Here is a 259,801-nt window from a genome sequence, read left to right on the forward strand (position 1 = left end):
ATAGTACTCAGGGACTCCCCCAGAACTTACTGTGAGACTCTGAGGGGACCTAAATGGAAGCCCGCAGCAGTGATGGAGGCAAGGGTCAAAAGTATGTGCTATATGGTTAACAGGACCACCAGCTGTGACCTCTGGCTAGATGCAGATGAACTCAGAGATATAGTGGCTAGGGTCATGGTTAGGCATTTCATTCATTCGTTCACTCATTCGCTCATTCATTCATTCAACAAATGTTTATATTTCAAGACACTGGGTTAAGTGCTTTGCAAAACAAAATTACACATTGGTTTTGCCATCTAAAAGCTTGCACTAATCGCTAGTACAAGTACACGAATATCCATAACACAGGTTAGGAGTGGGTCATTATATAGTCACAGATAAAGTCTGCACTGGCCAGGTGGAAGAGAGTGATGATTTCTGTGTTGGGAGAATTTGGAAAGATTTTGTATAGGAGCTAAGGGTTGAGGTAAAATTAATGTGTGCAAAGGTGATGCAGAACGTATTCTCAAAGAGAAATAGTCTGAGTGATGGTATTGAGAAGGGAAAGCCTGCACATGCTTAAAAATAAAAGTAGGTCGTTCCATTGTCTGGGCAATAGTGTACAGGAAAGGAAATAGTGGGAAACATGGTCAGAAAACTGGGATAGTCAGGAAATGCAGGGCTGAGTGCACCAGGTCAAGGAGTCTGATTTTCTGTATAAAGTGATGGGAAGTCATTCAAGATTCCTTGGCAGAGGAGAGACTTGATGATTACTTCTGGAAAATTAATCTTTGTTTAACAGCCAAGAAAACTCTTGTATACAGGGACAGGTTTATGATCGAACTTTACAGCGACTCCGGTTACAATAAGACTCAGTATCATAAATAAGCAAGAAGATCGTTCATCAGTTTTCAATCCTAAACTTATGTTTTACTACTGCCCAGAACACTGTTACAGGCTACCCACTTTCTGCATGCTCAGGGAGTGAAAACTCATAAATAATAGCTTATGTCAATCATAATTAGGAAGGTCTGTCTGCTAGAGAGAGGGGCAGGGCAGACACAGTGAATAGCTAATTATTATATAAAAATGACTCTAACCCATGCTTACCAACAAGGGGCACATCCTCCAGGAAGTCTTTCTGGTTGCCCCACAATCTCTCCTCACCTCAGACAGATTGGGGGGGGGAGCTTCTTTCATAGTCCACAATCCCCAGGCATGTATTCTTAATATCTCAAATAACTTACAAAGTCATTAATGCACAACTACATTCCTGAAAATTGGTGAAAACATCTTTTTTTCTACAGGGATATTTTCCTTGTTAATTATGTAAAAATAACAGGAATAGCCCATAGACATTGAGAGTCTTACTTTGAGGCATTAAATATAGCATAAACTCAATATACTTTATTTCACACATTTTAAGAATATGAAATGGGAACAATGGACATAACTCCATGAAATCTAGCCAACACCTGTTAGTTGTAATCAAAATAATCTCTAGTTATAGAAAATGCTCCCATGACTCCTGCAGCAGTTCATGAATATTTGCTTTTAATTTCAGAATTGCTTTACAGTTTCAAAATTTTAAAGACTTAAAAATTCAATGTAAAGTTTTCTCTTTTCAAAAAGGTAGAAAATACATCTTTATTAGCAAAGTTAGAAAAATTATATAAGCAAGTTAAAGAAAAATGTTTAGTCCCTTAATCCTACCATTCAAAGATAATGACTATTAGTACAATGTTGTATGTATTCCTCTAGATAGTTATGTAAACAGGAGCACATTACCTTGTAGTTGTATATTGAACAACATATTGTGAGCATCTTTCTATGGAAAAAACTCCAGCTGATACACAGTAGTTTTTAATAGAGAAATAACATTTTATTGTATAAATAGACCATAATTCATTTAACCTATATGCTCTTGTAGATTCAGTGTTTTCAATTTTTTCATTTTAAAAGCAGAACTTTTATGAGCATGCTATCTAAATATTTGCTTACATTTCTAATCACTTCTGATAACACGTTTATGGAAGTCTAATTTCTAGGTCAAGGGATAGGCATATTTTAAAGGGTTTTGATGAGTATTGACAAATCATACAGAAAAGTTAGACCAATTTAATTTCCCTCTTGCAATGAATGAAAGTGGCCATTTTCCTGAACACTGGATATTATTATATTTTATTATTTGTGTATTTAAATATTTTATAATGCATATTACTCATGTGATTTCTTCCTTTTTGAGTTTTGTTCTTTGTCCATTTTAAACTTCGTATGTTTGGGTTTTTTCTTTTTTGGGGGAAAGGGGGCTCATTCTTATGTTTAACAAGTATTTATATATATTGCAAATATATTTTTAATGTTTTGTTTTATCATTTTTGTAGTATTTTTGATACAGAGTCATTTAAATTTGTACATGGTCATATCTATCCACCTTTCACTTTCATAATTTCTGGATTGTTGTCAGATATAGGAAATCTACCACACTCAAGTTTACGTAAATATTTATCAAATTTTTATACTATTCTTATGAATTTATGTTTGATGTTTAAATATCTTTAATCCATTTGGAATTTGTTTTGGAATGTGGTGGCAAAGCAGTGGTTTGTCCCTGTGTGTTCTGCAAGTAGCTAGACAGTTATCTGAACATTATTTGGTAAAAATTTCATTCCCCCGTTTAATTATATATCAAATTTTTATAGATGAATGACCAGTTTGAGGACTTTCTATTTTTTCTTTTTCTTTTCAATTTTCTCTTTTATGTTAGCTTTATAACACCTTGTAATATCTGGTATGGTATGGTGAGGGCCTCATGATTGGTTTGTTTTGTTCGAATAGAAATTGTGCTAGTCTCACCTATTTATCTTTTAACAATTTTCAAGATGTTATGAAAATTTCAAACCATTTTAAAAGGCATATAGAATAATTAAATGAACACTTATGTACCTAACACACATCTTAAGGCTCTTTTGAGTTTACTTATATCCTTACTATGTATGTCAATATATATACTTGTTTAACATTGATAGTGTTCAATATTATGTTTGTGAAGTTTGTGCAACTGATATATGTAGCTCTAGTCTTTCATTTTCATTGTTTCCTAATATTCCATTGTATGAATGGGATGTATCATTTAAATTATTTATGCATTACCTTGTAAATAAAGTTATATGTGGTTTCTTTTTCTATGAAAAATCTTGTCCCTGTCTCCACATATATATGTAGGTATTTCTTGACAATATATACTGATAAGTAGAATTGCTGAGTTGTGGCATGTATATTCTTCAATTTATACTCAGTGTTCTTCTGTTGCTGTCCAGAGTGGTTATACATTTACTTTGCTACTAACAGTGTATAAGAGTTCCCATTGCTCCACAGCCTCACAGATTTTAGTGTTTTCAAGCTTTTAAACTTTCACCAACCTGATCAATTTATTTTTCCAGATGAACTGTGTTGTTCTATGACAAAGGAGGCAAGAATATACAATGGAATGAGAACCTACTGGGTAACTCAGGGAACTCTACTCAGTGCTCTGTGGTAACCTAAATGGGAAGGAAATCCAAAAAAGAGGTGATATATGTATATGTATAGCTGATTCACTTTGCTGTACGGTAGAAACTAACACAACATTGTAAAGCAACTATACTCCAATAAAAATTAATTTTTAAAAAAGAAAAAAGAATATACAATGGAGAAAAGACAGTCTCTTTAATAAGTGGAGCTGGGAAAATTGGACAGCTACATGTAAAAGAATGAAATTAGAACATTCTCTAACACCATACACAAAAATAAACTGAAAATGGATTAAAGACCTAAATGTAAGACTGGATACTATAAAACTCTTGGAGGAAAACATAGGCAGAACACTCTCTGACATAAATCGCAGTAAGATTTTTTTGACCCACCTCCAAGAGTAATGAAAATAATAACAAAAATAAACAAATGGTACCTCATAAAACTTATAAGCTTTTGCACAGCAAAGAAACCATCAACAAAACGAAAAGAAAACCCACAGAATGGAAGAAAATATTTGCAAACAAAGTGACTGACAAGGGATTAATCTCCAAAATATACAAACAGCTCATGCAGCTCAATATCAAAAAAAACAAACAACTGAATCCAAAAATGGGCAGAAAACCTAAATAGACATTTCTCCAAAGAAGACATACAGATGGCCAACAGGCACATTAAATGATGCTCAACATAGCAAGTTATTAGAGAAATGCAAGTCAAAACTGCAATGAGTTATCACCCCACACCGGTCAGAATGGCCATCATCAAAAAAATCTACGAACAATAAATGCTGGAGAGGATGTGGAGAAAAGGGAACCCACCTACACTGTTGGTGGGAATTTAAACTGGTACAGCCACTATGGAGGTTCCTTAAAAAAACTAAAAACAGAGCTACCATATGTTCCAGCAATCCCACTCCTGGGCATATATCAGGAGAAAATCATAATTCAAAAGGATACATATGCCCCATTATTCATTGCAGCACTATTTACAATAGCCAGAACATGAAAGCAACCTAAATGTCCATCGACAGAGAAATGGATAAAGAAGATGTGGTACATATATACAATGGAATATTACTCGACCATAAAAGAGAATGAAATAATGCCATTTGAAGCAACATGGATGGACCTAGAGATTGTCATACTGAGTGAAGTAAGTCAGACAAAGACCAATATCACATAATATCGTTTTTATGTGGAATCTTAAAAAATGGTACAAATGAACCTATTTACAAAACAGAAATGGAGTCACAGATGTAGAAAACAAACTTATGGTTACCAAGGGGAGGGGAGAAGGGATAAATTGGGAGACTGGGGTTGACATATACACACGATTTTATATATATATAATAGATAACTAACAAGAAGCTACTGTATGAAACAGGGAACTCTATTCAGTACTCTTTAATAACCTATATGGGAATAGAATCTAAAAAAGAGTGGATATATGGATATGTATAAATGACTCACTTTGCTGTACAGCAGAAACTAACACAACATTGTAAATCTACACTTCAGTAAAAAATTAATTTAAAAACTAACAGTGTTGTTAAGTTCTAATAGAACTTGTAACTTCATGTATTTGGAAAAATTAGCACACACACATATAATATATTATATGAACTCTGCTTACCTCAGAACATGATTTTTCTTCCCAATATTTTCTTTTGCCTCTGTAGTTTTACACTTTTTCATAGTCGTGAACATTGCTTAAGATAATTCATATGCATTGCATATTTTGTTGCTATTGTGAATGAACTCTGTTTTTCAAAAGTTGATTTTTTACGCCAAAAATTTACTTTATTCTTTTATTGACTTTGAATATAAGTAGATTAGTGCCCCCCAAAAGATGGAAAATATGTTAAGAACAAATAACTGGGCATATCATAGCATTATCTAAAATGTCAAATAAAAGGTCAGCATTGAAATTAAATTTCAGTACCATTATAAACACCGCTGGTCCCCTTCATTTGATCTGAACCACTCTCCAGAAGCCTGTTTTTTTTTTTTAAAAGTCACTTTCAATGACTCCTCCTCCTAACAGGCTGATACAATGAGGTGATCTAGAATTCATCACATAGAAGAGTGGGCAGAGGGCAGGCAATTCCTTTGGGATCCTCCTGCCCAGGACACTTTGCAACACCTTACTAAGTTTCACTAGCAGTTGTAAGGACAGTGCTTAACCATTAGCTTTAACCATATGCTCAAAACTCAATGACATAGAGAAGGTAGGCATAAGAATGGTGTCTCTTATCTCAATGCTCCTCCCTTGGTCTCTGAGCATCCATCTCTTCGTCAATAGAAGTTATCAAGTACCTACTATGGACCAAGGGTTGGGTCTGATGCTGTTAAGTTAGGGGGAGAGAATATGAAAAGATCCTAAGACATGGTTTCTGGCCTCAAAGAGTATACAGCCTAGCTGAAAAGAGAACCAATGTGCATGCAGAATTCAGTTCAGTACCCCTAAAGAGTACTCTCATTTATTTCTATAGTACTCTTAGCTGCATCCAAATATAGAGATAGACAGATCATAGATAGATAGATAGATAGATAGATAGATAAAGATAGACATATATAAAATAGTTGGTGTATTTTAGTTTCTATATCACCCTGTGAATTGGAACAATGGAAAATATTCTTTTAATATCACAACTGGAAAGATGACCTAATTTAATGCTGCTGCATCTCAACAGTCACAGCCAGGTACAAAGGATATCATTATTTCTCTTGGGGCTCTGATTATGTTCCTCTTGCCATCACCACCCACTAGCCCCCAGCTGTGGGTTGTCCTGGACCACAGCACTTTTCTCCCCACCTGGTGGAGATATTATGCTGAGTGCCCAGCTCTGTTTAAGCAATCTCTGGTGTGAAACAGTAAACTCACCTACTTCTCAGAACTTTGAGAGGTGTAGAAAAAAAGTCCAGAACCCTGTGTACCTGGGATGAATTTTACCTGTCTTCAAAAAATAAAATAGTTCCTCCCTCTAGTCTCTGCTTTAGAATGACTTGGCGTAACATCTAGTGGGAGAGAGATTATTCTGTTCATTTGTCTTGCATTAGGGTGCACATCATTAAAGACCTAAATACAAGATTAAAAGTAAATTGCAAGCGATTTTGATTCTTCAGAGGGAATTAATAGTATCACATTCCTTAATCTTTTGTAGAGGATTTACAAAGTAGTTTCATAAATATGATCTCTAATTCCCACAACAACCCAGTTGGGTAGGCTGAGCAGGTTAAATACTACCTCCATCAAATCCACAGAGCTTAAGGCTAGAAGAGACTTGAAGACCCTATCCTGAAAACAGGTTCAGAGAAGCTGAGTTGACACAACTAATAGAGATGGGACTAGAAAACCTAGTTCTGACAATCAGATCCATTGCCTTTTTTCTACACCATGATGCCTCATCTATCTCAAGTAGAGAAGGATGAAAGTGGTCGCTTAGTCTGTAGATAACTGCAATGGGAAGAAGGAGGGCAAGGTGCTCAAGAGTTTCAATAGTAGAATGTCTCTATGACCACATCACCTGAGATCTCCACATTCAAGATTGTGGGAGTGTGAGGCATAGAACTCCTTAAACCTCCTGTGGTTTGTGTTCCAATGTTACAACTGATGCAGAAGTGAAAAGCCCCACTTCAGCTTCTCCAACTCCAAGGGAACATTGCTTTCCAGTCAATGCATCCCACCCGGCTTTCTCAGGGGATGTCTAGGTCTGGCATTTCAGAATCTCTGAGAAGGAAGGTAATTTCTAAGACTGACTATGATGCACAGGGCCCAAACTTAGTCCAAAATCTTAAAACCCCATTAGAACAAATTCCACCTAGAATGGAATCAAAGTTTACATTTCCCCCGCACCCCCAGAACCAAAGCCATGGAAGAATAACAAGGCCAGAGCAAGAATAACTTTCCAGCCCCTGCCTCCTTGAACTAACCCTTGTGTGAGCCCATAGATGTACTGACAAAACTAGACATGCTGGGAAGGAGGTGAGAGACCATTTATTTTATCTGGGGACCCCTGTGTCTACCTTCATAGCAATCAGCTGACATGGGAGATGCAAAGGTGAGACAGGTTGCCCAAGGACTGTACGGCAACCTCCTTCCCCTCGTGAGGTGGGGTAGTGTGTGGCCTCATAGCTAAGCTCTTTACTTGGCAAGCCACCAGGCATTTGGGACAGACAACTGGATCACCATGCCCCCGTGACATCAATACTGTTCAGACACAGGAGCGAGTAAGACAGGAATTTGATCCAAAGATTGGTTTTGGAGAACCATACTCAGACTAGAAGGCTGAGCCCCTGAAAAAGATCTGTCTCGCCAGCTGGCCAAAATAAATACGTGCAAAAATAAAAGAAAAGGGGAGAAAAGCAAATTATGAATAGTTTTTCCAGACATGCAATTCTAAACCTAAGTCCAGATATGCACTTTAGAAGAAAAAAGTGCCCTCGTTTTTTGAACTATTTCATCTCTGGGAATAAATTTATTTTACTTTAAATTTGCTTTGATTTAGAAAACAAACATAGAGTGAGATCAAGGAACTTATATGCATTTATGCAGAAGTTTATTATTATGAATATTAAAGCACATTAATACAAGACTGAAATGCACATCACTTGATCACTACTGATATGAAACATATTAATACATGACTACCTTCTATATCCTGGCAGTAAACCCTGACTTTTTGCTGTGAACACTGATATCCATGTTCACATTTTAAATTCTATTTTTTGTTTTGAGAAGTCAAATTTCCCCCCAATATTAAGTTTACTTATTTCTACAAATATGCATCAAATGCCTTCTCCATGCTATGCAATCCATTACTGAATTCAGGACTTGTTTTTTATATTGAGGAGAGGAAGGAGAGAAAGAAAGTGAAGTTTACCATATGGGAAAATATAACTTATTACAGACCTGACTGTTTACATTGCTAATTTTCATGTAACTTAGAAAAGTACATATCAAATTTGGAGATGTTTTAATTCTCCCATTAAGAAGAGATGGGTATCATTTTGTTCTGCTCATAATGACCATGGTCATATTATATTTTGAAATGGTAGCACACATGGGTTGTTTTCAATCCCACAGTCTCAAGTAAAGACATCAGTGAAACAAAATTATTATGAATAATATATTAACTATTATGTGCTACAAGTTTAACAGCAATAATATAACTAGTAAGTAGACCATTTAAAAGTAAAGTCTTCAATGGTCAAGAAATAATTCATTCAAATACTATAATATTATGTAAAATGGAAAAAGATATTTTTATAATTAACTGTTATATTCCCTTGTTCTAATATTCTCAGGCCTGGGAGAGCAGAATGTTTACAACCGGTATCACGATCCATATCCTAAATAGCTTTTTAATGACACTGCTTTTCTTTGTTAAATTATGTCACATAAAACCTCCCAGAGAAATGAAAAAGAACACAATAATGAACAAGACATATGAAGTCCCCACACTTCTTCAACAGCCTTGCCGATCTGCTCATCCATTACTGAGCATGCTTTCAGAGCAGCCACTCTGACACTACTAATGAACATCTTTTGAGAATCACAACTGTCATTAAAGGAAAGAGACCTTATTAACCAAGAAAGTTCATACCCCACATAAGCCTCGCACATTAAATATTGCATAATCTGTTCACAAGGGAGCAGGAAAGATCAATATTTTAAGTACAATAGCCTCAAATAAGCTTAAATGAATGTTTTTGTATTTGGATAATAGTGACATACTTTGAACCCTAAATTATGAGTAAACATTTTAATAAAAAGCACCTAGGGCTTCCCTGGTGGCGCAGTGGTTGAGAATCCGCCTGCCAATGCAGGAGACACGGGTTCGTGCCCTGGTCCGGGAAGATCCCACATGCCGCGGAGCAACTAAGCCCGTGAGCCATGGCCGCTGAGCCTGTGCGTCCGGAGCCTGTGCTCCGCAACGGGAGAGGCCACAACAGTGAGAGGCCCGCGTACCGAAAAAAAAAAAAAAAAAAAAAAAAAAGCACCTAAACACTTTCCATTACTTTTGACAATTTATTTAAAACTGTTTTTATGCCTTTGATGCCTGACCCATTTATACCTGAGTTATACTGTAAGTGAAAGTCAAAGAGAAGACACCTTTATTATTATGACAGGTTACTGTTTAACACCAAATTTCTGGATCTAAATAGCTATAAAAAATCTCATTCTGAAAACTCTCTAATCAAAGAAATGTGGATAATAGAAGATGAATAACAACAAAAACATTCAAAAGCAAATCCACTCATGTTGTATTGATGTTGCATCTATATGCTTCATGTGTTTAATTACATCTTAATATGTACTTACCCACATCAATGATGTGTAGTTTTGTGGTAAATCTCAGATTCATTACTTTTCTTAATAGTGTCTAGCACAATATGAAGCCCATTTAATAAGAACCTTTGATGATGGTTACAAACCCAAAGCAGAACTCCCAGTTACCACAAGGGTATCTTGTTTTTTTTAAAAAAAAAACCCTTTTAAAACAAACTTACAATCACCAATAATGAAAATTCCAGCACTGACTTGTCACTATTTTTTAAGTCCTCTTTTTTCAGTCAGAAGGAAATTCTGTAATCCAGTGCTTCTCAAACTTGAATGCACAGACAAAACATCTATCTATTCTGATTCTGATTCTGATTCTGATTCTGGGGTGAAGTCCAAGATTCTGTGTTTCTCACATACTCCCAGGTGAGACCAATGCTGTTGGTCCGGGAACCACAGTTTGTGTAGCCAGAGTAGAGGATTATTTCTAGGAAACCAGTAAAAAGCCTCAGCACCCTACTAGAGTGTTCCTTGGATTTTACTAAGTTTTACTATAAAGATGCTCATCCCAAACACGACCTACCTTCTCAGCTATATTAAAGAATGATTGTCACTTCTGTGAAGACAGATACTTCAAATGGAAAATATAAAGCATAAACAGGCTAGCTCTGACTTAAAGGAATTAAATTTATCCTTCTCCCACTGAAACATTCATTCATTAATCAAACACCTGTTGCACATCAAGGAAGTACCCCCCTGTGAAGCAAAACAAAATAAGAAAGGTCACAAACCTCATATTTAAGGAGTTTGCTCTATGGTAGGCAAGATGAAACATCTTCCCCCAAAACACAAATAAGAGTATCCCCAGGAAGAAAGGAATCAGTCAGTGTCCTCGAACAGGTGAAAAGCAGGGGCTGGGGAGGGTCTGAAGAGAGAGATGATTCATAGTTGTGTGAATCAAGCCTTCCTGAAGGGAGTGGGAGTCACCCTCTGAAGCATGAGTTTGGTTGAACCTGCAGAGATGGAAAGTGAGCAATGGTCCCCACAGAAGTACATAGAGAAATTTCAGGGCTTTTGCTAACATTTTAATTTCTACAACAAAATGCTTAATATTTAACATTTGAGAGCAGGTTATTAAGTTGGAAACCCACTGGACTAGACCTTCTTTGCTTCAGTATGGATAGGACTCTCTCAGGAGCTTATTGAAATGCAGAGTCCTTGGCTTCTTCCTAGAGAATCTGTTTTACTACAACTGAGATAAGGCCTGAAATATGTCCACCCAGGTGGACCACAGACCCCATTTTGAGAAACCGTGAGTTCGAGTATGGTCTCAGGACAGAAAGTGAAAGAAAGAAGAAGGGATGTGAAGAGAGTCAACAAAAACAGTTAGGAAAAGAAGAAAAAGAAAAGAAAACAGCTCTGTGTTTATCAGTATGAAAGCAGCCAGTAAGGAAAGGCTTTAATTCTGAATGCTCTGGAAAGAAAATGAGATCCAAAAAGCTGATACCTAAGTAACTCACACGTTTCATAAAGTTTGATGGACAGTTCCACCAGGATTTTTCATTAGCCATAAACAATTCCTCTTTTATAACACAGGTCTCCGGGTATGACTCCTCTTGGCATTACAGGTGTAGAGAAATCACTTGAGTTCTCCCCTGCCCAATGCCCAAGAATTCGATAAGCCATTGCCATTTTTAAAAGACTGTCATTTATTGCTTGTAGGTCACAGGAGAGCTGAATGGCAGAAATTACTCTTAAAGCCTTGCTCTGTTTAGAGAGTTAGGTCACATTAGCCATTTCCTCTCAGAGGTTCCTTCCTTTATCCCATAAACTTCCAGGGATAAATCTCAGAGAGTCTTCCAGAAAATAAAGTTCTGGCTCAGTAGAAACTACAACCCTTTAGCGTAGTGAGGGAAATTACTAGGTTTTAAGGTTAAATTTCATCCTTTAATCTTCCTTATTTTAAAACAAAACTGAATTGCTTACTTTGGGTCTAGGTTATTCCAAACAGAAGATAAAACATGGAGTTCCTGAAGTCCTCAAGGAACCTCATAATTTCTGGGGTGCCAAGAGATTGAGTTTCCAAGGCATAGATCTCCCTGAAACCTGCAGGCTGCTGACAGGCAACTCCCTTGAAGATGACGGGGCCTCAGTATCTGTCCTCCCTCACACAGATTAAAATCAGAGGAAAGAGCAAAAGCCCTGGGGTCAGATTGTTCAACCCCTTAACTGATGTGTGACTTTAAGCAAATTACCTAATCTCCCTCTGCTTCAGTTTTCTCATCTATACAATGGGCATGTTAATCATAATAACTGTATGGGGTGGTTGCAATAATTAAAGAGCTAATACATGTACGGCATTTAGAAAACCTCTTGACACAGTAAGCATTTACGTGTTTTTATTATTCCACATATTTTACCTGGCACAGAATGGGTCCAAGCACATACGAAGATGGCACTTAAAATATTAAACAAAAACACATGTATCATTGAAAGTACTTCGAGAAACGGATTACTCTTCATCAGGTTAGTAAAAAATGCATTAAACAAACAAACAAAACTCAAAAAAGAGGAGCTTCAGCTTTTTTTGTCTGGCTTTCATAGGTATTTCCATTTCAAAGTATTCCAGAAACACCGTTTCTCAAATTTCTCAGGTTGCCTGGGTTTGTATTATGGCTCCTCCCTTAACTGTGGGACCTCTGTGAGCCACCTAATCTTTCTAGACCCAAGTTACCCCATCTGTAAAATGGGCTCACAGGCACCCACTGTGGAGGGAGCCTCAGGAGTAACATTGCTGTGTTGCTGTGTTCTGGAGGCTGCTTCTGTGTCTCGGTTCCCAGCAATGGAGGAGAGTGAATGTTGACCCCCTACTGGTCTGTGGCACATCCCGAAGCATCCACCCAAAAGGGAGAAATGTCTCCAAAGTCTTATGTTTTACTGTTAAGATTCATGTGAAGTTTTAAAGTTCTATTCCATGACACTGCTGTATCTTTTAATGTCTAAATTGCTTTCCAATTAAATTACTTAAATTTCTCCTTTTTCTCTGCCTCTGACACTCCTCCAGTAAAATTAATATGCATTGGCTACCCACTTATTTCCCTAGTGGTTAAGACATCCCAGGTTCAGAAACCCAAGAGGAAAGTTCTATTCAAAAACCACATTTCGAACTTCCAGGAGAGTGAACCTAGGCAGATAGTGCAGAGTGATGCCCTCAGAGAGAGATGGAAGCTTCCAGCCCTTTCCCTGTGTGCCTTGCCTTGTGCGTCTCTCCCATCTGGCTGTCCCCTGAGTTATATCCATTGTAAGAAACAGCACACAGTGAATGGTGCTTTTGAGAGCCTTCTGTGATTACCTCTCACAACTTTTCCAGGGACACTTTCTTAAAAGAACCAGCAAGCATCCAGTTTACTGAGATATAATCCCAGATTCATGGAGTTGTTGCAGACCAGATACCTCTTGTCTCACTAAGACTGGCCGTGTGGCTGACAGGGTCTTGGTGCTCCAGCCGAGTGTCAGGCCTGAGCCTCTGAGGTGAGAGAGCCGAGTACAGGACATCGGTCCACCAGAGACCTCCCGGCTCCATGTAATATTAAACGGCAAAAGCTCTCCCAGAGACCTCCATCTCAACACTAAGACCCAGCTCCCCTCAATGACCAGCAAGCTACAGTGCTGGACACCATATGCCAAACAACTAGCAAGACAGGAACACAACTGCACCCATTAGCAGAGAGGCTGCCTAAAATCATAATAAGGTCACAGACGCCCCAGAATACACCACTGGACGCGGTCCTGTCCACCAGAAAGACAAGATCCAGCCTCATCATCAGAACACAGGCACTAGTCCCCTCCACCAGGAGGCCTACACAACCCATTGAACCAAACGAAGCAACCAATAATCTCCAAAATTTACAAGCAGCTCATGCAGCTCAATATCAATAAAACAAACAACCCAACAAAAATGGGCAGAAGACCTAAATAGACATTTCTCCAAAGAAGATAAACAGATTGCTCAAAATCACTAATCATTAGAGAAATGCAAATCAAAACTACAATGAGGTATCACCTCACACCAGTCAGAATGGCCATCATCAAAACATCTACAAACAATAAATGCTGGAAAGGCTGTGGAGAAAAGGGAATCTTCTTGCACTGTTGGTGAGAATGTGAACTGATACAGCCATTATGAAGAACAGTATGGAGTAAAAAACTAAAAATAGAACTACAATATGACTCAGCAATCCCACTACTGGGCATATACCCTGAGAAAACCATAATTCAAAAAGAGTCATGTACCACAATGTTCACTGCAGCTCTATTTACAATAGCCAGGATATGGAAGCAACCTAAGTGTCCATTGACAGATGAATGGATAAAGAGGATGTGGCACGTATATACAATGGAATATTACTCAGCCATAAAAAGAAACGAAATTGAGTTATTTGTAGTGAGGTGGATGGACCTAGAGTCTGTCAGACAGAGTGAAGTTAAGTCAGAAAGAGAAAAACAAATACCGTATGCTAACACATATATATGGAATCTAAAAAAAAAAAAATGGTTCTGAAGAACCTAGGGGCAGGACAGGAATAAAGACGCAGACGTAGAGAACGGACTTGAGGACATGGGGAGGGGGAAGGGTAAGCTGGGACGAAGTGAGAGAGTGGCATAGACATATATACACTACCAAATGTAAAATAGATAGCTAGTGGGAAGCAGCCTCATAGCATGGGGAGATCAGCTCAGTGCTTTGTGACCATCTAGAGGGGTGGGATAGGGAAGGTGGGAGGGAGACGTAAGAGGGAGGAGATATGGGGATATATGTATATGTATAGCTGATTCACTTTGTTATAAAGCAGAAACTAACATACCATTGTAAAGCAATTATACTCCAATAAAGACGTTAAAAAAAAAAACCACAAACCAAATTTCCAAAACCAAACTATACTGAAAAGTTGAGTGTATTAAGCTATTTTCTGGATTGCCAAGGACTTTCAAACATTTTTCCCCCATCTTGTCGACTCACCAACAAAGATCCAATATAGTAAACACACAGCATGGGAATTGAAAGCAGGAGATGCAATACTAGAGAAGCCAGCTTTTGGTGGAGATGAGAATACACTGAAGAGCTATTACACAGCTCATACATTATTCAGGGTAAATTACACCCTGAAAAATTGTGTTGAGATGTCTCCCACATTTCAAACGCATAGAGTGGTACCATAGAATTCGTAAATTTCCTGAATAGGGCTCCAAGATTTTAATAAACTCATTGCTCTATCATTTTTAGGAAAGAAGAGCTCATCTCTAGTTTTTGTGTAATAAATCACCTTAACTCAGACACTAAAATTCGTATCCTGGTCTTCAAATTCAAAAGAGAGATTCGTTCCTAGCTTATAAAGGAAACACACCTAAATGGCAGTCTCTCAGTCTGATAAATTCAGATTATTGCGATTTATAACAATTTTTAAAAAAACACTTACTACTGTGTAACAGTCATAATGCCATAAAATATTAAGTTAAACTCCCAGTTACTTTATCTTTCTTCAAATGTAAGTCAAGCTAAGTTGATTTATAGGTCTCCTATGGGAAGATTATAGAAAAAAAAAGAAATGTTTCATGTAACATAACTAGGGATCTATCCCTTACGTCTTTGAACCACATAAGTAAAAATCATGCTTTAAACTGTCAAACAGGGGAGTTCCCTGGTGGCACAGTGGTTAGAATCCGCCTGCCAATGCAGGGGACACAGGTTCGAGTGATGGTCCGGGAAGATCCCACATACCAAGGAGCAACTAAGTCCGTGAGCCACAACTACTGAGCCTGCACTCTAGAGCCCGCGAGCCACAGCTACTGAGCCCGCACACCATAACTACTGAAGCCTGCGTGCCTAGAGCCCGCGCTCCACAACAAGAGAAGCCACCGCAATGAGAAGCCCGTGCACCGCAACAAAGAGTAGCCCCCACTCGTCGCAACTAGAGAAAGCCTGTGCATAGCAATTAAGTCCCAAAGCAGCCAAAAATAAAGAAATAAATAAAATTTATATTTTAAAAGTGTCAAATAATAATAAATATATATGTAACAATAAATGGAATTGTCTAACCTATTAATCAATTGAAGTAAGATTAAGGAGCATTTTTATATTTGAAATGTAAATGATGCTTTTTCCACTTAGAGATTTCTTTTAAGTTATAAAATTTATGGTTATAAAATTACAAGTATCATCAGAATAAACCACTGGTCTCTTAAGATCCCTTTCTCTATTAAAATTAGTGTCATGAAGTTGATACACATGTTGAAGCAAAGTTTTCAGTGGGTTTTTTTTCTTCTCATCAGAGGCTTTGGAGATGTTTCTACTTTCAGAGAAGAGATCTAAAGTAAAGCAAAATCACCACATGAGTACCTGCAAACTAATATCTTCTCCTTTTGCAAGTAAATTAAAGTTGCAGTGCTGAGAAGATAAATGACCTCAACTCACTCACACAGGTTTGGACAGCAAATTTTATATTTTCCTTGGAAATTTAAGTGACTATGACCTTACCGTATGTACTGTAGAAAAAGACTTTTTTTAAGACTAAGGTTTTCCAAAGAGATGGTGATGGTGCAAACATGAACCTCAGATGCTTTGTGGGCAGGACCTGCCTGAACCAGTTGGACCTCTAAAGAGGGCCTGCAGGCCAGATCTAGTTTGAAGTTCACTGTAGGCACCCAGGGAAGAAGGCAATGTGCATCTTTTACAGTCATAAATATTGCCTCAAGTAAGCTATTTAACTAAGTGGGTGGCAGAGATTATTTTATATTTTTCCTATTATAGAGCCATGACACGTTCAATGATTTAAAAATGAATAAATCAGAAAATGCAGAAGCGTCAAAACTAAAAAATCAAACTGAGCTTCTCTTAAACCTCCCACACACCCTTTACCAACAAACCCTACACCAGCAATCTCATTCTCCACAGGTACTAACTGTTAAACACTGGTGTATTAAAATCATTTAAGGCTTTTTAAAAAGATATAATGGGTATATTCTTTATATGTTTAATTTTACAATAAAGTGGAATTATACTATAAATATTGTTCTACACAATGAAAATCAAATTATCACTAAAGGTTTCTGGACTAGCATAGAATCAGAAAGAAGAGAAGTAGCTGGATTACCTTAATGGTTTAGTGGATTAAAACTATGACAATGGTATGACCCATTTACTTTATGGGGATGAACTAACAAGAAGTCAAAAGATCAGAATTTTCCTATCCACTCTTTGGAACACCAGTTCAGCAGATAGAGCCAGGAACATGCATATAAATGTTCGCACCCTGACCATTCCCTGACCCAATTTTAGGTACAGTATACACCATGGCCCCTTTTTTTTTGCAGTACGCAGGCCTCTCGCTGTTGTGGTCTCTCCCGTTGCTGAGCACAGGCTCCAGACACGCAGGCTCAGCGGCCATGGCTCACGGGCCCAGCCACTCCGCGGCATGTGGGATCTTCCAGGACTGGGGCACGAACTCGTGTCCCCTGCATTGGCAGGCAGACTCCCATCCACTGTGCCACCAGGGAAGCCCAAGATTTCTTTTTTTGAAGGGGAATAATTAAAAATTTGTTATAGTCTCTTATTCACTATACTTGATTGGGTTACAGCTTGATTATGTCATAGCAACATCCAATTATAAAAAATTACAATGATTAGCCTGAGATGTTAACACATCATGATTTCAGACATTTCATCCTCATCACCTTGACAGCTACCTACTTGTTATTTTTACAGCAGACTGATCTCATTCATTACATCTTGGTTTTTCCTAATTTCATTTTCTAAGGTATTCATCTTATAGTTCTAAGGGTACCGTGTGTGTGTGTGTGTGTGTGTGTGTGTGTGTGTGTGTGTGTGTGTGTGTAAGTTAGACATTGTGAAAGCTATGTGGATGCTAAGAACCTCTCTACTCACAGGAGATATTAAATAAGAATAGCACTGAGGATGAGTGCTGTCATTGCTTTGACCTTTGAAGAGTCTGTGCCTAGAATCTCACAGGATGCTCACTTTATCAGAGAAATGAATAGTAAAACACATATCTGTAGTGTGTTGGTCATAATGTCCTGCATTATGAGTGTCCAGACCTGCATTTTATTTAAGTAAATACATCAAATATTTATGAAGCACAAGCTATGTGCCAGGAACTGTGACAAGCATTGGTGATACCATGGTGAACAGGATAGACCTAATCCTTGCCCTCGAAGTTTCTAGTCTAGTGCAGAAGACAGTCATTAAACAAGGATATACAGATTTGAAGGGTAATCCAAAAGAGTAGGTAGCAGTGATGTGGAAGTGTAGAGGAAAAAGACCTAAGCCACCCTCCTAGGGAGAGGAAGATATCTCTTCCTGAGAATAAATTAGCCAGGTAAAGATGGGTGAAGAGAAGAAGACAAGTTGAACATTGGGATCTCAGAGTAGATGGTCAAAGTGCCTGTTATTTTTGGAAATCAGTGATTCTCAGGCATTGACAAACAAAACATTTTTATGCCACTGGAGAACTTTTAGGAGTGAGATCTTGTTACAACATGCTAAGAAGGTAGACAGAGACTCTCACAGCTCAAGGATATTGCTTCTAGCTCTGAGCTGCCTGTCCAGGCACAAATCAACTTCTCTTCTTGCTCACTGAGGAGGCATTATATGATTTTTCCCTCCCTCAATGTGATTTCTCTTCCAGCTACACCCATCTAGCAGTGACACTATAGAGCACAATGTTTCCTAAAATGTGATATGAGGAACACTGGTATAAAAAGATTACTTTAGGTAGAACAAGGACAAACTTATTAATAGTTATGAATTTATTTTAACAAATTCCTTCTCTCTAAGTAGAGTCAATTAATACTAGCAAGTCAACTTAAAGAAATATATTGAATAAATAAAAATGAAACTACATTTGGATCACATCATTATGCTCGGGGTGCTTTACACCAATTATTTAACCTTTCTGTACCTCATATTTTTCTTTTGTAAAATGAGAATAATAAGACTGTCTCAAGTATAATGGTGAAATGAAAATGTCCTCAAGTCATAGGTGAGTTTCTGGTACTTAGTAGATTTTTAGCAAGTGAAGTTTTCTTTTTCTTCCCTTTCTTACTGCCTACATACTGACCTTTCTACTGTCATTTCCATCTGATCTGTATTATTAAAGATAAAAATGTAAAATGTTGCCCATTGACTGCATTTCAAATTAAAAGCTCAACATAATCTTACTACTATCACGCATTTATCTAAGGCTAGGCTAGATACATAGATACTTACACATAGACATAAATAAATACACATATATGCCAGTACAAAAGAAGTGTTAAAGACTGGAAATCCCTCTTTTGCACTAATAATCATTAGGCAGACAGAGAGCTTTAATGTCATCACGATAAAGGTTATTTAATAGACTGAATTCATCTTGTTTTATTTCTCTGTAGGTGAAAAGGGGCAGGAGGAGCAGAGGCTTTTAAACTAGAATAGAGGTTGACTTTCAGCTCCACCATTTACTAGCTGTGTGACACTGATCATATAACTGGACCCTTCTGAGCCTCAGTTTCCTCATCTAATGATACCTGCTACCTTATAAGACATGGGTAAAGAAGTAGAGACAATGAATGTGAGGCAGAGAACACTATACCTTGCCTGGTCTGGCTTAGCCTATGTGTGGACCAAGAGAAGGGCCTCAGGTGGAAAGTTGTAGGTTCTTGCAAGAGGTTGGGGGTCAGTACAGACAGAAACTGTGGGTACCCAGGGGATGTGGACCCGGGGTCACGTAGCATTTTGGCATGTTAGATATGATTTGCTCCATTACACTATCATGGCCCCTGGTTTGTATCATTCCTGCCTCTTGTTATAAGTTATTTGTATGTAATCAGGAAAAAAATATTAAATTACTAATTGTCTTAGCATGGGTTGTCCCAGAAAGCAGAACCAGAGGAAGATGTTTCTGGGCAATGACTTTAACAAGAAGTGCAAACCCAAAAAAGCAGGAGCAGTAACAAAAGGAAGCAAAGCAGGGAAGCCAAAAGCCAAAAGCCAAAAGCACCAGTGCAAGATACGTCTCGAAGCTGGCCGCCAGTACGTGTGAACTGATTGCTTAATCTCCAAGGACCATCCTCCAGGAGGCTGTATAAACCAAGTGTCTCAGGACACTCCACCAAGAGATGGAAAAGAGCCTATCTACTAGTTCCTTTCTCTCATCATCAAAAGTTCATTTGACAGGGACTTGGGTCCCCTGCACATCTGCCGGGCACATGGCTGGGCACTATCGCAGCAAGTGACACCTCAGCTTTAAAAGAGATGCCCAGCGCTGTAGGTGAGAGATGTGTGGCTGGAGCACAAGATGAAGGTCTGTCTGTGGGTGCATGAGGTTGGCCTGAATCTCATCTGTGGCCGGGCTGGGACTAAAGGTTCTGGAGACAAGTGAGAATAAGAGGATCTGAAGAGTCATATTAAAGGTGTCTGAATCACCAACTGAAATAACTTACTAGGCATGACCCAGTCCTCACATGGACCCACATATCATGCTAAGAAAACTATCCTGAAAGAGTGTGAAGCATCCCCACAGTGGCTTACGAATAAAAATCAGCTTTGTATTGTGAAAATCTGGTACATCAAACTGAAAACAAAGGAAACTGAGTAGATAGGGGTATTTTTTTTCACAATGCCTCATCTCAGTGAAAACAAGTCTCTGAGGAGCTGGAGATGTACTGGAAGAATGAAACGAAGAAGGAAAATAAACTGAGTGAAGCAAATCTAAATGAGTTTACAAGTCAGGAAACCTTGTTACTATCAGTGAGATAAAGGAAAGGGGTTCTCTGGTTCACCAAAGAGATATCCTATTAAGAATTTTTACCATACGACCCAGCAATCCCACTACTGGTCATATACCCTGAGAAAACCATAATTCAAAAAGAGTCACGTACCACAATGTTCATTGCAGCTCTATTTACAATAGCCAGGACACGGAAGCAACTTAAGTGTCCATCAACAGATGAATGGATAAAGAAGATGTGGCACATATATAGAATGGAATATTACTCAGACATAAAAAGAAAGGAAAATGAGTTATTTGCAGTGAGGTGGATGGACCTAGAGTCTGTCATACAGAGAGAAGTTAAGTCAGAAAGAGAAAAACAAATACTGTATGCTAACAAATATATATGGAATCTAAAAAAAAAAATGGTTCTGAAGAACCTAGGGGCAGGACAGGAATAAAGACGCAGATGTAGAGAATGGACTTGAGGACATGGGGAGGGGGAAGGGTAAGCTGGGACGAAATGAGAGAGTGGCATGGACATATATACACTACCAAATGTAAAATAGATAGCTAGTGGGAAGCAGCCTCATAGCACAGGGAGATCAGCTCCGTGCTTTGTGACCACCTAGAGGGGTGGGATAAGGAAGGTGGGAGGGAGACACAAGAGGGAGTAGGTATGGGGATATATGTATATGTATAGCTGATTCACTTTGTTATAAAGCAGAAACTAACACACCATTGTAAAGCAATTATACTCTAATAAAGATGTTTAAAAAAAAATTTTAGCTGTTTTAATGTATTTCTACTTGTCAAGTTCTATGATGCACTAATTATAAGTGTATGCAGATTTTTTATATACTTTTATGACATATGCATTAAAGAGGCAGAGGTATCTCAAGAAAAGCAGACACTCAGAATCTTTATATGTGCTGTTTTGGAAGGGAGGCAACACGAAAAAGAGGAACATGTTTATCTGTTGGAAAAACATGAGTAGCAGGAAGAATACAGACCTGTGTAGATATCATTCAAAAGAGGAGAGAGGATATGTGCTTGACTTCAATTTCTTTATAGTCATCAGCTCTCTATTTTTTTTAAAATCTGGATACTGTTGATTACATTTAGGTATTGATGAAAATGTCAATGAGACTTTTTCTAAAATCACACAGTATTATTTTAAAAGGAATTATTTTACCTTAAAGAAAATATTTTGTGTTAATATGTCCCTTGAGAAACGTTCTCATTTAAATTCTACACCTTGTGAAGAAATTCAGTTATTGAGTTGTTCCAAATCTGCAGAAAATGATCTGAAAGTTTTATAATTAATATATAACAAAAAGGTGTTGCTAAAATGCATTAAAGAATTATATAAAAGATGGGCTTCCCTGGTGGTGCAGTGGTTGAGTCCGCCTGCCGATGCAGGGGACACGGATTCGTGCCCTGGTCTGGGAAGATCCCACATGCAGCACAGTGGCTGGGCCCATGAGCCACGGCCGCTGAGCCTGCGCGTCCAGAGCCTGTGCTCAGCAACGGGAGAAGCCACAACAGCAAGAGGTCCGCGTACCGCAAAAAAAAAAAAAAAAAAGAATTATATAAAAGACTAAACATAAAGAACAAAACAATGAAGATAGTGCAAACTTTTTTTAAAGCAACAAGTATGTTTCAATTTCTGGAAGAACAGCTGTGTAAACAACTACAGAATCCATGGTCTATGTAGTCATACCACTGAGGCATGTTCTTGAAGATCAAGTGCTCGGTTATAGTCAGCCACAGCTTCCTCAATCAGACCTATTTTACCACGAACTTTTGCTCTAAGATTATATACTAGAGCATCATTAGGTTTCAAAGACAGAGCTGTAAAAGAAAAAAATGTCAAGATATGTTTTATGCTAGCACTCAAAAAGCCTCACTTTTTTAAATAAAAATTTTATAATATAAGAACTTTAGTATTACCTATTTGAAAACATTTTTCCTCATATGTACCTAATTATTTAGTTAAATTTAAAACATTGAATCTCTCTAAGAAAATTAACTTGGAAAAACACAGTACAATGTCTTTTTTGAAAGGCTGGTAATGTTTATGTATGGTTTCCCTAATAATTTTCTATGTCTTAGCTTACCAACACTGTAAGTTATTACATAAAGGAATTCATACTGATTACATTAAAGATATGATATATAAAACCACTAATTCTAATGTTAGTTTATCTAGGCAAGTAGACCTGATGATTTTCTTCTTTTGTCATCAAAAACAAACAAATCAACCATTATAATATTAGTCAAAAAATTACAAAAAAATATACCTTTACTTAGGTCATCTTCAGCTAGTTCATATTGCTTTAAACAACAGTAGAAGTATGCTCTGTTAAAATATACTGCAGCCCAAAATGGACAGCTTTCAACTACATATGCAAAGTCTTCTTTTGCTTCTTCATATCTCTTTAATACTGTATTTGCAATAGCTCGATTCATGGTAGCACATTCATTTTCTGGATCAAACTTTAAAGCCTTTGAGAAGTAGTCACTAGCCTATAAAAATGTGAAGATAATGATAATCTGAATATATTTTAATTGGCAGCTATACAGCAACTTGAAACACTTTTAATATAAAACTAAGGCCAGTGGCACACTGAGGAGATAGTGGAAGAATTTCATCCCAGATACAGATGATAAGGAGGTGCCAGCATTTGTAGAGAATGTAAAAGACAATAATAAAACCAACCAATAGTTGGTCTTCTTTTTGTTATCACCATGTGTCAGCAGTTTTAGACAGTGTCAGAAATAAAATACTCTCTGTTGAGGTGAAATGTTCCACTACCACCTCCCCCTTCCCCCCTGCACACAAATCTCACATCCCTGTACAGTACTAGAAAAAAGTAAAATATAAGTTAGAAAAGAAGGTCACACAGGAGGATGAAATATAAGTTCAAAAATTAACATTTTTCATGTAAATGCAGAGTAAGGGCTAAAGAGAGAAGTGAATTTTAAAAATAAAGTTCTAAACCTTACCAAAAGAGATTAAAAACTCTGTTATACTATGAAAAGCTATAAGGAAGGAAGACAAAGATTAAAATCAGTTTGTCAAGAAGATCAAAAACTCTAGATGATTCACAACTCGTCATCTAGCTGGAAGGGACCCTCCAAAGTGTGGTCCATCGACTGGTGTTGGGGTCTTGATCAACAATAAGTTAGAAAATTAAAAAAAAACTGGTCCTTCATCACACATAGCTTGAGATGCTGATTAGACACCCTACTACTCAAGGTAGGAATCTCCTCTCTAACTCTATGATGGATGGAAAATGTGCCTCCTACTTTAAAACTTCCCTAAAGGAAAAGTCATTTTTAACAATATGGCTTGCCGTCTCCAATTCCTTACCACTCAACTTTTCCCCAGTACAGCACAGTCTGGGTTCTATCTACCTCCCCCTAACCCGTGAGGTCTGCTCTTGCTAAGGCTGAAGATGTCGTCAAGCCCAGTAGGCATTTTCTAGTCCTTTCTTTCCATGGCATTTCTGTGGCATGGATGCTCTTGGTCTCTCCTTCCCTCTTAAAGCTCTCTCTGTCCTTGAGACAGGGTGTCTCCCTAGTTTTTCCCCTACCTCTCTGATCATTTTCTATCAGTCTTCTTCATGGAACTATTTTTCTTTATATTTCCCAGGGATGTGTCCTCAGTTCACTTCCATTGTGGGTGAAGTGAAACATTGAGAGCATGGTGGCCAGATTTCTAGGTTCAAACCCTGGCTCTACCACTTATTAGCTCTATGTCCTTGGGTGAGTAACTAAAACACTCTGACTCGATTTTTCTCATCTATAAAATGGAGGCAACAAATCTAACACTACTTTCAGTGCTGCTATGAGGATTAAGTGAGCTGACAGGTAAAATATTGAGAATATGCAGAATATAGTAAGGACTCAGTCAATTATTATTGATACATCATTTTTTTTGCCAGTGTCTACAAATGGAGAGATGTCATAGCCCTCAGGTAATACTCCATGAATTTTACTGCCTGAGAATTTTTAGAAGCAATTAGATCAAGATGGTGTGACCCATCTCATCCCAGAATGGGAGCTATTCTATGCTGTAGTTAAGTGCAATTTAAGGATCCCTTAAGATGGCAGCAGAATTGACATCCCTCTGTGAAGATCTTAAATTAAAGAGAATTCACTCCTGAACAGGAGGCTGGACTCACAGTCATTATAAATGAGGCAAGGGAATGACTCGAAGCAGAGCCAAGACTTCCTTCAAAAATTAATTTGTTTCATTTTAATTCACCAGTAAATGATCAATAAAGGCTACACAATTCTACACCACAAAAGCATGACTTGCAACCAGGTAGGAGCAAATGCCTACCTCAGCTAAAATAAATGAACTTAGTAAAACACAATAGTATGGTTAACTTTGAACAACGTAACTTTCTATTACAGCTTTGAAAACATATTACTTAGAAAATGAAAGCCTATAAATTTAATGAGGTTACTTGAAGAACAGGGGTATTAACTATGAAGCATTTAGAGGCCAAAGACGCCTACCACAATAGATGGCCTTGATTTAACAATTGGTCTAATGCTCTAATATCTGTAATTAATTAGAAAGCAGATCCAGGTATTTTTTAAAAGTCGCCTGTAATTCATGACACATGCATGTAGCTCATCCAATTGTGGTTTAAAACCATTAAGTCACTAACCAACCATAAAAGAAGCCAGAACACATACATGTTTTAACCCTTTAGAGATTATCTGGTCTGTTGAGGGACCCTTCCTCCTGGCCCTAAATCTTCTTTCCATACATCAGAAACAAAGGGGGAGGGGGAGGATGGACAGGAAATAGAAGAATTTGCTCCACAAAGAAGCACAGAGCATACCAAAATAGCTGAATAACTACTCTCAAAGTCTGCTTGTCTCTGAAGGGAGCACATACTGCAAAGCCCGAGTATCCAGTATATCAAGACAGAGAGCAGAATACATTTTAGATCAAATATTTGCCCAGCTGATGTGTCCCCAGCTTGGGGGAGAAAGAGCCATACTTAAAAAAAAAAAAAAATCGAAGATCAAACTAGACTCTAGATCTAACCAAATAGTTTTATACATGATGTCCATAGAGTGATTAAGGACAAATAAGTTTAAATGTGAGGGTCTCCCTCTCATGTGGACCTTAAACACTGACAGAAACAGAAAATTGCCCTGGGCACTGTGTTTGTCTAATGCTCCTTAACTAACTCTACAATGCAGAGAAACATTGCCAAGACCCAGCCAGAGAGTGGTGTGAGCTTGAGGAAGTTTAAGGCAACTGACCCTGGCCATCAGCCTAGGAAAACATTAGCCTCCCACCTGTCTGAGGTCTGAGCTATGACAATCTCATTCATGCCTTATATAATAATACCTTTGATAATTCTCTGTCCCAGCAGCTAGCTTCACCACTGATGTCATCCAGCCTCATCACAGGGGTCAGCAAGCTAACTGATCTAACTTGGGAAACAGCTAAACTAAGGCAGTGGCAGTAGACATAGAATGGAAAGGGCATAAGTGAGAAAAAACTAAGAAGGAAATTTGACAGGATTAGATGACTGATTAGATAAAGAAGTTGAGGAAGAGAAAGTTACAATTGATGTGAATATTTTTACTCAGGTGACTCCATGGAATGACATCTTGAATTGAGACAGGGTTATACGAAGAAGAGCTGGACAGGGCATAGAGGATAGAGAGATTAATTCAGTTTTGGCTCTCATGCACTTGTAAAACATCCAGTTTTAGCAACTGGTGATAAATATGGGTTAGGAGCTCAGAAGAAAGGTGGAGGCTGACATGTAGTATAAACCATGGGTATAGATGGGCTTTCTGAGTAAGGAAATATGGAGAGAAGAGAAAGCAGTGTGATTCCTCGCATTAAAGAGCTTAACTGGAATGAGGAGATAAGAGACTAACACACAGAAACAATTGTGGAGTGACAGAAAGCTGTACAGAATCTGTATAGAAATAATTATATACAAAGCAGCATGGAGTCAGGATCTCACTTTAAATTTAACCACAACCTCAAATGAGAACTTGAAGTTGTCTGGTGGTTCTACTATACTTCCCTAGAACGTTCACCCTACCGCTCTCTAAAACAATTATTTCACATTTTCTCTTTTCTCTTCAAAGTTCCTAGCCATACTCTCCCCCTTTTAACCTGTCCACCCTCACTCTTAACTGGTAACTGGTACTCATATTCCATGGAAAAAATGTAATCATTTAAGAGAAATACCTACTATCAAAATCTATGTATCTACAGCCAGCTGTGCCCCAACTCTCTGCCTTCCCTCATGACATAATGGATAGTGTGTCCTGCTCCCTTCAAAGGCCACCCCTGGAACTTCCAAACTTTAGCCCCATCAAATCCTCAAAGATTTTGATCCTAATTATCCCTGCCACTCTCCCCTGCACCAACAATTTCTCCCTTTCTACTAGATCCTTTCATTAACACAGGAGCATGAACCAGCATCCCTCATATTTTAAAAAATTAAAAATACAAACACCCTACTCCACTCTAGCCACCACCCCCATTTCACTACTTCTCTTCACAGAAGAATTTCTTCAACTCGTTGAACTGTCTCTAATTCTTCACCTCCCATTTTCTCCACAACCCTTTCCGCTCAAGGCTCTGATGCCATTGCGACTCCAACAATGTTCCTGCCAAAGTCATCAATGATTTTCTCCATTCTCCCCTTCCTTGACTTCTCAGCAGCATCTGACACAGGACACATTTCCCTTCTTAAAGTACTTTGTTCTTGAGGTGATATGATGCTCTCCTGCTTTCCTTCCCAACATCCTGACTGGATACTCCCCACTCGGTCTACACTCTGGAGTCTCCTCTCTGCTTCACTTCTAAACATTGGTATTGCCCCAGGGCTTGCTCCTTAAACCCCTTCTCTCCATCTATACTATCCACCCAGGTTATCTCATATAGTCCCACACATATGCTAGTACTGATATAATGACGCTTAAATAAGATGGTATTAGATGTTTATCACTACTAATATTGTTTATTTTCTATTTCTTCCTCCAATAAAATGTAAGCTACATCATAAAAGAAGTCTTCCTTATCTTGTTTAGCTCTGTATCCTCAGGGTCTTAATTCCTAGCACATGGCAGGTACATTATAAATATAAGGAGATTAAAAGAATGAAGAACTAAGTGGAATCAGGAAATATCTGCTCAGCTTTTCCCGCAAAATACAGACAAGGACTTTAGCCTCTTGGTAGATAAAGGTGCCCCAAAGATCATTTTTTTGTTGTTTTTGTTTTTTTGCGGTACGCGGGCCTCTCACTGTTGTGGCCTCTCCCGTTGCGGAGCACAGGCTCCGGACGCACAGGCTCAGCGGCCATGGCTCACGGGCCCAGCCGCTCCGCGGCATGTGGGATCTTCCCGGACCGGGGCACGAACCCGTGTCCCCTGCATCGGCAGGCGGACTCTCAACCACTGCGCCACCAGAGAAGCCCCCAAAGATCATTTTTAAGGGGTATGGTGACAGTATCGGGTGTTAGAGGAGAATACAGAGGTTACAGATCTCAGAAAATGCAAGCAATAAAAACAACTTTTTAAAATGAGAATGTTATCTTAGAAGAAGGACTGTGAAAAGTTCTGAGAAACACAGAGCTTGTGGTAGAAGCCTTCCCAAACCAGGCTAGGCTAGAAAGGACATATTATAAAGTCCTGTGCAAGAGCATCAGTGGTAGATCAACTCGGAAAGTTATCATGGCTTATCACTGTATCTCTCACAAGAAAATCTGCTATTAGTCCAGGAAAAAAAAAAATTATCTCATTCAAATATAAGGAACAGAAAAGTAATTTGCCTGCCTTCATTGTAAAAAACAAAGATAAAAAAGTAAGAGCTTAATTTTTGGAAAGATCATAAAAACAGACCAGAAAAAAAGTATTCCTACAATGTAGATAAAAATTATAATGTAACATTATAAAGTAAACTAGAAAAAAATTGTTAAGGAAGAAACTGCATTTAAGAAATAAATAATTTATTATTTAATAAAGGATCTTAGAAAAAGAGGTGGCCAGGAAGATACGTCACGGAAATGGGACAGAACTAAAAAAAAAAGTTTTAAAGAAACCTGGATCATAAGGTCAACAAGGGAATAATAGAAAACACAGTAAAAATTTAGGAGATGCAAAAGAAAATGAAACAGATGTTAAAAGATAAAAAACATTTGAAAAAAATAATTGGCATATAGGAGTCAAAAGATGTCCTATTTATACTCATTAGTATTCATCCCCAATGAAGAAAATCAAAACAATGAAACAGAGAAAAATATTTACACTGAATTCAACAAAGATTTTCTGAAATCTATCTATTGAAAATGCACACTCTATACTTGATAACTTTGACCCCAAAAGGTTAACTTTAACACATACCTTTTTTTAAGTAAAAAAACTTTTCACTTGAAAAAATAAATAAAGTAAAATAAAATAAAAACTTTGGTTATCCTGACAAAAAGAAGTCACCAATAACGAAAATCAGGTTGGCATCAGGCTTTTGACACCAACATATGCAACACCAAAAAAATAGTGAAACAACACTTATAAAACACTCAAGGAAAGAAAAAAATGAGTCAAGGACTCTAAACCCAGACATGCTGTCGTAAGATATAAAGGCTGCAGGCTAACAGCTGTGAACATGAAACAATTCAAGGAATATTGTTCTCGTGAACCCTTTCTCAGGACTCTACTAGAAGACTAACTTCAGACCACCAAGAAATGATTGGTTAGGAGGGAAACTTTGGCAAAAAGCCTGGTGATGAGAATTAAATATATTTAACTGAAGAACTAAGACTAAACGTGAAATAAAGGTAACAAAATAGTATGCAAATATTAAATCTTCTGGCAGTGTAGGAATAATGAAACACAACAAAATGGAAGAATACAGAGAGAGTGGAAAGCAAGCTGACATGACAAGCTGACAGAACAAGCTCAAGCGTATTTAAGGATATAAATATAAACATTTTTCAAAAGACCATACTATTAACTAAAACTGACTAATAGATGAGAGGGAGAAATAAGGGAGGAAGAGATTAAAGGGTCATTTTATTGTTCTTCATAGAAGAGAACTAAAGAAAGAAGGAAGTAAGAGTACAAAGGTATTTTTATAAAGGTCATCACTAAAGCAAACTGTAAACCTTCCTAAATATTAGAAAAACTCTGAAATTTTTAAATAAAACAGACCACAGAATAAAATATTTTAAATACATGTAAACAGAAAATATGATATAAAGTAACAGAACTCAGACCAAACATATTGACCGTGCCAAAATGTCAATGGGATATAATCCACCTATTAAAAGATAAATATTTTCAAATTGTCATCTAAACTAAAAATCCAGCTCTACGCTGTATAAAAGAGACACAGCTAAAACAAAAGATTCTAAACACTGAAAATAAAAGGAAGGACAAAGGACTATCGGGCAAAAGCAAACCAAATGAAATCAGAGGTCAAGATCTTCACATGAGATAAAGGAGAATTTATTCCAAAGAGAAACAAAGAAGAGCATTTGTAATGCTGAAGACTACAATTCACAATGCATATGTAATATGTATGAATATCTATACATGAAATAGCAGCAATTTTCATAAAGCAGAAATTACAAGAGATGTAAAGAAAACTATATAGGGCCACACTAATTATAGGATACTTGAATAAACCTTTCTCTGTCCAAGATAAAACAAATTTTTTTAAAAAGTATGGATATAGACTAATTAATTATACTCCAATATTAGAAAGTATAAAAGCCCTTCCTCTTGAACATTTTAAGTGCCCTATTAATTTATTCTTTAGTCAAAGGAGAAATAAAATTTCAAGTGCAATGTTTTGGGAAAACAAAAATAAAATCATTAAAGACCAAAATACAGGGGATACTGCTGAAAACAGTACTTGGGGAAAAGGCATAACCTTAACAATTTATCACAATATAAATGAAAGGGTGACAATAAATGGATTAAGCTTCTGACTCAAAAAGACAAAGAACAAAATAAAATTGAAGATGAACAAAAGAGTGAATATAGATTTAAAAAAACAAAAAATAGCATTTGAGTCATGCAATGCATTACAGTTCCAATAAAATAAATTTAAAATATAAAAAATATCATCTAATAACCCAACACTTTCATTTCAGCTGTTATGAATTGAGGTCCAAAAAGATTAAGTTGTCATGAAAACCAGAACTAACACACATATCTCCTTACTCCAGTCAAGTGCTCATGTGACTGAAACTTAGCAAAGGTAGAAATTAAGACGAGTTAGATAATCACATCACGAAAGAGAGTCTGGAAGGAAGTCTGAGATTTGGCTAAGTGGAGGCAAAGAGCAGAGGATTCCAGGCTAGAAGCTGGTGACAATGGATAGCAAGGCGACTGCCGGCACTCAGAGAAGTCCAAAACAATGTTTACTGGACAAGTGCTGAGTGGCTGATGATAATGAGGAGAAAAAAATCCATAGAGGTGTAAACATTTAATAAATAATTATAAACATTTTATGAAAGAGAAAAAAATTTCTAAAGAGCTAATGAATAAATTAGCCTGACATATAAGGATTGCTTTTTTTTTTTTTTTTTTTTGCTGTACTTAGGCCTCTCACCGTTGTGGCCTCTCCCGTTGCTGAGCACAGGCTCCGGACGCGCAGGCTCAGCGGCCATGGCTCACGGGCCCAGCCGCTCTGCGGCATGTGGGATCTTCCCGGACCGGGGCACAAACCCATATTTCCTGCATCGGCATGCGGACTCCCAACCACTGCGCCACCAGGGAAGCACAAGGATTGCATTTTGAAACTATATGTAGCAGAGAAAGCATTTACGGTCAAAAAGAAAATGTTGAGGAAAACTCACATTACCTGGGAAAACTGCCTGTGGTGAAAGTAGATATTTCCTGCATTAAAGTAAGCCAGTGAGTACGTGGGGTTTAGAGAAATTGCTGCTTGATAGTCTCTCATTGCGTTCTGTTGTTGACCCATAAACTCATGAATCACACCACGATTTGTTAAGAATTCTGCTCTAGTATTGATCTGCAGTATAATAGTATGAGTATTTAGCATCTGGGAATAGTACTTATCTCCAATTTCATGTCTGCAAAAATGGACATTAAGAAATCTCTTTGTGGGAAACTAGTAATTTTACAAGGCAGGTGAAACCCCATTAGAGCAAATACTTTGAGAAACAACTCCAAATGAAGTTGGTTCAGCGTCAACACTTTGTTGATTTGGTTGCAATAAAACAAATAATCTTAGTGCTCTACTCAGTTCCTTTGCAAAGAATAGATGCAAGGGGGGAAAAAGCTCATCTGTTTAGCTCTGTTAAAGATTACAACATCTACCTAAATTTACAGAAAAAGAATCCGAAATCTAGAAGAAAAAAGGCAGATTTTCTGTCACTGCATTTTATATTTGCCATTTAACTACAGAAGAAGCTGGGGATTTACACTATTCTTTCTTTAGTTCCTTCAAACCTAGAACATTATTTTATTTTTTCCATTCATTTTTTATTACACAATAATATTGATGTATCATGAAACTATAAATTTGTATTTACTGAGAGGAATCAACATTTATTAGGGATTTGTTTTTAAATTTTTTTAATGCATTAGGTTATAAAACTGGTAAGCTATAATATCTCTTTAGGAATCTCCTGGGGAAAAGATACAAATATTATTTTCTCTACAAGTCACTTTTAGAAAGCAACAGAGAACTTTTTATTTGATCTTATTCACTGATGATGTTAATTTAATGCTAATGATAATATAATCTGAGTGAATTTTTACCTTTATGGCAGCATTTATATCCTGAATTGCAGCAAAATTATCACCCATCTGAAGAGAGACCACAGCTCTTCCTTCATAGGCTAGGTAGCTCTTCGGATCAACTTCTATGGCAATGGTAAAGTGGTTCCAAGCTTTCTGGAATTTTCCTTGGGCCTAAAATAATTTTCCATTTACACCAAGTAGGAAATTGTCCATATCATGACAAATGTTTATGATTCTAACAATCAAATAAAGCCTTTAGTAAGGGTATATTGTACTTAATCTAAGATATTTTAAACAAGGAAGTAGGCTGTACTGTGAGTGCATTCAATTGACTGATTACCTCAGAGCATTTATGCTGAATTTTAATTAACTGAAATAAATCTAATTGTCAGAGTCATCTCTTATACCAGTCTTGAACAACATAAAATCTTGACCACAACGGGAAACACCAATGCTTCTGACAATCATCACAAATTTTACATTGAGCTCTGCACACACAGGCAGGAATTGTCTATTTGCTTGGCATTGAATCTCCAGTTATACATACTATACATAATAAAATAAATATGTGTTGAATAAGTAAATGAATAAACTGATGGTATAAAACCTATTTGATAAATTGTATCAGCATCACACATTCCATGAAAACTGCATGCAAATCTACCAAGCAGGTGTTTATACCAACCTTAGCGCCAACTGGAAAAAAAGAAAGGTTAGGAGAGGACACTGTTAACAGAATGATGTCAGAGTATTTCCTAGAGAAGGCCATTTGGCAACTAAGTACCTCATCATAGGAAGGCAGTGAGTTGATAAATTCAGCACAGTCCAGGGACTGTCCTTTATTCCTGTGGGTTCAAAATCCCAACTTGCCAGAGCCTCAGAAGCGGACTCACATAAACCAAGCAAAGCCCAGTGACTCTTGCATAAAACTAACACGAAATATAACTAACTAATAAGTTAACTAGACATTGTTCTTTAACCAGTAAAGCTTCTTCCTCACAGTAAATTATGTGGAAACCAACATCATTACCACATGTTTGAAAACAAGGAATTGAATTTGTCTCTTCTGACAATTGTTTTGCTCACTTCCATAACTCTAATGGTAGGCACATAGTAGGGGAATCTGTTTCATATTTGTCCAAGAAATGGTCACTCTTCATGGTCACTCTTCCCCCGAACAGGATTTGATGGGCCTAACTCTCCTTTTTCAGTCCTTCCTTTCCTGATTCAAGTCTTCCTCACACTAATGTGTTTTTCAATCCTCCTTCAGGTTGATACATATCAGTGAGATCTTCATAAAACACAAATCTGATGTCACTGCTCCAGTGAGTGACATTCACATTTTTTTTTTTTTTTTTTTTTTTGCTGTATGCGGGCCTCTCACTGTTGTGGCCTCTCCCGTTGTGGAGCACAGGCTCCGGACGCGCAGGCCTAGCGGCCATGGCTCACTGGCTTAGTTGCTCTGCGGCATGTGGGATCTTCCCGGACCAGGGCACGAACCCGTGTCTCCTGCATCGGCAGGCGGATTCTCAACCACTGCGCCACCAGGGAAGCCCAACATTCACATTTTTAACTGACCTGGACCAGTTAAAAAGACCTTCACCTCCAGTCATTACTCAATTCAGTCTCATCCCATACCACTCTCCCCTTGTCCATAACATTCCATCCCCTTGAGCCCTCTGTCTCTTTCTCACAAGACTTTATAATGGGCTGTTCCCTCTCTCTGGAACACTATGCTCTAAGCCCTAACTCCTAGTCCTAATTACTAGTCTTTCATACCTCAGTTTAAATGTTAATTTCTCAAAAGGCCTTCCCTCACCCCTAAAAGGAAGCTAGGTTCCCTTGTTATAAGTTGTCCTAAAACCCATCCCTTATTCTTTGTTGCTCTTATCCTGAATAGAATTAAATAATTATTAATAAGACTGCTTGGTGCTTATCTCTCCAGTAGGTAGTAAACTCTACAAGAAGAACCAGTGTATTTTGGGCACTGCTGTATCACTAGGCCTAGATCAGTTCCTGTCCTATTACTAGGTGCTCAGTAAATCCTTGTTGAATGCAATGAATGATGCTGTTAACACATTTTTTTTTTATTACAGTGAGTTCTAGCTGTTTTAGGAGTCACCCTGTCTCTAAAATGACTTTGAAAATTTCTACTGTGATCCAATAATGGCTAATTTTATGTTTAACACTCAGAAGACAATCTTACTTCCCTTATTAATCAGTTCTTGGGCATACCTCACTATAACCAAACCCACAACCACCTCCTATATTATTAATCTTAGGTCAGCCAAATTCACTTACTTTTAAATGAAAAAAAATTCAACTTTCATGACAGATTATTAATAGGAATTTCTGCAAATTACCATAATCAAAACCTACTTTGGACCACTGTTTAAATTTTTTAATATTAAAAGGGATAAAAAGATTATTCCTTTCCTTTTCATGGAAAATATAACACATCTAGCACTTTATTCCACGAATACCACTACATCTTTTGTTAGTGCAAATAGCTCGGTGAGTGAATGGGTCAGGTCAGAGTGTCCCAGAAAACACTCAGAGAACTGCGTGACAACACAACAGAGCAACACCCTTCCAACTTGCTGGAAGGACAAATGCCTGGCCTCTTGCCCTCTGGTATGTTCTAATTCACTGCCATTTGGAAGATGACCTGAATTCAGAAATCTCTATACAGTGGTTGTCTGATCCATCGCATAGATCATAAAGTGTTTATTCCCTTTAGGTTTTCACTAATTTAATAGGCCCAAACCTATGGAGCCCAGGTATAAGCTAGTGAAACAAATTTTAGCCAGGTTCTTATATATGAAACTCATCAGGCAAGTCTTAAAAGTTGTCTATAAGTGTGGTAGGTATAAGGGGGTGAGGTAGAAAGGGGTACAGGCATTAAGGAAACTCAAGTTCAGAAGACCCTCATCTCACTATCACACCAGGCCCCTGGGTGTGCTCTCCAGGCAGGCTGCCTGTAACTCATCAAACCCCTGCTTCCCACTGCTGCTTTGAATATGAATAAGAAAAGAAAGGCAAAATGTTCATATCCAAAGAAATATCATGTCTCCCCATCACCACTAAAAGGCCAAATATATTCTTTTTCTTGTCCAAAAGGTGCTTCCATGGTAAAATGTTGTTATACAATATTACCTGCAAATTATAGCCTAAACAAATTCTGGCTTTTGTATAGACTGGATTAAAATGCAGTGCTTTCAGAAAGTCCTTCTGTGCTTGTTTGATGGCCTCATCATGTCCATATTCCATGTAAGAATTTCCCCGTCCAATGTAAGCATCCAGAAAACAGGGATCAATTTTAACAGCCCAGGTAAAGAAATTGACAGCTTCTTCAAACTCTTTATTTCTGAAAATAAATTAAAATATTGAGGCTTTCTGATGAATAATCTAACTGCTTTCCTGTATATAACCTCTTCATAAAGAAATGCATTGACCCTTAAAAAACTTAATTTTTATTATTTTTTATTATCATAAGAACTAATCGTGTAAGTCCATATGACCTAAGGAAGCCTGATGGATTCTTTAAAGATATTGGTAAAAGGAAAGAGGGGAGGTAAGAGACATTTTTATAGCAGAATATGCTGGGATGACATGCTAGAGTTCTTTTCCAGAATTATAAAAATCTGAATGGCATTCTTGAACCTGTTTTTAACAGTTATCAGTGGCCAGTATAGAAAAACATATGCTATTATTTATAAAATACACTATTTAAATCAGATTAAAATAAATCCATTGTTATTTATTTAATATGTCCTGTATAAGGAAGGGAGCTAAATTTTTATCACATGGGAGTTCTTACTTCAGATCTTCTATAAAGGCAGCCCATTTCATCTTGGACACCAAGAGAGGAGGGGAGAAAAAGAAGTAAAATGCATTTTACTTATTAACTTGTGAATATATGTGACTGAATGATAAGTCTGTCTCTCTATCTTCCTTAATTAGTCTCCTATGGTGAGGAGAGGGTTGTTGAAGGAATCGAATATTCCCATGTCCATGGGTATATAAAGTCACTTTTCCACTTCACATGCATATCTAATAATTATTTTTAATCTCAATTAATATGGAGAGTCTAGATTTTTTTTTAATAGAATGAAGGCACTAACACTGAATAACTGCTTACTTACCAGGTACCGTGCTAAGTGCTTTACATATGTTATTTTACTTAATCCTTCCAACATTTCTGTAAGCTTCTAATAATTTTTTATATTTTATAGATTAAAAGAATATCATGGCTCAGAAAAGTTTGCACATAGTAAATAACATAGTAAATAGCATGCTAAGATTGCACTGTGCAAATATCTGGGACTCAAACTCAGGTGAGCCAGACTCCAAAATCCATGCTTTCCCACAGTCATCTCTACCCACATTCTTCACCTTTAACATACTTGTAGTTGGTGCACAAGAGCCAGTGAGTGAGCTGATATCTCAACAGTGTAGTCAGAAGAAAGCCTTGGAGTTCAAACCTAAGCCCGAACATACAAATTAATAGTAATTTTTCAAAACTGTTAGAAGGATCAAATGACAGCATGTGAAAAACCCTTAGCACAGAGACCCTCACCCAATAAAGATTATTATCTTCCCTCCATTCTTTTCATTACTTCTCAAAAAGTTTTCAAATTTTTATGAGATGCATCATTACTTTGCTAACTTTTCCTTTGTAAAATACATGGAACACAGGGTAACTGTTCTAGAAACTATCATCTCATAGATATTACTCAGCATTATCTTTTAAAATACTGTTTCCCAAACCTCAGCCCCTCCTTTGTGACAGTTGCCCTATGTTCCACCTACACTATCGTTTACTTAGTATTTTTCTTTAAGTCAAGTCACTCTTTTACTAAAGTAAATCTATTTTTTAAAATAACTTAATTTCAATACCACAAATACAAAATCAGTATCTCATGCCATAAACAGAAGGCAACCATGAAAATAAATAAATATTGGAGTTGGATAGTGTAGTCTGCAGAAAACTAAACCTGAGAGCTGTACCATCTATTACAAAGTGTGGGAAAGATGTTAAAGACTAACTCTTAGCTGACACCTTCTCCTTGATGTATTCAGAAGGTTTGAGAAAGAATTCACTTTGAAACTGAAAAGCAATTCAGCTTCTCATAATGTGATTCAATATTTTTTTAATGCTTGTGCACACCATGAAAAATAATGGAGTTACTCATGATATTTGCTCCATGCTTTGGCAAACACTACCCAAAAGCATTCACCAAGTATTGTGTCAGAAGATCATGCAAGAATCAACAGTGAAGCACCAGGAAAGCCTGGCCTCTGACGTTACAAACAGGGGAAGGTTAGCATTCACATACGTGAGCCAACTGGTATCTTCTGAGTTCACTCTGCGGATTCTCACTAAGAAAACATTGGGCTCCCTTCCCTCAAGTAGTTTACAATGAAACTATCCTCCTCCTTCCTCATAACTGGCACTATTTGAGAAGTAAAAGTTCACTGAACATAAGGTCACAATGCTTGTAGCCACTTTCTCACCGTTATTACAGAAAAAATTCTAGCATAAATAACAAATTTTTAATCAAGAATAATTACCCAGCAGTATTCCTGTACAAAAATGCATTTAGTTGATAGGTTCTGTTATGCTCATTATTTCTATCTATGGATAGTGAACTACTTACTTATGATGCATACCTATGGTGACCATGTAAACTGAAGTTTACAGGGCAACCCCAGCTCTATCATATTTTTCCCACAAAACATTGAAATGCTTCTGGTATATTTACATCCAAATTGTATCATACACATTGCTCCCCTCTTACGCAGAGGGAGATTTAAAATCCTTGTGAGTACATATGCCAATATATGGTTTATAAAACATAATCTCACCCTTTGAAGAGTCTAACCAATTTAAAAAGAAAAAGAACAAGCAATGAATTGAAGCTACTTTTCTATACATATCTAGTTATAAGCACTAATGCTTATAACTAATGCATCTAGTCTGTTCTGACTAAGTAAATAATCATTAAACCTTAAACCTGGAAAGGGATCCTGAAAGCTACCTGGCAAGCTCTTCAAAGCTGATGATAACTAAAAATCAAGTCCAGAGGAGGTGAGGAGCCAAAGCCAGAGACTCCCAGCCCCCTACACCACTAGAAAAAAAAAGAAAAACTCCATAGACACAGCAACTTCATTTTTCTGAAGATGTGTGTATCACACAGTGCCCTGTAGGTTGGAGCTCCTGTTAAATAATCACATGGCAGTTAGACAATGAAAAAATGTGGCAGTGTCTCTTATATCAGCATACAGGTTCACTGGCACATAAATTGTTAAACATCAATTACACAAATATAAAAGTATATTAAGTTAGTTTTTCTAAAACAAAAAGTGTTTGTATAAATCTAAAATAACGTGATCACTGACGGAAGGTGCATGCCTCTCATTATGGTGTCTATTAACTAACAATCATGTGCTCAGCTTGCAGGCTAGGCCATGGACACCAAGGCCCACCTCATTTTCCAAATTAATCACATAGGTGACCAGATGTGCCCTACTGAGTTGTACAAATAAATCATAAATACCTCCCAAAACTAAAGAATGTGGCTTGCAGAGTCGAAGATTCAGAAATACTTTATGCAAATAGAAGAGTGGTAAAATAAATGTGCTGAAGTAAAAAATGGACAGAATATGTAACTCTGAGCCACCAGGCTCTCCCTCTGTGACATTTTTTTTTTTTTTCTAATCTTAAGGTAGCTTTCTCAAAGAGATCTAAATATTAACTCTACCTTAACACTCTTAGTGATCAAATTGGGCAACAAATAGGATATTCAGCCTAAGGAATGTTGTCTCCTAGCAACCACAAGAGTGAGAACCAGAGATATACAAAGGCACACACTTCAAAAGTCTGCAACCCCACGAGTTCAAAGATCAAAGCCCTAAAATGTAAAGATTTATTACTTTTTTAAAATTTTCCAAATGGGAGAATTTTTACTTTCTCCACTATAAGATGCCAATAGTGAATCTCATTATTTACAAACCATGCTGCTGTAGTAATAAGTTATAGCTCACCTTGAAAAGCAAAAATATTTTTCCTGAAATAAATGTAACCAATCACTAAACATTCCTTATTGCTAAATTCAGTAAAACTGTTAAAACATATGGAATTGGAACTATGAGTTATCAGAGCTTTACTGTTGATTTAAATTCTACATTTATTAAAGGACAATAGAGATTCTAGCAGGATGATGAAAGGTGGTTGTTTGGAATTGCAAAGCAGTATCAGCTTAAGGAGACTCCACCATATATACCCAGTGATTACATTTCATAAAAGAGATCAGGAACTGACATACAGAGAAATTTACTGACTCTAATAGTTGCAAAACATCGGAATGAGGTTGAGAAAAATTTTGGTGTCTATTTTTAGTTTTAAGAGAATTCAATGACCTCAGACATTTTTGGCCTGCACTCACCTACCAAAACAAACACATCAGTCATCGTTATTCCATTTCTTTTTAAGAATGACAATTACTTAAAAAGATGAATTGTACAAAGGTTGCTGAATTAAAATAGACAATGGTGTGACTGTGTTTTGCTGTCTGTATAAAATTAAAGGTCCGAGACCAGTTTAGGCCTTGTAACCAAAAACGCCTTCACAAGTTCCAGTTATTATACTACTATGTTCATAAAATTTTAAAAATCTAATTCTCATAGGGAAATGTACCTGTACTAGCTATGTCCTAAAAGGGAAAAAAAAGAATTTCAATTTCCTAAATAATTCAAACTATGTTTTATTGTCTAAATTGTATATTTACACAGCCTAGTCTACTATCCTAATTTCCTCATACAATTAACTGCTATTGTTTCTCTCATGAAAAATAATGCTGTAAACTATTTCTTAACCAAATACTCTTTATTTCACATTAAAATACTCATGTGCTGCACTTCTATGCTTTTAAAAGCAAAGTGTTTAGAAATTAATTTTTAGATGTCAAATGTATGTATAGAAATGTAAGTATTGTTAGCAAAATCAATCCACTTACTCTAATATTATCTCAGAGTAAATTTTAAACTGATCTTCTTCTGTATTTTAGCCTCATATAACTGTTCTTTTCTCCCCTCTATAACTTACTTATTTTTACAATAGTAACAGAAACAGGTAATAATATTTTAAGTAATACATTTCTCGCAGATTTTATTATACCTTGTAGATATTTACTGGTATTATTTTAATCATTTTTAGATTTAGAAATGCTTTCTAAATGTAAAATTTTCTTGGAAATATAATATTTTTCTAAATCAACCTCTCTTCCAAGAAATAGGCTTTTTAAAAGTTAGTTCCATTTTATGAATAAAGTTAATAACTTTATTTTATTCTTAGATATTTCAAGTCATGCATGATTTCATTCTGTGTATTACCAAGGTCCTTTCCAATAAATGGGCTTGAATCAGATGGATACCCGCAATGCTCTGATGCAGGTATTTACTTGCTGACTTGACTAAAATAGTTTATTAGTAGGTAGAAGAGTGCTGATACAGGGATTCTTTGTGCCTCTCTCCATTTCTGTACTCTGTCACTTCCACAATATTCTCCTCTGTCTCTTCTATTCTTCTATTATAATTATAAATCTGATGGTCTCACTTGCTCTCACTTCAACATAAATTGCACCCCATACCTGTGATAACATATGGCAGTAGCTTGACAAAGGCTCACATTAGCCTTGCTTATCAGTGCAGCTTGTTTAAAATCCTGAAACAGTTTAACAAATTTTTGTTAATTTTACAGCATTATATTTTGTGCTTTCTTAAGCTTCCTTCTAACACTGAATAAAATTTACACAAGCATTAAAATATACATCTTCTTAAAACCCTTATTTTTTCCTTTTCGTATCACATATAGAGCGAGAACAGACGGAGTAGAGGAAAGCCATAACCAAAACCTCACTCAGAATCTTGCACTACTGTCCACTTTTCCTGTGATTTTGCCTGGTATTATAAGGAGGTATTAGGTTTACTTTCTTTTCATTGTTTTTTCCCAGTGAACACCACCAGAGACTTCCCTATCCAGACAGAAATAGAAATTTACCTGCAGAGAACCTTATGACTATAGGACAAACAGGCACTCAGGCCCAGGGAAAGGGCATAACTGAGCCTCTATGTGGATTAACTAAAGCAGCTGCTACCTTTGCAACCCACACTTCTAGGGGAAAATGTGTCACTTTATCCAGAGATCCTAGAGGCCTCCCAAGAGGGAGCAATGGAAATGCTAACCTCAAGATTTGAAGTCAGGGCAGTCAGCTGGGGTGGACATGAATGGCACTGGGGAAGAAGTTAAGAGAACTAAAAGTGCTAAGTCTGCCAGAGATCCTGCTGCTGTGGCACCAGAGACACAGTGTCTGAAGCTCTTTAGCTTTTCAAAGCCCTACATAAACAACTGAAACCTGAAGGAAAATAAAAACATCACTAAACTGAAATAAATAAAATATCTAAATATTTACATATCAAAAGATGTCAACTACAATGAGATATATATGTATATTTGTGTGTGTACACATATACATAAATTATGTGAGATTGATGTCAATGTTTGCCGTAAAATGGGAAGGAACCTTCCGAAAGTAACTTCAAAGCCTATGAAGGAATAAAGATGGCTCTGGTTTTTCCCAGAGGACTGCTTCGGCAAGAATCTTCTTGGGCAGTTTTGGTTGTGAGCTCACTTGACCAAGCTTGACTGTGGAGAGTACTCTATCGTCCCCTGGAGTGACTAAAAGAAACCCTTCCAGACTCCTTTCTCATTTCCAGGAGGTTGGGACGTGGGCATTCTACAATCTTAAAGAGCAAGTGTCAGAGTTCTGATTTCTACCGAACAAGGGAGGACCCAACCATAAGGACAGTCTCCCTCCTCTCTCTCCTCCTCCATCCCCTTCCCCTCCCCTCATCCTTCCACAAACCTTCCTGTACTAGAGAGAGGAAGATGGCTGTTTTATGAGGGTAGAATAAGTTTTCTGCTAATACTGGGGGTGGAAGACAGAGTAGTACAGTCAAACTGAGCATCTTGGATCCTACTGGAGGAGAAGGGTATTAGTCACAGACCCATCTGAGAATATGGACTCCCCACTTAGATTCCCAGCATATTTTGACACTAAATGGAATTATTTAGAAGAAAATAAGAAATTTATTGTCTAATCAAATATGCTACCAGATAACTCCCGTAGGAGAATTTTTTTTTTTCTGAAATGGGGGCAAACTTACAGTGTAACCGAGATTTATTACAAACATTCCCATTAATTTGGGGAGTTATGAGGAGTGACCACAAACTTAAAAGGCTGAGAATACCAAGTTTAGTTTTATAATCGGATAAAACTTACAAAAGTCAGCTTGACTCTATATATAAAATCATTGTGATGCTACTTGGTAATTAGACATTATCAGCAACAGACACAAACGATGACTTAGGATTACTTAGAATAAAGCTAACTGAAGTTTTTATGATTTTCCTCTTCTGCACTAGTTTTATTTCTAATATGGATCATAAATAACAAACCACACAAAGTCACTCACATACAAAGCAAATTCCCTCCACTCCCTTCCTTCTGCTGATGAGTTTATTTGTAAGACTCTTCACCCGCACCGTCTTCCTGTGTGTCAGAGGATGTGCTCTTGACCTCATCCTTCCCACCTCTGGAAACTTGCTCCATCATCTTCTTCTGTCCTTTGTAACTTTAATCCTTTTCTCACCACCCCGACCTAGTATGCCTTCCCTCAAACCTGCCTGCCCGCAAGCTACACATGGCTTTGTCTCTCTAGTTCCTGTCACTACCAACCTCTGAAAGCAGAGTCAACACTCACCATCTCCATGTCCCCAAACGCCATCAACTTCCTGTTGTTTAGTAAGTCCAATTTCATTTCATAATTTGTAAACTGCCTCTAAAGGCATTTTTAAATTTATTTTTATTTTTCTCAAAGTAACTCATGTATCCAGGGTAGGGTAGAGGGTCCAATGAAACTAGAAAACTCACAATGCTTACAGGGATGCCCCGTGCCATCTCTCCTTATCTCTGAGCCCCGCTCCGCAGAGGCAACCATTTTTACATCTTACTGTTATTTCTTCTGCTATTTACCTCTGAATTTATAAATAACATGAGTATTTTACCATGTTTAACTTCCAACGTAGGATAGAACTTAGCTACCTTACACCATCACTCCACACACCACCCCTTCTCCCACCATCCCCATATCCCTATGACAATGTGTTTATTTTACTCTTTATTTTACTTCCCTCAAGTGTAGAATCTTTGGCTACCCACTCATATTTAAGTTTTAAAATCTGGAATGGTAGTTTGGGGTGTCTGGGCACCTCTTCTCCACTATCTTTAACCTTGTGGGATTATGTCTTTTTTATTCCTTTACTGTCTTCCTGGTTTACAAGAGGACAAAGAGATAAACAAATGTTCGCAATCCAACAAGCTTAACCATTAACTTCCTAAACAATTCCAGTTTAAATGCCACACTCTACTTCCTGTGTTCTTATGAAGATCACACTACTATCAATTAACTAACATGTGTTCAGTGCTCATCCTACTTGACCTTTCTGTTAATCAATCATTCCCACTAAAAATGTTTCCCTGGTTAGGTTTTAAGACTCTGCCCTCTCTTGGTTCTGCATTTAGCCCTCTTATTATTCAGTCATATATTACTTCATCGGTCTACCTCAGCCAGCCTCTTTTTTTAAATTTTTCAAATTAATTTTTTTAATTTACAGAGGGGAGAAACATTTATTTTGCTTTTAATTACAGGCATATTTTGTTTTATTACACTTCACAGATACTGCACTTTGTACAAATTGAAGGTTTGTGGCAATCCTGCCTCAAGCAAGTCTATTGGCTCCATTTTCTCCAAAAGCATTTGCTCATTTCGTGTCTCTGTATCACATTCTGGTAATTCTCACAATATTTCAAACAGTTTCATTATTATTGTATTTGTTATGGTAATCTGTGATCATCAGTAATCTTTGATTTCACTACTGGAAAAAAAATTACAGCTCACTGAAGGCTCAGATGATGGTTAACATTTTTTATCAATAAAGTATTTTTTAATTAAGGCATGTACTACTTTTTAGATATAATGCTATTGCACACTTAATAGACTACAGTATAAACATAACTTTTATATGCACTTTTATATGAAACAAAAAAGTCACTTATTGCTATACTCACTTTATTGCTGTGGTCTGGAACCAAACCTGCAATAATTCCAAGGCAGGCCTGTAGTGTTTGCAGGGCATATTTTTTTACCAGCTTTTTTACTTTTACCTATCTATATCTTATATTTAAAGTATGTTTCTTGCAGTCAGAATCTTGTTGGGACTTTAAAAAAATTCTAATCTGGCATTTTCAATATTTCAATTGGTGTATTTTGACAATTTCCACTTTATGTAACTACTGATAAGTTTGAATTTAGGTCTATCATCTTATTATTTGTTTTCTCCTGGTCTCCTCTGTTTCTGTTCCTTTGCTTTCTCTTTCCAGACTTATTTGGGGTTATTTTAATTTTTTAATATTCTGTTTTAATTAAAATGCTTTTTGACTGAGGAGGTCACATTTGAGAAGAAACCTGAAATGAGAGGAGGGTGCAAACCAATAGGAGGAATATTCTACACATAGGGAACAGCTTGTGTGAAGACCCTGAATCAGGAATGGAGCCTGGCATTTCCAAGGAATAGCAAAAGGCCAGAGTGGAGTAACCTAAGTGGAGGAAAGAAGAATGCTGACAACGAAGTCAGATCAATGAGCAGCAGTTAGGTCACTAGCGTCTTGGTTGGCCATAGACAAGAATTCAGATTTTATTCTAAGTGTGATGGGAAGTTACTGGAGGGTTCTAAGCAGATAAATAACGTGCTCTGTTTTATGTGTTTAAGAGGCCTCTTTGGCTGCCGTGTGGAGAACAGCATGTAGAGGGAAAAGAGCAGAAGCAGAGAAGCCAGTTGGGAAGCTACTGCAGTAATCCAGGGGAGAGAAGGTGGAGGCTGGAAGGAGGGGGAGAGCAGTGGCAAAAACTGAGAAATGACTGCATTTAAAATATGTTTTGATAGCAGAGCTGACCACACTTGCTCATGATTTAGATATGGGATGTGAGGAAAGAGAGGGATCAAGAATGATTCCCACCAGACTATGAGCTCCTCAAGGACTGGAAATCTGTCTTATTGATATTTGTCTCCATATCTTCAGTACCAATGTCAGTACCATGTCTTGCCTGAAGAAACACAGGATTTGGAATCAAGTGAGACCTGAGTTCAAATCTTGCCCCAGTACTTCCTGGCTGACTAAGACTTGATGTGACCTCTTTTGAATATCAGCTTCCTCTTCCATAAGTTACAGTCATAAATTGTGCAGCATTATTGAGAAGCTGGCAGGTAGTAAGTGTCGATAACTAGAGTTAATGTTGTTCTTAAGTCCTAAATAAATACTTACTAGGTGGATAACACAGGCCCTGCATTTAATTCTCCAACAGCTGAGGTCTTTTGCTTCCAACCCCCAGTTTCCTCACTTTCTCCACCCAACACTATTGCCCAGAGTTCCACAGATTTTTGCGTACACCAAACAAAGCTTCCCCTACCTGAGGGAATTCTGAATGGTATATCTCAAAACCAAAACCTAAGGGAGTTCAACTCTTGAAATTACATTTCATCATAGTGTAAATTGCCTAGAATACAGTTTCTCAGGCACTTCCTTAATAATAAGTAATTTTGTGGGACAGAATCTCAAAAGATGACTCCAGAAGTTGAAAAATAATATCAATACAAGGAAAACTGTGAATGAGAAGAGCACTAAGCAGCAAAGTAAATGATACCTAAATCATTTTATTGAGTTTTGTCTGTAGCTAAGACACTCCCTTAGGGGAGATGAGAGTCTTGATATTTCATCAATTCGGAATTTTTTTTTTTTTTACATATTGGCTATTTATCTGTATTAAAAACAAAGTAAAAAAACACATTTTTTGCAAAGATTCTATTATTCATTCAAAGTATTTCAACACAATTCTTGCTAAAGTTGAATTATTGCTCATTAATATTGCCATTTGTTATCAAGAAAAACTTTTTCACTGGTTTTCAGAAGTGAACATGCAAAATCAAGTGGGTTCATTTTTACAAGTAAACAGAAAGGTTTACCTCTAATGCAAAACTGAACTGCTCTAGTTCTGTGTAGATGAGTCCACGATTAATAAAGGCATTTAACGTCACCGTTTCTCCAGCATCAAGGAGAAGCACAATTCCATAATCTGTTAATGCCTAAAAATGAAATAATCACTTACAACCTAAAGTCAACTCTTTAGAGCATTACTGCATTGACCATGGACAAACTAGTACCTCATAATTAGTTCTTTAATGTGACAAAATTTATGGCCAAAAATAATCATTTGTAGATTTAAAGGTTTCCCTTAATTAAATACTGTGGATGTTGCTCCCTCCTAATAAGCGGTGTGCACTGCGCTTGCACTTCACATGTTATCTGTGAATCATCTGTGAACTACTTTTATTGTGTATGGATTGAAGCGGGGTTGCAACACCCTTCCCCAACTTAATAGTTTCACCAAATGACTGTTGACATTAAAGCAGAGCACTTGTTACCTTTTGAAATTTAATTTCTTTGTAGTGATTTATTGTTTTCTTCACTGAGACCTAAGTTTTATGGAGGCACAGATTATCCATTTTGTTCACCATTGTAAAGCCAGTAACTAGCACCATGCCTGCACGTACTAGGCATCTGATAAATTTTTGTTGAATGAATAAATCATAAAGCAATTAAAACAGATCTTAATAAAACTAACAAATAAGCACTTGTTGGAATATTACTTCAATATTCTCATTTTTTTAAAAGATATTAGTATAAGCTGAGAATCAACTCAGAGGACCTCTCTCCATTTATTATCTTTTTTTTTTTTTTTCCATTCAATGAACAGCCAAGTTTTTACTGGTCATCTACTCTGTACCAGGTACTAGGAGCATCCCAAATTTGGGCTGGAGCTGAATCTCTTAATTCATTTTCCTTCTGAACATTTTGTCCAAAAGAGCCATATGGTTTCATCAGAAAAGGCCCAAATCATATCATATATGCCTGTAGCAGATGCTAACTGAAAATGCAAATAAAATAGTATTTTACTATTTGCTTAGTTGTTCTCCTCTACTGTTTCATGATTGGGCACTCAAGCGTCTAAAACAATTGTACAATTAAATATCCTATATGTATATTGTGGCATAACTATAAATAAACATTGACAAGGCTGTAAAAATAATTTGTAACACTTGTAAAACAAAACAGAACTAGAATGTTTGCCATTTTCCTTTCACAGAATCACATAATTAAAACCTGTATATATATCAAGATGCCTTAGAAATCCTCTAAGTAGCTGAATATGTGACACAAGAGGAAACAAAAGCTGGGAAATGAGATTTAGTGAAGGTCACAATGAGCAGGCTTTGTGTTTTGCCTCTGCTATTATTACTAACCTTTCAGCCTTGGGAAAGTTACTTAACACTAAGCATCAGTTTCCTCATCCACAAAAATGGGATATTAATAACTCATCATATTGTTGTAGAAGTCCACTTAAAAATATTTTGATTATATGTTGGTAAAGCATTTAGCCCAGTGCCTGTCACACAATAAGGCCTAAATGACTGGTAACTGTTACTGTTTTTATTAATATAAGGTGATAGGAACCAGAATTCACCTTTTCTAGTTTTTATGAAATCATATCTTGGGATTGCATTTTCTGCACAAAGTACTTGGGTTTTCTCAGTCTTGTTATGGCAGGAATGCTGAGAAACGGGTGGAGGTAGACAAAAGGGAGGAGGTGACACTGTAAAATGACATCTGGTCCACATGCTGGAGGTCAGATGGTTTCACAAAGCCACCTAAAGACTGTTAACCAGAAGCAAACAAACCTGCGGAACACCGATACAGGTCCCTATTACCTGTATGACTTGGATGTGTTTCTAACCTCATTTCCTCATCTGTAAAAGGAGCCCATTGGATGAAAAGCGTTGGGTACCTGGCAGCTCTAAAATAACCAATATGTTCTTATTCTAGTTAGGTTTCTACTTAGGTAGTTTTTCCTTTTCTTTATTTATGGAGCACTAGCTCTGTTACACATCAGAGATAACAAAGATAGTAGTTCCCTGCCCCCAACCAGACCACTGTTTGCAGTTCACAGTTACCCAGAAAAGGCAGGAGTCGGGGTGGGGACGGAGCTGTCAAAGATACCTGCTGTGCAGGTTACTCTGATAAATGATCCTTTAATTAGCTCCTAGAATGGTTTACAACAGCCTGTGTTAAAAATTAGTTATTCATTTGTCAACATTTCTGGAGGAAACCTGATAATCTGGTTACCAGGAATTCTACATCCTTTTAGAAACAATGTTTCTCAACTTCTTCCTTCCATAGCAAATAAATTACTAAATTTCTAAATGTTTTAAACAGATTTAACTTTCCAAGTTTCCAGGAAATTGGGGGAGTGTGCCCACACACAGCAGCAGGTACATGATGCAGTCTTTTAAAGAATGCTTCATTGCCTATGGAAGTGGATAGAAACAAGGAAAGGCAAACAAGTGGACAGCAGAAAGGGAAGCAAGAGATTGGACAGAACACTAAGAAGCTACTGACCTCCTCCCCAGTGAGGGATCCTGACTGGAAAAGAACCAAACCAACAAGGAGAGAGTGGAGAAGGGGTAAGATTAAAAAATATAAAAGAGGGCTTACACTGGTAGCATCTGCATCAGGACAAATAGAGAAAAAGGTTTGCTGCAGCCATCAGTTAGGGCTTCAAAACGCACAGATAATCCTGGTCACTGGTCCCTGAGCTGGAAACCATCACTCAAAACTCCCTGCTGCATCTGTGGTCTGACCACTGTAAAAAAAATACCTCCACAAACTATCGTAGTTAATGTTGAGATTTTGAAGCAAACAATATTGCTAGTGATCACTGCTTAAAAATTCTGCATACGTTTATCAGTAGAAACATTTTCTCAAATGAGAATTATGTAATACATTTAAATTTACATGACCTTTAAATGCTTATATAAGCATTGTAAAATTAATTTTTCATTTGACATTGCAGAGATTGTATAAGAAAATTTGGTAATCACTAAAATGGTTGAAATGGTTCTTTGGTTTCTCAAGTTTTATGTGTATTTCCACAGAATTATTTTTCCAAAAGTGTAACAAAAATAATAAGAAAATACTTTACACATGCTTGAAATAAGTTTACAAATGCTTTAAAGCGTTGTTTACTAAGATGATCATCTTACCATTTGAAGTTCATTTATCTTGGTGTAACATAATGCTCTGTTATAAAATGCTATATAACTGTTTTTATCCATGTGGATAGCTGTAGTTAAATCTGTAATCGCTAGTTTATAAGTCTATAAATAAAAAATAATTAAGTGAAAAGGGTTAATCATAATGGACTGAAATTTAGTTGTAAAATAAATTCTTGATTCTATCAGAGTTTTGGGAATACTCATTTAACCATTCTGTGTATCATCCGTGAAATTAAGACAATCAAGCTAATCTTTCACAGAATTAATTAAGAAGGTCCTTTGGTAGGAATTGCTATAGTTTCTCTCACCTGCAAACAAAATTCAATATATAAACAACTTTAAATGATTATCTTATTTCCACTGTTGCTATATAGCAAGAAAAAAATTAAAATTTCTTATGGATAAAAGAGAAGCAAGCCTTATTCATCCAGCAAACATTCACCAGAGCTTGCTTGCTTCTGTCACTCTCACTGTCATATCACATAATCGTCATGTTTTCTATCCATGTTCTCTTTTGCTTCTCTTTGATGCTTCTCTGATACCTCAGATCATCCATTTATATAGATAGTAATTTTCATGGAATTAACAGGTAATGCAAGGTCTTACCTTTGCTTTAAGGTATTATTTGCAAAATATTTCATATGAAATGGCTACAGAGAAAGTTCAAAAAAGAAACACAGGGAGAAAAAAAGTATTCCTTGAAGCATCAGATATCAATAGTGTTGCTACACCCAGTAATTTCCATTTAGGAACCATAAACTCAAGTAATGATTTTGTTCTGTGTGTATAACTGTATTATTTAAAATAGTAAAATAATAAAAAATTTCAAACAATCAAATGTCCAACAATAAAGTGGTTAAAAGTACACTATGGTGGAATATTATGCAGTCATTAAAAATGGTATCTTCAAAGATTAAATATAAGAAGCAGGGCACAACACAGCTTATGTAAGTAGCATAGTCACAATTTTGGAAAGTATATATTATATTTTATTAGGAAAAAAAGACAAAATTCAGGGCTTCCCTGGTGGCGTAGTGGTTGGGAGTCCACCTGCTGATGCAGGGGGCGCGGGTTCGTGCCCCGGTCTGGGAGGATCCTGCATGCCGCGGAGCGGCTGGGCCCGTGGGCCATTGCCACTGGGCCTGCACATCCGGAGCCTGTGCTCCGCAACGGGAGAGGCCACAGCAGTGAGAGGCCTGCACACTAAAAAAAAAAAAAAGACAAAATTCAAATACATCAAAATGCTCTCAGGAATTACCATTTGATGGTGGGAAAACAGGTGATTTTAATCTTCTCCTTTATTCCTCTCTGTATTTTCCAAATTCTCTACAATGAATATAACTTTCCTAATAAAAATATATAATCAGTGCTATTTAAAATGCAAATGTCAAAAATAAATATCACCATTTTATGAAAAATTATGAATTGAAATCCTTTTGATGTACTGTCAAAGTGTAACACCTAACACCTTCTATGTAGTTCTGCCTTCATACCATGGCAATTCTCTCACAGAGGAGAAAAAGGAAGTGAGTCCCTCCTTGGCACCCGAGCAGCCACCCACTCTAAAATACCAGAGAACAAGGTAGGAAATTGCCTTACCTTGTTGTAGTATTTCAGAACTCCTCTGTAGACATAGGCACGCACACTCTGAGGATAAATTTTTATGGCCTCATTACAACTCAAGATTGCTTTGGAGTATCTTCCTTTCAAACCATAGTAGGCTACTCTACATAAATATGCCTTTTCAAAGAAACAGAGGAGGAAAGCAGGAACAGATATTTTAGTAAAAGCATCAGTTCTACCAAAATATATGGTAGCTGGAACAAATTTATGCCACGCAAAGATGGTATAAAATATAGACTTTTTGTCACTCTCTTTCATTAAGAAAATTTCAAACATACAGTAAACACCCATATGCCTACCACCTGGACTCAATAATTATTAACATTTTTCAATTTTGTTGTACCTACTTTTTTCTGAACTATTTGAAAATAAGTTGTAGACATCATAAAACTTCAAGTCTTCCAGTATGTATCTTCCATAAAGAAGACATTCTCCTACATAACCACACTACCACTGTATATCTAAGAAAATTAACAGTATTTCCCTAAAATCATCTAATATCTCATCCATATTCAAATTTCATATGCTTTTAAAATCAAGATCCAACGGAGTTTCACCTATTGGATTTTGTGTTGTCTCTAGTCTCTTAAGAGGCAGGAATCAATGTGACAGCGAAACAAGAAGTAAAATTAATAACATAGTATATAAAATAATTATTAATAGGTACATTAAAATATTTACAATATTTGTATACACCACAATTCACGAAGCACTTTTACCTATATAATTTCCCTGTTGGAAATCATATTTTTAGTTCAAGGGGAAATACAGATATATGGATTATTAAAACTGCTGAAAAGTAGGTAAAACTAACTGACTGTTGCTAACTAATAACAATAACATTTAAAGATTTGATAGTTTTAGCAAATTTAACACACTTTCCAAACCACTGAAATTGTTCACTTAAATACCTGGTAATGTTTCGGATCAAGGGTAATTGCACGATTAAAATCCAGGATTGAACTATCCTTGTGGAGTTTTACTTTACAAAGCCCACGTTGATAAAAGCCTTCTGCAAAATCAGGATCTGCCTTCACAGCTTTTGTAAAAGAATCAAAAGCCTAGAAGAGCAAATCACGTAGTGAGTAGAATGTATTAATTTAAAATGTTAATAAATTACAGTATATAACTATTGTTGAAAAGTTTTCATTTTAGTTTTTGGTCATTTTAAATAGGTTCTCCCAGCAAATCTTGTGGAGCAAAAAAAATTTATGAACAAGCCAGATTTATTATTATAATTTACATGTTCCCTTACTCCCAGACTAATGTCTGCATAATCCATGTTGTTACAATACTTTCAGAGGTGTAACTTTAATCATTATTCTTCCTGTTGTGTTTCTTCAAAGAAATCACAATTAGTACATTTATTTCCCATGTGGGCCAGCAGATATATGGTTCCAAATTTCAAAGCAATGGAACTCCAAACGTTTTCCTAATATTGTAAAGCAATGCTAGGTTTCCTCTGCTTGTCCAAAAGGGCTAAAAACATGAAAAATATTTGTAATTAATCTTATATTTATTGTAATTTCTTAATGGAACAACTAATCAAGTGCAACTCTTTTTTAAAGTTATGAAGATGCAAGTTTCAGACACTGTCCACCCCTATGAATATAAGGACTGGAATGGTGTGTGTGTGTGTGTGTGTGTGTGTGTGTGTGTGTGTAGTTGTGGAATATTCAAAAATAGCCAATGGAAAATACATATTTATCATATCATTGAAAATTCTGAAATGGAGAATTGTGTGAAATAGCCAAATACTGGATAAATACATAATAATTGAATCAACTGGTTTTCAATGAATCTGGTTTTATTCTGATTTGAATTGCTCGCTTGTCAATGAGAGAAATCAAAGTGTCCTAATCATTTTCCATTTATTATACATTACACTGAAACACTCAATATAAAGTACTTACAATTTAATAAGTAAGTTTATACTAATGTGATGAAATTTTGATATAATAATTTCTTACAATTAAATTTGTTTAGTGGGAAACATGAATTAGTCTTCTGAATAGTGCTGACAAACAAGCATCAATAAAATGTTTGAATAAATAAAACAATGTAGTAGGTTTTGCAAGGTGCAGGCTGCCTATAGTAAGCCAAGCTTTATAAGAAGCTTTGGTCTAGTCACTCACTGTTTAGGTAGCCTTCAGAAATGGAACTGAATGCAAGGAAACAATTTCTAAAACCATAAAATACCTATGCTCTTAAATACATAAAATACCAGTTGTAAGTTGCCTTCCTCCATGTAACAAAGACCCAAGTGATACAGACAGTCTGATGAAGCTGCTACGTCATCTCGTCCTTTATCAGAATGAGAAAAGATATCCAACGCCTTTTTAAACATTCTTATGGCTTCCTATAATGATTTTTAAAAAAAGAGAGGGAAGGGAATGTTTCTTTCTAATATTTATTTAAACACAACAGCCTTAGATGTTAAAAGGAATCCTGAGCACACAGCCCTACTCTCATTTCACAAGAGGACACACAGACCTGGTGAAGACACAGATCTTGTCAGTGCACCAAGAGGGAGGACTTCTGACGGGCAGGAAATCTGACCCACCCAGGTGCCTATCCTACAGGCAGGTACGTAAGCAGGGTTACACAAGTGGACTTTTGGAACTATAATTTCTAAATTCTAAAGGGTATTTTCTCATAGTCTTAAATCAGACTAAAATTTATAGACCAATTTATGACCTATTTCCTAGTAATTCTGCTGAAGGGAATGCCGGGCAGCTATTAGGTAGTAAAAGTTCTCCACTGATAATATCTGAGGTTGTTTTAATCAACTTTTATTTTGTCCTGCTATGCTCTCAAGGGGGTTCCATTGACACCAGAAAATAAACTAACATCAAAAATTACCCATTTAAACTATTCTGTCAAAATAGTTGAAACTCTTAATGAAAAAAATTCAATTTTCCAAATAGAAATGCATTTTCATAACTAGCTATTCAATGTGTTTACCTAATATATAGAAATACAGCTACTTGTGACTCTTTAGCCCACTTTCTTAATTATATTAAATTGCTAAAGAAACAATGAGGTTTAACTTGGATATGCTGTGTCCTTTGTGCCCACCCTTAGTTTACATCACATGTCTACAGCTTACCTCAACATTCATCCTTCCAGCCTCACTCTCAGCACATGCCTTTGCAATAGAAAAAAATGCATCACCTTCTCAACTTCCCTCATTTTTACTTTTCAAAGTCTCTAAATCTTCTTTATTTCCATCTTTTTTTCTCCTGTCTTTGAATGGTTTCCTTTCTTCTTTTCAGGGCTAACTCCTCAAGCTGTGCCCTTGACCCCAACTCCTTCTGTCCCGCCTTCTGCTTTTAGATCTCTTCCCCTTCATTGCCTCCTGGAGTCCATAAAGTCTTCTACCACATTTAAATTAAAATGAACACATCTTTACTTCCTCCTCTAGCTGATGTCCCAGCTCTCTTTCCTTCACTACCCTAAAAAGTAGTGGACTCTCTCATAGGGCAAATGTACATTCCAAACACAGTACTGTGGCAGCCGTGTGGAGAAAAGCTTGGAAGAGTTCAACACTATTATATAATTCAAACAAAATACAAATATGTTCTGGACTAGGATAATGACCAGAGAAATAGAGAAAGGGAGTGGATTTGAGAGACATTTAGAAAGTAGAACCAAGAGAGCATGACTATTGATTAGGTAGAAGAGGGATCCAATCAAAAGTGACTTCAGGTTTCAGGGAGGTTAAAGTAAATTTAAGATTATTCCAAAGAAGGAATTTGATATCATAAAGGTGGCAATTCTCCCTAAAATAATCTAGAGATTCAATACAATTCAATCAAAATTCCAGCAGGGTTTTTAATGAATCTTGACAAGCTGAATTTAAAATCTTGACCAGCTGGAAGAGTAAAGGCCCAAGAATAACCAAGAATTTCCTGGAGAAGAATATGGTGTGGCAACTTGCTCCACCAGATGTCAAGAATTACAATAAAGCAACAGTAGTTAAAACATTGTACTATTAGGCCAGGGATAGAAAAATTGACCAAAGGAATAGAATAGAGAGCCCAAAATAAGATCCACACATACATGAAAGGTTATAATAGGACAGATGTACCACATCAGATCTTTGGTTTAGGAGAACATTTCAATAAATGATACTGGAACATTTGAGTATCCATATGGGGAAAATTGAAATTTTATCACTATCTCACATTCAAAAATATCAATTTAAGGTAGAGTGAGGTCTTAAATGAAAAAAGCAGAACTTTTAAACTTTTAGAAGAAAATATGGGAAAATATCTTTATGACCTTGGTGTAGGGAGGGAATTTTTAAACAATAAATTTTTTAAAGCTGTGACAATAAAACAAAAAAAGATATATTCAACTACATTAAAATTAAGACCCTCTGCTCATCAAAAGACATCATGAAGAAAATTTTAAAACCAGCCACAAATTGCAAGAGGATACATGACACACATGTAACCAACCAAGGACTAATACACAAGACTTATTTTTTTCAATGCCAAAAATCAATATGAACAAGACAAACAAAAATGTGTACAGCAAATTGATAGAACAGGAAATATAAGTGGCTATAAACATATAAAAAGATACCTCAACCTTTGCTCAAACTGAGAAATGTGAATTAAGACCATAATGAGACATTAGTTTTTATCCACCAAACTGATAAAAATAAAGTAGACAGCACCAGTTATTGCAGAGGATGGAGATCAATGAGAATACTCATACACTACAGGTGGGAGAATAAATTGGTACAACCCTATGGAACAATGTGCCATTTTCTTGAAAGTTAAACATTTACATTCTCTACATACCAGCAATGTTAACAGAAGACATGAAAAACAATATTATCCTTACTCTTCAGCAAAAAAAAAAAAAAAAAAAAGGAAACAACCCAAATATTAATTAACAGAAGAAACAATAAATAAATGGTATGGTTTAGTTTTGTAAAAAAAAAAAAAAAAAAAAAAAAAAAAATATATATATATATATATATATATATGTATGTAAGCAGTAATTCCAAGCACAATATAAAAATTTCATTAATAGGTTTAGTAAAAATTACTCAAGACTTTTCACCTTGTTCCTCTTGGCCTTCATTTGAGCTTTTGCTAATAGAGCATACATGGTGACCTCAGGCTTATTCAAAGTGATCCCATCTAAGACTTGAATGGCCTTGTCATGGTTCTCACAAAATGAATAAATGAGTGCTTGCTGTATAGGACTCAACTCAATGAGACCTAAAAGGAAAGGAAAATTTATCAATAACTTTGCCAAGTATCTAGGACTCAGAATATAATTATTTTAAGACAGTCAAGCAATTCAATAATCTATTTTTACAATATGAATTAATAAATCAATGATACTAAAATCTATTTACTGTCAACAAACAATAAGACATTCCAGCTACAAACAAACAAACAAAAAATAACAGCATAAGCCTGGTATTTCCTATAATAATCTCTCTCACAAAATTCACTAAGCTATGAAGCATTTTACAAATTGGTTACATACATATGAAACTGAAGTTTTAGTTTCAAAATCTAACTTTGACTTTCAAGTGAACCCTTCATGCTATCTATACAGAGCTACTGAAAATAGTATAAAAAATTTAAAGAAGTATTTCTTTTTAAATCAAGACAATATTATAATTTTACATTAATTATATTTACCTTCGGTCATTTCTGCTACTTGATAAATAGTGAACTTTGCAAGATCATAGCACTTCATCCTAAGAAGATATTGTCCTCTGGAAGAAATAACAGCTTTTTAATTCTAAGCAGTTAAAAATAATTTTTCTAAAATAAAGTTTTTTATACTCAGTTACTTAAAATTTTAAATTATAATACTTTTATTCATACTTATGTATGACAAAAACAATGTGAAAATTATAAATATTTTATGTAAGTCTAAATAGGCCAATTAGCGTGGAGATGTGAGAAGACAACAATTTAGGAAATGTGAAGCTGAAAGAAAAATAGTCAGATCTTTTTGTAATTATCGGCATTTAAAAAGTTATACTCTGTTGCTGAGAAATTTTAAAAGCTAAACACAGTTTAAGGGGAATACAAATGGAGAAGTATTTACATAAATTGTTAAAATGTGGTTCAAGAGTTAAAAGACAAGCAAGACCTTATCAGAAAGCATTGTTCCAGACCATTTTCCCATTTTCTGTAAATCCATTTCCCATGTTAGTAATTATATTTTTGGTAGTGATAACTCATAATTTGCAATGGGTCCTTTTATAGCAAGCTCTACTGCATTTGAAATACAATTCAATGTATCTTTTTTTTTTCTGCTGAATTATCTGAGGTTTATACTTGGTACCTCTGGGTACACAATCAAAATATATTACCTTACTTTCATGAGATCTGTGATAACTATCTAACCAGTAATCTAGAGAGGCCTCAAAAAACTTAAATGCAGACAGTTGTGTTTTGATGCAAGGACAGAACAAAGGGAAAGATCTGTTATCTTATATTATGAATTATCTTAAAGTTTAACAAAAACAACTATATCTGACTTGCTGGTTTGGAGATGGCCATTTCTGGGAGATTAAACGTAAAACAAGGAGGCTGGAAGGATCAAGAAAGAACTAAGGATTCCAACAGCCAGCTCAGATACTAAGTTATCCCAAGAAGAATTCTATTTCTATGCACATACCTTATTATATATAATTGGATTCTATCTGGCTGAAGGTGGATAGCACGAGATAACTCTCTTACTGCCTTTTTCAATTTGTGCAACTGTTGAGTGATAAACAGAAACTTAGCTCATAATAATACTGATTGCTTCCTTTATGATAGTTATTCCCTCCCACCCTTCAATACAGAAATTTTGCAGGAATCTCTCCTAATACACGTGTTTCTTAAGAATCATCAAAGCAAGTGGGATGCAGAGAAATTTAAAAAAAATTTATGAAGCAAAGTCTTTTTTTTAAAAATTATCTTTAAGTTTGAAGAATAATTACACAGATCCATAAATATATAGTTTTAAATATGATTATATCATATATTCTAGTTTGTTTTTCCTTTTTGTTTAGCTTTTCAGTTTTTCTCCCTCAACCATAACACCTTTTACACCAAACTTTACTCACGTTAATAAACTAGCCTGCAAAGGAATGTAAAATAAAAAGTAAAAGTCAATTCCACTTAAAAATAAGAGGAAAAACAAGCTTGCACATAATGAGTAAAATGAAGGAATAAAACAAAATACAACAATGATGAAAAAGATATCTGTTTAAAATCAATATACAGTGAAAAGTAAACAATGATTCTTTCCTTAATACTGGTTACAGAGCATAATCTGAATTTATACAAATTTTTACACATTGGGGAAATTACAAAAGGGGGAACTAAACACATCCCAGCAAAATGAACCTGGGACAACAAACGACTCCTCTTACTATGCTGACATGGTGATCAAAACATTTGTGCATGGAAGTAGACAATACCTGTTAAAATGGTACAAAGTGTTTGGAGGAAATAGTGGGTGGAGTCAAAAGAGGGAATTCAAAAGGAGGGAGTCTGAGACGTTTTTAAATAAATTTAAGAATTACTGTGGAACTTCAGGCCTGCTGCTTCTCAAGCTAACCCTGATCAGGTTGGTGTAATTAATAAACCACCTGTCATATGCCTGCATTGCTCCACCTGGTTCCAATCATACACAGCTATGCATTGAGGAAACCCTGACTGGGAATGATGGAAGCTCACTCTCTGGTCTTTACAAGTTTTCCTGGGGTTGGACTTCTCCAGGTAGCATTAGATTGGATTTACCCTGGAACCTAAACCCATACTGTAGGCATATATATTCTTCTATATACATACACAGGGTTTTTTTTGTCATTGTTTATCTACATGGGATCATACTGTATACACTTTAAAGTCTTCTAAATCTTGTTCTAGAATATCTCTTGGAAATCCCTCCAAATCACCTGGCATAATTCTAACTATTCTTTTTATTGACTATATAATACTCTCTAGTGTGAATACAACATAATTTATTCAACCATTACTGTGAAGAGGTTTTTGTCTCCTCAGAACAATGAGTCTTTGAATATATGTCCTTAAACCTTGATATTATGCCAGGTGCTTTGGTTTCTAAATATGCTCGGAGGAAATTCCAACTTCCCCATAAGGCCTCAGCTCCATCAACAGGGAGTGAAGCAAAAGGGCCACACACACTCCCCACCCCTTCCCAACACGGATCAAAAGCAAACCTGCCCTGGGGACAATACCAAAATGGCCCCAGGGTCTTCTGCTTCCATCATCAGGAAGGTAAGGACTTAGTCACACTGCATCCTGAGATGAAGACAATGAGAACAGAGCCTCTAGCAAACTCCCAATGGACATGCAGTGTGAGCAAGAAATGAACCTTTGTTATTTTAAGATGGTGATTTTGAAGTTTTATTTGTTGTTGTTTTCCACAGCATAACAGGCTATCCTGACTGAAACCAATGTGAGGAGAGGACTTGTAGGAGACAAGGGCAGAAAGGTAACAAGGAGCCAGTTCACATGAGCTCTCGTAGGCCTTTGGCTTTTGCAAGATTTGGCTTTTATTCTGAGCACAAAGGGAAGCTATTGAAGGGTTCCAGGCAAAGAAGTGACATAATCTGATTTATGTTTTAACAGGATCACTATGCTGCTGTTTTGAAAACCCATCAAAAAGGAATAAAGAACAGAAGCAAGAAGACCAGGAGGCTACTGCAATAACCCTCGTGAGAAATCAGTGTCTTGGACAGGACGGTTAGTGATGGAGCAGTAGAAAGGAATATCTATTTTGAAAGGTAGACACAACAGCTAACAGTCTTTGTCTCTGGAAAGTTCAAGTTGGTTGGAGTCAGAGAGAGCTCTTATTATTTACTATATTGTTTGAATGTTACACTAAGGATATATTATTTTTTTAATTTAAATAACTTGTAAATTTTAAACAAAATTTAAAGGAAAGTGTGAATGATTTGGACCCCATTCTATGCACAGATCTCATTCTATGAACTCACCCGTTCACTCACTCCTCATACACACACACACAAACCTGATGGACTCTAAAATGTTAACAGTAGTTATCTCTAGAGAATGAAATAATGGATGGTTTTAAATGTATTCTTATTTGCATACATATATTACATGTGGTAAAATATACATTGCTTTTGTAATAAGAAAAAAACCAGGCATTATTTTTTTTAAAAAAAGACAAAAATGCACACTTAATCAGAAGAGGATTTTTAAGTGGGTAATTATAGTTAACTATCAATATATCTATCTAATATGTATTGTTTATAAATGCATTAGGCTCTGTAATTAGCTGAAAAAGAATACATTGATATATTTTAAATTACATTGAACAAATATTCAAAAAATTAAAACATTTTAAAAAAATCAAAGTTCTCAAACCTTAAATACCTTATGATAGGCTTCTGCTCGACAAATATAGCTTTGAATATACATAGGGTCAAGTCTAATAGCCTCAGAAAAATACCGAGTGGCTTCAGTGTAGTTATCCAGGTGTAGTAGATATACGAGGCCAATATTTATATAAGCCAAAATAATGGTTCTAAACAAAATGAGAAAGCAAAATATTCTTAGACATTTTAATTATTCCAGATGTTCTCCAATCATAAATGAACCTAATGAAATACATACATCAAGCTATACCAAGGTTCTTTCTCAATGTTTTCCTAAAGCAAAATAAATTAGTTAAATACTTTCTATTAAAAATTATAAACACCTTTATGAAATCCTTAGTTAGGAAGAAACATTTGTAGAGTCTGTCCTAGGTACTGATTTCCTGAAGTCTCCTAGATTCTTAGCAATACTGCTACTTGATAAATAGTGAATAATAAACAGTGAATTCTTCCTTGACTTAATCTTGACTTATCTTGGATAGCAAGCTTAGTTTTCCTCAACTCAAAGGTTCTTGCCTCAAGCTAGGTTATATTCGCCAAGAGAAAGGGTGAGGAACAGTGAGAAAGGGCAATATTCTCGAGGCTTAGGGTTAAAAATCCTCTCCACAGGGCTTCCCTGGTGGCGCAGTGGTTGAGAGTCCACCTGCCGATGCAGGGGACATGGCTTCGTGCCCCAGTCCAGGAAGATCCCACACACCGTGGAGCGGCTGGGCCCGTGAGAGGCCCACGTACCGCACACACACACACAAAAAAATCCTCTCCACAGAGGTATTAACCCAGTTGCTTTTCTATATCAAATAAAAGCTGTTTTTCTCTCTTAGAATCAAACAATTTTCAATGTAGCAATAACCTTAGAAATTATTTGTTCCATGCCTCTATTTCAAAATGAGGAAACTACACATTCTGTATCCCAACTGCACAGAAGCCCTGACCCTTTTGCCGACTGCCCACTTTCTGGCTTTCTGCAACTGAAACTCATTTCTTTCCCTTCCTGACTCAAAAATATCCCAAAGAAAACCACTGTGGCCATTGCGGAGCCATGTTCCATGACTTTTCCCAAGTCAAGTTCAAAGTTTACCTTAAATAAGCTAAGCAAGCAGTCTGCCAGTTGGCACAGGATGGGCATGATTTGTTACTCTTTCTGACACCTTCCATTTTAAAGAATACTTCTTTGGAAAGAAGAGGAATTATTTAATTAAATTCTACTTTTTACAGCCTGGCTTTCTGACTAGTGTACGTAACTTTCAGTCTGTTCCTTCCTGAACCTGTGTTCTAATGGTATTTGCTTTTTTATTTTGCTTTACTAAACAAAATGTAGTCAGAAGTTCTAAATAGAGGATTTCTTCCCACTGAGTCATATATTGTGCCTAGCAACAATATATCAAGCAAATATTTTGCCATTATTTTAAAACTTGATGACAATTTTCCATGAACTTAACTTCAGAAAGTTTTAACCTGGGCATCCCCAAACTGCTCTTAATTACTGGTTGATTTTGCTATCCTTGTATTTAAACGCCTCTCAAATCCATTCAATCTCTGAAGTTTGCAAAAGTATTTGAGGCAAACAGATATTGAGAATAGTTCTTATTTTAAAAGTAATCTTATTTTCAGAGGTAGTATTCTAATTCTAGGATGACTTCATAATTGTCTCGTTTTTACAACATTATTAATGATGAGGGGAGAAAGCTTTTTCTTTCACCTTGGTATTCTCTTGATTTTATATAAAAGTGAAATCAGTAAGAATAAAAGGGAAAACATACCTTTCTAGAGAAATAACAGCTTCAAAGTCACAAATTGCCAGCAACCAAAGTTTTAGATTCACATAGAGTATGCCCCGATGTAGAAAACAACTAAGATTCTCATAGCCATCATTTATGAGAGCTTAAAAATAAAGGTATATATCTTATTTAGGTTCTGAACAAACATATCTGAGTTATATTTTAGCCTATGCCCCTTCCTACTGCTTATTCTTATTTTTTTTAACATTACATAAAATAAAACATATCTATAATGAGTGTACTTATTTGGTGAGTAAAAAATAGTACTCACATTAAAAAGTGTATTTGTTTATAAGGAACAATGTGACTATTATGGTTCACAAACTCATTAGAGCTGGAAGAAATACTGGTATTAATCTAGGATAGTCCACTCACTTTACAGATGAAGAGATTAAGGTCCAAAGGGGCCAGGTACAGTGACCATGCAAATCAATGGCAAAGATGGGTCTAGAATCTAACCTCTGATCCATTGCAGTCAGAAAGGTGCCATTGCCCTTGATGGCTTGCTATTATCTGGAATATAGGAAGGCATCATTACTGGCCAAAGAACAAGAACAAGTTCTGGTACAAACCCAGACTAGGGCAGACAGCAGAGGTCAGGTTTATACACATAAACCAGGAAGGGCAGCTCAAAGAGGCTACTCCAATTGCAAGCAGACCTTGGAGTTAAGGCAGGCAACTTGACTGCGCGTATCCCAAAGAACAGAAGCATGGAGCAAAAATAACCTCCTCTCAGGACTGCAGGCATGTGGCTCTCATCAGTGACCAGTCTAGCAGTCTAGAGGTTATCTCACGTCTCCTCACTTGCTGATTCCCCCTCAACTTTCAAAAACATGCCATGAATTAGATGAGATTTTTACATTTGATCCACATCACCCAAGCTTCTCAAGCTAAAAAGGGAAAGTTCTGCAAAAAATGTACATAATGTTCACAGCCTGGGACACAAATATGCACAATGCTAGATTTGGGGAAGTATTCCTAGTGTAAGCAGTGATCATACAGATTAAGTAATCACTTGAAGGCCATTTGACTGCTCAGTTCACAGTATGACTGTCTAGCAAGGAGAAAAATAGCTGCAGTTGGTTAGTTGGTTGCTCTAGAAAAATAGAAACCTTTTTTAAAATTTATATTTTTTTAAACTTTTGAGTCTTATTTTTTTTTTCATACAGCAGGTTATTAGTCATCAGTTTTATACACATCAGTGTATACATGTCAATCCCAATCACCCAATTCATCACACCACCTCCACCACCACCCCGCTGCTTTCCCCCCTTGGTGTCCATACGAGAAACATTCTTCTTGAGGAAACAAAAATATTAGAATTACTTATCCTCTCTGTGCTTCGGTTTTCTCATCAGTAAAATGGGGATGATAGTAGTACCTACCTCATAGCATTATTCTGAAGAGTAATTGAGACACTCCATATATAGCATTTAGAATAGTGTTTGGCTATAGTGAAATGCCTAATGAATGTTAGATATTATTATTAGCTTAGAAAAATATATTGAGGGTCCTTTTTGATTGTGAGAGATAAAACTCCTTCGGCAATCCTATAGGAAAAGATTGAGGCTAAAATAAAGCTGGTCTGCTCTGAATAATTAAATAACAAGGATCTGTACTACTGTGATAGCCTAGAAAAGAGTGGGTGAAGAGCCCAAAACTTGGAGAAGAGGGAAATACGAGAAAGCAGTTTTTAGGAAGACCAGGAAGAAAGGGGTTTAGCCAGATAGCAGATGGACAGGGCTGACAGAGACCAATAAAAGATAAACTTACAGAAATAAGGGTGTTTAACCTTCAAATTTAAATTATCTGTGCTAACTTTATCCTCTGAACCCTAAAACATTTAGTAACAGATGGTAGCTGTGAGCAGTGAATTGGTGAACCAAAATGGAGACTCAATCAGACAGCAGAAATTAGGTACAAAGATTCCAAGAGAATTGAACAGGAATCCTCAGTTCTCTCTTCTAGGAATCCTTGGAAATAGAAGGGAGGGCACTAGACTCCTCTCAGCACATAGGATGGGCTTTGAGTTATTTTATTTGAATATTCAGGGGAAGGGTGACCTCAGAAGGCAAACGGATTTAGAGATATCAAGAAACAATCATCTTTTGGAGTTGCCTTGTGGTCTAGTGGTTAGGATTTGGCACTTTCACTGCTATGGCCTGGGTTCAATCCCTGGTCAGGGAACTGAAATCCCACAAGACGCAAAGCACTGCCAAAGGAAAAAAAGGAGAATCAATCATCTTAGATTGCCTCCCCTGAGGAGCTATGTATTCTCTTCCTAAGAGTCTAGTGGTCTCCTTAATCTCTAGATTCTGCCTCATCTAGGATGTTGGGATTCTAGCACTTTGCACCCAGGTGAACACAGCCATGTTTGGAGTGTTGGTCTCTGGCTAGAATTTGCCAGTCAGGATGGGCTCATTTATTCAGCTGGACACTGTTTACTGAGCACTTATTCTACGCCCAGAATTGTGGAAATATTCATATACCAAGAATGCACTGGTACAGGGTAAAGTGGAAATGGCCACTTTTAGCTGTTGGCATCCTCTTACTGAGGATTCTCAAAGCCCATTTTTAGTCTAAGGGTTACAAAACTCTGAATTTGACTAATCCATGGGCTGGGTCTATGGAGTAGGACACAGCCCACCAGAAAAAATCACTGCCATTTTTGCAAGACAACTAAGAAATAGGACTGGATTTCCATAAATAGCCTCAGAACTTCATATATAGAAAGAGATTTCTTTGATATGATATTCTCTCTTTGTCACAGTTGTACACACGTAAACACACACACACTCACACACACTAAAAGGGAATATTAGAAACACTTTTAGCTAAATTATTGTAGCTTTAAGTATAAATAAATATATATGCTATATAAATATATATAAGTATATATATATAAATGTATAATAATATACATATTACATTAGTCATCCCACATTAGTATTCCACTCCATGAAAGTGAGCTGTTGAACCTCAGATTAAATTCCCATGTATTTGCCATTAAAGGTGAAGTACCTGAAACACTATAATCCTGCAGTGCTCTTAGAGGGTTACTCTTCCTAAATAAGCAGGCTCTGTAATACAATGCTAACCAGTTATTAGGATCTAAGTGAATTGCAGTAGAAAGATCTTGAGTTGCTTGCTTATAAAAGTGCTGTTTAAAATATACTCTCCCTCGATATGTCCTAGAAAAAGAAAAAAATTCATTTTAACATGTACTGCAAAATAGAAATTTTCTCATTTTGGCGAACTTATACAACTAATTTTATATTTGAATAACAACTTGTGATTATCTCTTTGCTTCCCAGGAAAGTTTAGTCATAATGTTAATAGCAAAAAGGATATGGACATTTTATAAATAAATATATAAATATATAATAAAATACTTTATGCTTATTGATATTATATATTAATTATATATATGATTAATAATTATTATTATATTTCTTACATTTATCAGAGAGGTGTGTCAGTAAAATAAATGAGGCACCCAAGAATCACTGAAGATACACCCCCAAAAATGGGAGGCTGGTCTATCTGCAAGGGTAAAAGCATCAGTTTTTTGGGTTTTTTTTTTTTTTTTTGCGGTACACGGCCCTCTCACTGTTGTGGCCTCTCCCGTTGCGGAGCACAGGCTCCGGAAGCGCAGGCTCAGCGGCCATGGCTCACGGGCCCAGCCGCTCCGCGGCATGTGGGATCTTCCCAGACTGGGGCACGAACCCGTGTCCCCTGCATCAGCAGGCGGACTCTCAACCACTGCGCCACCAGGGAAGCCCTGCATCAGTTTTATGAGTTGAATTCTATCTCCATTAACTTCTGACTTCAATTTCGAAATTTTTATTGACCTATATCAACTCTGAAAATCTCATCTTCGATCACTTAATAATGTAAAACAAATCAGTTTTTACAGCTAAAATTAAAAAGACAATTAAGAAAAAACAGGAAGAATAAGCTAGTAGGTTGCCTGCTCTGAAGAAGTTAAATCCAGGGGGAGGAAAACAGATGTTCAAGAAGGTTATAGTATGAAAACAATGGTAATTTGGAAAAAAGAGTACAGCAAGTAACAGAGGTCTTTCAAAAGCACTAAGCATCCTAAGACTCAGGATATTTTATTGTGGAGCAAAATATTTTTTTTTTTTTTTTTTTTTTTTTTTTTGGCGGTATGCGGGCCTCTCACTGTTGTGGCCTCTCCCGTTGCGGAGCACAGGCTCCGGACGCGCAGGCCTAGCGGCCATGGCTCACGGGCTTAGTTGTTCCGCGGCATGTGGGATCTTCCCGGACCAGGGCACGAACCCGTGTCTCCTGCATTGGCAGGCGGATTCTCAACCACTGCGCCACCAGGGAAGCCCGCAAAATATTTTTTTACCCCACATATAAGAAATGTCTTATGTGGTTTCTAATGAATATAAGAATCTTACTTTTATTTTTAATAATTTCTGATTGCTAAAGACTATTACTAATTATTTCTAAGTATATATATGATTCTGAACTTAAAATCTTACAGAATAAAACATTACTAATATTTTTTGTAGGATACCATTAAGTCATGTCAATTCCTCAAACACACTGACTTTTGCATCCATTCCTTCTTTCATTTCTACTGCCTCAATACTGAAGACCCTCATCAGATCACATCTGGGCTACTACTTTATTCCATTCTTATCTCTAGAGTGATGAGATTTGAACATCAGCTAATAAAGATCACTTTTCTTAAAAACTTTCAACAGCCCCCAATTGACAATGGGATAAGGCTGAATTCTTTAAAAAGGCATATAAGGCCTCCCATAAGATAACACCACATTATAACACCTTGAATTAACCTTCTGTTCTTCTCCAACTAATCTGATGCCTTCCTGCAAGTAATCCCCCTTTAAGTCAAGAAGTAGACAACCAGAATAGAGTAACAAGTGATGAATTTTTAAAGAGCTTCCAAAAAGTTTGTCCTCCCTTCAAATGGCTGCAAGCTGAGATAATGTTAGAAGTAAGTTATTTCAAACTTTCAAAGAACAAAAATTATCCAATCCTAAAGGACATGTTTCTAATAAAAGAAAAAGATGAAAGACTTAATTCATTTTGAGAAAATAGCCAAATCCTGAAATCAAATCTGACTATGAAATTAGTGAACAATCTTACTATGAATATAGATGAAAAACTCTTAAAGTGAAGACAAAGCAAATTCAGTATTGTTTAATAATATTTTATCTAAAAATATATGATGGCCAAGAGGCATTTATTCTTCAAAATTAGAAAGCCTATTACCATGAAATTCTTATACGTAGATCATAGGAAAGAAATTTAAACAGGAATAAAGAGATACTCCCTTCAAATAATTAAAGAATAAATGGCTCAAAAATTACAACTGTGATGTTTCTTGGTAAAAGTCAAAGGCATGGAGGGGGAAGCTCCGGAGCCGCGGAGGACAGCTCAGCCACAGAGTGCGGAGGGCAAAGTGGAGAGATTCCCGCAGTGGATTGGTGCCGACCGGCACTCACCAGCCCGAGAGGCATGTCTGCTCCCCCGCCGGAGTGGGCGGGAGCCGGGAGCTGAGGCTCGGGCTTCAGTCGGATCCCAGGGAAAGGTCTGGAGTTGGCAGAATGAAAACAGCCTGAAGGTGTACTGCGCCACGGCTAGCCGGAAGGGAGTCCGGTTGAAGTCTGGAGCTGCCGAAGAGGCAAGAGACCTTTTCTTCCCTCTTTGCTTCCTGGGCGCGAGGAGAGGGGATTAAGAGCACCGCGTAAAGGAGCTCCACAAATGGGCGCGAGCCGCGGCTGTCGGCACGGACAGTAGAGACGGGTGTGGGACGCTAAGGTTGCTGCTGCTGCCGCCACCAAGAGGCCTGTGTGTGAGCACTGGTCACTCTCCACACCAGCCCTCCCGGGAGCCCGTGCAGCCCGCCACTGCCGGGGTCCCGGGATTCAGGGACAGCTTCCCCGGGAGAACGCGTGGCGCGCCTTGGGCCTGTGCAGTGTCACGTTGGCCTCTGCCGCGGTGGACTCACCCCGCACCCGTGCCACTCCCTCCCCCCAGCCTGAGTAAGCCGGAGCCCCTGAATCAACTGCTCCTTTAACCCCGTCCAGTGTGAGCGAAGGGCAGACGCCCTCGGACGACCTACACGCAGAGGCAGGGCCAAGTCCAAAGCTGAACCCCAGGAGCTGTGCGAACAAAGAGGAGAGGGGGAGGTCTCTCTCAGCAGCCTCAGAAGTGGTGGATTAAAGCTCCACAATCAACTTGAAGTGCCCTGAATCTGTGGAAAACCTGAATAGACAACAAATCATCCCAAGTTGAGGAGGTGGACTTTGGGAGCAAGATATACTATTATTTTCCCCTTTTTTTCTTTTTGTGAATGTGTGTGTGCTGCTGTGTGAGATTTTGTCTGTAGAGCTTTGCTTTCACCATTTGTCCTAGGGTTAGACCGACCCATTTTTCTGTTTTTTAATAGAAATTTTTCTTCTTAATAATTATTTTTTATTTTAATAACTATACTTTATCCTACTTTATTTTGTCTTCTCCCTTTCTTTCTTCCTTTCTTCCTTCCTTTCTTCCCTCCTTCCCTCCTTTCTTCCTTCCTTCCTCCCTTCCTCTCTTCCTTCCTCCCTTTCTTCCTCTCCACCTTCCTTCCTTTCTTGATTTTTTCCTTCCTTCATTTCTTCCTTCCTTCCCTCCCTCCCTCCTTCTTTCCTTTCTATTTTTTCTTCCTTTTATTTTCAGCCGTGTGGATTAAAGGACCTTGGCGCCCCAGCCAGGCACCAGGGCTGTGTCTCTGAGGTGGGAGAACCAACCTCAAGACACTAGTCCACAAGAGACCTCCCAGCTCCATGCAATACCAAATGGCGAAAATCTCCCAGAGATCTCCATCTCAACACCAAGACCCAGCTTCACTCAAGGACCAGCAACGAACAGTGCTGGAAACCCTATCCCCAACAAAGAGCAAGACAGGTCTACAGCCCCATCCATTAGCAGAGAGGCTGCCTAAAATCATAATAAGGCTAGCAACATCCCCAAACACACTACCAGACGTGGACCTGCCCACCAGAAAGACAAGATCAAGCCTCATCCACCAGAACAGAGGCACTAGTCTCCCCAACTAGGGAACCTACTCAACCCACTGAACCAACCTTAGCCACTGGGGACAGCCACCAAAAACAACGGGGACTACGAACCTGCAGCCTGCAAAAAGGAGACTCCAAACACAGTAAGATAAGCGAAATGAGAAGACAGAAAAACACACAGCAGATGAAGGAGCAAGATAAAAACACACCAGACCTAACAAATGAAGGGCAAATAGGCAGTCTACCTGAAAAAGAATTCAGAATAATGATGGTGAAGATGATGCAAAATCTTGGAAATAGAATAGACAAATTGCAAGAAACAGTTAACAAGGACCTAGAAGAAATAAAGAGGAAGCAAGTAACAATGAGCAAAACAATAAATGAAATGAAAAATACTCTAGATGGGATCAATAGCAGAATAACTGAGGCAGAAGGACTGATAAGTGACCTGGAAGATAAAATAGTGGAAATAACTGCAGAGCAGAAGAAAGAAAAAAGAATGAAAAGAACTAAGGACAGTCTCAGAGAACTCTGGGACAACATTAAACGCACCAACATTCGAATTATAGGGGTCCCAGAAGAAGAAGAGAAAAAGAAAGGGACTGAGAAAATATTTGAAGAGATTATAGTTGAAAACTGCCCTAATATAGGAAAGGAAATAGTCAATCAAGTCCAGGAAGCACAGAGAGTCCCATACAGGATAAACCCAAGGATAAACACACCAAGACACATAATAAACTATGAAAAATTAAATACAAAGAAAACATATTAAAAGCAGCAAGGGAAAAACAACAAATAACACACAAGGGAATCCCCATAAGGTTAACATCTGATCTTTCAGCAGAAACCCTACAAGCCAGAAGGGAGTGGCAGGACATATTTAAAATGATGAAGGAAAAAAACCTACAACCAAGATTACTCTACCCAGAAAGGATCTCATTCAGATTCGATGGAGAAATTAAAACCTTTACAGACAAGCAAAAGCTGAGAGAGTTCAGCACCACCAAACCAGCTCTACAACAAATGCTAAAGGAACTTCTCTAAGCAAGAAACACAAGAGAAGGAAAAGACCTACAAGAACAACCCGAAACAATTAAGTAAATGGTAATAGGAACATACATATCGATAATTACATTAATGTAAATGGATTAAATGCTCCCACCAAAAGACACAGACTGGCTGAATGGATACAAAAACAGGACCTATATATATGCTGTCTACAAGAGACCCACATCAAACCTAGGGACACATACAGACTGAAAGTGAGGGGATGGAAAAAGATATTCCATGCAAATGGAAATCAGAAGAAAGCTGGAGTAGCAATTCTCATATCAGACAAAATAGACTTTAAAATAAAAACTATTACAAGAGACAAAGAAGGACACTACATAATGATCAAGGGATCGATCCATGAAGAAGATATAACAATTGTAAATATTTATGCACCCAACATAAGGGCACCTCAATACATAAGGCAAATACAAACAGCCATAAAAGGGGAAATCGACAGTAACACAATTATAGTAGGGGACTTTAACACCCACTTTCACCAATGGACTGATCATCCAAAATGAAAATAAATAAGGAAACACAGGTTTAAATGATACATTATACAAGATGGATTTACTTGATATTTATAGGACATTCCATCCAAAAACAACAGAATACACATTTTTCTCAAGTGCCCATGGAACATTCTCCAGGATAGATCATATCTTGGGTCACAAATCTAGCCTTGGAAAATTTAAGAAAATTGAAATCGTATCAAGTATCTTTTCTGACCACAATGCTATGAGACTAGATATCAATTACAGGAAAAGATCTGTAAAAAATACAAACACATGGAGGCTAAACAATACACTACTTAATAACGAAGTGATCACTGAAGAAATCAAAGAGGAAATCAAAAAGTACTTAGAAACAAATGACAGTGGAGACACGACAACCGAAAACCTATGGGATACAGCAAAAGCAGTTCTAAGAGGGAAGTTATAGCAATACAATCATACCTTAAGAAACAGGAAGCATCTCGAATAAACAACTTAACTTTGCACCTAAAGCAATTAGAGAAGGCAGAACAAAAGAACCCCAAATTTAGCAGAAGGAAAGAAATCATAAAGATCAGATCAGAAATAAATGAAAAAGAAATGAAGGAAACAATAGCAAAGATCAATAAAAGTAAAAGCTGGTTCTTCGAGAAGATAAATAAAATTGATAAACCATTAGCCAGACTCATCAAGAATAAAAGGGAGAAGATTCTAATCAATAGAATTAGAAATGAAAAAGGAGATATAACAACTGACACTGCAGAAATACAAAAGATTATTAGAGATCACTACAAGCAACTGTATGCCAATAAAATGGACAACCTGGAAGAAATGGACAAATTCTTAGAAATGCACAACCTGCCGAGACTGAACCAGGAAGAAATAGAAAATATGAACAGACCTATCACAAGCACTGAAATTGAAACTGTGATTCAAAATCTTCCAACAAACAAAAGCCCAGGACCAGATGGCTTCACAGGCGAATTCTATCAAACATTTAGAGAAGAGCTAACACCTATCCTTCATAGCAGAGGGAGGAACATTCCCAAACTCATTCTATGAGGCCACCATCACCCTGATACCAAAACCAGACAAAGACGTCACAAAGAAAGAAAACTACAGGCCAATATCACTGATGAACATAGATACAAAAATCCTCAACAAAATACTAGCAAACAGAATCCGACCGCACATTAAAAGGATCATACACCATGATCAAGTGGGGTTTATTCCAGGAATGCAAGGATTCTTCAATATACGCAAATCAATCAACGTGATACACCATATCAAAAAAACTGAAGGAGAAAACACCATATGATTAACTCAATAGATGCAGAGAAAGCTTTTGACAAAATTCAACACCCGTTTATGATAAAAACCCTGCAGAAAGTAGGCATAGAGGGAACTTTCCTCAACATAATAAAGGCCATATATGACAAACCCACAGCTAACATCATTCTCAATGGTGAAAAACTGAAACCATTTCCACTAAGATCAGGAACAAGACAAGGTTGCCCACTCTCACCACTCTTATTCAACCTAGTTTTGGAAGTGCTAGCCACAGCAATCAGAGAAGAATGAGAAATAAAAGGAATCCAAATCAGAAAAGAAGAAGTAAAGCTGTCACTGTTTGCAGATGACATGATATGATACTATACATAGAGAATCCAAAGGATGTTACCAGAAAACTACTAGAGCTAATCAATGAATTTGGTAAAGTAGCAGGATACAAAATTAATGCACAGAAATCTCTGGCATTCTTATACACTAATGATGAAAAATCTGAGAATGAAATTAAGAAAACACTCCCATTTACCATTGCAACAAAAGAATAAAATATCTAGGAATAAACCTACCTAAGGAGACAAAAGACTTGTATGCAGAAAACTATAAGACACTGATGAAAGAAATTAAAGATGATACAAATAGGTGGAGAAATATACCATGTTCTTGGATTGGAAGAATCAACATTGTGAAAATGACTCTACTACCCAAAGCAATCTACAGATTCAATGCTATTCCTCTCAAATTACCACTGGCATTTTTTACAGAACTAGAACAAAAAATTTCACAATTTGTATGGAAATACAAAAGACCCCGAATAGGCAAAGCAATCTTGAGAACGAAAAATGGAGCTGGTGGAATCAGGCTCCCTGACTTCAGACTATACTACAAGGCCACAGTAATCAAGACAGTATGGTACTGGCACAAAAACAGAAATATAGATCAATGGAACAGGATAGAAAACACAGAGATAAACCCACACACATATGGTCACCTTATCTTTGATAAAGGAGGGAAGGATATACAGTGGAGAAAAGACAGCCTCTTCAATAAGTGGTGCTGGGAAAACTGGACAGCTACATGTAAAAGTATGAAGTTAGAACACTCCCTAACACCACACACAAAAATAAACTCAATATGGGTTAAAGACCTAAACGTAAGGCCAGACACTATCAAACTCTTACAGGAAAACATAGGCAGAATACTCTCTGACATAAATCACAGCAAGATCCTTTTTGACCCATCTCCTAGAGAAATGGAAATAAAAACAAAAATAAACAAATGGGACCTAATGAAACTTAAAAGATTTTGCACAGCAAAGGATACCATAAACAAGACCAAAAGACAACCCTCAGAATGGGAGAAAATATTTGCAAATGAAGCAACTGACAAAGGATTAATATCCAAAATTTATAAGCAACTCATGCAGCTCAATAACAAAAAAACAAACAACCCAATCCAAAAATGGGCAGAAGAACTAAATAGACATTTCTCCAAAGAAGATATACAGATTGCCAACAAACACATGAAAGAATGCTCAACATCATTAATCATTAGAGAAATGCAAATCAAAACTACAATGAGATATCATCTCACACCAGTCAGATTGGCCATCATCAAAAACTCTAGAAACAATAAATGCTGGAGAGGGTGTGGAGAAAAGGGAACACTCTTGCACTGCCGGTGGGAATGTAAATTGATACAGCCACTATGGAGAACAGTATGGAGGTTCCTTAAAAAACAACAAATAGAACTACCATACGACCCAGCACTCCCACTACTGGGCATATACCCTGAGAAAACCATAATTCAAAAAGAGTCATGTACCAAAATGTTTATTGCAGCTCTATTTACAATAACCAGGACATGGAAGCAACCTACGTGTCCATCAACAGATGAATGGATAAAGAAGATGTGGCATATATATACAATGGAATATTACTCAGCCATAAAAAGAAATGAAACTGAGTCATTTATAATGAGGTGGATGGACCTGGAGTCTGTCATACAGAGTGAAGTAAGTCAGAAGGAGAAAAACAAATACCGTGTGCTAACACATATATATGGAATCTAAGAAAAAAAATGTCATGAAGAGATTAGTGGTAGGACGGGAATAAAACACAGACTTACTAGAGCATGGACTTGCGGATATGGGGAGGGGGAAGGGTGGGCTGTGACGAAGTGAGAGAGTGGCAGGGACATTAATACACTATCAAATGTAAATTAGATAGCTAGTGGGAAGCTGCCGCATAGCACAGGGAGATCACCTCTGTGCTTTGTGACCACCTAGAGGGGTGGGATAGGGAGGGTGGGAGGGAGGGTGACACAAGAGGGAAGAGATATGGGAACATATGTATATGTATAACTGATTTACTTTGTTGCAAAGGAAAAACTAACACACTATTGTAAAACAGTTATACTCCAATAAAGATGTTTAAGATTGTTAAAAAAAAAAACCTTAAGTAAATCAAAGCAAATATTGGTCAAAATAAAAATCCTGTATAAATAGACAGATAAAACTAAAATTAAAAAGAAAGTCAAAGGCATTTTCATTAAGTTCAAAAGATGAAGATTTTTATTATCACCAACATTATTGTTAAGTTAAAGTCGATGCAATGATAAAATGAGTTGGGAGATTAGAGTAGAGCAAAAGAGGTAGAACAGGGAACTCCAAAACTCCACCTTTCCACAAAAGCAATGAATAAGTGGGCAAACACTGTCAGAAGCAATTAAAGAATTAAGAATCTAATGAAAAACTTAGAACCACCAGGGTAATACTTAATAAAGGAGGAAAAGCTGCTGAATTTTGGTAAGAGAGATCTGTGGTGTTCTAACTCACCCTATTTCCCTCCCCAACTTCCCAGACCCATGGTGGCCTTGAATATAACAACCTGCATTCCTGATGCAGGTTACTAGTACCAGAGGGAACAATATAAATTTTATTCTCAAAGAACTGTAGCTGTGTAGTTTTGACCTGTCTGGTGGATCACTGAAAGGCGGGCTCAAATGTTTCCCTTTGTTTTGACTGCCTTAGAGCTTTCCCAGGGCTGATGTGACTTCTGGATGGTATTTATCAAAGTCATTTAAAGGCAAATGTATTAGCTGCTGCCACTTGGGGCAAGGGATAACAGTTGTGGCAGGCAATAGTCAAACCAAAAACCCTTATAAGAAAGAAGGTGGAGAAGGAGATACCAGGGGGATGGGGGCTTTAGGAAGTTTCCGCATATTGTAGGGAATCTAAAAGGCCACATGCAAACCCAAGGCTGAAAGCATGCACAGAAAGACCTATGAAGACCCTTAGCTTTCACCTCTGGTTAATTCAGGCTCTGTGCAAGTAGGACATGAAAGCTAAGGCATTGAAGTTGTCTGGATAAGCATCCAAGGAGTGCACCAAAAGAGAGTCAATCTGCAAAGACTGAGCGAGTTTTTTTGTTTGTTTCGTTGGTTGGTTTTGTTGGACTCTCAGTCAAATCACTAGCTGACCACCAAGGTAACAGAACACAGACTTCAGTGGCCACACATGACAAAGAATACAGACTTACAAAATCTGTTCAGAAAAGTCACTAAACAAACTACATGAACGACAAGAAGCAGCAATAAAAACACTGGAAGAGGAGGAGGTGAATCTGATATCCAAAGATGCCACATAATAATATGCAAAATGACTACTTTTCAACAAAAAATTACAAGTAATGCAAAGGAAGAAGAAAATATGGCCCATTCACAGGATAAAAAGAAAAAAATAGAAACCATCCCTGAGGAAGCCCAGATATTGGACAAAGACTTAAAATCAACTGTTTTAAAATCAACTTTAAAGACTTTAAATAAACTACCTTTGGGAAACCCATGGCGGTCCAGTGGTTAGGACTCGGTGCTTTCATTACCAGGGCCCAGGTTCTATCCCTGGTCAAGGAACTAAGATCCTGCAAGCCATTTGGCCCAGCCAAAAACTAAAAACAAAACAAAACAAAACAACCCACAAAACTATCTTAAATATGTTTATATAGCTAAAAGAAACCATAAAGAACTAAAGAAAACTAAGAGAACGATGTCTCAACACATAAAGAGTATCAATAAAGATATTGATAGATAGAACTAGATTGACAGATACAGAAATTATTGAAAAAAAGGAACCAAATTCGTTTTTGTACAAAAACGAATGAAAATTCACTAGCGGTTTCAACAACAGATTCGAGAAGGCAAACGAAAGATTCAGGAAACCTGAAGTAAGGTCAATTCAGATTATCCAGTCTGAGAAGCAGAAAGAAAAAAAGAGTGAAAAACAAAAAAAAGCTGAGGAACCTTTGGAACACCATCAAGCATACCAACATATGCATACATTGCAAGTCACAAAAGGAAAGGAAATAGTAAAGGAGCAGAAATGACATTTGAAAAAGTAATGGTTGAAAGCTTCCCAAATTTGATGAAAGAAATGAGTCTATACAACCAAGAAGCTCAATGATTCCATAAATTTGAAGAAATTTAGAGGCACCTTATAATCAACCTGGTGAAAGCCAGAGACTAAGAAAGAATCTTGAAAGCAGATGAGAGAAGCAACTCATCATGTACTTGGAATACTCAATAAGATGAATAGCTGATTTCTCATCCAAAATCACAGCCAGAAAGATCATGACTCACTGAATAGTCTATGAATCATAAACACAATAAGTAAAAAGAAAACCACTCTTAGGCACAATATACCAAAACTGCTGAAATCCAAGGAAAATGAGAATGGCTTCCCTGTGGCTCAGTGGTTGAGAATCCGCCTGCCGATGCAGGGGATGCGGGTTCGTGCCCCGGTCTGGGAGGATCCCACATGCCGCGGAGCGGCTGGGCCCTTGAGCCATGGCCATTGAGCCTGCGCATCCGGAGCCTGTGCGCCACACGGGAGAGGCCACAACAGTGAGAGGCCTGCGTACCACAAAAAAAAAAGAATAGGGACAGGACCCACATCTCTCAGAGGGAGCTGTGAAGCAGGAAAAGGTTCCACACACTAGGAAGCCCCTATGCGGGCAGAGACAGCGTGTGGGCAGGGGGGAAGCCTCGGAGCCATGGAGGAGAGTGCCACAACAGGGGTGCAGAGGGCAAAGCAGAGAGGTTCCCGCACAGAGGATCGGTGCCGACCAGCACTCACCAGCCTGAGATGCTTGTCTGCTTGCCCGCTGGGTGGGGTGAGGGCTGGGAGCTGAGGCTCAGGCGTCAGAGGACAGATCCCAGGGAGAGGACTAGGGTTGGCTGCATGAACACAGCCTGAAGGGGGCTAGTGCAGCACAGCTAGCTGGGAGAGAATATGGGAGAAAGTCTGGAAATGCTTAAGAAGCAAGAGACAATTGTTTCAGGGTGCGCTAGGACTGGAAATTCAGAGCATCCCCTAAACGAGCTTCAGAGACAGGCGTGAGCCGTGGCTTTCAGTGCGGACACCAGAGACAGGCATGAAATGCTAAGGCTGCTGCTGCAGCCAACAAGAAGCCTGTGTGTAAGCACAGGTCACTATCCACACCTCCCCTCCTGGAAGCCTGTGCAGCCCACCACTGCCAGGGTCCCGGGACAATTTCCTAGGGAGAACACATGGCATGCCTCAGGCTCATGCATGCCTCAGGCTCATGCAATGTCACACCAGCCTCTGTAGCCGCATGCTTGCTGCATTCTGTACCCCTCTTCCCCACAGCCTGAGTGAGACAGAGCCTCTTAGTCAGCTGCTCCGTTAACCCTGCCCTGTCTGGGTGAAGAGAAGACGTCAGAGGGCAACCTACATGCAGAGGCAGGGCCAAATCCAAAGCTGAACCCCAGTAGCTGTGCAAACAAAGAAGAGAAAGGAAAATTTCTCCATGTAGCCTCAGGAGCAGCAGATTAAATCTCTACAATCAACTTGATGTACCCTGCATCTGCGAAATAACTGAATAGACAATGAATCCTCCCAACATTGAGGCGGTGGACTTTGGGAGCAACTATGGACTTGAGGTTTGCTATATGTGACTGACTAGTTTCTGATTTATAAGTTTACCTTAGTTTAAATTTTAGATCTTGTTATCATTGTTGGATTTGTTTAATGGTTTGGTTGCTCTCTTCACTTATTTTTATTACCTTTAAAATTTTCTTATTCTAATATTTTAAAAAATTTTTACTTTAATAACTTTATTTTATTTATTTCTTTTTTCATTCTTTTTTTTTTCTTCTCCCTTTTGCTCTGAGCTGTGTGGCTGACAGGGTCTTGGTGCTCTGGCCAGGTGTCAGGCCTGAGCTTCTGAGGTGGGAGAGCTGAGTTCAGGACATTGGACCACCAGAGACCTCCCAGCTCCATGTAATATCGATCAGCTACAGCTCTCCCAGAGATCTCTGTCACAACACTAAGACACAGCTCCACTCAACAACCAGCAAGCTAGAGTGCTGGACACCCTATGCCAAACAACTAGCAAGACAGGGAGACAACCCACCCATTAGCAAAGAGGCTGCGTAAAATCATACTAACATCACAGACACACCAAAACAGACCATGGGAGGTGGTCCTGCCCACCAGAAAGACTAGATCCAGCCTCATCCACCAGAACACAGGCACCAGTCCCCTCCACGAGGAAATCCACACAACCCACTGAACAAACCTTACCCACTGGGGGCAGACACCAAAAACAATGGGAACTACAAACATGTAGCCTGTGAAAAGGAGACCCCAAACACAGTAAGTTAAGCAAAATGAGAAGACAGAGAAATACACAGCAGATGAAGGAACAAGGTAAAAACCCACCAGACCAAACAAATGAAGAGGAAATAGGCAGTCCACCTGAAAAAGAATTCAGAGTAATGATAGTAAAGATGATCCAAAATCCTGGAAATAGAATGGAGAAAATTTTAAAAAAAAAAGTTTAACAAGGACCTAGAAGAACTAAAGAGCAAACAAAGAATGATGAACAACACAATAAATGAAATTTAAAATTCTCTAGAAGGAATCAATAGCAGAATAACTGAGGCAGAAGAACAGATAAGTGACCTGGAAAATAAAATAGTGGAAATAACTATCACAGAGCAGAATACAGAAAAATGAATGAAAAGAATTGAGGACAGTCTCACAGACTTCTGGGACAACATTAAATGCACCAACATTCAAATTATAGGCGTCCTAGAAGAAGAAGAGGAAAAGAAAGGGATTGAGGAAATATTTGAAGAAATTATACTTGAACACTTCCCTAATATGGGAATGGAAATAGCCAATCAAGTCGAGAAAGGGTAGAGTCCCATACAGGATAAATCCAATGAGAAACACGCCAAGACACATATAAATCAAACTATGAAAAATTAAATACAAAGAAAAAATATTAAAAGCACCAAGGGAAAAACAACAAATACCATACAAGGGAATCCCCATAAGGTTAACAGCTGATCTTTCAGCAGAAACTCTGCAAGCCAGAAGGGAGTGGTGGGACGTATTTAAAGTGGTGAAGGGGGGCTTCCCTGGTGGTGCAGTGGTTGAGAGTCCGTCTGCCGATGCAGGGACATGGGTTCGTGCCCTGGTCCGGGAAGATCCCACATGCTGTGGAGCGGCTAGGCCCGTGAGCCATGACCACTGAGCCTGTGTGTCCGGAGCCAGTGCTCCGCAATGGGAGAGGCCACAACAGTGAGAGGCCCACGTAACGCAAAAAAAAAAAAAAAAAGAAAAGAAAAGAAAGGAAAAATAAAGCGGTGAAGAGGAAAAACCTACAACCAAGATTACTCTACCCAGCAAGGATCTCATTCAGATTTGATGGAGCAATTAAAACCTTTACAGACAAGCAAAAGCTAAGAGAATTCAGCACCACCAAACCAGCTTCACAACAAATGCTGAAGGAACTTCTCTAGGCAGGAAACACAGGAGAAGGAAAAGACATACAATAACAAACCCAAAACTATTAAGGAAATGGTAATAGGAACATACATATCGATAATTAACTTAAATGTAAGTGGATTAAATGCTCCAACTAAAAGACATAGACTGGTTGAATGGATACAAAAACAAGATCTGTATATATGCTGCCACATTCACCAATGGACAGATCAACCAAAATGAAAATGAATAAGGAAACACAAGCTTTAAATGACACATTAAACAAGATGGACTTAATTGATATTTATAGGACATTGCATCCAAAAAGAACAGAATACACTTTCTTCTCAAGTTCGCATGGAACATTCTCCAAGATAGATATCATGGGTCACAAATCAAACCTTGGTAAATTTAAGAAAACTAAATACGTATCAAGTATCTTTTCTGACCACAATGCTATGAGACTAGATATCAATTACAGGAAAAAAAAACTGTAAAAAATACAAACACATGGAGGCTAAACAATACTCTACTAAATAACCAAGAGATCACTGAAGAAATCAAAGAGGAAATCAAAAAATACCTAGAAACAAATGACAATGAAAACACTACAGCCCCAAACCTATGGGATGCAGCAAAAGCAGTTCTAAGAGGGAAGTTTATAGCAACACAATCCTACCTCAAGAAAAAAGAAAAATCTCAAATAAACAACCTAACCTTACACCTAAAGCAATTAGAGAAAGAAGAACAACAAAACCCAAAGTTAGCAGAAGGAAAGAAATCATAAAGATCACATCAGAAATAAATGAAAAAGAAATGAAGGAAATGATAGCAAAGATCAATAAACCCAAAAGCTGGTTCTTTGAGAAGGTAAACAAAATTGATAAACCATTATCCAGACTCATCAAGAAACAAAGGGAGGGGCTTCCCTGGTGGCTCAGTGGTTAAGACTCTGCCTGTCAATGCAGGGGACGCGGGTTCGATCCTTGGTCCCGGAGGATGCCACATGCCACACAGCAGCTAAGCCTGTGTGCCACAACTACAGAGCCTGTGCTCTAGAGCCTGCGAGCCACAACTACTGAAGCCTGCACGCCTAGAGCCTGTGCTCCGCCACAAGAGAAGTCACCACAGTGAGAAGCCCGCACACAGCAATGAAGACAAATGCAGCCAAAAATAAATAAATAAATATATATTTTTAAAAAGAAACAAAGGGAGAAAACTCAGATCAACAGAATTAGAAATGAAAAAGGAGAAGTAACAACTCACACTGCAAAAATACAAAGGATCATGAGAGATTACTACAAGCAACTATATGCCAATAAAATGGACAACCTGGGGCTTCCCTGGTGGCACAGTGGTTAAGAATCTGCCTGCCAATGAGGGAACACGGGTTCAAGCCCTGGTCTGGGACGATCCTACATGCGGTGGAGCAAATAAGCCTGTGAGCCACAACTACTGAGCCTGTGCATCGGGAGCCTGTGCTCCACAACAGGAGAGGCCATGACAGTGAGACGCCCTGCCCCTGCTCACCGCAACTGGAGAAAGCCCTCGCACAGAAATGGAGACCCAACACAGCCAAAAATAAATAAATAAATTTATTTATTTTTTAAAAAAAGGACAACCTGGAAGAAATGGACAAATTCTTAGAAAAGCAAAACCTTCTGAGACTGAACAGGTAAGAAATAGAAAATATAAACAGACCCATCACAGCACTGAAATTGAAGTTGTGATTAAATATCTTCCAACAAACAAAAACCCAGGACCAGATGGCTTCACAGGCGAATTCTATCAAACATTTAGAGAAGAGCTAACACCTATCCTTCTCAAACCTTCCAAAATATAGCAGAGGGAGGAACACTCCCAAACTCATTCTAAGAGGCCATCATCACCCTGATACCAAAACCAGACAAAGATGTCACAAAGAAAAAACTACAGGCCAATATCACTGATGAACATAGATGCAAAAATCCTCAACAAAATAATAGCAGACAGAATCCATCAGCAAATTAAAAGGATCATATACCATGTTCAACTGGCTTTATCCCAGGAATGCAAGGATTCTTCAATATATCCAAATCAATGTGATGCACTATATTAACGAAGTGCAGGATGAAAACAATATGATCATCTCAGTAGATGCAGAAAAAGCTTTAGACAAAATACAACACCCATTTATGATAAAAGCTCTCCAGAAAGTAGGCATAGAGGGAACTTACCTCAACATAATAAAGGCCATATATGACAAACCAACAGCCAACATTGTTCTCAATGGTGAAAAACTGAAACCATTTCCACTAAGGTCAGGAATAAGACAGGTTGCCCACTCTCACCACTCTTATTCAACATAGATTTGGAAGTTTTAGTCACAGCAATCAGAGACAAAAAAGAAATAAAAGGAATCCAAATAGGAAAATAAGAAGTAAAGCTGTCACTGTTTGCAGATGACATGATACTATACATAGAGAATCCTAAAGATGCTACCAGAAAACTAACAGAGTTAATCAATATTTTTGGTAAAGTAGCAGGACACAACATTAATGCACAGAAATCTCTTGCATTCCTATGCACTAATGACAAAAAATCTGTAAGAGAAATTAAGGAAACACTCCCATTTACCACTGCAACAGAAAGAATAATATACATAGGAATAAATCTACCTAAGGAGACAAAAGACCTGTATGCAGAAAACTATAACACTGATGAAAGAAATTAAAGATGATACAAACAGCGCGCACACTCCCGGGCTCGGCCGCCGCCTTCGAGCAGGAGAAGGAGGAGGAGCCGAGTCAAGCCGAACGTGCGCGGAAGGCTCCTGGCACTCCAGCCAGGTGTCAAGGCTGTGTCTCTGAGGTGGGAGAACTAACCTCAGGACACTGGTCCACAAGAGACCTCTCAGCTCCACGTAATATCAAACGGCAAAAATCTCCCAGAGATCTCCATCTCAACACCAAGACCCAGATTCACTCAAGGACCAGCAACGAACAGTGCTGGACACCCTATACCCAACAAAGAGTGAGACAGGTCTACAGCCCCATCCATCAGCAGAGAGGCTGCCTAGAATCACAGTAAGGCTACCGACATCCCCATACACGCCCCCAGACGTGGACCTGCCCACCAGGGAGACGGGATCCAGCCTCATCCACCAGAACAGAGGCACTGGTCCCCCCAACCAAGAAACCTGCTCAACCCACTGAACCAACCTCAGCCACTGGGGACAGCCACCAAAAATAGATAGAAATACGAACCTGCAGCCTGCAAAAAGGGAGACCCCAAACACAGTAAGATAAGCAAAATGAGAAGACAGAAAAACACACAGCAGATGAAGGAACAGGATAAAAACACACCAGACCTAACAAATGAAGAGGTAATAGCCAATCTACCTGAAAGAGAATTTAGAATAATGATGGTGAAGATGATGCAAAATCTTGGAAATAGAATAGACAAATTGCAAGAAACAGTTAACAAGGACCTAGAAGAAATAAAGAGGAAGCAAGTAACAATGAGCAAAACAATAAATGAAATGAAAAATACTCTAGACGGGATCAGTAGCAGAATAACTGAGGCAGAAGGACGGATAAGTGACCTGGAAGATAAAATAGTGGAAATAACTACTGCAGAGCAGAAGAAAGAAAAAAGAATGAAAAGAACTGAGGACAGTCTCAGAGATCTCTGGGACAACATTAAACACACCAACATTCGAATCATAGGGGTCCCAGAAGAAGAAGAGAAAAAGAAAGGGACTGAGAAAATATTTGAAGAGATTATAGTTGAAAACTTCCCTAATATAGGAAAGGAAATAGTCAATCAAGTCCAGGAAGCACAGAGAGTCCCATACAGGATAAACCCAAAGATAAACACGCCGAGACACATAATAATCAAACTGTCAAAAATTAAATACAAAGAAAACATATTAAAAGCAGCAAGGGAAAAACAACAAATAACACACAAGGGAATCCCCATAAGGCTAACATCTGATCTTTCAGCAGAAACTCTACAAGCCAGAAGGGAGTGGCAGGACATATTTAAAGTGATGAAGGAAAAAAACCTACGACCAAGATTACTTTACCCAGCAAGGATCTCATTCAGATTTGATGGAGAAATTAAAACCTTTACAGACAAGCAAAAGCTGAGAGAGTTCAGCACCACCAAACCAGCTCTACAACAAATGCTAAAGGAACTTCTCTAAGCAAGAAACACAAGAGAAGGAAAAGACCTACAAGAACAACCCGAAACAATTAAGTAAATGGTAATAGGAACACACATATCCATAATTACCTTAAATGTAAATGGATTAAATGCTCCCACCAAAAGACAAAGACTGGCTGAATGGATACAAAAACAGGACCTATATATATGCTGTCTACAAGAGACCCACTTCAGACCTAGGGACACTTACAGGCTGAAAGTGAGGGGATGGAAAAAGATATTCCATGCAAATGGAAATCAGAAGAAAGCTGGAGTAGCAATTCTCATATCAGACAAAATAGACTTTAAAATAAAAACTATTACAAGAGACAAAGAAGGACACTACATAATGATCAAGGGATCGATCCAAGAAGAAGATATAAAAATTGTAAATATTTATGCACCCAACATAGGCGCACCTCAATACATAAGGCAAATGCTAACAGCCATAAAAGGGAAAATTGACAGTAACACAATCATAGTAGGGGACTTTAACACCCCACTGTCACCAATGGACAGATCATCCAAAATGAAAATAAATAAGGAAACACAGGTTTAAATGATACATTATACAAGAGGGATTTACTTGATATTTATAGAACATTCCATCCAAAAACAACAGAATACACATTTTTCTCAAGTGCCCATGGAACATTCTCCAGGATAGATCATATCTTGGGTCACAAATCTAGCCTTGGAAAATTTAAGAAAATTGAAATCGTATCAAGTATCTTTTCTGACCACAATGCTATGAGACTAGATATCAATTACAGGAAAAGATCTGTAAAAAATACAAACACATGGAGGCTAAACAATACACTACTTAATAACGAAGTGATCACTGAAGAAATCAAAGAGGAAATCAAAAAGTACTTAGAAACAAATGACAATGGAGACACGACGACCCAAAAACTATGGGATACAGCATAAGCAGTTCTAAGAGGGAAGTTTATAGCAATACAATCATACCTTAAGAAACAGGAAGCATCTCGAATAAACAACTTAACTTTGCACCTAAAGCAATTAGAGAAGGAAGAACAAAAAAACCCCAAATTTAGCAGAAGGAAAGAAATCATAAAGATCAGATCAGAAATAAATGAAAAAGAAATGAAGGAAACAATAGCAAAGATCAATAAAAGTAAAAGCTGGTTCTTCGAGAAGATAAATAAAATTGATAAACCATTAGCCAGACTCATCAAGAAAAAAAGGGAGAAGACTCAAATCAATAGAATTAGAAATGAAAAAGGAGATGTAACAACTGATACGGCAGAAATACAAAAGATTATTACAGATTACTACAAGCAACTGTATGCCAATAAAATGGACAACCTGGAAGAAATGGACAAATTCTTAGAAATGCACAACCTGCCGAGACTGAACCAGGAAGAAATAGAAAATATGAACAGACCTATCACAAGCACTGAATTTGAAACTGTGATTCAAAATCTTCCAACAAACAAAAGCCCAGGACCAGATGGCTTCACAGGCGAATTCTATCAAACATTTAGAGAAGAGCTAACACCTATCCTTCTCAAACTCTTCCAAAAGATAGCAGAGGGAGGAACACTCCCAAACTCATTCTATGAGGCCACCATCACCCTGATACCAAAACCAGACAAAGACGTCACAAAGAAAGAAAACTATAGGCCAATATTACTGATGAACATAGATGCAAAAATCCTCAACAAAATACTAGCAAACAGAATCCAACCGCACATTAAAAGGATCATACACCATGATCAAGTGGGGTTTATTCCAGGAATGCAAGGATTCTTCAATATACGCAAATCAATCAACGTGATACACCATATCAACAAACTGAAGGAGAAAAACCATATGATCATCTCAATAGATGCAGAGAAGGCTTTTGACAAAATTCAACACCCATTTATGATAAAAACCCTGCAGAAAGTAGGCATAGAGGGAACTTTCCTCAATATAATAAAGGCAATATATGACAAACCCACAGCCAGCAATGTTCTCAATGGTGAAAAACTGAAACCATTTCCACTAAGATCAGGACCAAGACAAGGTTGCCCACTCTCACCACTCTTATTCAACCTAGTTTTGGAAGTGCTAGCCACAGCAATTAGAGAAAATAAAGAAATTAAAGGAATCCAAATAGGAAAAGAAGAAGTAAAGTTGTCACTGTTTGCAGATGACATGATACTATACATAGAGAATACTAAGGATGCTACCAGAAAACTACTAGAACTAATCAATGAATTTGGTAAAGTAGCAGGATACAAAATTAATGCACAGAAATCTCTGGCATTCTTATACACTAATGATGAAAAATCTGAGAATGAAATTAAGAAAACACTCCCATTTACCATTGCAACAAACGAATAAAATATCTAGGAATAAACCTACCTAAGGAGACAAAAGACTTGTATGCAGAAAACTATAAGACACTGATGAAAGAAATTAAAGATGATACAAATAGATGGAGAGATATACCATGTTCTTGGATTGGAAGAATCAACATTGTGAAAATGACTCTACTACCCAAAGCAATCTACAGATTCAATGCAATCCCTATCAAATTACCACTGGCATTTTTTACAGAACTAGAACAAAAAATTTCACAATTTGTATGGAAACACAAAAGACCCCGAATAGCCAAAGCAATCTTGAGAACGAAAAATGGAGCTGGTGGAATCAGGCTCCCTGACTTCAGACTATACTACAAGGCCACAGTAATCAAGACAGTATGGTACTGGCACAAAAACAGAAATATAGATCAATGGAACAGGATAGAAAGCCCAGAGATAAACCCACACACATATGGTCACCTTATCTTTGATAAAGGAGGGAAGGATATACAGTGGAGAAAAGACAGCCTCTTCAATAAGTGGTGCTGGGAAAACTGGACAGCTACCTGTAGAAGTATGAAGTTAGAACACTCCCTAACACCACACACAAAAATAAACTCAATATGGGTTAAAGACCTAAACGTAAGGCCAGACACTATCAAACTCTTAGAGGAAAACATAGGCAGAACACTCTATGACATCAATCACAGCAAGATCCTTTTTGACCCATCTCCTAGAGAAATGGAAATAAAAACAAAAATAAACAAATGGGATCTAATGAAACTTAAAAGCTTTTGCACAGCAAAGGATACCATAAACAAGACCAAAAGACAACCCTCAGAATGGGAGAAAATATTTGCAAATGAAGCAACTGACAAAGGATTAATATCCAAAATTTATAAGCAACTCATGCAGCTCAATAACAAAAAAACAAACCAAAAATGGGCAGAAGAACTAAATAGACATTTCTCCAAAGAAGATATACAGATAGCCAAGAAACATATGAAAGAATGCTCAACATCATTACTCATTAGAGAAATGCAAATCAAAACTACAATGAGACTTCATCTCACACCAGTCAGATTGGCCATCATCAAAAACTCTAGAAACAATAAATGCTGGAGAGGGTGTGGAGAAAAGGGAACACTCTTGCACTGTTGGTGGGAATGTAAAATGATACAGCCACTATGGAGAACAGTGTGGAGGTTCCTTAAAAAACAACAAATAGAACTACCATATGACCCAGCAATCCTACTACTGGGCATATACCCTGAGAAAACCATAATTCAAAAAGAGTCATGTACCAGAATGTTTATTGCAGCTCTATTTACAATAGCCAGGACATGGAAGCAACCTAAGTGTCCATCAACAGATGAATGGATAAGGAAGATGTGGCACATATATACAATGGAATATTACTCAGCCATAAAAAGAAATGAAACTGAGTTATTTGTAATGAGGTGGATAGACCTGGAATCTGTCATACAGAGTGAAGTAAGTCAGAAGGATAAAAACAAATACCGTATGCTAACACATATATATATATGGAATCTAAAAAAAAAAAAAAAAGTCATGAAGAGATTAGTGGTAGGATGGGAATAAAACACAGACCTACTAGAGCATGGACTTGAGGATATGGGGAGGGGGAAGGGTAAGCTGTGACGATGTGAGAGAATGGCAGGGACATATACACACTACCAAATGTAAATTAGATAGCTAGTGGGAAGCTGCAGCATAGCACAGGGAGTTCACCTCTGTGCTTTGTGACCACCCAGAGGGGTGGGATAGGGAGGGTGGGAGGGAGGGTGACACAAGAGGGAAGAGTTATGGGAACATATGTATATGTATAACTGATTCACTTTGTTGCAAAGGAAAAACTAACACACTATTGTAAAACAGTTATACTCAAATAAAGATGTTAAAAAATAAAAAAGATGATACAAACAGATGGAGAGATATACCATGTTCTTGGATTGGAAGAATCAACATTGTGGAAATGACTGTACTACCCAAAGCAATCTACAGATTCAATGCAATCCCTATCAGACTACCAATGGCATTTTTCACAGAACTAGAACAAAAAATTTCACAGTTTTTATGGAAACACAAAAGACTCTCAAGAGCCAAAGCAATCTTGAGAAAGAAAAACAGAGCTAGAGGAATCAGGCTCCTGGACTACCAAGTACACTCCAAAGCTACAGTAATCAAGACAGTATGGTACTGGCACCAAAAGAGAAATATTGATCAATGGAACAGGATAGAAAGCACAGAGGTAAACTCAGGCATCTATGGTCAACTTATCTTTGACAAAGGAGGGAAGAATACACAGTGGAGAAAAGACAGCCACTTCAGTAAATGGCGCTGGGAAAGCTGGACACCTACATGTTAAAGAATGAAATTTGAACACTCCCTAACACCATACACAAAAGTAAACTCAAAATGGATTAAAGACCTAAATGTAAGGCCAAACACTGTAAAACTCTTAGAGGAAAACATAGGCAGAACACTCTATGACATCAATCACAGCAAGATCCTTTGTGACCCACCTCCTAGAGAAATGGAAATTAAAACAAAAATAAACAAATGGGACCTAATGAAACTTAAAAGCTTTTGCACAGCAAAGGATACCATAAACAAGACCAAAAGACAACCCTCAGAATGGGAGAAAATATTTGCAAATGAAGCAACTGACAAAGGATTAATCTCCAAAATTTACAAGCAGCTCATGCAGCTCAATATCAAAAAAACGAAGAACCCAATCCAAACATGGGCAGCAGACCTAAATAGACATTTCTCCAAAGAAGATATATAGATTGCCAACACACACATGAAAGGATGCTCAACATCACTAATCAGTAGAGAAATGCAACTCAAAACTACAATGAAGTATCACGTCACACCAGTCAGAATGGCCATCATCAAAAAATCTACAAACAGTAAATGCTGGAGAGGGTGTGGAGAAAAGGGAATCCTCTTGTGCTGTTGGTGGGAATGTAAATTGATACAGCCACTATGGAGAACAGTATGGAGGTTCCTTAAAAAACTAAAAATAGAACTATAATACAACCCAGCAATCCCACTACTGGGCATATACCCTAAGAAAAACATAATTCAAAAAGAGTCATGTACCAAAATGTTCATTGCAGCTCTATTTACAATAGCCAGGACATGGAAGCAACCTAAGTGTCCATCGACAGATGAATGGATAAAGAAGATGTGGCACATATACAATGGAATATTACTCAGCCATAAAAAGAAATGAAATTGAGTTATTTGTAGTGAGGTGGATGGACCTAGAGTCTGTCATACAGAGTGAAGTAAGTCAGAAAGAGAAAAACAAATACTGTATGCTAACACATATATATGGAATCTAAAAAAAATGGTTATGAAGAACCTAGGGGCAGGACGGGAATAAAGACGCAGACCTACTAGAGAATGGACTTGAGGACACGGGGAAGGGGAAGGGGAAGCTGGGACAAAGTGAGAGAGTGGCATGGACATGTATACACTACCAAATGTAATGTAGATAGCTAGTGGGAATCAGCCACATAGCACAGGGAGATTAGATCAGCTCAGTGCTTTGTGACCACCTAAGAAGGGTGGGATAGGGAGAGTGAGAGGGAGGGAGACGGAAGAGGGAGGAGATATGGTGATATATGTATATGTATAGCTGATTCACTTTGTTATAAAGCAGAAACTAACACACCATTGTAAAGCAATTATACTCCAATAAAGATGTTTTTAAAAATAATTAATTAATTAATTTTAGAAAGAAAAATATATGAAAAATACTTCTTTACACAAACTATGAAACATTACTGACCAAGAGGAATGAAGACCTAAAGAAACAGAATGTACCATATGCATACATGAAAAGACTCAAAATTGTTAGGATGTCAATTTTCCCCTACTGCTCCATATATTCATTGCAACCCCAATCAAAATACAAAGGAATTGCCACAGAAGTTGACCTGCTAATTCTGTTAGGTTAAACCGTATGAAATTTTGAAATTTTACTATTTTGATCTATAAAGTAGTCAATTTTCATATAGTTTATCCCTACTCAATGTGTTTGGAAATGCAAAATAGCCAAGGAATGCTCTGACAATTTTGACAGATCAAAAGAACTGTCCTAATGGATTTCAAGACTTATTATGAAACTATAGTACTTAGGGCAGCATAGTATTGGTGCAAAGATAGATTTTTTTTTAAAACCTGCAAAATAGAAAAAGAGACTGAGAAATAGATCCACCCAAAAATGGATCTTCATTTCCTACAAAGCTAACACTGCAAAGCAATGGTAAAGGCACAGGGTTTTTATTAAATGTTGCTTGGAAAATTGAACATTCATATAGAAAAAGTGAAATTTGTTTCCCTACTTCACATCATATACAAAAATTGATTCTAGGTGTACTGTAAATCTAACTTTAAAAGCGAAACAATAAACCTTCTAGAAGATCAGACAGGAGAATGTCTACATGACACAAAAGTAGGAAAAACTTACTTATAGTACACAAAAATCACTAACCTTAAAGAAAAAGGTTACTAAATCAGACTATGTTTCACTTTAAAACTTTGTTTACCAAAAGACAATTATTTAAGGAGTGCAGTGACTATCTGGAGGAGGAAAAAAATTTGCTGTAAATATAACCAACAAAGGGCCCATATCAAGAATATGTAATAGTTCATACAAATCAATAAGAAAAAAGACCAACAACCCAGAAGTCATGAATGACAAAAAAGAAAATCCAAATGGTTAAGAAAATTTTGAAAATGAATAATCATGTTAGTAATGAAGAAAATGAAAATTCAAACTAAATGAGATAATACTACACACCCACTAGGATGGCTAAAATTTGAAAGTTATAATAGTACCCAGTACTGGTGTGGAGCCTGCATATACTGCTGGTAGTACAACCAGATTGTAAATTTAGTTTGCCCCTACAGCAGAACAACAGCTGAACAACTGCATACCCTATGTACCAGATGTTCTACCCCTACTTGTGCATCCAACGGAAATGACTATATGTGTGTCACGTAAAAGAAAGTTGAAGGAAAAAGTATTTGTGATCATCAAAAATGAGAAACACTCAACTGTCCATCAATAGTAGGATGGATAAGTAAACTGTAATATATTCATGTAACTGAATACTATACAAAAGTTAAAAGGAGCAAACTACAGCCACATGCAATTGTACATAATATTCAATGAAATAAGTTAGAATTGAAAGAAAACTACCTTATGATTCTCTTTATATAAAGTTCAAAAGAAAACAGGCAAAAGTAAACCAAGGATGTTTAGGGACACATACTTATTTGTTGAAACTATAAAGAAATACAAGTCAGGACAGTGGTTACCTTCTCTGGAAGGCAAAGGCACAAGGGGGTGCTAGAAATGTTGTTTCTTGACCTGATAATGGTTACACAAGCATTTACATTGTGATAAGTCATTAAGCTGTATGTTTGTACTTTGTATACTTTTTTTGGATGCTTGCTGTATTTTTCTATAAAAATGTTAATATTAAACAAAAACTGTGAGTGAAGAGATGAATAGGTATGGCTACATACACATTTTAAGCCTCTTCAAAACAAAACTTAGATGAAAAGAAAAGCAACAAAATGGAAACTGTATTATGCACAATAAGGTTGGAAGAGCAAACTTTAATATCCCAGTTACAATAAGATAGCACAGAAATCTATATGAACAGTTCTCTGTACTGAATGAATACAAACTATATGAAAAGAAATCCAAAGAAACAAAATATAGGTCAATACTTCAAAAATTGATAATGTAACTAGTATTCAGGAAATGCAAATGAAACAATTCTAAATTATCATTTCATGCCATTTAAGTTAAACTACTCTTTGGGTATAGGTAAAGATTTTCCTTCACTAGTAGCACTAAAAATCGATTCACTACTTTTAAAGGGCTGTCTGATGTATTTCAAGAAATTTTCTTTCCTGAGAATGTATTTCAAAAAGAAAAAACATTCAAAAACCATATCCAAAATAATTCTCACCTTGCTTGAGAATTTTGGGGATCTATATTTAACAAGGCTGTAAAATCCTCTTCAGCTGCAATCCAGTTTTCATTTTCATAGTAGAACATCGCACGTTTAAATAATGCATCTGTTCTTCTGGGATCATAAAAGATACACTACACGGGGGTGTGGAAGGAAGGAACACACAAAAACATATCACATAATGAAAAAAAAAAACAAGAAAAGTATATAATCCTATAGCAAATTAAATGGACTACAACCATGTTTTTAACTTCAGATTACATAAAAACAAACTACTTTAAGATGCCAGAACTTTCAGATTTGCATTTGAAGACCATGCCTTTAGGAAGTCCATTTGTCATCAAATTCTAGAAAGGGGAGGTTTTATTAAAAAAAACAAAAACAAAAACCAGCACATACAAGAAGCCAAGGTCTCTGCCCACTAAAATTTTTATTAATAGAACCTCATAAGTAATTGTTCAGCTAGAGTAGGGTTATATTGGATCTATCATAGCATTTTATTCCAATTAAAGACGATATATATTAGATCACATCAAGGCTGATTCAATGAAGTTAAATATGGATTAATTTAGTCCTTAAAATGGTGAAAAGAAATGAATTGGTATTGGCATGGTTCATTCATTTTACATTGACATACAAGGCAATAGAGTAACGAGACTAAATCATTGTAAACTCAGTTGTGAAGTTCCTTGCCTACTGATAGTGGGGAGAAAAATGAAGCACAAAGATTATGAAGTATTTTTAAAACAGGGAAAAAAAAACTCTAAAGATTTTGAAGTTTGTTTGACCTCAAGTTGCTGCATTAGTCAATCTTTAAACTATTGGTGCTAGATAAAGGAAGTGATCAGAAAAGATATTTTAATAATTCTAATATCTTCAAAAGAGATTTGTGGTCACTTCTAGACAAGAAGTTACCAAAACTTATAATATTCTCTTGGAGCAAAAGAAAGTCAAGTATGTGGCTAACCATCATAGATTAAGAAACAGGGCAGTTGGAAACATGAAAAGCTAAATTATTTCAATAACATCTAAGTTCTCAATTGTACTAAGAACTAAGAATTTAAAATCAGGAGTTCATGGTTACAATTCTGCCGCAATCAGTGGAATATCTGCCTGACTCTAGCCTCAAAATACAGTTCAGCTAAAATTCACTTCCTCAAGGGAGTTCTCTGATATCCCCCAACCAAACATAAATTGCCTCCCATCATCTTTATTTCCATCATAGCATTCATCACAATTTATAGTTATATATTCGTGTATATATTTATTTCTTTAATATCTGTTCTTTAAACTATAGGCTCCATGTAAGCATGAAACATGTCTGTTTTATTCACCAAGATTTATCCACTACATTACACTACACAGTGCCTTAACCAATAAATATTTGTGAGTAAATGAATGAATGAATGAATGAGCCAGTGAGCACAACTTTCTTTTAAAGCAGATAGGTTTGCTGCAGAAGAGAATCAGCTACGTCTCGGGTTAAGAAGCAGAAAATGATTTTCTCCATTGTTTGAAAGAAAGAAGCAATCTTCAAAGGTTTCTTTATTCCCTGCTTCATAGTCCAAGAGAAGAGAGCTGGAAAAGTCAAGTCCCCCTCAAAGTTGCCTCTTGCCTCAATGCTCCCACACCTGACTCTGATGTAAAACCATCCGTTCAAAAAAATCATTGACATACTGTTAATATCAATCCCAGTAATGAATGTTCTAGTGCCTAATCTAAAAAAAAACTAATTTTGATTATATAACATATGAAAGAATTTCAACAATTTGCTGTAATATTAGGATGAGAATATCATGCTCTAAAATATATAAATGGCAGAATTATATGTGATACAGCTTACTTTAGAAAAGTCATCAATGGCCAGTCCTTTGTTTTCTATTTCGTACATCTCACCCCTCCTGAAATACATATCAGCATCCATGGGCTTGCACTTAATTGCTTCAGTATAATTTAGAATTGCCAAAGTACTGTCTTTTTTTCCTCTGAAAATTTCTGCCCTTGAAAAATATGCCTCTGAAGAAAATTTAAAAGGTAAAATTTAGTGTTACAGTCGTAAATTTTTAAAGATGAATCCTTCATCCTCCAAAAATGTAGACTTAGAATAATGTATCTCTATTATACTTTCTTCGCCATTTAACTTAAGATTTGTTTTTTATTTCAACAATGCAAAATTTGTTCTCAAAGCCTGGATAAATGCTTATGGTTAAAAGTGTTTTCAATTTCAATATGAAATAAAAAAAATTAACTTTTCTTTTTTGTATATCTGAAATGTTTCATAATCCTTTAACGTTCATAGTAAAAAGTAATATTTTGATGGTATAAAATCTTATGGACTTTTAGCAGAGATCAGCATAGATTTAGAAAAATATTTATTAAGCTCATGTTATATTCTAGTGGTATGTTGTGGGTGCTGGAGATACAAAGATGAATATGACATTTTCTCATTCCCCGAAAGTTCCATGTCTAGTCCTTCAAGTTGGTTAGAGAATGGTATGTAAACACAAACGTAAATGTGAAGTCTTAAGAATGCTACAACTCTAATTCAGACTAAATTTGTAAATCATTTCTATAACTAAAAATTATAAGTTCATATTCTTCTTACGCGATGAGCAGTAAGGAACCAATTTATTGTAATGTAAAGGACATTAACATTTCAAACCATAATAAGTATTTTTAAAACAACAGGATCACAAACAGTCCTAAATATATGATATCGAGAGTAAATTTAACTTGGGAAGTCACAACCATTTGTGGAGATGTATATGTCTTGAATTACGTATCTTTATACCACTAAATGACCAAAGTTTAGGTAAAGATCTAAGTAATATAACTGCACAGACAACCCACCTGCATTATTTTTATTATGTTTATTTATATAATTCAAGTCATCCAAAGCTTCATTAATTCTGCCTTGGAAAAGATAAATGAAATGTCGGTGCCAATAGGCATTGAGAAACAATGGCTCCAAGAGTACAGCCTAGAAAATAAATGTATAAATTCAATTTAAATTGATTTAAGGGAAGATATCCCATCAAATACATTTTCAAACATTATTGATCCCAATGGCTTTGTATGTGTATAGTATAAAATGATGCCTCCCAATCTGACAGACAAAATCAAGTGTTTTTAATGTTAATTACTTGAAAATGCCAATAATCATAATTTCACAATCCCATATGTATAATACAAATATTCATTGTTCAAAATTCTAGTAAAAGTTAATATATAGTTATAAGCAAGGATAAATTGTTAATATTATTATTTTGATTAAATAAAAACTTACTTCCTGTAGATCATTCATGGCACTCTGGAACTTTCCCAGTTTCCTATAAAGAGCTCCACGCCTACAATATAAAAATGCAGGATATTTCTTCTTACTATTTATTTCTTCAGTCAAGATCTCCACTTCGGATTCATAATATCTAATGACCGCTGGAGGAAGACCAGACTCCAAAGAATCACTCAATTCTAATTTTGGTGTTTTTTTCACCCTTTCAGACGAGTCTTCATGAACAGATATTTTAACAACTTTCTCTCTTGGGGTTGTCTTCTTTTGTTTAGGCTTAGAGAATATGTCAAGAGCCCATGTTTGAGGACCACTATTTTCTGGAATTCTTCCTTTACTTTGGGCAAATTTGTCAAAATTTAAACACAAAGGTAGACTGGGACACCGTAATAGACGTTCATATACTGGAACTTTGAGCAAAAATTTCTTCTGTCCAGGAAGGATTCCGTGAGACTCTGATCTAGTATCCAAAAGAGTGATTTTTAAATTACAGAAATATAATTTTTATAATGAATAAATCAACTCAGCCACAGACAAAATTACTATTTCTCTGTTGTCAAAATAAGATTACATGGTACTTTTATGCAAACCATGTCCTCCTGTTCATTCATTGAGATCACATGAAGAATCTCTGTGAGTTTATGAAAGCAGAAGACTGTTATTAAAGATGCAGCCTTTGTAGAGAACTGAAATAAAGGGTCAGTGCTCCAGTCAGGCTTAATTTACACCCCCTACCACCAACCAGAGGAAATACAATGGAGAATTGAGGAGTTAAAATTTGATGTGAGAAAGGAAATGACATCTAAATAGTTTGCAAGGACATGAACTTGAGGAAAAAGGAAAGATTTGCCTCCACAACAGGCTAACAAAAAAATATCCCAGACTTCATCCCAAACTTAGTAGGCTGTCAAATTAGATGACATGTAATAAGCTTTCAAATGGTATGTTTCTAGGATTATCCTCCTCAAACTCTCCATTTCCCACACTGTTTTCATTCAGTAGCATTTATGCATGCTGGTGCTGTACTAGCCACGCAAGAAAGAATAAACACATTCTATGGGAAGAAAAAAAAATCACACCCCATCATTTCATTAATATTTACCGAGTGTGTACTATGAGAAAGACGGGTGCTAAAAGTAGGAGAATAGGGGCTTCCCTGGTGGCGCAGTGGTCGAGAGTCCGCCTGCTGATGCAGGGGACACGGGTTCGTGCCCGGGTCCGGGAAGATCCCACATGCCGCAGAGCGGCTGGGCCCGTGAGCCATGGCTGCCGAGCCTGCACGTCGGTAGCCTGTGCTCCGCAACGCGAGAGCCCACAACAGTGAGAGGCGCGCGAACCGCAAAAAAAAAAAAAAAAAAAAAAATTGTAAAAGTAGGAGAATAAAAGTGAGAAAAATCAGTACCCTTCCCTTTCCTTACTCTGTGACACTCCCCACTCTTCTCTACACTCTAGTGCAAACCACCATCATCTCTTCTGTCTAGAGTACAATAACTTCTTAGTTCCCTGCTTCTCCTCTTGGTCTCATCCATTCTCCACATGGCAGCTAGCATGTTATTTTAAAACAAATGTAAATCAGATCATGTCACTCCCTCCAAGAGTTTTCTCTAGTACCTAGAATACAAATCAAACTTTTCACCATAGTCTACAAGACTCTACATGATAAGACCCCAGCAAATATCTCTAATAACACTACTTTCTCGCCTCCCACTGTTCCAGGCACAGAGCAAGCCTCAAGGGTATTGCATTTTCCAGTCCTTCTGAGTGGCTGACTCCTTCTCAATTACTATTTCTGGTCAAATGCCACCTTAGAAAGACCATCTGTGCCAAATAGGTTTCGTTTCCACCTGCACATTTATCTCTATCCTTCTCTACCTGCTCTTTGCCCTGGAGTACTAGTCTGTACAGACTACAGACATAGGATCCCTTGCTGTCTTCTAATCAAATATGTCCAATTAGGAGCCCTGAAAAGGGAAAGAGTGAAGTCAAAGTATTTATTCCTCTGGTCCCCTCCTGAAGGGTTGCCTCACACTGGCCATGATCTTTGACCAAAGTTCACTGCTTATTTCAAGGAAATCCTTTCCATACAATTTCTTTCTTCCAGGTTCTAGTAATCACTCCCTCTTTTTGTCCTTTCATACTTAGGGGTAGAGATTGGCTCTATTATTTCTAGTCCCAGGATACTACTCTTATCATTTGTGATTTCCCTATGCCCTGACATCTTTGTAAATTGCCCTTGTTATACCTTCCTAGAATTATTCTAAATTGAGAGTGATGTTTACTCCTGGGACCCTGACTGATAAATTAATTGGTACCAGAGATGGGCCCAGGAAATACACACACAAAAGGATCCTTCAATGAGTGAATTATAAAATTAAGGCCCTGGGCTTCCCTGGTGGCGCAGTGGTTGAGAGTCCGCCTGCCAATGCAGGGGATACGGGTTCGTGCCCCGGTCCGGGAGGATCCCGCGTGCCGCGGAGTGGCTGGGCCCGTGAGCCATGGCCGCTGAGCCTGCGCGTCCGGAGCCTGTGCTCCGCAACGGGAGGGGCCACGGCAGTGAGAGGCCCGCGTACCGCAAAAAAATAAAAAATAAAAAAAATAAATAAATAAATAAAATTAAGGCCCAAACCATAATACATTTCTTAAACTATAACAATTGTTGATTAAACAAGACCTTTTAAGAGTTTTTGGAGGCTTGGATAACTCATCATACACAAGTGTAAGTTTACTGAGTCTTAATCCTTTCTTCAGTTTCATCTTCTTTTTCTTGGGATAAACATAAGTAATGCCAGCTTGTCTAGATGCTTCAATGAGAGAGAGAGATAGGTCTCTCGAACTGTATCTTCCCTGCATGTTGTCTAAGATAGTATCTATATTTTCTTTCACAGAGATGGGTTCCTCAGTTTCATTTTGCTCAGCCATCCAATGCTCCAACTCCTTTGTTTTTTGAAACATCACCTCTTTCATATTGCTTTGCATGTCATCCTTAATCTCTAATGGAGTTATGGTCTCCTCCTTCTTCAAATCAACTGCAGATTTTACTCTCTTATTTATAAGGAGACAAAGAAACAGAAAAAATATAAAATCAATTTAGTTGCTGTATATTTAAAATTAATTCAGTTACAATTGCTATTAATGTAATTTGGTCACTATTGAAAAATTTTAAATCATCTATTCTTGATGTTTTTCAAAAGTGAGATTATAAGTTAACTGTGGGTTAGTTAAAGCAAAGTGCAATAATTTGGTCACATGACATTGCATTAGCTACATAAAAGTAACACCATAAAGTAGATATGAATTAATTGTGATTTTATATATTCTTAATTAAAAATGAATGCTCTTTACATATCCAAATAAAGTACGTGCTCTACTTTTAGTTTAATGAAAAAACAAGTGGTAGAATGGGCAAAAATTATTAAAATGCCTTACCTTATAAAATCAATTTGTGGGACTTCCCTGGTGGCAGAGTGGTTAAGAATCCGCCTGCCAATGCAGGGGACATGGGCTCTATCCCTGGTCCGGGAAGATTCCACATACTGCGGAGCAACTAAGCCCGTGCAGCACAACTACTGAGCCTGTGCTGTAGAGCCCACAAGCCACAAGTACTGAGCCCATGTGCCACAACTACTGAAGCCCATGTGCCTAGAGCCCATGCTCCACAACAAGAGAAGCCACTGCAATAAGAAGCCCCTGCACCACAATGAAGAGTAGTCCCCGCTCACTGCAACTAGAGAAAGCCTGTGCACAGCAATGAAGACCCAATGCAGCCATAAATAAATACATAAATACATAAAATCAATTTGTAAGTCTATTTTCAAAAGCACCTTAACAATATTGAATTTCTATACATAGTATTCAATTATTTTCAATTCAATACTTACAGGCTTAAATAACATAATTCCAGCCTAATATTCATTTTATCTAATCATTAGAGAACCAACTTCCAAAAGTTATATACTTTAAGATGTATTAAAGTGCAATAGGGATATTGACCCTCTCTGTGACTTACTATATATACTTCCCCCATCTCAAGAAATTGTATTCAGCTCAGTATGTAATTAGAATAGAGAATAGAGAAATATAGAGTATAGAACATATGTATGTGTATGTATATGTATATATCAAGAAAAATAAACACATATGTATGTACCAAGAAAAAGCAGAACAGCCTGAAAAAAAGTAGAATGTAAGATTTTCATATTCCCCGCTTGATGACTAGCTATGAATTATGCAGCTCTGTAGAACACTTGAGAAGGAATTATTGACAGAATCTATAACTATAAAGCAGAACTAACAGGTAGGTTTGGGTTTTTTGCTTGTTTTCCAGCTTTACTGAGATATTATTGACATATAACATATATAAGCTTAAGGTATGCTGTGTAATGATATGATAAACATATATACTGTGAAATGATTACCACAATAAGGTCAGTTAACACCCCAATCCCCTCATATAATTACCATTGTTTTTGTGTGATAACATTTAAGATCTACTCTTTTAACAACTTGCAAGTATATAATATAGTATTGTTAATTATAGTCACCATGCTGTACCTTAGAGCCCCAGAATTTATCTTATAAATGAAGGTTTATACCCATTGACAAACATCTCCCCATTCCTCTTCTCCTGCCCCAGCCCTTGCAACCACAATTCTACTCTATGTTTCTATAAGTTATGCTTTTTAGATTCCACATATAAGTAAGAACAGTATTTATCATTATACTTTTTATTATGTAAGTTTCAGGTGTACAACCCTCTCATTCAACATCTGTATATACTACAAAGTGACCATCCCCAAAGTCTACCATCCATCACCATAAAACTGACCCCCTTCACACCTTTTCCTTACCTCCCAAGCCCCCTTCTCCTCTGGTAACCAACAATCTGTTCTCTGTATCTATGAGTTTCTTTTGGTTTTGATTTGTTTATTTATTTATTTTGGTTTTGTTTCATTTTAAATTCCACACATGAGTGAAATCATATGACATCTGTCTTTTTCCTTCTGACTTATTTCACCTAGAATAATACCCTCAAAGTCCATCCATGTTGTCACAAGTGACAAGATTTCATTCTTTTTATGGATGAATAGTAGTCCATTGTGTGTGTGCATGTATATGTATGAGACACACACATATATATATACACCACTATGTATGTATGTGTGTGTGTGTATATATATATATATATATATATGTGCCACATCTTCTTTATTCATTCATCCATGGATGCACACTTAGGTTGTTTCCATATTTCAGCAATTATAAATAATGCTGCAATGAACACAGGAGTGCATATATCTTTTCCAATTATTGTTTTCATATTCTTTGGATAAACATCCAGAAGTGGAATACCCAGATCACATGATAATTCTATTCTTAATATTTTGAGGAACCTCCATACTGTTTTCCATAGTGGCTGCACCAATTTACAATCTCACTAACAGTGTAAGAAGGTTCCCTTTTTTCCCACATCCTCTCCAATACTTGTTATTTCTTGCCTTCTGGATAACAGCCATTCTAACAGGTGTGAATAGCTCACTGGTTTTGATTTGCATTACCCTAATAATTAGTAATGTTGAACATCTTTTCATGTGTATGTTGGGCTACCTGTATATCTTTGGAAAAATGTCTATTAAGATCCTCTGCCCATTTTTAATCATGTTGTTTTTGTGTTGTTGAGTTGTATGAATTCTTTATGTATTTTGGATATTAACCCCTTATCAGATATATAATTTTCAAATATTTTCTCCCATTCAATAGGTTACCTTTTTGTTTTGATCATGGTGTCCTTCACTGTGCAGAAGTTTTATAGTTTGATGTAGTTCCATTTGTTTATATTTGCTTTTGTTTCCCTTGCCTTCAGAATCAGAGCCATAAAAACATTGCTAAGACAAATGTCAATGATATTACCATTCATGCCCTCTTCTAGAATTTATGGTTTCAGGTCTTACATTCAAGTCTTTAACCCATTTTCAGTTTTCTGTGTATGGTATAAGACAGTGGTCTAGTTTCCTTCTTTTGCATGTGGCTGTCCTGTTTTCCAAATACCCCTTAATTGAAGAGACTGTCCTTACTTCATTGTGTGTTCTTGACTCCTTTGTTGTAAATTAATTGTCCATATATGTGTAGGTTTATTTCTGGACTCTCAATTCTGTTCCATTGATCTGTGTGTCTATGCCTATACTATACTTTATGATTACTATAATTTTGTAGTATAGGTTGAAATCAGGGAGTGTGATACCTCCAGGTTTGTTCTTCTTTCTCAAGATTATTTTGCCTATTCAGGATCTTTTGTGGTTCTATACAAAATTTTGCAATTATTTGCTCTAGTTCTGTGAAAAATGTCATTGGAATTTTGATAATGATTACACTGAATCTGTACATTGCTTTGGTTAGTATGGACATTTGAACAATATTAATTCTTCCATTCCATGAGCACAGAATATCTTTCCATTTACTTGTGTCTTCATCAGTTTTTTTCATCAGTGTCTTATAATTTTCAGTGTACAAGTCTTTCATTCCCTGGGTCAAATTTATTCCTAGGTATTTTAATTCTTTTTGATGCAATTGTAAATGGGGTTGTTTTCTTAATTTCTCTCTCTGATAGTTCATTATTAGTTCATAGAAACACCACAGATTTCTGTATATAGATTTTGTATCCTGTGAGTACTGATTTCATTTATTAGTTCTAACAGTTTTTTGGTGGTATCTTTAGAGTCTTCTCTATATAGTATCATATCATCTGCAAATAATGACAGATTTTCTTCTTCCTTTCCAACTTGGATGTCTTTTGTTTCTTTTTCTTGCCTAATTGCTGTGGCTAAGATTTCCATATTACGTTGAACAGAAGTAACAAGAGTGAGCATCCTTGTCTTCTTTCTGATCTTAGGCAAAAAGCTTTCAGCTTTTCACCACTGAGTATGATGTTAGGTTTGGGTTTGTCATATGACTTTTTTATATTGAGGTATGTTCCCTCTATACCTGCTTTGTTGAGAGTTTTTTTCATAAATGGATGTTGAATTCTGTCAAATGCTTTTTCTGCATCTATTGAGATGATCATATGATTTTTATCCTTTATTTTATTAATGAGATGCATCATGTTGATTGATTTGCAGGTGTTGAACCATCCTTGCATTCCTAGGATAAAACCCATTTGATCATGGTGTATGATCCTTTTAATGTACTGCTGAATTCAGTTTGCTAATACTTTGTTGAGGATTTTTGTGTCTATGTTAAAAAAAATTGGTCTGTATTTTCTTTCTTTCTTTTTTTTCTGTGTGGTGCCCTCGTCTGGTGTTGGTGTCAGGGGAATGCTGGCCTTACACAATGTGTTTGGACGGTTTTCCTCCTCTTCAGTTTTTTGTAAGAGTTTGAGAAGGATAGGTATTAAATCTTCTTTGAATGTTTGGAAAAATTCACCAGTGAGGGAGGTTTTTGATTACCAATTCAATCTCTTTATTAGTGATCAGTCTATTCAGGTTTCCTATTTCTTCATGACTCAGCCTTGGTAGATTGTATGTTTCTAGAAATTTGTCTCTCTTCTGGGTTGTACACTTTGTTGACATATAATTGTTCATAGTATTCTCTTATGATCCTTTGCATTTCTGTGGTAACAATTGTAACTTCTCTTTCATTTCTTATTTTATTTATTTAAAGCCTCTCTCTTTTTTTCTTGGTTAGTCAAGAAAAGGCTTGTTAATTCTGCTTATCTTCTCAAGGAACCAGCTAAGTTTCACTGATCTTTCCTATTGTCATTTTAGTCTCGATTTATTTCCACTCTGATCTTTATTTTTTCCTTCCTTCTACCAACTTTCAGCTTCATTTTTTTTTCTTCTCTTTTTAGTTCCTTTAGATGTAAAGTTAGATTGAGATTTTTCTTGTTTCTTGTGGTAGGACTGTAATGCTACAAAAGTCCCTCTTAGAACCCCTTTCGCTGAATCCCATAGATTTTGCTATGCCATACTTCTGTCTTCATTTGTCCCTAAGTGTTTTTTAAATTTCTCCTTTGATTTCTTCCATGACCCGTTGGTTGTCTAACAGCATGTTGTTTAATCTCCACATTTTTGTGGTTTTCCTGTTTTTTTCTTGTAATTGATTTCTAGTTTCACACCTTTGTGGTCAGAAATAATGTTTGGTAGGATTTCAATCTTCATGAATGTATTGAGACTTGTTTTGTGACCTAACATGTGATCTATCCTGCAAAATGTTCCATATGCACTTGAGAAGAATGTGTATTTTACTGCTTTTGGATGGAATATTCTTTATAAATCTATTAAGTCTATCTGGTTTAATGTGTCATTTAAGACCAATGTTTCCTTATTGGTTTTCTGTCTGGATAATCTATCCATTAATGTTAAGTGGGCTGCTAAAGTTCCCTCCTTATTGTATTGTTTTCAGTTTCTCCCTTTAAGTCCATTAATATTTGTTTTACATATTTTGATGCTCCTATATTGGGTGCATATGTATTTGTAAATGCTATATTTTCTTTTTGGATTGACTCTTTTATCATTATGTAGTGCCCTTCTTTGTCTTTTATTACAGTCTTTGTTTTAAAGGCTATTTTGTCTGATATGAGTATAGTTATATCAGGTTTCTTCTCATTTCCATTTGCATGAAATATCTTTTTCTATCCCTTCACATTCAGTCCATGTGTGTCCTTACTTCTAAAATGAGTTTCTTGTAGGCAGCATATAGATGAGTCTTGTTTTTTACTTTTAATCCATTCAGCCACTCTATATCTTTTGATTGGTGAATTTAGTCCATTTACATTTAAAGTAATAATTGATAGGTAGGTACTTATTGCCATTTTAATTGCTTTATGGATGTTTTTGTAGTTCTTCTCTGTTCCTTTCTTCTTTTTTTCCTCTGTTCCCTTATGGTTTTTTCTGGCTTTCTTTAGTGTTAGCTTTAGATTCCTTTCTCATTTTCTTTTGTGTGTTTACAAGTTTTTTCTTTGTGGTTACCATGAGGCTCACACATAACATTCTATGTATATAGCAATCTTTTTTTAACTTGATAACAACTTTGAACACATCCTAAAGCTTTACATTTTTACTCCTCCCCCCCACATTTTATATTTTTATGATACCTTTTACTTCTTTTATTTTATGCTTTCCTTAACTAATTATTGTAATTTTACTTAATTTTACTACTTTTGTCTTTTAACTTTCAAACTTGCTTTATAAGTTACTGATCCACTACCTTTACTATATATTTACCTGTTCTAGTGAGATTTTTACTTTCACATGTTTTCTTTTTATTAATTAGTGCCTTTTCTTTTCAGCTTACAGAAGTCCCTTTAATATTTCATAGAAGGCTGATGTAGTGGTAAACTCCTTTAGCTTTTGCTTATCTGTAAAACTCTTAATTTCTCCTTCAATTCTGAATAATAACCTTACAGGTGGAGAATTCTTGGCTGGAAATTTTTCCCTTTCAGCACTTTTTTATGTCATGCCACTCTCTTCTGGCTTTTAAAGTTTCTGCTGAAAATTCTGCTCGTAGCCTTATGGGATTTCCCTTGTATGTAATAACTTGTTTTTCTCTTGCTGCTTTTAAGATTCTCTCTTTATTCTTACCTTTTTTCATTTTAATGTGTCTTAGTGTGTTTCTCTTTGGGTCATATTATTTGGAACTCTCTGGATTTCCTGGACCTGGATGTCTTTTTCCAGATTAGGAAAATTTTCAGCCATTATGTCTTCAAGTAATTTTTCTGGACCCTTCTCTCTCTCTTCTCCTACTGGGACACCTATAATGTGAATGTTATTCTGCCTAATGTTGTACCAGAGATTCCTTAAAGTATCTTCACTTTTTAACATTCTTTCTTCATTTTGCTGCCCTGTCTGAGTGATTTCTGTTGCTTTTTCTTCCAACTTGTTTATTCACTCTTCTCCTTCATCAAGTTTGCTGTTGAACTCTTCAGGTATATTTTTTCAGTTCAGTTTGGTACTTTCTTATATTTTTTATCTCTTTGCTGTTTTCACTGTGTTCATCCATTCTTCTCCCAAATTTGGTGAACATCTTTTGACCATTACTTTGAACTCTTTTGTAACATATTCCTCTCTCTGCTTTTGCCTGACTCTTTGCGTTTTTCTATATGGATTAGGCAAAACAGCACCTCTCTGAGTCTTGAAAGAGTGGTCTTGAGTAGAAAATGATCCGTGGGACCCAGAAGCACCATCTCCCCTGGCTACCAGAGTTAGGTATTCAACGGGTGCTCCTTGTGTGGGCTGTGTGCACCTGCTGGCTGTAGCAAGGCCACAGCTGCCTCATAGAGAGAGCAAGGCTTGGTGCACTTGCTCACCCAGAACAGTTGTGGCATGGCTGCTGTGGCACAGGGTGGGGGGAACTTGGGGCACTTGCCCTGCCTGACTGCAACACAGTTGTGTCATAGGGTGTACAGGGTTTGGTGCACTCACCCAACCCGGTTCCAACATGGCTGCTGCACAGTGTGTGTGTTGGGAGCTACTCAGGGCACTCATCTGGCCTGGTTTCAGTGTGGGGTGGGTGGAGCATGCCCACTGGCGCTAGCAGGTTATAGGGAGAACACAAAAAATGGCACCCAGCAACTCCTTCATCAGTTAGTTAGAATGAGATTTTAAAATGGTGCCCACCAGCACTTCTGTCCCCAGAGGAAGTCCCAACAGGTTCCTGCCTCTCCAGCAGCTGCTTTAAGACCAGTAAGTGGGTCTCCCTCACTTATGATCTAGGCGTTTTTCAAACTTTGCTTTTGTGCTGAATCTCAGGGCAAATGGATCTGTGCAGGGGCCCTTTAAGAGAAGGTTCTCCATTCCTTAAAGTTCAGTGGTTCTCCTGGACTCAATACCCACGGATTTTCAAAACCATACATTTGGGGGGCTCACCTTTCCATTGCTAGACCCAAGGGTGGGGGTTCCTGATGTGGGCTCACTCCCTTTTTTCCTTGAGGGAAAGTTTTGGGATCGCTCCTGATTGTGGGTCACCATTCATCAGGTGGGGTCTCAGGTGAGATCATGTCTCTGCTCTCCTAATTGCCTAGATGCATCTCTTTTATCTTTGTTGTAGAAGAACTCTTCATCTAGTTCTCAGGTCCTTTTTGGAGGAAAATTATTCCATATATAGCTTCAAATTTATTATGTCATGGAAGGAGGTCAGTTCAGGGTCTTACTATGCTGCCATCTTAAACCCAGCTCCCCTTTCTCTCTCATTTATCATAATGCCCCATGGTCCATGCATGTTGTCACAAAAGGCAAGATTTCCTTCTTTTTATAACTAATATTCCATGAATATAGATGCAAAAATTCTCAAGAAAATACTAGCAAAAAATTCAACAGCACATTAAACAGATCTTACAACATGATCACATAAGATTTATCCCTTGGATGCAAGGATCATTCAACATACACAAATCAATACATGTGATACATCACATTAATAGAATGAAACATAAAGATCATATGATCAACTCAATAAACATGTAAAAATCATATCACAAAGTTCAACATCCTTTCATGATAAAAACTCTCAACAAAGTGGCTATAGAGGGAACATACCTCAACACAATAAAGGCCATACATGACAAACTCACAGCTAACTTCATACTCAATAGTGAAAGGTTGAAAGCTTTCCCACTAAAATCAGAAACAAGAGTGCTCACTCTTGCCACTTTTATTCAACATAGTACTGGAAGTCCTAGCCAAAGCAAGTAGGAAAGAGAAAGGGGAAAATCCATCCAAATCTGAAAGGAAGAAGTAAAATTGTCTCTGTATGCAGATCATAGGATCATATATAGAGAAAACTCTAAAGACTCCACGAAAAAACTGTTAAAACTAATCAATGAATTCAGTAAGTTGCAGGATACAAAAGCAACATACAAAAATCAGTTGTATTTCTATTTACTAACAATGAATTATTTGAAAAAGAAATAAAGTAATCTCATTTACAATAGTATCAAAAATAATAAAATACTTAGGAATAAATTTAACCAAGGAGGTGAAGAATTTGTACACTAAAAATTACATTGATGAAAGAAGTTGAAGACACAAATAAATATAATAAAAAGATATCTCGGGCTTCCCTGGTGGCGCAGTGGTCGAGAATCCGCCTGCCGATGCAGGGGACACGGGTTCGTGCCCCAGTCCGGGAAGATCCCACATGCCGCAGAGCGGCTGGGCCCGTGAGCCATGGCCGCTGAGCCTGTGCGTCTGGAGCCTGCGCTCCGCAATGGGAGAGGCCACAACAGTGAGAGGCCCGTGTACCACAAAAAAAATTAAAAAATAAAAAAAAATTAAAAAAAAATTAAAAAAAAGATATCTCACATTCGTGAATCAGAATTAGTATTTTTGAATATCCACACCACCCAAAGCATCTATAGATGCAAGACAATACCTATCAAAATTCTAATAGCATATTTCACAAAAATAGAAAAAACAATCTTAAAATTCATATGGAACCACGAAAGACCCCAAATAGCCAAAGGAATTCTGAGAAAGAAGAAAAAAATTGGAGGCATAAGAATTCCTAATTTCAAACTTTATTACAAAGCTATAGTAATCAAAGCAGTATGGTGCTGGCATAAAAACAGACACAGAGACCAATGGAACAGAATCAGTATCTCAGAAATTATCCCATGCATATATAGTCAACTAATATTTGACAAGGGAGCCAACAATACTCAATGGTGAAAGTATAGGTTCTTCAATAAACTGTCCTGGGAAAATGGAATATTCACCTCTAAAGAATGAAATTGGACTCCTACCTTACACTACACACAAAAATTAACTCAAAATGAATTAAAAACTTAAATGTAAGACCTGAAACTGTAAAACTAGAAGAAATCCCAGGGAAAAGTTCCTTGATGTTGGTCTGGGTGATGATTTTTTGGATATGACACCAAAAGCACAAGCAACAAAAGCAAAAATAAACAAGTGGGACTATATCAAACTTAAAAGCCTCTGCACAGGAAAATAAACAATCTGCAGAATGAAAAGGCAACCTATGGAATGGGAGAAAATATTTACAAACCAATTATCTCATAAGGACTTAATTCCAAAATATGTAAGAGACTCTTCCAACTCAATAGCAAGAAAAACAAACAATCCAATTTAAAAACGGGCAAAGAAACTCAGCAGAGATTTTTCCCAAGAAGACATGCAAATGGCCAACTGGTTCATGAAAAGATGCTCAATGTCACTAATTATCAGGGAAATGCAAATAAAAATCACAGTGAGATATCACCTCACACCTGTTAGAATAGCTATTATCAAAAAGACAAGAAAAAAAAAGAGACATCAAGTGTTGGTGAGGCTGTGTTGGAAGTGTGAGTTCAAGTGTTGGAACTCTTGTACACTGTTGGCGGGAAATGTAAATTGGTACAGCCACTATGGAAACAGCATGGAGACTCTTCAAAAAATTAAAAATAGAACTACCATATATGATCCAGCAATCCCACTTCTGGGTATATATCCAAAGGAAATGAAATCATGATCTTGAAGAGATATCCACACTCCCATTTTCATAGCCACATCATTCACGAAAGCCAAGATATGGAAACAATCTACCTATCAACAGATGAATGAATAAAGAAAATGTGATATAGATATAGATACAGATATAGATATACACACACAATAGAATGTCATTCAGCCATAAAAAAGAAGGAAATCCTGCCACTGGCAATGACATGGATGGACCTTGAGGACATTCTGCTAAATGAAATAAGTCAGATAGAGAAAGAGAAATACCGTATGACCTCACTTATATGTAGAATCTAAAAACAAACAAACAACAAAAAAAAACCCTCATAGATACAGAGAACAGATTCATGGTTGCCAGAGACAGGGAGTAGGAGATGGGCAAACTGGGTGTGGTGGTCAAAAGGTACAAACTTTTAGTTATAAAATAAATAAGTCCTGGGGATGATTTAATATACCACATGGTGATTACAGTTAAAATACTGTATTGTATATTTGAAAGTTGCTAAGAAAGTAGCTCTTAGAAGTTCTCAGCACAAGAAAAATGGTGTAAATATGTGGGTTGATGGATGTTAACTAGACTTACTGTGATGATCATTTCACAATATACACAGGTATTAAATAATTATGTGGTACACCTGAAACTAATATAATGTTATATATTAATTATATGTCAATAGAAAAATCTTAAGGATGGTGTCAGTGTACAGGGATACAAAATAGAACAATCAAAAAGTTGGTAAGAAAGAAGAATGCCAGAAATGAAATAGGAAGTAGGCTAAAGTTAAGCAGGTTAAAAGCAAGTTAGAAGCAAGTAACATGGAGAATCAAGGAAGCTGAGTATCAGATTTCAGAGAGAAAAACAAAAGCTGGGAGCTATTTGCCAATGTTACTAAACGTTAAGATCAGCACTCAAAAACGCTTATGGATTCTTGTTGCAGAGGAAAGTCCATTGCGTTTGGTAAGAGAAGGTGTGGGTTTAAGTACTAGCTCTGCCACTTTTCACTTTCTGACCTTTGCTTTTTCATATATAAAATAAGGATAGTATCTGTCTCATCTTCCCTCTTATCAGGATATTGTGTAGCTCAAGACCAAAGTGGAATAGAGTCCATGAAAATGCATTAACACTGTGAGCCCAATGCAAGTGTAGATCAATATTATAAGTGACTTGATTTACAATATACCAAGTAAAGTCAAAGTATGAATATGAGACACTTCCGAGAGATGTTGAAAATCTTCAATTGGCACTATGAACAATAATCTTACAGGGGCTACCAAATACACAGTTGAATCCAAAATTTCAGTCAACTTTGGATGAATCAAGTGATCACACTATTTCAGGAAAGCCAACAAAAAGCATAGGTGGTGATTATTACTAGAAATGTAAACATTTCTTTTGAATAACAAAAACTGAAAAATTATCATACCTTTAATTGTGGAGATTTCATGCTGAAACATTTTTGGATATTTTCAAATGAGGCAGATTTTCTTAGGAAAAAAACCTGAAATAATCAAATGACAAATATACACTGACTCTAGACACTATTTGGTAAACTAAAATATCATATGACAATCGGCTAATAATAACTGTTTAAGTAAATTAATGAAATGCAGAAACACTAATTAAAATACAGGTTCTTACTGATTTTGAAATCACTGACTTTACAGATGGGAGCAGAGCTTAAAATCCATCAATTAATTTTGAAAAGTGTATAATAATGAAAGCTATCTTATTTTTTAAATTCAACATATATAACAAACACCAAAGTTTCCAGAAAGTAGCACAGGTGTGTGTAAATGTGCCATAGATATGCTGGGCCATTAATCCTCTTAGCCCTGGGGCTGCACTAGTGGGACCTGGAGCAGCTACTGTTCCTACTACTTTTCAGTGGCTACTGAACAGTCTCCTCTAAATCATGAGCAACCTCAACCTTTTACCCCATAAGGCCACATAAATATTATTACCTGCTATGAGAACTATTATGCTAAAAGAGTTGTGAAGTACTAACATATCAAATAGAGTAGAAAATACAAAAAAATGACATATTTCATGTATGATGGTGGAAACAGACATAAAGAAGTAACTATAATCCAAAGCAGCTGTAACAATGACTGTAAAGATAGCATGAATCAGGTGTAAAGAGAGCACAGGAGAGGTGGAGGTCAATTCAGAATGGAAAGGAACGTGGATTGACCAGCTTGAAGAGGTAGCATTAGGGCTGGCCTGTAAAAGGTAGTGACATTTCCACAAACTGAGAGGGGTTGAGAACATCCCAGGCCAAAGGAATAGCCTATACAAGCACAGAGAAGTGTCAAAGTGCTGGGATTTTAGTCCCCAAGGACTCTGGTGCAGAGTACAGGGTACCTGGGGGTTACATGGAAGCAGAATCATAATGGGAGGGCAGATAGAAAATATAGCCAAGGCCAGGTTATGAGGCTTAGTGAAGCACTCTGACTTTGATAGGTGGAGTTATTCAGTTTGTTGAGATTGAGCGTTGTAATTACACCTGTGTTTTAAGAACATTGCAGGGGACAATAGGGAGGATGGATTAGAAACAGCCGTTAAAAATAGTAATATCTGGGGCTTCCCTGGTGGCGCAGTGGTTGAGAATCCGCCTGCCGATGCAGGGGACACGGGTTCGTGCCCCGGTCTGGGAAGATCCCACATGCCGCAGAGCGGCTGGGCCCGTGAGCCATGGCCGCTGAGCCTGCGCGTCCGGAGCCTGTGCTCCGCAACGGCAGAGGCCACAACAGTGAGGCCCGCATACTACAAAAAAAAAAAAAAAAAAAAAATAGTAATATCTGACAGGTAGGTATAATAATGCTATTAGAGTAGTCTATGCATTCCAAAGTAGAAAGTGTCATTTGTTGGTTCAATTATGTTTTTAAGTGATGGTCACTGTTCTAGGTGCTGTGGATAAAACAAGAATGATATGACCCCCATATCACTCAGACTAATGAAAAATAAAAAGATAAAACATATATGAGGACAAATATTTAATAAGCAATAGTGATATATGTTAAAAACAGCAAAAGTGATCTATATTAAATGAAATATTACTCCAAAAAAAAGTATTACCTGACTGTATGGGGAATATGGAAGGAGGCACAGACACATATTAAACCTAGTGTAACTGACCAGAATGGGGATTTGATTTGTCCTAGGTCAATAAAGCTCTCTACTATGTGGCACTCAGCACCCCAAGATATCACCAAGGGGAGTAAGGGCTGAAGGCCTTAAGGAAAGAAAAATAAAACCCTTTCTTGTTTGTCCCTCATAAAGTTCAAGATATTTATTAACCCACTAATATAAATTTCATACCTTTCTTCTTCCCTCAATTGCTATCTCTTTTCTCTCCTATTGTGTTTATTAATTAGTTTATTTAGATACACTGTAGGGATAATAACGTCACGGGCATGAGTCCAATCACCATTTAGAAAATTCAGTTTTACTCTGTTTCATAGCCATAAACAATTCCCTCCCTGCATTTGGTCAAAAGATTCATAAACATGTTCCTTTGATCATTTAAGACCTGGGCAAGCAGTGATAAATGAGTGCAAACCCAGACTTTTTAGGAATTTTAGGAAAACTCACAGCTGATATCCTGCTATTGATTAGTAAATAACATCTTCTGAGTGTCAATAAAGACCACAGATTTGAAAGAGGAAACATGTCCTCTGCAAAGACACTAGTGAATATCCTGAGGCATTTCCCAGAATGAGGAAGCATCAAGAAATTATTTCTGAAATCGCTAGCAATAATATCTGAACTGTAGTCCCATAAAGCCACCAACCCATAATTTAGAATAAAAATTATACTTACCCTAGAACTTCTCCTACGCTGATTTAAAGTAATGACACTTTCCTTGCCTTCAGATGTAAATTTCTCAAATAAAATTCTGCTTGCTTGCACACTCTGTGATAAAAAAAAGATAACAGTTTTAAGCTATATAGTGGAATACTTTTAAAAGCCTATGATTACTGTTGCTTCATAGTATAACATTATTACCAAAAGAGCAATATACAGGAAAGGTAGAATTCTAGAAAACACCAGAGATGCGTCAAAGTCTGGCTGCAGACTAAGTATTTGGCCAAAACCCACAGTTTGGCTTCGGCATTGGAATTTAGCCAAATAGATACTTCTACATTATTTCTGACATCCCTGGTCTTAGAAGCAATCAATGATCCTGTGACCTCATAGGTTGGCATTGAATCTCTTTAGTATATCAACATCACTATTATGAACAAAACATATAATTTGGAGTTACTGTCAATATGCAACTATTCATTGACAAATACAAGTAAGCATTCTAAATATTAATTGGAATGAAAATTTCCTTAAATGCTTTATACTTTTAACTCCGTCAATTAAATTATATAAATACTTATTGTTGTAAGGGTGAATTGTGGCAATAATTATGATTATTATTAAATGTGCTGCTTCTCTATCTTGTAATCAGAGATTTGGATATATACAAACAACTACAAGACCTAAGTTTCATAGCCCAGTGGATACATGATGAATAAAATCCTTCTGCTTTGTTTGCTGAAATTTTTAGGTTTCAATTAACATTTCAAAATTTTTAAATATTTATTCAATAGAAAATCAACTTTTAAAAGTATCACATAGGGACTTCCCTGGTGGTCCAGGTGTTAAGACTCGGCACTCCCAATGCAGGGAGCCTGGGTTCGATCCCTGATGGGAGAACTAAGATTCCACATACCGCAATTAAGCCCATGCGCTGCAACTAGAGAAGCCCGCACGCCACAGAGCCTGCATGTCACGACAAAGACCCAGCACAGCCAAAAAAATAAATGAATAAATAAATTTTTAAAAAGAGTGTCATGCAGTTATCACTAAGAATGGAACAAATATGTAGAAGGCTAAGGGTAATTTAGGAATCACCAGCATTGAATTTTTGTTCATCCTCTCTGTTGTATTTATGGAAAGTAGTTATACCACAATGTAAGGTAAGAGAATTACTGGACATTACAGAAAGATACATGGTCACTTTCATCATTATTCTTCAAAGACAAACTATGTGACACACAAGAGATTTTGGAACTATTTTACCATATGCTTGCACAAAATATTCAAATATGATGGAATAGCAGCTATTACATACTTAAAACAATGCTTTTAACAGTAACAAGGACAAAAATTTTAACACTGCACTTTATAGATATCAGAACAGCAGAACCTACTAACAATCAGTGATTGCTTTTTAAAAAGAGAATGTGGAAGGAGACCGTCAAGATGGCGAAGGAGTAAGACATGGAGATCGCCTTCCTCCCCACAAATACATCAGAAATACATATAAATGTAGAACAACTACTACAGAACAACTACTAAACGCTAGCAGAAGACCTCAGACTTCCCAAAACCCAGGTGGCTGACAAGATCTTGGTGCTCTGGCCGGGTGTCAGGCCTAGGCCTCTGAGGTGGGAGAGCTGAGTTCAGGATATTGCTCCACCAGAGACCTCCCAGCTCCATGTAACATCAAATGGCAAAAGCTCTCCCAGAGATCTCCATCTCAATGCTAAGACCAAGCTGCACTCAACTGTCTCCAGCACTGTAGCACCAGCAAGATAAAGTGCTGGACCCCCTAGGCCAAACAACTAGCAAGACAGAAACACAACCCCACTCATTAGCATAAAGCTTGCCTAAAATCATAATAAGGTAACAGAAACCCTAAAACACACCAACGGATGCAGTCCTGCCCACCAGAAAGACAAGATCCACCCTCATCCACCAGAACACAGGCACCAGTCCCCTCCACCAGGAAGCATTCAAAACCCACTGACCAACCTTAGCCAATGGGGTCAGACACCAAAAGCAACAGGAAGTGAAACTTCAACCTGAAAAAAGGAGACCCCAGACACAGTGGGTTAAGCAAAATGAGAAGACAGAGAAACACACAGCAGATGAAGGAGCAAAATAAAAACCCACCAGACCAAACAAATGACAAGGAAATAGGCAGTCTAGCTGAAAAAGAATTCAGAGTAATGATAGTAAAGATATCCAAAATCTTCTAAACAGAATGGAGAAAATACAAGAAATGTTTAACAAGGACCCAGAAGAACTAAAGCACAAACAATGATGAACAACACAATAAATGAAATTTAAAATTCCCTAGAAGGAATCAATAGCAGAATAACTGAGGCAGAAGAATGGATAAGTGACCTAGAAGGTAAAATACTGGAAATAACTACTGCAGAGCAGAATAAAGAAAAAAGAATGAAAAGAATTGAGGACAATCTCAGAAACCTCTAGGATAACATTAAATGCACCAATATTCGAATTACAGGAGTCCAAGAAGAAGAAGACAAAAAGAAAGGGACTGAGAAAATATTTGAAGAGATTATTGTTGAAAACTATCTTAATAAGGGAAAGGAAATAGTCAATCAAGTTCAGGAAGTGCAGAGAGTCCCACAGAGGATAAATCCAAGGAGAAACACGCTAAGACTCATATTAATCAAACTATTAAAAACTAAATGCAAAGAAAAAATATTAAAAGAAACAAAGGAAAAACAACAAATAACACACAAGAGAATCCCCATAAGATTAACAGCTGCTCTTTCAGCAGAAACTCTGCAAGCCAGAAAGGAGTGACAGGACATATTTAAAGAGATGAAAGGGAAAAAAACCTACAACCAAGATTACTCTACCCAGCAAGGATCTCATTCAGATTCGATGGAGAAATTAAAAACTTTACAGACAAGCAAAAGGTGAGAGAGTTCAGCACTACCAAACCAGCTTTACAACAAATGCTAAAGGAACTTCTCTAGGCAGGAAACACAAGAGAAGGGAAGGACCTACAATAACAAACCCAAAACAATTAAGAAAATGGTAACAGGAACATACATATTGATAACTACATTAAATGTAAATGGACTAAATGCTCCAACCAAAAGACATAGCCTGGCTGAATGGATACAAAAACAAGACCCATATATATGCTGTCTACAAGAGACCCACATCAAACCTAGGGACACATACAGACTGAAAGTGAGGGGATGGAAAAAGACAAATAGACAGACAAAATAGGCAGACAAAGAAAGTCAGACAAAATAGACTTTAAAATAAAGACTATTACAAGAGACAAAGAAGGACACTACATAATGCTCAAGGGATCAATCTAAGAAGAAGATATAACAATTGTAAATCTTTATGCACCCAACATAGGAGCACCTCAATATGTAAGGCAAATGCTAACAGCCATAAAGGGGGAAATCGACAGTAACACAATCATGCTAGGGGACTTTAACACTCCATTTTCACCAATGCACAGATCACCCCAAATGAAAATATATAAGGAAACACAAGCTTTAAATAATTCATTAAACAAGAAGGACTTAATTGATATTTATAAGACATTCCATCCAAAAACAACTGAATACACTTTCTTCTCAAGTGCTCATGGAACATTTTCCAGGAGAGATCATATCTTGGGTCACAAATCAAGCCTTGGTAAATTTAAGAAAATTGAAATCATATCAAGTTTCTTTTCTGACCACAACTCTATGAGACTAGATAACAATTACAGGAAAAAAAATCTGTAAATAATACAAACACATGGAGCTAAACAATACACTACTAAACAACCAAGAGCTCACTGAAGAAATCAAAGAGGAAATAAAAAAATACCTAGAAAAAAGTGACAATGAAAACACGATGACCCAAAATGTATGGGATGCAGCAACAGCAGTTCTAAGAGGGAAGTTTATAGGAATAAAATCCTACCTTAAGAAACAAGAAACATCTCCAATAAACAACCTAATCTTAAACCTAAAGCAATTAAAGAAAGAAGAAAAAAAAAACCCTGAAGTTAGCAAAAGGAAAGAAATGATAAAAATAAGATCAAAATAAAGGAAAAAGAAATGAAGGAAACAATAGCAAAGATCAATAAAAATAAACACTGGTTCTTTGAGAAGATTAACAAAATCGACAAAGAATTAGCCAGATTCACCAAGAAAAAAAGGGAGAAGACTCAAATCAATAGAATTAGAAAAGAAAAAAGAGAAGTAACAACTGACACTGCAGAAATACAAAGGATCATGAGAGATTACTACAAGCAACTATATGCCAATAAAATTGACAGTGTGGAAGAAATGGACAAATTCTTAGAAAAGCACAACCTTCCAAGACTGAATCAGGAAAAAATAGAAAATATAAACAGACCAATCACAAGTAATGAAATTGAAACTATGATTAAAAGTCTTCCAACAAACCAAAGCCCAGACCAGATGGCTTCACAGGTGAATTCCATCAGACATTTAGAGAAGAGCTAACACCTATCCTTCTCAAACTCTTCCAAAATATAACAGAAGGAGGAACACTCCAAAACTCATTCTAGGAGGCCACTATCACCCTGATACCAAAATGAGACAAAGAGGTCACAAAGAAAGAAAACTACAGGCCAATATCACTGATGAACATAGATGCAAAAATCCTCAACAAAATACTAGCACACAGAATCCAGCAGAACATTAAAAGGATCATACACCACAATCAAGTGGGGTTTATCCCAAGAATGCAAGGATTCTTCAATATACGCAAATCAATCAATGTGATACACCAAATTAACAAATTGAAGAATAAAAACCATATGATCATCTTAAGAGATGCAGAAAAAGCTTTCAACAAAATTCAACACCCATTTATGATAAAAATCTGCCAGAAAGTAGGCATAGAGAGAACTTTCCTCAACATCAGAAAGGCCATATATGACAAACCCACAGCCAACATCGTTCTCAATGGTGAAATATTGAAACCATTTCCTCTAACATCAGGAACAAGACAAGGTTGCCCACACTCACCACTATTATGCAACATAGTTTTGGAAGTTTTAGCCGCAGCAATCAGAGAAGAAAAAGAAATAAAAGGAATCCAAAACTGAAAAGAAGCTGTAAAACTGTCACTGTTTGCACATGACAGGTTACTCTTCATGGAGAATCCTAAAGATGGTACCAGAAAACTACTAGAGCTAATCAATGAATTCGGTAAAGTAGCAAGATACAAAATAAATGCACAGAAATCTCTTGCATTCCTATACACCAATGATGAAAAATCTGAAAAAGAAATGAAGGAAACACTCCTATTTACCATTGCAACAAAAAGAATTAAATACCTAGGAATAAACCTACCTAAGGAGACAAAAGACCTATATGCAGAAAACTATAAGACACTGATGAAAGAAATTAAAGATGATACAAACAGATGGAGAGATATACCATGTTCTTGGATTGGAAGAATCAACATTGTGAAAATGACTCTACTACCCAAAGCAATCTACAGATTCAATACAATTCCTATCATACTACCAATGGCATTTTTCACAGAACTAGAAAAAAATTTCACAATTTGTATGGAAACACAAAAGACCCCGAATACCCAAAGCAATCTTGAGAAAGAAAAATGGAGCTGGAGGAATCAGCCTCCCTGACTTAAGACTATACTACAAAGCTACAGTAATCAAGACAGTATGGTACTGGCACAAAAACAGAAATATAGATCAATGGAACAGGATAGAAAGCCCAGAGTTAAACCCACACACATATGGTCACCTTATTTTTGATAATGGAAGCAAGACTATACAATGAAGAAAAAACAGCCTCCTCAATAAGTGGTGCTGGGAAAACTGGACAGCTACACATAAAAGAATGAAATTAGAACACTCCCTAACACCATACACAAAAATAAACTCAAAATGGATTAAAGACTTAAATGTAGGGCCAGACACTATCAAACTCTTAGAGAAAAACATAGTCAGAACACTATGACATAATTCACAGCAAGATCCTTTTTGACCCAACTCCTAGAGAAATGGAAATAAGAACAAAAATAAACAAATGGGCCCTAATGAAACTTAAAAGCTTTTACACAGCAAAGGAAAACATAAACAAGGCAAAAAGACAACCTCAGAATGGGAGAAAATATTTGCAAACAAAGCAACTGACAAAGGATTAGTCTCCAAAATTTACAAGCAGCTCATGCAGCTCAATATTAAAAAAACAAACAACCAAACCCAAAAATGGGCAGAAGACCTAAACAGACATTTCTCCAAAGAAGATATACAGATTGCCAACAAACACAGGAAAGGATGCTCAACATCACTAATCAATAGAGAAATGCAACTCAAAATTATAATGAAGTATCACCTCAGACCAGTCAGAATGGCCACCATTAAAAAATCAACAAATAATAAATGCTGGTGAGGATGTGGAGAAAAGGGAACCCTCTTGCACTGTTGGTGGGAATGTAAATTGATACAACCACTATGGAGAACAGTATGGAGTTTCCTTATAAAACTAAAAATAGAACTACCATATGACCCAGCAATCCCACTACTGGGCATATACCCTGAGAAAACCATAATTCAAAAAGAGTCATGTGCCACAATGTTCATTGCAGCACTATTTATGATAGCCAGGACATGGAAGCAACCAAAGGGTCCACTGACAGACGAACTGATAATGAAGATGTGGCACATATATACAATGGAATATTACTCAGCCATATAAAGAAACGAAATTGAGTTACTTGTAGTGAGGTAGATGGACCTAGAGTCTGTCAGACAGAGTGAAATTAAGTCAGAAAGAGTAAAACAAATATCATATGCTAACACATATATATGAAATCTAAAAAACAAAAAATGGTTCTGAAGAACCTAGGGGCAGGAAAAGAATAATGATGGAGACATAGAGAATGGACTTGAGGACACGGGTGAGGGGCAAGGGTAAGCTGGGAAGAGGTGAGAGAGTGGCATGTACTTATATATATTACCAAATGTAAAATACATACCTAGTGGGAAGCAGCCACATAGCACAGGGAGATCAGCTCAGTGCTCTGTGACCACCTAGAAGGGTGGGATAGGGAGGGTGGGAGGGAGACGGAAGAGGGAGGAGATGTGGGGATATATGTATATGTATAGCTGATGCACTTTGTTATAAAGCAGAAAGTAACACACCATTTTAAAGCAATTATACTCCAATAAAGATGTTAAGAAAAAAAAAGAGAATGTGGTTCATATCTTGGAACCTGTCAGGATATGGCCCAAGGCAATTACAGCATTGCCTAACTTACACATGATGTAAAAATTCTCCTCCTCTACTACAGGGATATTGCTAAAATTAGTATGCATGTAATAAAAGCTGGGATGCAGATGGAAATTGAAACAGTTTTGCTACCTTTAAAGTCAGTTATTACTTCTGCTTCTAATTATGGCATGCTAGGTACTTCTGCTGAGAACAACTAAGAAAGTGTGTATTATGTCAAAGATAATCTTCAAAGCATCAAAAAGCTAACAAGGTGATGAAGAAATACTGAGCAAAAATACAGGAAAAAGCAAAAACCTGAAAATGTAAACCCAGTTTTCAAAGATTATTTTGTTTTCAAGATGTTTGCCAAAACCGTTGCAAAGCCGAGCTGCATATCTGCAACTTTTGAGGGCAAGAATGACAGAAATCCCAGCCCAGAATCTCCCTGAGGGATGGAAACTGATTTTATATATATAAAATATACAAGTATCCAAGGCTACAGGGATACTACAAGGCTATACCCTCAGATTAGGAATGAATGGAAGTAAATCAACATTTGTGTATACTTTCAGCCTAGGCTCTGTCACAAGGTGTTCATAGAAACTCAAGCCTCAACCTTAAATTTAGGTTGAGTGGTACAGATCTCAGGTTCTGAAAAAAAAATTTTTTTTCTCTAGAGGAGGAACTGCCATTCCAGGTCTCAAATATTTACTAAAAATAGTGTTTTAAATACAATGATAAACATTTAAAGACAGACAGGTACACAAAGAAACAAAACACGAGAACATAATAGGTTTGGAGGAAATATATAATTTATAAAAAGAAAAATACAAAACCCAATTTAAAAATACAGAGAACAAGTTTAACAATATATTAGACGTAACAGAAGAAAGAATTTATGAACCTGAACTAAAGACTAGAAGAAATTGTCCAGGATTCAGTTTCAAGAGAAAAAAAAGTAGCTAATACATGTGATTAAAGTCCCAGAAAATGAAAGAGAGAATGGACAGAGGCAAAATATGAAGAAATAGTGACTAAAAATTTTACATAGCTGATGAAAGATATCAAACCACAGATTCAAAAATCCCAATTATTCTTAAATACAATAAATAAGAAGAAATCTACAACTAGACACATCATACTGAAACTGTATGGAAGAAAAGAGAATAACTTAAAAGTAAAAAGTTAGGGGGAGGATGCAGAGAATTGATTATCTTCAAAGGATTCATACTTAAGACTCAATTCTCAACAGCCATAGTGTACACCAGAAAATTGTGGAACATCATTAGTGTGCTAAAAGTAAATATTTGCAATTGTATTATCCCTAAGTAAAATATCCCACAAGCATGAATATAAAGACATTTGAAACAATTAAAAAACAGGATTTTACCACTTCCCTTAAAGCAAGTTCTAAAAGATATACTTTAGCAGAGGGCAAAATGATTCCAGACAGGATGGTCTGAGATACTCAAAAAATAGAAAGGTTCATTGTTATAGTAAAATGTAATGTAAGTAATTTAGTGTTGTAAGCAAAAGTGAATAGATGAAAATCTGTGTTAAAAAATAATTTTTGCCCCCCCCAAAAAAAAATAGAAAGGAAAAGAGAGAGAGATAAATACATGGGTAAAACATAAGCAATATTGCATAAAATGATAAGAATAATGTCTTTGGAATTTTAAAAGATAAGGATCTAAAAATGTATCAAAGTTAGAGAATATTAAATCAAAAAAGAATAAATGGAATAAAAGATTTATAGTCATTGTAGTTTCCTGGAAGAGTATAAAGGTATTGATTAATATTAGATATTGAGGGACTTCCCTGGTCTAGTGGTTAAGACTCCATGGTTCCACTGCAGGGAGCACAAGTTCGACTCCTGGTTGGGGAACTAAGATCCCACATGCTGCATGGTGCAGCCAAAAATTTAAAAAACAAACAACAACAACAAAAATTAGCTACTGTTAAGTTAAACATATATATTCTATGGAAACCATCATAGGAATAAGAAACAATATATATAACTCCCAAAGTAGGCATGATAAAACACAATTTACCCAGGTAGTTAAAAAATGAAAATAAGGGCAAAAAACCTTAATAGACATTTCTCCAAAGAAGACATACAGATGGCCAGTAGGCACATGAAAAGATGCTCAGCATCACTAATTATTAGAGAAATGCAAATCAAAACTACAGTGAGGCACCATCTCACACCAGTCAGAACGGCCATCATTAAAAAGTCTACAAATAACAAATGTTGGAGAGGGTGTGAAGAAAAGGGAACCCTCCTACACTGTTGGTGGGAATGTAAGTTGGTGCAGCCACTATGGAAAACATTACAGTATGGAGGTTCCTCAGAAAACTAAAAATAGAATTACCATATGATCCAGCAATCCCACTCCTGGGCATATACCCAGACAAAACTATAACTCAAAAAAATACATGCACCCCTGTGTTCATAGCAGCACTATTCACAATAGCCAAACATGGACACAACCTAAGTGTCCATCGACAGATGAATGGATAAAGAAGAATTGGTACATACACACAATGGAATTCTACTCAGCCATAAAAAAAGAATGAAATAATGCCATTTGCAGCAACATGGATGCAACTAGAGACTATCATACTAAGTGAAGTAAGTCAGAAAGAGAAAGACAAATACCATGTGATACCACTTATATGTGGATTCTAAAATATGGCACAAATGAATCTATCTACAAAACAGACTCACAGACATAGAGAACAGACTCGTAGTTGGCAAGGAGGAGAGTGGTAGGGGAGGGAAGGACTGGGAGTGTGGGATGAGCAGATGTAAACTACATATATAGGATGGATAAACAACAAGGTCTTGCTGTAGAGCACAGGGAAATATATTCAATATCCTGTGATAAACCATAATGGAAAAAAATTGTTTAAATGTCTGTATATGTGTAGCTGAGTCACTTCGCTGCACAGCAGAGATTGGCACAACATTGTAAATCAACTCTACTTCAATAAAAAAATTAAAATTAAAAAAAATTAAATCATAATATATTATATGCAGACCACTGACATTTTTTTAAGGAATAATAAAAAAGATAAATTTAAGATAGGAAATAAAATATAAACAAACAAAAGGCAGCATCTATGAGAAACAAAAATCAAATGGCAGGATAAAACAAAAAATATCACTAATTACAATATATATAAACAGGTAAAATTTGCTTTTAAAAGAAATGAGACACACAGATCTTTGTATCTAAGTATCATTCCCATTCAAAGAAACCAAGAGTCTTTGAACAAAGGTCTGATTACAGTTCTGGTGAATGGAAAGTGTTCTGGGCCCTCTTTTTGTACCAGAAAGTCCTGTTGGATCCTTTTCCTTCTGGTCATTGGGTGTGAACAACCACCAGTACCAATTTACTTCTGAACTACCTTTCTAATGCATTACTCCATCATCACCAGTTCTAACCAACACTTCTTATAATTGCTACAATTCCTACTTCTGTTCAGACAATTCTGCCTACTCTCAATTCCCTATATTCACACTTTTCTATATACAAAGATAGAAAAATACATGCTCATACTTTATAAACACATAGTTTATACAACATTGTACTCATATTGCAGACCCCCTATTGTGTCAGTTCATTTAGAATCAGATGCTACCAGTGGAGGATAAAGAGAGAGGGAGCAACATGCAGGGGGAGCCTTCAGACCATGATGTAGATCTGACAACTGTGGAAGGGGAAAAGAGAGGAAGGACTAGGTAGGAAGAGCTTCAGATTATGGACCAGTTCTGAGAAAGAGTCAGCCAGGCAGATGGAAAGTTTCTGAGCCAAAGTGCCTGATAAAACAGTCCCACATTGAGCTGGAAAGGGTCAGCTTTAGAAAGCCCCTGTGCTCAGTCACTGGCTGGGAGCAATCCAGAGGAAGAATGGCCCTGGAGTGAATGCCATGGTAGATCTACAGGACAGCAGCTGGAGGCTGTCCAAGTATGTTCTTCCATCAGATTCTCTTGAAGGAGATGTGAGAGCATCACATCTTTTTTTGTGAATGCCACACCTATTTGCACAATTAATATTCACCCATATTTTACATTAAGGAATCTTTTATATAATTTGTTATTAATCTCTTTTTAGCTCATGGCATTGTTTCCCCAAAAAATATAATTATTATTTTCTTAAGTAAATGAAAAGTTTAGATTACACTTAAAAAAAGGAAGTGCAAATATACACAATAATCTTCCAATTTAAATTAAATATACACTTTGGCCAGGAATTCCAAATAGAAAAATACACATATGTACACAAAGATACGTGCAAGTATTTTTTTAGAGAAAAAAATCAAGATGCAGAATGATATAAATTACCTTATTCCACATATGTAAAAACATTAATCCACACAAACCTGCATGACATAAATAAAAAAGAAAATGTCCGAATAGATACATACAATGCACTTGACAATGGTTGATTTCAGGGAGAAGAGGACTGGGGAGGACAGCATTCAAGATGGGGAGTGCTCTTTATGCCATACACATCTTTGTATTTGAACTTTTTCTACTACTTGTGCAAGCTCTGAAGTAATTTTAATAGGTCTTACCACTCTGAAAACAGCACAGACAATAATATTGCTAAAGAAAATAATGGTTTAACAAAAGACAAACTAGAAAGAAAATTTTGAAAAGAAACCACAAAATAAAATAATGTTAGTAAGACCAAATTAAACACATGCCACTTATATGGTTCATATAAAACAAAACAAACAACAAAGAGATGATTAAAATGAAAATATTCCTGAACACAAACAGATAACAACATGGGGCTGGCCATATAAGAGTAGAATTGCAGCATTAAATAGGCCAAAGTAGGTCATTCAAAACTGATAAGAGACAGAATTCATAAGAAAGATAAAACATTGCCAAATTCATAATAAAGATTAAACAGCTTCTACTCACATAAAGTAAAAGCTATTATAACATATGGAGAAATGGACAAAACACAGGTGCATTGAAAATCTCAAAAAGTATTTTTTAGATCAAGTGAAAGAACTATGCCACAGAAGGATGGAATAACAGAACAATATAACAGCTATACCTATTATTAACTGAGCACTTACCATTCATCAGGCAACACACTATACAGTGTCTTATTAAATCCCCAGAACACCCATATTACATACAAAACTCTGAGACTTCAAGAAGTTAAGATACTTATGAAAACAAAGTTAAGATACTTCAGAAAAACTTATGGTTATCAAAGAGGAAAGCAGGGAGAAATAAATTGGAAATTTGGAATTAACAGATACATACTACTATATTTAAAATATTACAGATAAACAACAAGGACCTACTGTATAGCATAGGGAACTATATTCAATATCTTGTAATAACCTATAATGGAAAAGAATCTGGAAAAAAACACATATATACATATATATATATGTATAACTGAATCACTTTGCTGTACACCTGAAACATGGTAAATCAACTATACTTCCAAAAAAAATAAAACATTTTAAAAAGAAGAAGTTAAGATACAAATACAAGGGTATCCAGAAAACAAGTGGGATTCAAATCCAAGACTGTCTGATTCCAAACCTGCACACCACTTAGTGCACCTACAATATAAAAGTCACTGCATATAATAGCATTGAATTAGTATTGTAGATACTATTGGGATATCTAGTAAACCACAAAGCAAATATCAATAAATTCCAAGAAACTGTTACTCTAAAGAACATATTTTCTTGTGTTAATACGGATAAACAATAAAAATTAAACAAAATAATCTCAACAAGTTTAAAAAACACTTTCCCACATAAATTGTGTATCAAAAAGATAAAGAAAACTGCAATAGAAATTATTTAGAAAATAATTGAACACACCATAAGTAAAAATGTATGAAATAAGGTCAAAATACTTATATTTGTTAAAAATATGAAAGGTGGGCTTCCCTGGTGGTGCAGTGGTTGAGAGTCCGCCTGCCGATGCAGGGAACACGGATTCATGCCCCGGTCTGGGAAGATCCCACATGCCACAGAGGGGCTGGGCCCGTGAGCCATGGCCATTGAGCCTGCGTGTCTGGAGCCTGTGCTCCACAATGGGAGAGGCCACAACAGTGAGAGGTCCGTGTACCGCAAAAAAGAAAAAAAAAAAAAAAAAAAGAAAGGTAAAGAAATTAAATTTTCAACAAGAAATTAGGAAAATGCCCAAATAGAGATGTCAACCTTCTGTGGAAGCAGGAAACCAATAACCAAAACATTTTCAAAAAGAGAAGCAACAAAAACTGAGAGGGGCAAAAATTGAATTTATAACTAATCCAAAAGTCTTTTGGTCAAATATGGTAGGTTGGACTCATTTGTTTTTCTGGATGACTGATCATGATATCTAATAGCTAGGGAATCATACACCATAAACCTTGCTAAAAAAATTAAACAGATGGTTTTACACTAGTGTGGGTATAGTAATTTGACAAGTAGAGAATAAAGCACTTGTAATTGAAAATAAATAAGAAAAGACCAAAAAAAAATACTAAACTAATTTCTAGAAAATTCATTCTAGGGAAGAAAATAATTCCCCAAATATCATTAGAAATGGGAAAGAAAACAATGCAACTTTAGAAATGGAGATTAAAACTAAAGAGAGATTATATACAAACTCTGCATATAAGCTTATAAATTTCTATTGAATAGATGGTTTTCTGTAAGAATATGTTACCAATTGACTTCAGAAAAAATTTTAAACATGAATAACCCAAGAATTAGAAAATAAAAAGTTTTAATTGTCAAAAAATTACCTTCCCAAACAGTTCAAATGTTTCTAGACAGTGAATTCTTCCACATTTTCAAGGTTATTCTTATGCTATTTTAATTCCAGAATATTAAAAAAGAAGAAATGCTACCCAATTAACTTTATAAAGCAAGAATGACCTTGATAACAGAGTCCAACAAAAAAATACACTAAATACATATTTCATTCATGAGTATATATTTAAAAAATACAATACAATATTGCCTAACACAACTCAATATAATATTTAAAAATAATACATCATAATCAAGTAATGCAAGGAATGTAAAGATGTTTCAATATCAACAATGATGTTGATGACCATTTCAAACAAGGGCATATATGGACAGAATTTCTTTGATTTAATCTTACCTCTGAATTTATTATGCTAATACCCTGGTATGCTTTCCCCATGACTAACTTTTTTGTCTTACTCTTTTCTGATATATGTGTTATCAGTAAGCTATCTAGGATCCTATGTAAATAAACTAATTCTAAATACATTAAAAATGTATGCACCATGATGCTCATCACAGAATTATTTTAAGAGGAAAATATAAGTAGGAAGAAGAAAGGGGGGTGGAAGGAGAAAAAAAGAAGAGGATGAGGAAGAAAAAGAATTTTTAACAATGAAAGAAAATGGACGAGAAAGTGGGCAGTGATTGTCTTGAGGGAGAAAAATAACAGATGATTTTGGTTTTCTTCTCTTCATTTTTCTAATTTTTAAAATAAGCTGTATAACATAAAATGAGAGCAAGTAAACACTTTAAGGGAAGAAGAAAATAGATTAATAAATGTATTGGGTAGTTTTAAACTTTCTTAAACATCAACTAAAAATGCACTTTTAAAAGCAAATGAAAATATCATAAAGATCTTCTAAACAATGCAAGAAGCTTTATATCTTGTCAGTCAAATAAATGTTTCATTCAGAAAGAAAAGAGAATATTCTTTTTGACTGGGTAAATTAACATGGATAAGTACAACTTATTTTTTTAGAAATATATGTATAAGTGTATGTGCATAAGTGTACATATAGTTAGGGGTTATGTGTGTATATATGTATACACATATAACACATACATAAAAAATTATTTATTTTATATGTATAATTTCTATAGTGCCGTCCAATCATTCAATTATGACAATTCTTACTGACAATTTACATAACAACTGTCCAGTAAAATTTAATGTCATAGTCAAGTTTACAGTCTAATTATTAAACAACAATAGAGAAAAGTCATTCAGTATTTTACCTCATATTTTGGATATACGGTTTCCTTTATGACAGATACTGGAACGGAGAATTTCGGTGAAGTTAGATTCCAAAACAACTTGGTAAATCCTGGATAAGCAGACACCTTTGAAAATAACATAAAAGGCTATTAGAAACTAACAAATGGTCCCTAGGGTAAATACTCAAGCTCCTATCAAAATTAGGTCTAGCTGCTGAGAAAATGAGGTGATTGGTTCCACAGTGTCTGCAAATCTGGGAAAGACAATTTATCATACCCATCAGATTAGCAAAAATATAGTCAGCAATTTCAAGTGATGCCAAGGATGTGGCAAATTAGTAGAACCACACTAGAGGCAAACTGTCCATTTCTAGTAAAATAGAAAATGTACATGCCGCATAATCCAATAATTTCACTTCCAGCTATATATTCTAAGGAAATTCTTCCACATATTCATGAAGAGATATGTACAAGGATGTTGATACAGCATACGAAATAGCAAAATACAAAGCCCAATTTAAATGTCAATTAATAGAGAAACAGATGAATAAAATGTGGTTTATTCATATAACTAAACACTGTAAAGCCATTCCAGCACAAAAATTACAAACCACAGATGGATCTTAGAAGCATAGTATTAACAGTAAAATAAGTAACTTTTAGAAAGATACATACAAAATAGTGTCATTTATATAAATGTACCTAGAACACACAGAACTATGGTTATTGTTTAGGGTCATAAGTACATCTAATAAAGTATAAAATCATGGAATGGAAAAAACATAACTGTAACAATAACTGTCCTTGGGTAAAAAGGAAGATAAATGGAATTAGGAAGAAGTACAAGAGGACTTAATTTGTTTTTAAAATGCTAGAGAGGGTGTGGAGAAAAGGGAACACTCTTGCACTGCTGGTGGGAATATAAATTGATACAGCCACTGTGGAGAACAGTATGGATGTTCCTTAAAAAACTACAAACAGAACTACCATACGACCCAGCAATCCCACTACTGGGCATATACCCTGAGAAAACGATAATTCAAAAAGAGTCATGTACCAAAATGTTCATTGCAGCTCTATTTACAATAGCCAAGACATGGAAGCAACCTAAGTGTCCATCAACAGATGAATGGATAAAGAAGATGTGGCACATATATACAATGGAATATTACTCAGCCATAAAAAGAAATGAAACTGAGTTATTTGTAGTGAGGTGGATAGACCTGGAGTCTGTCATACAGAGTGAAGTAAGTCAGAAAGAAGAAAAACAAATACCGTATGCTAACACATATATATGGAACCTAAGAAAAAAAAAAAAGGTCATGAAGAACCTAGGGGTAAGATGGGAATAAAGACACAGACCTACTAGAGCATGGACTTGAGGATATGGGGAGGGGGAAGGGTATGCTGTGACGAAGTGAGCGAGTGGCATGGACATATATACACTACCAAACATAGGGTGGATAGCTAGTGGGAAGCAGCTGCATGGCACAGGGAGATCAGCTAGGTGGTTTGTGACCACCTAGAGGGGTAGGATAGGGAGGGTGGGAGGGAGGAAGACACAAGAGGGAAGAGATATGGGAACATATGTATATGTATAACTGATTCACTTTGTTGTAAAGCAGAAACTAACACACCATTGTAAAGCAATTATACTCCAATAAAGATGTTAAAAAATAAAAAAATAAAATTTCTTTTAAAAAATCTGGAACAAGTGTAACAAAATATTACTTATAAATTTTTGATAACATGTCCCCATGTGTTTGTTAGTTTGGTTTCTGTATTTGTTTCTTTAAACTTTTTCAAATAAAATTTAATCAGGCATAGAGGAATTTTTAGGGAGGTGAAACTACTCTGCATAATACTAGAATTGTGGCTAAATGACATTCATTTCTCAAAACCATCAAACTTTACAGCACAAAGAGTGACACAATGTAGGCAAATTAAAAAAAAATCATTTAAGAGGTCAAGAGGAATCTCAGGATAGTAACCTTGGAAATGAGTAGGGTATATAAGACTAAAGGCAAAAGAAACCGTATGTAGCACTATATTTTAGCTGATAAAGTTGTTTCCCACAGGAATATGGGTTAATAATTCTGATACCTCTATACTGGAATTGAACAATTAAGTAAATGGATGGAGGATGGTGGGAGCCAGGTTTGTCACTCACAATAGGGAGTTTAAAGATAAGCAAGGGAGGAGGTTAGAATGATACATGTGATCATGAATTAGAGTTGTAGACATCAGTATGAATTCATGCTTAGCTTAAGTTAGACAAAGATGGGTACATATACCACGATCCAAAACCTGTGGGATGCAGCAAAAGCAGTTCTAAGAGGGAAGTTTATAGCTATACAAGCCTACCTCAAGAAACAAGAAAAATCTCAAACAAACAATCTAACCTTACACCTAAAGGAACTAGAGAAAGAAGAACAAACAAAACTCAAAGTTAGCAGAAGGAAAGAAAGCATAAAGATCAGAGCAGAAATAAATGAAATAGAAACAAAGAAAACAATAGTAAAGATCAATAAAACTAAAAGTTGGTTCTTTGAGAAGATAAACAAAATTGATAAACCATTAGCCAGACTCATCAAGAAAAACAGGGAGAGGACTCAAATCAATAAAATTAGAAAGGAAAAAGGAGAAGTTACAACAGACACCGCAGAAATACAAAGCATCCTAAGAGACTACTACAAGCAACTCTACGCCAACAAAATGGACAACCTGTAAGATATGGACAAATTCTTAGAAAGGTATAACTTCCAAGACTGAACCAGGAAGAAATAGAAAATATGAACAGACCAATCACAAGTAATGAAACTGAAACTGTGATAAAAATCTTCCAACAAACAAAAGTCCAAGATCAGATGGCTTCACGGGTGAATTCTATCAAACATTTAGAGAAGAGCTAACACCCATCCTTCTCAAACTCTTCCAAAAAATTGCAGAGGAAGGAACACTCCCAAACTCATTCTATGAGGCCGCCATCACCATGATACCAAAACCAAACAAAGACACTACAAAAAAAGAAAATTACAGACCAATATCACTGATGAAAATAGATGCAAAAATCCTCAACAAAATACTAGCAAACAAAATCCAACAACTCATTAAAAGGATCATACACCAGGATCAAGTAGGATTTATCCCAGTGATGTAAGGATTCTTAAATATATGCAAATCAATCAATGTGATACTAACAAACTGAAGAATAAAAACCATATGATCATCTTAAGAGATGCAGAAAAAGCTTTTGACAAAATTCCACACCTATTTATGATAAAAACTCTCCAGAAAGTGGGCATAGAGGGAACCTACCTCAACATAATAAAGGCCATATATGACAAACCCACAGCAAACATCATACTCAATGATGAAAAAGTGACAGCATTTCCTCTAAGATCAGGAACAAGACAAGGATGTCCATTCTCACCACTATTATTCAACATAGTTTTGGAAGTCCTAGCCACAGCAATCACAGAAGAAAAAGAAATAAAAGGAATACAAACTGGAAAAGAAGAAGTAAAACTGTCACTGTTTACAGATGACATGATACTATATAGAGAGAATCCTAAAAATGCCACCAGAAAACTACTAGAGCTAATCAATGAATTTGGTAAAGTTGCAGGATACAAAATTAATGCACAGAAATCTCTTGCATTCCTATACACCAATGATGAAAAATCTGAAAGAGAAATGAAGGAAACACTCCCATTTACCACTGCAACAAAAAGAATAAAATACCTAGGAATAAACCTACCTAGGGAGACAAAAGACCTGTGTGCAGAAAACTATAAGACACTGATGAAAGAAATTGAAGATGATACCAACAGATGGAGAGATATACCATGTTCTTGGATTGGAAGAATCAATATTGTGAAAATGACTATACTACGCAAAGCAATCTACAGATTCAATGCAATCCCTATTAAATTACTAACGGCATTTCTTACGAAACTAGAACAAAATAATCTTAAAATTTGTATGGAGACACAAAAGACCCCGAATAGACAAAGCAGTCTTGAAGGGAAAAAAACAGAGCTGGAGGAATCAGACTCCCTGACTTCAGACTATACTACAAAGGTACAGTAATCAAGACAATATGGTACTGGCACAAAAACAGAAACATAGATCAATGGAACAAGATAGAAAGCCTAGAGATAAACCCACGCACCTATGGTCAACTAATCTATGACAAAGGAGGCAAGGATATACAATGAGGACAAGACAGTCTCTTCAATAAATGGTGTTGGGAAAACTGGACAGCTACCTATAAAAGAATGAAATTAGAACACTCCCTAACACCACACACAAAAATAAACTCAAAATGCATTTGAGACCTAAATGTAAGACCAGAAACTATAAAACTCTTAGAGGAAAATATAGGAAGAACACTCTTTGACATAAATCAGAGCAAGATCTTTTTTGATGCACCTCCTAGAGTTACGGAAACAAAAATAAATGAGACCTAATGAAACTTAAAAGTTTTTGCAAAGCAAAGGAAAGCATAAATAAGACGAAAGACAACTCTCAGAATGGGAGAAAATATTTGCAAATGAAGCAACTGACAAAGAATTAATCTCCAAAACATACAAGCAACACATGCAGCTCAATATCAAAAAAACAAACAACCCAATCCAAAAATGGGCAGAAAACCTAAATAGACATTTCTCCAAAGAAGACATACAGATGGCCAAGAAGCACATGAAAAGCTGCTCAACATCACTAATTATTAGAGAAGTGCAAATCAAAACTACAATGAGGTATCACCTCACACCAGTTAGAATAGGCATCATCAGAAAATCTACAAACAACAAATGCTGGAGAGGGTGTGGAGAAAAGGGAACCCTCTTGCACTGTTGGTGAGAATGTAAATTGATACAGCCACTATGGAGAACAGTATGGAGGTTCCTTAAAAAACTAAAAATAGAATTACCATATGATCCATCAATCCCACTACTGGGCATATACCCAGAGAAAACCATAATTCAAAAAGACAAATGCACCCCAATGTTCATCGCAGCACTATTTACAATAGCCAAGTCATGGAAGCAACCTAAATGCCCATCAACAGACGAATGGATAAAGAAGTTGTGGTACATATATACAATGGAATATTACTCGGCCATAAAAAGGAATGAAATTGAGTCATTTGTTGAGACATGGATGGATCTAGAGACTGTCATACAGAGTGAAGTAAGTCAGAAAGAGAAAACAAATATCATATATTAACACATGTATGTGGAACCTAGAAAAACGGTACAGATGAACCAGTTTGCAGGGCAGAAGTTGATACACAGATGTAGAGAACAAATGTATGGACACCAAGGGGGGAAAGCGGCGAGGGTCTAGGGATGGTGGTGTGCTGAATTGGGCAATTGGGATTGACATGTATACACTGATGTGTATAAAACTGATGACTAATAAGAACCTGCTGTATAAAAAAAATAAATAAAATAAAATTCAAAAATTAAAAAAGATGGTTACATATAGAAATATTATATATGTTTATTATATTTATTTTGTGTATTACAATATGTGTATTTACAGGAAGGAGTTAGTATACAGACATATATTTGTGTGAGGTGAGAAGACCTAGAAGCAACAAAGCCCCAGCAGCAACAAGCACATCCAATGCTCTGATCTTAGTTTCTAATTACATTATCCAATAAAGGGAACTGAGGCTCCCTGTAGAAATGGCTGACTCTATGGACTGGGGTAGGAAATATGCAAGATGAACCTGGAGCATCTGTACTAGCAGTAATTAAGTGTTTAAAAAAAAATCCCAGGCTTCCCTAGTGGCGCAGTGGTCGAGAGTCCGCCTGCCGATGCAGGGGACATGGGTTCGTGCCCCGGTCCGGGAAGATCCCACATGCCACACAGCGGCTGGGCCCATGTGCCATGGTCGTTGAGCCTGCGCATCCGGAGCCTGTGCTCCACAACGGGAGAGGCCACAACAGTGAGAGGCCCATGTACCGCAAAAAAAAAAAAAAAAAATCCCACAGTGATGGGGTCTGTCAAAGGGACATAGGAGACAACTGAAGGAGCTCTCAATGACCAAAGCTCAAACAATTTTAGCAAAATAATAATAATAATAAAGTAGTATTGTAATATAACTCAAAGTATATCATAAACATCCATGGGTCATACTGATATAAGTAAATGATTAAATAAACAAATGGGAAGAATAGACAAACATCCTGCCCAGATGAATTCAAATTAATCTTTGTAGATACTCTGCTCTGAAGAAGGTAGAGCATAGCTCCATATTCTTTAAGTGTGGGCTGCACATAGTGACTTCTTTCCAGAGTACAGCATGGAAAGGAGGCAAAAAGAGAAACTTGACAATGAAGAAAACCTGGCAGACACTACCTCAGTCAGGTGATTAAAGTTAACATCAACAATGATAAGTCATATTGATAATATGTACTCTCAATATGATATGATGAAAATGGCACCTTACCTCAGTGGTCTTCCTCCCAAAATCACACAACACAATCAAATCAAAAAAACATCAGTCAATCCCAATCGGGACAGTCTACAAAATACTTGACCAGTACTCTCCCAAACTGTCAAGGTCAACAAAAACAAGGAAAGTCTCAGAAACTGTCACTGCCAAGAGAAGCCTAAGGAGACATAACAACTAAATGTAATGTGGTATCCTGGAGGGGATCCTGGAACAGAAAATGGACATTACATTAAAACTTAGGAAATCTGAATGCAGTATGGACCTTAGTTAATAATAATGTATAAATATCAGTTCACTGATTTTAACAAATCTACCATACTGCTCTAAGATGTACTGGTAGTTTCTTAGGGCTACTGTAGCAAACACAATTCGGTGGCTTAAAACAACAGAAATTTATTCTCTCAGAGTTCTGGAAACAAGAAGTCCATCAAGGTGTCAAGAGGGCCATGTTCCCTCTAAATGCTACAGAGAATTCTTCTGTGCCTCTTCCTAGCTTCTAGTGGTTGCCAGCAACCCTTGGCATTCCTTGGTTTGCAGCAGCATCATTCCAATTTGCTTCCATCAGCTCAAGGCGTTCTTCCCTGTGTGTCTGTGTGTTCACAGAGCATTCTCTTTTTATAAGGACACCAGTCATATTGGATTTAGGGATTACCCTTGGGTTTAGGGCTAACCCTAAATCCAAGATGATCTCATTCCAAGATTCTTAATTACACCTGCAAAGACCCTATCTCCAAATAAGGTCACATTCACAGGTACCATGGGTTAGGACTTGGATATATCTTTTGGGGGCCACTATTAACCCACCATTATCATGTTAATAATAGGGGAAAAAGAGTGTGGGAAATCTCCACACTGTCTTTGTAATTTTTCTGGAAGTCTAAGACTATTCTAAAAAATAAAGTTTACTATCAATAAAATAATAATAATAAAACAAACAGTAAAAGAAAAATAATTTTTAAAAATAGTTGGAAGTGAAAAATTTAATCAGGCATTCATGACAAGATTTGAAGAAAATGTGGCAAGATTTTTTAAAATAATAGCTGTTTGAATCCATGGTTTTATTGGTAATTATGTTTTCCTTAACTCACTGACTTTGAATAATATTTAATTGGAGCAAGCACTTTCCCCAACAAGATTTGTCTTTCACCAGAAAAACATGAGCGCAAATGATTTTAAAGCATCAACTTACAAGCATTACTCTAGCATTAACTATGAAACCTTAAGAGTGACCATATCCTGGAGCATCGTTGCTATACAGACTTCTGACAGTAATATCCAAAGACCCAAACACAGTAAATAAAGATTCACAATTATAAGCTGATACTGAGTCTTCAGCACTTTTATATCTAGTCAACTATTCTTTGATCACATTTCCTCTCTACCAACAGAGTATTTATTTAGAGAAAGGTAGATTTTGCAGTTGCCACGTTAATTTGTCCACCACAGAAATTCAAAATTGTTTCCATCTCACTCATCCTCTATTTGGTGGGCACACTGCATCACTTTATGCTGTATAGACCTAGAGCCAGGAATTCCTTGACAAAAGATGAATAAACTCTTCCAAAGTCAGCTGACAATTCTTTTTCCAAAGATCACCTAGAAATTAAGATTTCAGATATTCAATTGATATGTCACATACAAGATGGTAAATCTTCCCTTGTAGTAGATAGACTTTCAGCAGCTTAAGCATCCAGAATAAAATTATTCCCCTAGAAGAAAGCAGTATACAAGCCTCTAAGTGGGAAGAGAGGAAAAACTATCACTAAATAGCACAATTTTGCTCTCAAGGAAAAACACAGATGCACTTTCAGGAGAGAATGTGTCAAATTAAACTAGCAAAGAAACACTCATCATGGTAAACTGGTTTCCCCAGCAATGCTCAGAACTTTCTAAGAGGAAATCAGGAAAATGGTTAAAAACAGCCGGGTTGGTGGCTGCTAGAACTTGACAGGAGGGTAAAGATTGCACAGCAAACCGAATTACTAACTATAAATCAAGCTAGGTTAATATAGTAAAACAGCACCTGCACAGTCCCTAAGGTTACTACATATATTACAACCCAATACAATAACTAATGTTCATACTGAAGACTCAATGTCAGAATAGTATATTCACTAAGGGAGAGAGACATGTAAATTAGCTTCAGGGGTAAGTTGAACTTCATATAAGTGAAATATAAGGATAAACAACAGTTTCTAAAATGTGGTCTGAGCTCTGGAGAGCCTCAAGACCTTTCCACACTAAAAATACAAAGAGGTCATTTGCCTTTTTCACTGTGTTGAAATTTGCACTTTGTGTAAAAAAAAAAGAAAAGAGAGAGTAAAATTGGTGGACCTTAGTGTGAATTAAGGCTTCAGGATCTTAAAAATACCCCCACAAAGCAGGAAAAAAAATGTTCATTTTATTAAATCTCAATTTTTAAGTGAATATCTTTTTAATATTCAGTGTAACAAAATGATAAGTACACATGAAGTGCTTCTGTGGCCGTAGTGCAGTAGGATGGTGCTTTTGAGGAAAAACGTGTGCTATTTGAGTTCTGAACTGAACTAGCCACCATTTTTACTTGAGAGGACAAATATTAAACTATTTTTATTCAGACTTCGGTTTGTGGTAAGCATTTTCTTGAAAATGAGAAAATCAGTCATTTCAAATAAAATAATTGAGAGTATTTGTGTCAAGAGAAAAAATTTAAGCTTTTAGCAAAAATTAGAATTTTGGAAAAATTGTGTCCCTCACCATGAGCTTGCCAGGTTCCCAGTGCTAAAAGACTTTTCTGATAATATTAAAATTGAGATATTTTGACATTATATATTAGTGAAATGTGTCAACATTTGAAGATCTACATAACTTGATGAATAGTATTTTCTAAATGACCAATGCAAAATGTTACAAAATCATGCATGGGTAAAAGAGCCATTCAAAGTACAAAATGAGGCAATAGATTTTCATGTAATAAGGTATAAAAAAGTCATTGACATGGTTTCAGATTTCAACTGCAACAAACTTTTTTACCTGTACAAATTATCATTTAATACATTTTCTTTTCAACTAAGTTTAATTTTTTTTTTGGTACTGGTCCAACAACCACAATTCTTGTATTTAACTTTTAATTTTGAGATAATTATAGATTCACAGACAGTTTTAAGAAATAATACAGAGAGAACCTATCTATCCTTTACTCAGTTTACTTCAAAGGTAACACCTTGCAAAACTGTAGTACAGAATAACAAAATATTGACATTTATATAGTTAAGATGAAGAACATTTCCATCACTGTAAGTGATCCCTCATATTGTCCTATATAGACACACTCCACCCATTCCCACCCACCCTCATTCTGAAACCCTGAAAACCACTAATCTGTTCTCCATTTCTGTAATTTTGTCATTTCATGAATGTTATATAAAAAAATCAGCCAGTGCGTAGTGTTTTGGAATTGGTTTTTACCAGCATAATTCTCTGAAGACTTATCCTTATAGAGTTTATGTATTCATTCTGCAACATGCTTAATAGTAGTTGCATGTTTATTTTGGTTTTTTAACTGCCAGACTATTTTTCAGTGTTCTGAGAAAGGAGTTTTGTTAATTAAGCATTCACTTTCCTTAACATTATAGAGCCATTCAAAGTATTTATTTCATATTGAGTGAGTTGTGATAGTTTGTGCTTTTTGAGGAACTGCTCTGTTTTGTCTAAGTTGTCAAATTTATGTGTGTAGAGTTGTTCATAGTATTCCCTTATTATTATTTTGATGTCTGCAGAGTCTGTAGTGATATCTCCTGTTTCACTTCTAATATTGGTAATTTGTTTATTTTATGGTTTTCCCGTGTCAGTCTTGCTAGAGACAAACTTTTTCTAAGAACTACCTCTTTGTTTCATTGATTTTCTCTATTGTTTTCATGTTTTCAACCTCATTGATTTCTGCTCTTCATTATTCCTTCCCACTGCTTGCTTTAGGTTTATTTTGCTCTTCTTTTTCTAGGTTCTTGAGGTGGGAACTTAAATTATTGATTTGAGACTTTCTCATTTTTACTATAAGCATTTAGTGCTATAATTTTCCCTCTCAGCACTGCATTATCTGTGTTCCACAAATTTTGATGTGTTGTATTTTCATTTTAATTCAGTTCAATTGATTTTCAATGTTTTTATGTTTTTTGTTTTTTGCAGTACGCAGGCCTCTCACTGTTGTGGCCTCTCCCGTTGTGGAGCACAGGCTCTGGACACGCAGGCTCAATGGCCATGGCTCACGGGCCCAGCTGCTCCGTGGCCTGTGGGATCTTCCCGGACCGGGGCATGAACCCGTGTCCCCTGCATTGGCAGGCGGACTCTCAACCACCGCACCACCAAGGAAGCCCTTCAATGTATTTTTTAAATCCCTTGAGACTCCCTGGATTAACCCATGGATTATTTATACGTGTATTGTTTAGATTCCAACAGTTTGGAGATTTTCTGTTACCTTTGTTATTGAACTCTAGTTTGATTTCATTATGGATTTGTTTTATCTTGGTATATGTCTTGCAGGAACGTGAAAAGAATATGCATTCTGCTCTTGTTGGGTGTTCTGTACATCTTGCTAGTGTTCTGTACATTTCAATTAGATACTGTTGGTTGATGGAGTTATTGATTTTTCTATATCCTTGCTGATTTTCTAAGTGTTCTACCAACTATTTAGAGAGGGATGTTGAAGTCTCCAAGTATAATTGTGGAATGGCCTATTTGTCCTTTTAGTTCTACCAGTTTTTGCTTCACATATTTTGCAGCTGTTTTGTACACACACTCTTTAACCCTACTATGTCTTCCTGGTGGATTGACCTTTTTATCATAATATAATGCCTCTCTCTGTCTCTGATAAGTTTCTTTGCTGGGAAGTCTACTTTATCTGATATCAATATAGCCACTCTTGCTTTTCTTTGATTAGTGTTTGTACATCTGTTTTTACCCTTTTACTTTCAACTTCTCTAAGTCATTATATTTGAAGTCAGTTTCTTGTAGACACTAAATAGTTGGTCATGTCTTTTAACCCACTCTGTAAGCTCTGTAACTTAACTGGTGTATTTAGACCATATATATATATTTTCTTTTTACATCTTTATTGGAGTATAATTGCTTTACAATGTTGTGTTAGTTTCTGCTGTATAACAAAGTGAATCAGCTATATGTATACATATATCCCCATATCCCCTCCCTCTTGAGCCTCCCTCCCACCTTCCCTATCCCACCCCTCTAGGTGGTCACAAAGCACCGAGTTGATCTCCCTGTGCTATGCTAAGTGCTAAGTTGATCTCCCTGTGCTATCTTCCCGTGCTATGATCTCCCTAGCTATCTATTTTACATTTGGTAGTGTATATATGTCAATGCTACTCTCTCATTTCATCCCAGCTTCCCCTTCCCCCCAACACCGTGTCCTCAAGTCCATTCTACACATCTGCATCTTTGGTCCTGTCCTACCCCTAGGTTCAGTACCATTTGTTTTTTTAGATTCCATATATATGTATTAGTGTATGGTATTTGTTTTTCTCTTTCTGACTTAACTTCACTCTGTATGACAGACTCTAGGTCCATCCACCTCACTACAAATAACTCAATTTCATTACTTTTTATGGCCGAGTAATATTCCATTGTATATATGTGCCACATCTTCTTTATCCATTCATCTGTTGATGGACACTTAGGTTGCTTCCATGTCCTGGCTATTGTAAATAGTACTGCAATGAACATTGTGGTACATGTCTCTTTTTGAATTATGGTTTCCTCAGGGTATATGCCCAGTAGTGGAATTGCTGGGTCATATGGTAGTTCTATTTTTAGTTTTTTAAGGAAACTCCATACTGTTCTCCATAGTGTCTGATGTATTTAAGTTAGGGATTTTGTCTGCCATTTCATTTTTCTTTTCTCCTTGTTCTCTCTTGTTTCTTTTGTTTCTCTGTTTTATTTTCCTGCTTTCCTATTACATGAACATATTTTAGAATTCCACTTTTATTTATCTATGGTATTTTTGAGTATATATCTCTTTGTATAGCTTTTTAGTTTTGCTCTAGGTATTACATTATATAAACATAATAAACATAACTTATCAAAGTCTACTGATGTCTCCAATTTACCAGTTCAAGTGGTGTGTAGAAACCTTACCTCCCTTTATGTCTCTTTACTCTTCTCCATTTATAACACAGTTGTCTTAAACATTTCCTCTATATACATTTAACAGCATAATTTTTTTTCAACTGACAGACATAATTCAGAAAACTCAAAAGGAGAAGGAAACTCTATTGCATTTACCTGTGTTTTCGCTTTACATGTTTTTGTTCCTTTTAGATATTCCGAGATTTTTTTTCATCATTTTTTTTTTCATGTTTAGAGAACATCTTCTAGCCTTTCTTGTAGTGTAAGTCTGCTGGGTGACAAACTCTCTTAGTTTCCTTTCATCTGAAAATGTCTTGATTCCCTTTCATCCCCGAAGGATATCTTCTCTGGATATAGGACTCAGGGCTTACAGTTCTTCCCTTTCAGCATTTGAAAAATGTTCCACCACTTACTTCCGGCCTCCATGGTTTCTGATGAGAAATCCACTGCCATTCAAATTGTTTTTCTCCTGTAGGTAACATATGACTTCTCTCTTGCTGCTTTCAAGATTTTTTTCTTTGTTATTAGTTTCCATAAGTTTCACTAGTAAGTGACTTGGTACAGATTTCTTTGGATTTTTCTTGCTTGGAGTTTGCTCAGCTTCCTGAACATGTAGGTTTAAGTCTTCTGCTAAATTGGGGAAGTTTCCAGTCATTATTTCTTCCTATACGTTTTCAGTCATCCCTCTTTCTCCTCTTCTCCTTCCAGGACTGTGATAACACAAATGTTAGATCTTTTGTTTTACTCCCACAAGTCCCTGAGGGTCTGTTAATTTTTTTTTTCAGTCTGTTTCTCTTTGTTGCTCAAACTGGATAAATTCTATTGTTTTATCTTCAAGTTCACTCCCTGTTTCATCCATGCTACTTTTCAGCCCATCTGCTGAGCATTTTATTTTAGTTACTATATTTTTTCAATTCTAAAATGTCTTCAATTTCTTTAGTATGTATCTTCAATGTCTATACTAAGACTTTCTATTTCCTTTCTGAATCTTTCTATTTTTTTAAAATTTGTTTCAGGTGTGTTCATAATTATCACTGAAGCATTTTTAGGATGGTAGCTTTAAAATCATTGCCAGATAATTCTAACAACTCTGTTATCTAAGCAATAGCATCTATTGATTATCTTCTTACATTCAGTTTGAGACTTTCCTGGTTCTTGGTATGATTAGTGATTTTCAGTTGAAATTTGGACATTTGGGGTATTTTGCTCTGAGGCTCTGGATCTTATTTAAACCTTCTGTTTTAGCTGACACTCTGCTAGGCTTCCTCTGGTACCACCACAGTGGGGAGGGAGAGGAGTGGCTCATTACTACTAGATGGGGATGCAAGTCCAGGATCCCCATGTGGTCTCAACTAACACAGTAAGAGGGGAAACCTCATTACCACTTTATTAAGGTGAAAGTCCCAGCCCCAAAAAGCCTTCATTGATACCACCCTAGTAGGGGTATTACAGTGCCTTCTTATACTCTGGGCAAGAGTAAAAGTCTAGTTTTCCTACTAGGCCTTTGCTGGCAGAGGTGAGGAAAGGACCAGGGCCACCATTTTTTCAGTGTTTGGCTAGGGTAGAGTAGTTATTGTTGAAAAGTTTTGTCTTGCTAGGCTGTCCCTTTCCTGGTTCTTTGGCTAGAGGGAGTAGGCTTTTGTTCGGACTGTTGTGGTTTTTTTTTCTGTCTTTACCTTGTTTTCTTTCTAGGTTACCAATTTTTTCAACTCTAAGTCTAGAATATGTGAAGCAAAAAAGAAAACCCAAGGAACTAACTCGCCACTGTGCCATTTGTTAGGTCCCAAAGTTCCTAGTTAGTGCCTTAGTCTCTCCACCTTTTAGATCTGTCCTGTTTGTAACACCCAGGTTTTTACCTGTACTAAGCAGGAAGAATAGGAAAAAGTAATTCTACTGCATCATCCCCAGAAGTGGAAGTCTCACAACTAAGTTTCAAGAAACTACCACTTGTAAAGTTTTGGTATATTATTAAAGGAGAATATCCATAATTATGTTAAAAGTCTATTAAAATAATCTCTTCTTTTCCAACTACATATCTTCATGAAGCCAGAATTTTCCTCATATATATTTCAACCAAAACAACCTACCACAAAATTGAATGCAGAAGCAAACATAAGAATCCAGCTATCATCTATTAAGCCAGACATTAAAGAGATTTGCAAAAAAAATACAATCCTAGTTTTACACTACTTTTCTGTTTTAAAAAATATAACTATTTTTCATAAAAATACATTATGTTAACATATATGACTTTGTTACTGTTATTTTTAATTTTAAAAAATAAACATTTAAACATTTTCCCAGTTTTAATTTCCAACACTGTAAATGTCAATAGATATAACCCACATAATTATTGAAGTCCTCAAAAATTTTTAAGAGTATAAAAAGGGTCCTGAAACCAAACAGTTTGACAGCTTGTAAGATAGAGAAAACTAATATTAAAGGAAGTTCTTACTCCCTCTCCCGAGAGTTGAAGGTATGGTTTGTGAGCACTCCGTCCAGTTCCTGGTGCTAATTCAGGTGGTATCGCTGGTCTTGTTGGAAGGACAGCAACATATTCTTGATTGTCACCCATAACAGGAATTCCTTGCAGTATTCTACAGGGTTTTTAATAACAACAAAAAAAAATGTTCTTTAAGTCATTGATAAATCAAAGGGTGTTCTCTCTCATTTTATATCTCTACCAAAATAAACACACTGACGTTTGATATCTGTACTAAATAGATATTGTGCAGAAGTCAGATAATCCAAAATGGGAAATAATTCAAGAATAATTGTTTGCTTCTGAATGCATTTTAGTAGTAATCTTTTGGTTTTGGTTTACAATATTGGAATAATAAATTCACTCTATGAAAGCCTCATTATAAAAGAGCTAAAAAGTTCTCTGCCTTCTGATCCCTAACCTGACCCTCACTCCAAGTCACAGGAAATGGTTTCATTTCTTAGACTGAGGCAAAGCATCAGCCTAAGCAGAACTGCCTTCTCACATTAAGGTTTTCCCTTCCTGATTCATATCTTGCCAAGATGAACAGAAAACTGTTATGGCATTAGGTCTTTATTTCTAGGCTACAAACTACATATACATAAGAATATACATAGGAGGTTTAAAACTTATCAACAAAAACCTAAATAAAACCAAGAGATGAGGTAAATCAAAATCTGAAGGCAAATGTGTCATTAATGACTGACTTACAGACTCCTTGAAAATACATTAGTTTTTGTATTGCAGCACTTACTGTAAAAGAAATATAAAATGAGTATAAAGTAGACCTACACAGACTATAGCTATATTTCAATTTCACTTGTAAGTAGAGCCACTGTTCCCTCTAACTTTTTGTTATACCATTATATGAAGAGACAATCACTTTATGAGCCACCAAATGTGAAGACAAAGCACACACATATCAAATTGACTACTTAACGATATGCTGAAATCCTTAGATTCCATCAAACCACCTCTTAAAAATCAGGCCCACCCAAAGCTAGGCTGGAGAAGACAGGGCTTTGCCAAAGTAGGTTCACAGGAAAAAAGTTTCCTATCTCACCCAGTCAAATATTTGAATTCAAAGAGAAGATAAAGCTCAACTCCTAGCACAGAGGACATAACAGATTGCCATTCGACATCCAGTCCATCCTCCGTCCAATACACTTTCCCCAACTGCTGAGGATGGGGAGGTGAAGACCCTCCTGCAGCCAGTGTCCTAGATGTGTTTTAGGATCTACTAACCACTTGCACTCACATACAGTTTGGAAGGAAGAAGGTTCTGATGTTCCTGCTGGCAAGCAGTCATGGCGATGTTGAGTTCTTCTGTGGCAGGGTTCCAGTTACTTCTTTTGTGGGTAGCCTTTTTTTGCCAGTGAGCATTCAGACAGACATAGCAAGGCTCCAGAGTCAAAAGCTGTGACACTAGAGGCCACACGATCCCTGAATTTCAACTAAGGTGGTTTGTTGCCAATGTTGGCCTCCAGATTTCCCACCTTCCTGACTATGCCAGAAGGAGCAGCAGCTTTGGCAGCCAGTTAAATGTGCTGTATAAAGTCATCTTTGGAAAACCCTCCCTGCCTAGAGCCCATTCTTCCCTTTATGCTTAAAATATCTAAAAGTATTTCTGTTTTCTGAACTGAATCCTGACTGATATATCCAGGAAAAACAAAAGAGCAGGTAATTCTATTGTCTAAAATCATGAGCAAGAGAATACATATATCAAAATCAAGGAGGAGAGGGGTGATTTAAGAAGCTATCTTGAGGCACTGCTATATTTTTATCTGTTCATAAGCCAGAAACAAAGTAGTCAGAATCATTCACATATTATTGTCTTTTCACATCCCAAATGTGCATCAAAGAAATAGAAATGCTATTTGGTTGGAAGGAAAGTGAAAGAAGTCACTAGCCATTTTAGAGTGCATAGCTCTGTAGACATGAACTGGGGGCCTTAGTGGAAAGGCTACCCAAGGTTAGCAACTGTTCCTGTCTGACAAAGATGAAATCACTTGCTTTGAAATTTTTGTCCAGATTTTCCCTGCTTCCTTCTTTATTTCCAGAGAAAAGAACCAATCCTTTGTAGAGATCTCCCCTTTGGAGACCATCACCATCTCAGTGGTTCAGGACGAAAATCTCTTCATCTCCAACCTCTCCCTCACCCCCAACAGTAATCACTAGTCCTGATCCTTCTCCCTCCAGTGTTTCTCCATCCTGTTGCATTTTCTCTCAGCTAAGTCCTATGATAACATCTTTGCTGTCCCTCACCTGCAGACTTTGCCACCTCCAATCCATGTTACAGATCCATGACAGAGGTGTCATCAGCTACCCCCTTCCAAATACTTCAGTGACTACACACACAGGGTAAAACCCAAGCTCCTGAGCCTGGCCATCAGGGTCCTCCACAGTCTGGGAACCATCTACCTTACCAAAACTACTTCCCTCCCCAACACCTGGCCCAACCTATATTCACTGCACAAAAGATGCTCTAGGTGCTGAGATTACTATAGGTGCAATAGGGGAGACAGGCAAACTGAACTACAGTGCAGTGTGGCTATGAAAGTGTTGAAAATAAGACTTTCAGACCTCAACTGTTCCATGAAGCCTTTACAAATGTCCCTCTACCCAGCCAAATTCATCTTTACCTCCCTAGTTTCTCTGGTGCATTTGATCTACAAGTTCATTATAGAATATATTACATTTTATTCTGTATATTTTTCATAGTAGATTACAGGCTGGTTGGGGTGGGAGAGGCATGATTCTTATTCATTTTCTGTCTCCCTTGAATGTGAATATAGTAGATACTGAACATGTATTGTTTAACACTGTGCTTGAAAAATCTCACAGCCGAAGTTAGCCCAGACCCTGTCCTGAGAAACTGAGATTCATGGGTTAGCATGATGTACTGCACTGCTTATCAAAGTGTGTTTCCTAACCAGCATCATTAGTATCACATAGGAACTTGCTAGAAATAAAAGTTCTTGAGCCCCATCACACTTAATGAATTAGAAGCTCTGGGGGGGGGGAACCCAGCCTTCTGTGTTTTAAACAGCCTTACAGTTAATTCTGATGCACAATGAAGTTTGAGAACCATGATGTACTGCAATCTTTCCTAAAAGAGCCTGATCATAAGAATATCCTGGGATACTTGTCAAATCTATAGCTTCCCAGATATCTCCTCTGGAGATTGTAGTTCAGTTGGTTTGGGATAAAGCCTAAGAACTGATACACTTAAACAACCCAGATGGCCCTTATACTCAGGGGAAGCCTAAAACGCACTGTTATAGTGAGAAGAGCTAGCCTTTAGAATGAGGAAAAAACCAGGATTTTAGCCTTAGTTTGGCCACTTGATGTGCTGTGTTGGATAAGTCACTTTTCCTTCTTAAGTCTCAGTTTCCTCACCTATGAATAGCAACAGCAATGGGATCTTTCAGGGTCTAACACTTAGAAATAATATATGTGAAGAGTTTGCACAAATTACAAAAAAACACCAGTAAGTGGTTGATATTACAATCATTTCTGTTATTATGACTGAAGAGACTGAATGAAGTTAACAAGCCCATCTCTCTCAGAGTGAGTTAAACCTCCTTCCCAGTCAACACTGGTCTCCCATGGGGCCAGAGATATAAAATGTTCTTCTTATTATAGGTTGTGTCAAAGAAGTTTGAAGAACATTTGCTCCAGGCTGTGAGCACTCTTAAAAATCTCCACCCACATCTTTTATGAGTTACACGAATATGACTGTGGGCTCCATACTGTGAAGTGTAGGGAAGGGTTCTCCCTCCTGCAACCCCCTCCCCTCCCTGGTGTGACTCTAACAGAGAAGTTCCCTCATCACATCTTCCCTATCCCTTCCTTAGAAAATGTACTGTGCTCCTTGGGGTACTAAATCTGAGGGAGCCTTCGCAGGATAAAGCTCACAGTCACTTTTACGCAACTCAGAAAACATGTGTTCAGGGATATTTTACGAGTGTTCAGGGACTTCCTTGGTGGTCCAGTGGTTAAGAGTCCGTCTTGCAATGCAGGGGACGCTGATTTGATCCCTGGTCAGGAAACTAAGACCCCACACGCCGTGGGGCAACTTAGCCCCTGCGCATCACAACTAGAGAGCCTGCAGGCCACAAGCAATAAGCCCGCACGCTCTGGAGCCCTCACACCACAACTAGAGAGAAGCCCGCACACCACAACAAAGAGCCGGCGGGCTGCAACGAAAGATCCCACATGCTACAGCTAAGACCCAATGCAGCCAATAAATAAATAAATAATTGCACAATCCACTTACTGGGTCACAACTGACAATTTAGAAAACAGTAACTTAAAAGAATGTTGTTTGAAAAGCAAACTCCTAGGTCTAGAAAAGGCTTTAGGAGTTCATCTTCTTGAAGATGCTAATCTACAAATAATTTTTTTTAGTAAAGTCTTTAAAATCTACAGCAGACGTAATGAATACTTTCAATACTTTAAAAAATTCAGGGAATATAGTCTTAATAAGTAATAAATCTAAAGGATAAGAGTGCAATTATACAGAATTTTTTTTTTTTTACAAAATATGATTAGAGAGGGGGTAATTTTATTTTTAATCATTGTAACTTCATTGCTACATGCAAACAGTGACATCTGGTGGAATGACATTGCTTTGCTTAAAAAAAATTCCAACTTTCAGATATTGGCAGTTATGAAATCAAACAAATTTCCAAATAATTTTTTTTGGTGTTTCCACATAAAACAAAAATACACTAATCTAATATCTTATCAAATATTGATAGTACATACTAATATAAATTTTCCATCCCAATTTGTATTTTTTAAAGTATGCTTAAGGCTTACTTAGGTATAGGGGCTATTTGTTGAAAATGAATATAAAAATAATCTAATTGAGGTTACCGTTGATTCTAGTCCTAACTCTGCCAAAACTGATGTGAGGTGCAAAGTTTTGCCTCTGTTTCTTCATAATATGAGACAGTTAGGCTAGGGGAAGGTTAACATCTCTTACAGCTCTGATATATGTGCTTCTGTCACACGTATCACCAGCGAGACCTCAAACAGGGATTAAGTCCTATACTCCTTGGTATCATTGTTGGGATCATGCAGCAAGGAACAAGGCCAAGTAAGGGGTGGGAGTGTGCTGGGGCTAGGATTAGACCTGACCATTAAGGAACGGCAGACAATGCAGGAAATAGGGACACTGGGGGAAAGTCAGTCCCAGATACCCACAGTGGAAGGAAATGTGAAGCAGAAGACAGAACACACTATTCCAAAGCCAGAGCTACAGACCACGGGTGGTGGTGCACTGCAAGCAGCATCAGAAAGGGCTAACATGGGATGATGGCACATTCTAGTGGGGAGCAACCAGTGACAGGGAATAAAAATAAAGGCAGTAGTCAGTGAGAGCTTTTAATAATTAAGTAATTGATATCAGGACAGTCTCCCTCAGTTTGCAGGCCCCAGCCTTGGCCCAGGGCTCAGAAACAGGATTTCAGTTCCTAAGAGGGATCAAACAATACAAGATAAAACCCTCACCCTAATAAGCAGAAACCTTGCTTCCAAAATTGGGTCACAATAGACCAAATACAAAACATCAACGGTGAGTAAAATGATTCTTCCTAGTTTGTATCAGCATTGGTTCTGAAAAGATGAGAATGAGTATTTGGAATGAAACATAAAGAGAAAAAAATAAGAGGCACTTTCACAAGTTCACAAAACAGTGGGATATAATGGAAATCACATTTAGAAACAGAGAGACCTGATTCTGAATTCCAGCTTTTACCAGCTATATAAATATGAACTAGTCAACCTCTGAACCACATTTTCTTCATTTGGGAAATAGAATGATTTTATCTATTAGATAGAGTTGTTGTTAATACTAGATTATGCAATAAATGCACAACAATACATCTTCTATTAGATAATTTTCTGCTTTCCTATTCAAATATTGCTATTTGGAAGGGGAGCCAGATAAAATCTTTCCAATGGAAGCTCATTTTATATAGTTGATTTTTGTAAACTATAAATAGTAAAGATAATAAGTCAAAATAATTACCAATATGTCTGTCCTTCAGTTTTAAAATAAAAATGCTCAAATGATTATAACCTGTCAAAACAACACCTTTAATATCATTTTTGCAAAATGTATGTATATGTAATATATGTACATGCACAGGAAAAAAACCTAGAATAATCTTTACCATAGTAATATAAAACTGCATCTCCTGGTTCTCCTACTTAATGTCTAAAAGTAGTACTCTAATGCTTCCAAAATGAACAATCAAGAACTGTCAGGTAGGCAAGCCCCACCCCTTGTGGAAGATTCGCTTCTCTCCCAGCTCAGAGGCACACTGGAACAGTGCCTTGCCCCAGGGGCCATCTAAGAGGCCAAAGGCTTACCTGCAGCAAAGTGGCCTTCTGTAGGTGAACCTGGGGCCCCAATCTGACATCTGCCAAGGGCATTTTCCTGGCTTGTTCAGCACTTCAGACAGGTCACTGAAAAAAGAATCCCTGAGAATTGCTGGACAACCTACTGGATCAAATAGTACTTCCAATACTTGCAGTTGCTCATGAGCCACATAGCTGATAGGATCTACGTGCTCCGGCCGGGTGTCAAGCATGAGCCACTGAGGTGGGAGAGCTGACATTCAGGACATTGCTCCACCAGAGACCTCCTGGCTCCATGTAATGTCAAACAGTAAAAGCTCTCCCAGAGATCTCCATCTCAACACTAAGACCCAGCTCCACTCAACGACAAGCAAGTGACATTACTAGACACCCCATGCCAAACAACTAGCAAGACAGGAACACAACGCCACCCATTAGTAGAGAGGCTGCCTAAAATCATAAGTTCACAGACACCCCAAAACACACCAATGGATGCAGTCCTGCCCACCAGAAAGACTAGATCCAGCCTCATCCACCAGAACATAGGCACCAGGCCCCTCCACCAGGAGGCCTACTGAACCAACCTTGCCAACTGGGGGCACATACCAAAAACAACGGGAACTACGAACCGGCAGCCTGGGAAAAGGAGACCCCAAAAACAGTAAGTTAAGCAAAATCAGAAGACAGAGAAATACACAGCAGATGAAGGAGCAAAATAAAAACCCACCAGACCAAACAAATGACAAGGAAATAGGCAGTCTACCTGAAAAAGAATTCAGAGTAATGATGGTTAAGATGATCCAAAATCTTAGAAATAGAATGGAGAAGATACAAGAAATGTTTAATAAGGACCTAAAAGAACTAAAGAGCAAACAAACAATGATGAACAACACAATAAATGAAATTAAAAATTCTCTAGAAAGACTCATAGCAGAATAACTGAGGCAGAAGAACAGATAAGTGACCTGGAAGACAAAATAGTGGAAATAACTACCACAGAGCAGAATAAAGAAAAAAGAATGAAAAGAATTGAGGACAGTCTCAGAGACCTCTGGGACAACTAAACGCACCAACATGCGAATTATAGGTGTCTCAGAAGAAGAAGAGAAAAAGAAAGGGAATGAGAAAACATTTGAAGAGATTATAGTTGAAAACTTCCCTAATATGGGAAAGGAAATAGTCAATCAAGTCCAGGAAGTGCAGAGAGTCCCATACAGTATAAATCCAAGGAGAAACACACCAAGACACATATTAATCAAACTATCAAAAATAAATACAAAGAAAAAATATTAAAAGCAGCAAGAGAAAAGCAACAAATAACATACAAGAGAATCCACATAAGGTTAAGACCTGATCTTTCAGCAGAAACTCTGCAAGCCAGAAGGGAGTGGCAGGACATATTTAAAGTGATGCAAGGGAAAAACCTACAACCAAGATTACTCTACCCAGCAAGGATCTCATTCAGATTTGACAGAGAAATCAAAACCTTTACAGACAACAAAAGCTAAGAGAATTCAGCACCACCAAACAGCTTTACAACAAATGCTAAAGGAACTTGTCTAGGCAGGAAACACAAGAGAAGGATAAGACCTACAAAAACAAACCCAAAACAATTAAGAAAATGGTAATAAGAACATACACATCGATAACTACCTTAAATGTAAATGGATTAAATGCTCCAACCAAAAGACACAGACTGGCTGAATGGATACAAAAATAAGACCTGTATATATGCTGTCTACAAGAGACCCACTTCAGACCTAGGGACACATACAGACTGAAAGTGAGGTGATGGAAAAAGATATTCCATGTAAATGGAAATCAAAAGAAAGCTGGAGTAGCAATTCTCATATCAGACGAAAAAGACTTTGAAATAAAGACTCTTACAAGAGACACTTCTAAAGAAGGACACTACATAACGATCAAGGGATCAATCCAAGAAGAAGATATAATGATTGTAAATATTTATGCACCCAACATAACAGCACCTCAATACATAAGGTAAATGCTAACAGCCATAAAAGGGGAAATCGACAGTAACACAATCATAGTAGGGGACTTTAACACTCCACTTTCACCAATGGACAGATCATCCAAAATGAAAATAAATAAGAAAACACAAGCTTTAAATGATACATTAAACAAGATGGACTTAATTGATATTTACAGAACTTTCCATCCAAACACAACAGAATACACTTTCTTCTCAAGTGCTCATGGAACATTTTCCAGGATAGATCACATCTTGGGTCACAAATCAAGGTTGGTAAATTTAAGAAAATTGAAATCATATCAAGTATCTTTTCTGACCATAACATTATGAGACTAGATATCAGTTACAGGAAAAACACCTGTAAAAAATATAAACACATGGAGGCTAAACAATACTCTACTAAACAGCCAAGAGATCACTGAAGAAATCAAAGAGGAAGTCAAAAAATACCTAGAAACAAATGACAATGAAAACATGACGACTCAAAACATATGGGTTGCAGCAAAGGCAGTTCTAAGAGGGAAGTTTACAGCAATACAGTCTTATCGCAAGAAACAAGAAACATCTCAAATAAACAACAAAACCTTACACCTAAAGCAATTAGAGAAAGAAGAGCAAAAAAATCCTAAATTTAGCAGAAGGAAAGAAATCATGAAGATTAGATCAGAAATAAATGAAAAAGAAATGAAGGAAATGATAGCAAAGATCAATAAAACTAAAAGCTGGTTCTCTGAGAATTGATAAACCATTATTATCCAGACTCATCACGAAGAGAAGTGAGAAGACTCAAATCAGTAGAATTAGAAATGAAAAAGAAGAAGTAACAACTGACACTGCAGAAATACAAAGGATCATGAGAAATTATTACAAGCAACTATATACCAATAAAATGGACAACCTGGAAGAAACTGACAAATTCTTAGAAAAGCACAACATTCTGAGACTGAACCAGGAAGAAATAGAAAATACAAACAGACCAAACACAAGCACTGAAATTGAAACTGTGATTAAAAATCTGCCAACAAACAAAAGCCCAGGACCAGATGCCTTCACAGATGAATTCTATCAAACGTTTAGAGAAGAGCTAACACCTATCCCTCTCAAACTCTTCCAAAATATAGCAGAGGGAGGAACACTCCCAAACTCATTCTACAAGGCCACCATCACCCTGATAACAAAACCAGACAAAGATGTCACAAAGAAAGAAAACTACAGGCCAATATCACTGATGAACACAGATGCAAAAATCCTCAACAAAATACTAGCAAACAGAATCCAACAGCACATTAAAAGGATCATACACCATGATCAAGTGGGGTTTATTCCAGGAATTCAAGGATTCTTCAGTATATGCAAATCAATCAATGTGATAAAACATATTAACAAATTGAAGGAGAAAAACCATATGATCATCTCAATAGATGAAGAAAAAGCTTTCAACAAAATTCAACACCCATTTATGATAAAAGTTCTCCAGAAAGTCGGCATAGAGGGAACTTAAACCTCAACAAAATAAAGGCCATATATGACAAAGCCACAGCCAACACTGTTCTCAATGGTGAAAAACTGAAACCATTTCCACTAATATCAGGAGCAAGACAAGGTTGCCCACTCTCACCACTATTATTCAACATAGTTTTGGAAGTTTTAGCCACAGCAATCACAGAAGAAAAAGGAATAAAAGGATTCCAAATCAGAAAGGAAGTAAAACTGTCACTGTTTGCAGATGACATGATACTATACATAGAGAATCTTAAAGATGCTACCAGAAAACTACTAGAGCTAATCAATGAATTTGGTAAAGTAGCATGATACAAAATAAATGCACAGAAATCTCTTGCATTCCTATACACTAACGATGAAAAATCTGAAAGAGAAATTGAGGAAACATTCCCAAATACCATTGCAACAAAAAGAACAAAGTACCTGGGAATTAACCTACATAAGGAGACAAAAGACCTGTGTGCAGAAAACTATAAGACACTGATGAAAGAAATTAAAGATGATAAAAACAGATGGAGAGATATACCATGTTCTTGGATTGGAAGAATCAATATTGTGAAAATGACTATACCACCCAAAGCAATCTACAGATTCAATGCAATCCCTATCAAACTACCAATGGCATTTTTCACAGAACTAGAACAAAAATTTTCACAATTTCTATGGAAACACAAAAGACCCCACATAGCCAAAGAAAACTTGAGAAAGAAAAACGGAGCTGGAGGAATCAGGCTCCTGGACTTCAGACTATACTACAGAGCTACAGTAATCACCACAGTATGTTACTGGTACAAAAACAGAAATATACATCAATGGAACAGAATAGAAGCCCACAGATAAACCCACATACATATGGTCACCTTATTTTTGATAAAGGAGGCAAGAATGTACAATGGAGAAAAGACAGCCTCTTCAATAAGTGGTGCTGGGAAAACAGCTACATGTAAAAGAATGAAATTAGAACACTCCCTAACACCATACACAAAAATAAACTCAAAATGGATTAAATGGGCTTCCCTGGTGGCGCAGTGGTTGAGAGTCCGCCTGCCGATGCGGGGGACACGGGTTCGTGCCCTGGTCCGGGAGGATCCCACGTGCCGCGGAGCAACTGGGCCCGTGAGCCATGGCCGCTGAGCCTGTGCGTCCGGAGCCTGTGCTCCGCAGCGGGAGAGGCCGCGACGGTGAGAGGCCCGCATACCGCAAAAAAAAAAAAAAAAAAATGGATTAAAGACCTAAAAGTAAGTCCAGACACTATAAAACTCTTAGAGGAAAACATAGGCAGAATACTCTGTGACATAAATCACAGCAAGATCCTTTTCGATCAACCTCCTAGAGAAAGGAAATAAAAACAAAAATAAACAAATGGGACCTAATGAAACTTAAAAGCATTTGCACAGCAAAGGAAAACATAAACAAGATGAAAAGACCAAGATGAAAAGAGAATCCTCAGAATGGGAGAAAATATTTGCAAATGAAGCAACTGACAAAGGATTAATCTCCAAAATATACAAGCAGCTCAAGCAGCTCAATATCATAAAAACAAACAATGCAACCCAACAATGGGCAGAAGACCTAAACAGACATTTGTCCAAAGAAGATATACAGGTTTCCAACAAACACATGAAAGGATGCTCAACATCACTAATCATTAGAGAAATGAAAATCAAAGCTACAATGAGGTATCACCTCACGCCGGTCAGAATGGCCATCATCAAAAAATCTATGAACAATAAATGCTGGAGAGGGTGTGGAGAAAAGGGAACCCTCCTGCTCTGTTGGTGGGAATGTAAATTGATACAGTCACTATGGAAAACAGTATGGAGGTTCCTTAAAAAACTAAAAATAGAACTACCATACGACCCAGCAATCCCACTGTTGGGCATATACCCTGAGAAAACCATAATTCAAAAAGAGTCATGTATCACAATGTTCACTGCAGCTCTATTTACAATAGCCAGGGCATGGAAGCAACCTAAGTGTCCATTGACAGATGAATGGATAAAGAAGATGTGGCACATAGATATTACTCAGCCATATAAAGAAACGAAATTGAGTTATTTGTAGTGAGGTGGATGGACCTAGAGTGTGTCATACAGAGTGAAGTAAGTCAGAAAGAGAAAAATAAATAACGTACACTAACACATATATATGGAATCTTAAAAAAAAAAAAAAGGTTCTGAAGAACCTAGGGGCAGGACAGGAATAAAAACCCAGATATAGAAGATATAGAGAATAGACTTGAGGACACAGGGAGGGGGAAGAGTAAGCTGTGACGAAGTGAGAGAGTAGCATGGACATATATACACTACCAAATGTAAAATAGATAGCTAGTGGGAAGCAGACACATAGTACAGGGAGATCAGCTAAGTGCTTTGTGTCCACCTAGAGGGATGGGATAGAGAGGGTGGGAGGGAGACGCAAGAGGGAGGAGATATGGGGATATATGTATAGCTGATTCACTTTGTTACACAGCAGGAAGTAACACGCCGCTGTAAAGCAATTATACTCCAATACAGATGTTAAAAAATTAATTAATTAATTTTAAAAAGAAAAGAATTGCCAGGTAAAGCTATCTGATATTAACTTTGGGGAGCCAGAAATGGCCTATCTTCATTCAAAGACGAGTACACTGGAAAATACAATATGAGTTCTATGAAGAGAGTCTACAAAGCATAAGAAAGAAATATAGTATTCAAAAAATTATATGAAGAACATTATTTTAGAAGAGTTTTATTATAGAAATCAAAAAATATTTTGAAAGGGTCTGCTCTGTGCTGTCAAAATAAATTTTTTTAATGCTTTCATGAAACAGGTAAAAGTTCAGATAAAACAAAAGACTTGGATTTTTCTTAAGAGTCTGATAGAATTAAGAACAAATAAGAAAAATGCCATAGTGACAAAAAGTGGTAATTAGAAGAAATTTTTTAAATTTACATCTCAGAAAATGAAACCATTGATATAGAACATAGGTTTGAGAGATGAATGTAGACAAGGAGATTATAAATGTAGGTGACAGATAGTGAAGATGCAACATATGTCTAACTGATATTCCTGAAGAAATGTACCAAATAAACAGAATGAAAACACCACTAAATAAAACAGAAAAAGCCCTAAACTGATGAGCTGTATTTGCATATCGAAAGGGCTTTCCATGTACCATAAAAAAGTAATTAGAAAACAATCCACTCCCAAACATATGCTAGTGAAATTATTTAATTTACAGCAAAATTTAAACCCTATAAGCGTCTAGGAGTGGAGAAGAAATAAATTACATGCAAATAAGATTTAAATTTCAGATTTCTGTCTCACAACATTAGACATAAGACAATGATACAAACAAAAAACACATAGACAAATGTTGACAAATATGTCAGATTATAGGAAAGAGCAAAGAAGCAAAAGAGAAAGACAGAGACTACAAAATAAGATGACAAGAATAATACCAAATGCATCTGATATGACAATAAATGAATATGGGGTGATCCAACCTACTATAAGAGAATTCATTTCTGATTGGCTTTAAAAAATGTTCAATACTATGCAATCTACAAGGGACACAACTAAGAAAAATTAAAAGTAAAAGAAAGGGCAAACATATACCATATAAATAAAGTGAAAAATAAGTTGAGTTTCACTTTTCATCCATTTGGTGTACAATCTACAAGGAAAACAGAAGGATCACAGTTAAGTTTCCTGAATTTTCTTCCACGTAAAAAATTTGTTGTACATAATCACATATCTGTTTATATACTTAGCTCTAACTCGTTTCAGCACACAGAGCTCTATCTTATTCTTTACTGCAATTCCAATACATCCCATTATTGGATGCACTATAAAATGTCTTCCATTGATGGACACTTAAGTTGTTTTCAGTTTTTAGTTATTATAAGGACAATTACATTCCTTAATCATTTATCTTAGTTAATAATACTTATCAGCATATAGATCATATTTAAAGCCATGGTCCTGGATAAGATCACCTTGAGAGTATAGTTAGAGGAGAAAATCTGAGGTCCAAGGATAAGCTTTGGGCACTCTAATGTTTTGAAGTCAAGAGATGAGGAGATACCAGCAAGAGAGACTAAGAAGACATAGCAAAGGAGGCAGGAATAGAACCAAGAGAGAATGCAGTCCTGAGGCCAAGGGATAAAGGTGTTGTATGGAAAAACAAGTGATTAACTGTGTTAAATGCTACTGAGAAGTCACGATGAGGACTGTGATATCTTAAAGCAAGTCTGATCATGTCATTCTTCCTCAGAAAATCCTATCAGTGGTGTCTCCATATACTGTGAAAAAAAAATCTCTCCCCCAAGTCCTCACAGACATGCTCTCACATACACATAGAGATCATCTATAAATCCTACATAATCTGACTCTTGTGTCCTCTCCAGCATCAACTGCATCACTGCTCTTCCTATTCACTACTGCTTGACATCTTTCCAATTCTCAAATGGGTTCCAACTGTCCACAGCACGGACTCTCAAACTTCAATGTGCATACGAATCACCTGTATTTGTGTGTGTGTGTGTGTGTGTGTGTGTGTGTGTGTGTGTGTGTGTGTGTGTGTGTGTGTGTGTGGTACATGGGCCTCTCACTGCTGTGGCCTGTCCCTCCGCGAAGCACAGGCTCCGGACGCACAGGCTCAGCGGCCACAGCTCGTGGGCCCAGCCGCTCCATGGCATGCAGGATCCTCCCGGACCGGGGCACGAACCTGTGTCCCCTGCATCGTCATGTGGACTCCCAACCACTGCGCCACCGGGGAAGCCCGAATCACCTGTATTTTTAACAAGCTTCCAGGTGATGGTGATGCTGCTGGTCTGTGAACTATACTTTTGAGTAGCAGGAAACTAAAAAAATTATTTCCCCTCTTCCTAGCTATCTTCTATTTATTCCTCAGATTTCAATTTAAGTATCGTTTCCTCAATCTCCCCCAGATAATTGGGAACTCTTCTTACATGCTTCCATACACTGCACATCTGCATATTAATTGTCACATTCACAATAATTAATTCACCACCTTTCTTCTCCCGCTAATCTCCAAATTCCCTGAGGGCAGGGATTATGTTTCTCTTGTTTGCAGATGCTTACCTAGTGCCTAACTCAATGCCTGCCACACAGTAGGTACACAAAAAATATTTACTGATCAATTTAAATGATTATTCAGATCTGTACTTCGTGACATAGAAAGATAATTACAACATAATAAGTTTTAAAAATCAGGTTACAAAACATTATTTACATAGCATTACCCAAGTTTTGTTCCATATGATTTATTTGCATACAGATAAGTCTGGAATCATATACTTAAGAATAGTATTATCTCTGGAAGGCAGGATTTTGAGTAACTGTTTTCCTTTTTTGTATTTTCTTGCATATTTGTATTTTTATTATTATTTTGTAGCAAAATAATAAATGAAATTAAACTTTGAATTCTGACATTTAACTTTTGTTTTTCTAATATTTGTTGTTGTAGTCACTGCTGTTTTAATGTATAAAACTAACAGTCTGTACACATTTTTCTAAAATGTGACTAGGAATTCCCCTTGTAATTTGAAGTTGAGTTGAGGGCTAAATCAGGGCTCTATATAGTCTAAGCACTGCTTACCACCAGAAGCTGGCTATAAGGGTACCTGACTTGAGAAGGTCAGCCAATGTTTGCCAAGACAGCATTTTTGCCACCAGCTCTCTCTTTCTTCATGGTGGATCAACAAAATACACAAGCCATTTTACATAGAAAAATCAGTGAAACAGAACATAAGTCCATAAATAGTCTTGATAACACATTCAAATTTAAGGTATGAAAAGTTGGCATTTCAAATTAGTGAGAAAAAGAGGTTTTACTGAATAAACGATACTGTGCAATTGGCTAGTCATTTGGGAAAGAAACATTAATGCTTATTCTTCTTATCAAACTAATTAAAGATGAATCAAAGTTTTAATTTTTTAAAAGAAAGCCATAAAATTACTAGTAGAAAATATGACAGAATATATTTATTTATTTAAATTTATTTATTTGTTTGTTTTTCTTTTTGGCTGTGTTGGGTATTCATTGCTGTGTGCTGGCTTTCTCTAGTTACAGTGAGTGGGGGCTACTCTTCATTACAGTGCACAGGCTTCTCATTGTCGTGGATTCTCTTGTTGCGAAGCACGGGCTCTAGGTACACAGGCTTTAGTAGTCGTGTCACGTGGGCTCAGTAGTTGTGGCGCACGGGCTTAGTTGCTCTGCAGCATGTGGGATCCTCCCGGACCAGGGATCAAACCTGTGTACCTTGCATTGGTAGGCAGATTCTTAACGACTGTGCCACCAGGGAAGCCCCAACAGAATATATTTAAATTGAAGTGTAGAAAAGCCCTTTCTAAGAATGACACCAAGACTAGAACACATAAAGGGAACTATTGCCAGTTTTCACTACTTCTGTATTAGCATACAACTTCTGGATAGCATAAAACAACATAAACAAAACTGAAAAGGAAGCAAAACAATTTTTTAAAGTCTACATTATATATGATAAAAATCTTTAATATAAAAAGATCACTTACTTATAAATCTATAAGAAAAAGATGAATGATAACAGAATATGAATTGGTAATTCTCAAAAGGAGAAAAACAAATAACCAAGAGACATCCAAAAATAAGATCAATCTTATTAGAAATGAATAAAACAATAAATAAAGAGATATTTTTCTTCATCAGATTAGGAAAAGATCCAGAAGACTGACAATTAGTGGTTTGTCCAGGTTGAAAGGAAATGAACAATATCATAAATTGTTGGTAAGCATATAAACTGGTATGATTTTTCTGGAGAGAAGTTCAGCAATATGCATCAAAATTTTTAAACCAAAAATTTTAATAAATAATTCCACACCTAGGAATTTTCTTACACTGCACCATGGTTAAGTTAGCAAATATTATGAAGTAATTTAAATGTTCACGCATAATCTTGAGTGAAAAATATAAGTCTATAGAATGCCACCTGTGGTTTAAACACATTTACACAGAGATGTTCAGAAGGCTACTCACCAAACTGTTAACTAATCTAAGTGTTTAAACACTTTTAATAATTTCCCTTATTTTAAAACCCAAAATCTAAAATTCCATGCTAAGAGTTCTAATTCTTAGATGTCTATAAACTTCTCTTTACAATACAGAAACTTTAAAAGCAAATATATGATCAATATGGAATATTTTTATAGTTCTAATCAAAACTGCTATTTGGCAAAATAAACATGTTTGAACAGCACATTGCTATTTTAAATAAACTTATGCACCCACACTATGCCATTAAAATATCCTTGGTGTTTCCCACAAATAACAGTTACTATGTGCAAAATTAGGAAAGCCTTAAAACTATATAACCACAAGTATTATGCTTTGTGGAACTGTTCATTGCACAGAAAAACCAAAAAGCCACCAAGTGATAGGGTATTCATTTTGTATTCACAATTACCTTTCTTGAGACAACTTATTAGTGCAGAAAAAATTACACATTTCTCTGAACTTGTAGGCTCAGCAGACAGATATATTTTGAAAAGGTTAAGCTATGTTTAGCAAGGTAATCCTCAAGAGATGGATGCCAGAGAATTAAATATTCAGTACTTAAATTAACTTCTTATTTGGTACTTAGGAACAAATTGCCAAGAATTATCATCATCAAATAGAACATTTATTGACTCTCTTGGAAAAAGAAAGTGAGACCTACTTGAAAAAAAAATTTAGAATTGGAAAGAAATCAGTATTTTTAACACTTTGCATGAATAATAGAAGCTGTAAGCCAAGGATGCTTGGCTTGCAGAGTGCTAATAGAAATGACTCAATATAGTAGTTTCATAACTACTGGATTATGTTTATGTCTTTATGTCCACTCTCAGCTTTAGGCTTTTCAAAGACATTCCAAAGAAGTCATATGGAACTTCTATAATCTACCAGATACTGGAGAAATTCTGAAATTTCTAAAATTCTTCACATATAATTTTATTCATAAAATTATGAATAACACATAAATCCCTTAAAAAATCTTTTTGCCTAACAGAAAATAAACATGAGAATGAACTTCTTTGGGGGATTCCTACTGAATGGCATTGTGATTACCAAACACAGGGAAACCATGACTTTAAGCCTTAAAAGAATGAAGTAAGGTGTTACAATTTTTACTAAAAGTAAAGTTTGAGGAAATGGGATTAGAATATAGCATGAAAAGTGTGGGTTAGTTACTTACAATTTTTTGATAGTGTTAATTAAAAGTGATCTTTTAAAATATTATTCTTATATATCTAGAATAGTTCCAATATAACACTAAACATACATCTACTTAAATTTAACTTAACATTTAATATTTGAGTATTTAAAAAACCTGTTATAGATGATTTTTCAGGATTCCTACCAGCTCTTCTGAAAGACAAGAAACTTTAGAGTATACATTCTCTATGTGCAGGTGATATCACCCCCAAGCGAGTGAAAATTAGTGGCTGGGGAGGGCAGGGGGTGAAAAAGCTTACTCTTTTTATGTATAAGTAAGGCACAGATATACATACAGTACCATAAACAGATATACAGTATATCTAGAGCACTACAATATAATGGAGAGGGGAAGTTGGGTGGGGGAGTCTAAAAAGCCTTCTTATTGGGGTGATAATGAAAAAAAGTTTGAGAAAAATTAAGTTAAACAAATCTGGATTCTTTTATTTTTTTGGCTGTGTCAGGTCTTAGTTGCAGCACGCGGGATCTTCGTTGAGACATGCAGGATCTTTCGTTGTAGCTCGCGGGCTTCTCTCTTGTGGCGTGCCGGTTTTCTCTCTCTAGTTGTGGCACACAGGCTCCAAGACGCATGGGCTCTGTAGTTTGTGGCACATGGGCTGTCCAGTTGAGGTGCACGAGCTCAGTAGTTGTGGCATGTGGGCTTAGTTGCCCCGTGGCATGTGGGATCTTAGTTCCTTGACCAGGGATCGAACCCACGTCCCCTGCATTGGAAGGTGGATTCTCTACCACTAGGCCACCAGGGAAGTCCCACAAATCTGGATTCTAATCACTATCTAGAGATAAAACTTGGGCAGGTTACCTGATATTATAAAGCCTAAGTTTCTCCATGAATAAAATGGAAATTATGACTTCTCCCTTATGACTGAAGATTCAAAAAGGAAAGATGCAAAGCACACAGCACAGTGCAGGGAATACAGTTCCTGTTAAATAAATGTTAGCCCCCTTCCCTTTTCCCCTCTCACTTGAGGATGCTATAAATTATATACTCTCCATAAAAGAATACCCACATTCCAAAGGAAAGTGAGACACAAGGAGAAATGGAAAAAGGTCCAGAGGAAATGACATTTGTACATGATCCCTGGACCCAAGCATGCCCAATGATGCTGAAATCTAAAAACTGGCTTCAACTCCCAAATCTGTGATGTTCTTAGTTGTATAAGCCTGGCAAAGTTGCTTGGTCCTTATAAGCTTCAATTTCCACATCTGTACTCCACAGAGTTGTTACAAAGAGCAAATGAGATCATGTATGTGACACTCTTTGGGAACCATAAACCACTAAACTAAAGTTACCTTAAGAGAGGGCATGGTTCATGTCAATAAGGGCAGGAAATGAAGACACTGACCTAGACTGTGTATGTACCGGGAAGGAATGGAAAGGACCAAAACTGCTCCTTTCAGAAGCAAGTCTTCAAAATCTAAGCCTCAAAGGCAGAAATTCTTTGGCCATTTAAATCTAGTTTAAAACAAAATTACCAGTGGAACTCTTACCTGTCTCTTTGCTCTTCATCTGTATAGCGATCATCTAAGAAAGAGGTTCCACATACTCCAAGTACAGTATTGTGGCCTTTCTTGTCGGCTGTATGATACACTCGAGAAGCCAGGCGCAAGTCAATGGGCAGCTCTTGGGCTGGGACAGTAGCGCACAGATCGTGAAGTGTCTGAGTGGGGTAGTCTCGTGGAATTCTGCCACAGAGATAAGAAAGCAGGCCTCTTTTTATCATTTTGTGCTCTTAAGATGCAAAATACATTCACATTGACAGTTTAGTTCAGGCGCTAAAAAAAGAGGTCTAAATGTAGGAGAGATCACATTTACAACTAGCATAGTAGTTTCTAAAAAATTTAATATTATAATCTCAGGCCATTGACCAGATCTTCAGCCAAATATACAATTGCCTGCTGAAGATCTCAACCTGTATATCCTACAGATATCTCAGAATCAACAGGTCTAAAAGCAAACTCATTATCATCCCACCCCGCCCAAATCTCTTCTCTCCTGAACTCTGTAACTCAGTCAGTGACACCATAACCAGCAATCATACATTACTTCTTTGCTACTCTGCACAAATGCACGTGTCCCTGAAGAAGCACAACAACACAGTACATTATCCATTAACTAGCATCAGTGGAAACCTGGGTCTCTCTAAGTTAACGTAGCACCTTCCTTCCCACCATGCTAGAATTTGCCTCTTTCCTGCCTTTCCAGAATATAGAGAAGAGGGCATGACGATCTGCTTTTTTTTTTTTTTTTAATCGGTACGTGGGCCTTTCACTGCTGTGGCCTCTCCCGTTGCGGAGCACAGGCTCCGGACACGCTCCGGACGCGCTCCGGACGTGCAGGCTCAGCGGCCACGGCTCACTGGCCCAGCCGCTCCGCGGCATGTGGGATCTTCCCGGACCGGGGCACGAACCCACGTCCCCTGCATTGGCAGGCGGACTCTCAACCACTGCGCCACCAGGGAAGCCCCGATCTGCTTTCTTAATCCCCACTGTCACACTTGTCATCCCATCCAATCAACAAATACTTTTTGAGCATCTATTATGTACCAGACTTTGTGATAGGCGATCCACACACATCATCTCTAACTTCCACAATGAAACTACATGGGAGGTATTATTATCCTTATTTTGGAGCAGGCTTATTTTGCATAGGTAACAAAATTAGTGAGTGGCCACTAGGATCTACACACAATGCTGCTAACTATAAGTCAAATTTCTTTCCTATTAACGTCTATTAATGACCCCTGAGGAGAAAGTGGCCCTTAGCCAGTACTACTCCATCCCCACCTCCCTCCTAAAGTTATATTCTTACATTAACCAAATGACCTTTTCATCAAATCAAATCAAATGAACTTTAGATCTTTAGATCGTGGTCTCTGTGACCTCCAAGCCACAGCTGGCAATACTCTTGACCCTTCTTGAAATTGCTCTTCCTCCATGAGCTTTCTTCAGCCTGCACTATCCCAGCTCTCCATCTACCTTTCAAATTCCTCATAATTTGACTTAGTCACTGGTTTTTCTTTCATCATCTTCCAAACTGGTATGGGGCTTCCAAGGTTGAGCTACTCGTTCCACATTAGAAAAATCATCTTCAGTGTTTCAGCTCTTTCCTCTGTGCTGAGGGCTCCCAAATCCCATGTCTGGTATCACTATCTCACCTAGATCCCTCAGCTTCAAGATACAAAACATTGGGGTCATCTTTGTCTCCTCTGTCCTTCACCTGCTTATCCAATGAAAAACTGAGCTTCTCCCTTGGACAGAGCTGTTCAGGTGTGCTCCTTCTCCCTGCTCACTTCTACCACACTCCAGTCGGAGTCCTCATCATCTCAGCTTGCAGAGCAAAGGTCTTCCAGTTGGATTGAGCACTGCACCCTGTCTCTTCCCCCTTCCATACATCTGCAAAATTCTATCACACCGATCTTCAAATACTCCTCTCCCCAGCACTATGTTTTTTTGTTGCTTGCTGCATGCATCTAACTTCCTCTTTCTAAGTTTCAAGGCTCTTAGTATCTGGCCCTACTTCTAGCATAGTGTTTAAGAATGTAGACTCTGCAGTCAGACTTCCTCTGTTCAAATCCTGTTTAAAGTTATCATTTGGCAATAAGCAAGTAATTAATTTCTTTATACCTCAGTAAGTTGAGAATAACAACATTTGATAAGCTGGGAATTACAACATTAGTGCATCCTGGGTAAAGTTGCTTTAAGAAAGAAAGGAATGAATGCATTTAAAACAGTGTGTCTCACATGGCAGGTGTTGTCTCCAGGACAATTCACAGGGCCAGAAAGACCTCTCAGTTCTTTAAGTTACGGATATGTTGCTTATCTTTTTGTCCATGTCTAAACAATAACTCAAGGACAAACTTCTCTGCAAACTTTACTTTTTTTTCTTTCTTACAAATCTCTCTTCATACATTCCCCTATTCTTGTCCCACCCATTCTGACCCTTTATCTAATGGATTAATGCAGATCCGTCCACTGACCACTCCACGTACCTGGATAGAAGCATAGTATAAATATGCTAGTATAAAACAAATTATAAATATAGATTTTGCATAGTATAAATATAGACTCTGGAGTTAGCTATGCCTGAGAATCCTAATTCTAACACTTGCAAACTCTATTACTGGTCTCTCTGAAGGTCTTCTGTAAAATGAGAACAAATATTCTTAACCCTTGCCTTATAAAAATTGATAACAGTAACATTTCCTGGTCTCTGGAACTCTCAAGAAATGCTTGTTTATTTTTATTGCTGTTGTTATTTATTTGCACTGCACAGCATCTAACCCATTGCTAGGCACAATATGTACATCATTGAATCACTAATAGAGAGTGGTTTATGTCATTTCCAAAACAGCATAGGGCCCCCCAAAAAAACAAAACATGAAATTTGAACATGTTTAAGTGGGGGAGGAAAAGAGTGGTAAATCTAAAGCATTTGGAAATGTCTGAGACAAAGAGACATAACTCGGGGAGTGAAAATGGGTCTCCAGGAAGCCAAAGATCCCAGGCACTCAGGGTTCCTAAGAACAGACTGGGAAGAAAAAGAGGAGAGAAAAAGGTGAGTTCTGATGTCAAGCTCACCTACATCTTCATTCTATCTGGGACAGGTCCTGGCTAGTGGAATGTTCTTGAGATTACATTACAGATTTTCTTTTTTCCTTAAAAAAGCATCAGAACCAATCTGAATTCCTATGTTCCCATCATACTCTAATAATATAGATCTGCAAGTGAAACTCCCTTGGTTGAGCTAAATAACACTGTGTTTTCAAGGGATGGCTGAATTCCTAAGGAAACAATTTAATTTGGAAGCTAGTCACTGGTGAGAAAAGCTAGGTAAAAAATTGATTAAGAAAAAAGGAGCCGTGAATAAAAGATTTTCCAAAATTCTCTTTTATCATATAAACTTTTTAAGTATCAGATTTTTATTCCTCTGCATCTCATTCTTATTTCTTTGTAATGGTGATTTCTGATTTCAGTTTTAATGAATTAACACAGTAAATGAATTAACACAGTACTATATATATCAAGAAGATCTACAAATATTTTTGGCATGCTTAAGAAAGGCTGTGTGTTTTTATAGCACACTCTCCTTGAACAGGACTATTTGTCATTCTTTGAAACACTAAGACATAAAAAAGAAAAGACTCTGTCTCTGTGTGTGGCCACACTACTTTGCCTAATGCACTAAATGCAAGGTTTTTTAGAAAAAAAAAATCAAGAAGTTTCTGCTTCATTGATAATCTGACAGTAACTATTTATTGAAGGTAAAATACTTGTTGTCTGCTGTCACTATTTGTTTTAATACATAATCTTGCTAACTAAATGAGCTTAAAGCAATGCAGATAAGCAATGGCATGTACAGGGTCACTTAAATGCCAATTTGACTCTTTCATAAACTTTGGAATTCTTTTCCCATGAGTCTACTCTCAGCTACTAAATTGTGAGTAATATCCATTTACAAAGTTTAGGCTGGCCATAAAAAAGGTTGCCTTCCATGTCCTGCACACTTTTCAGTGCCCTAAGCAACAACAAAAGCTAATAATTAAAGCTTCTTTAGGCCCCATAAAGAGTTAAATGAAAAAGAATCTAGAATAAACCAACCCATAAAAACCTAGTGGAAAAATAAGGAGAAAATAAGTTTCAACAAGATGACTGGCAAAAGATAGACCATAAACCTAAACTGCATTTACACAGTATTATTCAAAATTATGGTTGCAACCCTGTGTAATAAGGAACCCCATTGAAAATATGTGGGGGGATGGGAATGAAACATGAAATGATAGCAGAGAAAAATAAAGCCGTCTAAATTTGCAAATCGACTGGCCTATGGACATTTTGTGCTGGGTTGTCTTTTATTTTATCATAGCAAAATTAACCAATATAATGAGCAGTTAATCCAAATCAGGCACTTCAGTGACCAAAAATATCAAATCTAACATGTTAACATTTTTATGTCATTAAACTAAGTACACTGGTCTAAAAATAAAAAAAGAGTAGAAAGAAGTGTGAAGGACTTCCCTGGGGGTCCAGTGGTTAAGACTCCACACTCCCAATGCAGGGGGTGCGGGTTCCATCCCCAGTCAGGAAACTAAGATCCCACAGGCCACGTGGCGTGGCCAGAAAAAAAAAAAAGTGTGGAGTACAACATGCATATCCTAACTGTATTATCTGCCACCAACCCTTCCTGTGAGAAGGATTAAGTTGGATCTCAGACACAAATTTCTGAAACATTTAGTTTTCCTTTAAAAACACACTTTCAGCTATCAATGCTACTGAATAACTACTCTTCAGACACTTAAATTTGTAAAGTTAAGGAAGTTACTTTTTTTTAGGTAGGTTTTGATCACACAGGGGTTTTGAAATCTTTCTTTGTCTCTGTTGTGTAAGTCCTAATTTACTTTTCCGCCTTCTCTTTACTTCTTTTCCTTTGATTTGCAACAATTCTGATGATTTCACCTTGGAAAAAACATAAAGTGCGCTGTTAAGGAAAGGTGTCGCCAAGCGTTAGATCTTTCTCTCTATTTAATGGTGCACAGTATTTTTAAACTCCTAATTTCTATGTGTATTTTATAACAGAATATAAATCCTAAAGGTGGAGTTGATATGCTCCTCTAAATTTTTTCCTAAATTCTATCATATACACCTTCATAGCAATAAAAATATTAGTACCATATTTATTTATAATATTCTATTTACTGCCTTAAAACTATTAAAGAAAAATATAAGATTTTTTTTCCCTCCATAAATCTACTCTTCTTGATTGGTATTTCTAATAGAACTTACCTTTAGCTACTTAAAGTTTGGCATGACTGCTGGTTGCAAGCACAAGCCAAAATGAACTTTAATGCTTCATAGAACTATTTTGAACAATGTTTACCAATTTATGCTTCTTACAGTTATACTGTTTTCTATTTCCACTGCTTGGGAAAAATCAAATGCATTTTTATCTCTTAAATAATTGCCTTTTAATCATTATAGGTATTAGGAGTATTGTTTTCCTAGATTCCTTAGGAAATTTGCAGAATTCATGGCAATATTTCATCTAAAGATATTTTTCTCTGTGGATTGCTCTTTCCTTTTTGAGACTAGATTTAAGGAAGAAAGCAGGGAGGTATTCCTTGGGGAAAGCAGAGAATGACTGAGTAAATAGAAGGAGGCCAGATAAAGGGAGGTTCTTCTAAATTGGGTAGAGGGTTTGGGCTTGATGCAGTTGTAAGCAGAGAGCTATTGCAATGTCTTTGGTAAGGAAATGATGATGAATAAGGAAAGCTCAGAGTACAGGTATTCCATCTCACCATCCAGTTCATGTTTGAATTTCCTCTATATTATCTCCACCAAAGGCCATCCATCCCGACTTGAACATGATCAGAAACAGAGGACCTGGATAAATCCAAAGGTAGCCACTTTCTCTTTGAAATCTTTCCAGGTATTAGAATTTTTGTTTGTTTATTATTGAGCCTAACAACTTTCATCCACCAGTCTCAATTCACATATCAGGATCATACAGGAATGATCTGGTTCTCTTCCATTTGACAGACAAATATTCGAATACAGTTGACTCCCCTGGGCGTTCTTTTCTCCCACATAAGCATCCCCAGTCCCTTCAACTCTACCTTACATGACATGGTTTTGAAATACTCTGTCATCCTGAGCGCTCTCTTCCAGTCTCCAATTTGTCAGTGTCTCTCCTGGGGTTGGACACCCAGATCTGAACACAATATTTGAGGTGTGATATGATCAGATCCACCAGGAGAAAGATGATCCTCTTTTATGGTAATCATCAATCAATGCAAATTATGATTGCACATATCTTCCTATCACAAACCTAAATTATAACTTAAAACTGTGAAGTCTTGTCCACATTTGCTCTAAGTCATGCCACCCCATATCAGCGCACTTAGTTTGTGGAACCAAGGAAAGAACCATACATACATTTATCCCAATTAAATTTCATCTGAGGTCTGACCAAGCAAATCTTACCAGTCACATTTTGGACATTACCTGCAAATCCAATCAGTAAATCTTCCATATTCTCAACCAAATTATCAGAAAATAAGCTGAACTGGACACAGCCCTATAACAGTCCACTAGGGACTTTCATGACTAATTGTCCTTTGCATAACTAGTTATAAATCCACCTGGCAGTTCACCCAATTGTAGTCTTGTCTACAAAATTGTCATCAGGAGGCTTTCATAAATGGATTGCTGAAATCCAAAAGATAATAACAATAACTAATATTTATTAAGTTTTCTGGTATGCCAGGCTCTTCCCCATGATGCTCGTGTGTTGACCCCCAGGTCTGACACTTTTCTTATGTTCATTCTAGTAATTCTCAAAAAAGTAAATAAATAATAAGGTTGGTCTTCCATGGCTTGCCCTTAGGGAACCCAGGTGACTATCCCTTCCTTTTATAAGGGTTCAAACACAATTATTTTAATGATTCATTTAATCATTCCAGAGTTTTGTCCAAGATCAGTGCACACATTACAGAAACCATAACTCTTACTCTTGAAAGAAAAAAGTAAAACTCAGATTTGCAGTTGCCAGTCTCCAGGCTCCTAGCACCTCTCCCATGGCAGCAGCTCCTCAAAGCCGCTGCTGACAGGAGCACAGCAGGCTTAAACCTATCTATCTGAGCCAACAGGATCAGATATCTAAGTTAACTCTTAAGATCTTTTACCAGTCTCAGTCTTCAGGTTTCTTTTATCAATTCTTTTCTCTTCTTTCTAAACTAAGGATCATCCTCCTTGTCAGATTTAAGAGAAGCAAAGTACCATTTTATCAGCTTCCCTTTCTCTTTGTGATAGTTCTGTTTATTTAAAACCTCAACCTTTCTCCAAAAATAAATTAAGATCACTCTGTCATCCGTCGTCATCACACTATTCATCCATAATGACAGGGTTAGCCTTCCTTTTTTCTCTTCTTTGCTCCAAAACTAACACCAAAAAATACTTTCTTATTCTTAGCATTATTCACAGGCCTCAACCCATTTTGGATCTTAGCTCTCCTGATATAATTGTTATAGCCACATGCCACTTTTATGTTTATCTATGGATATGTGTTTTTTCTTTCATCTTCTGTATACTTTTAAAACTCTGAATGCAACAGATCACTCAAAATTGTTTTGTGAAAATTTGCGGGTTGGGGGCTGGGGGGTTGGGGTATCCCACATCTCTGAAACTTCCCTCTACTTAGAATCTCAGGACATGTGCTAGCTATATATATATTTTTTACAGACTTTTTCCCTCCTAAAATGCTCAACAATCCTCCCTCATGGGTTCTTCTGTCAATCATTTCTTCACAGAGTCACTATTATCTAATTTCTCCTTTTGTTGGTCATGACTTAGACCAGAGACCTAATAACCTTTGTCACACTAATGAGCTTCTAAGGATAGAAATGGTCAATAAAGTAACAACTGATTAAATTCTCTACTTTTTTTTGCTGAATGAGACTGTCTGGTATGTATCTGAGCAGTGAAAGTCCTGCATTTCTCCTTTATCACACCTCTGTGCCACTTCTCTGAGTGATGTCAGAAGAAGTTTTCTTGTCCCCCCTGTCTGGCCTGGCCTGCTGGAGTATACTGTTCCTCACTCCTGTGCCAGAGATGCTAGAGACTAACGTTATGGCCTCAAATGTCCAAACAGGGTAAAGCTCACGGATAATAACTGATCTAGATATGTTACCACAAATAAAAGAAATCCAAGGTGAAGATTTGGTGGGATGAGTCAGAAAACTTCCAGCACTATTTTCTCTGGCGTTTCTGATGTGTCCCACAATATCCCACAACTATAAACCCTAAAGTCTTATCACATTCTCTTCTCCTCCTTTTGAAACACTTCTGCTTTCAGTTCAGAATTCTCTTAATCTGTTCTCTAAGTCTCTCTCATCAAACCATTCCCCCTAGTTAAGTGAGGAACACTCCATCCATAGTCATTTTTGCCACTGTGAGTCTTGTACTTAACCAGATACCTATTAACTGTTGTTATAAAAGGGCAGTGCTGCAAAGCGGCAAAGAGTGAAGGATCCAGAATTAGACCACCTCAGTTCAAGTCCTGACTCTACAACTTAGCCATATGGTTGTACCCTGGGCAAATTATTTATCTTCTTCATGACTCATTTTTTTTAACTATAAAATGAGAGTAACAATAGGGTTGTTATCAGGGGAAAAAAATGATAGCATATGCAAAATACTTAGCAAAGTGGCTGAAACATGGTAAGCACTCAATAAATTCTAGTTACCTTAGGAAATGACTGTTTTACCAAAAATAAATAATTTTGCATATTTCTTAATAATATTTAATATCAGCCACAGCAAACCAAAACAATGAACATCATGGGACTTTTTCAATGAGGGATTCAAATTCCTGACAGGCCACTGTGGTTAAATCACTGTCCAGAAAATCCATTTCCTTCTTTGAGACATTTGGTTAGGTAGCTAACCATTTGCCCCTCATTTTATTTCCAAAGTCCCAATGTTCAGGAAGGAGAATAGATAAAAACACTACCTGTACCCACAAACCTAACACTCTTTCAAGACGCCATTGTTTTAAAAGATGCCTTCTAAGTTCTCCACACCTAGAAGGTGTCAGCCTAACACACAGGCTGCACCTGCAGTAGTTAGCAATGAGTGGGGTTACTCAGCCTTGGCAAGCTTCACTTCATACCCCAAATGTGAGCTTTAGGAAGACAGCATGACTTCTGATGGAGTCATTCACCAATCACAGCATAAGTCCCTTCCCCCGACAGCAGTGGTGTCACGTGTTACTTGTGGATCTTCCTTATGATCTATTATTGCAGGAAGATCCGTATGCTAGAGTCATGCAGGATGAACCTAAGAAAGTAGAACTTGAGAAATTAATAAAAACCAGGAGGCAACTGTACTAATCCAGCCATAAGGTCAACTGTAAAAGGAAGAAAAAAATTATAAGCAATAATATTTAGGAGGAATCTAGGCCTTGGAGGCTGATTATTTTGTGAGAGGCAAGAAAACAATAAGGTCATGGATAAATCTAAGGTTTCAGAGTTGGGATTTTGGGGCAAAAGTTGAAGAACTGTTAATGTCTAGTTCACTTGGGTGAAGCACAGTAGTAGGATCATGGTCATTGGTGGGGTGGGGAGAGGGAAACCCAGAAGGAGAGGGACTGACTAGAAAAGTTGTTTACCCAAGAAGGAGTATCCATCTAAATCTGTCAGAATAGACTGCTGGAGATAATACCAAGATAGTAAGCTGTAGTTCAGGAAAAAGTGGCTTTTTAAAAAATCCTAATAATAATATATCTATTTTTAAATAAACTCATTTATGCAAGTCAAAAAGTGACTCAAATTAAAGAAATGTACTAAGTAAATAATAGTAAGGCAATATACAAATATGGTAAAATTATGAAAATTATGCATAAATAAAGTGGAATAAAATTATAAATAAAATAAAATTCTCACAGTAGGAAAAAACTCAGGAAGTAGGATAAACCTAAATGGGGCAAAGGCTACAAAGTTCACCCAGTCCAGGTCCCTGGGCTACAGGTTCCTGACTCTCTCAAGATGGTAACAGGAAGACTCTTGGTCAATTTCTGAAAGCCCTGAGGTTCCCTCACTCCTTAAAAATCTTTATTCTCTCCCCGGAGTTGCAATTAGGTTTGACACTAAAATCTCTGAAAAAACAGAAGTACCCTTTTCCCAAATGAGCAGCTTTCACATATAAGGCCCTTTTTTCAGGGTGAACCCTCCCACAGGCCTTGGCCCTTTCTGGGCCATATCTTCACACCTACACATCCTCAACTCTCATAACTCTGTTTCCAACATAAGTAGTGTTTTACCTTTAAAGACAGCCGCTTGGTTGTTTTTGAATCACCAATGGGCTGTTCACCTTCCAAAGGTTTACTTGATTCATTTGATGACTGAACTTCTAAAGTTTCCTGAGGCTTAAATAATATGCTTCCTGCATCTGAGACTCCCCATTCCGATAGGTCCTCTTGTTCAATCTGGAAAATACTTGATGCAGCTTCAGGAAGCTTCTCAAGCACATTCTGTTGGGAAACGTAAATGTACAAATATGCTCTTTTTATTGGTCCTTCCAAAGTTTTAAGTTATGCAATGTTTTCTCTCTGACAACAAATGACTATGAAAATGCGTAACTGAAATTAAGCAGAGGTAATAAGTGAAGATTTAGAAAAAGAAACTCAAATTGACTTAAGAAAAACATGAAGCGTGGCAAATTATTTTCCTTGGCCCTTGTCTCAGAAAATACTGCTACCCCCCTGTATTATGCAACAACTCTAAGGAAATAACAAGACTCCAATCTTACCCTGATTCTTACCCACACTCACACAGAATCAAGGCCCACTGAAATATATGACCTCTGCCCAACCTGAGGTTCTTTGGTCCTAAGCAATGAGATGCCTGCTAGCCAAATGCTCTTCCAGAAGCATGACTTCAGTCCCTCAGAGAAGAGCTGACACAGAGGCCCCAAGAAGACCACCCAGACACCCCAGCTCCATGCCAAGCCCTAATGAAAAATTCTCACAGAATATCACTCCTACACCTGTTTTGTGTTTCTTAAAAAGGTCTCACTGACTTAATGTGCGTCTCACCAAGCCTTTAAGAAAGTATCTTTATAGATATATTTTGGGTATTACCCAATTTTAAAGCAAGATTATTTGGGATTATGAGCACTGCCTCAAATTAACAGATGAGAAAACCAGTCTGATTTACATAGGATCTGAATTTTATAGAATGACTTGAAAATGCAATTGTATCACTTTGCTCTCTGGCACACTCATTTGCTAATAAGTAAAATAAAGGGTAAAGATGGCATATAGTAGTTCCAAATACTATTTAAGTTTCTTTATTATGTGGGATAGGATGGCTAAACCAAGAAATATACTTTTGTAAAACATAACTTTAATCTAGAGCTCATGTTTTTATAAAGCTACTCAATGGTGCTGGGGAAACAGTAAGAGCTTTGTAACTAGACAGGACTTTATACAAATCCTGGATGTGTCTTATCAATAGATGTGTAATCTTAGTCAAGTTACTTAACCCTTTTTAGCCTCATTTTCCTCATTGGTAAAAAAGGGGTTAAAAAAAGTCCTTCCATAACATGGCAGAACAGCTACACAAGGGTAACATGTGAGCCTATATTGTCTACCTATGACAAACTCATTCATTTTATGTTCCATAGCTTTTGGAACTGTTCATCACTCCCTTTCTTTTGACCCTGTCTGCTCTTGGCTTCCTCAACACACTCTCCCAGGGTCTAGCTGGGGAGACTGAATAGATGAAGGTTCCACCCTTCAAAAGCTTGAGAGGGAAAGGGTAATCCTCCAGCTTCAACTGACCCTCTCAGAACTCTGCCAGCCTCACCTATCCAGAAAGCCATTAGTGATCTTATCACTACCCTGTGGCCTGCTCTATTTTAGCATATATCACGCTATATTACATTTGTCTAAGTAATCATCACTATAATTGTCAACATATATGAGCATTATCTCATTTAATTTTAATCTTCACCACAACACCATGAAGTAGAGGAACTCTTTGTAATCCCATTTTATGGATGAAGAAACTGAGGCTTAGCAAAGTTAAGTAACCTGCCCAAGGTCATACTGAGACTAAGTAGCAGAACAGACTTTGAACCTAAACACCCTGAATCCAAATTGTACTCTCTTACCCTTTTTTTAGCCCACATAATAGACTACTGGTTCTCAAAATGTGCTCCACAGACTCCTGACGGTTTAGGCCCTTTCAGGGGATCTACAATGTCAGAACTATTTTCATAATAATATTAAGGCTTATTTTCCTTTTTCACTGTGTTGACATTTACATTGATGATGGAAAAGTACTGAGGAGTAAAACAGTAAGTCAATACGTTTCAAGTAATTAACACATGAGGTACAAAATCATGCAGGGGGTTAAAGGTCTGTTCAAGGAGCAAGGTAGAACAATTAATTTTAAAGTAATGATACACAATAAGTTCATTTATCTGGTTTCAGATTCTCCACTGTAACTAATCTTTAAGAAACTATCACTTGTGGAGTTTTGGTGTATTAACAAAGACGACCATCCATAACTATGTAAAAAAAAGGTTATTAAAATGACTCCCTTCTAGATATACAGATAGCCAACAAACACATGAAAGAATGCTCAACATCATTAATCATTAGAGAAATGCAAATCAAAACTACAATGAGATAACATCTCACACCGGTCAGATTGGCCATCATCAAAAACTCTAGAAACAATAAATGCTGGAGAGGGTGTGGAGAAAAGGGAACCCTCTTGCACTGCTGGTGGGAATGTAAATTGATACAGCCGCTATGGAGAACAGTATGGAGGTTCCTTAAAAAACTACAAATAGAACTACCATACGACCCAGCAATCCCACTCCTGGGCATATACCCTGAGAAAACCATAATTCAAAAAGAGTCATGTACCAAAATGTTTATTGCAGCTCTATTTACGATAGCCAGGACATGGAAGCAACCTAAGTGCCCATCAACAGATGAATGGATAAGGAAGATGTGGCACATATATACAATGGAATATTACTCAGCCATAAAAAGAAATGAAACTGAGTTATTTGTAATGAGGTGGATAGACCTGGAATCTGTCATACAGAGTGAAGTAAGTCAGAAGGACAAAAACAAATACCGTATGCTAACACATATATATGGAATCTAAAAAAAAAAATGTCATGAAGAGATTAGTGGTAGGAGGGAATAAAACACAGACCTACTAGAGCATGGACTTGAGGATATGGGGAGGGGGAAGGGTAAGCTGTGACGATGTGAGAGAGTGGCAGGGACATATACACACTACCAAATGTAAATTAGATAGCTAGTGGGAAGCTACAGCATAGCACAGGGAGTTCACCTCTGTACTTAGTGACCACCTAGAGGGGTGGGATAGGGAGGGTGGGAGGGAGGGTGACAAAAGAGGGAAGAGTTATGGGAACATATGTATATGTATAACTGATTCACTTTGTTGTAAAGGAGAAACTAACCCACTATTGTAAAACAGTTATACTCAAATAAAGATGTTAAAAAAAAATTAAAAAAAAAAAAAAATGACTCCCTTCTAATCTGTATCAGACTAGACTTACTTAATATACTTCAACCAAAAGAACACATACAACAGATTGAATGCAAAACAGATATGAGAATCTAGTTCTCTAGTAAACCAGATATTAAAGACATTTGCAAAAAGTGTGAGACAATCTTACTCTTCTCACTGAATTGTTTTGTTTTGCACATTATTTTTTCCTAAAAATATGTGTTATGTTAATGCGTAACAGGCTGGTTATTATTTTAAATGAGTGAATAAATAATTTCTGTTTTTCTCAGTTTCAGTTTCTAGTATGGTAAATATTGGTTGATTGAATCCACACAAACAAAAATTCCTTTGGGTCCTTAAAATATTTTTTAAGGGTTTAAAGCCATCCTGAGACCAAAAATTTTGAGTACTTCAAAACCTTCAAGTTTGAGAATTCCTTAAAAAAGAAATTGTGTCTCACCTGTCTTTTATACCTCAAGCACTTAGAACATTGTAGAACTTGTGCAATTATTTGTGAATGAATGAAAGGAAATTATATACATTTTTTCTCTACTATGTAATTAGTCTCTATTTAGAATATTTATTAAACAGTATTGTACTTTGTCTCTTTATAGACTGGTCTACTCTATACAATGAGTTCCTCAAGCGCAAGAGCTATATTTTCTATCTTTGTATCAACCATGTCTAAAACAATGCTCACCACATCACAGGAAAAGGAATGAATGAATTCCTTGATTTTTTGGTAAGTATGAGAGGAAATCATTCTCCATGATGATTCAAAAACAATTATATTTAAAATGGTGGGTACTTGGAAAGATATTGCATTAAGAATGTTCTTTTTTAAAAGAAAATAAATTACATCAAAGAACTAAGAGCACTTTGGCCTGTGGCACTGAGATGCTCACAACTGAGGCTGCCATGCTCTAACGGTAGGGTGCCTGGTACCACTTAGAAAGAGCAGACCCTCTCCAGATGGGTGCTTGTTGGCCAGTGCTGCACAGACAAATCTTAGTCCAGGAAGCATCTACAAGTCTAAGGGATAGCTAGATACAATGAACAGATAGAGTTCTGTTCTCTGGCACAGAGCAGGTACCCCAAAAATGTGTTTGGAATTAAAGATACCACAGAGGAGCTTTTTTACCATGACTAGGTATCAGCTTAAAAGGTATTATACATCTAAAGAAGTGGGAAGCTTCCTCTTAAAAAGCCAGTGACCAGAAGAGGTCCAGTAATTGCTTGTAAATGTCAAAGCTGAGGGTATGGTTCCTACAGAATTACAAAGCAATTAATATTTTTGCTTAAATATTTATTCTAAATAATCAAGATGATGTATAAGCTAGGTATCTGGTAACTGGCCTTTTTCATAGTTTCCTTCAAAGTGGAATAATCTTTTCTTATACTTTATATGAATATTCAGTGAATGGTATTAAGTTTATCCTACTAATGAAGATTTCTATTTTTCTGAACCTAACTGATCTTGTATTATCAGTTTACTATACCTATTAGAAACTTTCAGTTCAGAGGTTTTGATATCTACCTGTAAATGGTGTCACCTAGAGGCAGCTACCCTAGATATCAGCTTTAAGCCCATAGCATATGTGGTAAGGCTTAAAAATTGATTTATCCACATATTGTGCCATATATCCTGGGTCTTGAGACAGATGATGAGAATATAGAGGAGAAAAATATATGATCTCAACCCAGAAGCATCTCAAACTCTAGTAGTCAGCCATTTGTAGTAACTCTAACATTACAGGATCCACGATTTGTGTGAAAAGAAAAGATTCAATACATTTTCTAAACATGATATATTATCCTAAAACTGAATTGTGATCTGAATTTTTATGTGTGTGGAATCATATTTTCAGGAAATAAAGGAGCTTGTTATTTAATGATATCATTTTACAAATCCTTTGTAAAAGATGGATCATCGTGCCATCATTTGTTTCAGGTAAATGTGGACTACACACAGGGAGGCACTTCCCATTCACAAGGAATATGTTCCAGATTGCTTTGAATCCCATAAGTATTTTGCCAATGATGGATGAAAAGGAAGTTCTATTTCTGAAACAAACTTTTGTCACCAAGTGTCCATATTTCTCTACAAAATATGCCCCTTGTCAATGCTTTTCACAATTCTTCTAGGTAAATAAAGAATAAGGTGATGCTTTCTTAGAAGTTAATAATTTTTAATTAATTCTCCAGCTACCTTCTAGATCTAAATGTCTTTAGACCAGAAGAATTGTTAAAATCTTTTCCTTCTGAAATGAGTTTTGGGCCTTAGCTCCGAAGGTCTATGATAGGCAGCAATGGTGAGCCAAAATAGCCAAGACTTTCAATGTGGTATTAGATTAGATGTGGTTACAGTTAAACACGCCTCTAAAATAAGTCAGAGGAGAATATTTTTAACTCTCTAGATAAACATTCAAGCAACAGAAGCAGACTATTACCTCAATATAGGCAAGGAGGATTTTTATTAAAGACTTTACCATTTGAGGTTCCTTAATACTTACCTGCAGTCCTTGCTCTTCTTGCACTTGCGGTGTTTTTGGCCAGTACACTTTTCCCATTAAAGAAATATCCTTGAAGGAGAAAAAGAAAACAATTAAAATAATGTCAATTTTAAAAATCACTGAGACATATTATTCAACACAGTAAAATGCTAGTCAATATAATGCAGTAAATGAGAAATATAGAACAAAAGATACAATAAAAATATTTTGCCTATTGTTCCAATTTTAAGGCTTTTTAAATTACTGGGCTCTATAGATATATCATCAGATTTAATAAGACAATTAGGTAATATTCAATCAGATACCATAAAACACTGCTTTTAAATGGCTGCACAAGAAAGATAAAATCAAAAGTAAAATTTAATCTAACCAAGAGCGAGAAGGAATATAAATATACTTTAACTGTTAATGGGGGGGACTTCCCTTGTGGTGCAGTGGTTAAGACTCCGTGCTCCCAATGCAGGGGGCCCGGGTCCAATCCCTGGTCAGGGAACTAGATCTCACATGCCACAACTTAGAGCCTGCATGCCACAACTAAAGGAGCCCACATGCCACAACTGAAGATCCCACATGCCAAAAGGAAGATCCTGCACACGGCAAGAAACTGCATGCCGCAACTAGACCCAGGGCACCCAAATAAATAAATAAATAAATATTTTTAAAAAACGTTAATGGGTAGAACTGTTAGTGTCATTTTTATCATTACTAATGCTAATTGCTATGATATATCCTCAACTCAGTTGAAGCGGTAAAAAGATAGTGCACAACAGTGTCTAACAATGAATAGGAATAAAGAGACCCAGCTTCTGCCCAAATTGTAAAGTCACAGACCAGACAGCAACAGGCAAGTTATCTTGCTTCCCTTTACCTCAGTTTTATCATCCTTAAAATGGATGCTCATGACTTTTTAAGGTCTCTTTCTCCTCTAGCCTTTTAGTAATGTCAGTAGCAAAATATGAGCATTCCTTGTACTTTAAAATACTGCTTTTCTAACTTTGCTTAATTAAAAAGATTCAACTGAGGTTACTAGCTTCCACTTCTGCTCACTTGTCAAAAATAACTATAAAACTAGACAAAATACAAGGACAACTCTTAGGGTTGGACAACAGGCAATGCAAGACTATAATGACTAAGAGAATGGAAACAAAAAAGGTTAAGAGCTAAATCACCCCAGATTTCTGCCTTACACAATTTCCAGACCACAACACAAGGAGAGAGAAATCACACAGAGCCCAGGTATCTCACTGAGTTAAAGAGACAGAAATTAGAGTAAGGAAAAGACAAAGAGGGTAGAATTTGTAGGGCACATTATGGGGAGGAGGGAGCTGCATAGAGAAAGAGCTCCAGAAATCTGCACAGAATCCTTGAGTCTTTGGCTGAACACCAATCTGCTTGTACAATGGTGAAACCCATGCGGCCAGACAAAGAAAAACTGCCAGGGGGAAAAAAAGCAATTACCAAAGAGCTGAAGCCACAATTCCCAGAGCTCACGCAATGCTAGGAGTCATTAGATCTCCCACCAGACATTCTTAATACGTGGTATTGGGTTGGCCAAAAAGTTTGTTTGGGTTTTTCTGTAAGATCTTATGGAAAAAACTGAATGAACTTTTTGGCCAATCCAATAAATTCATTACAAACCTCAGATGGATCATACATTAGTCCTAGAGTAATGGCTTCTCTGGACATTGACAACACTTTAAAATAATACTTTAAAAGATCAAGCTGATCTTCAAGTAGCTTAACTGCCTAACAGAACAAACTCTGACCCTTTGTAAAGGAAGACAACAAAATCCAGTACTCTACAATGTAAAATTCACAATGTTCAGCACCTAATCAAAGTTACTAGTCATATGAAGAGGCATGAGTCTGTAACACATAACCAGAAGAAAAAAACAGAAAAAGACCCAGAAATAGCAGAGACATTGGAATTAAGAGATAAGGATCTTGTAACTTCTAACATAAATATTATAAATTTCGAAGATGTAAACATAATGAGGAGCAAATGTAAGATAAAAAACAGAATCAAATGGAATGTCCAGATAAAATGTCCACTATCTGAAATAAAAATTTCACTGAGTGGCATAAATATCAGAGAAAATACTGCAGAAGAAAAGATCATTTAAAGACATAGCAATAGAAACCATACAAAATAAATCACCTAGAGAAATAAAAATTGAAACAAAATTAACAAACAATCAAACTGACATATATTTAATTAGAGTCACAGAAAGGAGGGTGTGAAGAGAGCAGAAAATATTTGTACAAAAATAAGCCAAGGGCTTCCCTGGTGGCCCAGTGGTTGAGAGTCCGCCTGCCAATGCAGGGGACACGGGTTCGTGCCCCGGTCCAGGAGGATCCCACATGCCGCAGAGCAGCTGGGCCCGTGAGCCATGGCTGCTGAGCCTGCGCATCTGGAGCCTGTGTGTCCAGAGCCTGTACTCTGCAATGGGAGAGGCCACAACAGTGATAGCCAACATTTTTCTAAATTTGATAACAACTATAAACCCCTGGTGCAAAAAGCTCCATGAACCACAAGCAGAAGCACACAAAGAACACTGTGCCAGGCACATTATAATCAAAATGAAAAAAAAAACAACAACCAGTAATACAGGAAAAAATCTTAGAAACATCCAGAGAAACAGTAAGTACAAAGACATAAAGAATTACTGGCAACTAATTACCACAAATTAATTCTGCAGGTTTCGTGTCAGAACAGTGCAAGACAGAAGACAATAAAGCAACATATTTAGAGTACCTGTACTGAAAGAAAACAATTGTCCATATAGAATACCATATCCAGCAAAAATATCTTTTAAAACTGAAGGTGAAATACTTTTGTAGCAAACACAATGTGAAAAATTTATTGCCATCAAACTTGCCCTACAAAAAATGTTAAAGGAAATTCTTCAAGCAGAAGGAGTAAAACTTGAATGCACACAAAGAAAATAAATGATAAAATGATTTTAAAAGTGGGTAAATAAAAAAGACTTTTTCCCTTTTTGAAGTTTTTAAAAATATAACAGACTGTTTAAATTTAAAATGATATATTTTGAGATTCACAACTTATATAGATATGAAGTATACACAAATGAGATCACAATAACAGAAGAAGGGAAAAAGAAGTATACCGCTATAAGTTTCTTATACTATATATGATTTACTGGGATCAGTTAAATATGCATATTGTAAACCCCATAGCACTCACTAAAACAATAAAACAAAAAGGTAAATAAGCTACAGTATGAAATAGCATGAAATGCTAAAAATTAATCAAAAGAAGGCAAGTAAACAGGAAAAAGGGGGCAAAGAACAAATGTGACAAATAGAAAGCAAATAGCAAGATATAAATACAAACCCAACCATATCAATACTTGCATGTAAATAGTGCTAACCACTCCAATTAAAAGACAAAGATTGTCACACTGCAGAAAAAACAAGATCCTACTATATGATTGCTATGGTAAACCCACTTTAAGTATAAAGACACAAATAGGTTAAAAGTAAAAGGATGAAGGAAAATATAACATGCAAACACTAGCATAAGAAAACTGGCATGGCTATATTAACATCAGACAAGGCAGACTTCAAAACATGAAGTATTAGAAGGAAAAATTGGGTCACTGCATAATAAAAAAAAAAGAGTCAAGTGCCTCAGAAGACATATAGTATGCACTGATGACAAAGATACAAAGGGCACGAAACAAAAACTAAAAGAACTGAAAACAGAAGCAGAAAAATTTGCTATTATAGTTAGATATTTCAAACAAAGACTATCTGGCTCCAAAGACTACACTTTTTACAAATATAATAACTAAACAGTTAATTTTAAATGTGAAATCCTACAAAAAATTCTTCACCTTTTAGCTTTATAAATACATCATTAAAGTATAAAAACATGACAACAATGAACACCAAATTCAGGATATTGTTCACATCTGAGGTGGAAGAGAATTACTGGAAAGAGATAAAAAGGGGGCCTCTACTTTACTTGTAATTTCCTATTTATTTAAACAATCTGAAGTGAATATGGTAAAAAAAATAAATTTTGAAAAATCTGAGTGAAGAGTATGTGTTCTACAACTGAAATATATCATGATTTAAAAAAGATATTTCTCCACATATTAATGTAGGTAACATAAAAATGTCAAAAATGGATAAAAACATCCTAATAAAGAAACCTACACCTTATATCACTTGTAAACATAAATGCAAAAATCCCCAATTAAAATACTTGCAAATCTAACTAATCAGCATATTTAGAAACAATGCATCTTGACAAAGGAACTTTTCCCCCAAACTGGATGGATAATTCATTGCCAGTTTATGAGATTAACAGATTAACATAGAAATTCATATGATCCTTTCAATAACTGCTGACAAAAATCATCAATAAAATTCAACCTATTTCTGAGTGAAAAGTAACTAGAAATATATTAATTAGACCATATATTTGGTGGAAAAAAGAAAATCAATTTAAAAACGATAAGACCAGAGTAGAGGTAAAAGGCATGCCTAACAAATTCAACAAATGAAATTTCATACCAGCAATAACCAGTTAAGATCCCATTCTCAAAATAAAAGTTAGCTATTAATATAAGCAATGAAATGAATGAATCTCAAAACCATTGTGTTGAGCACAAAAGGCCAGGTTAAAAGGGCATCAAAATGGCCAAAAATAGCCTCTCCAAACTACCCAATAAAATAAGTATGAAGACAAAAATATATGAAAATTTAAAGTATTTGTCTAATAAGTCCAATGTCCTTCTTCAATGACAGTTTCTATTAATTTTTTTCTGTGTATGGGCCATATTTTCTTGTTTATCTCTGTGCCTCATAATTTATTGTTGAAAGACTTATAGTAACCTAAGGAGCACTTGTTCATCAAAGACTAATGAATCTCAGTAAGAACAATAAGTTTTTTACTGTTGTAACTTTCTATTCCCATACTCTTCTGTCCAGCTCAGCTGTAGCCTGGAAAAAGAAAGATAACAATAAAATAAATATTTTAGTGACTAGGCCATATAAATGTGTAGTTTGATTGTTCTGAGTCAGTCTCAGCCTATCAGTAGTGATGCTATCACCTAGAAATGCTTGTGAGCACTCAACTGGGCTCATACTATTTGTGGCAAGCCCCCACAGACATTTCTCTGACTGGAAGCACCATTATGATTGCAAGGTATACCTCAGCAAAACCATCTGGGAACTTTGAAAAAACAGCTTATTATTTATGAGTCCTGAAAGATATACAGCGTACCTGGGGCCACACAGTGAGATCACAGGCAGATAGAGAGAGGGGGTTGTGGGGAGAATGGACCTGGGGTTCTGACTTTATTAGTATAAAGGGTGGGGTGCCCAGGGTTTTACAGGTTCACTCACTATTGATGAATTTAAAACATAAGGGTGGGAATCAAAGTGTTCAGTCAAGCAGTCAGTTATCTAGATCAACCAGAGATTTCCAAAAGGGGGAACTTCATGGGTGAGGTGGTCTGGCTCTTAATCTAGTTGTGTAGCTGGCAATGTGTTTATTCAAGATGGATGTCTTTGAATTGGATGCCTCAGGAATCAAAAGTTTAATGTTAGGCAATTACATTAAAATCAAAAAAGCTAATTGTCAGGCACTTACACTGCACTGAAGTGCATACCAAGGGCTGTGCACATGCTCAGAAAAGACCTAGAAGCCCTAAGTTTCCACATCTGACTGACCTTGAGGCTCTAGGAAAGCTGGAAGTGAGGGCTAGTGCAGAGTTCTAAACTGCCAACCTGGGCACTGAAGGTGTGTTCCAACACACAAAAGAGCCCCTTTAGCAAAAACTGAAAGACATTGGTTCCAGGCATTCAAGGACATCTATATTCAGTTATCACCTGATCACTAAGCTTAGCAAGCAGAGACTTCAGTGGCCATACATGACTACAAATACAGACTTTACAAAATTAGTTCAAGAAAGCCACTAAAAATTTTTAAATGATAACAATAAAAATAAGAACTACAACAGCAAAACAGCAACAACAACAAACCCTGGGGGTGGAGGGGAGGACCTTATTTCCACAATTATCACATTATATTATTTTAAATGACCGATTTATAACAAAAAATATGAGATATGCAAAGAACAAAGAAAATATGGCTCAACACAGGAAACAAGACAATCAAAAGAACCATCCTTGGGGAAGCGCAGACATTGGACAAAGACTTTAAATCACCATGTCTAAACAACTGAAGGAAAGTATGACAATAATGTCTCATCAAACAGACAATATCAATAAAGAGATAGAAGCTATAAAAATGAACCAAATAGAAATTCTGAAAAGTTCATTAACTGAAATGAAAAATTCAATAGAGGTTCTCAGCAGAAATTTGAGCAGACTGAGAAGAAAAATTGGTGAAGATGAAGATAGGTCAGTTGAGGTTATTCAGTCTGAGGAACAAAAAGAAAAAGTAATGAAGAAAACTGAACAGAGCCCTAGAGATCTGTGGGACACCATAAAGTAAAATGGGAGTTCCAAAAGAAGAGGGGAAGGCAGAAAGGATATTGGAAGAAATAATGGCAGAAAATTTCCCTGGTGAAATCATCTACATATCAAAGAAGCTAAACACACCATAACTAAACTGTCAAACTATTCAAAAACAAAGAGAAAATCTTGAAAGCAGCAAGAGAAAAGCAACTCATCACCTATAAGGAATCCTCAGTAAGATCAACAACTGATTTCTCATCAGAAACCACGGTGGTTAAAAGGTAGTGGGATGACATATTTAGAGTGCTAAAAGAAAAAGAATGTCAACCAAGAGTTCTAAATCCAGCAAAACTATCCTTCAGAAATGAAGGAGGAATGAAGATATTCCCAAATAAACAAAACTAAGAGAGTTTGTCACTAATATAATTGCCCTACAAGAAACACTAAAGTGAGTCTTCAGGCTGAAATGAAGACACAATAACTCAAATACACATGAAAAATAAAGAGCACCGGTAACAGTAAATAGGTACATATATAAGACAATACAAATAAAATTTTTGTTTGTAACTTTTCTCTCCTATCTGATTCAAAAGAAAAATGAATAAAGCAATAATTATAAATATGTTTTGATGGACACATATTGCATTAAAAATGTAATTTACATGACAGCATCACAAAGAGTGGGGAACAGAGCTATACAGGAGCAAATTTTTTATATTATTGAAATTAAGTTGTATAAATCTGAACCAGATTATTATGTTAGGATGTTAATTATAATTTCAAAGGTAACCATTAAGAAAATAAGTTAAAAATATAAAGTAAAATAAATAGGGGATAAAAACGGTACAAAAAGAAACCTACAGCTTTTCATACTTTTCATTAGTTCAACATTTTAGAAAACCGTACCATGGGTACTGAAGATTACACTACAGTGAAATAGAGATTCCATAGGGAAAGCTTAATAGAGCCAGGAAGTGAGACTCAGAGCTTGGCAAGTCAACCTACTCAACAGATAGGGCTCTGGAAAACAGTGCAGGGTAAAAGAAGCCCACAAACGCATTCAGTTCATAAACTTCTAGACTTTTTTTTTAAGGTCATATAATTTTAATGATTTTTTTTAAATTTTGTATTTTATATTAGAATAAACTTCTAGATTTAAAGAACATATTCGTTTCATGAATAAAGAGAAAAAGGCAACTTAAGGCCTATGGAAAACCATTGCAGGATAAGGGAAAAGAGACAACACTCTGAAATACCAAAGGAATAAATTTTTTTTTAATTGTGTGATGTGCTCAAAAGATGCAAGAAGATATGAATTCTGCCAAAAAATACAGAAATCCATGCAGAGTAAAGATAATGAGTTGAAAACTGCAAGATAAAAATGAAACAAACTGAATCAACTAAGAAGTTTCAAAGAACAATAAAATGCAATAATAGTATTAAAATATTTAAATACATCTTAAAAAGCAGATTTTAAAATATGTTAATGAAGAAAATCAAATCAGATGGTAGAGGACAAATTATAAGGTCTTCCAAAATATAGAGGAAAATGACAAAAGGGCAATGGGGGGGATGGAGGTGGAAGCAATGGGAAGATAGTAATGAAATCAGAGAAAATGAAGAGACAATGTGAGGATAATTGATTTTTTTAAATATAAAAGTAAGTTAAATAAAAGCAAAAGTGAGTAGCTGGATACAAAATGATTTAACTGATTTTTTTTAAAGGTGTAGGTAAGTTAAAAAGGGTTTGCGTTGTCATGTTCCAGGGGAAAAAAAAATCAGTGAAAATAAAAGCACACCTAAGTATATGCTATAAAATATTTAATAAGAAATGTAGCAGATGTGTAAGTTTGTGTGCAGGAAAAGATATTCTGACAGATTCTGGAAGCAAATGCTGACCTGTAGGCAGAGTTCCCAATGGTCAATTTGGGCAGGAAATGCAGAGAGGGTTTCAGGCAGACAACAGTGGGAAGGTTGGATGATTAGGAAAACACTGGAATCTGTCTCAGACACTGGTTCCTGGTCCTTAGAAGCTTCTACAGACAGAAAGTAAAGGAACACTTTTCACAGGTGACTCCATGAAGCTAAGAGACACACAAAGAACTCCTTGACAATGAGCCTACACAAGAGAGAACTGGGACATCCTCTCCTTTTGGCTCAGAACTCTGCATGTCTCCTTTGCAGTGGGGATCACAGATTATACTCAGCTCAGAAAACCCACCATACATGAAAAAACCTTCTAGAAAAATTATTTGAAGATGCAATTAAGTGCTCCAAAATAAAAAAGTATAAAAATAGATGAGTAAAAGTGGTATACAATGAAACTTTAAACATAAATAAGTCTAAATAAGTTTTAAATGGCTAACAAAACTGAGTGTAAATGTCAAGAATTACATTTTAAAATACAAGCAAACTACTAAAACCGACATAAGAGAAAGCAGAAAATTTGATCAGACCTATAGCAAGAGATTGAATCAGTAATCAAAAACCTTCCAACAAATTAAAGTCCAAGACCAGATGGTTTCACTGGTGAATTCTATCAAACAATCTTTCTCAAACTTTTCAAAAAATAGAAGAGGAAACACTTCCTGACTCATTCTGTGAGGCCAGCATAACTCTGATACCAAAGCCAGATAGAGACATTACAAGAAAAGAAAACTATAGACAATTTTTGTTATGAATATAGATGCAAAAATCCTCAACAAATTACCAGCAAACTGAACCAGCAGCAAATTTTAATGATTATGAGACATGACCAAGTGGGGTATACCCCAAGTGTGCAAGAATGGGTCAACATACAAAAAGCAATCAATGTAATACACCCCATTAATAGAATGAAGTGGAAAAAAAAAAAACCATGATCACCTCAATTGTTACAGAAAAAGGATTTGACAAAATCCAAAACGCTTTTGTGGTTAAAACAGAAACAAAAACAAAAAACACTCAAAAAAAAACCTGGGAATAGAATGGAACTTCCTCAACTTGACAAAGGATATTTATGAAAAACTGAGGGCTAACATTATACTCAATGGTAAAAGACTGAAAGTTTTCCCCTAATACCAGGAAAAATGATGCCCAATTTCACCACTTCTATTCAACATAGTACTGGGAAGTCTAGTTGAAGGAATTTGGTAAGAAAAAGAAATAAAAAGGATCCAAATTGCACAAGAAGAAGTAAAATTATCTTTATTCACAGATGATATGATCTTATATATAGAAAAATTGTACATAATACCAAAAAACTATTAGAGCTAATAAATAAATTCACTAAAGTTGCAGGTACAATATAAAAATATTTTAAAGTATTAAATTTCTATACACTAACAATGAATAATCTAAAAATGAAATTAAGAAAACTTTCCATTTACAATAGCATCGATGAGAATAAAATACTTAGGAATAAATTTAAGCAAGTAGATACAAGACTTCTATAAAACATTGCTGAAAGAAATTAAAGAAGACCTAAATAAAAGAAAAGACATCACAGGTTCATGGATGGGAAGACAATATTGTTAAGATGGCAAGATTCCCCATAGCAATCTACAGATTCAATGCAATCCGTATCAAAATCCTAAAGGCCTTTTTTTTTCAGAAATAGAAAAGCTGATCCAAAAATTCAAATGGAATTGAAAAGCACCCTGAATTGGCAAAACAATCTTGAAAAAGAAAAATAAAGTTGGTGCACTCACACTTCCCTATTTCAAAACTTACTATCAAGCTACAGTAATTAAAAACTGTGGTGCTAGCATAAGGACAGACATCTAAATCAATGGAATAGAACTGAAAGTCCTGAAATAATCTCATCCAACAGTTAATATTTACAAGGGTCCCAAGATCATTCAAAGGGGTATAAATCATCTCTGCAAACAGTGCCAGGACAACTGGATATCAACATGGCCCCCCCATCTCACATGTTATACAAAAATTAACTCAAAATAGATCAAACACCTAAGCGTAAGAACTATAAAATTATTAGAAAAAAATGTAAGGGTAAATCTTCATGACCTTGGATTTAGTAGTAGATTTTCAGAAATGACACCAAAAGCATAAGAAAAAAAAATTTGTACTTCATCAAAATTAAAAATTTTCGTGCAGGGGCTCCCCTGGTTGCGCAGTGGTTGAGAGTCCGCCTGCCGATGCAGGGGACACGGGTTCGTGCCCCGGTCTGGGAGGATCCCACATGCCGCGGAGCAGCTGGGCCCGTGAGCCATGGCCGCTGAGCCTGCGCGTCCGGAGCCTGTGCTCCGCAACGGGAGAGGCCACAACAGTGAGAGGCTCACGTACCACAAAAAAAAAAAAAAAAAAAAATTTCGTGCATCAAAAAGTGAAAAGACAACCTATTGAATGGGAGAACAACCTATTTACAAATCATTTATCTGATAAGGGTATGTATCCAGAATATAAAAAGAACTCTTAGAACTCAACAAAAACAAAAAAAATTCCAATTAAAAAATGGGCAAACGATCCCAGCTTTGAAGTTAATAATACTCTTTGGAAATAACACTAGTAATTTTGAAGTTGGGGAAAAGCAAAAGGAGGGAATCAAAGGAGCTCTCCTGATTATTTAGCTTAAGAATTTCCCTCCCTCCCTCTTCCTACCTGTTGTAACTCTTCTGATCACTCCACTCTCTCTGACCTTAATCCTAATACTAATCATTCTTTAGTGTCAACTACTTCAGCACTTCTCACACAAGTATGCTTTTCCTCTCAGAATCACTTGTTCGTCATTAATATTATATTACTGTGCAACAGAAAACCGTCCAGTGTTCTTTCCTTTGGCAGAATCTTGACACTAATATGCAATAAAAATATTCCGGGAGTTGAAGCACTAACTCTCTGCTTTAGAAAACCCTGTGATTTATTTAGTGAAAGTGAGAAGGAAATCACAGGAGAGAAAATAGCCAATAAATTTTCGTTTTTATACAGTCAAAAAAAATGTGCAAAGGACTTGAATAGACATTCCTCCAAAGAAGATATACAAATAGCCAACAAGCATATGAAAAGATATTCATTAAGGAAACACAAATCAAAATCACAATGAAATACAAGGACTTCCCTGGCAGGTCAGTGGTTAAGATTCTGCAGGGTGCAGGTTTGATCCCTGGATGGGGGACTAAGATCCTACATGCCACGCAGTTCAGCCAAAAAAAAAAAAAAAAAAAAAAAAAAATCACAATGAAATAGCACTTCACACCAGATAGAATGCTATAATAGGAAGAAAAAACAGACAACAACAAAAGCTGGTGAGGATGTGGAGAAATTAGAACCCTGATATATTACTGGTGGGAACATAAAGGGTGCAGCCACAATAAAAAAGTTTGGTGGTTACTCAAAAACTTAAACATAGAAAGAAAAAAAAAAAAACTTAAACATAGAATTACCATATGATCCAGCATTTCCACTTTTAGAAAAATGCCCAAAAGAATTGAAAGCAGGTATTCAACCAGACATTTGTACATCAGTGTTCTTAGTAACACTATTCACAATTGCCAAAGGGTGGAAATAACCTGAATGCCTATCAACTGACAATGGAATATTATTCAGAAAAAAAAAAAAAGAAGTGAAGTACTAATACATGCTAAAACATAAATGAACCTCAAAATTATTATGTTGAGACACCAGACACAAAAGGTCATATATTGCATGATTCCATTTATATGAAACATCCAGAAGAGGTAAATCCCTTGAGACAGAAAAACCAACTTGTGTGCCAGGAGCTGGAGGCGGGCAGTAGATGGAGAGTGACTGCTTAATGCATGTGGGATATCCTTTGGGGATGATGAAATCGTTTTGGAACCAGATGGAGGTGATAGTTGCTCAATGTCGTGAATGTACTAGATGCCACTGAATTGTGAACTTTAAGATGGTTAACTTTATGTTATGTGAATTTCACCTCAATGTGAAAAAAAAAGTGATTGGGTTTGATGAGCACCTGAAAATATTCCCTGCTCCTTCAACACTTCCTTATATAGCAATAAAATTTATACTTGATAATACTAAGACATTGTCCAATAACAAAAGAACTTATTTTGCTTGTCTGTATTATAGTAAATTTATAGAAATAAAATTCACATTTGACATTTTTAAAAGACATGTAATGTAAAAAATAATGATTTATTGATAACAATTTAGTTAGTGTTAGATCGAAATTTTAACATAAATTTAGTAACATACATGAATGTGGAGGTAACAGGTAAGAGGTAGTCTCAAGCGAGAATCACATGAGAAGGCACTGTGATAAGATGATTGAGTACACATGCTTTGTAGTCAAACTGCTTCAATTCAAATCTTAACTCAGTCACTTTAGGGCAGACTTGAACAAGTTACTTAATCTCTCTGGGCCTTGGTTTCGTAAAATGGAGATAATAATAGTACATATCTCTTATGTTTATTGTGAGGAATAAATAATACATGAAAACAAAAAATCTTATATGTAATAATAGCTATTACTGTTCACATTGAAATAAAAAACAAAATAAGGATGGCTATTGTCACCATCATCATTTGTTATTATACTGGAAATTCTAGATATGAAATAAATAAAACATAAGATTATAAGAATGATTTAACCAAATTACTGTGATTTAAAGAGGCTATGACTATATGCCTAGAAACCCCAAAAGAATCTATCGCAAAAGTATTAGAAATAGTGTTATCTAGACATAAAATCAATTCACAAAAACCAAATTTAGAAAATGAGAAAAGGAACAAAAGTCACAAAAAGCAACAAAAAATATTAACTACCAAAACAGTACCTTAACAAATGTGAGGAAAACTAAAAAACTTTACTGAGATATAAAAACTGCCTTGAATCAGAAATCTTGGATTTAGGACTAAGAATAAAAGCAAAGATAATTCTTTAAAGAAACACAATTAGTATTTTGTCTAACATGTATTAATTCTATTTTGTCTCCCCAACTGAGTCAGAAACTGTAACGAGTAGCATTGTTCTGCATTTTTCACAGGGTCTGGCACAGTGTTGAACAAATGTTTTAAAATTTGAAAATGTATAAAGCCATGAGCAGTCCAGCTTCAAAATCCTAGATACATTTTTCATGTGTTTCTCAGGGCAGTTTCAACCTGTGGCGTCTAACTTAGAATCCAAAATGTCAGAGCTGGAAGGAACTTGAAAGATTAGTAAAGTCTGAAGGAAGCCCAAATTTCACAGACATCGAAACCAGAGCTTTAAGCCCCAAAGCGTGCTGGGTAGTATTCAAAACAGAGTCCGTGGTCTTTCTCCTAAACTGCTTCAAGCAGATGGACCAGCAACAGAAGCAGCAGTGTTCCGCTGGACTTTTAGGCAGGGCCAGTATTTTTTCAATCATCTTTTTATAGTGATGGGGAGGGCTTCCCTGGTGGCGCAGTGGTTGAGAGTCCGCCTGCCGATGCAGGGGACACGGGTTCGTGCCCCGGTCCGGGAAGATCCCACATACCGCGGAGCGGCTGGGCCCGTGAGCCATGGCCGCTGGGCCTGTGCGCCCGGAGCCTGTGCTCCACAGCGCGAGAGGCCACAACAGTGAGAGGCCCGCGTACCAAAAAAAAAAAAAAGTGATGGGGAGAGCAACTTCCCCCTACTCTTCCTCAAGCAATCCAGTTCTCCCCAAATGACGCTTGCTGCTAAGATGGAGGCCAAAGTGTATTTCTACCACATACTCTTTTATGGTTTTGTCAGCACTCATTCAAGGTGCACGGCCTTTAAATAACTCACTATGAAGTTCAAGTTTCAGAAAGAAGGAAAGAAAAGACATTTTTATGGCCCTAAGCAAATACTTGTCCACACAGGTTATTTTCTTGAGAAACTGCCCTGATTTGCATTGACTTTCTCTTGCTTCCCGCAGGCAAAACCCTGCCGGCATTGGCCTGTAGAATCCTGCTTACAGGCACAAGAATGTGTCAAAGCTGCTTTGCATTCATTCTTAACCACATTTGACTTTTTTTTTAATTAAACATTTTATATGATTGATCTGGATGGCTGGCCCCTGTATTCAGTAAACTGCCAGTTCTAAAAAATATGATTTAAAAAAACTGAACCGGAATGGCAGCCATATAAATGTAAACATCAAAATTGCTACAGACACTATCTATAACTAAATATGTATGGTAGCTTTTCCACAAAGTCCTAACAGAATAATGTCCATTCCTTAAGCCTGTTCAAAAAAATATATTTCCAGAATACAGTGTTTCAAGTGGATTTTCACTTCTTATATCACATTTCTGATAGGTGCTGTATACTATAAAATTATATAGTGCTTTTAGAAAAAAATTATTGAAGTATTCATAAAAGGCCTGTTTAATCCAGGTCATCTAAAACAGAGGCAATCAATAAAATATCTTCAGAATATGATAAAGCCTACAGTCAAGTAACACACTATCCTTTACTCCCTGACATTCTTACTAGGGAAGACAACACAAAATCTGGGCTTTTCCTTTCAGAAGCCTATAAATAAATTTGTTAATATGTCTGCTTCTAGCTTATAGTATCTGCTGTATCAGATATGACATTCCTTTGAATTAAGCACCAACTATTTAGTGAGTTATAGCCAGCTATGTGACAGCTCTATGCTACAGAGCATCAAGGCTAGGAATCCCAGAGAAATATGAGGCAAGATGCTTTTCTTCAAGAAGTTTACAATCTAGAGACTTCCCTGGTGGCGCAGTGGTTAAGAATCCGCCTGCCAATGCAGGGGACATGGCTTCGAGCCCCGGTCCAGGAAGATTCCACATGCCGCAGAGCAACTAAGCCCGTGCGCCACAGTTGCTGAGCCTGCTCTTTAGAGCCCGCAAGCCACAACTACTGAGCCCACAAGCCACAACTACTGAGCCCACGAGCCATAGCTACTGAGCCTGCATGCCACAACTACTGAAGCCTGTGCACCTAGAGCCTGTGCTCTGCAACAAAGAGAAGCCACCGCAATGAGAAGCCCGTGCACCACAACTGAAGAGTAGCGCCCGCTCCCCACAACTAGAGAAAGCCTGCACGCAGCAGTGAAGACACAACCCAGCCAAAAATTAATTAATTAATTAATTTTTTTAAAGTTTACAATCTAGTTAGAGAGCTGAAAATAACAGACTAGAAACAATGTTTTTTCAAATGCAAAGCAATGTATTCAATCAAGAATAATTATTATGCACAGGCTCCAAGTTCAATAGGGATTCAGTTTATATAGAGAGATGAGGATAAGTGTATAAATACAAGAAAATGCACCAGTTCCAATTATGCCATTGGGAAATAAAATTGGGGAAGAGCTGGGTTCTTGGGTTGGAAGGGCAGAGGAAGAGGGAAGGGAGAATGGCGGTTCTCATTTCATGTCTTAATATAAGACCACCTGAAAATATATGCTTGTGTCAATTCGTTTTGAAAGCTCCTATATCCCTCTTTTGTTTACTTAGTCAGCAGGAATCTATAAAACCGGAACTTTTAAGACACAAACTGAAGAAGGATGAAAACATATTTGTTATGGTTTCTTTCAGTTTTCACTGTTCTAAATCAAATAATAAGTTCAATTAATTTTCTTAAATGTTTTCTATTGTAAAATCATTCAAAAATTTTTAACTAAAATAAAACTCAAAAAGTTACTACACAGCTAACCTATCTCTAATATTCAGCAAAAATATTCATAGTACCATTTGCAAATCTTATTACAAAAAGACTGATAGCCAGTGTCCCAGATGGTCCCCAGTAATTTCCATCTGGTGGTAATCATGCCCTTCAGTAGTCCCCTACTCAGTGACTACGGCAGACCTGTGTCATTAGTAAACTAGAGGGGAAATGACAGTGTGTAGCTTTATCATATAAGATACTGCAGCTCCAACTTTGCTCTCTCTTAGAACACTAGCTCTAGGGGAAGCCAGCTGCCATGTCATGAGGACACTCAAGCAATCCTATGGAGACGTCCACATGATAAGGAATTGAGATCTCCCGGCAACAACCAGCACCAAACAGCTAGTCTTGTGATTGAGGTATCCTGAAAGTGCATCCTCCAGACCCAATAAAGTCTTCAAATAGTGGCAGCCCCCAACAAGATCTTGACCACAATCCCATGACCTTGAGCCAGAATCATCCAGCTAAGCTGCACCTGAAGTTCTGACCCACAGAAACTATGTGAAAAAATACATATTCTTTGTTTTAAGCTGCTAAGCTTTGGGGTGATTTGTTACAAAGAAATAAACAACTTAAAAAGGCACTAAAGGTAAAACTCTAGCTCTTCAGATATTTCATGGCATTTCCTAGAGAACCTAAGATCTCAAGATCTCAAAACAATTACAATTCTTTATTTTGGTAATTATGTGTTTTCTTCCTTATTACCTATAATTACATAATTTTTCTTAGCCCTTTTAAAAGGTATATATATTGTTTAAGAAGGTCCATTAAAAAGTTAAGTATTTTGTGCTAGATCTTTAAGCAATACAAAAAGTATGTGCATTAGCAATAAATACTGGGTGATATTTAACATGCCTTTCTTTGTCCCACATAATTATCCTGTACATCACGAAACATTATCATCTAACATTTCATTACATATGTCAGCAACTTTAAAAGACACATGCTATGCACCATTACTATAGTATTTGTGAAAACCACAGAATTAGAGAGAATTAAAGAGCTTACACACCAACACCAAGAACACCAAGAACATGGTTCTTTGTCCTATTACTAGGTAAAGTCAATGAAGGAAATTCTGTAACTCCCCTGAGAAACACAAATCTATAAATAATATCCAACCTATGTTTATATTTTAGGCAATGTATACACCTTCCTTAGTTAAGATGAAGAATGACTAATATCATCCATAAAGGAGAATTAATAATCAGATTTCATTTATCTCTTCCCCATACTAAACTCCAGCTCCTGCAAACTTTTCTCATATGGATCTGGGAGTGGAAATGGTAAGTTTTCAGAAGAATCCATAAGAATATTCTTGAAGCCTCTTCATCTCACACATGATTTAATAACATAAACATTTCAATAATAAAATTCAGGTCTCCAAGAGTAAGCTTATTTTTATTTACAACATTCCATAAATATGTATTTATAGTGACTACTAAGTACGAGGAATTATGTGGGATGATGTGAGGGATAAAAAGACAAAAGATAAATAATGTTGCCTCCAGGTCATTTATAGTCTTACAAGACAGATTTGGCATTCATTTGATTCATCCTACTAAAAATAGAAAGACAAGTAAGACTGGATTCTGATCACCTGGGTATTCACAGCCTAGACAAACACATATATTGGTGTGTATGTAAATAACAGTAATAACGCGTCATAAGAGAGGCAGAAAGTAAATTTGTACCACGGAGTTAGGCCAAGGAGGGGGCAAATTAAATGTTTTTAGAATATAAGGCAGTATTTCCCTAAAATGGGCTATGAGAGAAAGGTAGGATCTAAATGTGTCTGGGGAATACAAAGGGCATTTCACATGGAAAAGGACTCTTTGGGCAAATTTTTAGGTCCTTTCTCTTCCTTGGGGACAGGCACATATATGTCACTTACTGAAGATAAGCAGGGTGAGGATGGAAAAGATCTTCATATTGGCTCTCTCAATTCCTCCACATCTATTTCCAAGGGATGGTAATGAGTCTTTTGGCTGTGTGTGCTCACCTGATTCTCCAAAATGGCTTTTCTGATAAGCAGGTTCCAATTCAAAAGGGAAATCACTGTATTCATCTGGTTTATATGAAGTTGTAAGAACTTGTACAGATTATCTATGTCCTTCTTTTCCCTCCTCCTAAGCAAGGAGCTTACTCAAGTCATCAAGTTATTCAATCAACATTCTCAGTCAGGAGCATCAGAAACAGACTCTTGTCATACAGGAGACATTGAAAGACTGGCAAGACTCACAGAATCAATGCGAGAAGGACCAAAGGAGTCACAGAATCAAGAGGAGAGAAGCATCATAATAGTGTTTTAGCAAGAATAGACTTGCCAGGCTTCCTCATGATACAATGGCTCTGAATGAAACCTTACCAATTGTGCCATTACTTGGCACAAGTAATGATGTGCCAATTCCAAGCCTAGGGTTCAAGGGGTCTTGCATGCTGCTCCCTTGAGCTTCTGCTGTCACCATGAGAAAGTCATGCTTGGTCAAACCAATGGCTCCAGGGTGAAAACATGCATGGATGTGCTTGCTCTAGATGTTGGTCCCAGAGGGGAGACACAGGGCAAAATTGCCCCAGCTAAAGTCTCCAGCTGACCCACTGATACATGAAAAAGCCAAATGACTCACAGACACATGTGCAAGTCCAGCCTAGATCAACTGACTTGAGCCAATTCACAGATGTGAGAGCTATAATAATACTGTCTTAAGCCACTAGATTTGGGGAGCTGTTTGTTACACAGCATTAGCTGACTGATACATCTGGTGATTGACATTAGATTGCAAGAGAAAAGTATGAGGCTAGTAAGGTTTAATCATGAAGGATGCTCTATGCTATCTACGCTTTGGAGTTGGACTCTATTCTTTGGTCAGCAGGTATCCAGCCAAATTTTTAGTCAGAAATAACATAATAACAAGTTTCTGGTAAATAAACTTAGTGGGGGGTAAGAACTAGCAGTTGGTACTGAAGATCTTGAAAGGATTCACGTGAAAGCTGATGAGGGTCTAACTTAAGACACAGTCAGTGGAAATAAAGAGAAGGTGTAAAAGAATATTCTCTTTAAATTCTCATTCTCCATTCCTTAAGGATATCCTTATAGATCAAAAGAAAAGATTAATAAAAAATAACCTTCAAGTTTTTGAAATATAGGGAGGCTCTCTTGAGTCTAAATGGAATTCAGATATGTTTGGACAGTCCGGCAAAGCCTGATGGGACAGACTTCCCAAAATCTCATCTGCATGAATATGGAGTCACTTGTGGAAAAAAACGCAAAGAATAAAAAACCTAGCCATGATGAGCAGAACCCCACAAGAAAGCCTTGATCTCAGAGAGTTGACAATTCTGTCTCTCAAATTTGTCTCCTCGTCCAGCCCATCAGGACTCATGTCTGATTCATAGTAGGTATGTGTTTGGGGGGTGAGTGCTATAAACAAACAATGAAAGAGTTAATTAACTTAACACATCTCGCTAAGGGATAAAGAAGAGTCCTCTCCAACCCAATCCCCCTGCCCTAACCGGGGATAACTTGTTTAAAAGCAGGATCTTTTTTTGTCAAACAAATTCATGCTTGAAGGTCCAGCATGTAAAGTAGATCAAAAGGGAATCCTGGGACTTCCCTGGTGGTCCAGTGGTAAAGAATCTGCCTTCCAATGCAGGGGACATGGGTTTGATCCCTGGTCAGGGGACTAAGATCCCACAAGCTGTGGGCAACTAAGCCGGTGCACCACGTCTACTGAGTTTGCGTGCCTCAACTGGAGAGCCTGCATGCCGCAAACTATGGAGCCCACACACCCTGGAGCCGGCGCACCACAACTAGAGAAGAGAAAACCCGCACGCCACAACTAAAGAGAAGCCTGCGAGCTGCAACAAAAGTCCCGCATGCCTCAACGAAGATCCCGCGTGCCGCAACTAAGACCCAACACAGCCAAAAATAAATAAAATAACTAAATAATAAATAAATCTTAAAAAAAAAATCAATCTATCTAAAAGGGAATCCTGCACTTAGGTGAGGGCTGATGGAGAGTGTTGGGAGGGCCAGTGCCCTGTCCACTCATTCCTCTGGCCCACCTCCACAGGATCCCAGGACTCCCTGGGACACTGGAAATCACTGTTCTTACTAAGTTACAACATAATATAGATGGGCCAATTGAAAAACAAATTTACATTTAGAACTCATTTTGTTTGTAAATTGCTTTATAATTACATGTTCATTTGGCTCCAACACATTTAACTATATATGCTGGAGTAGGGTAAGAAAAAGAAGTAAGCTATTTAAATCAAGTCTCTTGCACATGAGTGAGATGACAAGGTTGACTCGGCTGCTGCCTTAGCTCCTGGTGCAGCCTCAGAGTACGAACATCACACCTAAGGAATATGATTCCGGTTTTAAGGACACATACAGCCCCAAAACATAACCAGCCAGGTCATCTTAGGCTCAGCCTTGGAGACTGTGTGGCTGTCTCATATGACCCCTTTTCCTTCAAGATATTCAAGGGTAGTTAGGACTGTTCATCGTTTTCAACTTAAGTGTTAATTTGGGAACCTGACCCCCTCATAAGATAAAACTCCACATTAACTTTCATCATGGCAATTCTGTGACTTTTTCAGTCAACAGTGGTTCAAATGACACTGTTTTCTCAAAATTTTATCTATGTTAATACCATGAACATCACGTCTGAAGCAATTGCATAACTAATAAAGTAAAAAAGTTTCAATTTTATAACATAAGAGAACTGATGATTTAGACTAACACTTGAAATCAACATGTAAATCTTGGTAATTAATCATTGTATAATTTATATTTTAAAAGAAAAAAATCATATACTTCAACGATTACAGTTTTGTGAGACCAAGATCTAAATTTTAGAGTGGAAGCATAGATATATTCTCAAAAATGTCATGAGTTTCCATAATCATTTCACTTCACATCCATTTCTAAAGTGAAGGTGAAAGACTTTTTCAGATATTTTACATATCCAGGGCTTTTCTAAAAACAGAAAGCCAAGACTAGCCAAGCCAAGAATAACCCCAACTGCAAGTCCCACCAGCTCAAATGCACTTTTAAATAACAAGGGCCAAGGGACTTCCCTGGTGGTCCAGTGGTAAAGCATCTGCCTTACCATGCAGGGGACGTGGGTTCGATTCCTGGCCAGGAAACTAAGATCCCACATGCTGCGGGGCAACTAAGCCTGTGAGCCACAACTATTGAGCTCGCATGCCTCAATGATGACCCGATGCAGCCAAAAAAAAAAAAGAAAGAAAATAAATTAATTTTTTAAAAAAACAGGGGCTTCCCTGGTGGCGCAGTGGTTGAGAATCTGCCTGCTAATGCAGGGGACACGGGTTCAAGCCCTGGTCTGGGAGGATCCCACATGCCGCGGAGCAGCTAGGCCCGTGAGCCACAACTACTGAGCCTGCACGTCTGGAGCCTATGCTCCGCAACACGAGAGGCCGCGATAGTGAGAGGCCCGCGCATCGTGATGAAGAGTGACTCCCGCGTGCCACAACTAGAGAAAGCCCTCGTACAGAAACGAAGACCCAGCACAACAAAAATAAATTAATTAATTAATAAACTCCTACCCCCAACATCAAAAAAAAAAAAAAAAAAAAACAATGGCCAAGGTCCTTGCGGTCTCTCTTTTGTTCAAAAGAGGAAAACTTGATCACATAAAATGACAGTCTTTCATAATACAATGTAAGTCAAGATTTGGCAAAGGATGGCCCACCTACCAAATCTGGCCAGCCACCTGTTTTTGTTTGGTCCATAAGCTAAGAATGTTTTTTACATTTTTAACTGGCTTTTAAAAATCAAAGAAAAATATTTCATGATGTGAAAATTATGTGAAATTCAAATTTCAATGGCCATTAATAACATTTTTAATTTCATCAATAAATATTTTTAGAAATTTGTATTCTCTCATTATATAAGTACCTACATACTATTCCTGATTTTACCTCTTGGCGCACAAAGCTTAAACTATTTACTACCTAGTACTTTACAGAGAAGTTTGGTGACGCCTGATGTAAATGACTGATAAATAGTAAGAAATCACCACTCTGTGGGAAAAATGTATCTCTAAAGAGGACCAAAGGAATTAATTTTTCACTCTGAAATTTCAGGCAAAACAAATACTTTTAAAAGTTAGTACATATCAACAAAAGAAATCAAACTATCTCCTTATGTAGAGTTACATGGGTTAAACTGATTTTATCACCTCACAATATACCATATTGTCTGAAAAACAAGAGAAATTGGGATCTCCTCTCAGAATTAACTTTACTGGGAGTTTAAGTCAAAGAATTAAGCAACCACTTTACTTTTCCCTTCTGCTTTAAACTTGACAAGATTTTTATTAATCAAAATAATATTTTATAAAATTGATATCTGTGAAAAAATCTACTTAATGACAAGCAATGTATTAAATAATTTTCAATTCATGAAGCATACCAATACAGGTATGCCTTGTTTTATTGCACTTTGCTTTATTGCACTTTGTAGATAATGCATTTTTTACAAATTGAAGGTTTGTGGCAACCCTGAATCAAGCAAGTCTATCGGTGCCATTTTTCCAACAGCATTTGCTCACCTGGTGTCTCTGTGTCATATTTTGGTAATTCTTGCAATATTTCCAACTATTTTCATTATTATATTTCTTACAGTGATCTGTGATCAGTGATCTTTGATATTACTATTGCAAAAAAGATTACAACTCGCTGAAGGCTCAGATGATGGTTAGCATTTTTTAGCAATAAAATATTTTTAAATTAAGTTGTGTACATTTTTTAGACATAATGCTACTGCACACTTAATAGACTACATTATAGTGTAAACATAACTTTTATACTCACTGGGAAACTCAAAAATTTGTGTGACTCACTTTATTGCGATGGTCTGGAACGAACCTGCAATATCTCTGAGGTATGACTGTAAACGTTTTTTCTTTATAGATTGTTCAAATCATTCATACTGGTATAGTTTCCCAAATACACTGGGTCCTTTCCTGGTTCAGTGCCCTTGCTTATGTTTCTCCCTCTGTCAGGAATTTTCTTTCTGAATACCCTCTTGCACTGGCTCTTTCCATGTAGTATATGTAGATAAATAAGACATTTGGGAGGTTTGGGGGAGGAGGAGGTTTTCTTTTTTTTTTTTTACTGGAAAGCTTCCAAACCTTCCAAAACTTTTGAAAACAATTTTTTATTGAAATACCTCTCCTCCTTGAATGTTCACTCAGAATTCATTGTTCCCACAATGCATTACTTATACTTCTATTTTGCATTTATGCCATTCTATCTGATTAGAATGTGATTTTAGAATCATCCACCTCTACGTCTTTACAGATTTCAAGAAGCTGTTTGTTTTCTGGTGTTCCTCATCTCCAGAGTGGCATCCCCAAAGTGCAAATGCAGAAAGGAGGAGCTATCTTTGACATCTCTCCTCTCCCTCACCTCCCAAATCCAGTTCATCACCAAATCCTTAAATTGCTGCATAAATATTTCTGGAACCCCTACCATAGTGTCTTAACTGTTACAACCCACAACCAATCTAACCACCTCCTACCACAGCCATTCATTCCCCACACTATAGTCAGGATAATCCTCTTAAATCAAACTCTCATCCATATCACTGACATCCCTGACTATTTCATCTACCCATATCACAAGGGATCCTAGCATCATGTGGCTTGCAAAATTGTGCTGGAGTTTGAAGCCTGTCTCTTCCACTAGATCATAAGGGTATGATCTGTTTACAGTGGCTGCTCAAAGATGTTACATGATTGGATTAATGCTCGGCAACACCTCATTCTTTGCATTCTCGAGGTTGCCAACTACTTTAAAGGAGTCCATTTTGGAAGTTCCATACTTAATTCTATAATTTTTGGAATATCTTTTGGAACTGCCTTCAAAGACAGTTTGCCATCCACAAAAGAAAAATTGTCTTTGTTTTCATTGCTACACCTGGATTTTTTTTTTTTTTTGCATTACGCGGGCCTCTCACTGCTGTGGCCTCTCCCATTGCGGAGCACAGGCTCCGGACACGAAGGCCCAGTGGCCATGGCTCATGGGGCCAGCCGCTCCGCGGCATGTGGGATCTTCCCGGACTGGGGCACGAACCCGCGTCCCCTGCATCGGCAGGCAGACTCTCAACAACCACTGCGCCACCAGGGAAGCCCTACACTTGGATTTTTGCCCCAGAAAGGTTTGACTCCAAAGTGTTCACCCATTTTATTTGAAACACATTGCTTTAAATGACATCTGTTTGTTTCCAAAATATCTAACCCACCTTCCAAAGCTAGATACTTGACAAGAGATAGGCAAAAGAATGTGCCATGAACTATGAAAGCTAAGAATTACTGAGCGCTTAGAGTGCTCCAGGCATCACTGAACACTTGACAAACATTATTCAACAAACCCAGGTGATAATGACAATTATCATTCCAACAGTTTTCATATTAAAAGAAAACAACAATAAACTGAAATTAAGAGCAGTGGTTAAGACTTTGTAGGAAAGTACCTTATGAATACCTGCAAATGAAATATTGGGTAATGGTAGATATTGGGTAGTGGTAGTATCAGATTACTATTTATCTTTGCATTTCCTGGGAATCTACAGCCTTATTTCATTATCGTTTATTGATCCCTGTTCAAAGTATTTTGGATCCCTGTATGATACTGAGTCATGCTGAATAAGCCTGGGAGGAACTGTTAGAAAAATTAAAATCTAGAACAGGGATATGATATGCCTACATTATAGATACAGCAAAAAGTTGAAAGAAAAGGAAGGTTACTTCAAATTGACACAAAGGTAGTTCTGGAAGAAAAGAGTAATCCTGGTTGGCTGTTCATATGCTATAAATTCAAGATATCATAACTTATATTAATAGTGTGGTAGCAAAGTAGCAATATAGAAATTAAAACACAAGGTTTTATTTTTAAACTGCTGGAAATAGCTTAAGATGCAGAAGTTACATGGAAAATAGAAGAATTAATGTGAGAAACTATCCATTTTATACATAAGAGTATTTTTTCTTTTTAAGTCTTTGCTCTTCTGGGTACCATTCAGTTTCTCAATTTAGATAAACATATTGGTCATTTTAGGTTTTATCATAAATACTCATCTTTACAGTATCAAAATTCAAGGGTGGTATTTGGCCATGATTCTTATTTTTCCAGTCTTTATGTCAAAACCTCTAGGCCTGCTACACTAGACATGAAAGTGGTTTAAACAGCTAGGGTGTGAGGTAGGGGTGGGGGTGAAAGGTGTCAGTGGCACATCCTAAGAGCAGCCAAAACAACTCACTCACAGAGTTTCCAAACCCATCCACAGGGTTTGGAAAAGAAAAGACAAAAACCAAAAGAAAAGACAAAAACCACATGATTATTTCAATAGATGCAGAAAAAGCATTTGGTAAAATTCAACATCCATTCATGAAAAAAAATCTTAGCCAAGTGGGTATAGAGGGAACATATCAACATAATAAAAGCCATTTATGACAAACCCACAGCCAACATAATAGTCAATGGTGAAAAGCTGAAAGCCTTCCCACTAAAATCTGGAAAAAGACAAAGATGCCCACTCTCACCTCTTCTATTCAACATAGTATTGAAAGTCCTAGCCACAGCAATCAGACAAGAAAAAGAAATAAAAGGTATCCAAACTGGAAGCGACAAGGTCATTATACGCAGATGACACGATACTATAGAGAAAAAGAATCCTAAAGACTCCACACAAAAACTACTAGAACTGATAAATGAATTCAGCAAGGTAGCAGGATACAAGATTAACAGACAGATATCTGTTACATTTCTAATAGAAAGGGAAAGTTTAAAAAATCCCTTTTAAAATAGCATCAAAAAATAAAATATTTAGGAATAAATTTGACCAAGGAGGTGAAAGATTTATATGCTGAGAACTATTAAACATTGATAAAGGAAACTGAAGATGATTCAAAGAAATGTAAAGATATCCTATGCTCTTGGATTGGAAGAATTAATATTGTTAAAAGCAATCTACAGATTTAATGCAATCCCTATCAAATTACCTGTGACATTTTTCACAGAACTAGAACAAACAATCCTAAAATTTATATGGAACCATAAAAGACCCAGAATTGCCAAAGCAATCCTGAGGATAAAGAACAAAGCAGGAGGCAGAACCCTCCCAGACTTCAGACAATACTAGAAAGCTACAATCAAAACAGCATGGTAGGGGACTTCCCTGGTGGTGCAGTGATTAAGAATCTGCCTGCCAATGCATGAGACATGGGTTCAATCCCTGGTCCAGGGGCATCCCACATGCCATGGAGCAACTGAGTCCATGTGCTACAACTACTGAGCCTGCACTCTAGAGCCCACATGCCTCAGCTACTGAACCTCATGCACCTAGATCCCGTGCTCCACAACAAGAGAAGCCACAACAGTGAGAAGCATGTGCATCGCAACAAAGAGTAGCCTCCACCTGCTGCAACTAGAGAAAGCCCATGCATGGCAATGAAGACCCAGTGCAGCCAGAAATAATCAATAAGTAAAATAAATAAATTTATATATATTAAAAAAAAAACAACGGCATGGTATTGGCACAAAAACAGACATGGGGATCAGTGGAACAGAATAGAGAGCCCAGAAATAAATCCACACATCTATAGTCAATTAATCTTTGACAAAGGAGGCAAGAATACACAATGGAGAAAAGACAGGCTCTTCAGCAAGTGGCGCTGGGAAACTTGGACAGCCACATGTAAATCAATGAAGTTAGACCACACCCCCCACACCATATACAAAATTTAACTTAAAACTGCTTAAAGACTCAAATATAAGACCTGACACCATAAAACTCCTAAAAGAGAACATAGGCAAAACATTTTCTGACATAAATCCTAGCAACGTTTTCTTAAGTCAGTCTCCCAAGGCAACAGAAATAAAAGCAAAATTAAACAGATGGGACCTAATCAAACTTACAAGCTTTTGCACAGGTAAGGAAACCATAAACAAAATGGAAATATAACCCACATAATGGGAGACAGTATTTGCAAACAATGCTACCAACAGGGGATTAATTTCCAAAGCATACAAACAGCTCATACAACTCAATAACAAAAAAACAAACAACCCAATCAATAAATGGGCAAAAAAATGTAAATAGACATTTCTCCAAAGAAGACCTACAGGTGGCCAACAGGTACATGAAAAGATGCTCAACATAGCTAGTTGAGAAATGCAAATCAAAACCACAATGAGGGGCTTCCCTGGTGGCACAGTGGTTGGGAGTCCGCCTGCCGATGCAGGGGACGCAGGTTCGTGCCCCAGTCCGGGGGGGGGTCCCACATGCTGTAGAGCAGCTGGGCCCATGAGCCGTGGCTGCTAGGCCTGTGTGTCTGGAGCCTATGCTCCATGGCGGGAGAGGCCACAGCAGTGAGAGGCCCACGTACTGCAAAAAACAAACAAACAAACAACAAAAAACCACAATGAGGTATCACCTCACACCAGTCAGGATGGCCATCATTAAAAAGTCAAATAATAATAAATGCTGGAGAGGGTGTGGAGAAAAGGAAACCCTCCTACACTGTTGGTGGAAACATAAATTGGTGCAGCCACTATGGAGAACAGTATGAAGGTTCCTTAAAAAACTAAAATTAGAGTTATCATATGATTTAGCAATCCCACTCCTGGGCATATATCCAGAGAAAACTCTAATTCGAAAAGATACATGAACCCCAGTGCTCATAAAAGCACTATTTACAGTAGCGAAGACATGGAAGCAACCTAAATGTCCATTGACAGATAAATGGATAATGAAGATGCGGTTTGTGTGTGTGTGTGTCACAACAGAATATTACTCAGCCATAAAAAAGAATGAAATAATGCCATCTCCAGCAACATGGATGGACCTAGAGATTATCATACTAATTGAAGTAAGCCAGACAAAGACAAATATCACTTATATGTAGAATCTTAAAAAAATGATACAATTGAACTTATACAAAAAAACAGACATAGACCCACAGACATAGAAAACAAACTTATGGTTACCAAGGGGGAAAGGGGCAGAGGGATAAATTAGGAGTTTGGGATTAGCAGATACAAACTACTATGTATAAAACAGATAGACAACATGTTCCTACTGTATAGCACAGGGAACTATATTCAATATCTTGTAATAAACTATAATGGAAAAGAATATGAAAAAGAATGTATATGTATAACAATCACTTTGCTGTACACCAGAAACTAACATAACATTGTAAATTAACCATACTTTAATTTTTAAAAAAGAGTAAGGGACTTCCCTGGTGTTCCAGTGGTTAAGACTCGGCTCTTACAATTCAGGGGGTCTGGGTTCAATCCCTAGTCAGGGAACTAGATCCCATGTGCCGCAACTAAAAAGATCCCACATGCCACAACGAATCCCTCATGTGGCAACGAAGATCTCACGTGCCGCAACTAAGACCAGGTGCAGCCAAATAAATAAATAAATAAGAGTAAAAAACAATAAAATAATTATCTCAGACAAGCTTTAACTATAAGAAGACATTGCTTTAAATAAACACTCTTCTAATTGGGAGCAAATATATTAAAGGAAGTTTACTTTGGACATGACTCAAAAGACAATAAGAACCTCAAAATGTATGCTGCAAGACTGTTATTTATTCTTGTGTCTTACTATTGTAATGTGTATAGTAAGTTGCAAATAAAGGCATACATTAAAAACAACAATAAACATTGATAAGCTGACCTAAGAATATCTTGTAAGTATTTTATAATTTTATCAAAAATGCTCTATGAGGGCTTCCCTGGTGGCGCAGTGGTTGAGAATCCGCCTGCCGATGCAGGGGACACGGGTTCGTGCCCTGGTCCGGGAAGATCCCACATGCCGCGGAGCGACTGGGCCCGTGAGCCATGGCCGCTAGGCCTGCGCGTCCGGAGCCTGTGCTCCGCAACGGGAGAGGCCACAGCAGTGAGAGGCCCGCATACCAAAAAAAAAAAAAAAAAAAAAAATGCTGTATGAAATGTAACCTCATTTTACAAAAATGAAAGCCCAGAAGCAAAAGAAGTCAAACTGCAGAACCTCAGAAAGATTTAGGAATTGGAGGCAACAATCTCCAAAAGTGAGGGTGCAAGTGAGGCTGAAGACAGCCTCCCTAGACACCCCTTCATACAGCCAAATAACTGTCGCTCCCACACCAGAGAGAGCAGAGGACAGAAAGGGTTGAAAATAAAATATGCCAGCAAGAATGAATACATCAATACAAAAAAAGAAAAATTGAGAAAATTCTCTCAGAACAAAGAAGTGACAACAAGGAGGAAAATTGTAGAGAAATATATAAAAATAAAAGAATCACTCCAAATAACAGGAGAACCAACACCCAAATAATAGGAGTTCCAGAGAACCAACATTCAAATAATACAAGTAAATAAAACACAGATGAAGACTTTTCTAAATAATAAAAGGAAATTTCCCAGAACTGAAGGGTATGAGTTATTAGAATAAAAGGGCTATGGAGGGCCCTTAAATGATAAATGAATGATAAAGGATCCATAAATGAATGATAAAGGATCCACATCATGTCATTGTGAAATTGAAGAAAACCTGGGGTAAAAAGCTTTTGGAGAGGGGAGAAAAGGTCACTAAAAAGGAATAGAAATGAGAACATCATTGAAGTTCTCACCTGCAACCACAGATGTTAGAAGAAGATGGAACAACACTTCCAAAATTCTGAGTAAAACAACTTGCAACCTAGCACTCTGTGACCAAACCATTAAGTGAAGGTAAAATAATGAAATTTTCACAAGTGAGATCTTTTATAAAAAGTACCTCCCATGTATCCTTTCTTGATAGTTAGTAAATCAAGAAAGGGGAAAATATGGGATTCAATCAACGGATGTTGAAGGCAAATGCCACAGCTAAGTAGCAGCCTAGAGAGCAATTAATCCTGATCTTACCGGGAAATCAAAGAACTCCAAAAGGAATGTCTCAAAGAAAGAACATGAGAGATTATATGACTTATCAAAGAGCTCAGGAATAAATTAGTGATGTTTGCATAAAAAACTAAGAAATTTGGGAAAAAAAGAAAACCTTTGCAATCGTCAATTCTAGGAAAAAGTAGTTACTCAATAAAGAAAATGTTAGTTGTGATATCTTCCTAAATAATATATTTCAAATACCAAAAATTATGATTAACTATATTGAGAAGATAGGAAAGTGTATGTGCCAAGGGGTGGGGGTAAGTGGTACTAAAAGCACTAAACTGTCATAGTCCATAAAGGAAATCAATAGATGCTATCTAATATTAAAAAATCAGAAACAGCAGCATTAAAATATTATTTAGAAATACAAAGATATATGTAAGATGAAATAGCTAAAAGGTTGAATAGTAATTTTCTATGGAGAGTAGAAATGGGAGGTATGGAACTGTTGTTATAAACCAAGTAGTACTATACGACTTTTTAAACTATATTTATGTATTATTTTGACCAAAATTAAAATTAAATTAAAAATAAAACAAAAAATAAAGCAATAAAACAATAACAACATTAAATCCATTTCTTCTTATGTCTTCAGTCCCTCTCTCTCCCCCCAGGTCTTTCCCCTTAGCATATAAACATCCTTTCAAAGAAAATCCTTATATAACCTCTTCCAGCCATAGTCAAGATTCTTTTCTTTCCATCACAGCCAATTTTCCTGCAAATTATCCTCTAATCTGCTGCTATTGAACCTTTTAGAAAAGTGTTGATCTCATCATTTTTTACCTATAAAAAGAGCATTTCATATGGTTCAACCTAATGGCTTACTCTCATTACCACCAAATTCTGAGTCTATCACCTGAATATGTCCTGCCGTCTGTTTCATTTGTACCCTGCTCTCCAGCCACACTGCCCGGCCTTAATTCAGACATTCTTCATTTCTTTCTGGATTAAGGCTTTAACCTCCTAATGCTTGCTTCCCACCAGGCCATGTTGTCACTGCTGCCAGAATGGTCTTTCTAAACACTCACTGTATCATGTCACTCCCCTACTTAAAATGCATCCCAATACCATCAGAATCAAACCTAAACTCTCTCCCACGGCAAAACGCTGACCACTGTCTACCTCTCTTGCTTATCTTCCTCCATTCTCTGTACCCATCCTAGACTGACCACAACTTTGCATTCTATACTTGAGTCATACTAAACATTCAGTGTTTTCTTAAATGATCCCAAAAGTAATCACGGATGAAAAATATATAAAAATTCAATTTCTTCTATGGGCCAAGTCAATACTGAAAAGGCTGATTATGTTTACTAAAATATTCAAACACACAGTGACAGGGAACTAAGAACAAGTCATATTGAAAGAAGGAGAGACAGAGAAGGAAAGAATGAGAGAAAGAAAAAGAGGAGTGGGAAAAGGCAGGGAGGAGAGGAGTCTGGAAGAAAACAGCTTCCCCTCAATTTTACTGTGTAACAACTACGTGAAGAAAATTTGCAAACATTACAACTAATCTGTGTTCAGGAAATTGTTCTCCATTTTCAAAAAAATGATAAAACTAAGACCAACTTATGGTTAGCCTTAAGGAATATATGTACCAAGTATTAGTACTTCTATTTATCTTTTGGTGAAGAACTGCGTCATTAAATTTTAAAAGCCATCCAACCAGTTCTCAAACTAGCACCTCATTCAACAAAAGTTTAATTGGGTTTAGAGTTTTGTTTAAACTGACAGCTGTGGTTCAAAACCCCCAAGGTCAGCAGTATAGTTTACATCAAATGGCCCAAAGGTATCCTGTGGTTCTGTGGTGGTTATTTTTTAATTCTGATTTGCAACTATCTAGTTAATAGCTCTCTGCTAAGAATGTGGCATATTCAAATGCAAAATACTTTTACAGTATCTCTGAATCAATTTAAAAAAAAGAAAAGAAAAAAAAAACAATTGTTCCTCACCTGTTCACTGTGCAGACATCCTGCACCCTCACAGGTCTAGCCAAGGCAGGAAGCAGGATGTAAGCAGAAAAGGCCTTTGAGCAGGTAAAGAGATGTCAGCAAAGGCTTGTGGAGAGGAAGCTCGCAAACTTTCCCATAGGAAAGCCTGGGAGGCCCTCCCTCAGAGGCTAGTTCCTCTCACTTTACAAACAATATTACCAGGCTTATTTACCTAGTTTCAAAGCCTAGGGCAGAATAGAAATAAGATATTAGGAAGAGAGCTATGGGAGAGGAGCTACTTACAGCATACTGAAATACCGACAGCAAAACAGAGACAGTTGTCAGCCTAATGGGAAGGAGGAAACAAAAATTATAAAAAGAAAACAAGAGAACTCAAAGCACAGTTGGATATAGGGTGTGGGGGACAAACACCCCACTCACCCAATAAGACCATGGCTTCACTTTATTATAGCATAGGATAAGGAACAACTTCCAAAATGGCGTCCTTTGTCCTCAAGAAGAGGATCAACTTAGCACCTCTGCTAGGGCATACCTGAGCTAGGTAATGGGAATGCAAAGGGGGACAAGTCCCACCCACTTTGAGAAGAAGTATAACAGATTTTAGAATATGTTCCTACTGGAAGAGTAAACATTTTAAAAGAGCATATTTTTCTTGAATCTAAATTATTAAGAAAATTCAGCATCTACAATGGTTCATTTGCTAAGGGACCCTCATGATGACAGTTACAAAGTATTTGAAATTGAGGTGAAATATATATTGAGTTGTAGAATCTAAACTCCATACATGTTTCAAATAACTGTTAAGATAATATATAACATCAAAGAACACAAAAGTAGTAGTTAGAGGATCTGGAGTTTGCTCTCTGCTCCACCACTAACTGTATATGACCTTGGCAAGTCAGCTGAGACTCCGTCTCCTCATCTGTCAAATGAGGGTCTGAAGAGATAGTTTTCAAGAATCCACTGACATTTATCCCCATCCCATATACCCAATATTCTCCCTTTATTCAACTTGGCAATTCTGGGCCCATGGCCCTAAGCAAAAGGTGCTATTACAGAACATAAAATGATAAAACAAGAGTCCTTTTCTGGCTTTCAGGTTTCAAAATCCGGGGAGTCTTGTGGAAAAGAAGAACATAGGACAATAACAATGGATTTGGGAGAAAACAAGACGAGTTTATCTGAGTAATATGTCCCTCCTTCACAGATAAAAATGAATTGAATTCCTGGACCAGAAGAAGTTTGTGGGGAGGTGATGAAAACATAGATGCTGGTGGATCCCTGGGATAGGGACTCATACCCAGCTCCCCAGGGCTAAGCCCAAAGGAAACAAGAGGGAGATGTGTTTGTAGGAATGGAGAGCAGAAAAGATCTGAGATCACATCCCATGGAGAATCCAAGAGGCAGCAAGATCCCTGAGAAGACATGACCATGTGGGAGCATCAAGGCAGATGGAGCATTGTATAATCTTACAGAGTTTACCAAGCCCCAGAGTGTCTTGAGAACAGCAAAATGACTTCTGTTATACCCAAGAGTGGCAAACACAGATGGGAAATCTGGGGAAACCGAAGGAACCTTATAGGTGGGAACAAGGGGCAACTCAGCAGGGACCTCTGTAGACTGATGATGGAGAGGAGATCTGTCAAGCAAGTGGCATCTGTTGCCCATCACCAGGAGTAGAAGTCCAAACACTTCTGCCCACTGCATCTTGGTACTGGAGGAAAGCACAACACAGTCAAGTGCTGGAGGGAGGGAACAATGTTACATAGAGAAGAGACAAAGTAAGATCAGCTTCACTAGTGGCCGGAGGTCCGCCATGGCCAGCAAGTCCCTCCCGACAGCCAATGCAGGACTATAGGCCTTCCTATACCCCTCTTGTGCTGTACAACAAAGGGCCCCGTCCCCTCCCTGCAGTGGGCAGATAAAGTAGTGGGGCTGGTCACATGCCATATAATACACACACTTAAGCAGAACAAAGACATACATTTTGAGTCTGAAACAGGAAAAGATATTCCCACACAAGGATACAAGTCCAACACAAGCTGTGAGGACTCTATCTTTTGGTAGGGAAGTATTCCAAGCCCAAGGCCCATTCTTATGTGGCTGAGTTGGAGGGTCAAGAGACTTCATGTATGAGACTCCCTTTCTCAACATGACCTAAGTGGACCACCAGATGGAAGTATGTCCCAACAAAGATCAGAATGGGATGTAATCTTAAGGGACTCTGTAAATATCCCTATCCCAGAGATAGGGAATCCCCAAATTTCCTAAGACCAAATTTCTGTGGTCCTGATGGAATGAGAACTCCAAATAAAGACTAAATTGAGTTCTAGAGAATAAACATATTTCTTGCACATCTGTGTTTGGAGACTGAGATTCATACCCACTACATGCTGAGACAGACTCCACAGCTATAAAATCAAAAGACTAAACCACAGAATAAGAAATAATCTATGATAACTCCATGCCAATAAATACAGCAAAACTTAATTTAAAAAATTATTGTCTAGAAATACATGTCACATAATTGACCTAGGGAGAGGGAGAGAATTGAAAGTCTGAATAAACTAATAATCATTAAAGAAACAAATAATTTTTTAAAATCTCTCTTTACCCAAGACACAAGCCACAACATTACAAGTGAAAACCACCAAAGTTTCAAGGAACAAACAACCCCTCTCTCATATCAACTGTTTTGAGAAAACAGAAAAAGATAGAAAGCATCCAACTTATGTGGCTAGTACAACCTTAATACCAAAAATGGACAAGGACTGTACAAGAAAAAAAGTATACACCAATCTTACATATGAACATAAATGCAAAAACCCCAATAGAAATTCTGGGTGTATAAAAACATACTGTAACATAAACAAGAACTTTCTCTCAGAATGCAAGAACAGTTCAGATGGACTACCACATCACAATAACAGAATAAAGAGGCAAAAAAAGAATTCAATAAAATTCAGCACCCGTTAATGATAAAAATTTTTAGCAAGCTGATAAAGGAAGCGAAAATAAAGAGCATCTATCAAAAAGCTATAGTAAACATCATACTTAGTGGTGAAACTAAAAACCAAGCCTTTGTTTTAAAGTCAGATATAAAACAGGGAGGCTCACTATCACCACTTTTATTCAACACAAATTTTATTAAACAAGAAGTTCTACAGGCTAACTATTGGAACAAATAAGAGAGTTAAGAGAGGTTATGGGATACATGATCAACACATTAAAAGCAATATGGTAATAAACAATTTGAAAATGTAAAATAGAAAACAATCTCATTCACAAGAGCAAAAAAATCTATAAGGTAGATATAGTTACATGTGTGTATAGCTAAATGTTATAGCTAAAACGTTATGGTTAAACCTTACAGCGCTCATCTAACTTGACCCAGGAGGATCTGACACAGTTATCACACCCTTCTGGAAATACTTCCTTCACTTGGTTTCTAAGACCCCATATACCTTCTCCTGGTTTTCCTCCCATACCTGGCTCTCCTTCCCAGTTTTTGTTCATTCTACCTCTTCTCCAGCCTCTAAACATTGGTGGGCCCCCGGGCTCTTAGTCCTTAGATTTCTTCTCCTTTCCAACTATACTCTTCCCTTTGGTCATCTCTTCCAGTTTAATAAATTCAAATACCACCTAATCCCTGATGAGTCCCAATCTTTCTAGCCCTAACGTTTCCTCTGACCTCTAGAATTATAAGTAATTACCTATTCAACATCTCCACTTGGAATTACATTAGGCACCTCAAACTTAAATCAACCCCACAACCTAGCTCACCTTTGGTCTTCTCCATCTCAGAAAATGAAAACTATATTCTCCCAGTTAGCTTCACCCACCAAAAACCATAGAGTCATCCTTTACTCTTCTCCCTCCACATATTCAACCCATAACTGACCTTCAGAATGCATGCTTAGACCATTTCTCACCTCCTTTCCACCACTATCACCATAATTGGACAAAGCCACCATCATCTCTCATGTGGATTACTGCAGTAGGCACCTAACTGGTCTTCCTCCACCACTCCTTCCCCTGTAATTTACTGTCTACACAGTGGTCAGTGGATCATTTTAAAACAAGGTCAGATCATGTCATGCCTCTGCTCAAAACCCTCCAAAGTCTTCCCACGTCACTCAGAGTGAAATCCAAAGTTCTTATGAAGACTACAGCACTCTACGCATCAGTGATTCTCAGCAGGGATGATACTGCTTCCTAGGGAACATTTATAAGTTGCCTGAGGGTGTGGACAGCATTTTTGGTTTTTACAACGGGAAAGTTCTACTGGCATTAATGTACAAGGAAGGACTAGGGATGCACCAGACATCCTGCAGTTCACAGGACAGTCCCACAAAACAAAAAATGTCCCTCATCGTGTATAAATTTGTCAAATGTCTGGGAAGCCTTTCTTGTGGGTGAAAAGCATTTTATAAATATCTGAGACCAGACTCTAACCCCATTTTAAATATTAAAGCACAAAATATTCCCCTTATTTAACCCACACTATGTTTTCCAGAAATGCAACTACTATGTAAACCAAAGAAAGATTGTACCTTATTTTCCTGGGAACTTCAACAAGAGTTTCTTACCATTTTAGAATATCAGGTCAACCAAAGGCAACTCTGCTAATCGTTTGTTCACCAGAACAACACACCTGTTTCATTATGCATCGTTAGCAGTTGCATACAAATATATACAAGAGGATAGATGAAGTTCATTTTGTAAACTTAGAACTGAACATAATTAATTTAGCAAAGACATGTGAAACACAGAAATAATTTTTAATTAATAAAGGGAGTAACTATATATCATTACCAATCTATGTAATTCTTAAATGCTTTTAGCAAAGGATAATAAATTTGTCATAAAAATTACATGTTGAAGTTATTTTTTAAATTTTGAATGGCCTGGTTTGGTTTTCATGTTTGTTTGTTTTACTCTCAAACTGTCCACAATGGTCCATTTCTCCATGTCTTCTTGTATTACTCTTTTTTTTTCCAGTCCATCCTGTAGTCTCATCATCTATCAAAAGATATGGATTGCAAGCTCTAAGTTCTAGACTCTGAATGTGTCCTGACATCTGTTAAAATTTCAAGCTGGGAGATATGGGGCTTTTTTTTGATGCTTTTTCACTTTGTCCCATGTCACAAAAGAAATTTATTTTGACAGTACACTTATAAAGAGGCCTAGCTCATTTTCTCCATTTCAAAAGTCTTTAATTGTTCATAGCATACTTCCCCAATTCACTTAAGGTTATTTCCCATTTTCTCTTATCATACACACATTAAGTCTAGTCTGCTATTATTTATCTTAATGTGTCTTCTAGTGCCACCTGTGCTGCTTTTTCATTTTTTGGTCTTTCTTATAAATTATGACCACTTATATTCCTACACAAAGCACATTCATTATCAGTAGATACAAGCAGCTAACAACTCTATTATGTCTTCCAGTGTAGTCATTTATAATTATAATTTAATTATTCATCACTCATTTTTTTCTTTACATTACAAATAGGACATTATATTGATTTTTGACATTACATAGGTAGGTAGATGATAATTATCTATTAACTTTTCTTCAGGTTAGTAAAAGGGGTAAAATTATATGCAAAGTACATGCAATAAGAAGGGAGTGTTAAGTCTGATAGTATTGAGAACAACTGCCTTGGCTGATCTGGCTCTTGGCTTCCTCTCTGACTTTTCTCCTATCATACCCCCCATTCAAAGCCCCCCACCTTGCTGTTTCTCAAACACCACAGAAATATTTCTGCCTTGGAGGTTCACAATGTTTCTTCCCTTTGCCTGGAATGATCTTCCTCCATACATGAAGTATATGGCCTGCTCCATTACTTCCTTCAGACCTCTGCTCAAACGCCATGTTCTCTTACAGTCCTTTCCTGATGGTCCAATTGAAACAACTCTCCATTATTCTTCTTTATGTCACTTATTGCCACCTGAGACATTACTGATATGTTTACTCTCCACCTCATGTCTCTAGAATGTAAAGTGGCCCAAGAAAGGGGCTTCATTTGTTCATTGCTGCTTCCCAGTGTCTAGTATGGTGCCAGATATAATAGGTACCCAATAAAACTGAATGGATAGGCGAATGTCTTAAAGACCAAAGAATGTGCTGGTAGGAGCCTGAACCTAGCAGGTTTGTTCCATGTCCTTCATTCCCAATTGACACAATGCTGCTATGCTATTAAATGTTTGGGATATTGAATATTTGTTGAATATTTCATCTGAAGAAAGGTTCCACAACTGAAAAGTATTGGAAAGCCACTGGCCTTTCAAATTAGCAAAAATGCAAAAGCACAGTAATACACAATGCTGGTGAGGATGCAGAGAAACAGATTGGTATTCATTATAGAGAAACAGATTGGTATTCATTATTTGTGGTAATGTAGGTGGTTCACTGTTACTGGGAGGAAATATGTACTGAGAGCCTTTTAAAACTGCAGTATATTTAACATGTGATATTTTATTTAAGATCATTTTACTCTCACAGTATTGTAAAATAAGCATTATTAACTCCACTGTACAGATGAGAAAACTGAGGCACCGATAAGTTTAAGTAACAAATAAATTACAAGTCAAGGTCTCTATCTAGGTCATCAAACTGCAATTCCAGGGCTTTCTCCACCAGTTTCCATTGTCTGTGAGTTCTCTTGTTGGGTTACCTAACGCCTTAAAGCTAAAAATTGTGTCACATAAAAAATGTTTCAACACTTACTACCTAGTACACAATGCTAAACACTGCAGGTGCTCAATAAATCTTTGCTGGAAGAGGGAATAACTCTTTCAACCACAAAAGTCTCCATAGACAGTGCAAGACCCATAGAGACAATAACAGAAACCGACCCAATATCTCTTCTACCCTCATACTAGCAGAATGTGAACCCTGCCACACCGCTGCCCAGAACAGTGACTTCATTTTCATCATCTTTTATAGGTAAATGTGTTCATGTAGATAAGTTCTGGCTAATGAAATATAAGTAGAAGTGGTAGACAACTTCAGGCACATGCTCTTCTTGCTTAAAGGCTTCCTGCTGGCTGGAATGCAGATGTGATGGCCAGAGCAGCCAGACTGGACCTTGAGATGACCCTGGTAATGAGGGGTATACTCAGAGAAGCAATAAGAAGGCAGGATCCCTGACTCTGCAAAACACCGTATCAGTTCAACATTACCTTTCATATGACTTTTCTATAAGAGAGAAATAAACTTCCACCTTGTCTAAGTCACTATTATTTGGGGTTTCCTGATTATCTTGCACCCATTAGCTGCCCTGAACTAGTTCTATTATGACTGCCACTTACTCCCATTTCCTTGATACTTGATATCAGGCTAAACTGATTTGGCATTGTACTAGTGACAACCTATATGAATTATGCATTCCATTTAGCATTTTCAAAGATTCCATTGTAAATGGATATTTAATAAGCTTTTTCACTTAACCCTAAAGAGCAATAGAACAGAGTCATGCATAAAAAGCCATAATTCAGTGAACTGTTTAATAATCACTTTCCAGAGTAATAATTGATTGTCAAAGACTGTACATCTAGGCAGGTCTCAACAGCATAATGAAATCAGAACAATGAAAAGTGTCCCAGCTGTCTCAATCTTTCATTTCTTCAAAACCCTATTTCCAATGATTAAGAGATGAAGAGCTTGATACTAGAGATGTTCTTGAGGGGAAATCTGGCTGAAATGATGAGGTCTGGCTTTATTATAATCTTCTCCTGTGTGCCTAATAAATTTGTAGTAAGCCAAGCAAAGGACAGGAATTTTATTTACTGTATTATCTGTGAGATCTAAAAAGAAGATAGACTACCAATTTAAAAGGTGGGAGAGGGGTGGAGGATGCAGGGGATTTTACTCATTATCAAGACTGGCCAAATCTGATGACCAGAATGCCAATTAACAGTTCACCATGTGATCAGGGCAATCCTGCAGTCTTACTTAGATAATATCCAAAAGGTTGACTCTTCCTCCTAGCTGTTGGGAATTCTTGGTAAGGCCACTAACACACTCCATTCTCTCAAGTCGAGGAGTCTCAACAACACCCCAATCCATCACAGATAAGATTTCAACTATGTCAAAAGAAACTCTCCTTCCCCAAAAGGATGGGGACTCATAACCTATACCACTGGGCTAGAAAGAAAAAGTACATGCAGGCATTTCTTCACCTTGAGAATAGCTAAAAGATTTTAAAATAAAATAAAGCTAATAAGATGAAGTAGACATGGGTCAGACTGTTATTCTGCGATGAGAGACGGCAGATAATGGCAATTTCATCTTTTATTCATATTAACAGCAACCTAAGTTGGCAGAATCAGTGGTACTTGATTACGTATAACTGGTCAGTGATCATATAATCAACTGCTAATGCCATCACTACCTATAATTGATCCCACCTGTATTCTTTCCCTTTATGACACAATCTTAGCCCAAGTCCCATTCCACACACACCATCTCTACCACCACCACACTGCTCTGTGAGCAGCAAATCCTTGCTTTTTGCTGACCTTCCCAGGCCTAAGTGTGTTGGGTTTAGAAGTCACCAGCAAGAGGCTACGGGTGGCCATCTCAGGACAGGAGAGTGTGATGGGCCTCTCACTAAATGCAGAGTCATCACGGAGATCTGAGAGGGGAAAACTCATACCTGGGGTCTGACTCTTAAGACAGTAAGGAGGGAAAAAAGAAAGGAAGATGGAGCAAAAGAGGAAAAGGAAGTGCCATCAACCTGATGTAGTAAGAATAAGAACAATTCTGGTCTTGTTGTCAAAGGAGCTAAATTGGTTCTGATCCCAACTATGCTAATTGGCTGTACGGCCTTGCAAAAGTCACTTTCTCCCATTGGGTCTCAGTTTTGTTTTCTGTTGTATGATACAAAGTTAATTAGGTTATCTTCCAGCTCCAGACACTATTTTAATGAAAAATGAAGGTAAGAAAACACTATGGAAAAATTTATCACAGGACTCTGAAAGTCCTTTTCCATATAAGAACACAAAGTAAAATATGTAAAAGAAAATTTATTAAATGAGAATGTATTATTTTTAGTTTCAATGAAATAGTCTAAGAATTTAACCTTTTTCCTACTATGCTCAAAAAAACTCGTACAGATAATAAATATGGCTGATTTGTCAAGCCATCCTTCTCTATAGTGAGGCCAAGATGCAGTGCAGCCCTCTGTGGGCTCCTGGATCCTGGGACAACCCCTCTGCGCCGGGGCCTGAGCCGAGCTCTCCTTTGCAGATGGCTGCGGCTGGCTTCGTCCACTGTCCCACTGAGAACGAGCGCGACCTGGCTCAGTGTTTCTTCTGCTTCAAGGAGTTAGAAGGCTGCGAGCCAGATGACGACCCTATAGAATAACATAAAAAGCATTCATCTGGTTGTGCTTTCCTTTCTGTCAAGAAGCAGTTTGAAGAATTAACCCTCAGCGAATTTTTGAAACAGGATAAAGAAAGAGCCAAGAACAAAATTGCAAAGGGAGCCAACAATAAGCAGAAAGAATTTGAAGAAACTGCAAAGAAAGTCCACTGTGCCATTAAGCAGCTGGCTGCCTCGGAGCGACGCCACCCCACCGTCACTGCCCCACAGAGACACGGACGCATCGTTTCCAAGGCATAGCCCTCAGGGTTACCAGCTTTACTCTGGGGCCTCTTAACTGTTTCTTAGGGAAGGAGAACATCAACATTTTGAAATTAGAATATTTAAACAGTATTTTTGGTTTTTTTCTTGAAGGTGGTGCCAGGAGCTATTTCTGTTGTACAGCTGGTGCTAAGTACAGTGAGGGATTCTCTCTTTTCAAAAAAAAAAAAAAAAAAAAAATGCAGTGCACTTTACAGTGGACTAAGAAAACCAGGTACTTGTAAAAGAATATTCTCCCCAAAATGACATACATATTCAACACAACTGGATAATGTGCTGCACAGTCTATTAGATTACTTCCATTTGGGATGAAAGATGCTTAAACATGATTGTAGTTGGCTAATTCTCAAGATTTTGATTTTCCTGTCAAAACTATTTATCTACCCATCCTTAAAACCCACATGTTTACCTATTATGCTTTAAAACAAGCATTGTAAAGAATACAGCTGCCTAGCTTCAGGCTGTTTACAGCTACAGAATGACTGACTTAAATCACAACCAAATACTGTACTTTTCAGTAATAAAAAATAAATGACTTACTGTGTACAATAAGTCAACATGTAACTTAACTGGGACATTCAGTTGGTTCAGTCTACTGTCAAGGTAGTCATATTATTCTAAGCCCTAACATCAACTTTACATTTTTTAAAACTGCTTTGAATTGCATAAACTCTTTCCTCTCATTTTACACAGAATAGGTAAAAATCATGACTTGAAGGTATCACAAATGGACCCAAACTCTACAATGTTAAGGTGGCAATTAGCTAATGAAAATATACCAACACTCAAGCCAGGGATTCTTAACTTGACATTCTCCATGGATGAGTTTCTTGTTGTTAATGAAATTTTTAAATTAGAGCAAAAAAATGTATGATCATATTTTATCTACCACATCTTTACACTAAAAATTTTATTGAGATATATTAAGATCAGGGATTCTTAATCTTTTCTGTAGGCCTTATATCCTTATAAGGATTTAATTAAAGTTATTGATCCTCTCCCCAGGAAACTGTACATATATTTACTAATTACCAAATGCCACATGATTTTGTTACAACAGCACCCCACTTCCAGGTACCAATATTTCTTTCAGTTAAATATCACCATATAAGAACTGTAACAAAATTTTTTAAGATTTATATGGAAACACAAAAGATCCTGAATAGCCAAAACTATCTTGAGAAAGAAGAATGGAGCTGGAGGAATAATGCTCCCTGATCTCAGACTATACTACAAAGCTAGAGTTATCAGAACAGTATGGTAGTGGCACAAAAACAGAAATATAGATCAATGGTACAGGATAGAATGCCCAGAGATAAACCCATGCACATAGGTCAACTAATTTATGACAAAAGAGGCAAGAACATACAATGGAGAAAAGACAGCCTCTTCAATAAGTGGTGCTGGGAAACTGGACAGCTACATGTAAAAGAATGAAATTAGAACACTACCTAACACCATACACAAAAATAAACTCCAAATGTATTAAAGACCTAAATGTAAGACAGGACACTACAAAACTCTTAGATGAAAACATAGGAAAAACACTCTTTGACATAAACCACAGTAAGATCTTTTTTGACCCACCTCCTAGAGTAATGGAAATAAAAACAAAAATAAACAAATGGAACCTAATGAAACTTAAAAGCTTTTGCACAGCAAAGGAAACCATAAACAAGATGAAAAGACAACCATCAGAATGGGAGAAAATATTTGCAAATGGAACAACAGACAAAGGATTAATCTCCACAATATACAAACAGCTCATGGAGCTCATATCAAAAAAACAAACAATCCAAGTAAAAAATGGGCGGAAAACCTAAATAGACATTTCACCAAGGAAGACATACAGATGACCAAGAGGCACATGAAAAGATGCTCAACATCTAATTATTAAGAAATGAAAATCAAAATGCAATGGGGCATCACCTCACACCAGTCAGAATGGCCATCATCAAAAAATCTACAAACAATAAATGCTGGAAAGGGTGTGTTGAAAAGGGAACCCTCCTGCACTGTTGGTGGGAATGTAAATTGAAACAACCACTATGGAAAACAGTATGGAGGTTCCTTAAAAAAATAAAAATGGAACTACCATATGACCCAGCAATTCCACTACTGGTCATATATCCTGAGAAAACCATAATTCAAAAAGAGACATGTACCACAATGTTCATTGCAGCTCTATTTACAATAGCCAGGACATGGAACAAACCTAAATGTCCACTGACAGATGAATGGATAAAGAAGATGCAGCACATATATACAATGGAATATTACTCAGCCATAAAAAAAACCAAAATTGAGTTATGTGCAGTGACGTGGATGGACCCAGATTCTGTCATACAGAGTGAAGTCAGAAAAAGAAAACAAATACCATATGCTAACGCATATATATGGAATCTAAAAAAGGTACAGATGAACCTAGTTGCAGGGCAGGAATAAGGATGTACACATAAAGAATGGACTTGAGGACATGAGGTGGGAGGGGGATGCTGGGGCGAAGTGAGAGTAGCATCAACATGTATACACTACCGGAAGTAAAATAGTTAGCTAGTGGGAAGCAGCAGCATAGCACAGGGAGATCAGCTTGGTGCTTTGCAATGACCTAAAGGGGTGGGATTGGGAGGATGGGAGGGAGGCTCAAGAGGGAGGGGATATAGGGGCATATGTATGCATATGGCTGATCCACTTTGGTGTACAACAGAATCTAACATAGTACTGTGAAGCAATTATACTCCAATAAAGATCTATTTTTTAAAAAGTCTACATTAGGAAATCAAAGTTAAAACTGAGTTATGTATTGAAATAACAGTCCATAGAGGGGAAACGTCTTTATCCTAACTATCCAAATAACTGTACCCGAAGTAACCAGAAAAAAGAAATTATTTCGCTAATATTTTAAAATTCTTGGGAATTCCCTGGAGGCCCAGTGGTTAGGACTTGGTGCTCTCACTGCCAGGAGCCGAGGTTCAATCCCTGGTCAAGGAACGAAGATCCTGCAAGTTATGTGGTGTGACCAAACAAATAAAAATTAAAAACCTCACGTGTACTCAAACCGTGGCATATGTGAAAATGGATTACTTTCAAGATTCAAATTCATTTGTCCTTTATAGTCTAAATTAAGAGATTTTATTACACAAACAGGCAAAAGAAAAAAATCATTGCTGGGCAGTATCTGTACTAACAATCAGGAAAAAAGTACACCTGAATTCTATAATAAATTAGCATTTCATTTTTCAAGTAACTCTGTATTTCAATCTTGAAAAAAAATCCTCATGGAAAATAAAATGTGCTTGTATCCAATCAAGAATAAGTTTATTTTAAAGGAGCAACTCCTAGCTTGGTTCAAAATTATTATTACAACCAAACCAGCTAAAGGAATAGGAATTTTCTCTCAAGAACTAATAAAAATAATATTTTCCACCTTTTAAAAATGAATGAAATTAAACACATAAGCATTTTGTATTTATTGAAGGCATCTAAATGTTATCTGAAAGACTTTAAAACTTCACAGGAAAAAAAAAACTGTAAATCAAGAAACTTCTTAATCATTACATCATTTGTACTACTTTAAGCTGTTAACATCTGTGAGAACAAAAAAGTACTGCACAAACGGAATGTGTAAAAGAAAAGTGTAATAAATGCATCTGTCACTCTGAAGAGAAAAGATTTGTCCAAACTAGTCATTCCCAATTGTACTGGTGACATTCAAACAATAGATTGCTTTTCTTTGCCCAGATCCTGGTAGGTTCCCTGATTTATACCTCCAATGAGCAAAACTTTGTTCCTAGGATAGGGAAACATAAAATTTGAAAAGCAAAGAGCCAAGGAAATGTTTAAATACTATTTTAAATGTTTAAATACTATGCAGCTACTTAAAATAATAAATTAAAAATCAATCTCCATTGATATGTGTCAAAAAATAAGCTGCAGAATGTGTACCATATGTTCTTATTTTTATAAGAAAAACCCTATATATGTATGTATGTACACATTTGTACTAAACACTTAAGATAAATAGAAGGATAAACAACAAGTATTGGTTACTATTGGTGAGTTAAAGGGGATTTAGAAGACAATTTACTACTGTTTCCTTATGTTTCTTCTTACAACTTGTAAAAATAAATTTTATAAAGAATCCAGTAACATTTTAATTAAAGTTTCTGTTTTGAGTAGATTCATATTCACTTGTAACAAATAATACAGAGATATCCCATGTACCCTTTATCAGCTTTCCCCAATGGGGATATCATGCAAAACTATAATACAAAATTACAGGCAGGATACTGACACTGACACAATCAAGACACAAAACATCTCCATCACGACGAGGCTTTCCCATGTTGCCTTTCTAAAGCTACACATACTTCCCTCTCACACTCCCCTACTCCAAGCCTGTCCTCAACCACTGGCAGCCACAAATCTGTTCTCCATTCCTATAATTTAGTCATTTTAAGAATGTTGTATAAATGAAATTATACAGTATGTAACATTTTGAGATTGGATTTTTTGCTTCAGCATAATTTTCAGGGGATTCATCCAAATTGTTGCAGCAATCAATACTTTATTTATTTTTATTACTGAGTAATATATGACCATTTACCCCTTGAAGGACATCTGGGTTATTTCTAGTTTTTGGTTATAAAGTACTACAAGCATCTATGAACATTCATCTCAGGTTTTTGTTTGAATATAAGTTTTCATTTCTCTAGGATAAATGCACTGCTTTACCTCTGTCCCATAAATTTTGACATTTTGTACTTTTATTTTAAATTTAGTTCAATTTTTTAAAATGCTCTGAGGCTTCCCCATTGACCCATGGATTGTTTAGAAATCTAATGTTTAGTTCCCAAGTGTTTGGAGATTTTCTTATTAACAGTCTGTTATTAATTTCTAGTTTGATTCCATTATGAGCAGAGAACACATTCTATATGAGTCAATCCTTTTTTTTTAACATCTTTATTGGAGTACAATTGCTTTGCAATGGTGTGTTAGTTTCAGCTGTATAACAAAGTGAGTCAGCTTTACATATACATATAACCCCATATCTCCTCCCTCTTGCATCTCCCTCCCACCTTCCCTATCCCACCCCTCTAGGTGGTCACAAAGCACCGAGCTGATCTCCCTGTGCTATGTGGCTGCTTCCCACTAGCTATCTATTTTACATTTGGTAGTGTATATATTTCCATGCCACTCTCTCACTTTGTCACAGCTTCTCCTTCCCCATTCCCATGTCCTCATGTCCATTTTCTACGTCTGTGTCTTTATTCCTGTCATGCCCCTAGGTTCTTCAGAACCATTTTTTTAAATTCCATATATATGTGTTAGCATATGGTATTTGTTTTTCTCTTTCTCACTTACGTCACTCTGTATGACAGACTCTAGGTCCATCCACCTCACTAGAAATAATGAATTTCGTTTCCTTTTATGGCTGAGTAATATTCCATTGTATATATGTGCCACATCTTATGGATCCATTCATCTGTCAATGGACACGTAGGTTGCTTCCATGTCCTGGCTATTGTAAATAGAGCTGCAATGAACACTGTGGTACATGACTCTCTTTGAATTACGGTTTTCTCAGGGTATATGCCCAGTAGTGGGATTGCTGGGTCATATGGTAGTTCTATTTGTAGTTTTTTAAGGGACCTCTATACTGTTCTCCATACTGACTATATCAATTTCCATTCCCACCAACAGTGCAAGAGGGTTCCCTTTTCTCCACACCCTCTCCAGCATTTACTGTTTGTAGATTTTTTCATGATGGCCATTCTGACTGGTGTGAGGTGACACCTCATTGTAGTTTTGATTTGCATTTCTCTAACGATTAATGATGTTGAGCATCCTTTCATGTGTTTGTTGGCAATCTGTATATCTTCTTTGGAGAAATGTCTATTTAGGTCTTTTGCCCATTTTTGGATTGGGTTGTTTGTTTTTTTGATATTCAGCTGCTTGTAAATTTTGGAGATTAATCCTTGGTCAGTTGCTTCATTTGCAAATGTTTTCTCCCATTCTGAGGGTTATCTTTTCCTCTTATGTTTTCCTTTGCTGTGCAAAAGCTTTTAAATTTCATTAGGTCCCATTTGTTTTTGTTTTTATTTCCATTTCTCTAGGAAGTGGGTCAAAAAGGATCTTACTGTGATTTATGTCACAGATTGTTCTGCCTATGTTTTCCACTAGGAGGTTTATAGTGTCTGGTCATACATTTAGGTCTTTAATACATTTTGAGGTTATTTTTGTGTATGATGTTAGGGAGTGTTCCAATTTCATTGTTTTACATGTAGCTGTCCAGTTCTCCAAGCATCACTTATTGAAGAGGCTGTCTTTTCTCCATTGTATATTCTTGCACCTTTTATCAAAGGTAAGGTGACCATATGTGCATGGGTTTATCTCTGGGCTTTCTATCCTGTTCCATTGATCTATATTTCTGTTTCTGTGCCACTACCATACTGCCTTGATTAGTGTAGCTTTGTAGTATAGTCCAAAGTCCAGGAGCCTGATTCCTCCAGCTTCATTTTCTTTCTCAAGATTGCTTTGGCTATTCAGGGTCTTTTGTGTTTCTATAAAAACTGTGAAATTTTTTGTTCTAGTTCTGTGAAAAATGCCATTGGTAGTTTGATAGGGATTGCATTGAATCTGTAGATTGCTTTGGGCAGTATACTCCTTTTCACAATGTTGATTCTTCCAGTCCAAGAACATGGTATATCTCTCCATCTGTTTGTATCATCTTTAATTTTTTTCATCACTGTCTTATAGTTTTCTGCACACAGGTCTTTTGTCTCCTTAAGTAGGTTTATATCTAGGTATTTTATTCTTGTTGTTGCAATGGTAAATGGGAGAGTTTCCTTCATTTCTCATTCAGATTTTTCATCATTAGTGTATAGGAATGCAAGAGATTTCTGTGCATTAATTTTGTATCCTCCTACTTTACCAAATTCATCAATTAGCTCTAGTAGTTTTCTGGTAGCATCTTTAGGATTCTCCGTGAAGAGTATCATGTCTTCTGCAAACAGTGACATCTTTACTTCTTCTTTTCTGATTTGGATTCCTTATATTACTTTTTATCTGATTGCTGTGACTAAAACTTCCAAAACTACGTTGAATAGTAGTGGTGAAAGTTGACAGCCTTGTCTTGATCTTAGAGGAAATGGTTTCAGTTTTTCACCACTGAGAACAATTTTGGCTGTGGGTTTGTCATATATCGCCTTTATTATGTTGAGGTAAGTTCCCTCTGCACCTACTTTCTGGAAGGTTTTTTTGTTTTGTTTTGTTTTTTTGTGGAACGCGGGCCTCTCACTGTTGTGTCCTCTCCTGTTGTGGAGCACAGGCTCCGGACGCACAGGCTCAGCGGCCATGGCTCACGGGCCTAGTCGCTCCGCGGCATGTGGGATCTTCCTGGACCGGGGCACAAACCCGTGTTCCCTGCATCGGCAGGCAGACTCTCAACCACTGCGCCACCAGGGAAGCCCTCTGGAAGGTTTTTATCATAAATGGGTGTTGAATTCTGTCAAAAGCTTTTTCTGCATCTATTGAGATGATCATATGGTTTTTCTCCTTCAATTTGTTAATATGGTTTATCACATTGATTGATTTGCATATATTGTAGAATCCTTGCATTCCTGGGATAAACCCCACTTGATCATGGTGTATGATCCTTTTAATGTGCTGTTGGATTCTGTTTGCTATTATTTTGTTGAGGATTTTTGCATCTATGTTCATCAGTGATATTGGCCTGTAGTTTTCTTTCTTTGTGACACCTTTGTCTGGTATTGGTATCAGGGTGATGGTGGCCTCGTAGAATGAGTGTGGGAGTGTTCTTCCCTCTGCTATATTTTGGAAGAGCTTGAGGAGTATAGGTATTAGATCTTCTCTAAATGTTTGATAGAATTTGCCTGTGAAGCCATCTGGTCCTGGGCTTTTGTTTGTTGGAAGATTTTTAATCACAGCTTCAATTTCAGAGCTTGTGATTGGTCTGTTTATATTTTCTATTTCTTCCTGGGTCAGTCTCAGAAGGTTCTGTTTTTCTAAGAATTTGTCCATTTCTTCCAGGTTGTCCACTTTATTGGCATATAATTCCTTGTAATAAACTCTCATGAGCCTTTGTATTTCTGCAGTGTCAGCTGTTACTTCTCCTTCTTCATTTCTAATTTTACTGATTTGAGTCTTCTCCCTTTTTTTCTTGATGTGTCTGGTTAACGGTTTATCAATTTTGTTTATCTTCTCAAAGAACCAGCTTTTAGTTTTACTGATCTTTGCTATTGTTTCCTCCATTTCTTTTTTCTTTATTTCTGATCTGATCTTTAAGATTTCTTTCCTTCTGCAAACTTTGGGGGGTTTTTGTTCTTCTTTCTCTACTGCTTTAGGTGTAAGGTTAGGTTGTTTATTTGAGATATTTCCTGTTTCTTGAGGTAGCATTGTATTGCTATAAGCTTCCCTCTTAGAACTGCTTTTGAGGCATCCCATAGGTTTTGGGTCATCGTGTTTTCATTGTCATTTGTTTCTAGGTATTTTTTGATTTCCTCTTTGATTTCTTCAGTGATCTCTTGGTTATTTAGTACTGTATTGTTTAGCCCCCATGTGTTTGTATTTCTTATAGATTTTTTCTTGTAATTGATATCTAGTCTCATAGCATTGTTGTTGGAAAAGTTAACCTGATACAATTTCAATTTTCTTATATCTACCAAGGTTTGATTTGTGACCCAAGATATGATCTATCCTGGAGAATGTTCCATGAGCACTTGAGAAGAAAATGTATTCTGTTATTTTTGGATGGAATGTCCTATAAATATCAATTAAGTCCATCTTGTTTAATGTATCATTTAAAGCTTGTATTTCCTTATTTATATTCATTTTGGTTGATCTGTCCATTGGTGAAAGTGGGATGCTAAAGTCCCCTACTATGATTTTGTTACTGTCTATTTCCCCTTTTATGGCTGTTAGCATTTGCCTTATATATTGAGGTGCTCCTATGTTGGGTGCATAAATATTTACAATCATTATATCTTCTTCTTGGATTGATCCCTTGAGCATTATGTAGTGTCCTTCTTCATCTCTAGTAAAGTCTTTACTTTTGTCTGATATGGGAATTGCTACTCCAGCTTTCTTTTGATTTCTATTTGCATGGAATATCTTTTTCCATCCCTTCACTTTCAGTCTGTATGTGTCCCTAGGTCTGAAGTGGGTTTCTTCTACACAGCATATATATGGGTCTTGGTTTTGTATCCATTCAGCCAGTCTGTGTCTTTTGGTTGGAGCATTTAATCCATTTACATTTAAGGTAGTTACCAATATGTATGTGCCTATTCCCATTTTCTCATTTTGGGTTTGTTATTGTAGGTCTTTTCCTTCTCTTGTGTTTCCTGCCTAGAGAAGTTCCTTTAGCATTTGTTGTAAAACTGGTTTGGTGGTGCTGAATTCTCTTAGCTTTTGCTTGTCTGTAAAGGTTTTGATTTCTCTGTCAAATCTGAATGAGATCCTTGCTGGGTAGAGTAATCTTGGTTGTAGGTTTTTCCCTTGCATCACTTTAAATATGTCCTGCCACTCCCTTCTGGCTTGCAGTTTCTGCTGAAAGATCAGCTGTTAACATTATGGGGATTCCCTTGTATGTTATTTGTTGTTTTTCCCTTGCTTCTTTTAATATTTTTCTTTGCATTTAATTTTTGATAGCTTGATTAATATGTGTCTTGGCATGTTTCTCCTTGGATTTATCCTGTATGGGACTCTGTACTTCCTGGACTTGATTGACTATTTCCTTTCCCATATTAGGGAAGTTTTCAACTATAATCTCTTCAAATATTTTCTCATTCCCTTTATTTTTCTCTTCTTCTTCTGAGACCCGTATGATTTGAATGCTGGTACGTTTAATATTGTCCCAGAGGTCTCTGAGGCTGTCCTCAATTATTTTCATTCTTGTTTCTTTAATCTGCTCTGCGGTAGTTATTTCCACTATTTTATCTTCCAGGTCACTTATCTCTTCTTCTGCCTCAGTTTTTCTGCTATTGATTCCTTCTAGAGAATTTTAAATTTCATTTATTGTGTTGTTCATCATTTTTTGTTTGCTCTTTAGTTCTTCTAGGACCTTGTTAAACGTTTCTTGTATTTCCTCCATTCTATTTTGGATCATCTTTACTACCATTACTCTGAATTCTTTTTCAGGTAGACTGCCTATTTCCTCTTCATTTGTTTGGTCTGGTGGGTTTTTACCTTGCTCCTTCATCTGCTGTGTGTTTCTCTGTCTTCTCATTTTGCTTAACTTACTGTGTTTGGGGTCTCCTTTTCACAGGCTGCAGGTTCATAGTTCCCTTTGTTTTTGGTGTCTGCCCCCAGTGGCTAAGGTTGGTTCAGTGGGTTTGTAGGCTTCCTGGTGGAGGGAACTGGTGCCTGTGTTCTGGTGGATGAGGCTGGATCTTGTCTTTCTGGTGGACAGGACCGCATCCGGTGGTGTGTTTTGGGGTGTCTGTGAGCTTATTATTATTTTAGGCAGCCTCTCTGCTAATGGGTGGCATTGTGTTCCTGTCTTGCTAGTTGTTTGGCATAGGGTGTCCAGCACTGTAGCTTGCTGGTCTTTGAGTGGAGCTGGGTCTTAGTGTTGAGATGGAGATCTCTGGGAGAGCTTTTGCCATTTGATATTACGTGGAGCTGGGAGGTCTCTGGTGGACCAATGTCCTGAACCTGGCTCTCCCACCTCAGAGGCACAGGCCTGATACCCGGCCGGAGCACCTGTCAGCCACACGGGTTTGGGGAAGTCTGAGCAACTAAAACAAAAAACAAATCCACCAATGATAACAAGCACTAGAAACCATACTAAAAAAACCCCAAAAAACACAAAAAAAGGACAGACAGAACCCTAGGACAAATGGTAAAAGCAAAGCTATACAGACAAAATCACACAGAGAAGCACAGATATATACACTCACAAAAAGGAGAAAAGGGAAAATATATATATATATAATATATATATAAATATATATATATACATTAAAAAACAAAGAGCTCAACCAAATCAATAAACAAATCCACCAGTGATAATAAGTTCTAAGTACTAAACTAAGATAAACATAAAACCAGAAATGAATTAGATGCAGAAAGCAAACCCCAAGTCTACAGTTGTTCCCAAAGCCCACCGCCTCAATTTTGGGATGATTCGTTGTCTATTCAGGTATTCCACAGATGCAGGATACATCAAGTTTATTGTGGAGGTTTAATCCACTGCTCCTGAGACTGCACAGAGAAATTTCCCTTTCTCTTCTCTGTTCACACAGCTCCCGGGGTTCGGCTTTGGATATGAGCCCCCTCTGTTTGTAGGTCGCCTGAGGGCATCTGTTCCCCACCCAGACAGGGTGGCGTTAAAGTAGCAGCTGATTAGGGGGCTCTGGCTCACTCAGGCTGGGGGGAGAGAGGGGTATGGATGTGGGGCGAGCCTGCAGTGGCAGAGGCCAGAGTGATGTTGCACCAGCCTGAGGCGCGCCATGTGTTCTCCCAGGGAAGTTGTCCCTGGATCATGGGACCCTGGCAGTGGTGGGCTGCACAGGCTCCCAGGAGGGGAGGTGTGGATTGTGACCTGTGCTCGCACACAGGCTTCATGGTGGCTGCAGCAGCAGTGTTAGCATTTTGTGCCTGTCTTTGGTGTCCGTGCTGATAGCCACAGCTCATGCCCATCTCTGGAGCTTGTTTAGGTGGCATTCTGAATCCCCTCTCCTCACACACCCCAAAACAATGGTCTCTTGCCCCTTAGGCAGTTCCAGACTTTTTCCCGAACTCCCTCCCGGCTAGCTGTGGTGCACTAGCCCCCTTCAGCTGTGTTCACACAGCCAACCCCAGTCCTCTCCCTGGGATCTGACCTCCAAAGCCAGAGCCTCAGCTCTCAGCCCCCACCCATCCCAGTGGGTGAGCAGAGAAGCCTCTCAGGCTGGTGAGTGCTGGTCAGCACCAATCCTCTGTGTGGGAACCTCTCTGCTTTGCCCTCTGCAGCCCTGTTGCTGCACTCTCCTCTGTGGCTCCAAAGCTTCCCCCCCACCACCCAATCTCCTCCCTTGAAGGGGTTTCCTACTGTTTGGAAACTTTTCTTCCTTCACAGCTCCCTCCCAGAGGTGCAGGTCCTGTCCCTATTCTTTTGTCTCTGTTTTTTCTTTTTTCTTTTGCCCTACCCAGGTACGTGGGGAATTTCTTGCCTTTTTGGGAAGTCTGAGGTCTTCTGCCAGTAGGTGTTCTGTAGGAGTTGTTCCACATGTAGGTGTATTTCTGATGTGTTTGTGGGGAGGAAGGTGATCTCCACATCTTACTCCTCTGCCATCTTGAAGGTCTCCCCCGATGTCAATTCTTTTAAACTTACTGATGTTCATTTTTATGGACCAGATATGGTCTTAGTATATGTCACATGGACAGTGACAAAAATGTGCCTTCTGCTGCTGTTAGGTGCAGTGTTCTAAAAATGTAGATTCAATCCTGACGTTTGATGGTGTTGTTGAGTTCTATATTCTTGGGAAATTTCTGTCTAGTTTTCTATCAATTGTTGAAAGAAGGGTGTTGACATTTTCAACTATGACTGTAGATTCATCTATTTCTCCTTTCAGTTTTTACTTCACATATTTTTTCAGTTCTGTTGTTTGGTTCATACAAATTGAGGATTGCTTTGTCTTCTTAATGGATTGAAACTTTTATCATATTATAATGCCCACTGTGTCTTTAGTAATTTTCTTTGTTCTGAAGTCTACTTTAACTGAAATTAATATAGCCCCTCCTATTTTCTTTTGAATAATGTGTGCCTGATGTTTTTTTCATGCTTTACTTTAAACCTGCCTATATTATTATACTGGAAGTATGTTTCTTTTAAACAATATATCATTGGGTTATATATGGAATCCACTTGCCAATCTCTGCTTTCAATCAGTATATGTAGACCATTTACCTTTAATGTAGCTATCGATATATTTGAGTTTGAAACTGCTACTTTATTTCTTGTTTTCTTTTTATTCTCTGCTTTTTGCTTATGTTTACTTTTTACCTGTCTTCCTGTGGGTTACTTAAAATTTTTTAATTCTATTTTGATTTATCTATAATATTTTTTGAGTGAATCTCTTTGTATAGCTTTTTGGTCATTGCTCCAGATAGCACATTATATATACATAACTTATCACAGTCTACTGGAATTGTTATTTTCCAATTAGAGTGAACTATAGAAAGCATATTCCCTTTATATCTATTTACCTTCCCCTATTTATAACTGTCTTAAATATTTCCTCTACATACATTTAAAATCACATCAAACAGCATTATAATTTTAGCATCAACCATCAAATACATTTGAAAAGCTCAGGAGGAGAAGGAATGTCTATTGTATTTAGCCATAGTTTTTGTTTATTATATTCTTTCTTCCTTCCTAGTGTTTGTCCCAAGTCCTTTCTTCTAATCATTCCTTTCTGTTTAGAGAACTTCCTTTAGTCATCCTTTTAGGGTAAGACTGCAAGTGACAAATTCTCTTAGCTTTCCTTCATTTGAGAATGTCTTGATTTTCCCTACATTCTTAAAGGATAATTTCCCTAGATACAGAATTTTGGGTGGATAGTTCTTTTCTTTCAGCATTTGAAAATGCTGTGCCAATCCTTCTGGCCTCCATGGTTTCCAATGAGAAATCCCGTCATTCAAGTTGCTTTTCCCTATACATAACACATTGTTTCTCTCTCATTGCTTTCAAAGACTTTTTCTTTTTCTTTAGTTTCAAAAGTTTGACTATTACATGTTTTGGTGTGGATTCCTTTGGGATTCTTTGGTTTGGGCTTTTCTCATTTTCCAGGACTTTGATGGCATGAAGGTTAGATCTTCTGTTATAGTCCCACAAGTCCCTGAGGTTCTAGTTTTTTTTCCCCAGTCTATTGTCTCTCTGTTGTTCAGATTGAGAAAATTGTATTGTTCCATCCTTGTGTTCACTGATTCTTTCCACTGTCTCCCCTCCATTCAGTTTTTGAGCTATCCATTGAGTTTTATTTCAATTACTGTATTTTTTAGTTCTATTTTTTAGTTTTTCTTTGGTTCTCTTTATATGTTCTGTTTCTTTAGTGAAACTTTCTATTCCTCTGCTAAGACTTTCTTTTTTTCTCATTGTTCCAAGTGTGCTCATTATTATTGCTCATTGGGGCTTTTTTTTTTTTTTTCCTGAGGGCCTTTAAAATCTTTGTCAGATAATTCTAACATCTCAGTCATCTCAATGTTGGCATTAATTGTCTTTTTTTCTTCCAAGTCTAAATGTTCTCAGTTCTTGGTATGACAAGTGATTTTCTATTGAAACCTGGACATTTGGGGTATTATGAGAGTCTGGATCTTATTTAAACATTCCTCTGAAACTGCTCTAGTAGGGGCAGTAGGAGGAGGGCCAAGGCTGCCTCATTACTGCCAGGTAGGGGTAGTGGTCCAAATTCCCAGCTTGGTCTCCACTGGCACCAGAGCTAAAGAGCTCCCTGCTATTGTTGGGCGGGAGTAGGCATTCTGGCCCCCACTAGGCCTCTACCGATACCATCCTGGTGGGGAAGGATAGAAGTCTCTCATTACTGTTCCCTACAAGGCGTCCAGTGACACCACGGGGGCAGGGTGGTGAGTAGGGTAGCCTCTTTACTGCCGGGCAGTGTTGAAAGTCTTGACTCTCCACTAACACCATATCATTAGGGAAGGAGCTGGGGTACCTTGTTTCAGCCTGGTAACAGTGGAAGTTTAGGCTCCCCCCTCAGCCCTGGCTGGCAGGGGTGGGGACAGGGCCATAGGTTTTTCTGTGGTGTTTGACTAAAGTAGCACAGTTATTGTCTAAAAGTTTCATCTTGCTAGGCTGCCCCTTTCTTGATCCTTAGCTCAAGAGAGCAGGCTTTTGCTGGCACTTTTTCTGTCTATACCCATTGGCATTCTTAGGTTGTCAGCTTCTTTAGCTCCAAATCTGGCAGACATGAGATCAAAAGAAAACCTGAGAACTCATCAGGTTATGTGATTCCTTGGATCCCAAAGTCCCTAGCCAGTCTACTTCTCTCCACTTTTTGGAGTCCTCTCACATTTGTTTTATAAATAACATCTAAGGTTTGTACTTAGTTGTACTCAGCAGGAAGAAGAGGGAAAAGTACATCTATTTCATCTTCCCTAAAGTTAAAGCAGGCATAAGTTTTATGATAAAACATTTGCTTGTGAGCTATACATTATTTGTTTATAAAAGACCTTGGGACATGAATTCCCTCTTACCTGGGTCATGTTAAGCCATTTTTCTTTTGAGCTATATGGCCAAAATCAACTACACATGACAGAAGCCAGGATGGGCTGATTCCTTCATCCTCAATTAATATCTCGAAGGTAGTCTCTGAACTTCAGTCTCATATAATTAGAATGTATTTTGTGAGTGATAGTATTGAACTCCTCAGTAAAACAAACATAGGACCTTGTAACATTTCTATCCCTCCTGCCATAGTGTATGCATACTGTTTAAGACAGTAGTTCCTAAGTAGATGGGAGGTTAAAAGGGGAGCGATTTTGCCCTTCTCTCCAGGGTCTCATTCAGCAACATCTAGAGATATTCCAATTGTTATGATTTGGTGGTGGGGAGGGTGATGAGAGGATCATACTACTGGCATCTACTGGGTAGAGGCCAGGGATAATTCTAAACATCCTACAATTACAGGACAGCCACCCACAACGAAGGATTATTCAAACAAAAAGTTAAGTGCCAAGGTTGGAAAACCCTGGTTTAGATGTTTGACCTACATTTGACAGCTGAGTTTAATCTTTAGATATTCTGTGCACCTTTTGGCCTATGTAATTGTTTGTGGAACTCTGAATGCTAGGTCTGAAAGGGCCCTGCCCAAACTCTGAACAGAGACAGCACACCCTGCCAGGACTGTCTTATCCTTTGGCTTTCCCTCCAGGGACTGGCTCCAAATTAAGATGTCTAAAGTAAAGAACCATATTCCTTGCTTATCATGGAGAGAACATTGTTTATATAAACTCCAAATGTTTAAAACAAGTGTCCTTATTGTAATCTTAAGAATTTTTAAAATCATAATTTAGATACCACTTTTACACTTGCATTCTCATTGCTTTCTCTTACCTACCCAGCCACAGCCATTTCAACAAATTCCCCATTATTCTCTTCTCACCCTAATAAAATTTCTGAAATCAAAATAATGCAAAGCTCCATCTTCTGGAATTGTTGGGTGGGGGGCAGGCAGAGGCAAAGTTTTAAAAGCAAGAACAAAATCTAGCTACACAAAAAAATCAATACAATGGAAGGCAGGATGGGACTGAGGCATTTGAAACTGGCCAAGTCTTACAATGCGGGGCTAGTTAGTGACCCTAGCTTCTGACCCTAATCCTTCAGGCCACTCTCCTACATAAAACAATTCAGGTAACTGAAGCACCAGCAAAGGATACACAAGAGAAATGGAATACCAGAAAGAACAGAATTCACTGTCCCAGGGCCCATTTGTCCCTGATACACTCCCTTCTTATATTCTATTCTATTTGAACCCTTCAAAATGTACTTTTTCTATGGGGCCTTGCTCTACAAGTGTAACTTTTCCCAACTGTACAGGACCTCAAGCCAGCTTCTAATATAGGCCCTTCTTCATGTCACATGTCACATGACTATGTCACAGAGTTCTTCTCACAGGGGCAGGCAATGAGGCTTTGTTCTTTCCATTGAGGCTCTCCAGTGTACATCCCTGATTCATTTTCTGTTAGGCCCACAGAAAACCTAATTAGAAATACCCATTTTGAAACGGCCTGAGCAGTCACACTGATCTTGTTCAGTAACCGTATCGAGGTATGGGTCTTAACTGAAAACATTTGTCCCATTCTGCTGACAAACATTAGGTCAAAGACGACACCGGGGACTCTTGTCCTTACACGTTTTTGTTTCCCTAATGGGCTTTAGGATCACATTCCTTAAATCACAGCCAAGAGTATATTCTGGGCTGAAACTATTTTAAAGACATAATGTGGCAGCAGTATTCTGTGTACTAACAAGAGGTTTGGAGCTGCAGCCAAGAACAGTAATAGAATCTTCTTCCCCACTAAGTGCCATTCGCATTACCATTCTCAAAAAAAAAAAAAAAATCTCTCTCTCTCTCTCTCTCTGTCCTTTCCTCCTTCCCTTCTTACCTCCCTCTCTCCCTCTCTCTCTTTCTGTGTGGGACTCAGATTCCCCTGTTATTATTTTTACTTTGAAGGTCCCTGTCAAGGCGAAGTCTATATAATGAACAAAATATCTTAAAACTATGACCCTATCTAACTTTGCTCTCTGCTGGGGACACATCACAATCAACAAATAGCCAACCCTGGCATGGTTCCAGTCTACTCTCTGGGGTGTGACCGGCTGGGATAGAATCCCAGCTCTGCTCTGCCTTAGCTGCAGGACAGCGAGCCAATCCTCTTAACCTCACTAAAGCCAGGAAGCCTCTTACGTAAAATGGGGCTCTTATGGGTACCCACCTGATGGGGTTGTCACTGGGACAAATAATCACTTATAGTCTCTATAATTGGGAAGACCTAGAAAGTAAATTTTTAAGATATTTTAAGAGAACGGTTTTCACTGAAAGTAGTACAGAACTCTTATAAATTCAACTTATTAGTAATATACTGATCTTAAGATATAGATTCACTGTTAATAATAAACTGTACAGAAAAAGACTCTTTCATATAAAACATCTGCTAAATTAATACTAAATCATCACAAAGACTTTGAAAGGAAAGGTTACCAGTGACGCATTACTCAGGTCAAAAAACTAATGTTCTTTGTACCAGTTTTTGAAATATACTCTCAATTATTTTCACTTTTTAAAGAGAATATACTCCCTCGATGGAAAATTCAAAATTCAAAGCACCTGAATAACACCCCTAGCTTGTCTAGTTTATAACACACCACATGCACTGATTTTATGTTTGTATCCTTAAGTTACATTTACCCAGGAGAAATACTACTCTCCTTTTGGGTCACCTACTTCCATTTTAATGTCGTAGTTCTGGCTGAGGACGCTCTGGATGAGCTCTTTGATGCTCTGGTCGGAGGCCAGCTGGACCTCGGGCTGAAGCGAGGTGATGATATCCATGGATGTCGGGATCGCTCGCACGGGCCGCGGGGCCTGCGGGGCGGCCTCCCGCGCGTCGCTCGGCGGATTGCTCTCGCGGTCGGTTTTGGAAACCGACACGGGGGCTTCCCGCGACTCGCCGCGCGAGCCCTCGCGCAGGAAGCGGGTGTGAATCCTCACTCTCCTCAGCCGGCCGGCCGCCTCCGAGTCTCCCTCGTCACCGGACAGGGAGCCGCCCTTCCTCTCTCTGGCCTTGCGGGCCTCCGCAAGCCGAGCCGGCTCCTGGCTCGCGTCGCGGCCCCCGGACGGGTCGAGGACCGGCTTGGAGCCCGCGGGCCGTGGGCTCCTGGCGCCCTGGTGCGCCCGGGCCTTCCCCCTGGGCACAGGTGGCGGCATCAGCACCACGGGTCTGGACGTGCCCGCCCTGGAGGCGATGACCGGCGGCTTTTTCTGGGGCCGGTGCCGGAGGAACGCGGAGCTCCGCAAGTAGAAGTCCTGGGGGCAGAAGGGCCGGGTCTTCCCTGAAGCAGCCGCCTCGCTCGAGCCCGGGGGACGCGCTGCGCCTCGGGGCGCCGGCTGCGGGAGGGCCGCAGCGAGGGGCGCACGGCCTTTGGCCCGAGGGCAGCCTGATGGCTTTTGGGGTCTGGCGCGGGAAACGTTCCACTTCCCCCCATGCCGGGCGGGGCCGGGGACCCGGAGGCCGAAAACTGGGACTTCACCCACAGCCGGCTTGGAGGCCAACTTCTCCTTGAATCGGAGAAATTCCTTTTTAGTCTCCTTGCGAACCTTCTCAAGCTCTTTAAAGATGTACGATTCTTCTTTGTATTTCAGTCCAAAGTGCTTAGAAATCGTGGACATCTGGACTAATTTGTCCTGTGAAATAACAATAAATTAATATATACATATATACATGAAAACTACTGATAAACAAAATTCCAGCTCAAAAAAGCTTCTCATGGTAGAGTGCTCACTGTGTTTGCTGAAGCACGATGGGTAGTATTCGTTTATATCATTTTAAGTCCAACTATTGGCCTTTTCACAGGAATAATGAAAAACCTTTAAATCAGTAACATTTTCACAGTGAGAGTTTCCGAAACCCCTACTGGGTTTACTTTAATGTTTCTTTAGACTATAATGTAGTGCCCCAATTCCAGGCAAGAGAGACCACACTCCACATAGGCATAGAAGATCTAAAGTAACCCTGCCAAGAAGAGAGAACAGAGGTCAAATGTGGCCTGGATCCTACCTGCAAACATGTTTTTCAATTGCTCAGGGTTTTTCAAAAATATTAATTCATAGCCAACAATTTTAAATTGAGAGATTTTCATATAAAAATGCAGATTTGCAGTTTCTCTGGAAAAAAAAAAATGAAGGCTCTTACAATTCAAGACCCAAATCCCTACTCGTGTGGCAGGGTAGCAATTTCCCTTTACTTCTCCAGCCGGTCCCGGGTGTCTCCGTTTCTTACCCAGCCCACTTGCCTCAATGTTTGACAAGAAATAAAGCAGAGTGTATGAAGGGAGAGAGGTGATCAGCCACAAGGTAGGCTGCAGTGAGATCAGGAGGACTTGAATGCCAGGTGTTTGTACTTTTTCTGTGGGCTACTGGAAACTATTCAAAAACTTTTAACAGAAAAGTGGCTTGATAGGTTCTGGGGCTTGGGGTATACTAATGTTAAGTGGGAGAAAGAATAGAGAAAGGGCAAGTATGAGTCTGCAAGGCCTAAGGCCTGGTAACAGAGCCGAGTGAAAATACTATATAAGGTAAAACTGATAGGATCTGGCCAATGACTAGGAATAAATAAAATAGCAACTTTGAATCGCTTTGATGAAGTCTTGGTCATAGCCAAGTACATAAGAAAGCTGTTGCTAAGTCACTGAACTTTATGCTTAAAAACTGTTAAGATGGTAAATTTTATGTTTATGTGTATTATCACAATATAAAAGAAAAACTTATGCTATTCAGCAGAGCCAGCTATCTATGATTACAAGTGAATTTTGAGATCTTGAAAGCTCTGGGATTAATACCAAAAGCCAGGATAACAAGAAATACAAATAGAGAATGGCTAATGACAGAGTCTTCCAACACTCACAGGTGGGATGTGGGAGGAGCTAGAGCAATCACAGAGTTGGGAAAATGAGAAGAGAGTTCCACAGAACCCAAGGAGAGAAGAGTGTCAAGAAATAAGGGTAAAACAATGAAAATAAAAGCAGAAAGTAATGAATTAGAAAAACTAATTTACTTATTTCTTAGAAAACCCAAGGCCACGGTTCTTTGAAAATAAAATAAAATAATAAAGCAGAAATACCTCTGGAATATCATCATTATTTGCAAATGTGATTATCTACCTAGAAAACATAGCACTAAAGAACTGTTTAGAATTATAATAGAGGTCTGCAAGGCATTTAAATTTTTTAAATTAATACAAAAAATAAAACCCAGTAACTTCCTTTACACCAAAAGCATAATGGTAAAATTCCATGTATAATTTATTTAAAGGAGTAAATATCTAGGAATAAACATAACAAGAAATGTGCTGAAACTGCATGAATAAATTTTTTAATTTTACTGAAGGACATAAAAGAAAGGCTCTACTAAATAGGCAGTTAATGTTCCTTGGTAAGAAGACCAAATATTTTAATTTTATCGGTCTTCCCAAAATACTGTACTGATTTAATGCCATCATAATCAAAACTGAAAAATGATATTTTGAAATTTGAAAAGGAATTCTGGATTCATTTGAAATAATAAACAGGGTAGATTAGCCAACATTTTGAAAAAGAGAAATGAGGGAGCACTTGTCCAGCAAGATAATTAAAACTCATATGGATATAAGAATTAAAATTGAAACACTGCCGATAGAATCCACATGTAAACTGAATGAGCAAAAGAATTAAGAATAATATGGGTTATATTATAATAACAGCATTAAATTGGTGATAAGAGAAGAATTAATCAATAGATTGTGCTGAGGCGATTGGTTGACGATGGGGGTAGGGGTGGGTGGTGAGGGGGATGACTGCATTTTATGCCAAAATACAATGGGTTAAAACAAATATGGAAAGAAATATTTTCTTATGTTCCTTTACATTTCTTTGCTTATCACCTGTCCAAATTTCTTGGTTGAATTTCTTTTATATCACCTCAAAAGAGAGTTATTTTTACAATTAGATTTCTTCGTTTATCATGTAGTAAGAGCAATATGAAGAAAACATCCTATTTAGCCTCTAAATAAAGTCATATTGCTTTTAATCACTAAAATAGCCATTTTTGGTTCTCCAAGACCCTGCTATATGACAGAGCTCTCATCTGGGAATCAATAGGCTTTCTTTCTCCACCCAGCTCCACCACTGACTAGACCTTGGACAATTTAATACTATCCATACAAGATTTCTTATTAAAAAGTGAAAATAATGATCTGTTGCCTCTTTTCCAAGCCGTAGAATATGAACATTAGAAATGACTTCTAGGGCTTCCCTGGTGGCACAGTGGTTAAAAATCCGCCTGCCAATGCAGGGGACGCGGGTTCAAGCCCTGGTCCAGGAAGATCCCACATGCCGTGGAGCAACTAAGCCCGTGAGCCACAACTACTGAGCCCGCATGCCACAACTACTGAAGCCTGCGCACCTAGAGCCTGTGCTCTGCAATGAGAGAATCCACCACAATGAGAAGCCCACGCACCACAATGAAGAGTAGCCCCCGCTCACCGAAATGAGAGAAAACCTGTGTGCAGCGACGAAGACCCAATGCAGCCAAAAATAAATACGTTAAAAAAAAAAAAAAGAAATGACTTCTAAAGCCCTTAAGGAAGTTTCCTTATTTAAAAAATGCTGTAAAATCCCCCTCATAGTGTTTTAGCTGTTTATTGTTTGCACAGGTGGTAATATGCTCATACTGACACCATCTGCATTTCTTCCTACAAAAGACTGAAAGGTAGTAACTGAAACAGAGTACAGACCAGAAACACATTAGTACATGATGGGAATCTGATTTGACTCTCTCAACTGTACTTCCCTTTTGTTTCTTAGTTCCTGCTTTGTATTCCTTTCCAACTTCTCTCAGGCCCTTGGTTTGCTATTGAAGTTTAACAAGTAGGTCATTGTTTAACATTTCTCAGTACATTCCCTTGAGTTATTCATAGGAAAGTTGTTCTTTATATGTAAAGATGAACCAATAGGAAATGGAACTTCTATTGTGTTTTCGAGGTAGGTGGTATCCCATTGTTAAATGGGCCAATCCATCAAAGCCAGTGCCTTTATCACCCCCAGCCACACCTTAACACTACAAAATGGATAAAATGATATTTAAACATCCAATCTCATGGGAAAATAACATGTTCTCTTTTTCTTTTGCTAGCAATTTATTAAAAGAAAGAGACTAGTTCTGGTTTGGAGATACTCAAGGAAAAATAATGTAGCTGTCCCAAAAGAAGGAAGTACTAATCTACATACAGGGTCACACCTGCTGCTCACAATCTAGGTTGACTGCTTACCCTGCACTTTGAAATGGGACAGAATGTGCTTGAAATCTTTGCAACCTGAGCAGTAATTTCACTCTCCTCTTCCTTCCCAACTATTGGAACTCTCTGCCTTTTCCTTCCTCCTCCACCAGGAGGTTCAATGCCTGAGCAGTGAGGAAGTCAGAAAGGCCAAGAGCCAGCCTTCTCTCCTCTCCCGCCAAGTCTGGTCAAACATAAAAAGGAAGCTCTCGGCCCAAAACAGCTAAAGGTCCAGGGAGGGCTACCTGTGTGAATTCTCTAGACTCTGAGACAGGTTGCTCTCTGGTTCTTGCAGGTGTGGTTGATCTTCCTGTTAGAACAGATGATCCAGAACTCTGCTCTAGAATCTAACTAAAGGAGAAATAAATAAAGCAGACTACCAGATGACTTCATGCCAAATCACATGAACACCTCACACAGGGCCTAGCCCATCAGAGTATTGCATTGGGAACTGAGCCAAAGCTCCAGCTGGTTATATGAATTAGTTGTCCTTGACCTCTTCCTATATATAGTCACCTATATACAGGCACTTAGGTGGGAAGAGTGACCCATTAAGGACAAGATTTAGGTTCTCTTGAGTCCATAGCCAGATATCTCAATTTACTTCCTAAATTTCACACCAACATCAACTCCCAACACACAGCACCAAAGTTCCAGAAGAAATGTCCAAAGACAGCCTATCTTATCTAATAAAATCTTCAGCATTGCAAGGAAGATAAAAATATTCTGAAAACCATATTTTTTTTTGTAACATCAATGGTAGAAATGAGATCTGTTTGCACACTGATTATAATTTATGAAAAAGTCTAAAAGGAAACATACAAATATTTTAATGATTTTGCTAAGACACAGTATAACAGCAATTTTTTCTATTATCCCACACTTTCTATAATATGTGTTTTGCTGTCTTTAATCCTAATAATATCAATAATAGTAATTAACACATATTGTGCTGGTTTAAAAGTTATATAGAAAATAGAGAGAACCTGGGCTTCCCTGGTGGCACAGTGGTCAAGAATCCGCCTGCCAATGCAGGGGACACGGGTTCAAGCCATGGTCCAGGAAGATCCCACATGCCACGGAGCAACTAAGTTGGTGCGCCACAACTACTGAGACTGTGCTCTAGAGCCGGTGAGCCACAACTACCGAGCCCATGTGCCACAACTACTGAAGCCCACATGCCTAGAGCCCATGCTCCACAACGAGAGAAGCCACCGCAATGAGAAGCCTGTGCAGCTCAATGAAGAGTAGTCCCCACTCTCCACAACTAGAGAAAAGCCCATGCACTGCAACAAAGACCCAACACAGCCAAAAATAAAAATAAATAAATTTTTTTAAAAAATAGAGAAAAGATGTTTTTAAGCTCAGAAAAGATTTTTTTCTTAACTATTCAGAAGCCCACAGAAATTTCAATGACTATAAAAACATAACTTATTTAACTCTTTACAACCAGTAACTAGAGTATGTCCATACCTGTGAATACATGTATATACATACAAAATACATGCATACATAAATATCTAATAGGTAATAGAACAGCAAAATGCTCTCCCTGCCTTTTTCTTCTCCCCATGTTTTATCTTTCCTTCTTGGACTTCCTTCATCTAATTGCTTAAATAGCCAAAACAGGAAAATGAAAGGAGAGGCTTTTTCTTAATTATTATCATCATGCTTTTGACATGTTAAATGTTGCATGCTCTCAATTTCAAAAGCACTTTGTTGGAGTTTCACATCTACATCTTACAGACCAATTCCACATTAACAATAATTTATAAACTCCAGACAAAATATAAAAAAAACAACTACCTGAGGATTCTTAGAAGTAAACAAAAGCAGGCAGGTTGTGGAGAAGAGTTAAAACTTATAGAAACACTGACCTGAAGGTGAGTTTCCAGGCTTATTGTGGCTTTTCCCTAAATGCCTTCCATACTGAAGGATGGCATAATGCAGGTGGCAAAGACTTTGATAGAAAGCTCTTCCTCATTCTGGCCAGAAGAATTAGATAAAAGAGCCCAGGCAACAACCACCACTGAGGAGTGAGAGAGAAATCCCAGAGGAGAGAGAGCCAGAGAAGTTAATCCCCCAATTCTGTGCTTAAACCCCACACAAGTCTAGACTGACCTCTGAACATTACACATATGGGACAAACTCAAAGCTCAATAATAGTACCTAACACATATTGCGCTGGTTAAAAATGATATAGAAAATAGAAGCAAAGGCTTAAAGAGCTGAACTGAGATTTAGCTGAACTTAACCTCCAACCACAGAGAACGAGATGGAGCTTACAACGAGTCTAACCTGGTGAACTGCCTGCTAAATGAAAAAAGTAAACATTCTTCAGAGGGATATAACAGAACCCAGAGTTTACATAGTCAAACATTCACAATGTCCAGGGTATAATCAAAAAGTACTTGGCATAAAGAGATTCAGGAAAATGTGACCCAACGTCAAGAGCAAAGATTAACTGCCAGTCCAAAGATGACCCAGATGTTGAAATTATTAAACAAGGACTTTAAGGCAGCTCATAGCTTAACTATGCTCAATGAAGTAAAGGAAAATATGTTAAAGAGGAATAAAAGAGAAAATCTTAGAAGAGAAATAAAGAAATAGAAATTTTATATCTGAAAAAATATAATATTGTCAATAAAAATTTTACTAATGGAGTGGAGATGTCAGAGAAAAGAGTCAGTAAACTGGAAGATAAATTAACAGAAAGTATCCAATATTTAAAAGAGAGAAAAAAAAGTTTTAAGAAAATGAAAAAGTTCTCAGAGCCTTGTGAGAAAATATCAAAAGCTCTAACATATGGATTATCAGTATCCCAAAAGGAGAGGGCAGAATGGAGTGGAAAGAATATCTGAAGAAATGATATCTGAGAATATCCCAAATTTGGAGAAATACATAAATTTATAGATTCAAGAAGCTTGGAATAAAGAAGATTTTATTCCAAGCTGGATAAAGAAAATCCATGTAAGCTGCTGAAAACCAAAAACAAAGATAAAATACTGAAGGAAACAGAAAAACAACACATTAATTATAGGGAAATAATTCAAATGACCATGGACTTCCCATCAAACATCCCTGAGGCTAAAGGACAGTGAAACAAGATTTGTAACATGCTAAAAGACAAAAAAACTGCCAACCCAGCATTAGATATCTAGCAAGCATATTATTTAAAAAATGAAAGCAAAATGAAGACACATTCAGATATAGGAAAACTAAGAGAATTACTCACCAGCAGACTAAAACTACAAGAAATGCTAAAGAAAGTTTTTCAGGCTGAAGGGAAATTAAAGGAGTGGAAAATCAAAATTTTCAGGAATGAATGAAGAAGATCAGAAATGGCAAATATCTGGGTACACTTAAGAAACCATCTTTTATCATGTTTTTTAAAATTATATGAACATTGTCTCATGGGGTGTTTGTATACATATGACAACATTGTCTCATGTGATGTTTGTATACATAGATGTACTGCATATGACAACTAAAGAGACTGGGATGGGGGTGGGTAAGGGAACTATGGTTGTTAAGATTTCTGCATTTTATGTGAACTAGATCAATATTAACTCTAGACCATGAAATGTTAAGGATATATATTGTAATTCCTAGAGAAAAAATTTTCTTGTGGCTTGTGGGATCTTAGTTCCCTGACCAGGGACTGAAACCGGGCCACCGCAGTGAAAGCACTGAGTCCTAACCACTGGACTGCCAGGGAATTCCCCAAGAAACAATTTTTTTAAGTAATACAAAAAGGTGTAATAAAAAGTTAATAGATAATAAAAATGGAATACAAAAAATTATTGAATCTTAGAAAATATTTTAGACTTAATAATAGTAAAAATATAATATATCAGAAAGTGTGGGGTACAGCTAAAGCACTGATTAGAAGGAAAAGTATAGCTTAAATGCTTAAATCAGAAAGAAAAAAAGGTCTAAAATCAATAACCTAAGTTTCCACCTTAAGAATCTAGAAAAAGAGGAGTAAAGTATACCCAAAGTAAATCGAAGGATATAAGGACATATATCAATCAAATAGAAAACAGAAAAAATAATTGAGGAAATTAACAAACACAAGAGCTAGTTCTTTAAAATAAATCAATAAAATTTTTATAATCCCTAGCTAGACTGTTCAAAAATAAAAGAGAACAAAAATCACCAATATCAGCAATGAAAAAAGGATTTCACAACAGATCCTAAAGATAGTAAAGGATAATAAGAGAATATGATAACTTTATGCCAACAAATCCAATAATTTAGGTGAAGTGGGCAAATCTCTGAAAACTGCAACTTACCAAAATTAAAATAAGAAACAAACAAAAAAAGAAACTGAAAATCTTAATAATTCTATACTAATCAATGTAGTCATCGCCAAAAATCTCACCACAAAGAAATCTCCAGGACCAGAGAGTTCTCTCAAACACTCAAGAAACAAATAACATCAATCTTACACAAATATTTTCAGAAAATAGAGGAGGAAGGAACTCATTTTTTGAGATTTGCATAACCCTAATACCAAACCTGACAAAGACATTCTCTTAAAAAAGGAAACTTATGTACCAATATCCCTCATAAACATGCAAAAACATTTAATAAAATATCAAATAAATCTGAAAATATATTTTTGAAAAGAATAATATATCCTGACCATATAGAGTTTATCCCAGAGTTTAAAAATTGATTTAACATTTAAAAATCAATATAATTCACAACGTTAACAAAGTGTAGGAGAAAAAAAATATGATCATTTCAATAGATAGTGGAAAATCACATGAAAAAATCCAACACCCTCTGTGATAAAAATAAATAAGTATCTCGGGGAAAATTATGAATCATAGGGAATATCCTCAATCTGATCAAGAGAATTTACAAAAAACTTGCAGCTAACATTTTATTTTTGCTTTCCCCCTAAAACTGAAAACTAGCAAAAATGCCTCGACTCTTAACACATCTATTCAACATTGTACTAGAGGTCCTAGCCATTGCAACATGACAGGGAAAAGAAATAAAAGGAATTAAGACTGAAAAGAAAAAAGTAAAACTGTCCCTATTTGCAGGTGACAGGATTTTTAGGTTAAAAATCTCAAGGAATCTACAAAACAATTACTAGTGCTAATGAGTGAATTATATAAGTTGTACAATACAAGGTTAACATACAAAACCAATTGTATTTTTATGGACTAGCGTCAAACAATTGGAAAATAATGCCCCCCCAAACATAAAGTACTTAAGAATTAATCTAATAAAGATGTCTAAATTCTCTATACTGAAAATTACAAAACATTGCTAAAAGAAATTAAAGCTCTACATAAATTTAGGAACCATGTTCATAAACTGGAAGACTCAATATTGTTAAAATGGCAATTCTCCCCAAAAAGATCTATAGATTCCGTGCATTCCCAATCAAAATTACAGCACAGCAGGCTTTTTTCTAGAAATTACAAGCTGATTATAAACTGTATACACAAATTCAAAGGTCTTAAAACAGCTAAAGTGATTTTTAAAAAGAAAAAGTAGAAGACTTACCCCACCCAATTTCAAAATTCACAGTTTATTCAGTAATCAAGGCAAATCATTATGCTGCGTAAAGGAGCCCAGACACAAAAGAGTATATATTGGATGCTTCCATTTATATAAACTTACAGAAAATGCAACCAATTCTATGGTGTTACGTAACAGATCTGTAGTTGGTTGGGGGCAGTAGGAGAGGGTGAGAGTAGGGCTGGACAGCAAAAGCAGTAGAAGAATGAAAAAGGTTCTGTTATTTTGATTGCAGTAATTGTTTCAAAAGTGTACACATCTGTCAAAACTCCTCAAATTGTACACCTGAACATCGTACAAACCATAGATTTTGTACAGCTTATTGAATACAAATTATACCTCTATAAAGTTGTAAATAGGGGAAAAAATGTTAAACTTTTATATTTGAATGTTAAAAATAAAAAAGAATTATTTAACTTCTTCAGATCCTTGCAGTGGTAGTCCCCAATAGATTGACTGTGGATGTGTGGCCTTCGATACCAAATAATTCTTGAATTAAGCCTAGAGTGTCCCACTGACTACCGAAGAGTTTTAGGACCACACTCAGGAAACAGCTCCCTACTCCGGTTAGACACACTGACCTCAGTAGGGGAGGTCACCTAATGGTGTTTAAGGTTTGTCCAAAACAACCAGGCCCCTGTTAAGGGATAGCAGAAAAGGTCAGGGAGCTGGATAATTAAATTCCCTCCACTGTGACTTTTCGCCCTCCCCACCGCCCCTCCGATTCCTCCTCCTTTTTTGCCTTCCTTACTCATTCTTTTCCCTACAGCCCCGTCATCACAATCTACCCATTATTCCCTCCCACCAGATTTTCACTCCTCTTAGCTCCTCCTCAACCCTTGCTCCCAGCCCCAATCCCTTCTCCAACCTCAGCCCTATTTTCCGCCCTGATTTTCGTGGCGATCAGAAGGGCGGAACAGAGGAGACAACGTCTCCGCCCCAATATCGCAGCCACTCCTTCCCACAGCCTCCCAGACGAAGTTACCTGCGCCCCAGTGCGTGTCCTCCTCTCACCCGCCTCCCGGGGCGCCTCTGCTCCCATTCAGGTGGCGGGGAGGTTGTCAGGACCACCGCCCGGCCCAGTATCCAACCGGCCTTTCCCGGGCTGAGCTGCCGGGTGGGCTCGCACCAGCTCTCGGGGAAGGAAGAACGCGCGCCGTCGCCCAGTAACAAGCCGCGCGCGCGCACCTCCGCCCGGCCCCCGCCCCTGGTCTTGGCCCTCGCGGATTCATCCGCGCTATGGGCTACCACTCGCGCGTTTCTGCCTCGCAGAACCAGCTCCAGGACCGCCTTGGAGACTGAGCCCAAACAGTTGAGAGGCCTCACCTCCCCGGGCGGTGTAGACGCTGGTTCCAGAGAGTCTCCTGGAGTAGTCTCCTAGATCGCTGCTTTTGCCCAGCTTAACCCAGCTGCTTTCTTGGCACTCTTGTGGTTCTTTCTACGTTCAAATGAATACTGGACTATAAGAATAAAAGTATTCTTTTCTTTTCTTTTTTCTTATTATTTTTTAAAATATTTTTAAGCTATATGTCTACACTACATGCCAGTTAAGGGTACCTCTGGGGGTCAGGGGTTGCCGTGCTCTCCACCTAGAGCCCAACTCTTAAACATAATCTTAAAGTCAAAGGCATGATATTCAGACTTCTGGAGAGTTCCTATTAAAATACCAGGTTCAACCATATTCAGAGTTTTTGATGTCCAAGAAAGGTTATAGGGAGCAAAAATTGGCATTATCTATTAAAATTAAATATCCACAAACTCTATGACCCAGCGATTTCACTCCCAACAGAAATGCATGTACATGTGTACCAAGAAACGTACACCAATATTCATAACAGTTTCATTCATAATAGGTAAAAACCCAAATAGCCATCAAAGGTAGGATGCGTAAATTAATTGTGGTATATCCTTAAATGCAATACTATACTTGAAGGAGATGAAGAAACTTTCTCTGTGGGGAACAACAAAGATGAATCTCTAAAAAATGTTATGTTGAACTAAGAAGCCATACCCAAAGGAGTTCTTACTGTACCATTCCATTCAAATGAAGCTTAAAACCCAAGCCAGCAAAAGCTATAGTGCCTATGGATGCATGCTCAGCTGATGGAGTACAAATAAACACAAGAAAGTAATAACTGTAAGGCTCAAGATAGTAGTCATCTCAGGAGGGGAGAAGGTGATGGTGAGTGGGTGGGCAGTATAGGCAGAGTCTTGAGCTGCTAGCACCGTTCTAGTTTTTAATGTTGGTGATGGCCGTTTGAGTTTTTTCTTTAGATAAAGCATTCTCTGTCTTGCTCATTTTCCTGTGTTATATCTCGTCATTGTTTAAAGAGGCAAAAAGAAAAAGAAAAACCACTGATGAAATCATATAGATGATGGTGCTTTGTTCAGTGCCTGGCACTTAGCAGGCCCTCAAATGTTTATTTTATATTCCTCTACTCTCTACTAACCTGTCTTTCTCCAAATACCCAAGCAACTAATAAACAAGATTAAGAAAGTGGCAAATAAAACCTTCTGGAAGTCCTCCACAGGACTCCAGATGCTGGAAGGGGGCAATATGCTTCCCAGAAGTTCAAGATAAAAGAATCCTGTGTACAATTCCCTGGTGCTGGGACTCAGAGCAGCCCAACTGTGGAGGTGGATGCACTCAGGCATCCTTAGACCTCCCTGAGGGAAGCTCCTGCTCTACAGGCATACAAAACTAGGTAGGGATGCCCAGCTTTGCCACTTGGGCAAGTTGCTTCCCTCTCTGGGTTTCTGTAACCTCATCTGTAAAATGAAGATAATACTCTTACCTCGAAGGTTTGTTGCTTTACCCACTCACATAATGCGTTCAAAAATTGTTGATGAATGCCCACAAAATGAGAAGCATACTACAGAGAAGGCCCTGCCTCCCACATCACATCTCACGCCCTATGGGTGTTCCATGAGGGCAGCTTCATTCTAAGCATGGGAGTAACCCCTTAAGACAATAAGAAAATTACTTTTCTGTGCCAATCAAAATAATAAGCAAATAACCAAGTAGTTAGGAAGTGACTAATTGTTCTTGGTACCATCCTGGATGCTGCAAAAAAATAACATATAGGCCATGTTCCTAAACTAGAAACATTCAAAAATTAGTGTAACCTTGAATTATGTATAGCATATGATCAGGAAACAATTTAAATGGTAAATAAATATTGTTCATTAGTACTTTTAATAATCAACAACAGTGCTTAAGTATTCAGATATCTGTATCATAGGATAATACAATCCATAAGCTAGATACTATTAGCTTCATTTTATAGATAAGGTACTAATGTTCTAAGAGATTAAGGATTTACCTTTGGTCCCCTAGCTAGTAATCAATCCTGTACTAGGAACTCTATTCTAGGTCTGCTTTCACCAAAAAAAGGAAAGAAAGAAAGAGAGAGAGAGAGAGAGGAAGGAAGGAAGGAAGGAAGGAAGGAAGGAAGGAAGGAAGGAAGGAAGGAAGGAAGGAAGGAGGAGGGAGGGAGGAAGGAAGGAAGGAAGGAAGGAAGGAGGAAGGGAGGAAGGAAGGAGGAAAGGAAGGGAGGGAGGGAGGAAGAAAGAGGGAAAGGAAGGAAGGAGGGCAGAAGGGAGGTAGGGAAGGAAGGAAGGGAGAGGGAAGGAAAGGGAAAAGGGGCAAGAGAGAGAAAGGAGGAATAACAGTTAGTTATTAATCTAAAAGCATTTCAGATTCATTGTTGATATTGTAATGCCTTCGTATGAAAATGTTAACACTTATGGTGCCATCATAAAGAGAGAGAATTTAAACTCAAAGAGCAACATAAAATTACTCATCAATCACTGGAACACTGATTTCATCTAGTTCTTGTCACTCTCAAACTGCCACCTACCCATCTTCTTGTCACCTAGTTTTGGAGCCCCCTATTGGTTCACTGCATAGCAAGTAAAGGAAGGTCCAATGTAACATTCAGCTTCTGTACCTCCAACGTATCCTCACAGAACAAATTCCAAACAAAGTTTTCCAAAGAGAATTCAAGGCCCCTCACAATTAGGGCCTGCCCCAAGGTCTAACTTTTTGGAAAATAAATGATTAATATTATACCTTCACATATAATAAATTCCAACTAGATAAAAGATTTTGTTATATGCAAGAGTAGCAGGTGTACAAAAGACTTGTAAGCATTGAACTACAAAAGGAAGAAACTATAAATAAAAATATTGATGGATGTGTTCTTCAAAATCCATGCATTTAAGAATAAGCAAAATTATAGTGTAAATGAAAACCTGGTGAAAAATTCACAGTATTTATGGCAGACATGGGATTAATATTCTTTAAATGATAAATACATAAGCACTCAAAACTTTAAATTGGCTAAAGAAGGTGTGCACAGAGTTCCCAAAAGAAGAAATATATAGGACCAATAGAAATATAAAAATATTCAACTTCAGTAGTAATCTCTGAAATGCAAATTAAAACAATTGTATGTAATTTTTGCCACACTACAAAGTTATGGGGTACATGCATAGAAGTGAGGATTTCTGTTGCTGTTTTGCTAGATGTTGTGTAGAAAATGTCTCAGAAGGCTTAAACACTTATGTCTTTTGATCCAGAAAGTTCACTTTTATTAGCTTTTCCTAATAATAGAGATACGCAAAAGTTAACAATAATGATACTGAAGAATCGTTTCAATCATTAGAAGGCAAAACTCTTGTCTTAAATTGAGTCTCCTTAGTGTCTAGCACAGAGCTTGGGACATGGAGAGTGCTCACTGATAGACACACCTAAATAATATCACTGATTTAGCATTAGTCAAGACCAAGTTGTTGCCAGAGCACAGGTGCAGGGAGAACTGAGCTCAAAAAAAAAAGTTGGATACTATCAATATTTGGTTTTAACATCAATTACTTTCACAATGATATCAAAAGCAAATTAGCAAATTAACACAGCCAATATAAAACAAATATACTCAGAGTTTGCTCCCCTGCTAGACCCAAAGGCAGCCTTGCCTGCAGAAAGCAACCACCACAGAAACCCTGGGGCCTTCACAACTGCACCCCACCATGGTGACAAGGAAAGAGTAGAGCCTTTTGATGAGTTATATGAAGATCACAATGGAAAGATTTGACTTCCATTCCTCTCCTCATCAGTTAGATCCCCACAGGGGACAGATGGCATGCTCAAAAGGCAGGGGGGTGGGGGGATACACACAGAGAATGGAAAGAACTGTTTATAGGGTATAGGCGAGGTTAAAGGGAACTAACATTCAAGATCTAGCAAGAGCAGGAAGGTATTACCACCCTTGATCTGAAGGGGAAAAGGGGTTAAAAAAAGAGGTGTTAGCAGAGCCCGGTGAGAGCTGAAACTGGGAAGAGGAGCTGCCTGACAGGAGCTATAGACACAGAGGCAGTTAAGGACAAAACCATACTGATGCAGGGAGAAAGCAGGAGTAAGTACTCCTACTGTTCTGTCCTCCTGCTCTCCATGCCTGCATCGTTATCCCCACATTGGCCAAATCCAACTGGAAGTCCCATGGCAAGGAAAACGGGTAATGTGCCCCATAGAGATTGGCCTCTGGGACAGAGGACAGAACAGAGAAGGGAGCTCAGAAGAATTACAGAATAACTAGCAAAGTCTACTACCCAAAGTTGCCTGTACTGCTTTAATCCACAGAAACTAATGAACTGAGACAGCTTCCCCTGCCTTAGGGGCCTCCCTGGCATTGCTCACCCCAGCCTGTTCACCTACTTTCCCCGTGGTGACCTAATTAACATATGCCAGGCTTCCCTCCTGACCCTGAACTCTGATTTGACTCTAACACCTGAGCTTACAGAGTTCAGGAATGGACCCCTGGGAAGCTAGCCATCACCCTTCCCTGGGGTGTCTCAGAAGTCTGGCGCCAGGCCTGATCTCAGGGTTTTTAAGGTAAGATAAAAATAGCAAGCACGGAGCAGAAAGAAAAGTCTGTGAGTAAGACTATCCACTTGAAAAGAAAAGATACAAATAACACTAATAAGCCTGGTCCAAAGCAGGTGTACCTGGCTGAGAACTAAGGATTTATTTTTCTTGGAGGTAGTGGATGGTATTTGACATTCCAGTTACACTTTACACTTCCAAAGGGCTTTGCTTAGGTGTTCTCCAAGTATGGTAATGCACTAGAGATTCTGCTGAGTTTGGGGTCAGACCATTTTTTTCTAAAGGTAAGCATATAAGACTGTTGGATATGCTTTGTAGCCTAAACACTGAGCTTGGAGAACCAATGCTTGGTTTATGCTTAGAAAAACTAACAACTCTCCCTAAGTAAGCTGTAAAAACAGAAGCTGCATTTAGCTAGGGATCCCTTGCTGCCTAAGACTTCTGTCCAGCCCACTTCCCCTGAATACACCTCCCCCAATACCAATCCAAGGAAAATTAATAAGCTTTGAAGATGTGTTGTTTTTCCTGTCCTCCAGTGAAGGAAATATTTTATCTGCCTGGTTCTTATGACTAAATGAAGCAGAATTCAAAAACTTACTAGAACCTTGTACACAGGACCTTCTTAGCCCATCCAAGCTCTGTCTGAAATATGTGGGCTGTTATTCATATGAGCTCCAGGGATTCACCCCAAAACTTTAGCTCTTTGAAGCCTCCTCAGTAGGAAGGGTTAATCAACTTGTGAATTTTCACCTCATCTATATGTATCTGGCAAAACCCTTTTGTGGCTTGGTCTTTTCATATACTATAATTATTTGTCTTGATTATACCTCAGCGCCCCACTAAGCTTTCTTGCACATGCAAAGTACTGTTTAGGGTCTTCAATATTTGAAGGGTCAGACATAAGTCCAGCATGCTTGCTTCATTTCAGATGGACTTGGACTACCAGAAAGAAACTTTTTTATAATGGAATCGATATCAAATAATTATAAAAGACAGGAACTAAAGTTTCCTTGCTGTAGTATTGTCTCAGGTTTTGAGGACTTTAGGAAATGTCTTAAGTGATACTTCTCCAAATGAGTCCTAAGTGGTTTCTTCTAACTCTGTCCATAACAGGGACAGGGGAAGTGGAGAGGGTGATCCCAAAAAGAAAGAAAAAAAGTGTTTGGGTGAATCAAGGGTCCTGCTTTCTCACCTCAGTGCTCCCCAAGTTCAGGTGCTGAGGGTGGAATAGCTGGACTAGCCTCCTAGAAGCCCAGACTCACTCCCTTCACCTCTCCCACAGGGATGCTTCCTGGATCCAGGCCCCAGGTCTTGCCTGAGGTCACCGGAGCCAGGGAGATGGTTTAGGTCCACCTAGTGTGCCTGTGCCCCGTTGACCGTGGGGAGGGGGAGAAGCAAAGAAGGGCTTCTGGAGCTGGACCTCCCTTCTCTCACCAGAGAGTGGGGGGGAAGACAATTTGTCTGGCTGCCCTGGGCAGGTTTTGCGTGTCCCAGGGGTCCGGAGGCACAGGATCTCTCATCTCTTCACCCCTTGAGCCTCCTCCCACCAGAAAGTCCTTAAGGTGTGCCTGATGCAGCCTCCAGACCTTCATCTGCCATTGCCAGCTCCCCAGAGGGTGGCCCCGCGGCTCGGGGAGATTGGGAGGAGATTCTAGGAAGGGTCGCAATGGATGCCAAGACGTGGCTGGGCTTGCGGCCCTGTGCTCAATAGCCACGCGGGTGCTTCCTCCTCCCTGCCAGCTGTATCGGGAGAGACCATGATTTCCAGGAGCCTGGCTTGTGACCACCTGGAAAAGACTGGTAAAACGGGAGGGCCAAAGGTGCCTAGAATGCAGGTTCACTTTACCTGCCACTACGTGTTCCAGCATCCAGCATCGCCCAGGTTCCTAGAGTTCTGCGAAGGCGCTTTACTTTTGTTACCATTTATTGTACTTACACTCTGCACTCAACTGGTGCGATGCAGGTACTAATGTGCCCATTTTATAGTTGAAAAAATGGAGGCTCAGAGAGAGCAAGTCTCCTGCAGAGTACAGATTGGAATCCAGATCTGATTCCAAATCTGTGATCTTAAACATAAACCCTATTGTCCTTGTCAATTGCATGAACAAGCCAGGTTGGAGCTTGTGTAATGAGAGACTGACTCAGAGGCCCTCAGCCTCAGAGGTGCCAGCCCTGCACAAGGGAGTGTGCAGAGCACTGCAGCTGCTTCCTAGCTGAGGAGGCTTTGCCTGGTCTGAGAAACTGAAACACAGCCTCTACTTTTGCTGCTGCTGCTTGCTGTCTTTGGAGATGTTGGGAAATGGAAAAGGGAAAGGCTTTTGCCCAAAATTAACGGAGAAGCATAGACCACAAAACTAGAGCAAACAGGAGGAAAATCGTCTGCTACCTGTTATCCCAGAGTCTTCGCCCCTCGCAGAGAGATGCTTCACCACTCCAGAAGATGAGTCACACCTCCTCACCCTCCATCACCAGAATGGTTTCCTTCCTAGGTTCACACAGGTCCTAGTTCCCCTGGGTGGGGTCTTCAAGCCTGACTGTTGCACCAGCCACTCCAGGCTTTGTTCCTACAAGTGACAGCTGCTGGGACCCAGGCATCAAGTCCAGGCTCGTCATTTGTAAAAGGAGGGAACTGAGGCCCGAAGTATCTGTCTGAGTTCCCCAGCAAATTCAAGTTCGGTTGGAGGGTAGCCAAACTCCTGACCACGCCCTTCCACCCCTTTCAACAACCTGCCTGTATCTCCTCCTATCCTCTCTAGTCCAGGCTTCCTCCCTCTCCCATCTCTTGGGACAATGCCTTGGTTTATTCCCATTCCAGCCAGCACCCGAAGGAGTTTTAGAAGCTTCCGCCCCAGTGTAAACCTTCAACCCAGGCACTGTGCTTTATTTATTGAAACCACTTCTCTTGGGGGGTCGTGAGGGGAGGGTCATGAGGAGGTCAGAGGAGAGTAGGCATTCACAATGGAAGGTATTTTGACAGAAGGATGCCAGTGGGGTGAGGAAAGTGAGATCCACCCCGCCGACTGCATCATCGAAAGCGTTTGAAAGAAAACAAACCAACAGCAGATCTGTTAGAAGCCTAAGCCTCCAAGGTGGGTCGCGCTCCATCCAAGTGCCAAGCCCCTCTCCCGGGCCGCGGGACCGGGGTCCCCGTGAGTAGCTGCCCCGGGAAGAAAGCGTGGTCTGAAAGCAGGGAGTTTGCCGCTCAGCTTTCCCGGGCGGCATCCGAGCCTTGGCTGAGCTCACAACGCCGGTGTGGGTGGGGTGGGGTGTAGGGGAACTGCACATCAAGTACACCAGATGCGGCGGCGGGGTATCGCGCTGCCAGGTGGCTTCCCGAGCGACAGCAGTCCAGAAGAGGAGGCAGATATGCATCCTCTCTCAAGGACTCCCACGCATGGGTTCACGTTAAATAAAACTTCAGGAGGAGAAGTTGACACGACGGGTCTCCAGTTAATACCTTGTAACAACATGGCAGGTTCTGAGAGGTTCGGTGGTCCTTTAAGAAAATCATTACATCACCCTGGGAAGGTGTGTGGACTAAAATGCTTTAGATCCTAAAAACTGGAAGACAATTAAGGTAAAAGCCTGATAACTTCGAGCGCGCTGCCACCTCCGTGGCGCGCTGAGCGTCTGGCACCCGGGAGGATCACATCTGTGACTCTCCCTGCGCAACCCGGCCCTGTTCGCGCCCCGCCCCCCAGGCACCCCCCAGAGCCAGGGCGGGAACTCAGCGAGCCTCCGGCTGGAAGCCCGGGAGCACAACCCCGGACTAGCAGATCTGCTGAAAGGCTTTTTCTTCTCACTGGGTGGGATCGGCTTCATTTCTTGGACAATTTAAACATATTATTTAAGCACGGAGGTTTCCTTTACAGCTCCGAGTGAAACATTTTGCCTGATGGAAAGTTGATGGGATTCTTTAACTTTTAATAGATATCTTTATTGAAAGGTGCGCTGCTGCCTTTTCACAGTGGGGAAAGTAAAATATTTGCCTTGGGTCATAGGTTGAAGGCCCTAGATGGGCAAGCATGGCCACTGATTCTGCCAAAGGACAGGTACAGGTGAGGTGGGGGCATCTCCCATTTGATCATGTCGCCACGATGATTTTGGTTAATATTAAGCATCACTGCCAAGGGAAGAGCCATGCCCAGAGGGCCTGGAAACCCGAGGATTCCAGGGCTCTGAGACCCTGGCCATTCTGCCAGAAATATCTGTCCATCTATTTGTTCATCCTACTGTCCATTAGTCCATTCATTTCACAGGCCCACCAGACTGAGATGCGTCCCTGGGGTGCTCTCACTTGGAGACTTTAGAGTCAGTGGATACAGTTTCTAGGCTCTAGCATCCTTTCCCGTCTGACATCAACCTGGCTAGTCTCTGGATTGGGGCAGTGAGTTCAGTGATTGAGTCAACAAATCTTCATAGAAGTCTACTATGCTCCAGGCTCTGCTCTGGCCGTGCAGCCAACTGTGGTTCCCCACCCTCAGAGAGCTTCTAATCCAGCAGGGGAGAGAAAAGAATGAAAAGACACAAATGGAATTTGCTGTCGAGGAGTGATAAGAGCAGAGCCCGGCAGGAATTTAGAGCAGGGTGTGGACCTAGGGAGGGCAGACCTCAGTAGGTTGGGGAGGTCTGCAAAGTCCTCACCACAGACCCAGGGAGGCTGCACTGGACTTGCCACAGGTAATGCCCAGAGTTGGCAGCTGCGTTTCCTTACTTTGATCCATTTACAGTAGGCAACCAGGATGGCAGCATTCAGAAAGCGGGGAGAGTTCCTACAAATTTTGCTAGTATCCTAGCAAAAGGGAATGCTGCCAAGGAGGCCTCTTCCTAGTGTTTCTCGTTAGAAGCAAACTCACTGCAATGTGAGCTAAGTACTGGTTTTGCTCTGTGACCCTTAGGACAAGGAAAATCAAGCGGCTTCAAACAGATGCTCTATTTTTAAAACAAAACTTTCCTCTGATGTTAGCTCTGGAATAGCTTGCTGGAAGTCCCAAAGCAGCCACTCAATAGTGTCCTCCAATCGAATTTTAATTTTAAATAATGAATGTAACCTCCCTCTAGTCATGTCATG

General features: G+C 37.4%; 1 protein-coding gene across 1 annotated transcript; it reads right to left on the reverse strand.

Moving 5' to 3' along the window:
• Nucleotides 1-22,260: 22,260 nt before the first annotated feature.
• TTC6 (tetratricopeptide repeat domain 6) lies at nucleotides 22,261-239,665 on the reverse strand. The gene is made up of 32 exons (XM_059055640.1): nucleotides 238,721-239,665; nucleotides 179,112-179,204; nucleotides 173,388-173,597; nucleotides 167,895-168,028; nucleotides 163,064-163,258; nucleotides 143,427-143,568; nucleotides 128,407-128,511; nucleotides 113,168-113,260; nucleotides 112,646-112,648; nucleotides 110,772-110,846; nucleotides 98,571-98,941; nucleotides 95,897-96,359; nucleotides 95,461-95,590; nucleotides 94,454-94,626; nucleotides 92,608-92,744; nucleotides 65,428-65,597; nucleotides 62,389-62,509; nucleotides 60,627-60,777; nucleotides 57,889-57,971; nucleotides 56,898-56,974; nucleotides 56,305-56,465; nucleotides 53,453-53,587; nucleotides 52,140-52,289; nucleotides 51,205-51,345; nucleotides 49,594-49,707; nucleotides 46,459-46,578; nucleotides 40,967-41,040; nucleotides 35,472-35,682; nucleotides 32,334-32,486; nucleotides 31,411-31,581; nucleotides 22,847-23,072; nucleotides 22,261-22,397 (listed from the first exon to the last, which is right to left on the reverse strand). The coding sequence occupies exons 1-32, from the start codon at nucleotides 239,663-239,665 to the stop codon at nucleotides 22,261-22,263; spliced, it is 5,664 nt and encodes a 1,887-aa protein (XP_058911623.1).
• Nucleotides 239,666-259,801: the final 20,136 nt, after the last annotated feature.

Source organism: Kogia breviceps, chromosome 3 (assembly GCF_026419965.1).
Source record: "Kogia breviceps isolate mKogBre1 chromosome 3, mKogBre1 haplotype 1, whole genome shotgun sequence".
Lineage (NCBI taxonomy): Eukaryota > Metazoa > Chordata > Mammalia > Artiodactyla > Physeteridae > Kogia > Kogia breviceps.

What these genes read in the sequence shown, in the direction of transcription:
- TTC6 (XM_059055640.1), bottom strand. Translation starts at nt 239,665, where the DNA reads ATGTCCACGATTTCTAAGCACTTTGGACTGAAATACAAAGAAGAATCG. An exon ending in TTCAACTCTCGGGAGAGGGA is followed by an intron (nt 128,512 to 143,426) that starts GTAAGAACTTCC and finishes TTATTTTCAAAG; the next exon opens with GTGTCTGCTTATCCAGGATT. An exon ending in AGTAGCAGAAATGACCGAAG is followed by an intron (nt 56,466 to 56,897) that starts GTAAATATAATT and finishes CTTTCCTTTTAG; the next exon opens with GTCTCATTGAGTTGAGTCCT.